At 39.0% G+C, this 288,358-nt stretch overlaps 8 protein-coding genes and 1 pseudogene across 11 annotated transcripts; 4 read left to right on the top strand and 5 right to left on the bottom strand.

Moving 5' to 3' along the window:
• Positions 1 to 72,346: 72,346 nt before the first annotated feature.
• Positions 72,347 to 73,849, bottom strand: LOC124376523. Its single transcript, XM_046835647.1, has one exon. It carries the CDS (start codon positions 73,839 to 73,841, stop codon positions 72,492 to 72,494), a length of 1,350 nt encoding a protein of 449 aa, XP_046691603.1. The 5' UTR covers positions 73,842 to 73,849; the 3' UTR covers positions 72,347 to 72,491.
• Positions 73,850 to 130,017: 56,168 nt separating this feature from the next.
• LOC124377233 lies at positions 130,018 to 131,506 on the bottom strand (annotated as a pseudogene).
• A 20,850-nt stretch (positions 131,507 to 152,356) lies between these two features.
• On the top strand, positions 152,357 to 171,867 carry slc5a6a (solute carrier family 5 member 6a). 2 transcript variants are annotated; one of them, XM_046836206.1, is made up of 16 exons: positions 152,357 to 152,432; positions 156,708 to 157,124; positions 158,054 to 158,119; positions 158,357 to 158,408; positions 158,606 to 158,673; positions 159,603 to 159,757; positions 162,152 to 162,292; positions 162,476 to 162,605; positions 162,721 to 162,809; positions 162,902 to 163,014; positions 163,414 to 163,481; positions 165,953 to 166,039; positions 168,753 to 168,931; positions 169,157 to 169,260; positions 170,966 to 171,087; positions 171,480 to 171,867. In XM_046836206.1, exons 2-16 carry the CDS (start codon positions 156,777 to 156,779, stop codon positions 171,630 to 171,632), a joined length of 1,875 nt encoding a protein of 624 aa, XP_046692162.1. In that variant the 5' UTR covers positions 152,357 to 152,432; positions 156,708 to 156,776; the 3' UTR covers positions 171,633 to 171,867. The 2 variants fall into 2 exon arrangements, with proteins under 2 accessions (XP_046692162.1, XP_046692163.1); XM_046836207.1 differs by lacking the exon at positions 152,357 to 152,432 and having other exon boundaries at positions 156,733 to 156,900; positions 157,026 to 157,124.
• Positions 171,868 to 174,805: 2,938 nt separating this feature from the next.
• ephx1 (epoxide hydrolase 1, microsomal (xenobiotic)) lies at positions 174,806 to 195,373 on the bottom strand. Its single transcript, XM_046836209.1, has 9 exons — positions 194,773 to 195,373; positions 183,779 to 183,968; positions 180,150 to 180,330; positions 177,812 to 178,030; positions 177,031 to 177,160; positions 176,060 to 176,274; positions 175,825 to 175,933; positions 175,201 to 175,323; positions 174,806 to 175,103 (listed from the first exon to the last, which is right to left on the bottom strand). Exons 2-9 carry the CDS (start codon positions 183,959 to 183,961, stop codon positions 174,899 to 174,901), a joined length of 1,365 nt encoding a protein of 454 aa, XP_046692165.1. The 5' UTR covers positions 183,962 to 183,968; positions 194,773 to 195,373; the 3' UTR covers positions 174,806 to 174,898.
• Positions 195,374 to 205,082: 9,709 nt separating this feature from the next.
• Positions 205,083 to 220,810, top strand: fam102bb (family with sequence similarity 102 member Bb). The gene is made up of 11 exons (XM_046835989.1): positions 205,083 to 205,560; positions 207,390 to 207,510; positions 207,597 to 207,626; positions 209,059 to 209,175; positions 209,511 to 209,557; positions 212,459 to 212,562; positions 214,896 to 214,991; positions 215,896 to 216,106; positions 216,775 to 216,911; positions 217,009 to 217,078; positions 218,764 to 220,810. Exons 1-11 carry the CDS (start codon positions 205,427 to 205,429, stop codon positions 218,804 to 218,806), a joined length of 1,110 nt encoding a protein of 369 aa, XP_046691945.1. The 5' UTR covers positions 205,083 to 205,426; the 3' UTR covers positions 218,807 to 220,810.
• Positions 220,811 to 221,519: 709 nt separating this feature from the next.
• henmt1 (HEN methyltransferase 1) lies at positions 221,520 to 235,461 on the bottom strand. Of its 2 annotated transcripts, XM_046835988.1 has the most exons (8): positions 235,209 to 235,461; positions 227,616 to 227,728; positions 227,406 to 227,521; positions 227,162 to 227,296; positions 226,878 to 227,060; positions 222,124 to 222,301; positions 221,919 to 222,036; positions 221,520 to 221,807 (listed from the first exon to the last, which is right to left on the bottom strand). In XM_046835988.1, exons 1-8 carry the CDS (start codon positions 235,453 to 235,455, stop codon positions 221,602 to 221,604), a joined length of 1,296 nt encoding a protein of 431 aa, XP_046691944.1. In that variant the 5' UTR covers positions 235,456 to 235,461; the 3' UTR covers positions 221,520 to 221,601. The 2 variants fall into 2 exon arrangements, with proteins under 2 accessions (XP_046691944.1, XP_046691943.1); XM_046835987.1 differs by having other exon boundaries at positions 221,520 to 222,036.
• On the top strand, positions 230,290 to 234,374 carry srp9 (signal recognition particle 9). Its single transcript, XM_046835991.1, has 3 exons — positions 230,290 to 230,500; positions 233,440 to 233,508; positions 233,597 to 234,374. Exons 1-3 carry the CDS (start codon positions 230,429 to 230,431, stop codon positions 233,714 to 233,716), a joined length of 261 nt encoding a protein of 86 aa, XP_046691947.1. The 5' UTR covers positions 230,290 to 230,428; the 3' UTR covers positions 233,717 to 234,374.
• A 174-nt stretch (positions 235,462 to 235,635) lies between the features above and the next one.
• Positions 235,636 to 243,138, top strand: olfml2ba (olfactomedin-like 2Ba). 2 transcript variants are annotated; one of them, XM_046835986.1, is made up of 9 exons: positions 235,636 to 235,782; positions 235,970 to 236,182; positions 237,278 to 237,394; positions 238,125 to 238,274; positions 238,560 to 238,740; positions 239,332 to 239,952; positions 240,085 to 240,570; positions 240,703 to 240,879; positions 241,391 to 243,138. In XM_046835986.1, exons 1-9 carry the CDS (start codon positions 235,651 to 235,653, stop codon positions 242,011 to 242,013), a joined length of 2,700 nt encoding a protein of 899 aa, XP_046691942.1. In that variant the 5' UTR covers positions 235,636 to 235,650; the 3' UTR covers positions 242,014 to 243,138. The 2 variants fall into 2 exon arrangements, with proteins under 2 accessions (XP_046691942.1, XP_046691941.1); XM_046835985.1 differs by having other exon boundaries at positions 239,332 to 240,570.
• Positions 243,139 to 243,447: 309 nt separating this feature from the next.
• Positions 243,448 to 282,777, bottom strand: atf6 (activating transcription factor 6). The gene is made up of 16 exons (XM_046836627.1): positions 282,516 to 282,777; positions 280,764 to 280,840; positions 279,505 to 279,586; positions 279,251 to 279,348; positions 273,932 to 274,058; positions 273,628 to 273,825; positions 270,991 to 271,178; positions 259,667 to 259,852; positions 259,412 to 259,503; positions 258,449 to 258,553; positions 258,217 to 258,345; positions 257,593 to 257,692; positions 253,663 to 253,730; positions 252,872 to 252,983; positions 248,799 to 248,883; positions 243,448 to 244,138 (listed from the first exon to the last, which is right to left on the bottom strand). Exons 1-16 carry the CDS (start codon positions 282,622 to 282,624, stop codon positions 243,936 to 243,938), a joined length of 1,959 nt encoding a protein of 652 aa, XP_046692583.1. The 5' UTR covers positions 282,625 to 282,777; the 3' UTR covers positions 243,448 to 243,935.
• Positions 282,778 to 288,358: the final 5,581 nt, after the last annotated feature.

The raw sequence follows: 288,358 nt of genomic DNA, 5'->3' as shown, positions 1-288,358 counted from the left end.
AATTTAAAGTGCTGCATAGGGTTCATTTGACTAAGGCGCGGCTGGCCAGAATATTCCCTGGTCTAGACGCTTCCTGTGATAGATGCTCCCTTTCCCCAGCCAACCTGTTACACATGTTCTGGTCCTGTCCTTCACTGGAGAACTATTGGTCATTGATTTTCAGAGCCATTAATGAGGCCCTTACGGTGACGCTGGAGCCCTGCCCGTTAATAGCCATATTTGGTACTCCTAGTAACGATATAAACACTACCCTAACTACACCCCAAAAGAACATTATTGCTTATATCTCCTTATTAGCCCGTAGAAGAATTTTGCTGAGCTGAAAATCTCCTCTTCCTCCATCGGTGTCATCCTGGCTGGAGGATGTAATGTTCTTTTTGAAATTAGAAAAGATTAAATTCACACTCAGGGGATCTGCAGAGGGATTCTATATTAAATGGGATCCCATTTTGTCATACTTTAAAAGTTTGAAAGAATTACCTGATTAGTGGGTTTGTCCTCTATTATTATTATTGTTGTTATTATTATTATTTTTTTTTTTTTTTTTTTTTTGCTTACCTATTTTCTCTCTATTTTACCTACGCTGTACATATACATTATCCCAATGACAGACCGGTTTTCATCTCCTTTACATAATGGAAGCCATGCAGGGGTCCTAATTTTATTGTATCTGCTAAGCTTCTGTAACCAGGAATTATGTTATTCTTTGTTTCCATGCTGCCGGGGGGGGGGGTTATTTTATTTTATTTTATGGGTGTTAGTGTATAGATATACTGAAGGATGTTAAAAGTAATAAAAAAGAATTCAAACGAAACATCATAGTCCATGGAGACTCCTGTTTGACCTCATCTGTCAACTGTCCATCACCACTGCAAGCAGGAAAGGGCTCAAAGCCGATTCTTGATGCAGTCCAACCTCCACCTTAAACCAGTCGTTCCTACTGCACACTTCACTGCTGTCAAACTGTCCTCCTACATGTCCTGCACCACCCACACATACTTATCTGATACACCTGACTTCCTTATACAAGAAAAATGAATACTTTCATAATAACTAGTATTTTGGGAAAAGAGTTATATTTTTGTCAAAACATGATTTGTTATGACATATTTCATCATAAACATGTAAAAGAATCGTGGTCAATTGCATGCTGTATGTGCAAATAATCGTTAGTTTGAAAAACCATTTTCCTTGCCAAACATTGCCAAACATAAGCTGTTGACACCTTTATAATGAGAAATGTTTTCCGAAACCATATTTTTTTACTTTTTACAGTTTTTAACAGTTCTTCATGAAATTATGAATATAAAAATGTATATTTTCATAACTATAAATATTTTGGGGAAAAAGATATATTTTTGTCAAAACATGATTTGTAATGACATATTTCATCATTAACATGTAAATGAATCGTGGTCAATTGCATGCTGTATGTGCAAATAAGCATTAGTTCGATAAACCATTTTCCTTTCGTTCTACAAGGCTGAGACTTGCGGAATCGCGTTTTCAGCGTTTAGGAAGCTCACTCTTGACAGCACTTACAAAGACCTTGCCCAACATAAGCTGTTGATACGATTTTAATGAGAAATTACTTTCTAAACCATATTTTGTCACTTTTTACTGTTTGTAACAGTTTTCCGTGAAATTATGATTATGAATATGAATATGCAAATAAGCGTTAGTTCAAAAAAACATTTTCCTTTCGTTCGCACATGTTCGTTTCGTATGAGTGTGAAATTTATTATTTTCAAAATATATAATATTTTTTTAAAAATAAAATTTTTTGATGATAAAGCTTTTTTTCTTGAGAGAATATGATTTGTCTTGTCACATTTTCCTTTTTAGTGAAATTATTCTTATGAATATGAAAAGTAATAATTCAAAAATGAATACATTTTTTTTTAAAAAAAACCCATGATTGTCACTTTTTTTAGATTTTCGTTTTTCGTTCATATTTTAAGGAAATAAATATATTTTATATAAAAAGTAATACTGTTTTCCAAACATAACTTGTCATGTCATGTTTATCTTTTTTTTGTTTGAAAGAATTGTACTTTTACACGACTTTTAAAGAAATTATGCTTATGAATATTTTTGAAAATGATTTGTTATTGTAATAACAAAAGTTGTTTTTTTCATGTCACTTTCATTTTTCATTTTTAAGAATTGCACCTTTTAATTGTTTTTAAGGAAACTTATGAAAATAAAAATGTATATTTGAAAATATTTGTTAGGTGAAAAAAAATATTTTTTTGTGAAAATATGATTTGTCTTGTCACCTTTTCCTTAATGTATTTCACTTTTCAACAGGTTTTAATTAAATGATGCTTATGAATTTGAAAATATACAATTTTACAATAGCTATAATATTTTTATGTAAAAAGTAATATTGTTGTAAACACGAGTTGTCATGTAAATTCTTTGTGTTACGTTTTAAAGAAATGCACTTTTTAATGGTTTTTAATAAAATTGTTAATATGAATATAAAAATCTATCTTTATAGAATTATAATTTTCTAATTGAAAAGTAATATAAAAAAACTTGTCACTGTTTTCGTTTTAAATTTTATTGAATTGGTCTACTGGTTTGATTTGTGGTTTCTAAGGAAATTCTGCTTATGAATATAAAAATCCATATTAAAAAAGTGTTTTTTAAAAAACAAAAAAAAAAAAGTTTTTTGGGAAAAATTTGAATGGTTCTGTAACCTTATCTTACCTTCATGTATTTCACTTTTAAATGGATTTTATTGAAATTATGCTTTGAATATGGAAATTTTTATTTTAAGAATATCAAATTTATAAGTAAAAAAGGAATACATTTGTAAACACAATTTATTGTGTAATTTCTTCTGACGTTTTAAAGAATTGCATTTTTTAACAGTTTAAATGATTAATTGAAATGATTAATATGAATATACAAATGAATATTTATAGAATATCCCATTTTATAATAAAAAATGTAATATCAAAGTTGATTTGTCATGTCACTGTTATCATTTTATTTATTTTAAAGAATTGCACCTTTTAATTGTTTTTAACAATATTATTATTATTAATCTATAAATTAATAGTTTAAAAAGTATATTTTAATGGAAAGATTTACTCTTTTTTGTTTGTCTTGTACTTTTTAATGTTTTTTTTTAAATATGAAGCTTTTAAATATGAAAATTAATATTTTAAGAATATCTCAATTCAATCCATTTTTATTTGTATAGTGCTTTTAACAATTAACATTGTCTCCAAGCAGCTTTACACAGATAATGTGGCGATTAAAAGTGAATATGTTTTTTATAAGTGTAAGTTTGTCCCTGATGAGGAACCCGGTGGCGACTGTGGCAAGGAAAAACTCTCTGAAATGGCATAAGGTAGAAACCTTGAGAGGAACCAGACTCTAGAGGGAACCCATCCTAATCTGGGTTGCACCAAATGTCCATTTATAGCAGATATACAATGTTGCGGGGCACAATGATAGTGATCAGAAGCGCAATGTAGTCCTGAGACAATGTAGCAGTCTGTTGACATTAACTACAGTCCAATCCATCTTCAAAGCGCCCATTCTTACTTTGGATTTTCATGGAACCACCCAAGGCGTTGATGAGAAACAGTCCCAAGCTGCACAGAGTGGCCTCCAGGCGAAGAGAACACTATCCAGAGGCAGGCCTGGACGAATTGGACGAAGTGAGAGCGCCCATGGAGGGAAGAGGGGCAGGAACAGTTGTCACTGGAACCTCGGAAGCATGTTTAACTCAACTGAGAGAGAGAGAGAGAGAGAGAGAGAGAGAGAGAGAGAGAGAGGGCGAGAAAAGGGGTGACAGGAAGAGAAGGATATGGATTATTATGTGTCTTTATTGTTGTATGAAAGTTAATGTCACTGTGCAGTTTGGACTCTGGCAAGACTTGCTATGGCAGCATAACTAAAAGGGAGAACCAGAAGGTAACACAGACATGAGGGATTTCTGGGATAAGAGACGACCCACCACACCACCGTCTGCAAACCTGAGTGAACGTGTGAAATTGAGGGGACGACAGCATACAAATATCCCATTTCACCAAACACTCTATATCCATGTTCCCTCCAGATCTGCGCCTTTACCTAAGAAAAAATCTACTGATAAAAGGCTTTACTGAATAAATACGTTTTCCACCTTGATTTGAACACTGAGACTGTGTCTTTGTCTTGAACACTAACTGTGGGGCTTTATAAGAGAAAGATCTGCCCCCTGCTGTAGTCATCATTATTTGAGGTACCAACAGATAGCCTGCACCTTTTTATCTAAGTAGGCCTGGAGGATTATACTGACACAGAAGTTTACAACGATACTGTGAAAGTTTGCTTCTAGCTGCATGTTGTCCTAATAAAAGTACATCCGTCTTATCTAAGCTGAGCAGAAGAAAGTTATCAAGCATCCACTGTCTAATGTAATCTAATGTAATGTTCACACTCCTCAACATTGTAAAGCTGATCTCTCTCATCTGGCTTTGCTGAAATATACAGCTGCGTATCATCAGCATAGCAATGGAAGCAAATACCATGTTTATGTATAATTTCACCCAGAGGCAGCATATATAAAGAGAAAAGCAGTGAGCCTAAAACAGATCATTGCAGAACACCAAATGTTACCTCAGAGAGAGGGAGAGCTCACCATTCACATCAACAAACTGATAGTGATCAGTCAAATGAGACCTGAGCCAAGAGAGAGCTGTTCCCTTTATTCCATCAACTCCTGGTCGGTAATAATCGGTTATAGTAGTATAGTGTGAGAGATTTAATATTCAACAATCCTATCTTTAGATTAGAGGTGCTGGCTGTGCGTTCAGTCCTATTTAATTTAATGTGAATCAGGTTACTTAAGCAGACTTTCTGAGAATTCCTACATTTTGGTTTCGCTCGGGGGACAGACACAGTCTCAATTTGGTGGATCCTAAGTGACGACTCTGTGCAGCTAGCAGACGGTCGGTTTAGCCTGTCTGTCTGCTCCCTAGCCTCTGCTCTGGACAGTCAATTGTTACTACAAGAAATGAGAGCAGCGCTTTCATGAGTTTTTGGAGCACCACAAAGAATTCTCAGCCATTGTTGTAAATGCGGTGTTCATTCCACTGGATGCTAATGCTAAACTAGCTATGAAGGAACTGCACGTGGCTATCAGCAAACAGCAGTCTGCACATTCCAACAGAGATATCATTGTTGCTAGAGATTTCAACCACTCCAACCTGAGATCTGTTTTTCCAAAATTTCACCGCAATGTCTCCTGCTCTACCAGAATAGACAAAACACTGGACCAGTTGTACACAAACATACCTGGGGCATACACAGCCATTCCCCTCCCCCACTTGAGTCAGTCTGATCACCTTTCTTTGTTCATGCTACCCAAATACACACCACTGATCAAACGGGTGAAAGTCCGTCTCCTGTTAAAAGCAAGAGATGCTGCCTTCAAATCTGGCAACGTAGAGGACTACAACAGAGCCAGAGCCAACCTGAAAAGAGGCATTAGGAGAGCAAAACTCCAGTGTTGCAGGGATGCCAGTGTTCAGAGGATACCTGGTTGCCTGACTGTCGAAGGCGTATATCATTAGCTCCTGTGTGAAAAATCTTAGAGATCCTGTGCTTTCCTAAAAACCTGCTATGTTCGGCACCCTGGCTCCTGGTTTACACATAACCTGTGCTGCTGGTGCCCCTAAAGGTCTAGCTAATTTCACGTGCTTCAGAATAGAGTCTCCTATAACCATAGCTCTTTTAGGTTTCTCAGCGGGTGTTTCACTGAGCAGAGCAAAGCTGTTGGGGAATGGTGCTCCCATGGGCAAGTCTTAGCGTTAGCTTTGGCTTTGCGGGTATGCCGCCGAGCCGTCACCCACCATAGTGAAATAGGGAAAGCTAACTCCACCTAGGGCATTCAGACTTTTCCCTGCAGAACCTGGACTGCTCTCGCACTCACTACTTCTTTCTAGACTCTGGATGCGCTCCTCTAATGCGAAGATCTTCTCCGTCAAAGAGCAAACTAGCTTACACTTCTCACAGATAAAATTATCGCTAACAACGGAGAAAGACTGACAAAACATGTCACACTTTACACACTGAATGAACTGGATGTTCACCATAGCGGAGAAATTACGTACCTTAATGTAGTTACGGAGACAACGGAAAGTAAAGGATGCAGGAAATCAAAACGTGATGTCACTTTTAGTTTTTTTGTTTAGAGAATTGCACATTATAAAGGTTTATAATGAAATTCTGCTTATGAAATTGAAAAATAAAATGTAAAAATAAATATATTTTTATATATCAAAACATGATTGGTAATGTTACTTTTGTCGATGGAATGCCCTTTTTAAAGTTTTTTTTATTTTATTAAATTATGGTTATGAATAATAAAGCTAATTTTTTATGAATAAATATATTTTTATGTAAAAAGTAATATTATTGTCAAAACATGCTTTCGAATATGAAAATTAATAATTTAAGAATAACTATCATATTTTTAGGTAAAAATAAATATGTTTTTAAGTTTTAAAGAATTGCATATTTTAACGTTTTTTAATGAAATTATTAATATGAATAAGAATGCCTATGTACTGTGGGTAGATAAGCTTTGGTTTACCACGTTTTCTTCGCTCGTGTCTTTTGAATAGTTGATAGAGAATGTACTTGATCAACTCGAACTCTGGTTTGCGCAGACAATGACCGACATATCTAAGTTGCCTCCGTTGTATCTGGAGGTCTAGCGGGTCAATACTGATCGTTTGGTATTGTAATGTGCCCACCCAATGGCCCAACGACGGAATCCACTGGTGTGGGTGAAGGTATGCTGCGTGTTAGTCCTTCTTGCGTGGCTGTAAAAGATGGATTGCACTTTGTTACATTAATCCAATTTTAGCCTCTAATCTGACTCCAATTTATAATAAAGATTTTACTTACCCAGTAAGGTGGTCCTATTTAATGATTTGATCTTTTACTACAATGCTAAAAGATTGTACGGTGGTGGAATTTAAATATACCTGATCTGGTTGAATTAAGGGGAAGTAGCAAAAAACCCAATGCAGCCAGAACACTTATTGCCAGTATACATCATTAACGTCGACAAAAGTTCAGAATAATTGATATCTTTCATTTTTTTCTGAGGTAAGCCATCTATGCAAATCTAAAATTTCAATCAGATTATTTAAGGCATGCCTCGGTGTTTTATGGAGACGTAGATCAAAAATTTCCTGTCGTGCTACAGTAAAAAGATCTTGTCCGTAAGATCTGCAGGCTAAGTCATTCACGATGGTACGGGTCTGATTGAAAATTGTATGGCTGATTGTGTGAAGCGATTGCGCTTCAGATCTAACCGCTTTGATAATGTTTTCATTACTATTGGTGATGTGTTGAAAACCAGTGGCCGCCTGGTTTGCCAACCACATTGAAATTGCGATTGGCTTGTTATTTTATAAGTGATGGCTATATAATTAATTGAACCAAAACGGCCTGCTACATTTCCAAACAGGTCTCATCTAGTGCTGACAGGTGGAATTTGAACTGCAAGTCTGTTTTTATAATCAGAGACGAAATCATCGATGTGTGACTCGTTGTCACTACAATGTTTTACATAGGCAGACAGGATACTAGAAATTTTGTTTGTTACATGAGTTATTACAAGGTTAACATCATGAAGCAAAGTTTTGTTAATGTTCCCTTTAATTATACCACCAGGAGGGATAGGATGTACTCTTGGACAATGTATAGGTTTTGTATATCCACAGGTAGTTAGATTAAAACAATGATGTATAATTCATGAACAATTTTGAGGATTTGTGAAATTGTTCATGTCTATCTCACATTTTCCCACACAATATGTACCCTTCTTTCGGCATGTCCAGACAAAAGATTTTTATCTGTCATCAGTAGTTGGGTGTGACAGATTGAACAGAGATTTTGTAAAGTTTATATGCGTAGCATTGTGAGTTATGCTATGTGTGTATCTGTAAAGTGCTGGTTCTAAATCCTTGGTGGAGTAACACTTTTTAGGATTTTGACCCTGGTTGTCATTTTCATATAAAGTGTACAAACCGCCAATGTTTGATCCTGGATACCTTTTAAGTTTATACCAGGCAGTAATGTTATGTAAGGATAATGATGCACCTGTATATCCTGTTATGTTTCTGACCGGAAGATGAGTGGAACCTGTGTTACAGCAATTTTGTGCTGCACAATCTGGATCTAGTGCTACACCGGGAGGCCATGTAACTATATCTTTATATGTAATTGCATTGTACGATTTGAATATTTAGTATATTTCCATACCCATCTTCCACATTTTGGGGTGTGTGTGAGTGTAACCCCAATTTAATGCAGGTGGGACCCGACACTGTTCGGACATCTGGCATCCATGGGATTGCTGTTACTGTCCTGAAAAATAGACATAACACAAATAATCACAGCTAATTTAATGAACCTTTAAACAGTTTGCATTGGGACATGTGATACCACCTCATCTTTCCTCTGATGGTCATGGCCACACAGCTGTTGCAAACAGCTTAAATTTCATATGGCCTGTGCCATCCAGAGGGTAATGCATTTTGTTTAACAAAGACACAAATCATAACAATGTCTACTTCTGCAAGTTTTTATTTGAATCGGTGCCCCCCAGAAAGGGATGATTTGGTTCGCTATCACACGTGCCATGCACACGTGTTATTGCGAGTGGGAATTGCTTTAACCCATTTTGAAAATGTATCAATTATCATGAGACAATAGCGGTACTTTACCTTAGCACTGGGTAGCGGACCAATGAAATCCAATTGTAGGTTTTCCCAGGGCCCTTTAGGTGGTTTAGGTCTGAGTAGGTTTGTTCGGCCTTGTTCGTGCCCCGATTAACCGTAGTACACACCAATCAGATGTTGCACCATCTCTCAATATCTGTCAACATCATTCCATGCCAGCAAAAAGCTTTGTATCAGCTAAAATGTCTTTGCCACGTTTGCATATTCATGATACATCTTGATTACTGGTTTTTGTAGGGCTCTAGGAACAAAAGATTTTCCGTCTCTTAGTACAATACTTTCAATAACATTAATCATTTGATCATGCATTAAATGCGGTACGAGATCTCCGTCAGATACCAACAAGTCTTTTTGGTACTGTTTGAGATCTATAGGAGAAACCTGAATTGCACTCACGGTGGGAGCGCATGGCACCTTGCCCTGCCAACTGTTGCCATTTAAGCAACTTTAGCCAGTTGGTAATCAGATGCTTTAATCTGCGCTTGAAATTGCTTTAATGCATCTGATTGCACTATTTTCAAGCTCTTTATTGCTTGCAGTGGTGCACGCATTCAATTCCAGAATTTGTATTTATTTATTTATTTATTTATTTATTTTATGGAGCAAATTAAGAATTGCAGTCAAAACCTTACTATAATGGATTTTTGACTGTAGCTCTCGCCCCACTGTGGAGTACCACGCTAGAATTGTATATTTATTTTATGATTTTATCATACTTTATTATTTAATCATTTATTATTAGGTCTAATCCTTTCACATATAAATGAATAAGCACATTTTTAATCAGAAAGTCAACAGACTCCATTACTGCCTTGTCTCCACTCGTTATATTATTTTCCTGATAATCCTTGTTGTTTTAATAATCTTAGATTATACCGGATTTCTACGGTCTCCGGTCTATCACCTGGGTATGTCAACCCGTTCTATAAATGTTTCTATATGGGGTGCGTCTTTCCTTTTCCTCAAGACTTTCTAAGCAAAAGTTAAACAAAATTGTATTGTATGAGGCAGTCAGGTGTGTCAGAGAAGTATGTGAGCGTGGCGCAGGACTGTTTGACAGCAGTGAAGTGTGCAGTAGGAACAACGTGTGCAGTAGGAATGACAGACTGGTTCAAGGTGAAGGTTGGGCTGCATCAAGGATCGGCCCTGAGCCCTTCCCTGTTTGCAGTGGTGATGGACAGGTTGATGGACGAGGTAAGACAGCAGTCTCTCTGGACTATGATGTTTGCTAATGATATTGTGATTTGTGGTGAGAGTAGTGAGCAGGTTGAGAGGAGCCTGGAGAGGTGGTGGTACGCGCTGGAGAGAAGGGGAATGAAAGTCAGTAGGAGTAAGACAGAGTACATGTGCGTAAAGGGAGAGGGAGGGAAGTGGAGTGGTGAGCTTGCAGGGAGAAGAGGTGAAGAAGGTGGTGGAGTTCAGGTACCTGGGGTCAACAGTGCAAAGTAATGGAGAGTGTGTTATGGAAGTAAAGAAAAGAGTGCAGGCAGGGTGGAGTCGGTGGAGAAGAGTGACAGGAGTGATTTGTGATAGTCGGGTATCTGCAAGAATGAAAGGGAAAGTTTATAGGTCTGTAGTGAGACCTGCGATGTTGTATGGATTAGAGACAGTGACATTGAGTAAAAGGCAGGAGGTGGAGCTGGAAGTATCAGAGCTGAAGATGTTGTGGTTTTCGTTGGGAGTGATGAGAATGGACAAGATTAGAATTGAGTTTATTAGAGGGACAGCGCATGTTGGATGTTTTGGTGACAAGGTGAGCGAGGAGAGAGTGAGATGGTTTGGACATGTGCAGAGGAGGGAGATGAGTTATATTGGTAGGAGAATGCTGAGGATGGAGCCACCAGGAAGGAGGAAAATAGTTAGACTAAGGAGGAGGTTCATGGATGTGGTAAGGGAAGAGATGCAGGTAGTTGGTGTGAAAGAGGCAGATGTAGAGGACAGGGTGTTATGGAGACGGATGATCCGCTGTGGCGACCCCTAATGGGAGCAGCCGGAAGAAGAAGAAGAAGTTGCCAGTAAAGTAACTTGAATTTCGGGACCTTCTAAGTCATCTTTCCATGACACAGCCATCTTCCCAGGAGGGAAAGAGGGGGCTCAAGGATGGGTGACTGGGCAGCTGAACAAATGGCTTTCTCTCCTCAAAGCAAAGAGATCCTCTTTTCAGATTGGAAGGTTTTTTGTTTTGTTGCATGGTAGTTCTCGGGTCTGTCGTCATGAAGTTGCATGGCAGTTCTTGGGGTCTGGGATCATGAACAGATCTGACCATCTTTACAGTATATAACTGCATTTGAGACTTTGTCTGAACGCTTGATGTTGAGCATTGCTCTGTAGCTATTGGTGGCAAAACTGTTGAGGCTTTGTTTGAGCTTCTCTGTTATAATCCAGCTTTTGCAACCATACAGAAGTATTGATAGGCATGTTGCTTGTAAAATGTTTGTTTTGAGACAAATGGAAAGCGAAATATATCCTTCATTTTCCAGAAGGCTGCCCACGCTAGGACCTTTCTTGTGCACATGTTGGTTTCACTCGACTTGACCATTGATCCCAGGTACTTGAAGTTGTTGACCTACTCAATTCTTTGGCTACCGACTCTAAGTTTTTACTCTTATCCTGGTTAGTGAATGCTTTTGTTTTCTTAACGTTTACCATGAGCCCGACCTGTTCTGCTTGTTTGGCAGTTTTATTGAGTTGGGATTGAGCTCTTTCTAGGTTACCTTTGCGAGATCGTCTGCAAAATCAAGGTTGAAAATTGCTGTTGCTGGTTCTCGTCGACATTGTCTTGGTTGAGTAACAAAGCCGTTTTGTTGATGCCATAAAATCTCGCATGATTGAGTTCTGCATTCTTCAGGACGAAATCGATGATGATGATGAAGAGAAAAGGTGCAAGAGTATCTCCTTGTAGAACTCTGGTTGGTATGTCAAATTCGTCTGTTAGTTCTCCTTCGACTAGGACGGCGTTTTTAGAGTTGTTGTATATGGTCTTGTTTGCGTTGACCAACTTGAATGGGATTCCATAATGACGCAAGATCTCAAAAAATTTTCTTCTATCTATTGAGTCAAATGCCTTCTTGAAATCTACGAAGGTTATGTATAGAGGCAGGTTTTTGTCATCGGCACTTGACCTGATTGGGTCTTAATCTATAGGCTATCTTATTCAATTAAGTAGAATTTTGTTGTAGACTTTTGTTGCCATCGACATTAGACTAATTCCTCTGTAGTTGGTCATGAGAGTGAGATCACCTTTTTTGGCAAGAGGAACTATGCTGTTGGTTGTAAGTTGCCTTGGTGCAGTCTCTTAATTGTATACGTCATTGCAGATTTGGGGAGAAGTTCATTTATCACCTGGCCTTAATATTTGAGCGCTTCAGTTCTAATTGAGAGGTCGCATCCTGGTGCTTTGCCATTTTTAAGCTGTTGTACAGCGTCGATGGTCTCTTGATATGTGATTGGACTAACTTTTATATCCAGGTCACTTGGTGCCCAGAGTATTGAATCGGCATGCGATAAATTGTCGTTGTTGCTTTTGAGACCAAATGCTTGACCTTGAGTTTGCTTAGCTTTCCGAGCAGTTCGCTTGCTGTCTCCTCCATGGACCTTTCGAAGTTGTCGCACTTGGTTTGTAAGTTGTTTTCTTCATAGAGAAAACAACTCTGTTGAACTGAGCTTGAAGCTCTTGACTTGTTTTGAGCTTCTCCCAATCGAATTTGGTTCTGATACACCTATTCTGTCGTTCAGCGCGTAGCTTGATCTTGATACGGGCACTGACGATTCTGTGATCTGACCCACATTCGACCGTGCTATATGCGCTTGTATTTTCAACTGGGTGTTGCCAAGTCCATATTCTAGATTTGGGATGCAGGAATCTGGCTTGAGTTGGTCTCACAGAAGTCGACTAGCCGCTTGCCATTATTGTTACTTTCTTCATGAAAAGTGTGAGGCCCGATTGATTTCGAGTTGGTCGAAATGTCGAGTCGGTCCTTGTCGATACGAATGTTGAAATTTCCTAGTATCAGAAGAACATTGTAGATTGGGACGTCTTTCGCACACTTTTGGAGGTCATCGTAGAATTTATCTTTCTTGGAGACGCATTTGTACTCGGTTGGTGCATAGGCTATTACTATTGTTGTTGATGGACTGCCTACGAAGTTTGCCACCATTATTCGTTCAGATATCTTTACCATAGAGCTGAGACACTTCGAAAGTCTAGTGTTCATTAGGATGCCTATTCCACCTTGACCCTATGATGTTGCTGAAGAATAGTCAAAACGTGACTTGTTGATTCGTTTGCCACCAATGTTCTTGTATGGCGACGATTTCTCTTCCGTTTTTGATACTCCCATGAATTAGCTGATGTAGTTTGCCCATCTTCTTGAGTGTTCGAACGTTGTAAGTTGATATTTTTGAACCGACCTTGATGAAAACGGGGCCTTCATAATCGAGAGCATTTGCATGCCCTGTCATAGGCTGAGATCTCTGGTGAGATTTCAAGCAGCGACCAAACGAAAACGAGTTTTTGTTACCCGGAATGGGTGCTTTTTTTGTTGATTTCGGAATCATTGAGGTTTTTTACTCAAATTCGGGTGATTAGCCCTGGATTTGAAATCTGGTGCGAGGTAAGGACTGACTGTACCGGTTGCACCAATGGTAGAGGATTTGGTACTTTGGAAAATAGAGCCAGACAAGTAAATTTTGATTACAAATATGATTTTTTTAATAAACTATGATTAGGAATATAAAAATTGATATTTTAAAATTAAGTATCTTATTTTTATAATAAAAAATCATATCGTTATGACAGCATGATATCTCGTCAGTTTTTTTTGTTTGTTTCTTCGAAGAATTGCACTTTTTAATGATTTTAATATGAAATTCAGCTTTTTACTAAAAAAATATCCCATTTGTATAAAACAGAAATTCATATTTGAGTCCAATATGAAGTGACCTGTCACGTTTTCGGTAACGTATTGCCTTTTGTAATGGTTTTATTATTTATTATTATTTTGAAAGATTTATTTTTTATGAAAAATTAAAAAATTATCAAAACTCGATTTGTCTTCACATTTCATTTTTTTTTAGTATTTTAAATCCAATTTAATCTAATTAGGCTCATGAATATGAAAATTCGTATTTGAAAAATACCTCATATTTTTATGAAAAAAATATTTTTGTCCAAACATGAATACAAAAAGGTATTTTAATGTCACCTTGAATTTCACTGAGTGCACATTTTTTTAAAGGATTTTAAGGGGATCATGCTTGGGAATATGAAAATTCACATTTTACAAAAACTATATGTTTATTTGAAAAACTCTGATATTGTCTAAACATGATATTTCATGTCACTTTTTGTTCTTCATTCAGGTATTATACTTTTTTATGACTATTATTACGAATATGAAAATTTATATTTTCATGATTCCTCTCTAGTTCTTTATTTAAAAATCATTTTTTGTCAAAAAAATGTCGATGTTATTTTGTTTTTCCTTAACATTTTTCTTGAAATTATTCTTGAGAAAATTACAATTCATATTTTCAAAATTTTTTTCATGAAAGAAAATCATAGTTTCGTAGAAACATACACATTTAACAGTTCCGTTTTTCATTTATGTATTGCACTTTTTTTTTACTGTTTTTCATTAAATAGTAATAATAAATATGAAAATTATTATTATAATTATTATTATTAATTTCTAAAGCATTTTTTAACCTGTTTTTAAATGTTTTCGTGAAATTATGATTATGACTATAAAAATTTATATTTTCATAATAACTATAAATATTTTGAGAAAAAAGTTATATTTTTGTCAAAATATTATTTGTTATGACATATTTCATCATAAATTTGTAAATCAATCGTGGTCAATTTCATGCTGTAAGTCCAAATAAGCGTTAGCGGGAAAATACATTTTCCTTTCCTTTTACAAGGCTGAGACTTGCAGAAGCGCATTTTTAGCCTGTAAGAACTTTTGACAGCACTTACAAAGACCTTGCCAAACATAAGCTGTTGAGACGATTTTAATGAGAAATGACTTCCTAAACCATATGTTGTCATTTTTTACTGTTTTTTGTGAATTTATGATTATGAATATATACATTTATTTTTTCATAATAACTATAAATATTTTGTGGAAAAAGTTTATTTTTTGTCAAAACATGATTTGTTATGACATATTTCATCATGAATATATAAGTGAACTGTGGTCAATTGCATGCTGCATGTGCAAATAAACGTTAGTTCGAAAACCCATTCTCCTTTCGTTCTACAAGGCTGAGACTTGCAGAAGCGCATTTTTAGCCTGTAAGAAGCTCACTCTTAACAGCACTTACAAACATGATTTGTTATGACATATTTCATCATAAATATGTAACTCATCGTGGTCAATTGCATGCTGTATGTCCAAATAAGCGTTAGCGGAAAATACATTTTCCTTTCGTTCTACAAGGCTGAGACTTGCAGAAGCGCATTTTAGCCTGTAGGAAACTCACTCTTGACAGCACTTAAAACATGATTTGTTATGACATTTTCATCATAAATATGTAACTTAATCGTGGTCAATTTCATGCTGTAAGTCCAAATACACGTTAGTAAGAAAACCCATTTTCCTTTTGTTTTACAAGGCTGAGACTTGCAGAAGCGCATGTTAAGCCTGTAAGAAGCTCACTCTTAACAGCACTTACAAACATGATTTGTTATGACATATTTCATCATAAATTTGTAAATCAATCGTGGTCAATTGCATGCTGTAAATCCAAATACACGTTAGTAAGAAAACCATTTTCCTTTCGTTTTACAAGGCTGAGACTTGCAGAAGCGCATTTTAGCCTGTAAGAACTTTTGACAGCACTTACAAACATGATTTGTTATGACATTTTCATCATAAATATGTAACTTAATCGTGGTCAATTGCATGCTGTATGTCCAAATAAGCGTTAGCGGAAAATACATTTTCCTTTCGTTTTACAAGGCTGAGACTTGCAGAAGCGCATGTTAAGCCTGTAAGAAGCTCACTTGACAGCACTTGCAGAAGCGCATGTTAAGCCTGTAAGAAGCTCACTTGACAGCACTTAAAACATGATTTGTTATGACATTTTCATCATAAATATGTAACTCAATCGTCGTCAATTGCATGCTGTAAGTCCAAATAAGCGTTAGTTCAAAACCCATTTTCCTTTCGTTTTACAAGGCTGAGACTTGCAGAAGCGCATGTTAAGCCTGTAAGAAGATCACTCTTGACAGCACTTGCAGAAGCGCATTTTAGCCTGTAAGAAGCTCACTCTTGACAGCACTTGCAGAAGCGCATTTTAGCCTGTAAGAACTTTTGACAGCACTTAAAACATGATTTGTTATGACATATTTCATCATAAATATGTAACTTAATCGTGGTCAATTGCATGCTGTAAGTCCAAATACACGTTAGTAAGAAAACCCATTTTCCTTTTGTTTTACAAGGCTGAGACTTGCAGAAGCGCATGTTAAGCCTGTAAGAAGATCACTCTTGACAGCACTTGCAGAAGCGCATGTTAAGCCTGTAAGAAGCTCAGTCTTGACAGCACTTGCAGAAGCGCATTTTAGCCTGTAAGAAGCTCACTCTTGACAGCACTTGCAGAAGCGCATTTTTAGCCTGTAAGAAGATCACTCTTGACAGCACTTGCAGAAGCGCATTTTAGCCTGTAGGAAACTCACTCTTGACAGCACTTGCAGAAGCGCATTTTAGCCTGTAGGAAACTCACTCTTGACAGCACTTGCAGAAGCGCATTTTAGCCTGTAAGAACTTTTGACAGCACTTACAAACATGATTTGTTATGACATATTTCATCATAAATATGTAACTCATCGTGGTCAATTTCATGCTGTAAGTCCAAATAAGCGTTAGCGGAAAATACATTTTCCTTTCGTTTTACAAGGCTGAGACTTGCAGAAGCGCATTTTTAGCCTGTAAGAAGCTCAGTCTTGACAGCACTTGCAGAAGCGCATGTTAAGCCTGTAAGAAGCTCAGTCTTGACAGCACTTGCAGAAGCGCATTTTAGCCTGTAAGAACTTTTGACAGCACTTACAAACATGATTTGTTATGACATATTTCATCATAAATATAAATAAGTATAAATATTTTGAGAGAAAAGTTTTATTTTGTCAAAACATGATTTTTTATGCCATATTTCATCATAAATATGTAACTCAATCGTCGTCAATTGCATGCTGTAAGTCCAAATAAGCGTTAGTTCAAAAACCCATTTTCCTTTTGTTTTACAAGGCTGAGACTTGCAGAAGCGCATTTTTAGCCTGTAAGAAGCTCACTTGACAGCACTTACAAAGACCTTGCCAAACATAAGCTGTTGGGACGATTTTAAGAGAAATTACTTCCTAAACCATATGTTGTCATTTTTTACTGTTTTTTTGTAAATTTATTATTATGAATTTAAAAAATTTATATTTTAATAATAACTATAAATATTTTGAGAAAAAAGTTTTATTTTGTCAAAACATGATTTTTATGACATATTTCATCATAAATATGTAACTCAATCGTCGTCAATTGCATGCTGTATGTCCAAATAAGCGTTAGTTCGAAAACCCATTTTCCTTTTGTTTTACAAGGCTGAGACTTGCAGAAGCGCATTTTTAGCCTGTAGAAGCTCACTCTTGACATCACTTAAAACATGATTTGTTATGACATATTTCATCATAAATATGTAACTCATCGTGGTCAATTGCATGCTGTAAATCCAAATACACGTTAGTTCGAAAACATTTTCCTTTTGTTTTACAAGGCTGAGACTTGCAGAAGCGCATTTTAGCCTGTTAGAAGCGCACTCTTGACAGCATTTACAAACATGATTTGTTATATTTTCATCATAAATATGTAACTCATCGTGGTCAATTGCATGCTGTAAATCCAAATACACGTTAGTAAGAAAACCATTTTCCTTTTGTTTTACAAGGCTGAGACTTGCAGAAGCGCATTTTAGCCTGTAAGAAGCTCACTTGACAGCACTTAAAACATGATTTGTTATGACATTTTCATCATAAATATGTAACTCAATCCGTGGTCAATTGCATGCTGTAAGTCCAAATAAGCGTTAGTAAGAAAACCATTTTCCTTTTGTTTTACAAGGCTGAGACTTGCAGAAGCGCATTTTAGCCTGTAGGAAACTCACTCTTGACAGCACTTGCAGAAGCGCATTTTAGCCTGTTAGAAGCGCACTCTTGACAGCACTTACAAACATGATTTGTTATGACATTTTCATCATAAATATGTAACTCATCCGTGGTCAATAGCATGCTGTAAGTCCAAATAAGCGTTAGTTCAAAACCCATTTTCCTTTTGTTTTACAAGGCTGAGACTTGCAGAAGCGCATTTTAGCCTGTAGGAAACTCACTCTTGACAGCACTTGCAGAAGCGCATTTTAGCCTGTTAGAAGCGCACTCTTGACAGCACTTGCAGAAGCGCATGTTAAGCCTGTAAGAAGCTCACTTGACAGCACTTGCAGAAGCGCATTTTAGCCTGTAGGAAACTCACTCTTGACAGCACTTGCAGAAGCGCATTTTAGCCTGTAAGAAGCTCAGTCTTGACAGCACTTGCAGAAGCGCATTTTAGCCTGTAAGAAGCTCACTCTTGACAGCACTTACAAACATGATTTGTTATGACATTTTTCATCATAAATATGTATCCGTGGTCATATCCGTGGTCAATTGCATGCTGTAAGTCCAAATACACGTTAGTAAGAAAACCCATTTTCCTTTCGTTTTACAAGGCTGAGACTTGCAGAAGCGCATTTTAGCCTGTTAGAAGCGCACTCTTGACATCACTTACAAACATGATTTATATTTTCATCATAAATATGTAAGTCAATCGTGGTCAATTGCATGCTGTAAGTCCAAATAAGCGTTAGTTCGAAAACCCATTTTCCTTTCGTTTTACAAGGCTGAGACTTGCAGAAGCGCATTTTTAGCCTGTAAGAAGCTCACTCTTGACAGCACTTACAAAGACCTTGCCAAACATAAGTTGTTGGGACGATTTTAAGAGAAATTACTTCCTAAACCATATGTTGTCATTTTTTACTGTTTTTTGTAAATTTATTATTATGAATTTAAAAAATGTATATTTTAATAATAACTATGAAAATTTGAGAAAAAAGTTTTATTTTTGTCAAAACATGATTTTTTATGACATATTTCATCATAAATATGTAACTCAATCGTCGTCAATTGCATGCTGTAAGTCCAAATAAGCGTTAGGTCGAAAACCCATTTTCCTTTTGTTTTACAAGGCTGAGACTTGCAGAAGCGCATTTTAGCCTGTAAGAAGATCACTCTTGACAGCACTTGCAGAAGCGCATGTTAAGCCTGTAAGAAGCTCACTCTTGACATCACTTACAAACATGATTTATATTTTTCATCATAAATATGTAACTCATCCGTGGTCAATTGCATGCTGTAAGTCCAAATACACGTTAGTAAGAAAAACCATTTTCCTTTCGTTTTACAAGGCTGAGACTTGCAGAAGCGCATTTTTAGCCTGTAAGAAGCTCACTCTTGACAGCATTTACAAACATGATTTGTTATGACATATTTCATCATAAATATGTAACTCAATCGTCGTCAATTGCATGCTGTATGTCCAAATAAGCGTTAGTTCGAAAACCCATTTTCCATTTGTTTTACAAGGCTGAGACTTGCAGAAGCGCATTTTTAGCCTGTAAGAAGCTCACTTGACAGCACTTGCAGAAGCGCATTTTAGCCTGTAAGAAGCTCACTTGACAGCACTTGCAGAAGCGCATTTTTAGCCTGTAAGAAGCTCACTCTTGACAGCACTTGCAGAAGCGCATGTTAAGCCTGTAAGAAGCTCACTCTTGACATCACTTACAAACATGATTTGTTATGACATATTTCATCATAAATATGTAACTCATCCGTGGTCAATTGCATGCTGTAAGTCCAAATACACGTTAGTTCGAAAACCCATTTTCCTTTCGTTTTACAAGGCTGAGACTTGCAGAAGCGCATTTTTAGCCTGTAAGAAGCTCAGTCTTGACATCACTTAAAAACATGATTTGTTATGACATTTTTCATCATAAATATGTAACTCATCCGTGGTCAATTGCATGCTGTAAGTCCAAATACACGTTAGTAAGAAAAACCATTTTCCTTTCGTTTTACAAGGCTGAGACTTGCAGAAGCGCATTTTTAGCCTGTAGGAAACTCACTCTTGACAGCACTTACAAAGACCTTGCCAAACATAAGCTGTTGAGACGATTTTAAGAGAAATTACTTCCTAAACCATATGTTGTCATTTTTTACTGTTTTTTGTGAATTTATTATTATGAATTTAAAAAATTTATATTTTATTAAAAACTATAAATATTTTGAGAAAACAGTTTTATTTTTGTCAAAACATGATTTTTTATGACATATTTCATCATAAATATGTAACTCAATCGTGGTCAATTGCATGCTGTAAGTCCAAATAAGCGTTAGTTCGAAAACCCATTTTCCTTTCGTTTTACAAGGCTGAGACTTGCAGAAGCGCATGTTAAGCCTGTAAGAAGCTCACTCTTGACATCACTTACAAACATGATTTGTTATGACATTTTTCATCATAAATATGTAACTCATCCGTGGTCAATTGCATGCTGTAAGTCCAAATACACGTTAGTAAGAAAACCCATTTTCCTTTCGTTTTACAAGGCTGAGACTTGCAGAAGCGCATTTTTAGCCTGTAAGAAGATCACTCATGACAGCACTTGCAGAAGCGCATTTTTAGCCTGTTAGAAGCGCACTCTTGACAGCACTTACAAACATGATTTGTTATGACATATTTCATCATAAATATGTAACTTAATCGTGGTCAATTGCATGCTGTAAGTCCAAATACACGTTAGTAAGAAAAACCATTTTCCTTTCGTTTTACAAGGCTGAGACTTGCAGAAGCGCATTTTTAGCCTGTAAGAAGCTCACTCTTGACAGCACTTGCAGAAGCGCATTTTTAGCCTGTAAGAAGATCACTCTTGACAGCACTTACAAAGACCTTGCCAAACATAAGTTGTTGAGACGATTTTAAGAGAAATTACTTCCTAAACCATATGTTGTCATTTTTTACTGTTTTTTGTGAATTTATTATTATGAATTTAAAAAAATTTATATTTTAATAATAACTATAAATATTTTGAGAAAAAAGTTTTATTTTTGTCAAAACATGATTTGTTATGACATATTTCATCATAAATATGTAACTCAATCGTGGTCAATTGCATGCTGTAAGTCCAAATAAGCGTTATTTCAAAAACCCATTTTCCTTTCGTTTTACAAGGCTGAGACTTGCAGAAGCGCATTTTTAGCCTGTAAGAAGCTCACTCTTGACAGCACTTACAAACATGATTTGTTATGACATATTTCATCATAAATATGTAACTCAATCGTGGTCAATTGCATGCTGTAAGTCCAAATAAGCGTTAGTCGAAAACCCATTTTCCTTTCGTTTTACAAGGCTGAGACTTGCAGAAGCGCATTTTTAGCCTGTAAGAAGCTCACTCTTGACAGCACTTGCAGAAGCGCATTTTTAGCCTGTAAGAAGCTCACTCTTGACAGCATTTACAAACATGATTTGTTATGACATATTTCATCATAAATATGTAACTCAATCGTGGTCAATTGCATGCTGTAAGTCCAAATAAGCGTTAGTTCGAAAACCCATTTTCCTTTCGTTTTACAAGGCTGAGACTTGCAGAAGCGCATTTTTAGCCTGTAGAAGCTCACTCTTGACAGCACTTACAAACATGATTTGTTATGACATATTTCATCATAAATATGTAACTTAATCGTGGTCAATTGCATGCTGTAAGTCCAAATAATCGTTATTTCAAAAACCCATTTTCCTTTTGTTTTACAAGGCTGAGACTTGCAGAAGCGCATTTTTAGCCTGTAAGAAGCTCACTCTTGACATCACTTACAAACATGATTTGTTATGACATATTTCATCATAAATATGTAACTCATCCGTGGTCAATTGCATGCTGTAAGTCCAAATACACGTTAGTAAGAAAAACCATTTTCCTTTCGTTTTACAAGGCTGAGACTTGCAGAAGCGCATTTTAGCCTGTAGAAACTCACTCTTGACAGCACTTACAAAGACCTTGCCAAACATAAGCTGTTGAGACGATTTTAAGAGAAATTACTTCCTAAACCATATGTTGTCATTTTTTACTGTTTTTTGTGAATTTATTATTATGAATATAAAATTTATATTTTAATAATAACTATAAATATTTTGAGAAAAAAGTTTTATTTTTGTCAAAACATGATTTTTTATGACATATTTCATCATAAATATGTAACTCAATCGTGGTCAATTGCATGCTGTAAGTCCAAATAAGCGTTAGTTCGAAAACCCATTTTCCTTTCGTTTTACAAGGCTGAGACTTGCAGAAGCGCATTTTAGCCTGTAAGAAGCTCACTCTTGACATCACTTGCAGAAGCGCATTTTTAGCCTGTTTGAAGCGCACTCTTGACAGCACGTACAAAGACCTTGCCAAACATAAGCTGTTGAGACGATTTTAAGAGAAATTACTTCCTAAACCATATGTCATTTTTTACTGTTTTTGTGAATTTATGATTATGAATATAAAATTTATATTTTTCATCATAAATATGTAACATTTTTCAATAGCATGCTGTAAGTCCAAATACACGTTAGTAAGAAAACCCATTTTCCTTTCGTTTTACAAGGCTGAGACTTGCAGAAGCGCATTTTTAGCCTGTAAGAAGCTCACTCTTGACAGCACTTACAAAGACCTTGCCAAACATAAGCTGTTGAGACGATTTTAAGAGAAATTACTTCCTAAACCATATGTTGTCATTTTTTACTGTTTTTTGTGAATTTATTATTATGAATTTAAAAAAATTTATATTTTAATAATAACTATAAATATTTTGAGAAAAAAGTTTTATTTTTGTCAAAACATGATTTTTTATGACATATTTCATCATAAATATGTAACTCAATCGTGGTCAATTGCATGCTGTAAGTCCAAATACGTTAGTTCGAAAACATTTTCCTTTTGTTTTACAAGGCTGAGACTTGCAGAAGCGCATTTTTAGCCTGTAAGAAGATCACTCATGACAGCGCTTGCAGAAGCGCATGTTAAGCCTGTAAGAAGCTCACTCTTGACATCACTTACAAACATGATTTGTTATGACATTTTTCATCATAAATATGTAACTCATCCGTGGTCAATTGCATGCTGTAAATCCAAATACACGTTAGTAAGAAAACCCATTTTCCTTTCGTTTTACAAGGCTGAGACTTGCAGAAGCGCATTTTTAGCCTGTAAGAAGCTCACTCTTGACAGCATTTACAAACATGATTTGTTATGACATATTTCATCATAAATATGTAACTCAATCGTCGTCAATTGCATGCTGTAAGTCCAAATAAGCGTTAGTTCGAAAACCCATTTTCCTTTTGTTTTACAAGGCTGAGACTTGCAGAAGCGCATTTTTAGCCTGTAAGAAGATCACTCATGACAGCACTTACAAACATGATTTGTTATGACATTTTTCATCATAAATATGTAACTCATCCGTGGTCAATTGCATGCTGTAAATCCAAATACACGTTAGTAAGAAAAACCATTTTCCTTTCGTTTTACAAGGCTGAGACTTGCAGAAGCGCATTTTTAGCCTGTAGGAAACTCACTCTTGACAGCACTTACAAAGACCTTGCCAAACATAAGCTGTTGAGACGATTTTAAGAGAAATTACTTCCTAAACCATATGTTGTCATTTTTTACTGTTTTTTGTGAATTTATTATTATGAATTTAAAAAAATTTATATTTTAATAATAACTATAAATATTTTGAGAAAAAAGTTTTATTTTTGTCAAAACATGATTTTTTATGACATATTTCATCATAAATATGTAACTCAATCGTGGTCAATTGCATGCTGTAAGTCCAAATAAGCGTTAGTTCGAAAACCCATTTTCCTTTCGTTTTACAAGGCTGAGACTTGCAGAAGCGCATTTTTAGCCTGTAAGAAGCTCACTCTTGACAGCACTTACAAAGACCTTGCCAAACATAAGTTGTTGGGACGATTTTAAGAGAAATTACTTCCTAAACCATATGTTGTCATTTTTTACTGTTTTTTGTGAATTTATTATTATGAATTTAAAAAATGTATATTTTAATAATAACTATGAAAATTTGAGAAAGAAGTTTTCTTTTTGTCAAAACATGATTTGTTATGACATATTTCATCATAAATATGTAACACAATCGTTGTCAATTGCATGCTGTAAGTCCACATAAGCGTTATTTCAATAACCCATTTTCCTTTTGTTTTACAAGGCTGAGACTTGCAGAAGCGCATTTTTAGCCTGTAAGAAGCTCACTCTTGACAGCACTTACAAACATGATTTGTTATGACATATTTCATCATAAATATGTAAGTCAATCGTGGTCAATTGCATGCTGTAAGTCCAAATACACGTTAGTAAGAAAAAACATTTTCCTTTCGTTTTACAAGGCTGAGACTTGCAGAAGCGCATTTTTAGCCTGTAGGAAACTCACTCTTGACAGCACTTACAAAGACCTTGCCAAACATAAGTTGTTGGGACGATTTTAAGAGAAATTACTTCCTAAACCATATGTTGTCATTTTTTACTGTTTTTTGTGAATTTATTATTATGAATTTAAAAAATGTATATTTTAATAATAACTATGAAAATTTGAGAAAAAAGTTTTATTTTTGTCAAAACATGATTTGTTATGACATAATTCATCATAAATATCTAACTCATCTGTGGAAAATAGCATGCTGTAAGTCCAAATACACGTTAGTTCGAAAACCCATTTTCCTTTTGTTTTACAAGGCTGAAACTTGCAGAAGCGCATTTTTAGCCTGTAAGAAGCTCACTCTTGACAGCACTAGCAGAAGCGCATTTTTAGCCTGTTAGAAGCGCACTCTTGACAGCACTTACAAACATGATTTGTTATGACATATTTCATCATAAATCTGTAACTCAATCGTGGTCAATTGCATGCTGTAAGTCCAAATAAGCGTTATTTCAAAAACCCATTTTCCTTTTGTTTTACAAGGCTGAGACTTGCAGAAGCGCATTTTTAGCCTGTAAGAAGCTCAGTCTTGACAGCACTTGCAGAAGCGCATTTTTAGCCTGTAAGAAGCTCAGTCTTGACAGCACTTGCAGAAGCGCATTTTCAGCCTGTAAGAAGCTCACTCTTGACAGCTCTTGCAGAAGCGCATTTTTAGCCTGTAAGAAGCTCAGTCTTGACAGCACTTACAAACATGATTTGTTATGACATATTTCATCATAAATATGTAACTCAATCGTGGTCAATTGCATGCTGTAAGTCCAAATAAGCGTTAGTTCGAAAACCCATTTTCCTTTCGTTTTACAAGACTGAGACATGCAGAAGCGCATTTTTAGCCTCTAAGAAGCTCACTCTTGACAGCACTTACAACGACCTTGCCAGCTGTTGAGACGATTTTCAGAGAAATTACTTCCTAAACCATATGTTGTCATTTTTTACTGTTTTTTGTGAATTTATTATTATGAATTTAAAAAAATTATATTTTAATAATAACTATAAATATTTTGAGAAAAAAGTTTTATTTTTGTCAAAACATGATTTTTTATGACATGTTTCATCATAAATATGTAACTCAATCGTGGTCAATTGTATGCTGTAAGTCCAAATAACCGTTAGTTCGAAAACCCATTTTCCTTTCGTTTTACAAGGCTTAGACTTACAGAAGCGCATTTTTAGCCTGTAAGAAGCTCACTCTTGACAGCACTTGCAGAAGCGCATTTTAAGCCTGTAAGAAGCTCACTCTTGACAGCACTTACAAACGTGATTTGTTATGACATATTTCATCATAAATTTGTAAATCAATCGTGGTCAATTGCATGCTGTAAGTCAAAATAAGCGTTATTTCGATAAACCATTTTTCTTTCGTTCTACAAGGCTGAGACTTGCAGAAGTGCATTTTTAGCCTGTAAGAAGCTTACTCTTGACAACACTTACAAAGACCTTGCCAAACATAAGTTGTTGAGACGATTTTAATGAGAAATTACTTCCAAAACAATATGTTGTCATTTTTAACTGTTTTTTGTGAATTTATGATTATGAATACATAAATTTATTTTTTCATAATAACTATATTTTGTGGAAAAAGTTTTTTTTTTTTTGAAAACTTTATTTATGACATATTTCATAATAAACCGAAATAAATCGTCATGTCATTTTATATTAAAAAATGTGATATCAAAGATGATTTGTAATGTCACTGTTATCGTTTTTCATTTTAAAGACTTTCAATTGTTTTTAACAAAATTATGATTATTAATCTATAAAATAATAGTTTAAAAGTTTTATTTTGGGGCAACTATTATATGAATATAAAAATCTATGTTTATAAAAAAAACTATGTTGTAATAAAATATTAACGTTATCAAAACATATGTAATGTCACTGTTTTTTTAATGCTTTTTATTGGTTTTTAAATTATTTTAAAAACTATTTTCCGGCTTGCTTATCCCTGATGTGAAGCCAGTGGCGACTGAGGCAACGAAAAACTCTCCGAGATGGCATAAGGCCGAAACCGTGAGAGGAACCTGTCCTCATCTGAGTTGCACCGAATGTCCATTTATAGCAATTATACGATGTTGCGGGTTACAGTGATGGTGATCAGAAGCACATGTAGTCCTGAGGTAATGTAGCAGTCTCTTGACATTAAGTACAGTCCAATCTATCCTCAAAGCACCCATTCTTACTCTGCATTTTTATGGAACCACCCAAGGCGTTGATGAGAAATCGTCCCAAGCTCCACAGAGTGACCTCCAGTCGAAAAGAACACTATCCAGAGGAAGGCCTGTACGAATTGGATGAAGTGGGAGCAAATGGATGAAGCCTGGACGAAGTGGGAGCTTCTACGGAGGGGAGAGGGGCAGGGAACAGTTGTCACTGGAACCTCAGGAGCAGATTTAGCGCCAGTTTCCCTCTACAGCAACCGTTTCAGGATTCTGACTGGAACATGTTTGCCTCACGGGCCATACACTGGACTCACACAAACATGAACATTTACACCTTATCTGTTTTGGACCATATCAACTCGAGCATTGACAATGTCACTACCGTGAAATGCTTTCCTAATCAGAAGCCATGGATAAACTCTGAAGTCCGTCTTCTGTTGAAAGCAAGAGATGCTGCCATTAAATCTCGCAACATAGAGGACTACAACAGAGCCAGGATCAACATGAAAAGAGGCATTAGGAGAGCAAACTCATATTCAAACTCCACATAGAAGAGCACCTCAACAACTCTGACCCTAGACGCATGTGGAAAGGCATCCAGACCATCACATACTACAAACGCTCGTTTCGACCAAAGCACAGGACATTTCACCTCAACCATCATGTGTCTTCTTCAGCTTACAGCCCACTTTCACTCTCAATTACTGACGTCGATTCAGCGTTTAGTAGAGTGGATGCACGCAAGGCAGCTGGCCCAGATGGCATACCGGAAGGTGTCCAAAGAGCATGCGCTGGACAACTGGCAGAGGTTTTCACTGACATTTTTAATGTGTCACTTGCCCAAGCCACGGATCTTACATGCCTGAAGACTACAACAATCATACCTGTGCCTAAGCACTCAGCTGCCGAATGCCTTTCGCCTAGTTGCACTCACCCCTATCGCTATGAAGTGCTTTGAGAAACTGGACCTGAATCACATCACTGCCGGCCTACCACCTACACTGGACCCACACCAGTTCGCCTATCGCCCGAACAGGTCAACAGAGGATGCAGTTTTCACAGCCCTTCATTCAGCCCTCACCCACATGGATAAAAGCAACACCCACAGCAGAATGCTGTTTACTGACTTTAGCTCTGCGTTCAATACAGTCCCCACTGTACTGATCACTAAGCTCAATGACCTGGGTATCTGCACCTCCACTTGCAGATGGATTTTGCACTTTCTCACCAACCGGAGCAGTCTGTTAAGTTTGGCAACCCAACAATGCCTGTGCTTCTTGAGAAGTCTCAAGAAATCTTTTCTGTCCCAGGGATTTTAGCGAGGTTCTACCGCTGGGTCATCATAAGCATCCTGACCAACTTCATCACTGTATGGTACGGAGGCTCTGCTGTGTGTGAACGTAAAGCCCTGCAAAGGGTGGTCAAAACCGCCCAATGCATTACTGGCACCCAACTACATGCCATTGAACACCCTCACAGCAGCAGATGTCTTACAATATTATCAAGGACTCTTTACATCCTAGTCACAAACTGTTATACAGTTTTGAGATACAAACACTTACGCACCAGAACCAGCAGGTTCAGGAAAAGCTTTTTTCCATCTACCAACACACTACTAAACACCGCTAGATCACTACCAAACAAAACAAAATATGTATATCATCTCTGAACTAAACATGCAAATATAACATAGTATATCTTGCCGCCATTTACCGGGTTACCTCGATGCTTTTTGGCAACCCCCTAGGACATCGACTGTTAGATTTGTATCATGCCCAAACGAAACTTAATTCTTGGAGAGGTTTTGCATACGATCTGCGATGCCCGTAGGCCTTTCTGAATTCAGGGAAGAATCACACCGCACACAGCAAATGCTTCCTCTTCTGTTTATTGCAGGTAGCAGAGCGTATTTATACACATACAGAGAAAAGAAACCTGACCTAGTTGTTTCCTGTTTAGACAAGAGGATATACTAGCTGGCGATGTGTGAGTCCAGATAAGACGCCCTGTTTACCTTACAGACTAACATCGTAAATATTCTATAGACACTGAGCAGACAAAGGAATGTGTGTGAAACAGTGTGAAAACCATCTTAACACTAACATCGACAAAACTGGGTTCCACTGTATATTTATTTATACAGTGAGGAAAATAAGTATTGGAACACCCTGCTATTTTACAAGTTCTCCACTTAGAACTCATAGAGGGTCTGAAATAATTATTGTGAGTGCATGTCAACTGTGAGAGACATAATCTAAAAAAAAAAAAATCCAGAAATGACAATATATGATTTTTAAACTATTTATTTGTATGATACAGCTGCAAATAAGTATTTGAACACCTGTCTATCAGCTAGAATTTTGACCCTCAAAGTCCTGTTAGTCTGCCTTTAAAATGTCCACTTCCACTACATTTATTATCCTAATCTTTTTTTTACCAAGATTTGGTAAAAGAAATATGAAATTACACAACAACTTGGGCCACCTTTATAAGACTTAATTTGAGCACTGGTTAGAGAAGTGAAGAAAAGAGTGCAGGCAGGGTGGAGTGGGTGAAGATGAGTAATAGCAGGAGTGTTTTGTGATAGAAGCAAAGAGTGAAAGGAAAATTTTATAGGGCTAGTGGTGAGACCAGCAATGTTGCATGGATTAGAAACAGTGGCATTGAGTAAAAGACAGGAGATGGAGCTGGAGGTATCAGAGCTGAAGATGTTGAGGTTTTCACTATGAGTGACGAGAATGGACAGGATTAGAAATGAGTTTATTAGAGGGACAGCGTATGTAAAACGTTTTAGAGACAAAGTGGGGAGGCGCGATTGAGATGGTTTGGACATGTGCAGAGGAGGGACATGGGGGTATATTGGTAGGAGAATGCTGAGGATGGAGTTGCCAGGAAGGATGAAAAGAGGACGACCAAGGAGGAGGTTCATGGATGTGGTAAGGGAAGAGATGCAGGTAGTTGGTGTGAAAGAGGCAGATGTAAAGGACAGGGCGTTATGGGGATGGATGATCCGCTGTGGCGACCCCTAATGGGAGCAGCCGGAAGAAGAAGAAGAAGAAGAAGGAGGAGAAGATGAAGAAGAAGAGGAAAAATTTAATAAAATAAATTTTGTGTATATAAATATATATATATATATATATATATATATATATATATATATATATATATATATATATATATATATATATATATATATATAAATATATATATATATATATATATTAAAAATAAAAAAAATAAAAAAGTCATTCTTAAAATAGCATAACTATTACTAATTGTTAACAATTTAATGGCGTTAATAATTAATGGCACCAAAAATAAATTATAAAAAACTATTTATTTTTCTTCTGCAGTAAATTCCAGCAGGCTACTTCACCAGCACTTTTTTATATACAGTAAGGAAAATAAGTATTTGAACAACTTGCTATTTTGCAACTAAAAAAAAATCCAGAAATCACAATGTATGATTTTTAAACTATTTATTTGTATGATACAGCTGCAAATAAGTATTTGAACACGTGTCTATCAGCTACAATTCTGACCCTCAAAGACCTGTTAGTCTGCCTTTAAAATGTCCACCTCCACTACGTTTATTATCCTAAATCAGATGCACCTGTTTGAGGTCGTTAGCTGCATAAAGACATCTGTCCACCCCATACAATCAGTAAGAATCCAACTACTAAAATGGCCAAGACCATGCAAGATCTCACCTCGTGGGGTCTCAATGATCCTAAGGAGGGTAAGAAATCAGCCCAGAACTACACGGGAGAAGCTGGTCAATGACCTGAAAAGAGCTGAGACCACCGTTTCCAAGGTTACTGTTGGTAATACACTAAGACGTCATGGTTTGAAATCATGCATGGCACGGAAGGTCCCCCTGCTTAAACCAGCACATGTCCAGGCAAGTCTTAAGTTTGCCAATGACCATTTATATATATAAATTGGTGCAAAAAGTGTGCAAAACACAGAAGAAAAGTGACAGTGCAGTGGCTCTGAGACAACAGTAGCATCTGCTCGATGGGAGAAGTGTAAACAGTCCGTGGCTGGGGTGAGAGGGATCTTTGATGATGCCCCTCACCCTTTGCCCACAGCGTTTTTTGAAAATGTTCTCCAAGGTGAGTAGTTCAATACCGATGACTCAATGGACGGTTTTCACCACCCTCTGAATGGCTTTACGGTCTGAAGCTGTGCAGCTGCTGTACCACACTGAGATGCAGTTTGTGAGGATACCCTCAATGGTATGGCGGTAAAATTTCTCCAGTAACCTGTAGCACAAACGGGACTTTTTAAGTCTCCTCAGAAAATATAGACTGTTGTGCCTTTCTGATTAGATGATAGATAGATAGATAGATAGATAGATAGATAGATAGATAGATAGATAGATAGATAGATAGATAGATAGATAGATAGATAGATAGATAGATAGATAGATAGATAGATAGATAGATAGATAGATAGATAGATAGATAGATAGATAGATCTGCTGTGGTGAAGGTGTTCAATGGCAGGTAGTTGGGTGCCAGTGATGTGTTTGGCAGTTTTGACCACCCTTGTAGGGCTAGGGAGGAAGAAGATGAAGGTTCAGAGAAGTTCAGAGACCAGGTGAGGTCCTCAGAGATGTGTATTCCAAGGAACTTGAAGCTGGGTACACGCTCAACAGCAGTTCCGGTGATGTGAATTGGAGGATTAGTGTGATTGCCAGCACGTCTTTAATCCATACAGTTCCAGGTTATTGTCCTTACACCATACTACTAGGTGCTGGATCTCCTCCGTGTAAGCCGTCTCGTCGTTACCTTCAATCAGGCCTGCTGTGGTGTTGTCTGCAAACTTTATAATGCTGTTTAAGGTATGGACAGGTCATGCAGTCACGGGTGAAAAGTTAGTATAGCAGTGGAGACAATACACATCCCTGAGGAACCCCAGTGCTGATGGTGAGACTGGAGGAGGTGACAGTGTTTAAACATACAGATTGTGATCTGTTTGTAAGTCCAGAGTCCAATTGCAATGTTGTGTGCTGATGCCAAGTTGTTCCAGCTTCCAGGTTTAGCTTGAAAGGGCTAACTGTATTAAAAGCTGAGCTGAAATCAACAAACAGCATCCTGCCATAGGTTTCAGGGTTATCCAAGTGAGTCAGGGCAGAATGAAGTACAGTGGAAAGGCATCCTCAGTTGATCTATTTGGGCGATAGGCAAATTGGTAAGGTCCAGGCTGGGTGGCAGACAGGCTTTAAAATGGGTGAGGACCAGTCTTTTGAAGCATTTAGCGATGACAGGTGTGAGTGCGACGTGCGACTTGAGGCAGGTGGGGACGATTGCCTGGGCTAGAGACAGATTAAAGATGTCCGTTAAGACCTCGGCCAGTTGCTCTGCGCATGCTCTGAGTACACGACATTTCCTTTCCTTGCATTCACCCTTCCCAGGGTGGCGCACACTTCAGAGGTGGAGAGTGTAAGTGGCTGCTCACCTGGTAACAGCTCTGTTTTGAGCAAGGGCTCCATGTTCCACTTTTCAAAGCGAGCGTAGAAGAGGTTGAGCTCGTTGGGGAGTGAGGCAGAACTGGTTGCAGGTGTTGCGTTGGGTGGTTTGCAGTCAGTGATAGTCTGTATTCCTTGCCACATGCGTCGGGGGTCAGCAGAGTTGAAGTGCTCCTCAATCTGCTGTTTGTAAGCATGTTTGGCCTTGCAGATTCCCCTCCTCAGATCAGCTCTGGCGTGCTGTATTCCCCCGGTCTCCAGACCTGAAGGTGGTATTGCGTGCTTTGAGCAGGAGACGCACCTCCGGGTTCATCCATGGCTTCTGATTGGGGAACACTTTGAGGTTTTTAATTTAGTCTAGTCACCCGATCCACACAGCTATTGATGTGATCAAGAACAGTGTTGGTGTAGGTGTTGATGACAGAATCAGTCTTTGAAGCGATTTCACTCCAGTCTGTGTGTGAGAACTGCAGCTGGAGAGAAGTCCCTGATAATGGGTTTCACACGTCTGATGACTGAAGAGAACTTGGGCAGTAGAAACAATGAGAGATGGTCAGATTGTCCGAGGTGGGGGAGGGGTGTGACTCGTGCGCCCCTCGAGCTCCAGCACCAGAGTTTGTACAGATGTGACCAATATCTAAAAGTGACTGTCTGTTGAATGAAATGCTCGCATTACAAAATCGTGCAAGCATTCAGGAGAATAGTGCGTAAATAAACACAAATACAGCAAATCTGGAGAGACAATGAGCCTTGTGATGTGTACGCTCCGCCATCTTGAGCTCATCTAAAATGCCATAATCTTGTAACCCTCACTTCTGCACATTCCTCTTCAATGCAGTATCTAGCAGTTCAGCGACCATAACCTGCTGTAGGCTACATTATTATATATAATTTACACACCGCTATAATATTACTCTTAGTAACCTCTGACTGTCAAATGCGTATATCATTAGCTCCTATGTGAAAAACTATCTTAAACCTGTGCTTTCCTATAAACCAAAGCTGACCTGCTATGTCTGGCACCCTGGCTCCTGGTATACACATAACCTGTGCTGCTGGTGCCCCTAAAGGACTAGCTAATTTTACGTGCCTCAGAATAGAGTCTCCTATAACCATAGCTCTTTCAGGTGTCTCAGGGGGTGCTTTACTGAGGAGAGCAAAGCTGTTGGGAATGGTGCTCACATGGGCGAGCCTTAGCATTAGCTTTGGCTTTGTTGGCTTCTGTTCTGTTTCTTGCTGCTGTTCTCATTTTGTCAACTGATGGTGGTATCTTACTGTTGATCAATTTGCCTATGTACTGCGGGTAGAAAAGCTTTGGTTTACCATGTTTTCTTCGCTTGTGTCTTTTGAATAGTTGATAGAGAATGTACTTGTTGATCAACTCGAACTGTGGTTTGCGCAGACAATGACCGATATATCTAAGTTGCCTCCGTTATATCTGGAGGTCTAGCGGGTCAATACCGATCGTTTGATATTGTAGGGTGCCCTCCCAATGGCCCAACGACGGAATCCACTGGTGTGGGTGAAGGTATGCTGTAAAATATTCAGCTGTAAAATGTTGTGATAGCAGTGTATGTCCACCCGGCAGCTGAACAGATGGCTTTCTTTCCTCAGATCAAAAAGATCCTCTCTTCAGATTAGAAGGTTTATTGTTTTTTTGCATGGCAGTTCTCGGGGTCTGGGATCATGAACAGATCTGACCATCTATTTCTCCCCTGGCCCTTTGGGGCAAACTCAGAGCAGTCCCTGATGGGCCATCATTGGATGGTGATTTTTGTCCAAGTTTCAATCAAATTAAAGTCAATGCAAAACTGGTACCTGCAAAGGACTGAGGGTTAGTCCTTCTTGCATGGCTGTTAAAGATGGATTGCACTTTGTTACATTAATCCAATTTTAACCTCTAATCTGACTCCAATTTATAATAAAAATTTAACTAGAATATCTAATTCAAGATGATCACCAAGATGATGGTTGTACTTCTTTTGATTTTAATTCTGAACATTACGACTTTTCAATTAATCATTTATTATGGTCTTAGAGTCACTTAGAGCCTTGTGTTCGGCTAACGATGCCTGCTCACGGAGGCACATTGGCCAGTCCGAACCTTAGTCAGAGGATATAACGGTAAACTAATATTCTTTAAGTAGGCCCCTTAATGCTTGCTCAATCATAAAGAATTATTGATTTAGTTACTTGTTCATAATTTGCTAAGTCAGTGATAGCTGCTACACATGCTTACGGACACAAACTTGCCAGACTGTCCCTTAGTCAGAGAATATAACGGTAAACTAATGTTCTTTAAGTAGGTCGCATAATGCTTGCTCATGCATGAAGAATACTTTATGTAGTCACTTAGTTATAACTTCCTAAATTCAGAGATAGTCAGAAATCAGAAGGTCCCAGACGTCACATTTAAAACAAATAATAGAAGACCACCTGGTAAGGATCTTCTCAGGAACAACCCTTATGTCAGAAATTTCCCCAAACCTGAGGTCTGTTCTACTGATATGGGACTGAGATCATATTTCCAATCACACTGAGACATTTAAAATGATACTAAACATGTGAATGTAAAATGTATACATTATGCAAGTAAAGTAGCTTGAATTCTGGGACCATCTTAGTCATCTTTTCATGACACGGCCATCTCCCCCGGAGGGAAAGAGGGGGCTCAAGGATGTGTGACCGGGCAGCTGAACAAATGGTTTTCTCCTCAGATCAAAAAGATCCTCTCTTCAGATTAGAAGGTTTATTGTTTTGTTGCATGGCAGTTCTCGGCGTCTGGGATCATGAACAGTTCTGACCATCTACACAATATGTACCCTCCTTTCGGCATGTCTAAACAAAAGATTTTTATCTGTCATCAGTAGTTGGGTGTGACAGATTGAACAGAAGTTTTGTGAACTTTATATGCGTAGCATTGGGAGTTATGCTAAAGTGCTGGTTCTAAATCCTTGGTGGAGTAACACTTTTTAGGATTTTGACCCTGGTTGTCATTTTCATAAAAAAGTGTACAAACCGCCAATGTTTGATCCTGGATACCGTTTAAGTTAAATCAGGCAGTAATGTTATGTAAGGATAATGATGCACCTGTAAATCCTGTTATGTTTCTGACGGGAAGATGAGTGGAACCTGTGTTACAGCAATTTTGTGTTCCACAATCTGGATCTGGTGCTACACTGGGAGGCCCTGTAACTATCTCTTTATATGTAATTTCAATTTGGATGGCCCCTTAGTATATTTCCATACCCATCTCCCACATTTTGGGGTTTGTGTGAGTGTAACCTGTTGTCCCAATTTAATGCAGGTGGGAACCGACACTGTTCGGACATCTGGCATCCATGGGATTGCTGATACTGTCCTGAAAAATAAACATAACACAAATAATCACAGCTAATTTCCTCTCATGGTCATGGCCACACAACTGTTGCAAACAGCTTAAATTTCATATGGCCCGTGCCATCTATAGAGTAATGCATTTTGTTTAACAAAGACATAACAATCATAACAATGTCTCCTTCTGCAAGTTTTTATTTGAATCAGTGCCCCCCAGAAAGGGATAATTTAGTTCGCTATCACACGTGCCATGCACACGTGTTATTGCGAGTGGGAATTGCTTCAACCCATTTTAAAAATGTATCAATTATCATGAGACAATAGCAGTACTCTCCCTTGGAACTGGGTAGCGGATCAATGAAATCCAATGGTAGGTTTTCCCAGGGCCCATTAGGTGGTTTAGGCTTGAGTAGGTTTGTTCGGCCTTGTTCGTGCCCTGATTAACCGTAGTACACACCAAACAGATGTTGCACCATCTCTTAATATCTGCCAACTGTTGCCTTTTAATGCAGCTACGTTAGCTAGTTGGTCAATGAAGTTATTGTTTTTGTACAACATGTTAATCAGATGCTGCTCTTGAAATTGCTTTAATGCATCTGATTGCACTATTTTCAAGCTCCTTATTGCTTGCAGTGGTGCACGCTTTAAATTCCAGAAATTTTATTTATTTATTTATTTATTTGTTTATTTGTTTATTTATTTATTTAATGGAGCAAATTAAGAATTGCAGTCGAAACCTTACTATAATGGATTTTTGACAGTAGTTCTCGCCCCACTGTGGAGTACCACACTAGAATTTTATATTTATTTTATGATTTTATCATACTTTATAATTTAATCATTTATTATTAGGTCTAATCCTTTCACATATAAATGAATAAGCACATTTTTAATCAAAAAGGCAACAGACTCTATTACTCCCTTGTCTCCACTCGTTATATTATTTTCCTGATAGTCCTTGTTGTTTTAATAATCTTAGATTATACCGGATTTCTACGGTCTCCGGTCTATCACCTGGGTATGTCGACCCATTCTATAAATGTTTCTATATGGGGTGCGTCTTTCCTTTTCCTCAAGACTTTCTAAGCAAAAGTTAAACAAAATTGGATTGTATGATGAAGCCAGGTGTGTCAGAGAAGTATGTGAGGGTGGTGCAGGACTGTTTGACAGCAGTGAAGTGTGCAGTAGGAACAACGTGTGCAGTAGGAATGACAGACTGGTTCAAGGTAAAGGTTGGGCTGCATCAAGGATCGGCCCTGAGCCCTTCCCTGTTTGCAGTGGTGATGGACAGGTTGACAGACGAGGTCAGACAGCAGTCTCTCTGGACTATGATGTTTGCTGATGATATTGTGATTTGTGGTGAGAGTAGTGAGCAGGTTGAGAGGTGCCTTCAGAGGTGGAGGTACGTGCTGGAGAGAAGAGGAATGAAAGTCAGTAGGAGTAAGACAGAGTACATGTGAGTAAAGGGAGAGGGAGGGAAGTGGAGTGGTGAGCTTGCAGGGAGAAGAGGTGGAGAAGGTGGGGAGTTCAGGTACCTGGGGTCAACAGTGCAAAGTAAGGGAGAGTGTGTTATGGAAGTAAAGAAAAGAGTGCAGGCAGGGTGGAATCGGTGTAGAAGAGTGACAGGAGTGATTTGTGATAGTCGGGGGTATCTGCAAGAATGACAAGGAAAGTTTATAGGTCTGTGGTGAGACTTGCGATGTTGTATGGATTAGAGACAGTGACATTGAGTAAAAGGCAGGAGGTGGAGCTGGAAGTATCAGAGCTGAAGATGTTGAGGTTTTCGTTGGGAGTGATGAGAATGGACAAGATTAGAATTGAGTTTATTAGAGGGACAGCGCATGTTAGATGTTTTGGTGACAAGGTGAGCGAGGAGAGATTGAGATGGTTTGGACATGTGCAGAGGAGGGAGATGAGTTATATTGGTAGGAGAATGCTGAGGATGGAGCCACCAGGAAGGAGGAAAATAGTTAGACTAAGGAGGAGGTTCATGGATGTGGTAAGGGAAGAGATGCAGGTAGTTGGTGTGAAAGAGGCAGATGTAGAGGACAGGGTGTTATGGAGACGGATGATCCGCTGTGGCGACCCCTAATGGGAGCAGCCGGAAGAAGAAGAAGAAGTTGCCAGTCAAGTAGCTTGAATTACGGGACCTTCTAAGTCATCTTTCCATGACACAGCCATCTTCTCAGGAGGGAAAGAGGGGCTAAAGGATGGGTGACTGGGCAGTTGAACAAATGGCTTTCTCTCCTCAGAGCAAAGAGATCCTCTTTTCAGATTGGAAGGTTTTTTGTTTTGTTGCATGGTAGTTCTCATGAAGTTGCATGGCAGTTCTTGGGGTCTGGGATCATGAACAGATCTGACCATCCTTACAGTATATAACTGCATTTGAGACTTTGTCTGAACGCTTGATGTTGAGCATTGCTCTGTAGCTGTTGGTGGCAAAACTGTTGAGGCTTTGTTTGAGCTTCTCTGTTATAATCCAGCTTTTGCAACCATACAGAAGTATTGATAGGCATGCTGCTTGGAAAATGTTTGTTTTGAGACAAATGGGAAGCGAAATATATCCTTCATTTTCCAGAAGGCTGCCCACGCTAGGACCTTTCTTGTGCACATGTTGGTTTCACTGGACTTGACATTAATCCCAGGTACTTGAAGTTGTTGACCTACTCAATTCTTTGGCTACCGACTCTAAGTTTTTACTCTTATCCTGGTCAGTGAATGCTTTTGTTTTCTTAACGTTCACCATGAGCCCGACCTGTTCTGCTTGTTTGGCAGTTTCATTGAGTTGGGATTGAGCTCTTTCTAGGTTACCTTACAGGAGTGCGAGATCATCTGCAAAATCAAGGTCGAAAATTGCTGTTGCTGGTTCTCGTCGACATTGTCTTGGTTAAGTGACAAAGCCATTTTCGCCTTTGTTGATGCCATAAAATCTCGCATGATTGAGTTCTGCATTCTTCAGGACGTAATCGATGATGATGATGATGATGATGAAGAGAAAAGGTGCAAGAGTATCTCCTTGTAGAACTCTGGTTGTTATGTCGAATTCGTCTGTTAGTTCTCCTTCGACTAGGACTGCGCTTTTGATTTGTTGTATATGGTCTTGTTTGCGTTGAACAACTTGAATGGGATTCCATAATGACGCAAGACCTCAAACATTTTTTTTCTATCTATTGAGTCAAATGCCTTCTTGAAATCTACGAAGGTTATGTATAGAGGCAGGTTTTTGTCATCGGCACTTTCGATCATTCTGCGTATGATGTGTACTTGGTCGGTGCAACTTCTTCCTCTACGAAAGCCCTTCTGATTGGGTCTTAAGATCTTATCTATAGGCTCTTTTATTTAATTAAGTAGAATTTTGTTGTAGACTTTTGTTGCCATCGACATTAGACTAATTCCTCTGTATTTGGTCATGAGAGTGAGATCACCTTTTTTGGCAAGAGGAACTATGCTGTTGGTTGTTAGTTGCCTTGGTGCAGTCTCTTAATTGTATACGTCATTGCAGATTTGGGGGAGAAGTTCATTTATCACCTGGCCTTAATATTTGAGCGCTTCAGTTCTAATTGAGAGGTCGCATCCTGGTGCTTTGCCATTTTTAAGCTGTTGTACGGTGTCGATGGTCTCTTGATATGTGATTGGACTAACTTTTATATCCAGGTCACTTGGTGCCTAGAGTATTGAATCGGCATTCGGTAAATTGTCGAAAAACGGCGTTGAGGTTTTCTTGACCTGTGATAGGACCAACATTTATATCCAGGTAACTTGTTGCCGGGAGTATTGAGGACTTTTTCGCTCGCTTTCTCTTCTCTAGTATGCTAGTTGTTGCTTTTGAGACCCAATGCTTGACCTTGAGTTTGCTTAGCTTTCCGAGCAGTTCACTTGCTGTCTCCTCCTTTCGAAGTTGTCGCACTTGGTTTGTAAGTTGTTTTCTTCATAGAGAAAACAACTCTATGTTGAACTGAGCTTGAAGCTCTTGACTTGTTTTAAGCTTCTCCCAATCGAATTTGGTTCTGATACACCTATTCTGTCGTTCGGCGCGTAGCTTGATCTTGATACGGGCACTGACGATTCTGTGATCTGACCCACATTCGACCGTGCTATATGCGCTTGTATTCTCAACTGAGTTGATCCATTTCCCGTTGATTAGGATATATTCCAACTGAGCTCTATTTCTTTCATCCTTGTCTCTGTTGCTTGGGTGTTGCCAAGTCCATATTCTAGATTTGGGATGCAGGAATCTGGCTTGAGTTGGTCTCACAGAAGTCGACTACCCTCTTGCCATTATTGTTACTTTCTTCATGAAAAGTGTGAGGCCCGATTGATTTCGAGTTGGTCGAAATGTCGAGTCGGTCCTTGTCGGTACGAACGTTGAAATTTCCTAGTATCAGAAGAACATTGTAGATTGGGACGTCTTTCGCACACTTTTGGAGGTCATCGTAGAATTTATGTTTCTTGGAGACGCATTTGTACTCGGTTGGTGCATAGGGTATTACTATTGTTGTTGATGGACTGCCTACGAAGTTTGCCACCATTATTCGTTCAGATATCCTTACCATAAATCTGAGACACTTCGAAAGTCTAGTGTTCATTAGGATGCCTATTCAACCTTGACCCTATGATGTTGCTGAAGAATAGTCAAAACGTGACTTGTTGATTCGTTTGCCACCGATGATCTTGTATGGCGACGATTTCTATTCCGTTTTTGATACTCCCATGAATTAGCTGATGTAGTTTGCCCATCTTCTTGAGTGTTTGAACTTTGTAAGTTGATATTTTTGAACCGGCCTTGATGAAAACGGGGCCTTCATAATCGAGAGCATTTGCATGCCCTGTCATAGGCTGAGATCTCTGGTGAGATTTCAAGCAGCGACCAAACGAAAACGAGCTTGTAATGGGTGCTTTTTTTGTTGATTTTGGAATCATTGACGTTTTTTACTCAAATTCGGATGATTAGCTCTGGATTTGAAACCTGGTGCGAGGTAAGGACTGACTGTACCGGTTGCACCAACGGTAGCTGATTTGGTACTTTGGAAAATAGAGCCAGACAAGTAAATTTTGATTATAAATATGATTTTATTAATAAACTATGATTAGGAATAAAAAAATTTATATTTTAAAATTAACTATCCTATTTTTATAATAAAAAAATCATATCGTTATGACAGCATGGTATCTCGTCAGTTTTTTTTGTTTGTTTCTTCGATGAATTGCACTTTTTAATGATTTTAATATGAAATTTAGCTTTTTACTAAAAATAATATCCCATTTGTATAAAACAAAAATTCATATTTGAGTCCAATATGAATTGACGTGTCACGTTTTCGGTAACGTATTGCCTTTTGTAATGGTTTTATTAATTATTATTATTTTGAAAGATTTATTTTTTATGAAAAATTAAAAAATTATCAAAACTCGATTTGTCTTCACATTTCATTTTTTTTAGTATTTTAAATCCAATTTAATCTAATTAGGCTCATGAATATGAAAATTCGTAGTTAAAAAATCCCTCATATTTTTATGTAAAAATGTTTTTGTCCAAACATGAATACAAAAAGGTATTTTAATGTCACCTTGAATTTCACTGAGTGCACATTTTTTAACGGATTTTAAGGGGATCATGCTTGGGAATATGAAAATTCACATTTTACAAAAATATCATGTTTATTTGAAAAACTTCCTTTTTTTACCTTTTACTGTTTTTAAATGTTTTCCGTGAAATTATGATTATGACTATAAAAATTTAGATTTTCATAATAACTATAAATACTTTCAGAAAAAAGTTATATTTTTGTCAAAATATTATTATTTATGACATATTTCATCATAAATATGTAACTCAATCGTGGTCAATTGCATGCTGTAAGTCAAAATAAGCGTTAGTTTGGAAATACATTTTCTTTCGTTTTATAAGGCTGAGACTTGCAGAAGCGCATTTTTAGCCTGTAAGATCAGTTGACAGCACTTACAAAAACCTTGCCAAAGATAAGCTGGTGAGACGATACAATTGAGAAATGACTTCCTAAACCATATGTTGTCATTTTTTAATGTTTTTGTGACTTTATTATTATGAATATATAAATTTATTTTTTCAGAATAACTATAAATATTTTGGGGAAAAAGTTTATTTTTTGTCAAAACATGATTTGTTATTACATATTTCATCAAACATATAAAAGTGAACTGTGGTCAAATGCATGCTGTATGTGCAAATCAGCGTTAGTGCGAAAATACATTTTCCTTTCTTTCTACAAGACTGAGACTTGCAGAAGCGCATTTTTAGCCTGTAAGAAGCTCACTTTTGACAGCACTTACAAAGACCTTGCCAAACATAAGCTGTTGAGACGATTTTAATGAGAAATGACTTCCTAAACCATATGTTGTCATTTTTTACTGTTATTGTGAATTTATGATTATGAATATATACATTTATTTTTTCATAATAACTATAAATATTTTGTGGAAAAAGTTTATTTTTTGTCAAAACATGATTTGTTATGAAATATTTCATCATAAATTTCTAAATCAATCGTGGTCAATTGCATGCTGTAAGTCCAAATAAGCGTTAGTGCGAAAATACATTTTCCATTCGTTCTACAAGGCAACTTGCAGAAGCGCATTTTTAGCCTGTAAGAAGTTCACTTTTGACAGCATTGACAAAGACCTTGCCAAACATAAGCTGTTGAGACGATTTTAATGAGAAATGACTTCCTAAAACATAGGTTGTCATTTTTTTGAAGTTTTTTGTGAATTTATGATTATGAATATATACATTTATTTTTTCATAATAACTATAAATATTTTGTGGAAAAAGTTTATTTTTTGACAAAACATGATTTGTTATGACATATTTCATCATAAATTTGTAAATCAATCTTGGTCAATTGCATGCTGTAAGTCCAAACAAGCGTTAGTGCGAAAATACATTTTCCACTCGTTCTACACTACTGAGACTTGCAGAAGCGCATTTTTAGCCTGTAAGAAGCTCACTTTTGACAGCAGATACAAAGACCTTGCCAAACATAAGCTGTTGAGACGATTTTAATGAGAAATGACTTCCTAATCCATATGTTGTCATTTTTTACTATTTTTTGTGAATTTATTATTATGAATATATAAATTTATTTTTTCAGAATAACTATAAATATTTTGTGGAAAAAGTTTATTTTTTGTCAAAACATGATTTGTTATGACATATTTCATCATAAATTTGTAAATCAATCGTGGTCAATTGCATGCTGTAAGTCCAAACAAGCGTTAGTGCGAAAATACATTTTCCATTCGTTCTACAAGACTGAGACTTGCAGAAGCGCATTTTTAGCCTGTAAGAAGCTCACTTTTGACAGCAGATACAAAGACCTTGCCAAACATAAGCTGTTGAGACGATTTTAATGAGAAATGACTTCCTAAACCATATGTTGTCATTTTTTACTGTTTATTGTGAATTTATCCATATGAATATATAAATTTATTTTTTCATAATAACTATAAATATTTTGTGGAAAAAGTTTATTTTTGACAAAACATGATTTGTTATGACATATTTCATCATAAATATATAAGTGAATCGTGGTCAATTGCATGCTGTAAGTCCAAATAAGCGTTAGTGCGAAAATACATTTTCCTTTCGTTCTACAAAACTGAGACTTGCAGAAGCGCATTTTAGCCTGTAAGAAGCTCACTTTTGACAGCAGATACAAAGACCTTGCCAAACATAAGCTGTTGAGACGATTTTAATGAGAAATGACTTCCTAAACCATATGTTGTCATTTTTTACTATTTTTGTGAATTTATTATTATGAATATATAAATTTATTTTTTCAGAATAACTATAAATATTTTGTGGAAAAAGTTTATTTTTTGACAAAACATGATTTGTTATGACATATTTCATCATAAATATAAAAGTGAACTGTGGTCAATTGCATGCTGCATGTGCAAATAAGCGTTAGTGCGAAAATACATTTTCCTTTCGTTCTACAAAACTGAGACTTGCAGAAGCGCATTTTAGCCTGTAAGAAGCTCACTTTTGACAGCAGATACAAAGACCTTGCCAAACATAAGCTGTTGAGACGATTTTAATGAGAAATGACTTCCTAATCCATATGTTGTCATTTTTTACTATTTTTTGTGAATTTATTATTATGAATATATAAATTTATTTTTTCAGAATAACTATAAATATTTTGTGGAAAAAGTTTATTTTTGTCAAAACATAACATATTTCATCATAAACCTGTTAATCAATCGTGGTCAATTGCATGCTGGAATTTCAAATAAGCGTTAGTGCAAAATACATTTTCCATTCGTTCTACAAGGCTGAGACTTGCAGAAGCGCATTTTAGCCTGTAAGAAGCTCACTTTTGACAGCACTTACAAAGACCTTGCCAAACATAAGCTGTTAAGACGATTTTAATGAGAACTGTCTTCCTAAACCATAGGTTGTCATTTTTTTTACTGTTTTTGTGAATTTATGATTATGTTTGTGAATTTGTGAATTTATGATTATGAATATATACATTTATTTTTCATAAAAACTATAAATATTTTGTGGAAAAAGTTTATTTTTTGTCAAAACATGATTTGTTACGACATATTTCATCAAAAATATAAAAGTGAACTGTGGTCAAATGCATGCTGTATGTGCAAATTAGCGTTACAAAGACAACACTTACAAATACCTTGCCAAACATAAGCTGTTGAGACGATTTTAATGAGAAATGACTTCCTAACCCATATGTTGTCATTTTTTACTGTTTTTTGTGAATTTATGCATATGAATATATAAATTTATTTTTTCATAATAATTATAAATATTTTGAGAAAAAAGTTTTTTTTTAAATTTATGAATATATAAATTAATTTTTTCAGAACAACTATAAATATTTTGTGGAAAAAGTTTATTTTTTGTCAAAACATGATTTGTTATGACATATTTCATCATAAATTTGTAAATCAATCGTGGTCAATTGCATGCTGGAATTTCAAATAAGCGTTAGTGCGAAAATACATTTTCCTTTCGTTCTACAAGGCAACTTGCAGAAGCGCTTCTTTTTTTGTGGAAAACGTTTATTTTTTGTCAAAACATAACATATTTCATCATAAACCTGTTAATCAATCGTGGTCAATTGCATGCTGTAAGTCCAAATATGCGTTAGTGCCGAAATACATTTTCCTTTCGTTCTACAAGGCTGAGACTTGCAGAAGCACATTTTTAGCCTGTAAGAAGTTCACTCTTGACAGCACTTACAAAGACTTTGCCAAACATAAGCTGTTGAGACGATTTTAATGAGAAATGACTTCCTAATCCATATGTTGTCATTTTTTACTGTTATTGTGAATTTATGATTATGAATATATACATTTATTTTTTTCATAATAACTATAAATATTTTGTGGAAAAAGTTTATTTTTTGTCAAAACATGATTTGTTATGACATATTTCATCATAAATTTCTAAATCAATCGTGGTCAATTGCATGTTGTAAGTCCAAATAAGCGTTAGTGCGAAAATACATTTTCCATTCGTTCTACAAGGCAACTTGCAGAAGCGCTTCTTTAGCCTGTAAGAAGTTCACTTTTGACAGCACTTACAAAGACCTTGCCAAACATAAGCTGTTGAAACGATTTTAATGAGAAATGACTTCCTAAACCATAGGTTGTCATTTTTTTACTGTTTTTTGTGAATTTATGATTATGAATATATACATTTATTTTTTCATAATAGCTAAAAATATTTAGTGGAAAAAGTTTATTTTTTGATAAAAAATATGATTTGTTACGACATATTTCATCAAACATATAAAAGTGAACTGTGGTCAAATGCATGCTGTATGTGCAAATCAGCGTTAGTGCGAAAATACATTTTCTTTTCTTTCTACAAGACTGAGACTTGCAGAAGCGCATTTTTAGCCTGTAAGAAGCTCACTTTTGACAGCACTTACAAAGACCTTGCCAAACATAAGCTGTTGAGACGATTTTAATGAGAAATGACTTCCTAATCCATATGTTGTCATTTTTTACTGTTTTTGTGAATTTATGATTATGAATATATACATTTATTTTTTTCATAATAACTATAAATATTTTGTGGAAAAAGTTTATTTTTTGTCAAAACATGATTTGTTATGACATATTTCATCATAAATTTCTAAATCAATCGTGGTCAATTGCATGTTGTAAGTCCAAATAAGCGTTAGTTCGAAAACACATTTTCCTTTCGTTCTACAAGGCTGAGACTTGCAGAAGCTCATTTTTAGCCTGTAAGAAGTTCACTTTTGACAGCACTTACAAAGACCTTGCCAAACATAAGCTGTTGAAACGATTTTAATGAGAAATGACTTCCTAAACCATATGTTGTCATTTTTTTACTGTTTTTTGTGAATTTATGATTATGAATATATACATTTATTATTTCATAATAGCTAAAAATATTTAGTGGAAAAAGTTTATTTTTTGATAAAAAATATGATTTGTTACGACATATTTCATCAAACATATACCTTGCCAAACATAAGCTGTTGAGACGATTTTAATGAGAAATGACTTCCTAATCCATATGTTGTCATTTTTTACTGTTATTGTGAATTTATGATTATGAATATATACATTTATTTTTTCATAATAACTATAAATATTTTGTGGAAAAAGTTTATTTTTTGTCAAAACATGATTTGTTATGACATATTTCATCATAAATTTCTAAATCAATCGTGGTCAATTGCATGCTGTAAGTCCAAATAAGCGTTAGTGCGAAAATACATTTTCCATTCGTTCTACAAGGCAACTTGCAGAAGCGCTTCTTTAGCCTGTAAGAAGTTCACTTTTGACAGCACTTACAAAGACCTTGCCAAACATAAGCTGTTGAGACGATTTTAATGAGAAATGACTTCCTAAACCATAGGTTGTCATTTTTTTGAAGTTTTTTGTGAATTTATGATTATGAATATATACATTTATTTTTTCATAATAACTATAAATATTTTGTGGAAAAAGTTTATTTTTTTAAAATCATGATTTGTTACGACATATTTCATCAAAAATATAATAGTGAACTGTGGTCAAATGCATGCTGTATGTGCAAATCAGCGTTAGTGCGAAAATACATTTTCCTTTCGTTCTACAAGACTGAGACTTGCAGAAGCGCATTTTTAGCCTGTAAGAAGTTCACTCTTGACAGCACTTACAAAGACCTTGCCAAACATATGCTGTTGAGACGATTTTAATGAGAACTGTCTTCCTAAACCATATGTTATTTTTTACTGTTTTTTGTGACTTTATTATTATGAATATATACATTTATTTTTTCATAATAACTATAAATATTTTGTGGAAAAAGTTTATTTTTTGTCAAAATATGATTTGTTACGACATATTTCATCAAACATATAAAAGTGAACTGTGGTCAAATGCATGCTGTATGTGCAAATCAGAGTTAGTGCGAAAATACATTTTCCTTTCGTTCTACAAAACTGAGACTTGCAGAAGCGCATTTTTAGCCTGTAAGAAGTTCACTTTTGAATATATACATTTATTTTTTCATAATAACTATAAATATTTTGTGGAAAAAGTTTATTTTTTGTCAAAACATGTCATATTTCATCATAAATTTCTAAATCAATCGTGGTCAATTGCATGCTGTAAGTCCAAATAAGCGTTAGTGCAAAAATACATTTTCCATTCGTTCTACAAGGCTGAGACTTGCAGTAGCGCTTCTTTAGCCTGTAAGAAGTTCACTTTTGACAGCACTTACAAAGACCTTGCCAAACATAAGCTGTTAAGACGATTTTAATGAGAACTGTCTTCCTAAACCATAGGTTGTCATTTTTTTTACTGTTTTTTGTGAATTTATGATTATGTTTGTGAATTTGTGAATTTATGATTATGAATATATACATTTATTTTTTCATAAAAACTATAAATATTTTGTGGAAAAAGTTTATTTTTTGTCAAAACATGATTTTGTTACGACATATTTCATCAAAAATATAAAAGTGAACTGTGGTCAAATGCATGCTCTATGTGCAAATTAGCGTTACAAAGACAACACTTACAAATACCTTGCCAAACATAAGCTGTTGAGACGATTTTAATGAGAAATGACTTCCTAACCCATATGTTGTCATTTTTTACTGTTTTTTGTGAATTTATGCATATGAATATATAAATTTATTTTTTCATAATAATTATAAATATTTTGAGAAAAAAGTTTTTTTTTTAATTTATGAATATATAAATTAATTTTTTCAGAATAACTATAAATATTTTGTGGAAAAAGTTTATTTTTTGTCAAAACATGATTTGTTATGACATATTTCATCATAAATTTGTAAATCAATCGTGGTCAATTGCATGCTGGAATTTCAAATAAGCGTTAGTGCGAAAATACATTTTCCTTTCGTTCTACAAGGCAACTTGCAGAAGCGCTTCTTTTTTTGTGGAAAACGTTTATTTTTTGTCAAAACATAACATATTTCATCATAAACCTGTTAATCAATCGTGGTCAATTGCATGCTGTAAGTCCAAATATGCGTTAGTGCCGAAATACATTTTCCTTTCGTTCTACAAGGCTGAGACTTGCAGAAGCACATTTTTAGCCTGTAAGAAGTTCACTCTTGACAGCACTTACAAAGACTTTGCCAAACATAAGCTGTTGAGACGATTTTAATCACAAATTAATTTCTAAAGCATTATTTTTTACCTTTTACTGTTTTTAAAATTTTTTCGTGTAATTATGATTATGAATATAAAAATTATTTTCATAATAACTATAAATATTTTAGGGAAAAAGTTATTATTTGTCAAAACATGATTTATGACATATTTCATCATAAATCGTCATCTCATTTTATAATAAAAATGTGATATCAAAGTTGATTTGTAATGTCACTGTTATCGTTTTTCATTTTAAAGACTTTTGTTTTTAACAAAATTATGATTATTAATCTATAAATTAATAGTTTAATAAGTTTATTTTGGGGCAACGATTATATGAATATAAAAATCTATGTTTAAAAAAAAAAAACTATGTTGTAATAAAATATTAACTTTATCAAAACATATGTCATGTCACTGTTTTATTTAATGCTTTTTAATGGTTTTTAAATGGTTTTAAAAACTATTTTCCGGCTTGCTCATACCTGATGTGATCCGGTGGCGACTGATGCAACGAAAAACTCTCCGAGATGGCATAATGCCGAAACCGTGAGAGGAACTCAAGACGGAACCTGTCCTCATCTAAGTTGCACCGAATGTCCATTTACAACAATTATACGATGTTGCGGTGTACAGTGATGGTGATCAGAAGTGCAATGTAGTCCTGAGACAATGTAGCAGTCTCTTGACATTAACTACAGTCCAATCCATCCTCAAAGCGCCCATTCTTACTCTGCATTTTTATGGAACCACCCCAAGCTGCACGGAGTGACCTCCAGTCGAAAAGAACACTATCCAGAGATAGGCCTATACGAATTGGATGAAGTGGGAGCAAATGGATGAAGCCTGGACGAAGTGGGAGCTTTACGGAGGGGAGAGGGGCAGGGAACAGTTGTCACTGGAACCTCAGGAGCAGATTTAGCGCCAGATCTTCTTTACAGCAACAGTTTCAGGATACTGATGGAACATGTTTGCCTCATGGGCCACACACTGGACTCACACAAACATGGACATTTACACCTTATCTGTTTTGGACCATATCAACACGTGCATTGACAATGTCACTACCGTGAAATGCTTTTCTAAACAGAAGCCATGGATAAACTCTGAAGTCCGTCTTCTGTTGAAAGCAAGAGATGCTGCCATTAAATCTCGCAACATAGAGTATCATCAATCATCAATTGTGGACTTTCGGAAATCCAACAGCAGAAGACATCTACCAGTCACCATCAATGGAATTGAGGTAGACTGAGTCTTCAGCTTAAGTTCCTGGGTGTTCACAACAGCAGGATCTGTCATGGCAGCAGAACACTTCAAATGGATGAAGCCTGGACGAAGTGGGAGCTTCTACGGAGGAGAGGGGCAGGAACAGTTGTCACTGGAACCTCAGGAGCAGATTTAGCGCCAGATCTTCTTTACAGCAACAGTTTCAGGATACTGATGGAACATGTTTGCCTCATGGGCCACACACTGGACTCACACAAACATGGACATTTACACCTTATCTGTTTTGGACCATATCAACACGTGCATTGACAATGTCACTACCGTGAAATGCTTTTCTAAACAGAAGCCATGGATAAACTCTGAAGTCCGTCTTCTGTTGAAAGCAAGAGATGCTGCCATTAAATCTCGCAACATAGAGTATCATCAATCATCAATTGTGGACTTTGAAATCCAACAGCAGAAGACATCTACCAGTCACCATCAATGGAATTGAGGTAGACTGAGTCTTCAGCTTAAGTTCCTGGGTGTTCACAACAGCAGGATCTGTCATGGCAGCAGAACACTTCAAATGGATGAAGCCTGGACGAAGTGGGAGCTTCTACGGAGGAGAGGGGCAGGAACAGTTGTCACTGGAACCTCAGGAGCAGATTTAGCGCCAGATCTTCTTTACAGCAACAGTTTCAGGATACTGATGGAACATGTTTGCCTCATGGGCCACACACTGGACTCACACAAACATGGACATTTACACCTTATCTGTTTTGGACCATATCAACACGTGCATTGACAATGTCACTACCGTGAAATGCTTTTCTAAACAGAAGCCATGGATAAACTCTGAAGTCCGTCTTCTGTTGAAAGCAAGAGATGCTGCCATTAAATCTCGCAACATAGAGTATCATCAATCATCAATTGTGGACTTTCGGAAATCCAACAGCAGAAGACATCTACCAGTCACCATCAATGGAATTGAGGTAGACTGAGTCTTCAGCTTAAGTTCCTGGGTGTTCACAACAGCAGGATCTGTCATGGCAGCAGAACACTTCAAATGGATGAAGCCTGGACGAAGTGGGAGCTTCTACGGAGGGGAGAGGGGCAGGGAACAGTTGTGACTGGAACCTCAGGAGCAGATTTAGCGCCAGTTCTTCTTTACAGCAACAGTTTCAGGATACTGATGGACTCCCGTGAAATGCTTTCCTTAACAGAAGCCATGGATAAACTCTGAAGTCCGTCTTCTGTTGAAAGCAAGAGATGCTGCCATTAAATCTCGCAACATAGAGTACTACAACAGAGCCAGGCGAGCAAACTCATATTTAAACTCCACATAGAAGAGCACCTCAACAACTCTGACCCTAGATGCATGTGGAAAGGCATCCAGACCATCACATACTACAAACGCTCGTTTCGACCAAAGCACAGGACATTTCACCTCAACCATGGACTCTTCTACAGCGTACAGCCCACATTCACTCTAAATAACGGACGTCGATTCAGCGTTTAGTAGAGTGGATGCACGCAAGGCAGGTGGCACGCATGGCATACTGGAAGGTGTTCAAAGAGCATGCGCTGGACAACTAGCACAGGTTTTCACTGACATTTTTAATTTGTCACTGGCCCAAGCCACGGATCTTACATGCCTGAAGACTACAACAATCATACCTGTGCCTAAGCACTCAGCTGCCAAATGGCTGAATGACTTTCGCCTAGTTGCACTCACCCCTATTGCTATGAAGTTTTTTGAGAAACTGGACCTGAATTACATCACTGCCGGCCTACCACCTACACTGGACCCACACCAGTTTGCCTATCACCCGAACAGGTCAACAGAGGATGCAGTTTTCACAGCCCTTCATTCAGCCCTAACCCACAAGGATAAAAGCAACACCCACACTGTACTGATCACTAAGCTCAATGACCTGGGTATCTGCACCTCCACTTGCAGATGGATTTTGGACTTTCTCACCAACAGACCTCATTCTTTTGGTTGGGCAACCAGGTATCCTCAACCCTCATTCTGAACACTGGCATCTGAGCCCACTGTGTTCTGAGCCCACTACTCTACTCCCTGTTCACCTCAATTGTGCTCCTCTGTATAACTCCTCTTCATCAGCTTCATCAAGTATGCAGATGACACCACTGTGGTTGGCCAGATCGACAACAGTGACGAATTGGGAAGAGATCTGAAATCTGACAGCATAGTGTGCCAACAACAACCTGACCCTCAACGCCACAAAGAATATAGAGCTCATTGTGGACTTTCGGAAATCCAACAGCAGAAGACATCTACCAGTCAACATCAATGGAATTGAGGTAGACTGAGTCTTCAGCTTTAAGTTCCTGGGTGTTCACAACAGCAGGATCTGTCATGGCAGCAGAACACTTCAGCCCTGGTTAAAAAAGCCCAACAACGCCTGTGCTTCTTGAGAAGTCTCAAGAAATCTCATCTGTCTCCAGGGATTTTAGCGAGGTTCTACCGCTGGGTCATCATAAGCATCCTGACCAACTTCATCACTGTATGATACGGAGGCTCCGCTGTGTGTGAACGTAAAGCCCTGCAAAGGGTGGTCAAAACTGCCCAATGCATTACTGGCACATGCCATTGAACACCCTCACAACAACAGATGTCTGCGCAGTGCTCACAACATATATATATATATTTATTTATTTATACAGTGAGGAAAATAGGTATTTGAACAACCTGCTATTTTGCAAGTTCTCCCACTTAGAAATCATGGAGGGGTCTGAAATTGTCATCGTAGGTGCATGTCCACTGTGAGAGACATAATATTAAAAAAAATCCAGAAATCACAATGTATGATTTTTAAACTATTTATTTGTATGATACAGCTGCAAATAAGTATTTGAACACGTGTCTATCAGCTAGAATTCTGACCCTCAAAAGTCTGCCTTTAAAATGTCCACCTCCACTACGGTTATTATCCTAAATCAGATGCACCTGTTTGAGGTCGTTAGCTGCATAAAGACATCTGTCCACCCCATACAATCAGTAAGAATCCAACTACTAACATGGCCAAAATCATGCAAGATCTCACCTCGTGGGGTCTCAATGAGCCTAAGGAGGGTGAGAAATTAGCCCAGAACTACACGGGAGAAGCTGGTCAATGACCTGAAAAGAGCTGGGACCACCGTTTCCAAGGTTACTGTTGGTAATACACTAAGACGTCATGGTTTGAAATCATGCATGGCACGGAAGGTTTCCTGCTTAAACCAGCACATGTCCAGGCAAGTCTTAAGTTTGCCAGTGAACATTTGGATGATCCAGAGGAGTCAAGGGAGAAAGTCATGTGGTCAGATGAGACCAAAATAGAACTTTTGGGTCATAATTCCACTAAACGTGCTTGGAGGAAAAAGAATGATGAGTACCATCCCTACTGTGAAGCATGGTGGTGGTAGCATCATGCTTTGGGGGTGTTTTTCTGCACATGGGACAGGGCAACTGCACTGTTTTAAGGAGATGATGACCGGGGCCATGTATTGCGAGATTTTGGGGAACAACCTCCTTCGCTCAGTTAGAGCATTGAAGATGGGTCGAGGCTGGGTCTTCCAACATGACAATGACCTGAAGCACACAGCCAGGATAACCAAGGAGTGGCTCTGTAAGAAGCATATCAAGGTTCTGGCGTGGCCTAGCCAGTCTCAGACCTAAACCAAATAGAGAATCTTTGGAGGAGCTCAAACTCCGTGTTTCTCAGCGACAGGCCAGAAACCTGACTGATCTAGAGAAGATCTGTGTGGAGGAGTAGGCCAAAATATCTCCTGCAGTGTGTGCAAACCTGGTGAAAAACTACAGGAAACGTTTGACCTCTGTAATTGCAAACAAAGGCTACTGTACCAAATATTAACATTGACTTTCTCAGGTGTTCAAATACTTATTTGCAGCTGTATCATACAAATAAATAGTTAAAAATTATACATTGTGATTTCTGGATTATTTTTTAGATTATGTCTCTCACAGTGGACATGCACCTACGATGACAATTTCAGACCCTCCATGATTTCTAAGTGGGAGAACTTGCAAAATAGCAGGTTGTTCAAATACTTATTTGCAGCTGTATCATACAAATAAATAGTTAAAAATTATACATTGTGATTTCTGGATTATTTATTTGTATGATACAGCTGCAAATAAGTATTTGAACACGTGTCTATCAGCTAGAATTCTGACCCTCAAAAGTCTGCCTTTAAAATGTCCACCTCCACTACGGTTATTATCCTAAATCAGATGCACCTGTTTGAGGTCGTTAGCTGCATAAAGACATCTGTCCACCCCATACAATCAGTAAGAATCCAACTACTAACATGGCCAAAATCATGCAAGATCTCACCTCGTGGGGTCTCAATGGGCCTAAGGAGGGTGAGAAATTAGCCCAGAACTACACGGGAGAAGCTGGTCAATGACCTGAAAAGAGCTGGGACCAAGGTTACTGTTGGTAATACACTAAGACGTCATGGTTTGAAATCATGCATGGCACGGAAGGTTTCCTTGCTTAAACCAGCACATGTCCAGGCAAGTCTTAAGTTTGCCAGTGAACATTTGGATGATCCAGAGGAGTCAAGGGAGAAAGTCATGTGGTCAGATGAGACCAAAATATAACTTTTGGGTCATAATTCCACTAAACGTGCTTGGAGGAAAAAGAATGATGAGTACCATCCCTACTGTGAAGCATGGTGGTGGTAGCATCATGCTTTGGGGGTGTTTTTCTGCACATGGGACAGGGCAACTGCACTGTTTTAAGGAGATGATGACCGGGGCCATGTATTGCGAGATTTTGGGGAACAACCTCCTTCGCTCAGTTAGAGCATTGAAGATGGGTCGAGGCTGGGTCTTCCAACATGACAATGACCTGAAGCACACAGCCAGGATAACCAAGGAGTGGCTCTGTAAGAAGCATATCAAGGTTCTGGCGTGGCCTAGCCAGTCTCCAGACCTAAACCAAATAGAGAATCTTTGGAGGGAGCTCAAACTCCGTGTTTCTCAGCGACAGGCCAGAAACCTGACTGATCTAGAGAAGATCTGTGTGGAGGAGTATGCCAAAATATCTCCTGCAGTGTGTGCAAACCTGGTGAAAAACTACAGGAAACGTTTGACCTCTGTAATTGCAAACAAAGGCTACTGTACCAAATGTTAACATTTACTTTCTCAGATGTTCAAATGCTTATTCGCAGCTGTATCATACAAATAAATATTTAAAAAATTATACATTGTGATTTCTGGATTATTTTTTTAGATTATGTCTCTCACAGTGGACATGCACCTACGATGACAATTTCAGACCCCTCCATGATTTCTAAGTGGGAGAACTTGCAAAATAGCAGGTTGTTCAAATACTTATTTTCCTCACTGTATATATAGTAGACTCTTTATTCATCTTGTTAGATTAGATTAGATTAGTTTAGATTAGATTAGATTCAACTTTATTGTCATTGTGCAGGGTACATGACAGAGCCAATGAAATGCAGTTAGCATCTAACCAGTGCATAGATAGCTTATTTACAGTGGCAGTGTAATAAATAAGGGTATGAGGTTGTACAGGTGTAGTGATATGTCCATATAACTGAATAAGGGTATATATAGTGTGGTTTTTATAAGTATGATACAGTAGGAAGTGATATGACAGATATTGCTGTACAAAAGGAAAGGCATTATGAATATATATATATATATATATATATATATATATATATATATATATATATATATATATATATATATATATATATATATATATATATAAAGTGGTGAAAAATAGTGTGCAAAACACAGAAGAAAAGTGACAGTGCAGTGGCTCTGAGACAACAGTAGCGTCTGCTTGATGGGAGAAGTGTAAACAGTCCGTGGCTGGGGTGAGAGGGATCTTTGATGATGCCCCTCACCCTTTGCGCACAGCGTTTCTTGAAAATGGTCTCCAAGGTGAGTAGTTCAATACCGATGACTCATTGGGCGGTTTTCACCACCCTCTGAATGGCTTTACGGTCTGAAGCTGTGCAGCTGCTGTACCACACTGAGATGCAGTTTGTGAGGATACCCCCAATGGTACGGCGATAAAAGTTCTCCAGTAACCTGTAGCACAAACGGGACTTTTTAAGTCTCTTCAGAAAATATAGGCGCTGTTGTGCCTTTCTGATTAGATAGATAGATAGATAGATAGATAGATAGATAGATAGATAGATAGATAGATAGATAGATAGATAGATGATAGATAGATAGATAGATAGATAGATAGATAGATAGATAGATAGATAGATAGATAGATAGATAGATAGATAGATAGAACTTTACTGTCATTGCATTGTACAGGTACACAGCAACGAAATGCAGTTTGGCATCTACCAGAAGTGCAAAATGTTGCAGTCGTGCAAATACATATATGGCATATTTTCAGCAAGTGATTAAGTGATAAATATGTAAACATATGTAAAGTGAATAAATATAAAGGCAGTAACAGTGCAGAGATGTGTGGACATCAATTTAGAGTACAGGAATGGTTCTGAGGCTATGGCATTAAAGAGTAATATGCAGAAGTGAAGGGTTTAAGATTAGGCCATTTAAGAATTAGCAGCTAAATAACCAGTCTACTATATATATAAATATGTAAGCATATGTACAGTGAATAAATATAAAGGCAGTAACAGTGCAGAGATGTGTGGACATCATTAAGAAGTACAGGAATGGTACTTAAGGCTATGGCATTGAAGAGTAATGAGAAGAAGTAAATATATATACACACAGGTTATATACATAAATGAACGAACTGTTGGGCAGAATGTACAGTAATGATATAAAGATACATAGCTAAAAAATAGTGCAGATATAATGAGTAATAGAAAAGTATGTAATATGTACATGTATAGTACAGAGGTTATATACAGTGTTTTCTTTTGTGTTTTGTTTTGTAGTGATTAGTGGGGTAGTGTAGAGTTCAGTAGTGTGATGGTGGGTGGAAAAAAGTTGTCCCTGAACCTGCTGGTTCTGGTGTGCAAGTTCCTATATCTCCTTGGTGATGGAAGAAGGTTAAACAGTTTTTGACTGGGATGTGTAGAGTCCTTGAGAATGTTGTGAGCTCTGCGCAGACATCTGCTGTGGTGAAGGTGTTCAATGGCAGGTAGTTGGGTGCCAGTGATGTGTTTGGCGGTTTTGACCACCCTTTGTAGGGCTAGGGAGGAAGAAGATGAAGGAGTTCAGAGACCAGGTGAGGTCCTCAGAGATGTGTATTCCAAGGAACTTGAAGCTGGGTACACGCTTAACAGCAGTTCCGTTGATGTGAATTGGAGGATTAGTGTGATTGCCAGCACGTCTGAAATCCACAATGACCTTGTTGTTCTTTTTGGTGTAAAGTTCCAGGTTATTGTCCTCACACCATACTACTAGGTGCTGGATCTCCTCCGTGTAAGCCGTCTCGTCGTTACCTTCAATCAGGCCTACTGTGGTGTCGTCTGCAAACTTTATAATGCTGTTTAAGGTATGGACAGGTATGCAGTCACGGGTGAAAAGTTAGTATAGCAGTGGAGACAATACACATCCCTGAGGAACCCCAGTGCTGATGGTGAGACTGGAGGAGGTGACAGTGTTTAAACGTACAGACTGTGATCTGTTCGTAAGTCCAGAGACCAATTGCAATGTTTTGTGCTGATGCCAAGTTGTTCCAGCTTTAGGTTTAGCTTGAAAGGGCTAACTGTATTAAAAGCTGAGCTGAAATCAACAAACAGCATCCTGGCATAGGTGTCATGGTTATCCAAGTGAGTCAGGGCAGAATGAAGTACAGTGGAAAGGCATCCTCAGTTGATCTATTTGGGCGATAGGCAAATTGGTAAGGTCCAGGCTGGGTGGCAGACAGGCTTTAAAATGGGTGAGGACCAGTCTTTCGAAGCATTTAGCGATGACAGGTGTGAGTGCGACGTGCGACTTGAGGCAGGTGGGGACGATTGCCTGGGCTAGGGACAGTTTAAAGATGTCCGTTAAGACCTCAGCCAGTTGCTCCGCGCATGCTCTGAGTACACGACTAGGGATGCATCAGGGCCAGCTGCTTTCCTTGCATTCACCCTTCCCAGGGTGGCGCACACTTCAGAGGTGGAGAGTGTAAGTGGCTGCTCACCTGGTAACGGCTCTGTTTTGAGCAAGGGCTCCATGTTCCACTTTTCAAAGCGAGCTTAGAAGAGGTTGAGCTCGTTGGGGAGTGAGGCAGAACTGGTTGCAGGTGTTGCGTTGAGTGGTTTGCGGTCAGTGATAGTCTGTATTCCTTGCCACATGCGTCGGGGGTCAGCAGAGTTGAAGTGCTCCTCAATCTGCTGTTTGTAAGCATGTTTGGCCTTGCAGATTCCCCTCCTCAGATCGGCTCTGGCCGATAGGTATTGCGTGCTTTGAGCAGGAGACGAACCTCCTGGTTCATCCATGGCTTCTGATTGGGGAACACTTTGAGGTTTTAATTTAGTCTAGTCACCCGATCCACACAGCTTTTGATGTGATCAAGAACAGTGTTGGTGTAGGTGTTGATGACGGAATCAGTCTTTAAAGCGATTTCACTCCAGTCTTTGTGTGAGAACTGCAGCTGGAGAGACATGTCAGTCACATCCAGCCAAACTTTAACGGTCCTGATAGTGGGTTTCACACATCTGATGACTGAAGAGAACTTGGGCAGTAGAAACAATGAGAGATGGTCTGATTGTCCGAGGTGGGGGAGGGGTGTGACTCTGTAAGCATCGGCCACACTTGTATATACATTACCCAGAGTTTTTTGTCCCCTGGTGAAACAGGACACATTCTGTTGGAATTTTGGCAAACAGCTCTTAAATTGCAGTGAATAAAATCCCCAGCAACAATAACGGATCCATCAAGATGCACTGTCTGCAGTTTGTTGATAGCAGAACTTAGTTCTTTCATGGCTATGCTAGCCTTAGCATCCGGGGGGACATACACTGCTATCACAACATTTTATGTGAACTGACGTGGTAAATAAAAGGGTCTGCACTTAATGATCAGGTATTCAAGATCAGCAGAGCAGCGAGAAGAAACAGTGACAGAGACAGAGCACCATGTTTTGTTTACATAAATGCATAAGCCACCTCCTTTGTTCTTACCCTTGCATGCTGCATCTCTATCCGCCCTGAAAATCGTGCGCCCCTCGAGCTCCAGCACCAGAGTTTGTACAGATGTGACCAATATCTAAAAGTGACTGTCTGTTGAATGAAATGCTCGCATTACAAAATCACGCAAGCATTCAGGAGAATAGTGCGTAAATAAGCACAAATACAGCAAATCTGGAGAGACGCTGAGCCTTGTGATATGTACGCTCCGCCATCTTGAGCTCATCTAAAATGCCATAATCTTGTAACCCTCACTTCTGCACATTCCTCTTCAATGCCGTATCTAGCAGTTCAGCATAGCCTACACCATACCTGCTGTAGGCTACATTGCCACGTCGCATTGGGATGGGGCCAAAGCATGTTACTGCATCGGACATTGCTTTTGATAATTTACACACCGCTATAATATTACTCTTAGTAACCTCTGACTGTCGAATGCGTATATCATTAGCTCCTATGTGAAAAACTATCTTAGAGAACCTGTGCTTTCCTATAAACCAAAGCTGACCTGCTATGTCCGGCACCCTGGCTCCTGGTATACACATAACCTGTGCTGCTGGTGCCCCTAAAGGTCTAGCTAATTTTACGTGCCTCAGAATAGAGTCTCCTATAACCATAGCTCTTTCAGGTGTCTCAGGGGGTGCTTTACTGAGGAGAGCAAAGCTGTTGAGGAATGGTGCTCCTGTGGGCAAGCCTTAGCATTAGCTTTGGCTTTGTTGGCTTCTGTTCTGTTTCTTGCTGCTGTTCTCATTTTCTTACTGTTGATCAATTTGCCTATGTACTGTGGGTAGAGAAGCTTTGGTTTACCACAATTTCGTCGCTCGTGTCTTTTGAATAGTTGATAGAGGATATACTTGTTGATCAACTCGAACTCTGGTTTGCACAGACCATGACCGACATATCTAAGTTGCCTCCGTTATACCTGGAGGTTTAGCGGGTCAATACCGATTGTTTGGTATTGTAGGGTGCCCTCCCAATGGCCCAACGACGGAATCCACTGGTGTGGGTGAAGGTATGCTGTTAAATGTTCAGCTGTAAAATGTTGTGATAGCAGTGTATGTCCACCCGGCAGCTGAACAAATGGCTTTCTCTCTTCAGATTAGAAGGTTTATTGTTTTTTTGCATGGCAGTTCTCGGGGTCTGGGATCATGAACAGATCTGACCATCTATACAGTTTCTCCCCTGGCCCTTTGGGGCAAACTCAGAGCAGTCCCTGATGGGCCATCATTGGATGGTGATTTTTGTCCAAGTTTCAATCAAATTAAAGTCAATGCAAAGCTGGTACCTGCAAAGGACTGAGGGTTAGTCCTTCTTGCATGGCTGTTAAAGATGGATTGCACTTTGTTACATTAATCCAATTTTAACTTCTAATCTGACTCCAATTTATAATAAAGATTTAACTAGAATATCTAATTCAAGATGATAACCAAGATGATGGTTGTACTTCTTTTGATTTTAATTCTGAACATTACGACTTTTCAATTAATCATTTATTATGTTCTTGGAGTCACTTAGAGCCTTGCGTTCGGCTAACAATGCCTGCTCACGGAGGCACATTGGCCAGTCCGAACCTTAGTCAGAGGATATAATGGTAAACTAATATTCTTTAAGTAGGCCCCTTAATGCTTGCTCATTTATAAAGAATTATTGATTTAGTTACTTAGTCATAACTTGCTAAGTCAGTGATAGCTACTACACATGCTTACAGACACAAACTTGCCAGACTGTCCCTTTGTCAGAGAATATAACGGTAAACTAATATTCTTTAAGTAGGTCGCATAATGCTTGCTCATGCATAAAGAATACTTTATGTAGTCACTTAGTTATAACTTGCTAAATTCAGAGATAGTCAGAAATCAGAAGGTCCCAGACGTCACATTTAAAACAAATAATAGAAGACCACCTGGTAAGGATCTTCTCAGGAACAACCCTTATGTCAGTAATTTCCCCAAAACTAAGGTCTGTTCTACTGATATGGGACTGAGATCATATTTCCAATCACACTAAGACATTTAAAATGATACTAAACATGTGAATGTAAAATGTATACATTATGCAAGTAAAGTAGCTTGAATTCTGGGACCATCTTAGTCATCTTTCCATGACACGGCCATCTCCCCAGGAGGGAAAAAGGGGGCTCAAGGATGGGTGACTGGGCAGCTGAACAAATGGTTTTCTCTCCTCAGATCAAAAAGATCCTCTCTTCAGATTAGAAGGTTTATTGTTTTGTTGCATGGCAGTTCTCGGGGTCTGGGATCATGAACAGATCTGACCATCTATACAGTTTCTCCCCTGGCCCTTTGGGGCAAACTCAGAGCAGTCCCTGAGGGCCATCATTGGATTGTGATTTTTGTCCAAGTTTCAGTCAAATTAAAGTCAATGCAAATCTGGTACCTGCAAAGGACTAAGGGTTACAGCAGAATAAACCGAAGTACATAGGGAATGAATACGGTGTCGGGAAGTAGCAGCACTGGAACAGAGTGAATAGAAAGATGAGGGAACTGCTAACGGCACACCCTCGAATTACTGAATCCCACCAGATGTAGACATACTGCGCCGAGCAGGTGGATGAGCTGGATAGGATGTTTGCAGTCTTCTAAGCCAGGTTTGTCTCCACCTATGCTTGGTTAAGATGATATTCATTCTGCAAAATCATATTCTGCACCAAGTCCATTGTGTCAACCAAGGTTTGTGTTCCTTGGTTATAGAAGGTGTCCTACCACCACAGGGAGACATCAATGTCCATTAACACTTTCCCCAAGATATTTATCTGACCCATAGAGAAATCCTCTGTCACCTCCAAGCAGAAGGTGTGATTTGCAGGGCAGGTCAGACCTCCATACGTGAAGGAGTTAATTTCACTGATGATACACCACTGTGTATGAGAAGCCTGAACAGCATCAGAATGACCGTGCAATGATTGTACATCAGTAATTAAAAATGATTAGAAGCAAATGGTTGTAAAGTGTGTAGCGACTGGGGAATAAGAGGGACAAACTTATAATACAGATAAATTGAGTATATAGTTGGAAGCACAGTCTGCCCGCATTCTCCACCATTATATGTAGCAATTTAGCTCATAAAAAGGAATATTTATAAGTAATTATAACGGGTTATAGTTACTCCTAAATATTTAAATTAAGTTGAATTGACGGTAATGGAATTAACATTACACTTATTTGTCTGTTCGTCCGGCAAACAGGCAGTATAATTTATATTAATTCTATAAAAGAGGTATCTCCCTGGCCAAGAAAGATGTAACCCCCTTTTACTTTATACCGTAAATTAAATTAATTAAATAGAGCAAGTAGTTCAGACCTAATGTTTGCAGGAACTTCGCATTTATGGAACATACTCAGAGACGATCACTTATGAAAAATACGGCGTTTAATGAATGAGGCAAACACAACATAAAACTAACTACACAAACAAACAAACAAAAAGAAGTAAAGCAAATAAAATAAAATAAAATAAAATAAACGAAAGTTGAAATTATGAAAGGAGGAAGGGAAAGGAATAAGGAGGTAAAAGGAGAAAAGGGCAGCTTACTTCAAATTAATCACATCCTAACTGAGAAATCGTCACGGAAATTTAAATTCGCCTTAATATTAAGGGGCTCAAACTTAACACGCACCTAAATTAGTTGGTAAACCGGTTACTTGCATTGACTTGTTGCACAAGAGTCCGGATGCGGTAGACAAAAGAATCTTGGACGAGTCGGTTAGGATGGAGTCAGATGTTCTTTCAGCTTCTCCTGAAGATCAGAGCAGTTGGTGTTTTAAAGATAAAGCTTGCTGGAAGATCTCAAAAGAGATTTGAGATCTCGTCCCGAAGAGTCGCTGCTGAGCTGTTCGAAGCGTCCGACTCTCCAGGCCATCGGGCCCCCGGGCCTTCAGGCATGAAACATGAAAGGGAATGACAGTATAAGGCAGAGGTACATTAACTTACAGAGATCAGTAATTAACTGATGTTAATACAATGTTGTATTCTGATAAATAAAATGCACCATTGTCAGGAAAGTAAAGAACAGATAATTCTAAGTCAATCAAGCCTTAAGAAGAGAAGAGACATTTAACACAGAGTTACGTTTTAAGGTTTAAATATTATCGATGTTGAGTTAAACACTTGCTTTATTTATAGTAGAAGATACAAACAAGATGTATGTTTGTATCATGTGAAGTGGGACATTCTATTTATTATTTAATTAATAAAAGAATGCTCCCTTTTGGTGTGTGTGTGTGTGTGTGTCTGCATATGTGTGTGTGTCACAAACAGACGTACTGGGGCCCGAGTTCAGAGAGTGAATTGTTTTATGGTCTGAGGGTCGATGGGGATTCAACCAGAGAGGCCAGGGGTGTTATCTGGCTTTCGGGGTGGTGTGTGTGTGTGTGGGTGAGGGTCAAACAGAGAATCTCCAAAGGGGGTTATCTGTCTTGTGGTAAAATCCAAACGTTCTGGAGCCGGTTGTGTGACATGCCTTATGGAGACGTAGATCTAAAATTTCCTGTCGTGCTACAGTAAAAAGATCTTGTGCGTAAGTTCTGCAGGCTAAATCATTCACGATGGTACGGGTCTGATTGAAAATTGTATGGCTGATTGTGAGAAGTGATTGCGCTTCAGATCTAACCGCTTTGATAATGTTTTCATTACTATTGGTCATGTGTTGAAAACCAGTGGCCGCCTGGTTTGCCAACCACATTGAAATTGGAGTGGCTTGTTATTTTATAAGTGACGGCTATATAATTAATTGAACCACATTGTCACTACAATGTTTTACATAGGCAGACAGGATACTAGAAATGTTGTATGTTACATGAGTTATTACAAGGTTAACATCATGGAGCAAAGTTTTGTTAATGTTCCCTTTGATTATACCACCAGGAGGGATACTATGTACTCTAGGACAATGTACGTTTTGTATATCCACAGGTAGTTAGATTAAAACAGTGATGTAAAATTGTTCATGTCTATCTCACATTTTCCCACACAATATGTACCCTCCTTTCGGCATGTCCAGACAAAAGATTTTTATCTGTCATCAGTAGTTGGGTGTGACAGATTGAACAGAAGTTTTGTGAACTTTATATGCGTAGCATTGTGAGTTATGCTAAAGTGCTGGTTCGAAATCCTTGGTATAGTAACACTTTTTAGGATTTTGACCCTGGTTGTCATTTTCATATAAAGTGTACAAACCACCAATGTTTGATCCTGGATACCTTTTAAGTTAAACCAGGCAGTAATGTTATGTAAGGATAATGATGCACCTGTATATCATGTTATGTTTTTGACCGTAAGATTAGATTAGATTAGATTAGATTCAACTTTATTGTCATTACACATGTACAAGTACAATGCAACGAAATGCAGTTTGGGTCTAACCAGAGTGCAATAACAGCAAGTGCAGGATATATAGATTTAACATGAATTTACAGTTAAATAAAATAAAGACTATAAACAGTAATTAAAAGATGAATATGTACTATAAATGTTGTATACAGATGAATATATGTTATATATGTAAAACACAATATACAGAGTAGTGTATATATATATGTACTATAAATATAAATATAATTACAGATGAGTATATATGTACTATGAACAATAATATACAGATGTATATATATATATATATATATATAAATGTATTATGAACATGCTATACAGATGCCTATTACTATACACAGAGATTTACAGAAGGATGTAAGCAGTGGACATAATAATATTGCTATAGCTATAAACAGAGAACAGGTATATGTACAGTGGTGATAAGTTTATGGTGAGCAGCAATAAAAAGAGCAGTGTGCAAATGAGCAAGGTTTGTGTAAACAGTCCGTGCAACAACAAAGTGTGAGGTGAGAAATGATCAGTGTCTTGGTGAGCATAAGTTTTTGTTCAGAGAGTCCATTAGCAAAGAGTGTGAGGTGTGGGGGGAATGTAGTAGTGTATCAGTGAGTGTCAGAGTTCACTAAAGAGACAGCTGTAGGAAAAAAGCTGTTCTTTAGTCTGCTGGTCCTGGTCCGGAGGCACCTGAAACGCCTGCCAGAGGGCAGAAGAGTGAACAGTCTGTGGGCGGGATGAGAGGAGTCCTTAAGAATGCTGCGAGCTCGACGCAGACAGCGTTTCTTTGGATGTCCTCCATGGCTGGGAGTGGAGTCCCTGTGATGCGCTGGGCAGTTTTCACCACCCGCTGCAGTGCCTTACGCTCTGCAGCAGAGCAGCTCCCATATCAGACTGTGACACAGCTGGTCAGGATGCTCTCTACTGCGCAGCGGTAGAAGTTCACCAGGATATCCGAGGAGAGCTGATTTTTTTTAAGTGTCCTCAGGAAAAAGAGACGCTGGTGAGCCTTCTTGACCAGGCTGGAGGTGTTGATGTTCCAAGACAGGTCTGCCGAGATGTGGATCCCCAGGAACTTGAAACTGGAGACACGCTCAACAGCCATCCCGTTGATGTGGGTGGTGTCATGTGTACCTCTTGCCTCCTTCCTGAAGTCCACAATAAGCTCCTTTGTCTTGGAGGTGTTAAGGAGCAGGTTATTGTTGTTGCACCATGTGGCTAGGTGCTGGATCTCCTCCCTGTAGGCAGTCTCATCATTGTTGGTGATGAGACCAATCACGGTAGTGTCATCTGCAAACTTGATGATGGAGTTAGATCCATTCACAGGCCTGCAGTCGGAGGTGAAGAGGGAGTAGAGGAAGGGGCTCAGCACACAGCCCTGTGGTACACCAGTGTTGAGTGTGATGGTGTTGGAGCAAATGGAGCCAGATCGAACCTGCTGGGGTCTTTTGGTCAGAAAGTCCATGACCCAGTTGCAGGTGGAGGTGTTCATGCCCAGATCTAGGAGTTTGCATATTAGCTTGGATGGAATGATGGTATTGAATGCTGAGCTGAAGTCAACAAACAGCATACGTGCATAGGTGTTCTTATTGTCCAAGTGTGTGAGCACAGAGTGCAATGCCATGGAAACTGCATCTTCTGTGCTTCTATTGCTTGGTAGGCAAACTGGTGGGAGTCAAATGTGGTTGGCAGAGAGTCCTTCAGGTGTGCCAGGACCAGCCGCTCAAAGCACTTCATGACAATGGGTGTCAGTGCTACAGGGCGGTAGTCGTTCAGGCACGTTGGGTTAGAGTGTTTAGGCACTGGCACAATGGAGGTACATTTAAAGCAAGTGGGAACAGCTGCTTGGGCAAGAGACAGGTTGAAAATGTCAGTAAAGACCCCAGCGAGCTGCTCAGCACATGCCCTAAGTACGCGACCAGGGATGTTGTCTGGTCCAGCGGCTTTGTGAGCGCTGATCCGGCTCAGTGCATTGCAGACATCTGTGGAGGAGAGTTTGATTGGAGAGTGATCAGCCGAGAGTTTGAGCTTTGTGGCAGTTTCTTTGTTGTCTCTCTCAAAGCGAGCATAAAAGTCATTAAGCTCATTCAGAAAGAGGACATCAGTGGCAGCGGGGGTGGAGTGGGAGGATTTGTAATCACTGATGGCCTGGATGCCTTGCCACATGCGTCGAGGGTCAGAGTTAGAAAAATGCTCCTCTATCTTCAGCTTGTAGCAGTGCTTGGCCTCTTTGATGCCCCTCTTCAGGTTAGCTCTGGATGTGCTGTAGGCCTGAGCGTCACCTGACCTGAAGGCAGTAGTGCGTGCCTTCAGCAGGAGGCGCACCTCCTTGTTCATCCATGGCTTCTGATTAGGGTATGTAATGATCTGTTTCTGGGTAGTAACACTGTTTGTGGTGGAACTGATGTAATCCAGAACAGAGGAGGTGTAGCAGTCAATGTCTGTGTGAGAGTCACTGGTGGCCTGAGAAGCAAATGTACTCCAGTCTGTGTGTAGAAACCTTTCCTGAAGTGTGAAATCTGCGTCTGCGGTCCACACCTTGATGGTTCTCACTGATGGCTTTACCCGGTTGATGAGGGGTGCATATTTAGGGGTGAGAAACAAAGAAAGGTGATCTGACTGTCCCAGGTGGGGGAGGGGGGTTGCAACGTAAGCTCCAGCCATGTTTGTGTATACATGGTCTAAAGTCTTGTTCCTCTGGTGTGACATGAAACATGCTGATGAAATTTTGGAAGAACTGCCTTTAAGTTTGAGTGATTAAAATCTCCCGCAACAATAAACGCAGCTTCCGGGTGAACAGTCTGTTGTTTACTGATGGCCGCATAAAGTTCTTTCATAGCGAGCTTAGCATCAGCATCAGGGGGAATGTAAGCAGCAGTAATAATGGTGGAAGTGAACTCCCGCGGTAGATAAAACGGTCTACATTTAACCATGAGAAACTCCAGGTTAGCTGAACAATGACTCTCGACAATAACAGAGTTCGTGCACCAAGCTTTGTTGACATAAATGCACAGTCCACCGCCTCTGGTCTTACCGGAGCCATCTAATGTCCTATCCGCCCGGTGTGTGTCGTCCGCTAGCTCAATAGCGTTGTCCGGGATGCCGCTGTGTAGCCATGTTTCCGTGAAAATCATGACATTACAGTTCCGAAGTTTCATGCTGTGTGTGATGCTGAGTCGAATCTCCTCCATTTTGTTCACCAGCGACCGAACATTGGCGAGGAAGATGCTGGGTAAAGAGAGCCGGTGTGGTGTTAGCTTTAGCTTAGCTTTCACTCCACCACGCTTCCCCCGCCTTTGTTTACGATCTCGACGCCGCCTGCGAGCACTTCCGCCCGGCCGTGTAGAGTGAGCTGCCTCGGGTGCTCTGGTGATCTCAGGAAGGAGATGAAGGTTGTCCATAAAACTGTCAGGAAGTCGTAAACCAATATCCAAAAGCTCACGTCGGGTGTACGATGTATGTGCACAGCTGTTCTGCACGAACAGACCCGATATGAGCAACAGAAATACCGCAAAATTGCAGATTCTGGAGAGACCCTGAGCCTCGCGATGTGCTCGCGCTGCCATCTTGGGTCGTATGAGTGGAACCTGTGTTACAGCAATTTTGTGTTCCACAATCTGGATCTGGTGCTACACCGGGAGGCCCTGTAACTATTTCTTTATATGTAATTTCAGTGTTTTTGGATGGCCCCTTAGTATATTTCCATACCCATCTCCCACATTTTGGGGTTTGTGTGAGTGTAACCTGTTGTCCCAATTTAATGCAGGTGGGACCCGACACTGTTCGGACATCTGGCATCCATGGGATTGCTGTTACTGTCCTGAAAAATGGACATAACTCAAATAATCACAGCTAATTTAATGAACCTTTAAACAGTTTGCATTGGGACATGTGATACCACCTCATCTTTCCTCCCAAGGTCATGGCCACACAGCTGTTGCAAACAGTTTAAATTTCATATGGCCCGTGCCATCTATAGGGTAATGCATTGGACACAAATCATAACAATGTCACCTTCTGCAAGTTTTTATTTGAATCAGTGCCCCCCAGAAAGGGATAATTTGGTTCGCTATCACACGTGCCATGCACACGTGTTATTGCGAGTGGGAATTGCTTTAACCCATTTTAAAAATATATCAATTATCATGAGACAATAGCAGTACTCTCCCTTGGAACTGCGTAGCGGATCAATGAAATCCAATGGTAGGTTTTCCCAGGGCCCTTTAGGTGGTTTAGGCTTGAGTAGGTTTGTTTGGCCTTGTTCGTGCCCTGATTAACCGTAGTACACACCAAACAGATGTTGCACCATCTCTCAATATGTCAACATCATTCCATGCCAGCAAAAGCTTTGCATCAGCTGAAATGTCTTTGCTGGTGATACATGAGCTTATTCATGATACATCTTGATTACTGTTTTTTGTAGGACTCCAGAAACAAATGATTTTCCGTCTCTTAGTACAATACCTTCAATAACATTAATCATTTGATCATGCATTAAATGCAGGAGGAGATCTCTGTCAGATACCAACAAGTCTTTTTGGTACTGTTTGAGATCTATAAAGGAAACCTGAATTGCACTCACGGTGGGAGCGCATGGCACCTTGCCCTGCCAATTGTTGCCTTTTAATGCAGCTACTTTAGCTAGTTGGTCAATGAAGTTATTGTTTTTGTACAATATGTTAATCAGATGCTTTAATCTGCTCTTGAAATTGCTTTAATGCATCTGATTGCACTATTTTCAAGCTTGCAGTGGTGCACGCATTATTATGAATTTTTATTCATTTATTTATTTATTTATTTATTTATTTATTTATTTATTTGTTTATTTATTTATTTATTTTATGGAGCAAATTAAGAATTGCAGTCAAAACCTTACTATAATGGATTTTTGACTGTAGTTTTTGCCCCACTGTGGAGTACCACACTAGAATTGTTTAATTATTTTATGATTTTATCATACTTTATAATTTAATCATTTATTATTAGGTCCAATCCTTTCACATATAAATGAATAAGCATATTTTCAATCAAAAAGGCAACAGACTCTATTACTCCCTTGTCTCCACTTGTTATATTATTTTCCCGATAATCCTTGTTGTTTTAATAATCTTAGATTATACCGGATTTCTACGGCCTCCGGTCTATCACCTGGGTATGTCGACCCGTTCTATAAATGTTTCTATATGGGGTGCGTCTTTCCGTTTCCTCAAGACTTTCTAAGCAAAAGTTAAACAAAATTGTATTGTATGAGGAAGTCAGGTGTGTCAGAGAAGTATGTGAGGGTGGTGCAGGACTGTTTGACAGCAGTGAAGTGTGCAGTAGGAACAACGTGTGCAGTAGGAATGACAGACTGGTTCAAGGTGAAGGTTGGGCTGCATCAAGGATCGGCCCTGAGCCCTTCCCTAGTTGCAGTGGTGATGGACAGGTTGACGGACGAGGTCAGAAGTAGTTGCCAGTAAAGTAGCTTGAATTCCGGGACCTTCTAAGTGACACAGCCATCTTCCCAGGAGGGAAAGAGGGGGCTCAAGGATGGGTGACTGGGCAGCTGAACAAATGACTTTCTCTCCTCAGAGCAAAGAGATCCTCTTTTCAGATTGGAAGGTTTTTTGTTTTGTTGCATGGTAGTTCTCGGGGTCTGTCCTCATGAAGTTGCATGGCAGTTCTTGGGGTCTAGGATCATGAACAGATCTGACCATCCTTACAGTATATAACTGCATTTGAGACTTTGTCTGAACGCTTGATGTTGAGCATTGCTCTGTAGCTGTTGGTGGCAAAACTGTTTGAGCTTCTCTGTTATAATCCAGCTTTTGCAACCATACAGAAGTATTGATAGGCATGCTGCTTGGAAAATGTTTGTTTTGAGACAAATGGGAAGCGAAATATATCCTTCATTTTCCAGAAGGCTGCCCACGCTAGGACCTTTCTTGTGCAGATGTTGGTTTCACTTGACTTGACCATTGATCCCAGGTACCTGAAGTTGTTGACCTACTCAATTCTTTGGCTACCTATCTTTAAGTTTTTACTCTTATCCTGGTTAGTGAATGCTTTTGTTTTCTTAACGTTCACCATGAGCCCGACCTGTTCTGCTTGTTTGGCAGGTTCATTGAGTTGGGATTGAGCTCTTTCTAGGTTACCTTACAGGAGTGCGAGATTGTCTGCAAAATCAAGGTCGAAAATTGCTGTTGCTGGTTCTTGTCGACATTGTCTTGGTTGAGTGACAAAGCCGTTTTCGCCTTTGTTGATGCCATAAAATCTCGCATGATTGAGTTCTGCATTCTTCAGGACGTAATCGATGATGATGATGAAAAGAAAAGGTGCAGGAGTATCTCCTTGTAGAACTCTGGTTGTTATGTCGAATTCGTCTGTTAGTTCTCCTTTGACTAGGACTGCGCTTTTAGCGTTGTTGTATATGGTCTTGTTTGCGTTGACCAACTTGAATGGGATTCCATAATGACGCAAGATCTCAAACATTTTTCTTCTATCTATTGAGTCAAATGCCTTCTTGAAATCTACGAAGGTTATGTATAGAGGCACGTTTTTGTCATCGGCACTTTCGATCATTCTGCGTATGATGTGTGTAGCTAACCCCCAGCCAGACAATGGTGAAGCGTACTGATGTTTCAAAAAGCCTTTATTTTGTGTTCAGCCGTCAGCCTTTCCTTGGGAAACACAAAATCTACCTTTCCTTGATGAGAAACCTTTTCTTAGTGAAACACCGTAAGAGCTACAGAACAGATAGATAACAAATAATACAATCAGCTCTTACGAACATAAACATGAATAGCCATTTAAAAGAAACCCTTTTGTGATGTCACACGATGTCACAGATGTGTCAGTGATAACAACACATTAAAACACTTCTTCACAGTTAAATAGATTAACCTAAATATTAATGCATATACACATTAAACAAATCAACCATAGTACCTTGTTCCCGTTCCAGCTAGGTGCTTAATTATCCCTTACTTTCCTTAAGAACCTTGTACGATTTCAGAGCATTTAAGCGACATGACTTTCCTTTACCATGGTGTGCGTCACACTAACTAGTGGGGGCAGAGTCAAAGGATTATACCGTATGGGGGCGGGGTTAAAAGACTATACCGTATAGGGGCGGAGTTAAAGGACTATACCGTATGGGGCGGAAGAGACCAAACAAAATGGAGCTCAAAAGGATTACCTTACTAACTCTTTTCTAAGAGTTAGTTACACTCCCACCAATCATGAGTGAATAATGGGACGTACACAAACTACATTAAGCACGAATGATTTAAACTGAAAATTTACCTTCCCGAAAACCGTATAAGGACAAACACAATTTATGCCAAAGTTGTAACGTAGCAACGACTATATACTATTATGTACTATAGAGGGAAGGAGCAGATTTAATTAAACTCCAGCAACAGAACGAGCTTCTGGATTGGGCGCTCGACTTCTGATAACTCGTGAAGACGCTCCCCTTTTTTGCCAAGCTTACGGTCACCAAGCTGGAGTTTAACTCTCCGTACAAGTCCGTCTTTGTCAGTAGTGACTTTTGAAACTCTACCCAATTTCCACTCATTCCTCTGCAAATCCTCTCCTTTCAGGATTACGATATCTCCAACTTGTAAATTCCTTCTTGGAGCATGCCAGCGCTGTCTAAGAGCTATGTTGGCGAGGTATTCCTTTCGCCATCGACTCCAAAACTGTTCTGCAAGGTATTGAACATGTCTCCACCTTTTCTTGCCATACATATCTTCTCTGATGAATTCACCTGGAGGAGGTAAGGCCTGGACATATTTCATTGTCAGAAGATGATAAGGGATGAGTGGTTCGAGGCCATGGGGATCACTGAGATTGTCAACAGTCAGAGGACGGCTGTTGACTATAGCCATAGCTTCATAGAAAAGGCCCGTAACGAAGCATCATTTAGTCTACCAGAGGAAAGAGCGAGAGTGGATCTTAGGACACTTCTCACAGTCCTTATATGTCTTTTCCACACCCCTCCTGAATGGCTAGCATGGGGTGCATTCATTCTGAAGTCGCACTGCCTATTTGCAAGAAATACAGCAAGACGATCTGCATCAACTTCCTTTAGAGCTTCTCTGAACTCATTTTTGGCTCCTACAAAGTTGCTTCGCTGGGTCAGACCTGATCAGACGAACAGCACCACGTATGGCGATGAAACATCGAAGGCCGTTGATGAAAGCATCTGTCGACATGTCTTCGAGAATCTCAATATGGACAGCACGGGAACTAAGACAAGTGAAAAGAAGACCGTATCTCTTGTTCTCTTTTCTTCCTTGTTTTGTAAGGAATGGCCCGAAGCAATCCATGCCACAGAAAGTGAAAGGAGGATGGCTCCAACCGTTCTGGCGGTAGATCGGCCATCTTTTGCTCCTCCATAGGTCTGCGTAGCCGTCTACAGATGACACACTGACGAATGTAGGATGCAACAGCCCGGTTCATTCCTGTAATCAAGTAGCCACTGCGCCTTATTTCATTGATAGTAAGACCTTTACCTTGATGTTTCATCTTTTTGTGATGATAAGCAATAATCATCCTTGTGATGTGATGACCTTTGGGAATGATTGCAGGGTGCTTGAAGAAGTTGGGAAGAGAGGAGTTGCATAGCCTCCCTCCCACCCTGAGTATGCCGTCGTCATGGAGAAAAGCGTCAAGAGCGTGCAAAGGATTATGCCGTGGTAGAGGATTCCTTTGCTCAGCAGTTTCAGCTCTTCTTGATACACATTTTTCTGCAGTATTTTGATTAGATGATGTTCTGCCTCTTCACGTTCGGTTACAGTGGTGAGATTGTTTGATCTGTTATTGCTTATGTGCCTTAGAAGGTGTGCAATTGCTCATATAGTTAGCGACCAAGATGAGAACTTAGACAGACGATCAACGATGCTTACGTGTTCCGTGGTTTTAATACTGAGTGCTAGAACACTCCTGACCTCTGGATCTCTGACTGATAACTCTGGTACTTCCTCTGAAGCTAGCTTTATTTCCTTGTTCCATAAGAACTTGGGTCCGGCAAGCCAGGTAGATGATAAAAACTCACTGGCAGTCAAGGCGTGGTCAGCAGGATTCTCATTTGTTGGGACATATCGCCACTGTTGTGGGGCTGAGCTGAGCTGAATCTTTTGAACCCGGTTAGCTACAAATGTGTGAAACCGTCGCGCTTCATTTCTTATGTATCCTAAGACCACTTTAGAGTCAGTCCAGAAGAATTCCTCTGCATTAATGCATCCCAATTCCTCCTTAAGCATGTTGCTTATTTTCACGGAAACAACTGCTGCTGTTAATTTTAGTCGTGGGATGGTTGTGACTTTGGTTGGAGAGACACGTGATTTTCCTACAACCAAGGCACAATGAATATCTCCCTTTTCGTTTTGAAATCGCAGGTATGAACACTGGCCGTAACCCTTCATACTGGCATCAGAGAAGTGATGCAGCTCTGTCTTAGAGACCCTTCCAAATCCAGCAGGTGAGTAGGTACGGGCTATGGTAAAATTATCTAAGTGGGCTAGATCTCTTTTCCATTGTTCCCATTTATGTCGAAGCTCATCAGTAAGAGGATCGTCCCAGCCAGTACCTCGCCTGCACATCTCTTGAAGAATGCTCTTTGCTTTGAGGACGACTGGCGCTACAAACCCAAGAGGATCGTACAGTGAAGCTACTGTAGATAAAATGCCGCGTCGCGTTGCAGGCTGTTCTTTGAGGCTGACGTTAAGCTTGAAGCGGTCAGACTCCACATCCCATTGAATCCCGAGAGCTCTCTCGAGTGGCAATTCATCAAATGAGAGATTCTTATCCTTCACGTTGGTGGCTCGTTCGGAGAGTGGTATACTCTCTAATACCTTTTTGTCATTAGACACAAATTTATGAAGTCGGAGACCGCCCATGGCGCAGAGCTCACGAGCTTCCCTGGCAAGCTGAATGGCATCTTCGGTGTTTTCGACGCTTGCGAGCCCATCATCCACATAAAAGTTCCTCATAACAAATCTTGAGCCTTGAGGGTAGATGTCGCGATTCTCCTTAGCTAGATGTTTCATCCCATAGTTTGCACATCCCGGAGAAGAAGCTGCACCGAACAAATGTACCTTCATGCGAAACTCGGTGGGCTGTGAGTTCAAATTTCCTTGCTTCCACCAGAGCAAGCGCAAGAAGTTGCAATCAGATTCAACCACATGGAACTGATGGAACATCTTCTGAATGTCGCACATCAACGCAACTGGGTGCTGTCAGAAACGGATGAGAACTCCACCTAAGTTGTTCAACATGTCGGGCCCAGAGGAGGTGCTCATTCAAGCTTGTTCCTTTGTATCTGGCTGAGCAATCAAACACCACACGAAGTTTATCTGGCTTCTTCACATGATGCACACCATGATGGGGAATGTACCATCTCTCCCCTTCACTCCCACCGTCATTGACCTGTTCAGCATCTCCTTTCCCAATGACTTCCTCCATGAACTCAACATAATGTTCCTTATACCTTTCATCCCGTTGTAATTTCCTTTTAAGGTGAAGAAGGCGCGTAATAGCTGAGCCTTTGTTGTCAGGCAGGCTGGGTCTGGTTTTGAAGGGCAGAGGCATTTCATAATGTCCAGACACATTTTTCCTTATTCCCTTCTCCAGTATGTTAAGAAATGTGATGTCGTCTTGTGACACAACTTTGCTGTCGTCATTGCCATCCTTGAAGTCAGACTCTAGAACGCGAATGAGATCGGTAGGAGTTAACGGAGGTAGCTCTTTAACTGTAATTCTGTGACACAGATGTGTGCTCAACACATCCTGAGTTTGTAGTGAGCGCCTTACAATACTCCATCTTAAATCAGTCCTTACAGCATAGGGTTCCTCGTCGTCTCCTAAAAGGACCTTCCTTGGTGCCATAGCTCTTGAGCAGTTGTAGCCAATCAAAAGACCTACTACACAGTCCTTCAGTGGTTGTATTTCATCCACTATTTCTGCCAGATGACTCCATTTTTTAGCCGTCTCACAAGTGGGAATGTGAGAGCGGTTGACAGGTATGCAGTCCTTTGTATAGGTAACCGGAAGATCGACTTGAACTGCAGAACTATATCCTCTAACACGAAGCCCAGAGACACCTTCGCTTGTGATCACCGTATCCCTGCCGCTCATAGTCGTCAACTTCAGTTTCACTGGATACTTGTCAGCATTAAGACCATCACTCACTTCTTGGTCAATAAACGTAGTATCGCTTTGAGTGTCGAGCAGTGCATAGACGAGTTTCTCAGTAGTTGGATCATTTTTAGATGAAACCCAGACTGGTATCACCATAGATGTGTTTGATGAGCTTTCACCTGCTACACTGAGTGACGTTGCAGCAGCACTTTGATTTGTTTCTGGTTCTGATGTAGTCCTTTCTCTTTTATAGTTGTCATCATGCAGGGCTGTAGGATGCTTTCCTTTACAGTGGTTACAGAAAAGACGATGACGACAGTCTCTCACGCTGTGGCCGGGTTTCAGGCATCCATAACAGAGTTTCTTCTCCTTTATATATTTGCGTCGCTCAACTAATACCATCTCAGTGAACTTGTAGCATGCGTGTAGTTGGTGTCTATTATCTTGACAAAGATACATGAAACCTTAACTTTCCCTGTTCTGACTTGTGTTTTCATTTTAGTGACTATTTGAGTGGTAAGCACACTAGCTTTGCCTTTCTTCACATCTCTGAGGTTTCTCTTCTCAGTGATAGAATCTGACAAATGAAGGGCATGAAAGGATGTAATGGGATTACAAGCAATCTCGGCTTCATCTGACGTGAATCTAGCAAACTCTTTGAAACTTGGGAATTCTTGATTTTCATTTAGACTTTGCGTGACTTGTCGGTTCCAGCGTAAAGCTGCCCAGTCTGGTAGTTTGTGAACGAGCTTCCGATTTTCTTCCCAGTCGTTTAATATGTCCAGACCCTTGACATGAGGCATGGCATCTTGACAAGCATTCAGAAAATCTGAGAAGCGTCTCAGTCCTTCAGCATCCTTCGATGGAATTCTCGGCCAGTTGGTGAGCTTCTCTCTAAACGCTCTCTGAATAGCGAATGGCTGGCCAAAGCGACGATTTAGTTTGTCCCACGCTTCTTGGTATGCTTCATTGTCATTTCGGTAAAAGTTGCCATCTAAAGCCTGCCATGCTGAGCCACCAATGTACTTTTTTAGGTAGTATAGTTTTTCGGCTGGTGTGATTGCCCTTTGGTCTATGAGTGAAGTGAATGCTGCCTTCCATTCAATGAATTGTATGGGATCGCCGTTGAAGACAAATGGCTCAGGAACAGGAAGCCTATTTAAGGCTATGTTGTCTTGAAAGAGCTGAGTGAGAGAGGGAATGTCTGTATGATGGGGCGTTGCAACTTGAGAGAGGGGCACTGTAGTTACAGGTGTATTCTTTGCTTCCATGTTCCTTTCCTTCTTGAGATAAATAGCATCCTTGTGATCTGTCTCCCTTTTGTAGATCTTCAACTTGGCTTGAGCGGCCCTTATCTCTTTCGCTGCCTGTAATCGCTGCAACTTACGCCTTTGTGCCTCTAGTGTTTTGCGTTGTGCCTCTAGTGTCTTGCGTTGTGCCTCTAGTGTCTTGCGTTGTTGTTCCTCTAGCTCCCTTATAGATTCCTTTTGCTTTTCTTCTTCCAGCAGCATCTGATAATTTGCTTCCTTTACTGCTAGTTCAGCTGCTGCGTCCATGCGTTTTACTATCATGGATGAAGTTATGGAGTAGTGATCGGACTGGCTGTGACTTGTCCAAGAAGCTGTGGATCCATAGACAGACTTTGCATAGTCGTGGCGGAGTAGTTTGTGAAGGCGGTGTCTTTCCTGCGGCTCATTTCCTGACTGTGACATTATCACTTATAAATTTTAACTCTAATGGCGGAAGAACTGATAAAAAGCCCTGAATAAGCACTGTATAAACATAAAATATCAGACCAATCAATTTAAGCAGCTGACATATATGCATTAACATATAGACACTAGAATTATTGTAAATACTACAATGAACAAGTTATCAACAATAATAAATTCAAATGAGGAAAATGTGAATGTTAAATCCTCAATAAACAGTGTTAACTAAGTGGATGAAAGCAAAATTAAAAACAAAAAACAAAAACAAAATCTATGTCCTTAATTAGACAAAGTCCATGTGGATGCCTACAGGCATGGGCACAAATATAATCACAGTTTATATTGTTGCTCTTGTTGCTGAGCTGGTGAGTATTGAATGTTCAGTCCGAGAAGCCGTTCATTCGTTGCTCGTCCTATCGTTGTACTATAGTAGATTAATACTCACGACCTTGCATCAATGTCCGTAAGTGTGGTTGTACTAAGACTGCTATAGGTCAGGCGCGAGGAAGCAGCTTGATGAGTCCACGCTGATGCCTTGTGGTGGTGATGTAGAAGAAGCTGTAACTGGCGCTTTGAAGACCCTCCGTGGCCCGTTGTAGACAACAGTTTTGGAATCGATGCGGGTCAAGCTCTTACTGTAGCTAACCCCCAGCCAGACAATGGTGAAGCGTACTGATGTTTCAAAAAGCCTTTATTTTGTGTTCAGCCGTCAGCCTTTCCTTGGGAAACACAAAATCTACCTTTCCTTGATGAGAAACCTTTTCTTAGTGAAACACCGTAAGAGCTACAGAACAGATAGATGACAAATATCAGCTCTTACGAACATAAACATGAATAGCCATTTAAAAGAAACCCTTTTGTGATGTCACACGATGATGTCAGTGATAACAACACATTAAAACACTTCTTCACAGTTAAATAGATTAACCTAAATATTAATGCATATACACATTAAACAAATCAACCATAGTACCTTGTTCCCGTTCCAGCTAGGTGCTTTATTATCCCTTACTTTCCTTAAGAATCTTGTACGATTTCAGAGCATTTAAGCGACATGACTTTCCTTTGCCATGGTGTGCGTCACACTAACTAGTGGGGGCAGAGTCAAAGGATTATACTGTATGGGGGCGGGGTTAAAAGACTATACCGTATGGGTGTGGAGTTAAAGGACTATACCGAATGGGGCGGAAGAGACCAAACAAAATGGAGCTCAAAAGGATTACCTTACTAACTCTTTTCTAAGAGTTAGTTACAATGTGTACTTGGTCGGTGCAACTTCTTCCTCGACGAAAGCCCGTCTGATTCAGTCTTAAGATCTTATCTATAGGTTCTCTTATTCAATTAAGTAGAATTTTGTTGTAGACTTTTGTTGCCATCGACATTAGACTAATTCCTCTCTAGTTGGTCATGAGAGTGAGATCCCCTTTCTTGGCAAGAGGAACTATGATGTTGGTTGTTAGTTGCCTTGGTGCAGTCTCTTGTTTGTATACATCTTTGCAGATTTGGGGGAGAAGTTCATTTATCACCTGACCTTAATATTTGAGCACTTCAGTTCTAATTGAGAGGTCGCATCCTGGTGCTTTGCCATTTTTAAGCTGTTGTACAGCGTCGATGGTCTCTTGATATGTGATTGGACTAACTTTTATATCCAGGTCACTTGGTGCCCAGAGTATTGAATTGTCATTCGATAAATTGTCAGTAACGGTGTTGAGGTTCTCTTGATCTGTGATAGGACCAACATTTATTTCCAGGTCACTTGAGGACTTTTTCGCTTGCTTTCTCTTCTCTAGTATGCTAGTTGTTGCTTTTGAGACCCAATGCTTGACCTTGAGTTTGCTTAGCTTTCCGAGCAGTTCGCGTGCTGTCTCCTCCTTTCGAAGTTGTCGCACTTGGTTTGTAAGTTGTTTTCTTCATAGAGAAAACAACTCTATGTTGAACTGAGCTTGAAGCTCTTGACTTGTTTTGAGCTTCTCCCAATCGAATTTGGTTCTGATACACCTATTCTGTCGTTCAGCGCGTAGCTTGATCTTGATACGGGCACTGACGATTCTGTGATCTGACCCACATTCCGTGCTATATGCGCTTGTATTCTCAACTGAGTTGATCCATTTCCCATTGATAAGGATATATTCCAACTGAGCTCTATTTCTTTCATCCTTGTCTCTGTTGCTTGGGTGTTGCCAAGTCCATATTCTAGATTTGGGATGCAGGAATCTGGCTTGAGTTGGTCTCACAGAAGTCGACTAGCCTCTTGCCATTATTGTTACTTTCTTCATGAAAAGTGTGAGGCCCGATTGATTTCGAGTTGGTCGCGTGTCGGTCCTTGTCGATACGAACGTTGAAATCTCCTAGTATCAGAAGAACATTGTGGATTGGGACGCCTTTCGCACACTTTTGGAGGTCATCGTAGAATTTATCTTTCTTGGAGTCGCATTTGTACTCGGTTGGTGCATAGGCTAGTACTATTGTTGTTGATGGACTGCCTACAAAGTTTGCCACCATTATTCGTTCAGATATCTTTACCATAGAGCTGAGACACTTCGAAAGTCTAGTGTTCATTAGGATGCCTATTCAACCTTGACCCTATGATGTTGCTGAAGAATAGTCAAAACGTGACTTGTTGATTCGTTTGCCACCGATGATCTTGTATGGCGACGATTTCTATTCCATTTTTGATACTCCCAATGAATTAGCTGATGTAGTTTGCCCATCTTCTTGAGTGTTTGAACGTTGTAAGTTGATATTTTTGAACCGACCTTGATGAAAACGGGGCCTTCATAATCGGGAGCATTTGCATGCCCTGTCATAGGCTGATATCTCGTCAGTTTTTTTTGTTTGTTTGCACTTTTTAATGATTTTCATATGAAATTCAGCTTTTTACTAAAAAAAAAGATCCCATTTGTTTAAAACAAAAATTCATATTTGAGTCCAATATGAATTGACGTGTCACGTTTTCGGTAACGTATTGCCTTATGTAATGGTTTTATTATTATTTGTCTTCACATTTCATTTTTTTTTTAGTATTTTAAATCCAATTTAATCTAATTAGGCTCAAGAATATGAAAATTCGTATTTAAAAAATACCTCATATTTTTATGAAAAAAATATTTTTGTCCAAACATGAATACAAAAAAGGTATTTTAATGTCACCTTGAAGTTCACTGAGTGCACATTTTTTTACGGATTTTAAGGGGATCATGCTTGGGAATATGAAAATTCATATTTTACAAAAACTATCATGTTTATTTGAAAAACTCTGATATTGTCTAAACATGATATTTCATGTCACTTTTTGTTCTTCATTCAGGTATTATACTTTTTTATAACTATTATGACGAATATGAAAATTCATATTTTCATGATTCCTATCTAGTTTATTTTACTTTATTTAAAAATCATGTTTTTGTCAAAAAAAATGTCATGATATTATTTTGTTTTTCCTTAACATTTTTCTTGAAATTATTCTTGAGAAAATTACAATTCATATTTTCAAAGTTTTTTTAAGAAAGAAAATCATAGTTTTGTAGAAACATACTCATTTAACAGTTCCGTTTTTCATTTATGTATTGCACTTTTTTTTTTTTTTCATTAAATGGTAATAATGAATATGAAAATTATTATTATAATTATTATTAATTTCTAAAGCATTTTTTTTACCTTTTACTGTTTTTAAATGTTTTTCGTGAAATTATTCTTATGACTATAAAAATCTTGTAAGTGAACTGTGGTCAATTGCATGCTGTATGTGCAAATAAGCGTTAGTGCGAAAATACATTTTCCTTTCGTTCTACAAGACTGAGACTTGCAGAAGCGCATTGTTAGCCTGTAAGAAGCTCACTCGTGACAGCACTTACAAAGACCTTGCAAAACATAAGCTGTTGAGACGATTTTAATGAGAAATTACTTCCTAAACCATATGTTGTAAATTTTACTGTTTTTTTGTGAATTTACGATTATGAATATAAAAATTTATATTTTCATAATAACTATAAATATTTTGTGGAAAAAGTTTTATTTTTGTCAAAACATGATTTGTTATGACATATTATCATAAATATGTAAGAGAAATGTGGTCAATTGCATGCAGTATGTGCAAATAAGCGTTAGTGCGAAAATACATTTTCCTTTCGTTCTACAAGACTGAGACTTGCAGAAGCGGATTTTTAGCCTGTAAGAAGCTCATTCTTGACAGCACTTACAAAGACCTTGCCAAACATAAGCTGTTGAGACGATTTTAATGAGAAATGACTTTTTAAACCATATGTTGTCATTTTTTACTGTTTTTTGTGAATTTACCATTATGAATATAAAAATTTATATTTTCGTAATAACTATAAATATTTTGTGGAAAAAGTTTATTTTTGTCAAGACATGAATGACATATTTCATCATAAATATATAAGTGAACTGTGGTCAATTGCATGCTGTATGTGCAAATAAGCGATAGTGCGAAAATACATTTTCCTTTCGTTCTACAAAGCTGAGACTTGCAGAAGCGCATTTTTAGCCTGTAAGAAGCTCACTTTTAACAGCAGTTACAAAGAACTTGCCAAACATAAGCTGTTGAGACGATTTTAATGAGGAATGACTTCCTAAACCATATTTTGTCATTTTTTACTGTTTTTTGTAAATTTATGATTATGAATAAAAAAAATTGTATTTTAATAATAACTATAAATATTTTGAGAAAAAAGTTTTATTTTTGTCAAAACATGATTTGGTATGACATATTTCATGATAAATATGTTACTCATTCGTGGTCAATTGCATGCTGTAAGTCCAAATAAGCGTTAGTTCGAAAACCCATTTTCCTTTCGTTTTACAAGGCTGAGACTTGCAGAAGCGCATTTTTAGCCTGTAAGAAGCTCATTCTTGACAGCACTTACGAAGACCTTGCCAAACATAAGCTGTTGAAACGATTTTAATGAGAAATTACTTCCTAAACCATAGGTTGTCATTTTTTACTGTTTTTTGTGAATTTATTTTTATGAATATAAACATTTATATTTTCATAATATTTATAAATTTTTTTTGGTAAAACATGATTTGTTATGACATATTTCATCATAAATATATAAGTGAACTGTGGTCAATTGCATGCTGTATGTGCAAATCAGCGTTAGTGCAAAAATACATTTTCCTTTCGTTCTACAAGGCTGAGACTTGCAGAAGCGCATTTTTAGCCTGTAAGAAGCTTACTCTTGACAGCACTTACAAAGACCTTGCCAAACATAAGCTGTTGAGACGATTTTAATGAGAATTTACTTCCTAAACCATATGTTGTCATTTTTACTGTTTTTTGTGAATTTACCATTATGAATATAAAAATTTATATTTTCATAATAACTATAAATATTTTGTGGAAAAAGTTTTATTTTTGTCAAAACATGATTTGTTATAACATATTTCAACATAAATATGTAAGTGAACTGTGGTCAATTGCATGCTGTAAGTCCAAATAAGCATTAGTTCGAAAACCAATTTTCCTTTCGTTTTACAAGGCTGAGACTTGCAGAAGCGCATTTTTAGCCTGTAAGAAGCTCATTCTTGACAGCACTTACGAAGACCTTGCCAAACATAAGCTGTGGAAACGATTTTAATGAGAAATTACTTCGTAATCCATAGGTTGTCATTTTTTACTGTTTTTTGTGAATTTATTTTTATGAATATAAACATTTATATTTTCATAATATTTATAATTTTTTTTTGGTAAAACATGATTTGTTATGACATATTTCATCATAAATATATAGGTGCAAATAAGCGTATTGCATGCAATTTGCGTGCAAATCAGCGTTAGTGCAAAAATACATTTTCCTTTGTTGAGACGATTTTAATGAGAAATTACTTCCTAAACCATATGTTGTCATTTTTACTGTTTTTGTGAATTTATGATTATAAAAAAAAAAAAATTTATATTTTAATAATAACTATAAATATTTTGAGAAAAAATGTTTTATTTTTGTCAAAACATGATTTGGTTTGACATATTTCATCATAAATATATAAGTGAACTGTGGTCAATTGCATGCTGTAGGTGCAAATAAGCGATAGTGCGAAAATACATTTTCCTTTCGTTCTAGAATGCTGAGACTTGCAGAAGCGCATTTTTAGCTTGTAAGAAGCTTACTCTTGACAGCACTTACAAAGACCTTGCCAAACATAAGCTGTTGAGCCGATTTTAATGAGAAATGACTTTCTAAACCATATGTTGTCATATATTTTTTACTGCTTTTTGTGAATTTATGATTATGAATAAAAAAATTTATATATTCAGAATAACTATAAATATTTTGTGGAAAAAGTTTATTTTTTGTTAAGACATGAATGACATATTTCATCATAAATATATAAGTGAACTGTGGTCAATTGCATGCTGTATGTGCAAATAAGCGATAGTGCGAAAATACATTTTCCTTTCGTTCTACAAGGCTGAGACTTGCAGAAGCGCATTTTTAGCCTGTAAGAAGCTCACTCTTGACAGCACTTACAAAGACCTTGCCAAACATAAGCTGTTGAGACGATTTTAATGAGAAATTACTTCCTAAACCATATGTTGTCATTTTTTACTGTTCTTTGTGAATTTTATGATTATAAATAAAAAAATTTATATTTTAATATTAACTATAAATATTTTGAGAAAAAAGTTTTGTTTTTGTCAAAACATGATTTGTTATGACATATTTCACTATAAATATATAAGTGAACTGTGGTCAATTGCATGCTGTAGGTGCAAATAAGCGTTAGTGCGAAAATACATTTTCCTTTCGTTCTAGAAAGCTGAGGCTTGCAAAAGCGCATTTTAGCCTGTAAGAAGCTCACTTTTGACAGCAGTTACAAAGAACTTGCCAAACATAAGCTGTTGAGACGATTTTAATGAGGAATGACTTCCTAAACCATATTTTGTCATTTTTTACTGTTTTTTGTGAATTTATGATTATGAATAAAAAATTTGTATTTTAATAATAACTATAAATATTTTGAGAAAAAAGTTTTTTATCAAAACATGATTTGTTATGACATATTTCATCATAAATATGTAAGTGAACTGTGGTCAATTGCATGCTGTATGTGCGATAGTGCGAAAATACATTTTCCTTTCGTTCTACAAGGCTGAGACTTGCAGAAGCGCTTTGTTAGCCTGTACGAAGCTCACTTTTGACAGCACTTACAAAGACCTTGCCAAATATAAGCTGTTGAGAATATTTAAAAAAAAAAATAATTTCTATAGCATTTTTTTAACCTTTTACTGCTTTTAAATGGTTTTTGTGGAATTATGATTATGAATATAAAAAATTATTTTTACATAACTAGAAAAGTTTTGAGAAAAAAGTTATATTTTTGTCAAAACATGATTTGTTATGACATATTTCGTCATAAATATGTAACTCAATCGTGGTCAATTGCATGCTGTACGCCAAAATATGCGTTAGTTCGGAAAACCATTTTCCTTTCGTTCTACATGGCTGAGACTTACAGAAGCGCATTTTTAGCCAGTAAGAAGCTCATTCTTGACAGCACTTACAAAGACCTTGCCAAACATAAGCTGTTGAGACAATTTTAATGAGAAATTACTTCCTAAACCATAGGTTGTCATTTTGTACTGTTTTTTGTGAATTTATTTTTATGAATATAAACATTTATATTTTCATAATATTTATAATTTTTTTTTTTGGTAAAACATGATTTGTTACGACATATGTCATCATAAATATATAAGTGAACTGTGGTCAACTGCATGCTGTATGTGCAAATCAGCGTTAGTGCGACAATACATTTTCCTTTCGTTCTACAAGGCTGAGACTTGCAGAAGCGCATTTTTAGCTTGTAAGAAGCTTACTCTTGACAGCACTTAGAAAGACCTTGCCAAACATAAGCTGTTGAGACGATTTTAATTAGAAATTACTTCCTAAACCATATGTTATTTTTTACTGTTCTTTGTGAATTTTATGATTATAAATATAAAAATTTATATTTTAATATTAACTATAAATATTTTGAGAAAAAAGTTTTGTTTTTGTCAAAACATGATTTGTTATGACATATTTCATCATAAATATATAAGTGAACTGTGGTCAATTGCATGCTGTAGGTGCAAATAAGCGTTAGTGCGAAAATACATTTTCCTTTCGTTCTACAAGGCTGAGACTTGCAGAAGCGCATTTTTAGCTTGTAAGAAGCTCACTCTTGACAGCAGTTACAAAGTACTTGCCAAACATAAGCTGTTGAGACGATTTTAATGAGGGATGACTTCCTAAACCATATGTTGTAATTTTTTACTGTTTTTTGTGAATTTACCATTATGATTTATATTTTCATAATAACTATAAATATTTCTTGGATAAAGTTTATTTTTTGTCAAGACATGAATGACATATTTCATCATAAATATGTAAGTGAACTGTGTTCAATTGCATGCTGTATGTGCAAATAAGCGATAGTGCGAAAATACATTTTCCTTTCGTTCTAAAAGGCTGAGACTTGCAGAAGCGCATTTTTAGCCTGTAAGAAGCTCACTTTTGACAGCAGTTACACTTGCCAAACATAAGCTGTTGAGACGATTTTAATGAGGAATGACTTCCTAAACCATATTTTGTCATTTTTTACTGTTTTCTGTGAATTTATGATTATGAATAAAAAAATTTGTATTTTAATAATAACTATAAATATTTTGAGAAAAAAGTTTTATTTTTGTCAAAACATGATTTGGTATGACATATTTCATGATAAATATGTTACTCATTCGTGGTCAATTGCATGCTGTAAGTCCATATAAGCGTTAGTGCGAAAATACATTTTCCTTTCGTTCTAGAATGCTGAGACTTGCAAAAGCGCATTTTTAGCCTTTTAGAAGCTCATTCTTGACAGCACTTACAAAGACCTTGCCAAACATAAGCAGTTGAGACGATTTTAATGAGAAATTACTTCCTAAACCATATGTTGTAAATTTTTACTGTTTTTTTGTGAATTTACGATTATGAATATAAAAATTTATATTTTCATAATAACTATAAATATTTTGTGAAAAAAGTTTTATTTTTGTCAAAACATGATTTGTTATGACATATTATCATAAATATGTAAGAGAAATGTGGTCAAATTGCATGCAGTATGTGCAAATAAGCGTTAGTGCGAAAATACATTTTCCTTTCGTTCTACAAGGCTGAGACTTGCAGAAGCGCATTTTTAGCCTGTAAGAAGCTCACTTTTGACAGCAGTTACAAAGAACTTGCCAAACATAAGCTGTTGAGACGATTTTAATGAGTAATGACTTCCTTAACCATATTTTGTCATTTTTTACTGATTTCTGTGAATTATTGATTATGAATAAAAACATTTGTATTTTAATAATAACTATAAATATTTTGAGAAAAAGTTTTATTTTGTCAAAACATGATTTTTATGACATATTTCATCATAAATATGTAAGTGAACTGTGGTCAATTGCATGCTGTAAGTCCAAATAAGCGTTAGTTCGAAAACCCATTTTCCTTTCGTTTTACAAGGCTGAGACTTGCAGAAGCGCATTTTTAGCCTGTAAGAAGCTCATTCTTGACAGCACTTACAAGACCTTGCCAAACATAAGCTGTTAAAACGATTTTAATGAGAAATTACTTCCTAAACCATATTTTGTCATTTTTACTGTTTTTGTAAATTTATTTTATGAATATAAAAATTTATATTTTAATAATAACTATAAATATTTTGAGAAAAAGTTTTATTTTGTCAAAACATGATTTTTATGACATATTTCATGATAAATATGTTACTCATTCGTGGTCAATTGCATGCTGTATGTGCAAATAAGCGTTAGTGAAAATACATTTTCCTTTGTTGAGACGATTTTAATTAGAAATTACTTCCTAAACCATATGTTGTAATTTTTACTGTTTTTGTGAATTTATGATTATGAATATAAACATTTATATTTTCATAATATTTATAATTTTTTTTGGTAAAACATGATTTGTTATGACATATTTCATGATAAATATGTTACTCATTCGTGGTCAATTGCATGCTGTAAGTCCAAATAAGCGTTAGTGAAAATACATTTTCCTTTCGTTCTAGAATGCTGAGACTTGCAGAAGCGCATTTTAGCCTGTAAGAAGCTCATTCTTGACAGCACTTACAAAGACCTTGCCAAACATAAGCTGTTGAGACGATTTTAAGAGAAATTACTTCCTAAACCATATGTTGTCATTTTTTACTGTTCTTTGTGAATTTTATGATTATAAATAAAAAAATTTATATTTTAATATTAACTATAAATATTTTGAGAAAAAGTTTTGTTTTGTCAAAACATGATTTTTATGACATATTTCATGATAAATATGTTACTCATTCGTGGTCAATTGCATGCTGTAAGTGCAAATAAGCGTTAGTTCGAAAACCATTTTCCTTTCGTTCTACAAGGCTGAGACTTGCAGAAGCGCATTTTTAGCCTGTAAGAAGCTCACTTTTGACAGCACTTAGAAAGACCTTGCCAAACATAAGCTGTTGAGACGATTTTAATGAGAAATTACTTCCTAAACCATATGTTGTCATTTTTACTGTTTTTGTGAATTTATGATTATAAATATAAAAATTTATATTTTAATAATAACTATAAATATTTTGAGAAAAAGCTTTATTTTTGTCAAAACATGATTTGTTATGACATATATCATCATAAATATGTAAGTGAACTGTGGTCAATTGCATGCTGTATGTGCAAATAAGCGTTAGTGAAAATACATTTTCCTTTCGTTCTACAAGGCTGAGACTTGCAGAAGCGCATTGTTAGCCTGTACAAAGCTCACTTTTGACATCACTTACAAAGACCTTGCCAAACATAAGCTGTTGAGAATATTTTAATAAAAAAATAATTTCTAAAGGATTTTTTAACCTTTACTGCTTTTAAATGTTTTTGTTGAATTATGATTATGAATATAAAAATTTATATTGACATAACTATAAATATTTTGAGAAAAAAGTTATATTTTTGTTAAAACATGACTTGGTATGACATATTTCATGATAAATATGTTACTCATTCGTGGTCTATTGCATGCTGTAAGTCCATATAAGCGTTAGTTCGAAAACCCATTTTCCTTTTGTTCTACAAGGCTGAGACTTGTAGAAGCTCATTTTTAGCCTTTTAGAAGCTCATTCTTGACAGCACTTACAAAGACCTTGCCAAACATAAGCTGTTGAGACGATTTTAATGAGAAATTACTTCCTAAACCATAGGTTGTCATTTTTTACTGTTTTTTGTGAATTTATTTTTATGAATATAAACATTTATATTTTCATAATATTTATAATTTTTTTTTTGGTAAAACATGATTTGTTACGACATATTTCATCATAAATATATAAGTGAACTGTGGTCAATTGCATGATGTATGTGCAAATCAACGTTAGTGCGAAAATACATTTTCCTTTCGTTCTACAAGGCTGAGACTTGCAGAAGCGCATTTTTAGCCTGTAAGAAGCTCACTTTTGACATCACTTACAAAGACCTTGCCAAACATAAGCTGTTGAGAATATTTTAATAAAAAAATAATTTCTAAAGGATTTTTTTAACCTTTAACTACTTTTAAATGTTTTTTGTTGAATTATGATTATGAATATAAAAATTTATATTGACATAACTATAAATGTTTTGAGAAAAAAGTTATATTTTTGTCAAAACATGATTTTTTTATGACATATTTCGTCATAAATATGTAACTCAATCGTGGTCAATTGCATGCTGTACGTCAAAATATGCGTTAGTTCGAAAAACCATTTTCCTTTCGTTCTACAAGGCTGAGACCTGCAGAAGCGCATTTTTAGCTTGTAAGAAGCTTACTCTTGACAGCACTCACAAAGACCTTGCCAAACATAAGCTGTTGAGCCGATTTTAATGAGAAATGACTTTCTAAACCATATGTTGTCATTTTTACTGTTTTCTGTGAATTTATGATTATGAATAAAAAATTTATATTTTCAGAATAACTATAAATATTTTGTGGAAAAAGTTTATTTTTTGTCAAGACATGAATCATCATAAATATATAAGTGAACTGTGGTCAATTGCATGCTGTATGTGCAAATAAGCGATAGTGCGAAAATACATTTTCCTTTCGTTCTACAAGGCTGAGACTTGCAAGAAGCGCATTTTAGCCTGTAAGAAGCTCACTCTTGACAGCACTTACAAACCCTTGCCAAACATAAGCTGTTGAGACGATTTTAATGAGGAATGACTTCCTAAACCATATTTTGTCATTTTTTACTGTTTTCTGTGAATTTATGATTATGAATAAAAACATTTGTATTTTAATAATAACTTTAAATATTTTGAGAAAAAGGTTTTATTTTTGTCAAAACATGATTTGTTATGACATATTTCATCATAAATATGTAAGTAAACTGTGGTCAATTGCATGCTGTATGTGCAAATAAGCGTTAGTGCGAAAATACATTTTCCTTTCGTTCTACAAGGCTGAGATTTGCAGAAGCGCATTTTTAGCCTGTACGAAGCTCACTTTTGACAGCATTTACAAAGATCTTGTCAAACATAAGCTGTTGAGAATATTTTAATAAAAAAATAATTTCTAAAGGATTTTTTTAACCTTTTACTGCTTTTAAATGTTTTTTGTTGAATTATGATTATGAATATAAAAATTTATATTGACATAACTATAAATATTTTGAGAAAAAAGTTATATTTTTGTTAAAACATGACTTGGTATGACATATTTCATGATAAATATGTTACTCATTCGTGGTCAATTGCATGCTGTAAACCCATTTTCCTTTCGTTTTACAAGGCTGAGACTTGCAGAAGCGCATTTTTAGCCTGTAAGAAGCTCGTTCTTGACAGCACTTACGAAAACCTTGCCAAACATAAGCTGTTGAAACGATTTTAATGAGAAATTACTTCCTAAACCATAGGTTGTCATTTTTTACTGTTTTTTGTGAATTTATTTTTGTGAATATAAACATTTATATTTTCATAATATTTATAATTTTTTTTTGGTAAAACATGATTTGTTATGATATATTTCATCATAAATATATAAGTGAACTGTGGTCAATTGCATGCTGTATGTGCAAATCAGCGTTAATGCAAAAATACATTTTCCTTTCGTTCTACAAGGCTGAGACTTGCAGAAGCGCATTTTTAGCCTGTAAGAAGCTCACTCTTGACAGCACTTACAAAGACCTTGCCAAACATAAGCTGTTGAGACGATTTTAATGAGAAATTACTTCCTAAACCATATGTTGTCATTTTTTACTATTCTTTGTAAACTTTATGATTATAAAAATAAAAATTTATATTTTAATAATAACTATAAATATTTTGAGAAAAAATGTTTTATTTTTGTCAAAACATGATTTGGTTTGACATATTTCATCATAAATATATAAGTGAACTGTGGTCAATTGCATGCTGTAGGTGCAAATAAGCGTTAGTGCGAAAATACATTTTCCTTTCGTTCTACAAGGCTGAGACTTGCAGAAGCGCATTGTTAGCCTGTACGAAGCTCACTTTTGACAGCATTTACAAAGACCTTGCCAAACATAAGCTGTTGAGAATATTTTAATAAAAAAATAATTTCTATAGCATTTTTTTAACCTTTTACTGCTTTTAAATGTTTATTGTGGAATTATGATTATGAATATAAAAATTTATTTTTACATAACTAGAAAAGTTTTGAGAAAAAAGTTATATTTTTGTCAAAACATGATTTTTTTATGACATATTTCGTCATAAATATGTAACTCAATCGTGGTCAATTGCATGCTGTACGTCAAAATATGTGTTAGTTCGAAAAACCATTTTCCTTTCGTTCTACAAGGCTGAGACTTGCAGAAGCGCATTTTTAGCTTGTAAGAAGCTTACTCTTGACAGCACTTAGAAAGACCTTGCCAAACATAAGCTGTTGAGACGATTTTAATGAGAAATTACTTCCTAAACCATATGTTGTCATTTTTTACTGTTCTTTGTGAATTTTATGATTATAAATATAAAAATTTATATTTTAATATTAACTATAAATATTTTGAGAAAAAAGTTTTGTTTTTGTCAAAACATGATTTGTTATGACATATTTCATCATAAATATATAAGTGAACTGTGGTCAATTGCATGCTGTAGGTACAAATATGCGTTAGTGCGAAAATACATTTTCCTTTCGTTCTAGAATGCTGAGACTTGCAAAAGCGCATTTTTAGCCTGTAAGAAGCTCATTCTTGACAGCACTTACAAAGACCTTGCCAAACATAAGCTGTTGAGCCGATTTTAATGAGAAATGACTTTCTAAACCATATGTTGTCATATCTTTTTTACCGTATATTCTTTACTGCTTTTTGTGAATTTATGATTATGAATAAAAAATTTATATTTTCAGAATAACTATAAATATTTTGTGGAAAAAGTTTATTTTTTGTCAAGACATGAATGACATATATCATCATAAATATATAAGTGAACTGTGGTCAATTGCATGCTGTATGTGCAAATAAGCGATAGTGCGAAAATACATTTTCCTTTCGGTCTACAAAGCTGAGACTTGCAAGAAGCGCATTTTAGCCTGTAAGAAGCTCACTCTTGACAGCACTTACAAACCCTTGCCAAACATAAGCTGTTGAGACGATTTTAATGAGGAATGACTTCCTAAACCATATTTTGTCATTTTTTACTGTTTTCTGTGAATTTATGATTATGAATAAAAACATTTGTATTTTAATAATAAATATAAATATTTTGAGAAAAAAGTTTTATTTTTGTCAAAACATGATTTGTTATGACATATTTCATCATAACTATATAAGTGAACTGTGGTCAATTGCATGCTGTATGTGCAAATCAGCGTTAGTGCGAAAATACATTTTCCTTTCGTTCTACAAGGCTGAGACTTGCAAGAAGCGCATTTTAGCCTGTAAGAAGCTCAATCTTGACAGCACTTACAAAGACCTTGTCAAACATAAGCTGTTGAGAAGATTTTAATTAAAATAAATTTCTAAAGCAAGTTTTTTACCTTTTACTGTTTTTAAATATTTTTCGTGAAATTATTATTATGGGTATTAAAATCTATATTTTTATAATAACTATAAATATTTTGTGGAAAAAGTTTATTTTTTGTTAAAACATGATTTGTTATGACATATTTCATCATAAACCTAAATAAATCGTCATCTCATTTTATAATAAAAAATGTGATATCAAAGTTGATTTGTAATGTCAATGTTATCGTTTTTCATTTTAAAGACTTTCAATTGTTTTTAACAAAATTATGATTATTAATCTATAAATTAATAGTTTAAAAAGTTTATCTTGGGGCAACAATTATATGAATATAAAAATCTAGTTTATATAAAAAACTATGTTGTAATAAAATATTAACGTTATCAAAACATATGTAATGTCACTGTTTTTTTAAATGCTTTTTAATGGTTTTTAAATGATTTTAAAACTATTTTCCGGCTTGCTCATCCCTGATGTGAAGCCGGTGGCGACTGAGGCAAGGAAAAACTCTCCGAGATGGCATAAGGCCGAAACCGTGAGAGGAACTCAAGAGGGAACCCGTCCTCATCTGAGTTGCACCGAATGTCCATTTATAGCAATTATACGATGTTGCGGGGTACAGTGATGGTGATGGCGCAATGTAGGCCTGAGGCAATGTAGCAGTCTCTTGACATTAATTACAGTCCAATCCATTCTCAAAGCGCCCATTCTTACTCTGCATTTTTATTGAACCACCCAAGGCGTTGATGAGAAACCATCCCAAGCTGCACAGCATGACCTCCAGTCGAACAGAACACTATCCAGAGGCAGGCCTGTACGAATTGGATGAAGTGGGAGCAAATGGATGAAGCCTGGACAAAGTGGGAGCTTCTACGGAGGGGAGAGGGGCAGGGAACAGTTGTCACTGAAACCTCAGGAGCAGATTTAGCGCCAGTTCTTCTTTACAGCAACAGTTTCAGGATACTGACTGGAACATGTTTGCCTCACGGGTCACACTGGACTCTTACACAAACATGGACATTTACACCTTATCAGTTTTGGACCATATCAACACGTGCATTGACAATGTCACTACCGTGAAATGCTTTGCCATGGATAAACTCTGAAGTCCGTCTTCTGTTGAAAGCAAGAGATGCTGCCATTAAATCTCGCAACATAGAGGACTACAACAGAGCCAGGGTCAATGTGAAAAGAGGCATTAGGAGAGCAAACTCATATTCAAACTCCACATAGAAGAGCACCTCCACAACTCTGACCCTAGACGCATGTGGAAAGGCATCCAGACCATCACAGACTACAAACGCTCGTTTGGACCAAAGCACAGGACATTTCACCTCAACCATGGACTCTTCTACAGCTTACAGCCCACTCAGTTAGAAAGCTGTTTACTGACTTTAGCTCTGCGTTCAATACAGTCCTCCCCACTGTACTGATCACTAAGCTCAATGACCTGGGTATCTGCACCTCCACTTGCAGATGGATTTTGGACTTTCTCACCAACAGACCTCAGTCTGTTAGGTTGGGCAACCAGGTATCCTCAACCCTCATTCTGAACACTGGCATCCTGCAGGGCTGTGTTCTGAGCCCACTACTCTACTCCCTGTTCACCCACAATTGTGCTCCTCTTCATCAGCTTCATCAAGTATGCAGATGACACCACTGTGGTTGGCCAGATCGACAACAGCAACGAATTGGTCTACAGGGAAGAGATCTGAAATCTGACAGCATAGTGTGCCAACAACAACCTGACTCTCAACGCCACAAAGACTAAAGAGCTCATTGTGGACTTTCTGAAATCCAACAGCAGAAGACATCTACCAGTCAACATCAATGGAATTGAGGTAGACTGAGTCTTCAGCTTTAAGTTCCTGGGTGTTCACAACAGCAGGATCTGTCATGGCAGCAGAACACTTCAACCCTGGTTAAAAAAGCCCAACAACGCCTGTGCTTCTTGAGAAGTCTCAAGAAATTTCATCTGTCCCCAGGGATTTTAGCGAGGTTCTACCACTGGGTCATCATTAACATCCTGACCAACTTCATCACTGTATGGTACGGAGGCTCCGCTGTGTGTGAACGTAAAGCCCTGCAAATTGTGGTCAAAACCGCCCAATGCATTACTGGCACCCAACTACATGCCATTGAACACCCTAACAAAAGCAGATGTCTTGCGCAGAGCTCACAATGTTATCAAGGACTCTTTACATCCTGGTCACAAACTGTTATACGCACCAGAACCAGCAGGTTCAGAAAAAGCTTTTCATCTACCAACACACTACTAAACACCGCAAGATCACTACCAAACAAAACAAAACATGTATATCATCTCTGTACTATACATGCAAATATAACATAGTATATCTTTTTTACTCCATATTACATCTGCACTATTTTTATCTATATGTATCTTTATCGCATTACTGTACATTCTGCCCAACATTTCACATGAATATGTGTATATAACGTGTGTGTGTGTATATATATGTATATATATATATATATATATATATATATATATATATATATATATATATATATATATATATATATATATATATATATATATATAAATATTTATTTATTTATACAGTGAGGAAAATAAGTATTGGAACACCCTGCTATTTTGCAAGTTCTCCCACTTAGAACTCATGGAGGGGTCTGAAATTGTCATCGTGGGTGCATGTCGACTGTGAGAGACATAATCCAAAAGAAAAATCCAGAAATCACAATATATGATTTTTAAACTATTTATTTGTATGATACAGCTGCAAAGAAGTATTTGAACACCTGTCTATCAGCTAGAATTATGACCCTCAAAGACCTGTTAGTCTGCCTTTAAAATGTCCACCTCCACTACATTTATTATCCTAATTTTTTTTACCAAGATTTGGTAAAAGATATATGAAATTACACGACAACTTGGGCCCCCTTCATAAGACTTGACTTAATTTGAGCACTGGTTAGAGAATTGAAGAAAAGAGTGCAGGCAGGGTGGAGTGGGTGAAGATCAGTGATAGCAGGAGTGATTTGTGATAGAAGAGTATCTGCAAGAGTGTTTATAGTTTATAGGGCTATTGGTGAGACCAGCAATGTTGTATGGATTAGAAACAGTGGCATTGAGTAAAAGACAGGAGATGGAGCTGGAGGTATCAGAGCTGAAGATGTTGAGGTTTTCATTAGGAGTGACGAGAATGGACAGGATTAGAAATTAGTTTATTAGAGGGACAGCGCATGTAAAACGTTTTAGAGACAAAGTGGGGAGGCGCGATTGAGATGGTTTGGACATGTGCAGAGGAGGGACATGGGGGTATATTGGTAGGAGAATGCTGAGGATGGAGTTGCCAGGAAGGAGGAAAAGAGGAAGACCAAGGAGGAGGTTTATGGATGTGATGCAAGAGGCAGATGTAGAGGACAGAGGGCTATGGAGAGGGATGATCTGATTTGGTGGCCCCTAATGGGATCAGCCAAAAGAAGAAGAAGAAGAAAAGAAGAAGAACAAGAAAAATGTAATAAAATATTACATAAATATATATATATATACAGTGGAACCCGGTTATGTCGATGTCCTATTGGGTCGCCAAAAAGCGTCGAGATAACCGATGAACGAGATAAACGAAAATCAAAATGGCGGCAGTATATGTGCTTGAAATTTCTTTATGTACATGATGTGCGTTAATAAATGAGAATGTGCATGCACATGTTTTTGGAGGGTTTTTTACACAACAGCGTTGCCGCGATTTGTTTGATGAAGGCATGCTATAAAAATGTACATACGTTTGTTAACAACAAAAGGCATAAGTGCACCTACTAACAGCAGAGATTCACCAGTATACAATACAAACCACCATCCATTCTCCATACAAACCTTTATTATATTCTCCAACATTATATACACACAGATCGCTCAAAAAAAAAAAAAAAAAAACAGCGGCTGCACAGTGCCGTCTCACATTTAGTCCACATGTGGAAAAAAGAAAAAAAACAGTAACTAAGTTTCTGAAAACTTATGACCATCAGGCTGAAGTAATCCGCACAAACACACAAAGCAAAGTGTCCAAAACTGCCCAATGCGATGCGGAGGGGAGATAAGCTGAGCGAGAGAGAGAGAGAGAGAGAGAGAGAGTTTGTGAATGGAAAAATAGGAAATTCAAAAATACCGCGACCAAGCGGCACGCGAACCGAAAAAACCCGGAAGATATATATACCTATATATATATATATATATATATATATATATATATAGTCTATATATATATCAAGGGGCGTGGCAGGTGCTTTATTTCTCTGAAGTGGCTAACTAATACCGAGACCTGCTTTTTGCAAGCGCTCGCCCTTACTGAGAGCCGTGTTGTCACTGAACGCTGCTCCACCGAGAGAGCCGTGCTCCTTACCCTGCTCGCAATGTATGATTTTTAAACTCTTTATTTGTATGATACAGCTGCAAATAAGTATTTGAACACGTGTCTATCAGCTAGAATTCTGACCCTCAAAGACCTGTTAGTCTGCCTTTAAAATGTCCACCTCCACTACGTTTATTATCCTAAATCAGATGCACCTGTTTGAGGTCGTTAGCTGCATAAAGACATCTGTCCACCCCATACAATCAGTAAGAATCCAACTACTAACATGGCCATGCAAGATCTCACCTCGTGGGGTCTCAATGATCACCCTCTCAATGAGGGTGAGAAATCAGCCCAGAACTACACGGGAGAAGCTGGTCAATGACCTGAAAAGAGCTGGGACCACCGTTTCCAAGGTTACTGTTGGTAATACACTAAGACGTCATGGTTTGAAATCATGCATGGCACGGAAGGTTTCCCTGCTTAAACCAGCACATGTCCAGGCAAGTCTTAAGTTTGCCAATGACCATTTGGGTGATCCAGAGGAGTCATGGGAGAAAGTCATGAGACCAAAATAGAACTTTTGGGTCATAATTCCACTAAACGTGTTTGGAGGAAGAAGAATGATGAGTACCATCCCAAGAACACCATCCCTACTGTGAAGCATGGGGGTGGTAGCATCATGCTTTGTGGGTGTTTTTCTGCACATGGGACAGGGCAACTGCACTGTTTTAAGGAGATGATGACCGGGGCCATGTATTGCGAGATTTTGGGGAACAACCTCCTTCCCTCAGTTAGAGCATTGAAGATGGGTCGAGGCTGGGTCTTCCAACATGACAATGACCCGAAGCAGACAGCCAGGATAACCAAGGAGTGGCTCTGTAAGAAGCATATCAAGGTTCTGGCATGGCCTAGCCAGTCTCCAGACCTAAACCAAATAGAGAATCTTTGGAGGAGCTCAAACTCCGTGTTTCTCAGCGACAGGCCAGAAAGCTGACTGATATAGAGAAGATCTGTGTGGAGGAGTGTTCCAAAATATCTCCTGCAGTGTGTGTAAACCTGGTGAAAAACTACAGGAAACGTTTGACCTCTGTAATTGCAAACAAAGGCTACTGTACCAAATATTAACATTGACTTTCTCAGGTGTTCAAATACTTATTTGCAGCTGTATCAGACAAATAAATAGTTAAAAAATCATACATTGTGATTTCTGGATTTTTTTTTTTAGATTATGTCTCTCACATGCACCTACAATGACAATTTCAGACCCCTCCATGATTTCTAAGTGGGAGAACTTGCAAAATAGCAGGTTGTTCAAATACTTATTTTCCTCACTGTATGTATAGTAGACTGTTTATTCATCTTGTTAGATTAGATTAGTTTAGTTTAGATTAGATTCAACTTTATTGTCATTGTGCAGGGTACATGACAGAGCCAATGAAATGCAGTTAGCATCTAACCAGTGCATAGATAGCTTATTTACAGTGGCAGTGAAATAAATAAGGGTATGAGGTTGTACAGGTGTAGTGATATGTTCATATAACTGAATAAGGGTATATATAGTGTAGTTTTTATAAGTATGATACAGTAGGAAGTGGTATGACAGATATTGCTGTACAAAAGGAAAGGCATTATGAATATATACACACATATATATATATATATATATATATATATATATATATATATATATATATATATATATATATATACAGTGCCCTCCACAATTATTGGCACCCCTGTTTAAGATGTGGTCGTGGACTTCTAAAAATTCTCCTTTTTTTTAAAACAACATAGAACCCAAATGCAAAAAAAGAGAAAAATCCAACCTTTCATTTAAGTACATAACTTTGGTGGTAAAAAAAATCATACATTTAGAAAAAAAAAAACTTGAAATCATGTGTCCCACAATTATTGGCACCCCTAACAATTCCTCTGAAAAATTTAATTGTTTTTTTTTTATATATATTTTTCTGTAGTTGCTAAGGTTGGTCAGGGTATCTAGGGACTTTTAATTAGTAATTCATGATTTCCTGTTTCCCTGGGGTATAAATATGACGTGACACCTAATTCTCTTACCCATTTGTCAACATGGCAAAGACAAGAGAACACACCATTCAAGTAAGGCAGATGTGTGTCGACCTTCATAAGTCAGGCAATGGCTACAAGAAAATAGCCACTCGCCTTAACTTGCCGGTATCTACAGTCAGAGGAATCATTAAGAAGTTTAAAACAACTGGAACAGTGACAAACAAGGCTGGAAGAGGTCCCAAGTTTATCTTGCCACAACGAACAGTGAGGAGGATGGTAAGAGAAGTAAAAAAATTTCCCAAGCTCACCGTCACAGAATTGCATCAAAGAGTGGCATCTTGGGGTCACAGAGTCTCTGGTGTAAAACAAAAGATGAGTATGCCGAAAAGCACCTCATGCCCACCGTGAAGTATGGTGGAGGATCTGTGATGCTGTGGGCCTGTTTCTCTTCAAAGGCCCTGGGAACCTTGTTAGGGTGCATGGCATTATGAACGCTTTGAAGTACCAGGATATTTTAAATAAAAACCTGATGGCCTCTGCCAGAAAGCTGAAGATGGGTCGTCATTGGGTCTTTCAGCAGGATAATGATCCAAAACATGTGGCAAAATCTACACAAAAGTGGTTCAGCAGTCACAAACTCAAGGTCCTCCCATGGCCATCTCAGTCCCCAGACCTCAACCCAATCGAAAACCTGTGGGGCGAGCTAAAGAGAAGAGTGCATAAGAGAGGACCCAGGACACTGGATGATCTAGAAAGATTGTGCAAAGAAGAATGGTCAAAATCCCTCTCTGTGTTCTCCAATCTTGTGAAATGTTATAGGAGGAGATTAAGTGCTGTCTTGTTGGCAAAAGGAGGTTGTACAAAGTATTAACATCAGGGTGCCAATAATTGTGGCACACATGATTTCAAGTTTTTTTTTTTTCTAAATGTTTTTTACCACCAAAGTAATGTACTTAAATAAAGGTTGGATTTTTCTTTTTTGCATTTGGGTTCTATGTTGTTTTAAAAAGGAGAATTTTTGAAGTCCACGACCACATCTTAAACAGGGGTGCCAATAATTGTGGAGGGCACTGTATATATATATATATATATATATATATATATATATATATATATATATATATATATATATATATATATATATATATATATATAAAAAGTGGTGAAAAATAGTGTGCAAAACACAGAAGAAAAGTGACAGTGCAGTGGCTCTGAGACAACAGTAGCATCTGCTCGATGGAAGAAGTGCAAACAGTCCGTGGCTGGGGTGAGAGGAATCTTTGATGATGCCCCTCACCTTTGCACACAGCGTTTTTTGAAAATGTTCTTGAAGGTGAGTAGTTCAACACCGATGACTCATTGGGCGGTTTTCACCACCCTCTGAAGGGCTTTACGGTCTGAAGCTGTGCAGCTGCTGTACCACACTGAGATGCAGTTTGTGAGGATACCCTCAATGGTACGGCGGGAAAAGTTCTCCAGTAACGTGTAGCACAAACAGGACTTTTTAAGTCTCCTCAGAAAATATAGGCGCTGTTGTGCCTTTCTGATTAGATAGATAGATAGATAGATAGATAGATAGATAGATAGATAGATAGATAGATAGATAGATAGATAGATAGATAGATAGATAGATAGATAGATAGATAGATAGATAGATAGATAAAGATACATAGATAAAAATAGTGCAGATGTAATGTGTAATAGAAAAGTATGTAATATGTACATGTATAGTACAGAGGTTATATACAGTGTTTCTCGTCGTTTCCTTCAATCAAGCCTACTGTGGTGTCGTCTGCAAACTTTATAATGCTGTTTAAGGTATGGACAAGTATGCAGTCATGGGTAAAAAGTTAGTATAGTAGTGGAGACAATACACATCCCTGAGGAAGCCCAGTGCTGATGGTGAGACTGGTGGAGGTGACAGTGTTTAGACGTACAGACTGTGATCTGTTCGTAAGGAAGTCCAGAGTCCAATAGCAATGTTGTGTGCTGATGCCAAGTTGTTCCAGCTTCCAGGTTTAGCTTGAAAGGGCTAACTGTATTAAAAGCTGAGCTGAAATCAACAAACAGCATCCTGGCATAGGTGTCAGGGTTATCCAAGTGAGTCAGGGCAGAATGAAGTACAGTGGAAATGGCATTCTCAGTTGATCTATTTGGGCGATAGGCAAATTGGTAAGGTCCAGACTGGGTGGCAGACAGGCTTTAAGATGGGTGAGGACCAGTCTTTTGAAGCACTTAGAGATGACAGGTGTGAGTGCAACGTGCGACTTGAGGCAGGTGGGGACGATTGCCTGGGCTAGGGAACAGATTAAAGATGTCCGTTAAGACCTCGGCCAGTTGCTCCGCGACCACAACCAGGGATGCATCAGGGCCAGCTGCTTTCCTTGCATTCACCCTTCCCAGGGTGGTGCACACTTCAGAGGTGGAGAGAGTAAGTGGCTGCTCACCTGGTAACGGCTCTGTTTTAAGCAAGGGCTCCATGTTCCACTTTTCAAAGCGAGCGTAGAAGAGGTTGAGCTCGTTGGGGAGTGAGGCAGAACTGGTTGCAGGTGTTGCATTGGGTGGTTTGTGGTCAGTGATAGTCTGTATTCCTTGCCACATGCGTCGGGGGTCAGCAGAGTTGAAGTGCTTCTCAATCTGCTGTTTGTAAGCATGTTTGGCCTTGCAGATTCCCCTCCTCAGATCGGCTCTGGCGACGCTGTATTCCCCCCGGTCTCCAGACCTGAAGGCGGTATTGCGTGCTTTGAGCAGGAGACGAACCTCCTGGTTCATTCGTGGCTTCTGATTGGGGAACACTTTGAGGTTTTTAATTTAGTCTAGTCACCCGATCCACACAGCTATTGATGTGATCAAGAACAACGTTGGTGTAGGTGTTGATGATGGAACCAGTCTTTGAAGCGATTTCACTCCAGTCTGTGTGTGAGAACTGCAGCTGGAGAGAAGTGTCAGCCGCATCCAGCCAAACTTTAACGGTCCTGATAATGGGTTTCACATGTCTGATGACTGAAGAGAACTTGGGCAGTAGAAACAATGAGAGATGGTCTGATTGTCCGAGGTGGGGGAGGGGTGTGACTCTGTAAGCATCGGCCACACTTGTATATACATGACCCAGAGTTTTTTGTCCCCTGGTGAAACAGGACACATTCTGTTGGAATTCTGGCAAACAGCTCTTAAATTGCAGTGAATAAAATCCCCAGCAACAATAACGGCTCCATCAGGATGCACTGCCTGCAGTTTGTTGATAGCAGAACTTAGTTCTTTCATGGCTATGCTAGCCTTAGCATCCGGGGGGACATACACTGCTATCACAACATTTTATGTGAACTCACGTGGTAAATAAAAGGGTCTGCACTTAATGATCAGGTATTCAAGATCAGCAGAGCAGCGAGAAGAAACAGTGACAGAGACAGTGCACCATGTTTTGTTTACATAAATTCATAAGCCACCTCCTCTGTTCTTACCCTTGCATGCTGCATCTCTATCCGCCCTGAAAATCGTGCGCCCCTCGAGCTCCAGCACCAGAGTTTGTGCAGATGTGACCAATATCTAAAAGTGACTGTCTGTTGAATGATATGCTCGCATTACAAAATCACGCAAGCATGCAGGTGAATAGTGCGTAAATAAGCACAAATACAGCAAATCTGGAGAGACGCTGAGCCTTGTGATGTGTACGCTCCGCCATCTTGATCTCATCTAAAATGCCATAATCTTGTAACCCTCACTTCTGCACATTCCTCTTCAATGCCGTATCTAGCAGTTCAGCGACCATAACCTGCTGTAGGCTACATTGCCACGTCGGGATGGGGCCAAAGCATGTTACTGCATCGGACATTGCTTTTGATAATTTACACACCTCTATAATATTACTCTTAGTAACCTCTGACTGTCGAATGCGTATATCATTGGCTCTTACGTGAAAAACTATCTTAGAGAACCTGTGCTTTCCTAAAAACCAAAGCTGACCTGCTATGTCCGGCACCCTGGCTCCTGGTATACACATAACCTGTGCTGCTGGTGCCCCTAAAGGTCTAGCTAATTTCACATGCCTCAGAATAGAGTCTCCTATAACCATAGCTCTTTCAGGTGTCTCAGGGGGTGCTTTACTGAGGAGAGCAAAGCTGTTGGGGAATGGTGCTCCCATGGGCGAGCCTTAGCATTAGCTTTGGCTTTGCGAGTATGCCACCAAGCTGTCACCCACCATAGTGGAATAGGGAATGCTAACTCCACCTAGGGCATTCAGACTGTTCCCTGCAGAACCTGAACTGCTCTCGCACTCACTACTTCTTTCTAGACTCTAGATGCGATCCTCTAATGCGAAGATCTTCTCCGTCAAAGAGCAATCACACTTCTTACAGATGAAATTATCGCTAACAATGAAGAAAGACTGACTAAACATGTCACACTGCACACACTGAATGAACTGGATGTTCGCCATAGTGGAGAAATTACGTACCTTAATGTGGTTACAGAGACAACAAATATTTTAACGTTTTTTAATGAAATTATTAATATGAATAAGAAAGTTTATATTTGTATAATAACTATTATTCTATAATAAAAAGTAATGTTATAAAAACATGATTTTATAAAGAATTGAACTTTTCAACTGTTTTTAATAACATTTTGATTATCATCATCATCAGTGGCTGCAAATATTTGAGGTTTGCAGGCATCAACAATCTTCTTCCATTCTGTTCTGTTTCTTGCTGCTGTTCTCATTTTGTCAACTGATGGTGGTATCTGACTGTTGATCAATTTGCCTATGTACTGTGGGTAGAGAAGCTTTGGTTTACCACGTTTTCTTCGCTCGTGTCTTTTGAATAGTTGATAGAATGTACTTGTTGATCAACTCGAACTCTGGTTTGCACAGACAATGACCGACATATCTAAGTTGCCTCTGTTATATCTGGAGGTCTAGCGGGTCAATACCGATCGTTTGGTATTGTAGGGTGCCCACCCAATGGCCCAACGACGGAATCCACTGGTGTGGGTGAAGGTATGCTGCGTGTTAGTCCTTCTTGCATGGCTGTAAAAGATGGATTGCACTTTGTTACATTAATCTAATTTTAACCTCTAATCTGACTCCAATTTATAATAAAGATTTAACGAGAATATCTAATTCAAGATGATCACCAAGATGATGGTTGTACTTCTTCTTTGATTTTAATAGATTATTCTGAACATTACGACTTTTCAATTAATCATTTATTATGGTCTTGGAGTCTTGTGTTCGGCTAACGATGCCTGCTCACGGAGCCAGTCCGAACCTTAGTCAGAGGATATAACGGTAAACTAATATTCTTTAAGTAGGCGCTTAGTGCTTGCTCATGCATAAAGAATACTTTATGTAGTCACTTAGTTATAACTTGCTAAATTCAGAGATAGTCAAAAATCAGAAGGTCCCAGACGTTGTGCTCTATGCTCCATCCGTTCATGAGCCTTTAGTTTGTGCTATCCTTGTCATAGATTTGCGGTAACACCAGACTACATAATTAACTAGATATAAATGATTTTAGGAAATTTCAGAGTTAATCAAGAATTTTACATTTAATTGCCAGGCAATAATCAATAAACAAATGTCACATTTAAAACAAATAATAGAAGACCACCTGGTAAGGATCTTCTCAGGAGCAACCCTTATGTCAGTAATTTCACCAAACCTGAGGTCTGTTCTACTGATATGGGACTGAGATCATATTTCCAATCACACTGAGACATTTAAAATGATGCTAAACGTGAATGTAAAATGTATACATTATGCAAGTAAAGTAGCCTGAATTCTGGGACCATCTTAGTCATCTTTCCATGACACGGCCATCTCCCCAGGAGGGAAAGAGGGGGCTCAAGGATGGGTGACCAGGCAGCTGAACAAATGGCTTTCTCTCCTCAGATCAAAAAGATCCTCTCTTCAGATTAGAAGGTTTATTGTTTTGTTGCATGGCAGTTCTCGGGGTCTGTGATCATGAACAGATCTGACCATCTATACAGTTTCTCCCCTGGCCCTTTGTGGCAAACTCAGAGCAGTCTGTAAGGTGGGGGCGAAGGATTCTTGCGCATTCAAGTCTTTCCTTTCACATTAGATAATAAGATATGGATTTATGCATTTCTTCATTTTGGTTATTAACCTCTTATCTGACTCCAATTAAATAAAACATAATTAATATTTGCATAGGTTGTTATTTTACTAATAGTATAATTTGGATGGATGTTTGTTTAGTTATTCTGATTAAGCTCTGGCATTACACTCGTTCATTCGGTTCTTATAGTCGCACATGATCCTAGTATGGGCCTTATAATTAATATACTGGTCAACGGTCATAAGCGAATCAGTATTGGTCGCTACCAGAGGTTGGACTATACGCTTAAGCGGCCCTCTCTCTGCGTGCTCAACTTTAAACATACTTCATTTAGTCCCCCTTAGAGGTGACACTTAATTATTACAATAATTATTTTTAACCACAGGTAATGAATAGAATAATATTGAAATAATCAGAGGTTGAGGCTGACCCTATTTAGAGTGATCAGAAATGTTGCTCTAAACGGAAATACATATTGTTAGCCTCCACGCTTCTAAGTACACAGTCCAAATCCTCAGCTGATGTATTATTCACTATCTAACTGGGATTTGGGCCAATTGTAGCCCGATTTCAGTCCTTACGGTAACTACGGATGCAACGTTATTACTTGCAGTGTCAACATTTACCGAGCAAGACAGGATAAAATCAAATATAACAATTTATTAACCAGGTAAGAAAATCACAATTCAAAGCCAATTCATAGTTCAATTAAAATATATCACAAACACAAACCAATAGTATTTACATTTAAACAGGAAATATAAAACCTTTCATACATGGTAAAAGACGACACACAGTAATTGTGGGGGAGATCTGTTTACAGATTCCCTGAAATGTTGGTCAGTTCTCCTTAAATACCCAGATAGAGTAAACATTATTTAGCAATGGGATTTTGCATTGATTGGTTCTTACAGACCTGTGGGAGGCACCTCGCCTGTATACATTTGTAGTGGGGCACACGACCCTTGCATAGAGTTATGTTTTCTTAACTCTATTAAACATTTTTTTATTATTTGTTTTATTGCTGTGGGAATGGGACCTGTGTACCAGTCGCGATAAAACCTTTGTAATGAAATGAAACATGAACATTTTCCGTCGTTATTTACGTGATATGACCTTTCTTACACATAATCATCTGGTGTGCTGTAGAATGTCCTGTGTTTGAGAATGTAACAAGAAAAGGAGGGGAAGAGGGGTCAGACATTTGTCTGCAGATCTACCATTTGTATGGAGATGTGGTGTTTGAAGACCAAGGGTAGCTCTCCGGGGAGCCTACTGTATTCCAGATAAAGTTCTGGTTCTCGAGAGGGGTGTTGTGGGGTCTTGGTCCCCTGCCGTGAGTCCTTGAGGAAACTTGTTGTGTCGTAAAGAGTTCTCTTTTGATGTTCTTGTTGCCTCGGGCACCTACAGGGCACACACCCTGCACTCTCGGGCATCCATGCTGTGTTCTCGGGGAGGGCCGACCTTTTGGTCAGGATCAAGCGAAAGTCTTATAAGTCCCTAAGGGGCCATCATTGGATGGTGATTTTTGTCCAAGTTTCAGTCAAATTAAAGTTAATGCAAAGCTGGTACCTGCAAAGGACTAAGGGTTACAGCAGAATAAACCGAAGTACATGGGGAATGAATACGGTGTCGTGAAGTAGCAGCACTGGAAAAGAGTGAATACAAAGATGAGGGAACTGCTAATGGCACACCCTCGAATTACCCAATCCCACCAGATGTAGACATACTGTGCTGAGCAGGTGGATGAGCTGGATTGGATGTTTGAAGTCTTCTAAGCCAGGTTTGTCTCCACCTGTGCTTGGTTAAGATGATATTCAGTCTGCAAAATCATATTCTGCACCAAGTCCATTTCTTTCAACCAAGGTTTGTGTTCCTTGCTTATAGAAGGTGTCCTCCCACCACGGGGAGACATCAATGTCCATTGGCACTCTCCCCAAGATTTTTATCTGACCCATAGAGAAATCCTCTGTCACCTCCAAGCAGAAGGTGTGATTTGCAGGGCAGGTCAGACCTCCATACGTGAATGAGGTCATTTCACTGATGATACACCACTGTGTATGAGAAGCCTGAACAGCATCAGAATGACCATGCAATGATTGTACATCAATAATTTAAAATGATTAGAAGCAAATGGTTGTAAAGTGTTACAAGTACAAATAATATAGATAGATGTTTCATGACAACAGGTCCGAGTTGTAAATTAGATCTCATTGCCCTTTAAAGTCATATATATAAGGTGGTCCCATTTAATGATTTGATCTTTTACTACAATGCCAATAGATCGTACGGTGGTGGAATTTAAATATACCTGATCTGGGTGAATTAAGGGAAAGTAGCAAAAAACCCAATGCAGCCAGAACACTCATTGCCAAGATACATCATTAACGATGACAAAAGTTCAGAATAATTGATATCTTTCATTTTTTCTGAGGTAAGCCATCTATGCAAATCTAAAATTTCAATCAGATCATTTAAGACATGCCTTATGGAGACGTAGATCTAAAATATCCTGTCGTGCTACAGTAAAAAGATATTGTGCGTAAGTTCTGCAGGCATTCACGATGGTACGGGTCTGATTGAAAATTGTATGGCTGATTGTGAGAAGCGATTGCGCTTCAGATCTAACCGCTTTGATAATGTTTTCATTACTATTGGTAATGTGTTGAAAACCAGTGTCCGCCTGGTTTGCCAACCACATTGAAATTGGAGTGGCTTGTTATTTTATAAGTGACGGCTATATAATTAATTGAACCACATTGTCACTACAATGTTTTACATAGGCAGAGAGGATACTAGAAATGTTGTATGTTACATGAGTTATTACAAGGTTAACATCATGGAGCAAAGTTTTGTTAATGTTCCCTTTCATTATACCACCAGGAGGGATACCATGTACTCTTGGACAATGTGTACGTTTTGTATATCCACAGGTAGTTAGATTAAAACAATGATGTATAGTTCATGAACAATTTTGAGTAAAATTGTTAATGTCTATCTCACATTTTCCCACACAATATGTACCCTCCTTTCGGCATGTCCAGACAAAAGATTTTTATCTGTCATCAGTAGTTGGGTGTGACAGATTAAACAGAAGTTTTGTGAACTTTATATGCTTAGCATTGTGAGTTATGCTAAAGTGCTGGTTCTAAATCCTTGGTGGAGTAACACTTTTTAGGATTTTGACCCTGGTTGTCATTTTCATATAAAGTGTACAAACCGTCAATGTTTGATCCTGTATACCTTTTAAGTTAAACCAGGCAGTAATGTTATGTAAGGATAATGATGCACCTGTATATCCTGTTATGTTTCTGACCGGAAGATAAGTGGAACCTGTGTTACAGCAATTTTGTGTTCCACAATCTGGATCTGGTGCTACACCGGGAGGCCATGTAACTATCTCTTCATATGTAATTGCAGTGTACGATTTGGATAGCCCCTTAGTATATTTCCATACCCATCTCCCACATTTTGGGGTTTGTGTGAGTGTAACCCGTTGTCCCAATTTAATGCAGGTGGGACCCGACACTGTTCGGACATCTGGCATCCATGGGATTGCTGTTACTGTCCAGAAAAATAGACATAACACAAATAATCACAGCTAATTTAATGAACCTTTAAACAGTTTGCATTGGGACTTGTGATACCACCTCATCTTTCCTCTGATGGTCATGGCCACACAGCTGTTGCAAACAGCTTAAATTTCATTTGGCCCGTGCCATCTATAAGGTAATGAATTTTGTTTAACAAAGACACAAATCATAACAATGTCTCCTTCTGCAAGTTTTTATTTGAATCAGTGCCCCCCAGAAAGGGATAATTTGGTTCACTATCACACGTGCCATGCACATGTGTTATTGCGAGTGGGAATTGCTTTAACCCATTTTGAAAATGTATCAATTATCATGAGACAATAGCAGTTTTCCCAGGGCCCTTTAGGTGGTTTAGGCCTGAGTAGGTTTGTTCGGCCTTGTTCGTGCCCTGATTAACCATAGTACACACCAAACAGATGTTGCACCATCTCTCAATATCTGTCAACATCATTCCATGCCAGCAAAAGCTTTGTATCAGCTGAAAAGTCTTTGCTGGTGATACGTGAGCTTATTCATGATACATCTTGATTACTGGTTTTTGTAGGGCTCCAGAAACAAAAGATTTTCAGTCTCTTAGTACAATACCTTCAATAACATTAATCATTTGATCATGCATTAAATGCGGGAGGAGATCTCCGTCAGATAGCAACAAGTCTTTTTGGTACTGTTTGAGATCTATAAAAAAACCCTGAATTGCACTCACGATGGGAGCGCATGGCACCTTGCCCTGCCAACTGTTGCCATTTAATGCAGCTACTTTAGCTAGTTGGTCAATTAAGTTATTGTTTTTTTACATGTTAATGAGATGCTTTAATCTGTTCTTGAAACTGCTTTAATGCATCTGATTGCACTATTTTCAAGCTCTTTATTGCTTGCATTGGTGCACGCATTCAATTCCAGAATTTTATTTATTTATTTATTTATTTATTTATTTATTTATTTATTTATTTATTTATTTATTTTATGGAGCAAATTAAGAATTGCAGTCAAAACCTTACTATAATGGATTTTTGACTGTAGTTTTCACCCCACTGTGGAGTACCACACTAGAATTGTATAATTATTTTATGATTTTATCATACTTTATAATTTAATCATTTATTATTAGGTCTAATCCTTTCACATATAAATGAATAAGCATATTTTCAATCAAAAAGGCAACAGACTCTATTACTCCCTTGTCTCCACTCGTTATATTATTTTACTGACAATCCTTGTTGTTTTAATAATCTTAGATTATATCGGATTTCTACGGTCTCCGGTCTATCACCTGGGTATGTCGACCCGTTCTATAAATGTTTCTATATGGGGTGCGTCTTTCCTTTTCCTCAAGACTTTCTAAGCAAAAGTTCAACAAAATTTTATTGTATGAGGTGTGTCAGAGAAGTGTGTGAGGGTGGTGCAGGACTGTTTGACAGCAGTGAAGTGTGCAGTAGGAACAACGTGTGCAGTAGGAATGACAGACTGGTTCAAGGTGAAGGTTGGGCTGCATCAAGGATCGGCCCTGAGCCCTTCCCTGTTTGCAGTGGTGATGGACAGGTTGACGGACGAGGTCAGACAGCAGTCTCCCTGGACTATGATGTTTGCTGATGATATTGTGATTTGTGGTGAGAGTAGTGAGCAGCTTGAGAGGAGCCTGTAGAGGTGGAGGTACGTGCTGGAGAGAAGGGGAATGAAAGTCAGTAGGAGTAAGACAGGGTACATGTGCGTAAAGGGAGAGGGAGGGAAGTGGAGTGGTGAGCTTGCAGGGAGAAGAGGTGGAGAAGGTGGTGGAGTTCAGGTACCTGGGGTCAACAGTGCAAAATAATGGAGAGTGTGTTATGGAAGTATAGAAAAGAGTGCAGGCAGGGTGGAGTCGGTGGAGAAGAGTGACAGGAGTGATTTGTGATAGTCGGGTATCTGCAAGAATGAAAGGGAAAGTTTATAGGTCTGTGGTGAGACCTGCGATGTTGTATGGATTAGAGACAGTGACATTGAGTAAAAGGCAGGAGGTGGAGCTGGAAGTATCAGAGCTGAAGATGTTGTGGTTTTCGTTGGGAGTGATGAGAATGGACAAGATTAGAATTGAGTTTATTAGAGGGACAGCGCATGTTGGATGTTTTGGTGACAAGGTGAGCGAGGAGAGATTGAGATGGTTTGGACATGTGCAGAGGAGGGAGATGAGTTATATTGGTAGGAGAATGCTGAGGATGGAGCCACCAGGAAGGAGGAAAATAGGAAGACTAAGGAGGAGGTTCATGGATGTGGTAAGGGAAGAGATGCAGGTAGTTGGTGTGAAAGAGGCCAGGGTGTTATGGAGACGGATGATCCGCTGTGGCGATCCCTAATGGGAGCAGCCGGAAGAAGAAAAAAGTAAAGTAAGCCAGTAAAGTAGCTTGAATTCCGGGACCTTCTAAGTCATCTTTCCATGACACAGCCATCTTCCCAGGAGGGAAAGAGGGGGCTCAAGGATGGGTGACTGGGCAGCTGAACTTTCCTCAGAGCAAAGAGATCCTCTTTTCAGATTGGAAGGTTTTTTGTTTTGTTGCATGGTAGTTCTCGGGGTCTGTCCTCATGAAGTTGCATGGCAGTTCTTGGGGTCTGGGATCATGAACAGATCTGACCATCCTTACAGTATATAACTGCATTTGAGACTTTGTCTGAACGCTTGATGTTGAGCATTGCTCTGTAGCTGTTGATGGCAAAACTGTTGAGGCTTTGTTTGAGCTTCTCTGTTATAATCCAGCTTTTGCAACCATACAGAAGTATTGATAGGCATGATGGGAAACAAAATATATCCTTCATTTTCCAGAAGGCTGGACCTTTCTTGTGCAGATGTTGGTTTCATTCGACTTGACCATTGATCCCAGGTATTTGAAGTTGTTGACCTACTCAATTCTTTGGCTACCTATCTTTAAGTTTTTACTCTTATCCTGGTTAGTGAATGCTTTTGTTTTCTTAAAGTTCACCATGAGCCCGACCTGTTCTGCTTGCTTGGCAGTTTCATTGAGTTGGGATTGAGCTCTTTCTAGGTTACCTTACAGGAGTGCGAGATCGTTTGCAAAATCAAGGTCGAAAATTGCTGTTGCTGGTTCTTGTCAACATTGTCTTGGTTGAGTGACAAAGCCGTTTTCGCCTTTGTTGATGCCATAAAATCTCGCACGATTGAGTTCTGCATTCTTCAGGACATAATCGATGATGATGATGAAGAGAAAAGGTGCAAGAGTATCTCCTTGTAGAACTCTGGTTGTTATGTCGAATTCGTCTGTTAGTTCTCCTTCGACTAGGACTGCGCTTTTAGAGTTGTTGTATATGGTCTTGTTTGTGTTGACCAACTTGAATGGGATTCCATAATGACGCAAGATCTCAAACATTTTTCTTCTATCTATTGAGTCAAATGCCTTCTTGAAATCTACGAAGGTTATGTATAGAGGCAGGTTTTTGTCATCGGCACTTTCGATCATTCTGCGTATGATGTGTACTTGGTCGGTGCAACTTCTTCCTCGACGAAAGCCTGTCTGATTGGGTCTTAAGATCTTATCTATAGGCTCTCTTATTCAATTAAGTAGAATTTTGTTGTAGACTTTTGTTGCCATCGACATTAGACTAATTCCTCTGTATTTGGTCAAGAGGAACTATGCTGTTGGTTGTTAGTTGCCTTGGTGCAGTCTCTTAATAGTATACGTCATTGCAGATTTGGGGGAGAAGTTCATTTATCACATGGCCTTAATATTTGAGCGCTTCAGTTCTCAATGAGAGGTCGCATCCTGGTGCTTTGCCTTTTTTAAGCTGTTGTACGGCGTCGATGGTCTCTTGATATGTGATTGGACTAACTTTTATATCCAGGTCACTTGGTGCCCAGAGTATTGAATTGGCATTCGATAAATTGTCAGAAACGGCGTTGAGGTTCTCTTGATCTGTGATAGGACCAACATTTATATCCAGGTCACATGTTGCCGGGAGTATTGAGGACTTTTTCGCTCGCTTTCTCTTCTCTAGTATGCTAGTAGTTGCTTTTGAGACCCAATGCTTGACCTTGAGTTTGCTTAGCTTTCCGAGCAGTTCGCTTGCTGTCTCCTCCTTTCGAAGTTGTCGCACTTGGTTTGTAAGTTGTTTTCTTCATGAAGAAAACAACTCTATGTTGAACTGAGCTTGAAGCTCTTGACTTGTTTTGAGCTTCTCCCAATCGAATTTGGTTCTGATACACCTATTCTGTCGTTCAGCGCGTAGCTTGATCTTGATACGGGCACTGACGATTCTGTGATCTGACCCACATTCGACCGTGCTATATGCGCTTGTATTCTCAACTGAGTTGATCCCTTTCCCGTTGATTAGGATATATTCCAACTGAGCTCTATTTCCTTCATCCTTGTCTCTGTTGCTTGGGTGTTGCCAAGTCCATATTCTAGATTTGGGATGCAGGAATCTGGCTTGAGTTGGTCTCACAGAAGTCGACTAGCCGCTTGCCATTATTGTTACTTGAAAAGTGTGAGGCCCGATTGATTTCGAGTTGGTCGGGTGTCAGTCCTTGTCGATACGAACGTTGAAATCTCCTAGTATCAGAAGAACATTGTGGATTGGGACGTCTTTCGCACACTTTTGGAGGTCATCGTAGAATTTATCTTTCTTGGAGTCGCATTTTTACTCGGTTGGTGCATAGGGTATTACTATTGTTGTTGATGGACTGCCTACGAAGTTTGCCACCATTATTCGTTCAGATATCTTTACCATAGAGCTGAGACACTTCGAAAGTCTAGTGTTCATTAGGATGCCTATTCCACCTTGACCCTATGATGTTGCTGAAGAATAGTCAAAACATGACTTGTTGATTCGTTTGCCACCGATGTTCTTGTATGGCGACGATTTCTATTCCATTTTTGATACTCCCATGAATTAGCTGATGTAGTTTGCCCATCTTCTTGAGTGTTCGAACGTTGTAAGTTGATATTTTTGAACCGACCTTGATGAAAACGGGGCCCTCATAATCGAGTCATAGGCTGAGATCTCTGGTGAGATTTCAAGCAGCGACTAAAACGAAAACGAGTTTTTGTTGCCCGGAATGGGTGCTTTTTTTGTTGATTTAGTTGTGATTAGCCCTGGATTTAAAACCTGGTGCGAGGTAAGGACTGACTGTACCGACCGGTTGCACCAATGGTAGCGGATTTGGTACTTTGGAAAATAGAGCCAGATAAAGTAAATTTTGATTATAAATATGATTTTTTTAATAAACTATGTTTAGGAATATAAAAATTTAGATTTTAAAATTAACTATCCTATTTTTATAATTAAAAAAATCATATCGTTATGAGAGCAGGATATCTCGTCAGGTTTTTTTTGTTTGTTTCTTCGAAGAATTGCACTTTTTAATGATTTTAACATTTGCATTTCACATTTGCGGCATTTGGCAGACTCCCTTATCCAGAGCGACTTACAACTGAGCAGTGGAGGGTCTTAGGGCTTTGCTCAAGGGCCCAGCAATGGTAGCTTGGTGGTGGTGGGATTTGAACCTGTGATCTTCTGATCCAAACCCCAATGCCTTAACCACTGAGCTACCACCTCCCATTTTAATATGAAATTCAGCTTTTTACTAAAAAAATATCCCATTTGTATAAAACAAAAATTCATATTTGAGTCCAATATGAATTGACGTGTCACGTTTTCAGTAACTTATTGCCTTTTGTAATGGTTTTATTATTTATTATTATTTTGAAAGATTTATTTTTATGAAAAATTAAAAATTATCAAAACTCGATTTGTCTTCACATTTCATTTTTTTTTAATTTTAAATCCAATTTAATCTAATTAGGCTCATAAATATGAAAATTCGTATTTAAAAAATACCTCATATTTTTATGAAAATAATATTTTTGTCCAAACATGAATACAAAAAGGTATTTTAATGTCAGCTTGAAGTTCACTGAGTGCACATTTTTTACGGATTTTAAGGGGATCATGCTTGGGAATATGAAAATTCATATTTTACAAAAACTATCATGTTTATTTGAAAAAACTCTGATATTGTCTAAACATGATATTTCATGTCACTTTTTGTTCTTCATTCAGGTATTATACTTTTTTATGACTATTATTACGAATATGAAAATTCATATTTTCATGATTCCTATCTAGTTCTTTATTTAAAAATCATGTTTTTGTCAAAAAAATTTCATAATATTATTTTGTTTCTCCTTTCACACTTTTTTTTTTAATGTTTTTCATTAAATGGTAATAATGAATTTGAAAATCATTATTATAATTACTATTATTAATTTCTAAAGCATTTTTAACCCATACTGTTTTTAAATGTTTTTTTGTGAAATTATGATTATGACTATGAAAATGTATATTTTCATAATAACTATAAATATTTTGAGAAAAAAGTTATATTTTTGTCAAAATATTATTTGTTATGACATATTTCATCATAAATTTGTAAATCAATTGTGGTCAATTGCATGCTGTAAGTCCAAACAAGCGTTAGTTCGACAAACATTTTCCTTTCGTTCTACAAGGCTGAGACTTGCAGAAGCGCATTTTTAGCCTGTAAGAAGCTCACTCTTGACAGCACTTAATCTTGCCAAACATAAGCTGTTGAGACAATTTTAATGAAAATAAATTTCTAAAGCATTTTTTTTACCTTTTACTGTTTTTAAATGTTTTTATGAATTTATGATTATGAATATAAAAATTATTATTTTCATAATAACTATAAATATTTTGAAAAAAAAGTTATATTTTTGTCAAAATATTATTTGTTATGACATATTTCATCATAAATATATAAGTGAACTGTGGTCAATTGCATGCTGTATGTGCAAATAAGCGATACATTGCGAAAATACATTTTCCTTTCGTTCCAAAAGGCTGAGACTTGCAGAAGCGAATTTTTAGCCTGTAAGTAGCTCACTTTTAACAGCACTTACAAAGACCTTGCCAAACATAAGCTGTTGAGAATATTTTAATAAAAAGATACTTTTCTAAAGCATTTTTTTTTACCTTTTACTGTTTTTAAATGTTTTTTGTGGAATTATGATTATGAATATAAAAATGTATATTTTCATAATAACTATAAATATTTTGGGGAAAAAGTTAAAATTCTGTCAAAACATGATTTGTTATGATATTTTTAATCATAAACGTAAATGAATCCTGGTCAATTGCATGCTATATGTGCAAATAAGCGTTAGTTCGAAAAAACATTTTCTTTTCGTTGCACATCTTTGTTTCCTATGAGTGAAATTTAATGTTTTCAAAATATATTTAAATATTTTATGAAAGAAGTAATATAAATTTTTTTTTTTAATTATATATAAAAAATTTTTACGATAAAGCTTTTTTTCTTGAGAGAATATGATTTGTCTTGTCACATTTTCCTTCATGTTTGGCACATTTAAACGGGTTTTAGTGAAATTATTCTTATGAACATGAAAAGAAATTATTTAAAAATAATTTTAAAAAAGGTCACTTTTTTAGATTTTTGTTTTAATTAAATGAATTTTTTGACGGTTTTTAATGAAATTATGGTTATGAAAATGAAAGTTCATATTTTCAGAATAATCATATTTAATATAAAAAGTAATACTGTTTTCCAAACATAATTTGTCATGTCACGTTTTTCATTTTTTTGTTTGAAAGAATTGTACTTTTACACGATTTTTTAAGAAATTATGCTTATGAATATAAAAATGAATATTTTTGAAAATTATTTGTTATTGTAATCACGGGAGTAAATTTCATTTAACAATAGGGGGGGACAATAAATATAAAATTGCTCATGAGCAATATTTGAAGGGGGACACAAATAATACAGTCAAATTGTACTTATAAAGACACAGTGTCCCCACAGTAAAAAACTTTGTTTCTATTCTTATTATTGTAGCACGGAGACTGCGTCAATTACAATGATAATTCAAACTGCTTTGCATAAATAATGTAAAACTATCATAAAAAAAATAATCACAACAATAAAAACAAGGAATTACAAAAAAAGGTTTAACATTTTATTTAAAATTAATTAAGACACTTAGGAACAGAATAGAAATTGATTATACAAAAAATACAGTGGGGTCAGTTCGGACGTAGCACAGTGCTCATTTAGTAAATGCACAGATAAACAATATGCTAATTGTAATCTGTTAATGTTAAATTAACATTATGCCAAGTCGTCCTAAATAAAACACTGCATGGGAAACGGCTTTGGTGTGTTAGTGTCAGTGCACTATGCTACAAGCTATTGTAAACAAACTAACGTTCACTAGTTAAGTCATATTTTATTCGCTAATAGAGCAGATTCATGGAAAATTACATCTGTAATCAGCATTTAATTTATGAATGAGTCTGCATCAACTACATTAAAGAGAATCGCTTTATTTAAAGTAAATAAAATCCCCTAGGTCAGGGGTGGCCAACCCGCGGCTTCCTTTTGAAGTTTGTGTTTGTTTGATTTTTAATGTGCGTGTTCGCTTTGCTTGAGTTCAATACGGTATTTTTAAGACTTAAATGAGCTTGCCCCTACTGGGAAACTTTGCAGTATATCAGACCTTGGCATGAGGCCAATCATAAATTGCAGGAATGCACCGAGAATTTTTGGAAATACTTAAATCACTGAAACAACACGGCAGAAACACAATTGTAATGACGCAATAAAAAAGCGCAGCAGCACACGGTTATCTGGATAAGAGCAACATGTCTGCGGTGTGCGGAGAGCGATGTGCAAAACATGCAATGCTGAAATTTCAAGAGGGGGTGTATCTGCAAAGAGTTTCTTCAAATCAGGTTTAATTTATCACCTGAAATCCAAACATCCCGATTGCCATTCTAAATATGAGAAAAACGCGGCGCAGAAAAGTAAAGTCAATCCGAGCATTCGCACTCCGTCTGTAGAGGACGTTTTTGAAAATGCAGGAAAGTTTTGAAGGGGATTGTTCGAGGCAAAGAATGCCAAAAGTCCCACTAAATAACATGCATAGTAAAAGAAAAACACTATTGTAAATTATGATATTTTTTTTGTGGACTTGGTTAAACAGAGTTTGTGTGTGTGAGACAGTGCACACAATGCACTGTCTCACATGTCCCCTCCGTCCCCCCCGGGATTTACGCCCATGATTGTAATATCAAAAGTTGATTTTTCATTTCACTCTATTCATTTTTTATTTTTAAGAATTGTACCTTTTAATTGTTTTTTTGTATAATTTGTGGGTTTTTAAGGAAATTCTGCTTATGAATATAAAAATCCATATTAGAAGTGTTTAAAAAAAAGAAAAAAAAGGTTTTTGGGAAAAATTTGATTGGTTCTGTAACCTTGTCCTCCCTTCATGTATTTCAATTTAAATGGATTTAATTGAAATTATGCTTTATATATGAAAATTCATATTTTAAGAATATCATATTTATACGTAAAAAAAAGGAATATATTTGTAAACATGATTTGTTGTGTAATTTCTTGCTTTTGACATTTTTCTAACGGTTTTAACGGGCATTTTTTAACGGTTTTTAATTAAAATGATTAATATGAATATACAAATGAATATTTATAGGATATCTCATTTTACAATAAAAAATGTGATATCAAAGTTGATTTGTCATGTCACTGTTATAGTTTTTCATTTTAAAGAAATGCACCTTTTAATTGTTTTTAACAAAATTATGATTATTAATCTATAAATTAATAGTTTAAAAAGTATATTTTAGTGGAAAGATTATGTGGATATGAATCAAACAGAACATTAAAAATCACTTTGAGGAAATGGTACTAGAGAACGGTCCCAACTGGGCCCAAAATCTTCCAAACATTTTACTCTCAGTAAGAGGAATTGTACATAAAAGCACAGGTTTTAGTCCCCATGAGCTAATGACAGGAAGGAAAATGAGACTACCTGAACACCTCCTCTTTGAAGTCCCTAAGCCAATGGTTGAGGGATAGACAACCGAAATGTTTTTTAAGAACTTGTGTAAATCTTTACCAGCCATGTATTACCAGGCAGCTCAGCAAATTGGACTCAGTCAAAAATACAACAAGATGTATTATGATCAAGATGTACACAAACACAAATTTGAACTAACTTTAGTGGTAAAAAATTACCACTACGAGGGACCATGGACCGCTAACTGGGTGGGTCCATATGCAGTGATTGACAAATGTGGAGATACAGTGTACAACAACAAGTAAAAAAATGGTTCCACAATGATCAGATGAAGTTGTACAAACCCTTAGGCAGTTCTACTGACCCAAGTGTACAAACAATGTAATTACGTTATTATATGTGTGTGTGTATATATATATATATATATATATATATATATATATATATATATATATATCGATATATATACATATATATAAATACATTATGTTTTATTAAGTTTTAATATTAGGTTTTGTTTTTTTTCTCATCTAATGTGATACCAATATGGATATTCCCATTATGTTTGCTGTGTTATGTGTGCTTGCTGTGTTTCTAAATATGTGTTTCTTAAAAAATATATATATATAAATATAAATAATTTTGGTTAATATCTATGTTTCAGAATCCTAAAACCCAACAATGTGGTGGTGGGTCCTAGTGATGCTTCCCAGGCTGACGCTGACGGAAAAGTGTCCTGAACCCCTTTATCCTGCGTGATGACAAAGCCATTCCAAGGAGTGCTGATCAACAACATCCAGTGGATCCATGTTCCAGTTCTAGTCAATCTGACAGCCTGGTCTCCAGATATGGACGAGCGATGCAGGGGAGAGAGTGTGACAGAAATGTATAAAGATCTCTTGACAATGGCATTCGTGAGGTACCATGGAGCGGTAGCTACCAGCTCACCCACTGACTAGCTATCAGATAAATCTCCACAAGACCAACAAAGAGGTATTTCCCCTGGACAGAAACTGTTAGGATTTGTTGATAGCATCCTTGGGGCCACTGGAACAGGTTTAGGCATATCCAATTGGATCAGTGCTCAGGAACTCAGATGCATGAACTCCAACTAAAAGCCCTTGTTGGTCAACAGGTTATGCAAACAGATGCATATTTGCAAGAAGGACTGAGTGAAGAGAAGGAAACAGTTCAAAATATTCACACAATCACATCGGCTCTCTCTATCATAACACAACAGACTAAAAAAACATTTAACAATATGCAGAAACAATTATACTGTGCATAGTTCTCCTCCATCAAGCATCAAGAAATCACCCGCATACTGGAGGAAGTATTAGCTCCCGTCAACTCTTTTTACTGAAGAGGTCCTCATGAAATGGTTTGGTATGAAAGACTGTTTTAATACGACATCAGATGATTTCAAGAACTTTATGGACAGACTGGGTAAGTGCCAATTGCCCATTTCATACAGCTACATCGTGCAAATGGCAAAGGTTTCTTCCCATCCTATCCCTGCCGGGTTTTACAGTCCCCTAGACTATAATCCTTTGATGGAAGGCGTTCACTTGCCTTTTTCTCGACAAGGGGGAAAATCTTCAAAATCCACCAACAGAGCTCCACCTATACAGATTTTAAGGTGGTGGAATGAGACTGTGATCAATAAACCTAAGGACACTTCCTGGGTTTGCTCTGCTGGAAATAGTTTCGACAGATTCGGGTGCTTTATGAGACAAATGTATGCTATGCTTTTGACTGTTTCTGTACCAGTTTTTCAGAAGGAACCGCTGTTTGAATGGATTCTACAGGTGGACAACCTGGGAATATTACAAGAAAATGTACGAAAGGAAAGAAAGGACTTACCCAGATTCATCACTCAATTGCCATCAGGGGTATGGCAAGGAGTGAACACAGAATGTTGTGATAAAACACCATTTGGTTTTATCTGTGAGTGTGATGCCATAGAAAAACAACCCTTGTGTGGGACACCCCAATCAAAATATGCAAATTGTGAAATCAACCTAACTCATATACACAATAATTTCACCAGAGTGATACTTTCAGACCAAAGAACATGCATCACCACAACCCTAGACCATTTCTCCATTTTTGATAATGATAACCAGACACATTGCCCAATTAATGAGAACTTTTAAGTACCAGAATTGAATGATATGCTAATGTCTTTAATGCAAAGGAAAGATAATCACATTTTGAAAGCTCAGCAAGGTCTAGAAGAAAAGGATAAGATTTTGACTAGACAAATGCATGATGGAGATTTGGCTATTGCATATTCTGGTGTAATTTGGGAGATAACATTTAAGATTGCTGTATGTGTATGTGTTCTTCTCATTTGTTGTCAGTGTGTTATAATCTATTATATGCGTTCCATGATAAGACGTCTGATTGCCGACAATTCTATGATCACCATAGGACGTTCCCATTGGCTGTGATAACTACTGGCGGTCTTTCTGTGTGTGTGTAAATTCTTCATTTTGTGTATTATGAGATATTATGTTCTGTTATATGGGTTACGTGTATTGCGTCAGATTTCAGACAATTCTATGACCACCATAGAATATTCCCATTTATTATGATTAATTTTGTTTTTGTTTTCCTTTTTGTTTATTAGTAAGACTACCATGTGTATGACTACTGTGTGTGTATGTGATTTTACTATTTTTATGATATTGTATTATGTTCCATGATATTCATTTTGTGTTAAGTTGTCAGATTATTCATTGTTCATGGTAAGATGCCTCTATTGGTTATGATAGTTCCTGAAGGCAGCCATTCCAAACCCAGTTAAAATCTTACATAAAGCTAAATATTTTATACGTTTGCTCAATTGGATGAAACAGGTGTGCCTACCCAATGATGGACAAGATTTTAAATTAACAAATTTTTAGGAGAAACCTGCATGGTAAACATGCCGAATGGGATGAAGCGATAACCGGTGTGCATGAGGTTAATGTTACGATGACAGGTAAGATCCTCTGATGGCCGAAGGAGGACAACCTAAGGCAGGGCTTCACCGCCACTGGGCACCTGTGTGGTAGCTAGGGAAATAATAATAAATAGATAGTTTGGTAGTGACTGAATGGTGTGTCGTTGTATTAATGTTGTCTGACAATCAATCATTCGATTGCTTCTGTCTTGGCTGAAGTGCTCACCTGAGTGGGGAGGGGGCGTGCTGCTCAAACAATACACTGACAGTGGTGAAGCAGCAGCAGCTCCGTGTCACTTGTGTTATTTCACATTTATCTCCCCTCATCAGGTATGGGAAAAACATTTCAAAGTTTAAAATGTGTTTTTTTGAATGTTGTGGTTGTTTTAAGGATTGTAGATGACACTATTTAGAGTGTTTGGGTTCTTGTTGTTATCAGCGTGGAAGTTTGTTTTGTATGTGTTTGTTGGAGCTCTCATGTTAGTCATGGAGACCATGAGGTCTCACAAATAGCATGGTATAAGTTAATTGCTAAGTGTAATGTGTTTTTCTTTGTATAAAAATGCAACAGTTGTGTTTGCACTGACATGTGGATATATTTATATATTGTACTTTCTTTAAGTTATATGATTTATTTGAATATTAAAAATAATATTGTTCTCATTTGTTATAAAGAATAAAAAAACAATACACTGACAGTGGGGAAGCAGCAGCAGCTCCGTGTCACTTGTGTTATTTCACATTTATCTCCCCTCATCAGGCGGTGAGGGTACTACACCTGCCTAAGAAAGGAGGTGTAATCTATGTAAGGGGAGTGGATGTAATGCTTCAGGGCCAAAAGCATCAAAGGGGGGACTGTAAGAATTACAGACTGCCTCAATCCAGATTCCACCCCACGCTATATCAAATTGAGCTCATCCGCAAAACGGCTCCAAATTGATAAAAAGTAGTTATGTAGTCTAATGAAGAATTTCATTAGACTCAATCAGAGTCATAGACTTAATTTAATCAGTCTGGGAGAAGCAGCAAGCCCCCAAGGACTATTTCTAACCAAAAGGTATCTGAGACCATGAATATCATTTACACAATACCCCTTCCTGACCTGCTGGGGGGCTAGCGCCAGCAAAGGTGTGAATACCGGTGATTACCACCTGCTGCCCTCCGCCCCGAGAATGGTCTTCCCCAGCCTTTTGTTTCCTCACGCATGTCCTATATCTAATTACATTTAAAGGATAACTCCGGTCTATACTTCAAAGGGAAGAACAATATAAAATATCGGGGCAGAGTTTGCTCGGGGTTCTTTCTGACTCCGATGAACCCAAAGTCCTTCGTGTATTTTGTCACTGCTGCGCTGTTATAAACTTCTTCATTACGATCTTCGTTGTCCTCATCATTTTTTTTTCTTACAATATCTTTTAAGTTTATACCAGGCAGTAATGTTATTTAAGGATAATGATGCACCTGTATATTCTGATATATTTCTGACCGGAAGATGAGTGGAAGCTGTGTTACAGCAAATTTGTGTTGCACAATCTGGATTCGGTGCTACACTGGGAAGCCATGTAACTATCTCTTTATTTGTAATTGCAGTGTATGATTGTGGTGGCCCCTTAGTATATTTCCATACCATATCATCTCCCACATTTTGGGGTGTGTAACCCGTTGTCCCAATTTAATGCAGGTGGGACCCAACACTGTTCGGACATCTGGCATCCATGGGATTGCTGTTACTGTCCTGAAAAATAGACATAACACAAATATCACAGCTAATTTAATGAACCTTTAAACAGTTTGCATTGGGACATGTGATACCACCTCATCTTTCCTCTGATGGTCATGGCCACACAGCTGTTGCAAACAGCTTAAATTTCATATGGCCCGTGCCATCTAGAGGGTAATGCATTTTGTTTAACAAAGACACAAATCTTAACAATGTTTCCTTCTGCAAGTTTTATTTGAATTGGTGCCCCCCCAGAAAAGGATGATTTGGTTCGCTATCACACGTGCCATGCACACACTGTGTTATTGCGAGTGGGAATTGCTTTAACCCATTTTGAAAATGTATCAATTTTCACGAGACAATAGCGGTACTCCCCCTTGGCACTGGGTAGCGGACCAATTAAATCCAATGGTAGGTTTTCCCAGGGCCCTTTAGGTGGTTTAGGCCTGAGTAGGTTTGTTCGGCCTTGTTCGTGCCCTGATTAACCGTAGTACAAACCAAACAGATGTTGCACCATCTCTCAATATCTGTCAATATCATTCAATGCCACCAAAACTGTCTTTGTATCAGCTGAAATGTCTTTGCTGGTGATACGTGAGCATATTAATGATACATCTTGATTACTGGTTTTTGTAGGGCTCCAGGAACAAAATATTTTCCATCTCTTAGTACAATACCTTCAATAACATTAATCATTTGATCATGCATTAAATGCGGGAGGAGATCTCCGTCAGATACCAACAAGTCTTTTTGGTACTGTTTGAGATCTATAAAAAAAACCCTTAATTGCACCAACGGTGGGAGCGCATGGCACCTTGCCCTGCCAACTGTTGCCTTTTAATGCAGCTACTTTAGCCAGTTGGTCAACGAAGTTATTGTTTTTGTTCATGTTAATCAGATGCTTTAATCTGCGCTTGAAATTACTTTAATGCACCTGATTGCACTATTTTCAAGCTCTTTATTGCTTGCAATGGTGCATGCATTTTCTTACAGAATTTTTTTTATTTATTGATTTATTGATTTATTGATTTTTTTATTTTTTTATTTTATGGAGCAAATTAAGAATTGCAGTTGAAACCTTACTATAATGGATTTTTTACTGTAGTTCTCAGTTCTCGCCCCACTGTGGAGTACCACGCTAGAATTGTATATTTATTTTATCATTTTATCATACTTTATCATTTAATCATTTATTATTAGGTCTAATCTAAAATCTAAAATGAAATGTAGCGCCAAAAGGCGTCACTCGCCTAAGACTGGGAGATTTGTAGGGTGCCCACCCAATGGCCCAAAGACGGAATCCACTGGTGTGGGTGAAGGTATGCCGCGTGTTAGTCCTTTTCATGTGGCTGTAAAAGATTACTCAAACGGATGGCACTTTGTTACATTAATCCAATCCAATTCCAATCTGACTCCAATTTATAATAAAGATTTTACTAGAATATCTCTAATTCAAGCTGATTACCTTATTGGTTGTACTTTTTCTTTGATTTTAATAGATTATTCCGAACATTCTGTCTTTTTAATTAATCATTCATTATGGTCCTGGAGTCACTTAAAGCCTTGTGCTCGGCTAACAATACCTGCTCACAGAGGCACATTGGCCAGTCTGAATCTTAGTCTTAGATATAACGCTAAACTAATATTCTTTAAAAAGACCACTCAATGCTTGCTCATCCATTAAGAACTATTGATTTAGTTACTTGGTCATAACTTGCTAAGTCAGAAATCAGAAGGTATTTTGAACAGTTTTACCATGAAATTATTATAATGAATTTAAAAATTGAACGAGTAATATTTTTATAAACACATTATTTGTCATGTCACCAATTTTTTTTAGTTTACTTTTTGCAACAGTTTTTTCATAATATAATGCTTGAGTTCAAAAATCCATATTTTTATAATTATCAATTTTAATTATAAATAATCAGATCTTTGCCAAAACTATTTTTCCATGCCACCGATTTTGTTTTTAGTTCATTTATTGTTGTCAGGAATCCCCCTTCAGTGGCTGTCATACCTCGGTGCATCAGGGAAAGCCTTGCTCCTTCGCTCATGCGTACCCCGCCCACATGGAGCTCATCGCAATCGGGCTTTATTCAGAACACCTGAGAACTATCCCAAGCACTCATCACACCGCCTATAAAAACACACGACTCTGCTACGCCCCAGGCCCCTTGGGACGACTCCCCACGCCCCAGGCCTCTTGGGAGGGCTCAGCTCTGCTCCAGGCCCTCCGGGAGGGCTCAGCTCTGCTCCAGGTCTCCACAGAGAGCTCCTCTCTGTCTTAGAGCATCTCCGTGAGCTCCTCTCTGTCCCAGAGAGTCCCAGAGACCTCTATGAGAGCTCGGCTCCGTCACAGAGAGTTTCAGAGAGTACCTCTCCGCTCCAGGGTCTCCAGGCGAGCTCAGTTCCACTCCAGGGTCTCCAGGCAAGCTCAGTTCAGCGCCAGGGCTTCCAGGAGAGCTCAGTTCAGCTCAAGCACGTCCCCGAGAGCTCCTTTCTGCCCAAGGGGTCCCCAGAGCACTCAACTCTGCACCAGGACTGCAAAAGGGAAGTCGAACCGCTGCCCACGGGTTCCACCGAAGGCGAGGGCTCGCCCCACAGTCCCACAAAGTTCCGCTGAAAGTGACATCTCGCTCCCGAGCCCCTCCGAAAACGATGTCTCGCTCCCGAGCTCCTCCCACAGCAACGTCTTGCTTCCAAGCTCCTCCCACGGCGACGTCTCGCTCCCGAGCGTCTCCCACGGCGACGTCTCGCTCCCGAGCTCCTCCCACGGCGATGTCTCGCTCCCGAGCCCCTCCGAAACGATGTCTCGCTCCCGAGCTCCTCCCACGGCGATGTCTCGCTCCCGAGCTCCTCCCACGGCGATGTCTCGCTCCCGAGCCCCTCCGAAACGATGTCTCGCTCCCGAGCTCCTCCCACGGCGATGTCTCGCTCCCGAGCTCCTCCCACGGCGATGTCTCGCTCCCGAGCCCCTCCGAAACGATGTCTCGCTCCCGAGCCCCTCCGAAACGATGTCTCGCTCCCGAGCTCCTCCCACGGCGATGTCTCGCTCCCGAGCCCCTCCGAAACGATGTCTCGCTCCCGAGCTCCTCCCACAGCAACGTCTTGCTTCCAAGCTCCTCCCACGGCGATGTCTCGCTCCCGAGCCCCTCCGAAACGATGTCTCGCTCCCGAGCTCCTCCCACGGCGATGTCTCGCTCCCGAGCTCCTCCCACAGCAACGTCTTGCTTCCAAGCTCCTCCCACGGCGATGTCTCGCTCCCGAGCCCCTCCGAAACGATGTCTCGCTCCCGAGCCCCTCCGAAACGATGTCTCGCTCCCGAGCTCCTCCCACAGCAACGTCTTGCTTCCAAGCTCCTCCCACGGCGATGTCTCGCTCCCGAGCCCCTCCGAAACGATGTCTCGCTCCCGAGCCCCTCCGAAACGATGTCTCGCTCCCGAGCCCCTCCGAAACGATGTCTCGCTCCCGAGCTCCTCCCACGGCGATGTCTCGCTCCCGAGCCCCTCCGAAACGATGTCTCGCTCCCGAGCTCCTCCCACGGCGATGTCTCGCTCCCGAGCCCCTCCGAAACGATGTCTCGCTCCCGAGCTCCTCCCACAGCAACGTCTTGCTTCCAAGCTCCTCCCACGGCGATGTCTCGCTCCCGAGCCCCTCCGAAACGATGTCTCGCTCCCGAGCCCCTCCGAAACGATGTCTCGCTCCCGAGCTCCTCCCACGGCGATGTCTCGCTCCCGAGCCCCTCCGAAACGATGTCTCGCTCCCGAGCCCCTCCGAAACGATGTCTCGCTCCCGAGCCCCTCCGAAACGATGTCTCGCTCCCGAGCCCCTCCGAAACGATGTCTCGCTCCCGAGCTCCTCCCACAGCAACGTCTTGCTTCCAAGCTCCTCCCACGGCGATGTCTCGCTCCCGAGCTCCTCCCACGGCGATGTCTCGCTCCCGAGCTCCTCCCACGGCGATGTCTCGCTCCCGAGCCCCTCCGAAACGATGTCTCGCTCCCGAGCTCCTCCCACGGCGATGTCTCGCTCCCGAGCTCCTCCCACGGCGATGTCTCGCTCCCGAGCTCCTCCCACAGCAACGCCTTGCTTCCAAGCTCCTCCCACGGCGATGTCTCGCTCCCGAGCTCCTCCCACGGCGATGTCTCGCTCCCGAGCCCCTCCGAAACGATGTCTCGCTCCCGAGCCCCTCCGAAACGATGTCTCGCTCCCGAGCTCCTCCCACGGCGATGTCTCGCTCCCGAGCCCCTCCGAAACGATGTCTCGCTCCCGAGCTCCTCCCACAGCAACGTCTTGCTTCCAAGCTCCTCCCACGGCGATGTCTCGCTCCCGAGCCCCTCCGAAACGATGTCTCGCTCCCGAGCTCCTCCCACGGCGATGTCTCGCTCCCGAGCTCCTCCCACAGCAACGTCTTGCTTCCAAGCTCCTCCCACGGCGATGTCTCGCTCCCGAGCCCCTCCGAAACGATGTCTCGCCTCCCGAGCTCCTCCCACAGCAACGCCTTGCTTCCAAGCTCCTCCCACGGCGATGTCTCGCTCCCGAGCCCCTCCGAAACGATGTCTCGCTCCCGAGCCCCTCCGAAACGATGTCTCGCTCCCGAGCCCCTCCGAAACGATGTCTCGCTCCCGAGCTCCTCCCACGGCGATGTCTCGCTCCCGAGCCCCTCCGAAACGATGTCTCGCTCCCGAGCTCCTCCCACGGCGATGTCTCGCTCCCGAGCCCCTCCGAAACGATGTCTCGCTCCCGAGCTCCTCCCACAGCAACGCCTTGCTTCCAAGCTCCTCCCACGGCGATGTCTCGCTCCCGAGCCCCTCCGAAACGATGTCTCGCTCCCGAGCCCCTCCGAAACGATGTCTCGCTCCCGAGCTCCTCCCACGGCGATGTCTCGCTCCCGAGCCCCTCCGAAACGATGTCTCGCTCCCGAGCCCCTCCGAAACGATGTCTCGCTCCCGAGCCCCTCCGAAACGATGTCTCGCTCCCGAGCCCCTCCGAAACGATGTCTCGCCTCCCGAGCTCCTCCCACAGCAACGTCTTGCTTCCAAGCTCCTCCCTGTTCCTTGAAACTGTTTTTGTATATAAAATTTATATTTTCATATTAGCTATCATGTCTTTTGTGGTCATATTTATATTTAATAATTTTTATGAAAATGAAAATTAATATTTTCATATTAGCTATCATGTCTTTTGTGGTCATATTTATATTTAATAATTTTTATGAAAATGAAAATTAATATTTTCATATTAGCTATCATGTCTTTTGTGGTCATATTTATATTTAATAATTTTTATGAAAATGAAAATTAATATTTTCATATTAGCTATCATGTCTTTTGTGGTCATATTTATATTTAATAATTTTTATGAAAATGAAAATTAATATTTTCATATTAGCTATCATGTCTTTTGTGGTCATATTTATATTTAATAATTTTTATGAAAATGAAAATTAATATTTTCATATTAGCTATCATGTCTTTTGTGGTCATATTTATATTTAATAATTTTTATGAAAATGAAAATTAATATTTTCATATTAGCTATCATGTCTTTTGTGGTCATATTTATATTTAATAATTTTTATGAAAATGAAAATTAATATTTTCATATTAGCTATCATGTCTTTTGTGGTCATATTTATATTTAATAATTTTTATGAAAATGAAAATTAATATTTTCATATTAGCTATCATGTCTTTTGTGGTCATATTTATATTTAATAATTTTTATGAAAATGAAAATTAATATTTTCATATTAGCTATCATGTCTTTTGTGGTCATATTTATATTTAATAATTTTTATGAAAATGAAAATTAATATTTTAAGAGACTTGGGAATCGTATTTTCAGCCTCTAAGAAGCTCACTCTTTGTCAAAACATGATTTGTTATGACATATTTCATCATAAACATGTAAATGAATTGTGGTCAATTGCATGCTGTCTGTGCAAATAAGTGTTAGTTCGAAAAACCATTTTCCTTTCGTTCTACAAGACTGAGACTTGTAGGAAATCGTGTGGAAATCGTGTTTTCAGCGTTTAGGAAGCTCACTCTTGACAGCACTTACAGCACTCTTGACAGCACTTACACGACCTTTCCCAACATAAGCTATTGATACGTTTTTAATTAGAAATGACTTCCTAAACCATATTTTGTCACTTTTTACTGTTTTTAACAGTTTTTTCGTTTTGAAAAAACGTGTGAAAATTAATGTTTTCAAAATAAATATTTTATGAAAGAGGTAATATTTTTGAAAAATTATTAAAAAAATAATAAATAAAAAGTTTTTTGATGATAAAGCTTTTTTTCTTGAGAGAGTGTAAGGCGGGGAACCACCCACTGGTCCAATGGCGGTTTCCAGAGGCGTGGCGAAGGATTCTCGCGCGTTCTAATCTTTCCTTTCACATTAGATAATAAGATTTGGATTAATATATTACTTCATTTTTGTTATTGACCTCTTATCTGACTCCATTTAGATAAAACAATAAATATTTGCATAGGTTGTTATTTTACTAATAGTATAATTTTGATGGATGTTTGTCTAGTTATTCTGATTAAGCTCTGGCATTACGCTCGTTCATTCGGTTCGCACAGTCGCACAAGATCCTAGTATGGGCCCTATAATTAACATACTGGTCAACGGTCATAAGCGAATCAGTATTGGTCGCTGCCAGAGGTTGGACTATATGCTTAAGCGGCCGCTCTCTGCGTGCTCAACTTTAAACATACTTTATTTAGTCCCCTTAGAGGTGACACTTAATTATTACAATAATTATTTCTAACCACAGATAATGAATAGAATAATATTGAAATAATCAGAGGTTGAGGCTGACCCTATTTAGAGTGATCAGAAATGTTACTCCAAACGGAAATACATATTGTTAGCCTCCACGCTTCTAAGTACACTTAAACTAACGCCAAGTGCTAGTCGTATCTCTAAAATCCTCAGTTGATGTATTATTCACTATCTAACTGGGATTTAGGCCGATCCTAGCCTGATTTTCAGTCCTTACGGTAACTGCGGATGCAACGTTATTACTTGCAGTGTCAACATTTACCGAGCAACACAGAATAAAATCAAACATAACAATTTATTAACCAGGTAAGAAAATCACAATTCAAAGCCAATTTATAGTTCAATTAAAATATAACATAAATACAAACCAATAGTATTTACATTTAAACAGGAAATATAAAACCTTTCATACCTGGTAAAGACGACACACAGTAATCGTGCGGGATATCTGTTTACAGATTCCCTGAATTGTTGGTCAGTTCTCCTTAAATACCCAGATAGAGTAAGCATTATGTAAACATTATTTAGTCATGGAAGTTTGCATTGATTGGTTCTTACAGACCTGTGGGAGGCACCTCGCCTGTATACATCTGTAGTGGGGCACGCCCCTTGTATAGAGTTGTGTTTTCTTTAACTTTATTAAAACCTTTTTTTATTATTTGTTCTATTGCTGTGGGAATGGGACCTGTGTACCAGTCGCGATAAACCTTTGTAAAGAAATGAAACATGAACATTTTCTGTCGTTATTTACATGTGATATGACCTTTCTTACACATAATCATCCGGTGTGCTGTAGAATGTTCTGTGTTGAGGATGTAACAGGAAAAGGAGGGGAAGAGTGGTCAGACACTTGTCTGCAGATCCACCATTTGTATGGAGATGTGGTGGTCAAGACCAAGGGTAGCTCTCCGGGGAGCCTACTGTATTCCAGGAAATGTTCTGGTTCTCGAAAGGGGGGGTTGCGGGGTCTTTAGTCCCCTGCCCTGAGTCCTGGAGGAAAACGTGTTGTGTCGTAAAGAGTTCTTTGATGTCTTTGTTGCTCGGCATCTACAGGGCCCACATCCTGGCCCACACCTCTCGGGCATCCATGCTGTGTTCTCGGGGGCCGACCTTTTGGTCAGGATCAAGCAAAGTCTTACAGTTTCCCACTTGGCCCCGTGGGCTAATTTGAATAGGGTACCTGCGGGGTCAGACAAAGCAATTTTTTTTATTTATTTATTTATTTTTTAGAGTCTTTGGAACACGGGTATCTGCAGTGGGCTGAGGGCAAGGGCAGCGTGTGTGGATTCTTGTGTAGATCGTATGAGGTGTCTGAAGTAACAGCACTGGAACATGGTGAAGGTGAAGATCAGGGCACTGCCAATGGCACATCCCCGGAACATCCAGTCCCACCAGGTGTAGGTGTACTGTGCTGACCGAGTGGATGAACTGGATAAAAGTTGTGCAGTCTTTCGTGCCAGGTTGGTTTCAACCTGTGCTTGGTTTAGGTGGTATTCAGTTTGCAGGATCAGTCTTTGTGTCAGGTCCATCGCGTCAACCACAGCTTGGGTGCCTTGCTCATAGAAAGTGTCATCCCACCATGGTGAGGTCTCTGTGTCCATTGGCATTCTTCCTAAAATGTTGACTTGGCCCATTGAAAGTCCTCTGTCACTTCCAAACAGAACGAGTGATTAGCAGAGCAGGTCAGTCCTCCGTAGGTAAAGGAATTCATTTCACTGACAACGCACCACTGTGTGTGAGACACCTGGACAACATCAGAATAACCATGCAGTGACTGAACATTAATAAGTTTGGTGTTGTTGGGAGAGAAAGGTTGCAAAGTGTTACATGTACAGATAACATAATTGTGTGTTTCATGGCAACATGTGCGACTGGTAAACAAGGTCTCAGTACCCTTTTGTGTCATGTATCCAGTGAGGTGATCCCATTTAATTACCTGATCCTTCACTACCACGCCAATCGAGCGTATGGTAGTGGAATTTGGAAAAACCTGATCTGGGTGTATCAAAGGAAAACTGACGAAAAATCCAATACATCCATTACATTCATTTCCTGTAAACATCATTATGGTGGATAGTAACTCAGAATATCTTACATTTTCATTTTCCTGATTCATACCACCTATGTAGATCTAAGATGTCTATGAGGTCATTCAAAACATGTCTAGGCGTTTTGTACAGGCGAAGATCTAGGATTTCTTGTCTAGCAGCAGTGAATAGATCTTGTGCATATGTCCTACAGGCTAAGTCACGTTCAATGGTACGGGTTTGATTGAATAATGTGTGGCTGATCGCAAGAAGCGCCTGCGCTTCGGATCGAACCGCTTTTATGATATTTTCATTGCTATTTGTGATATGTTGAAAACCAGTGGCCACCTGGTTCGCAAACCATGTTGAGAATTGTGATTGTTTGGTAATTTTGTAGTTGTTAGCAATGGAATTAACTGAGCGAAGAGACCTGCTATGTTTCCGAGCAGGTCTCGTTTTGAGCGTGCAGGTGAGATTTGCACGGCAAGTCTGTTTTTGTAGTCATAAATTAAATCATCGATTCGTGACTGTAGCCATGCATAGGTCTTATCATTGTAATCACAGTGATTGATATAAGCAGATAGGATGTTGGAAATATTGTATGATACATGTGTCATCACTAGATTCACATCATGAAATAATGTCTTGTTAATATTCCTTTAATCAGTCCACCAGGAGGAATAGGATATAGTTTTGGACATTCCTTTGGTTTGCTATATCCACAAGTGGTTAAATTAAAACAATGTTTCATTATCCATGAGCAATTCTGTGGCCCGGTGTAATTATCTGGGTCATTGACACATTTTCCCATAATACATGCCTTCTCTCCGGCTAGTCCAGACAAAGGCTTCAGGTTGATTGTTATGAGGTACATATGAAGTTATATCAAATTTATATTCGTATAACTCATATGCGTAGTGTTGATTGTTTCAGTGTGTGTACACCTATATATTGCGGGTTCTAAATTTTTGGTTAAATAACAGATTTTAGGATCTAATCCATTGTCGATTTTTTCGTAGAGAGTGCGCATACTCCCAATTTTTGCTCCTGGTTCTGCTTTAAGTTGATACCAGGCCGTTATGTTGTGAAAAGATGTGCGTGCGGTGTGTCACCTGAAATGTTTACTATAGGGAGATGGTCGGAGCCTACTTTACAGCAAATTTTAGTTGCGCAATTTGGTTCCGTACTACTCCGGGAGGCCACGTGACTAGTTCTCTGGTTGAAAGTGTACTGAAAAATGTGGATGACCTCTTAGTGTATTTCCATACCCATCTCCCACATTCCAGTGTGTGTGAGTGAAAACCTTTTGACCCAGCTTGATGCAAGTGGGTCCAGAAACTTTCCTCTCGTCCGGTCTCCATGGAATTGCTGCAGTCAACCTAGGAGATGAAACAGAGAGAAACTTTAATAATTATTGATTAGCAGAACCTTTGAAGATTTTGCACTGGGACATGTGGTACCATTTCAACTTCCCCTTGACACTTATGGCCACACAGCTATTGCATAAAGCTTTTATCTCATGTGGTCCATGCCATCTGGGTGTGAATGGACCCTGTTTTATAAACACCCGAATCATGATCATGTCACCCTCGGTAAATTTGATCTCAGAAGTTGGGTTAAATTGTGCATCATTCATTAGGTCAGACTGTTGCTGTTTTAAGGTGGTTTGTGTTTGTAACACTGCCAGTCTTTGTTGTAATTGTGTTAGTACAGTCTGTTGTTTTGCAAGCACAAGGGGTCCCAGATCTGCTGGGGTGATTTCTGGGTCTATGGGTAGTTTCATGACTCTGCCTGTCATGAGTTCAAACGGGCTGATGCCTGTGGCTTTGGATGGGGTTGCTCGCAAGACTGTCAGAACTGTTGGCAGTGCATCAGTCCACCTGTTTTGATGTTGCATTATTTGTTTGGAGATGCTTTCTTTTATCGAACGATTTGCCCGTTCCACCATACCTGAGCTTTGCGGCCTGTATGGAACGTGAAATCTTTGTTTGATATGTAGCATTTCACATATGTGTTTCATTATCTGACCTGTGAAGTGTGTTCCTTGGTCAGACTCGATCTGAGTTGGTGTTCCCCAGATTGGCAGGATTTGATTTGCCATTACTCGTGCCACGGTGCGTGCGCTGTTGTCGCGAGTTGGAATTGCGTCTACCCATTTAGAGAATTTATCAATTATGACGAGACAATAGCGATATCCCCCCTTGGCAGTGGGTAATGGACCAATAAAATCTAGCTGTAAGAATTCCCATGGTCCTTTGGGTGGTTCTGGGTGACACAAGTTTGTACGTCCAGTTCTACCCTTCCCAATGTCTGATGCCATTTTTGGCCACCAGAAGTTTTTCTGTATCAGCTGTTGTGTTTTGGGAGCTGATACATGTGCATAATCATGGTATAATTTAATCACTGGTTTCTGGAGGGCCTCTGGAATGATGTATTTCCCATCTCTGAGTTTATATTTTGATTTTGTTTCCAGTTTATGGCCTGTGGCAAAATACCAGGATACGTTTTAATTATTGCTCTATGTGAGATTTAGTCCCTATTCTTTTAACAGAACAAGGGTGTTTTTTAGCTTTAATGTGGCTGTTTCTATGAGTTCCTCCTCTATACTGCTTCTATAATGTCCCTGAGAATCCATGTTTCCTCTAAATTCTTATGCCCCACCGGATTTCTACGGTCTCCGGTCTAACAATGGGCATACCGGCCCGTTCTAATTTATGTGTCTATATTGGGTGTGCGAAACTTTCCCTCAACACTTCTAATAGGCAAAAAGGAACGAACTTACCATAGCAGCTGTAGGTAGGGAAGGAGAAGATCAAACCTCATATCTTCTGTGGGAATCCAAACTGAGTAGTCGCGTCGGAAAGATGTCACCGCCTGTGCAGGTAGAGAGATCACGTTGAGGTCACCAACTTTGTAAGGCGGGGAACCACCCACTGGTCCAACGGCGGTTTCCAGAGGCATGGCGAAGGATTCTCGCGCGTTCTAATCTTTCCTTTCACATTAGATAATAAGATTTGGATTAATATATTACTTCATTTTGTTATTGACCTTTATCTGACTCCATTTAGATAAAACAATAAATATTTGCATAGGTTGTTATTTTACTAATAGTATAATTTTGATGGATGTTTGTCTAGTTATTCTGATTAAGCTCTGGCATTACACTCGTTCATTCGGTTCGCACAGTCGCACAAGATCCTAGTATGGGCCCTATAATTAACATACTGGTCAACGGTCATAAGCGAATCAGTATTGGTCGCTGCCAGAGGTTGGACTATATGCTTAAGCGGCCGCTCTCTGCGTGCTCAACTTTAAACATACTTTATTTAGTCCCCTTAGAGGTGACACTTAATTATTACAATAATTATTTCTAACCACAGATAATGAATAGAATAATATTGAAATAATCAGAGGTTGAGGCTGACCCTATTTAGAGTGATTAGAAATGTTACTCTAAACGGAAATACATATTGTTAGCCTCCACGCTTCTAAGTACACTTAAACTAACGCCAAGTGCTAGTCGTATCTCTAAAATCCTCAGTTGATGTATTATTCACTATCTAACTGGGATTTAGGCCGATCCTAGCCTGATTTCCAGTCCTTACGGTAACTGCGGATGCAACGTTATTACTTGCAGTGTCAACATTTACCGAGCAACACAGAATAAAATCAAACATAACAATTTATTAACCAGGTAAGAAAATCACAATTCAAAGCCAATTTATAGTTCAATTAAAATATAACATAAATACAAACCAATAGTATTTACATTTAAACAGGAAATATAAAACCTTTCATACCTGGTAAAGACGACACACAGTAATCGTATGGGATATCTGTTTACAGATTCCCTGAATTGTTGGTCAGTTCTCCTTAAATACCCAGATAGAGTAAGCATTATGTAAACATTATTTAGCCATGGAAGTTTGCATTGATTGGTTCTTACAGACCTGTGGGAGGCACCTCGCCTGTATACATCTGTAGTGGGGCACGCCCCTTGTATAGAGTTGTGTTTTCTTTAACTTTATTAAAACCTTTTTTTTATTATTTGTTCTATTGCTGTGGGAATGGGACCTGTGTACCAGTCGCGATAAACCTTTGTAAAGAAATGAAACATGAACATTTTCTGTCGTTATTTACATGTGATATGACCTTTCTTACACATAATCATCTGGTGTGCTGTAGAATGTCATATGCAGTGATGTTGGAGATGCTGCAGTATATCATGACATAAAGATCTAAGAAATTTTACGATTTAACACGTATTACGCTGGATGACCTTCCTAACGCAACCCTACCCATTTATACGGGCTTGGGACTGGCACTGTTTGTGCATCCCTAATGGCTGGGTTCGGTTCCCTGACCGGGAATCGAACTGTGATAAACAATAACAGAGACGACTTTCTTGTTAATAATATACTTTTGATGGGAAAATTTTATATACAAAATCGAAATACTTGAAACCAACGGGTTTTTTTTGCATTTTATAATGAGTTTATTTCTTTCACAACAGCCCTAAAAGTGATTAGAAAGAAAAATGCAATGAATCCTCTGTCCTTCATAGAAAAATATGATTTACAGAATAAACCATAGCCCTGTTTATTTTTATCCTTTTTTTTTACTTAAATTGTATTATTATTATTATAAATTGTATTTATGTATGTGTATATATTTGTATTTTCATGCACCTGTTCTGTGTATTGTAATGTAAATTGTACATGTTATTGCCATGTTGTTTGTATATGGTTATTTGCATAATAAAACATAAATAAATAAATAAATAAATAAATAAATAAATAAATAAATAAATAAATAAAAGGTGGAAAAAAAATTTGTACTTCCTGTATATTTTGGATGACAGGTGTCTCATCCAATGATTGATAAGTTTCCATTCACAAACTATACCTACCTTTTCCGGTTTGTCTAAATTGTCGTTGTGTTTTTTGGATTTGTTAATGTGTTTCGTGCAACGATTCAGACAAACCGGAAAAGGTAGGTATAGTTTGTGAATGGAAACTTACAGATCATTGGACAAGACACCTGTCAGTCAAGATATACAGGTGAGTGACAGGTGTATCGTCCAATGATCTTTAAGTCGTTGTGTTTTTGGATTTGTTAATGTGTTTTTGAATTTGTTATTTTGTCTTTGAATTTGTTATTTTGTTTTTGGATTTGTTAATGTTTTTGGATTTGTTAATTTGTTTTCGGATTTGTTAATGTGTTTTTGGATTTGTTGTTTTGTTTTTGAATTTGTTATTTTGTTTTTGGATTTGTTAATGTTTTTGGATTTGTTAATTTGTTTTCGGATTTGTTAATTTGTTTTTGGATTTGTTAATTTGTTTTTGGATTAGTTGTTTTGTTTTTGAATTTGTTAATTTGTTTTTGGATTTGTTAATTTGTTTTTGGATTTGTTAATTTGTTTTTGGATTTGTTGTTTTGTTTTTGAATTTGTTAATTTGTTTTTGGATCTGTTAATTTGTTTTTGTATTTGTTAATTTGTTTTTGTATTTGTTAATGTGTTTTGCACTTCTCGGCCACCGTACATAAGGTCGAAACCTTGAGAGGAACTCAAGAGGAAATCTGTCCTCATCTGGGTTGCACCGAATGGCCATTTATAGAAGCTATACGATGTAGCGGGGTACAGTGATGGTGATCAGAAGCGCAATGTAGTCCTGAGACAATGTAGCAGTCTGTTGACATTAACTACAGTCCAATCCATCCTCAAAACACCCATACTTACTCTGGATTTTTTATGGAACCACCCAAGGCATTGATAAGAAACCGTCCCAAGCTGCACAGAGTGGCCTCAAGTCAAAGAGAACACTATCAGCAGGCCTGGACAAATTGGACGAAGAAGAGCAAGTGGATGAAGCCTGGACGAAGTGGGAGCACCCACGGAGGGGAGAGGTTCAGGAACAGTTGTCAGTGGAACCTCAGAAGCATGTTTAACTTGACCGAGAGAGAGAGAGGGAGAGGGTGAGAAAAGGGGTGACAGGAAGAGAAGGATATGGATTATTATGTGTCTTTATTGTTGTATGAAAGTTAATGTCACTGTGCAGTTTGGACTACGGCAAGACTCGCTATGGCAGCATATCTGCGCCTTTATCTAAGAAAAAATCTACTGATAAAAGGCTTCACTGAATAAATACGTTTTCCACCTCGACTTGAACACTGAGACTGTGTCCGAGTCCCGAACACTGATTGGAAGGTTGTTCCATAACTGTGTGGCTTTATAAGAGAAAGATCTGCCCCCTGCTGTAGTCATCATTATTTGAGGTACCAACAGATAGCCTGCACCTTTTGATCTAAGTAGACCTGGAGAATTATACTCACACAGAAGTTCACTCAGATACTGCGGTAAGAGACCGTTAAGTGCTTTATACGTCAGTAGTAGTATTTTATAATCAAGGCAAGATTTGATTAAAAGCCAGTGTAGACTGAATAAAACAGGGGTGATGTAGTCATACAGTGGTCCAGTGGTACAGTGGTTATCGAATGGCTCGGATATCGAACATTCCGGTTAGCGAACGGTTTTGCCGAACAAAATTTGTGTCCGGTGAACGAACAAAGTTCCAGTTATCGAACGCCACCCACGCTGCCCAACCAGCACGAGGGGAAGAAACTGCTTCCGCTTCAACCATCGCTGAGTAAGCATCTATCGCAACTTCTGTTTGTGAACAATATTAGTGATATTTAGCGGTAAGTAAGGTAAAAATTTTGTTTCTTACTCTTGTAAAGTTGTTAACTTATACTTTTAATAATCCGATAATCCGGCAAAAGGCAGTCCATAAATAATATCCACGGTGCTTTACGGAGGAAGCCTGATTGCGATGAGCTCAATGTGGGCTCATGCATGAGCAAGGAACAGGGAATTCCCTGAAGCACCGAGGTATGACAGCCACCGAAGGGGGCGTGGCAGGGGGATTCCTGACAGTATTAATACGGCTAAAAACAGGAAAAAATTGTTAATTATTGGGTATGGTGGAGTTCGGGAACGGATTAATTGGTTTTCCATTATTTCTTATGGGATAATTAGGTCCGGTTTTCAAACATTCCGGATTTCGAACGGTTTTAAGGGACGAATTAAGTTCGATAACCGGGGGACCACTGTATTTTCTAGATGTAGTGATGATGCTTGCTGCTGCATTCTGAACTAACTGAAGCTTATTTATGCACTTATTTGAACACCCAGACAGTAAAGCTTTACAGTAGTCTAATCTAGATGTAACAAAAGAATGACTAGTTTTTCTGCATCCGGTAACAACGTCATATTTCAAATTTTAGCAATATTTCTAAGTTGAAATAAAGCGATCCTGGTGATATTATTAATTTGAGCCTCAATGGAAAGACTAGGGTCAATAATAACACCAAGGTCTTTGACAGCCATACACGCTGAAACAAAAACACCATCCAGAAAAGCTACGTAATCGGAAAGTTTGCTTCTAGCTGCATGTGGTCCTAGTAAAAGTACGTCCATCTTATGAGTTGAGCAAAAGAAAGTTATCAAGCATCCTCTGTCTGATGTCCTTTACACACTCCTTAACATTGTAAAGCTGATCTCTCTCATCTGGCTTTGCTAAAATATACAGCTGTGTATCACCATCATAGCAATGGAAGCGAATACCATGTTTATGTATAATTTCACCCAGAGGCAGCATATATAAAGAGAAGAGCAGTGAGCCTAAGACAGATCATTGCAGAACACCAAATTTTACCTCAGAGAGTGTGGAGAACTCACCATTTACATCAACAAACTTATAGAAATGAGTAAAATAAGATCTGAGTCAAGAGAGAGCTGTTCCTTTAATTCCAACAATTCCTGGTCAGTAATAATTTCGTTTATAGTAAGCGATTTTGACGTGAGAGATTTAATATTCAACAATCCTATATTTAGATCAGATGTGCTGGCTGTGCGTTCAGTCCTATTTAATTTAATGTAAATCAGGTGACCTAAACAGTTTCTTTGAGAATTCCTACATTTTGGTTTCACTGGAGATTTCAAACACTCCAACCTGAGATCTGTTTTTCAAAAATTTCATCGCAATATCTTCTGCTCTACCAGAGGAGACAAAACACTGGACCAGGTGTACACAAACATACCTGGGGCATACACAGCCATTCCTTTCCCCCCCTTGGGTCTGATCACCTCTCTTTGTTCATGCTACCCAAATACACACCACTGATCCAACAGGTGAAACCAGCTGTGAGGACAGTAAAGGTATGGCCAGAGGGGGCCTCTACAGCAACAGTTTCAGGATACTGACTGGAACGTGTTTGCCTCACGGGCCACACTGGACTATTAGACGAACATGGACATTTACACTTCATCTGTTTTGGATCATATCAACACGTGCATTGACAATGTCACTACCGTCAAACATGTGAAATGCTTTCTAATCAGAAGCCGTGGATAAAATCTGAAGTCCGTCTCCTGTTGAAAGCAAGAGATGCTGCCTTTAAATCTGGCAACGTAGAGGACTACAACAGAGCCAGGGCCAACCTGAAAAAAGGCATTAGGAGAGCAAAACTCATATTCAAACTCCACAACACTTCCACAACTCTGACCCCAGACGCATCTGGAAAGGCATCCAGACCATCACAGACTACAGACGTACAGCTCAACCAACCAGCAGTGCCTTCGAACCAGACAAACTCAATCGCTTTTTTGCTTGTTTCGATCAAAGCACAGGACATTTTACCTCAACCACGGACTCTTCTACAGCTTACAGCCCACTTTCACTCTCAATAACAGATGTCTTTTCAGCGTTTAATAGAGTGGATGCACGCAAGGCAGCTGGCCCGGATGGCATTCTCAGAGCATGCGCTGGACAACTGGCACAGGTTTTCACTGACATTTTCAACCAGTCACTGGCCCAAGCAACGGCTCCTACATGCCTGAAGACTACAACAATCCTACCTGTGCCTAAGCACTCAGCCGAATGCCTGAATGACTTTCACCCAGTTGCACTCACCCCTATTGCTATGAAGTGCTTTGAGAAACAGGACCTGAATCACTTCACTGTGGGCCTACCATTGAAATTTCTTTATGTACATGATGTGCGTTAATAAATGAGAATGTGCATGCACGTGTTTTTGGAGGGTTTTTTTTACACAACAGCGTTGTTGCAATTTGTTTGATGAAGGCATGCTATAAAAATCTACATACAGTACATGTTTGTTAACTGTCAGGAATCCACCTGCCACGCTCCCTTCAGCCACCTTCAGCATGTCAGGTGTTTTCTCAGCCGCTTTCTCTGAAGCTCCCGGCTTCAATCGCGCACATATGGTGCTCGTTTAGCATCATCACCAGCTCCTATTTAAACTTCCACGCTCTCACCGTCCGTTATTGTTGGTATTTGTTGTTTTACGGCGGTCGTTGTTATCGCTCATGCGTATCTCGGTACGTGCCTTCCCACCGGCACTCTCTCAACGGCTGCGCTTTTCTTCCCAAAGCGCATCGCGGATTCCCCCGATCCTGTCGTTGTTAATTCTATGCTTTTGCTGTTCATCCCACGTTCCTTGCCGCACTCCTACCAAGCGCGGCTTTCGCCTCCCGTTCATCGCATAACATTTAACAACAAAAGACATATGTGCACTAACTAACAGCAGAGATTCACCAGTATACAATACAACACCTGTAGCATCTGTAAGGCTTGATTTTTCCGCCACTTTCGCGGGTTCTTCTGCGGCTGCACAGTGCGGATCAACGTTAAATGGCAAATTTTCCCCTTGTGCTCGAGATATTAGGGTTCGGCGACATAAAAAAGTCGACATAACCATTAAAAAATGCTTAGACAAAGCGAGAATTTGGCGGTTCCACTTCAAAAACGTTCACTTAATAGGGTTGTCGAGTTAACCGAGGTCGAGATAAGTGGGTTCCACTGTATATATATATATATATATATATATATATATATATATATATATATATATATACAGTTGTGTTCAAAATTATTCAACCCCCAATGCTGTAAATGGTTTTAGGGAATTTAGTGTACATTTGTAATTGTATTCAGAATGAAATCCTACAAGGACTTCTTAAAGAACCATATGCAACTAAAATGACATCAATTAGTTTTGTAATACAGTAGTAAATGTTTCTTTTGTGAATTCTTCATTGACATAATTATTCAACCCCTTAAAGACTACCACTCTGAAGAACAGAGGTTCAATGAAGTGTTTTCAATCAGGTATTGAAAACACCTGTGGATATCAGGGAGCAGCAATAAAGCCTAATAAGCACCAATTAGGCAGCTTTAAAATGACTGTGATACTCAGCTCCTTCTAGACATTTACTGGTGTGGTTACAAACATGGTGAGGTCAAGAGAATGGTCCAGGAAGACAAGAGAACAGGTGATTACTCTTCACAGGAAGGGCAATGGCTATAAGAAGATTGCAAAGATGTTAAACATACCAAGAGACACCATAGGAAGCATCATTCGCAAATTCAAGGCAAAGGGCACTGTTGAAACGCTACCTGGTCGTGGCAGAAAGAAGATGCTGACTTCGACTGCTGTGCGCTACCTGAAGCGTAGAGTGGAGAAAAGTCCCCGTGTGACTGCTGAGGAACTGAGAAAAGATTTGTCAGATGTGGGTACTGAAGTTTCTGCTCAGACAATATGGCGCACCCTGCGTAATGAAGGCCTCCATGCCAGAACTCCCAGGCGCACCCCCTTGCTGTCCCCAAAGAATAAGAAGAGTCGACTGCAGTATGCCAAAAGTCATGTGGACAAACCACAGAAGTTTTGGGATAGTGTTCTGTGGACTGATGAAACTTTAGAACTGATAATGATGTGAGCTCAGAAAAGACATTTGTGGTTATTTCATTATAAATGTTATGTTATATTTGTCTGACCTACACGTGCCTCTTTGATTTAATTGTAAGCAGGATGACTGAATGATCATAATCAATGTCAAACCGACCAAAACAATCAATTTCAGTGGGGGTTGAATAATTTTGAACACAACTGTATCTCGACCTCGGTTAACTCGGCAAAAAATTTTGCTTTGTCTTAGCATTAATTCAATTATGATTAGAAATATAAAAATTCATTTTTTAGGAATAACTATCCTATTTTTATATTTAAAAAATAATATTGTTGTGACAGCATATCTCGTCATTTTTTTTTTTTTTTTTTTTTTTTAAGAATTGCACTTTTTAACGATATTTCTAATGAAATTCTGCTTATACTAATAATAAAATCTTTGAGTCCAATATGATTTGCCATGCCATGTTTTCATTAATGTATTGCCTTACGTTACATAATGGTTTTATTATTTATTATTATTATTTCAAATAAGAGCATATTTTTATTATAAATGAAAAATTATCTAAACTTTGTCATGTCACTAATTTAATTTTTTTATTTTAAAGTATTTTAAATCGTTTTTAATAAAATTATGCTCTCTAAACGCTGCGGCCCGGGTTCGATCCCTGGTCAGGGAACCAACCCCAGCCATTAGGGTTGCACAAGCCTTAGTGCTGGTCCCAAGCTGGTCCCAACTCTCCCCAATTAATGGGGAGGGTTGCATTAGGAAGGCATCCATATCCTATAAAAAAATAAACTTATAAAAACAAACTAAAAAACGTACTTTCAGCTTCTCCCTTTAGGGAGCGGACCATCCGTATGTTTGATTTGGCACATGTTTTTATGCTGGATGCCCTTTCTAACACAACCCTCCCTATTAATTGGGGAGGGTTGGGACCAGCTTGACCTGGTCCAGATGACCTTTCATATTTGTTGATTTTAGTTAAACTTTAATTAATATGAACATTTAGGTGAATGTACAGTGGAACCCAGTTATGTCGATGTCCTAGGGGGTCGCCAAAAAGCGTCGAGATAACCGATGATCGAGATAAACGAAAATCAAAATGGCGGCAGTATATTAACGTGCTTGAAATTTCTTTATGTACATGATGTGCGTTAATAAATGAGAATGTGCATGCACATGTTTTTGAAGGGGTTTTTTACACAACAGCGTTGCCGCGATTTGTTTGATGAAGGCATGCTATAAAAATGTACATACGTTTGTTAACAACAAAAGGCATAAGTGCACCTACTAACAGCAGAGATTTACCAGTATACAATACAAACCACCGTCCATTCTCCATACAAACCTTTATTATATTCTCCAACATTATAAACACACAGATCGCTCAAAAAAAAAAAACAGCGGCTGCACAGTGCCGTCTCACATTTAGTCCACATGTGGAAAAAAAGAAAAATAAACAGTAACTAAGTTTCTGAAAACTTACGACCATCAGGCTGAAGTAATCCGCACAAACACACAAAGCAAAGTGTCCGAAAAAACTTACGTCCGCGATGCCGAGGGGGAGATAAGCCGAGCGAGAGAGAGAGAGAGAGAGAGAGAGAGAGAGAGTTTGTAAATGAAAAATAGGAAATTCAAAATACCGCGACGACGGCGCAGTCCGAAAACCCCGGAAGATCCAAAACCGAACCCGAAACCAAAACGAGGGACAGAAAAGTCTCAAACGTGAACGGCAAGGGGCGTGGCAGGTGCTTTCTCGGCCGCTTTCTCTGAAGCTCCCGGCTTCAACTCCTTACCGAGAGAGCCGTGCTCCTTACCCTGCTCGCGCTTTTTTTTTTTTTTTTTTTGAGCGATCTGTGTGTTTATAATGTTGGAGAATATAATAAAGGTTTGTATGGAGAATGGACGGTGGTTTGTATTGTATACTGGTAAATCTCTGCTGTTAGTAGGTGCACTTATGCCTTTTGTTGTTAACAAACGTATGTACATTTTTATAGCATGCCTTCATCAAACAAATCGTGGCAACGCTGTTGTGTAAAAAACCCTCCAAAAACACATGCATGTACATTCTCATTTATTAACGCACATCATGTACATAAAGAAATTTCAAGCACGTTAATATACTGCCGCCATTTTGATTTTTGTTTATCTCGATCATCGGTTATCTCGATGCTTTTTGGCGACCCCCTAGGACATGACATAACCGGGTTCCACTGTACTTTCATATATTTCAAATATGAACAAGATGATGAAACACTGCAAATATTGTCTTGATTTTGGAAAAGGTGCATAAAAATGTAAACAAACAAAAAACATACAGGCTATTTAGTTTTCCCTCTCATTCCATATTGTCCAAGACAGATGCTTGGTATTTTCTCTTGGCAGAAATTACATTGATGTTTGAGGCTAGGTTCTGAGTTGTGCAAACACTCAGGATAAAGTGGAGGTGTACATCAGTGAGATGACTTCCTTATGGGTTTTGTGTATCTTCATTGCAGTGAAAGGTTGCTCACTCACATATGTACTACCAAACATGCAGTGCTTTTAGGCAGCTTTTAGGAACACCTGGGCCATCGTTTTAGGGATGAAGTGGAACTGTGTGGGCTCTACACAGTCATACTTTGCCTTAAGTGTGCCATTACAATGGAGTTGTATGAGCTCCATCTGAAGGTTTACAGGTGCTTTCTGCATGTCAACTGCAACTTAATTAATAAACAGTCCAAAGTTAATTTCTATTTTATCAGCAAAATGCACAGTTGTGAACACAAAGGTGGAGACTCAACTGCTCAGTTGTATGAATAAGATAATTGTAAGTTGCTCTGGATAAAAGCGTCTACCAAGTGCCATACCTAAATGTAAATATTTAATCCACAATAGAACATAAAAAAATATATAAAATGGGGAAAATTGTGCCATTTTAAAGGGGGGAAAAAATGACAATTTTTGTTTTGATAGCTGCAACACCAAACAACATAATTGGGACAGGGACATATTTACACTGCATAGCATCCCCGTCTTCTTTTAACAAGAAATGTATAATTTGCCAGATGTTTCCAACTGATGAAAGGTCTGGACTACACTCTTCTACTATGAAGCTTTGTTGTTGTAATAGATGCACTAAGTGGCTTAGCATTGTCTTGCTGGATTCTAGCCTGTGTCTTGCCCCACCAGATGATGCCATTCTGTCCATGTGTCCCTCATTAGTCACTGTTGCTTCTACCTAGGCCCCATTTGCCCCAGTGTATATAAGTTGCCCATTTTTGTCTGTTTCTTGCTTGGTCTTTGCCTGCTCTGTTTATGTCATTCGTGATCTCAAGTTTCTCCTGTTCTCTTTTTTGAGTGTTTTGCTTCTCCTTGTTTTACACTTTGCCAAAGTAATTAGTCTTTAGTTTTTTCGTCCTAAATTATTTTTCTAGAAATTTATTTTTATATTCTTAATTTAGATTGTTCTGGTTTTCTTTTCCTGAATTCCTGAGTTTTGACCACTGCTTGTTCCCTTTTCCTTTTGCCCCTTTCTGGACTTTTTGAAAATTATCGTTCATGTCTCCCACGCAGTACACCTATTGAACCCCATGTTGTGACAGGATAAAAGCATATGTTGCTCTCAAACCTATATATACCTTTCAACATTGATGGTGCCTTTACAGATACACAAGCAGCCCATATATGTGTATAGTAGGCTTGTTTAAGTAAAAATAATATATATATATTTTTTTTACTTTGAAATGTTGTACTCTCTTTTGTGAAGAGCTCCGTGTCCAGAGTATCTAGCAATGAATAAAGCTACACTAGCATGCTAGATTACAAACTTAAAGAAATTTGTGATGGTCAGGTTGACAGACGAGGTCGGACAGGAGTCTCCATGGACTATGATGTTTGCGGATGATATTGTAATTTGTGCTGAGAGTAGGGAGCAGGTTGAGAAGAGCCTGGAGAGGTGGAGGTACGTGCTGGAGAGAAGGGGAATGAAAGTTCAGTAGGAGTAAGACAGGGTAAATGTTTGTATATGAGAGGGAGGGCAGTGGAGTGGTGCGGTTGCAAGAAGAAGAGGTGGAGAAGTTGAGGAAGTTTAAGTACTTGCGGTCAACAGTGCAAAGTAATGGAGAGTGTGCTTGAATTGAGAAGGGGCTGGGGGGATCCAGGACCCCCCATAAGGCATTAGGGTACCCCCATGACATGTAAAAATAGACTTTGGGGGGTCCCCAGGATTAAAAAATTAATAAATAATTTTTTTTTTTTTTTACCAAGATTTGGTAAAAGATATATGAAATTACACAACAACTGGGGACCCCCCATAAGACTTGACTTAATTTGAGCACTGGTTAGAGAAGTGAAGAAAAGAGTGCAGGCAGGGTGGAGTGGGTGGAGAAGAGTGATAGCAGGAGTGATTTGTGATAGAAGAGTATCTGCAAGAGTGAAAGGGAAAGTTCATAGGGCTAGTGTTGAGACCAGCAATGTATGGATTAGAAACAGTGGCATTGAGTAAAAGACAGGAGATGGAGCTGGAGGTAGCAGAGCTGAAGATGTTGAGGCTTTCATTAGGAGTGACGAGAATGGACAGGATTAGAAATTAGTTTATTAGAGGGACAGTGCATGTAAAACGTTTTAGAGACAAAGTGGGAGGCGCGATTGAGATGGTTTGGACATGTGCAGAGGAGGGACATGGGGTATATTGGTAGGAGAATGCTGAGGATGGAGTTGTCAGAAAGGAGGAAAAGAGGAAGACTAAGGAGGAGGCTTATGGATGTGATGCAAGAGGCAGATGTAGAGGACAGAGGGCTATGGAGAGGATGATCTGATTTGGTGGCCCCTAATGGGAGCAGCCGAAGAAGAAGAAGAAGAAGAAAAATGTAATAAAGAAATTTTATATATATATATATATATATATATATATATATATATATATATATATATATATATATATAAAAATAACATCTTCAATATCATTGTTTTACTATTTGTCAATTGTTTAAAAATATTGAATCTTTTTATTTTATTATTTCTCCCATTTTAATAATATTGCCATAAAATAGCTTTTTGCAGTTTAAAATTTTTTCATTCTTAAAATAGCATAACTATTACTAATTGTTAACAATTTAATGGAGTTAATAATTGCACCATAAATAAATAAAAAATTTTTTATTTTTCTTCTGCAGTAAATTCCAGCAGGCTACTTCACCAGCTCTTTTTATATACAGTGAGGAAAATAAGTATTTGAACACCCTGCTATTTTGCAAGTTCTCCCACTGATGAAAGGTCTGGACTACACTCTTCTACTATGAAGCTTTGTTGTTGTAATAGATGCACTAAGTGGCTTAGCATTGTCTTGCTGGATTCTAGCCTGTGTCTTGCCCCACCAGATGATGCCATTCTGTCCATGTGTCCCTCATTAGTCACTGTTGCTTCTACCTAGGCCCCATTTGCCCCAGTGTATATAAGTTGCCCATTTTGTCTGTTTCTTGCTTGGTCTTTGCCTGCTCTGTTTATGTCATTCGTGATCTCAAGTTTCTCCTGTTCTCTTTTTTGAGTGTTTTGCTTCTCCTTGTTTTACACTTTGCCAAAGTAATTAGTCTTTAGTTTTTTCGTCCTAAATTATTTTTCTAGAAATTTATTTTTATATTCTTAATTTAGATTGTTCTGGTTTTCTTTTCCTGAATTCCTGAGTTTTGACCACTGCTTGTTCCCTTTTCCTTTTGCCCCTTTCTGGACTTTTTGAAAATTATCGTTCATGTCTCCCACGCAGTACACCTATTGAACCCCATGTTGTGACAGGATAAAAGCATATGTTGCTCTCAAACCTATATATACCTTTCAACATTGATGGTGCCTTTACAGATACACAAGCAGCCCATATATGTGTATAGTAGGCTTGTTTAAGTAAAATAATATATATATATATATATATATATATATATAAATAACATCTTCAATATCATTGTTTTACTATTTGTCAATTGTTTAAAAATATTGAATCTTTTATTTTATTATTTCTCCCATTTTAATAATATTGCCATAAAATAGCTTTTTGCAGTTTAAAATTTTTTCATTCTTAAAATAGCATAACTATTACTAATTGTTAACAATTTAATGGAGTTAATAATTGCACCATAAATAAATAAAAAATTTTTTATTTTTCTTCTGCAGTAAATTCCAGCAGGCTACTTCACCAGCTCTTTTTATATACAGTGAGGAAAATAAGTATTTGAACACCTGTCTATCAGCTAGAATTCTGACCCTCAAAGACCTGTTAGTCTGCCTTTAAAATGTCCACCTCCACTACATTTATTATCCTAAATTAGATGCACCTGTTTGAGGTCGTTAGCTGCATAAAGACACCTGTCCACCCATACAATCAGTAAGAATCCAACTACTAACATGGCCAAGACCAAAGAGCTGTCCAAAGACACTAGAGACAAAATTGTACACCTCCACAAGGCTGGAAAGGGCTACGGGAAATTGCCAAGCAGCTTGGTGAAAAAAGGTCCACTGTTGGAGCAATCATTAGAAAATGGAAGAAGCTAAACATGACTGTCAATCTCCCTCGGACTGGGGCTCCATGCAAGATCTCACCTCGTGGGGTCTCAATGATCCTAAGGAAGGTGAGAAATCAGCCCAGAACTACAGGAGGAGCTGGTCAATGACCTGAAAAGAGCTGGGACCACCGTTTCCAAGGTTACTGTTGGTAATACACTAAGGCGTCATGGTTTGAAATCATGCATGGCACGGAAGGTTCCCCTGCTTAAACCAGCACATGTCCAGGCAAGTCTTAAGTTTGCCAATGACCATTTGGCTGATCCAGAGGAGTCATGGGAGAAAGTCATGTGGTCAGATGAGACCAAAATAGAACTTTTGGGTCATAATTCCACTAAACGTGTTTGGAGGAAGAAGAATGATGAGTACCATCCAAGAACACCATCCCTACTGTGAAGCATGGGGGTGGTAGCATCATGCTTTGGGGGTGTTTTTCTGCACATGGGACAGGGCAACTGCACTGTATTAAGGAGAGGATGACCGGGGCCATGTATTGCGAGATTTTGGGGAACAACCTCCTTCCCTCAGTTAGAGCATTGAAGATGGGTCGAGGCTGGGTCTTCCAACATGACAATGACCTGAAGCACACAGCCAGGATAACCAAGGAGTGGCTGTAAGAAGCATATCAAGGTTCTGGCGTGGCCTAGCCAGTCTCCAGACCTAAACCCAATAGAGAATCTTTGGAGGGAGCTCAAACTCCGTGTTTCTCATCGAAACCTGACTGATCTAGAGAAGATCTGTGTGGAGGAGTGGGCCAAAATCCCTCCTGCAGTGTGTGCAAACCTGGTGAAAAACTACAGGAAAAGTTTGTGGTTTCTGGATTTTTTTTTTTAGATTATGTCCTCACAGTGGACATGCACCTACGATGACAATTTCAGACCCCTCCATGATTTCTAAGTGGGAGAACTTGCAAAATAGCAGGGTGTTCAAATACTTATTTTCCTCACTGTATCTCGGAACATACAGTATGGTTAAGAGCTTTTAAACAGACATGGAAAAAACGAACATCCCAAATGCCTTAATTCTCCTCACAGCAGCTGGTGTAGAGTAAAAATGTCCAAGGAATGCATTCAAAGTTTATTATCATCAGTAAAAATCACACAATTTTTTTTTTTTACCAAGATTTGGTAAAAGATATATGAAATTACACAACAACTGGGGACCCCCCATAAGACTTGACTTAATTTGAGCACTGGTTAGAGAAGTGAAGAAAAGAGTGCAGGCAGGGTGGAGTGGGTGGAGAAGAGTGATAGCAGGAGTGATTTGTGATAGAAGAGTATCTGCAAGAGTGAAAGGGAAAGTTCATAGGGCTAGTGTTGAGACCAGCAATGTATGGATTAGAAACAGTGGCATTGAGTAAAAGACAGGAGATGGAGCTGGAGGTAGCAGAGCTGAAGATGTTGAGGCTTTCATTAGGAGTGACGAGAATGGACAGGATTAGAAATTAGTTTATTAGAGGGACAGTGCATGTAAAACGTTTTAGAGACAAAGTGGGGAGGCGCGATTGAGATGGTTTGGACATGTGCAGAGGAGGGACATGGGGTATATTGGTAGGAGAATGCTGAGGATGGAGTTGTCAGAAAGGAGGAAAAGAGGAAGACTAAGGAGGAGGCTTATGGATGTGATGCAAGAGGCAGATGTAGAGGACAGAGGGCTATGGAGAGGGATGATCTGATTTGGTGGCCCCTAATGGGAGCAGCCGAAAGAAGAAGAAGAAGAAGAAGAAAAATGTAATAAAGAAATTTTATATATATATATATATATATATATATATATATATATATATATATATATATATATATATATATAAATAACATCTTCAATATCATTGTTTTACTATTTGTCAATTGTTTAAAAAATATTGAATCTTTTTTATTTTTATTATTTCTCCCATTTTAATAATATTGCCATAAAATAGCTTTTTTGCAGTTTAAAATTTTTTTCATTCTTAAAATAGCATAACTATTACTAATTGTTAACAATTTAATGGAGTTAATAATTGCACCATAAATAAATAAAAAAATTTTTTTTATTTTTTCTTCTGCAGTAAATTCCAGCAGGCTACTTCACCAGCTCTTTTTTATATACAGTGAGGAAAATAAGTATTTGAACACCCTGCTATTTTGCAAGTTCTCCCACTTAGAAATCATGGAGGGGTCTGAAATTGTCATCGTAGGTGCATGTCCACTGTGAGAGACATAATATGAAAAAAAAAATCCAGAAATCACATGTATGATTTTTAAACTATTTATTTGTATGATACAGCTGCAAATAAGTATTTGAACACCTGTCTATCAGCTAGAATTTTGACCCTCAAAGACCTGTTAGTCTGCCTTTAAAATGTCCACCTCCACTACATTTATTATCCTAAATTAGATGCACCTGTTTGAGGTCGTTAGCTGCATAAAGACACCTGTCCACCCCATACAATCAGTAAGAATCCAACTACTAACATGGCCAAGACCAAAGAGCTGTCCAAAGACACTAGAGACAAAATTGTACACCTCCACAAGGCTGGAAAGGGCTACGGGGAAATTGCCAAGCAGCTTGGTGAAAAAAGGTCCACTGTTGGAGCAATCATTAGAAAATGAAAAAAGCTAAACATGACTGTCAATCTCCCTCGGACTGGGGCTCCATGCAAGATCTCACCTCGTGGGGTCTCAATGATCCTAAGGAAGGTGAGAAATCAGCCCAGAACTACACGGGAGGAGCTGGTCAATGACCTGAAAAGAGCTGGGACCACCGTTTCCAAGGTTACTGTTGGTAATACACTAAGGCGTCATGGTTTGAAATCATGCATGGCACGGAAGTTTCCCCTGCTTAAACCAGCACATGTCCAGGCAAGTCTTAAGTTTGCCAATGACCATTTGGCTGATCCAGAGGAGTCATGGGAGAAAGTCATGTGGTCAGATGAGACCAAAATAGAACTTTTGGGTCATAATTCCACTAAACGTGTTTGGAGGAAGAAGAATGATGAGTACCATCCCAAAAACACCATCCCTACTGTGAAGCATGGGGGTGGTAGCATCATGCTTTGGGGGTGTTTTTCTGCACATGGGACAGGGCAACTGCACTGTATTAAGGAGAGGATGACCGGGGCCATGTATTGCGAGATTTTGGGGAACAACCTCCTTCCCTCAGTTAGAGCATTGAAGATGGGTCGAGGCTGGGTCTTCCAACATGACAATGACCGAAGCACACAGCCAGGATAACCAAGGAGTGGCTCTGTAAGAAGCATATCAAGGTTCTGGCGTGGCCTAGCCAGTCTCAGACCTAAACCCAATAGAGAATCTTTGGAGGGAGCTCAAACTCCGTGTTTCTCATCGAAACCTGACTGATCTAGAGAAGATCTGTGTGGAGGTGGGCCAAAATCCCTCCTGCAGTGTGTGCAAACCTGGTGAAAACTACAGGAAAAGTTTGTGGTTTCTGGATTTTTTTTTTTAGATTATGTCCTCACAGTGGACATGCACCTACGATGACAATTTCAGACCCCTCCATGATTTCTAAGTGGGAGAACTTGCAAAATAGCAGGGTGTTCAAATACTTATTTTCCTCACTGTATCTCGGAACATACAGTATGGTTAAGAGCTTTCAAACAGACATGGAAAAAACTAACATCCCAAATGCCTTAATTCTCCTCACAGCAGCTGGTGTAGATTAAAAATGTCCAAGGAATGCATTCAAAGTTTATTATCATCAGTAAAAATCACACAATTTTTTTTTTTTTTACTTTATAGTTCTTCAGTGTTACATAAAAATGACGATGGCAAAATCTGAGTTGGATAAAAAAAAATAATAATAATAATAAATTGACGACATAACTGTGGGTAATTGCGTTTAACATATAAACACATTTTTAACTGGAAAATAGAAATGCATGAAGCCCATTTGAATGTGCAGTGTCCCCAAGAGAAATCTGACTTACAGGCACATGAGTTGTAATACCAAACTATCTGTAAAAGTAATGTTATGTTTGATGATTATGATTAAGGGAATGATTAACTGTACAGTGTATATTTATATTGACTAGTGCAGGATGTGGTGTGCATTAGCCAATTGTAATCCAGGAGGCAGTGTACTACTAGCCAATCCTAGAATAGGGGATTTACGATATACGAGTGAGAAACAAAATCCGATTCCTAGTAGTACTAGTTCAGCGTGAAGGAGAGGAGGCGGTCTCTCTCTCTCTCTCTCTCTCTCTCTCTCTCTCTCTCTCTCTCTCAGGACCTTGCTCCTGCCTTCACTTACAGCAGACACGCTGCGGATCCACAGCAAGGTGAGGAGGTTATTTCATTATCAGTAATAAATGTTGTCGATTTAATTCGCTCACACTGCTGGTGTATGATGACTACAGCAAAAGACAACCGATCACTCGAATGTTCTTGTTTCACAATGAAAAGCGGTTTCATCTGATGCAATTGGGGCTCTGTGTAATTGGGCTGTAATTCCGCTGTAATAGGAGTCTTACGGTACTGTATATGACATATTTAACCTCCGTCATCGTCGCGCGCGAGGCGTTCACTACATAACGATGCCTCCTCGCTGTTACTTTTCTAAACCATAAATCCACCTAAAATCTTAGATCGGTATCGAACAGGATTCTGGCCCTACATATACATATAAACACATAAACACAGTATACGCACAATATCCTTCTCACACCTACACCCCTGTGCGCGTGTATGGGTCTGCAGTCACGCTGCCTGCGCGCGTCGTGTGCTCGGCAGATTACAGTGGGGGCAGAAGCCACACTCAGACACCTTGAAGACCTCTGTTTCTGCTTACTGCACACACAGCTGTACACATATACACAATCATGAGATGTAACGGGTTTATAATCATATGGAAAACGTTAAAACAGAAAAGGGTTTGCTTGTAAACGAATTTTATTATAAATGCTGATTTTATTTAAAAGTTAAAAAAATCAGTTAATCGTTTTCATCTTGTTCCTGATGAACAGAACTGTGCAAAAGTTTTAGGCAGGTGTAAAGAAATGTTGTAAAGTAAGAATGCTTTTATTGTAATTTTTTTATTGAATTTATCAAATGTAAACAGAATCTAAATCAAAACAATATGTGATGTGCTTAGTGCTACATCATAAGATGTCCAGCAGTTCCATCAGCAAAGAATCCAAGGAAAGCAGTGGGACCAGGTACACTAATTCACTCTCTAGAGAAGTCTGGTCAAAAATGATCTTCATGGTAGAACTGAGGTCAAAAATCCAGTCAAGGCTAAGTGAGTTAACTATGCATGGACCTTGGTTGTAGAAAAATGGCAGCAGGTGTCCTCGACTGATGAGACAAAATAAAAAAAATATTTGGCAGTAACAGGAGACAGTTTGTTCACTGAAGGGCTGAAGAGCGGTACAATAATGAGTGTCTACAAGCGGCAGTGAAACGTGGTGGAGGTTCCTTGCAAGTTTGGGGCTGCAATTCTGCAAACAAAGTTGGAGTTTTGTTTAGGATTAATGGTGTCCTCACAGGGCCAGTTCTAGCCAAATATATTAGGGTGAGCTGGTAAAAATAATAGGTGGGAAATCAGTGGTAGTGACCCCAAGACTGAAACCAGTTCTCATAACTAATATTAACAAAATTAGGGAAAAAAATCTAATTCAAACTAAAAATGAAAAGTAATAAAAAAAACCTTTAAAACCTTTATTTTCACTTTAAACTACATAAATCTTGTTTTATTGGATCAGATTAGTTCTAAAATGAAATGATATCCTAATATCAATGTATCAAGCCTGTTTTCAAAGTTTAGGACAAAATCAGAACATTATATAAAAGGTTTACTTTTTCCATTTTTTCCATTACTTTTCCGGTTTTTATTAAATAATAAAAAATGATCTTTTTTATTAGTTCCCTCACTTTATTACTTACATATAACTAACAGCAGTCTGAAACTTTATTTGTATTGTTTATTGAAGTTCCAGGAGTGTCTGCCAAACTGAACAATTTGTATTTAAACCATTCTCTATGTGCGCCCAGATAATTATGCCACCAAGTTGATTTATAAAATTTCTAGTTCACTTTAACCTATTAATTATTGCTTGGTGAAATGAGAATTTTAAATGCGTTTTGCTATTTTCTTAAACTTTTGTCCATTTTGTGAAGCTCAACAACCTTTTGCCACACAATACTGCTGTATTTTCTGATCTGATTATCATTGTAATGAATTCTAAGAATTTGGCCTATGTGTTACCTCACATTTATACCCTTGTGAAATTGCAAGTCGTGGTTAGAGAATTTTTCTGTTCCTATTAAATTACTGTTTATTTAACAGTTAAATACTGTTAATGTAAATACAAGTAAACTTAATTATTTTTGCATTTTGCTTGGTAAAACTATTCGCTACATTAGTTTACTAGTAAAGTCTATATGACAGTGAATAAAAACAAATCTGCCGTTAACAAGCAGAATCACTGAAGGAAAGAACAAGAAATAAAACTACATACAGCTACATAACTACATACAACTACATAATTAGCTGTAAACAACTGAATTAAAACAGGATGAATGAAACAAATACAAAAACACAATTACACTTTCACTTGTTCACTTGTACACAATTACAATTACACAATTCACTTGTTACAGTTTGACTTTATTTCTTTATTTCTGTTTTAGAGATCAGTGGTTGCTTTAGTTGGGCTCTTGACCCTTTAACATTAGTTTTTCTCTGGTTGTTTTGACTGTGTTTGTAAATCACATTTTATTATGCCAGGAAAAGTCAAGAGAAATTGTAATTTGGTGGTTTTGGTTAACTATTGATGTTGATGTAATCAAAACCTTGGCCTTTTATAAGGTATTGTTTCTGAAAAGTTAATTGTTTATGTCCATGTTTATCATTTACGTAAAAGTCAAACTCAAATAAAACGAAATGTTTGTTCATTCTCAGTTTTTTTTTTTTCATTAATTTTCAAAAGGGAAGCAGGTGAAACTAAAAGCAGAGTAGCGTGAAGAAGCAGTGCATTTAAAATTAAACTAAAAATACAGTTTACCTTCGGACTTTCGATGGAGGAAGCGTGACCAAACTTATTGCAGGCAGGAGAAAATAACATATTTTTGCGGTAGCAGGAAAGAACTTCTGGTTAAATTTAAGCTCTTGTGATGTAGCACACTCTGTATATGGCCTGATTTTAACTACTGGCATCCAGGATTTGGACTGAAGTATCTTGGAATGTTAGCAAATTTCTGATATTCTATCTTTATGACTCCCTGATGTACTCGCTCTACATGTAGGAAGGGCTTCTTTCTTGCATTACTAGTAACAGAAACTGCTGTTTTTTGTGATCTTACAGTGTGGCATTTGAAACTCTAAGCCAATATCCAAAGACTGCTGTTATTCCACAGCTTGCAGCAGGTTCAAATAATATGCATTGTTTTGGGAACTCAACAGGCAAAGAGTTCCCTTTCCTTTCCCTATATCTTAGCAATAACAGATAGTATTTTTGTTTGAGTTCTGTGCCTTGTAAAGGTTGAAGCACTTTCATGATGCAAGATAAAGTGAAACATTAAACCAGAACTTTGATCAATAATTTTCTTTTGGAGATTAAGGTAAGAAGTTCCTCACTTCATTTTACTGATGAAAGCAGTCTTTAACAGGAAACACAAAAATGTTAACATTTCCTTTCCATGTTTTTTGTTAATTTGTCATAACAGTACTGGTTAGCATGATTGCATTTAGGCAGGGGACAATCTACATTCATATATTTAGCAGCACCTTCTTAAAGGCTTGCCCTATTGTTCTGAATTGCACATCCATTTGACTGCAGCTATTGTTGTTTTGCACACACTCTTGTGTTTACATTGTTTATTTAGAAGTACACTTCTGTATACAGTTCACTTTTGCACATTGTACTGTATGACATACAGTAGGTTTACTGGCAGCACTATTTTGTGTTTTGTGTGTTTGTTCTACAGTCTTGTGTTGTCTGTTTGCACCAGGTTGCACTTTAGGTGGTGAGGACACTTACTTTAGTCCTTACCTCTGTGTTTTTCTGTTATATAGCTCTATGTTAATTTATGTTGTTTTTTTGTAGCACCAGGGCTCTGGAGGAAGATTGTCTCATATCACTGATGTACTGTGTTAAACTAGTAGATATTCTCAAAGCTGCTGGTACTGTATAAGTTTAAGTTAATAGCCTTAGCTGGCATTGGACTCAGACATAAAGGAGACTCGTCCAGAACACTCAGTTTTATTATTTGTTTGCAATACTGTGTAAAGGTCATCTTAATGTTTGTCAGGTATGTGAGGATTATCTGCATAGTTTATAGTTAAGCCTTGTTGATGTTTAAACTCTGTTGGTGATCTTGAGATGTTTTAAGCCATCGACCACCAAAATGCCCCTAAAAGGCACAGTGATTAATTGGCCACTAAAATGATTACAGAAAACCACTATAACTGAGATTTTGGCTGCCTGCCTGAATTGCTGTTGCATTTGAACCCATTATGTAATTATATTTGTTTATGGCATAATCATGGTGTTGCTATTGTAAGATATATTTGAAGGTGAATCATTTACTACATCGTGCTCTTTACTTCTTCACAGAGGCACCAGTGAAGATTCTATGTTGCTGTAATAATCAACTTGTACTGGTCACACTGCTCTAGGGATATCATGGGAAACATAGACCAGATGAAATTCACTGCAGTGGACTATGCTATCTTCGTGCTTCTCCTCGTAGCTTCAGCTGGCATTGGACTCTTCCATGCATTTTCAGGGGGCCGCCAGAGCACCACACGTGAGTTCCTGCTAGCTGACCGTAGCATGAGCTGCCTACCCGTGTCATTATCCTTACTTGCCACCTTCCAGTCGGCTGTAGCCATCCTGGGTGCACCAGCTGAAATCTATTCTTACGGCACACAGTATTGGTTCCTGGGCTGCTCCTACTTCCTGGGCCTGCTCATCCCGGCACACATCTTCATTCCCGTTTTTTACCGCCTGCGTCTTTGCAGCGCCTACCAGGTAGCCTACATTCAAACATATTTTGATAGGGGTGAGTTTTCCAGGCAAAGATAATATAATGTTTCACTGCTTTCACTTATAATCTGTGCTTTACCAGCAAATGACTTTTCGTAGGTTTCATTTATTTAATTATTTATCTAATAATTAATTATAGGGTTTAATGACACTTCTGCTTGTGGGCAGTTTCTTTAGAAACTAAATGATACTCAAAAATGCTAAATATTTTGCTGTTTTTATGTTTTGTTTTTCAATTATTAAAATTTTCTCAATTCTAAATTCTGTCCCTAACAATATGCAGATATAGAGTAGATTAATGGAAAAGTCATTTGGTTTGTTCAAAAGTTATGGTTAGGTTTATATATATATATATATATATATATATATATATATATATATATATATATATATATATATATATATATATTTTTTTTTTTTTAGCTAAGGCATAATAAAGGTGTTTTTTTTATTTGGTAATACATTGTTGTTGTAGATTTGCAGAATCTGTTGTAAGTTCAACTATCCACACAGTGCATGTAACAATATTTGCCCTTTGTCATTAATTGTTCAGTATTGTCCTGCTTATACAGTATTTTAGGTTTATGTATTATTTATGTGCTTTTCTAATTCCAGTTAGAAATTAAAACTACAAACATTCAGCTAGAAGAGCAGTCTCACAAAGAGACAGAGAGAGACACTTAAATAAAGTATATGTCTCTTGTCATCTCTTTGTGATAGCACTGATTTAAAGAAATGTCAAAACCCTCACATCTACAAGTCAGAAAAATGTAAAAATTGAGTGTATATATATATATATATTTTTTTTTTATATATATAATGTGTGTTGGAAGAATGTAAGTGAAATCTTGAATTTTGTATAAATATCTAATCTTGTTTCTTGTTTATGTAATCTTTTTACACTGCTCTTTCAGTATCTAGAGCTTCGCTTCAATAAAACTGTACGGATATGTGGCACTGTGACCTTCATTTTTCAGATGGTGAGTTTGGTTTGGTCTGTGTTGCAGATTATTTTTTTTTATCTGAGTTGTTGAATAACTCATTCGGTAAGTTAGTGCTCTAAAATAGTGTTCTCTTTATCAGAATCAGATTTTATGTCTTTAGAGACTTTATGTCCCTTTGTCTAATTTAGTACGGTTGAGTATAAGAATTGTATTTTTTTTATATTTTATGAATGTGAGACCCTTCAACTCTTTCTCCATTTTGTGTCGTTGTAGGTAATCTACATGGGAGTGGTGCTGTATGCTCCTGCTCTTGCACTGAATGCAGGTAAATACACTTGTGCCTTTTAATAATTTTTTAATACTTAAAAAAAAACTTAGTAAATATAATAAATGATAATAGATTTGGTTTTTTTTATTAGCTAATAAATAACAAAACATTTTAAACTGCTAGTAATTAGGTTTTTTCCTGTGAATTTACTAATAAGATTAACTAATACATTTGATTTTTCTGGTGTGTTGCAGTAACTGGTTTTGACCTCTGGGGGGCAGTTTTGGCAATGGGGCTTGTGTGCACACTATACACAGCCTTGGTAAGCATGACCATTTGTCTCCCACCTAAACACTGTACAGATGCGTAGAGGTAGTTGTGTATTTGCTGCTCAGTTTTTGCTGACTCACTTAAATCATTCTAAACGCATTTTACTTGTATGATATCTGTTTATGATGTATATAATTGCACAGGAAGTAAGTCCTGTTAAACTGATTCTTAAACATGTAAAGCTAATACATATTTATAAATAAACAATACTAACTCTATGTAATAAATATTAGATATTTGTTTAGTATTCAGAGCCCTGACTTAGTATCTCATGTTACTGAATTAATAATGGTTCACTGAAATTCCATCCTGTTTAATATTTAATTTTAAAACACTGGATTTTAATATCATTATAGTAAGGTGACACTGTTTTTTATGTTTCATTTATATTTGGTCATGCTACAGTGTGAGAAAGTGTTTTTTTTTTTTGCCTATTCTTCTTATCAGATTTGCTCCCGGTTGTTCATGTTGGTTAGGGTGACACTTGTAGACTGCAATTTTCAAATCGTATCACAGATTCTCGACAGGATTGAGATCAGGACTTTGACCAGGACACTATGGAACGTTTAACTTTTTGTCCTTTAGCCACTGTAATGTTGCTTAGAATTGTGCTTGGGATGATTGTCTTGCTGAAAGGTTGACTGGTGCAGCATTATGCCGCTCTTCATTTTCCTTTAGATGTACAATCTGACCATTGAACTTTCAATGGTGCTGTTTTTAAACATGAAATTGTAATCGCAACTTTTATGTATGTCTGTATGTGTATATATATATATATATATATATATAGTATTTATACACAGTATTTATAAATATAGATATATATATATATATTTAGCTATTGAGAATTTTTCTTGCACCAGTTGTTTTTGTGATCTAATAAATCCTGAAAAATAATTTTGTTTATTTTTATGTGTACAGGGTGGCCTAAAAGCAGTCATCTGGACAGATGTGTTTCAGACAATTGTAATGTTTGCTGGGCAGCTGGCTGTGATTGTGGTAGGTGCCCACCAGGCAGGTGGCATTACTGAGGTGTGGATTAAAGCTCAGAACGGCAGCCGCATTTCAGGCATCGAGTGAGTCTGAGTTTTACTGTATATATACACAGACACACAGACACAGCTGAACAACTGAACTCAACAATGTATCATACCACATATACGCTGTTACGTTTGCCTGGTGTGCAAAACTTATTGATATCTATCTATCTATCTATCTATCTATCTATCTATCTATCTATCTATCTATCTATCTATCTATCTATCTATCCATCCATCCATCCATCCATCCATCCATCCATCCACAAAATCCGCAGTTCAGGATATACCTCGGTTTTTAAGTCACGGTTCAGTATAATTTCGGTACAGTTGGGGGAAGAAATAAAAAAAAAAAACCTAATAAATGCAATAAACCTTTTTTTCTATTGATTAAATTGATTCATCGATTCAATTGGCACAAATTAAATTAAGTAAAATTGTGTTTACATTTAATATAACATTTACAGAAATATGTTTTACTTAACTTATCTACTTATTTCAGCAGACTTTGACAAATGTTTTCATTCCTTCCATCCTTAATTCATTCACTCTCTTGATATGTGGATGGAAGAAAGTGGCAGCAAAACAAAATTTGAGTTTTACCATGCACTAAAATGTTTTGGTTTGAATATGTGTACTGTAACACCCATATATATATATATATATATATATATATATATATATATATATATATATATATATATATATATATATATATATATATATATATATATATATATATATATATATATATATATATATATATATATATATATATACACACACACACTTGCATTCAGAAATATTCAACCCCTAAATAGTTTTAAAGAAAAGTTTTTTATAAATAAAAATCTTTTCAAAGTGCAGGATTCTGCTTTGGATGGCTTCTTAATGAGTTTAGTGAGTTCTGTGTTGACATAAAATCAACACAGAAAATGTATGATGTAGTATTTGTGTGTAACAGTATATTTTGTTAAGATCACCAGGTCACAATTATTCAACCCCTATATAATATTGTTGTTTTTAAAGCTTTCTGACAGTTTTTATGGCCTGAAGTGTAGCTGAAACATCATTAAGCCTTTGGGAACTCTATAACGGTCCTTCATTTGCTTCAGCTGTGATGCATATATAAACCGACCATGAAGGTTTTCAAGGTGAGTTGCAATCATAAGAAAGACAAAGGAGCTTCCACAAAAGCTGAGAGAGGAGATTATTTCATCACATCTGAAGGGCCTTGGGTATAAGAAGATTTCCAAAAGATTTAACATTCCAAGAGACACCATTGGGAGCATTATAAGGAAGTTTAAAACCTATGGAACAGCTGCAAACCTGCCTGGCCGTGGAAGAAAGCTCACAATTTCATCAAGGGCCCATAGCAACTTAGTCAGGACAGCTAAGAAAACCCCGTGTGAGTGCAAGACAGCTACAGGATGACAAGAGCTTCAGTGGCAACTATAAGACATGCACTGAATAATCAAGGACTTCATGGCCGGACCCCAAGACGCACTCCACTCTTGACCTCAAGGAACATCAGGAGTCGACTAGAATATGCCAGGAGGAATTTGGATAAAACTACAGAGTTCTGGGAGACAGTTCTATGGACTGATGTAACCAAACTGGAACTTTTTGGACATATGGACCAGCGGTATGTCTGGTGTGCAATAGGTCAGGCTTATGACCGGAAGAATACCATCCCCACGGTCAAGCACAGAGGTGGGTCAATAATGATGTGGGGCTGTTTTTCTGCAGCAGGAACTGGCAATCTTGATTGTGTACCTGGCATCATGGATTCACAGAAATACCAGGTCATTTTGAAGAAGAACGTGATGCCTTCTGTTGACAAATTAAACCTTGGTGATCATTGGATCTTCCAGCAAGACAATGATCCCAAGCACACCTCCAAATCAACCAAAGCTTGGTTGGGGAAAAGATGCTGGAGTGTCCTGGAGTGGCCTTCTCAGTCACCATATTAAAATCCAATTGAAAATCTTTGGTGGGATTAGAAGAAGGCAGTTGCAGCATAGAAGCCGTCAAACATCACCGAATTAGATGCTTTTGCACGTGAAGAATGGGCAAAGATTCCAATCGAGAGGTGTAAGAAGCTGGTCAGCACTTATCGAAAACACTTGTTAGAAGTTATAAAAACTAAAGGGTGCTCCACAAGGTACTGAAGCTGGGGGTTGAATAATACTGCACATGCTCATGTGTTACAAGACTTACAATTTTCATTTAAACTTCAAAGTTAAGTCAACTTCTGTTGTCAAAATAACTCAAATATGTATCAATAAATATTGTTTGTTATTTCGTAAGTTTTTTTTATCTTTTCATCAACATCACTGTATTCTCTATTGAGGTGAGGGGGTTGAATATTTCTGATTGAATGTGTATATATATATTGTCCTTTTTCTCTTACTCTTGTGTCTGGCTATTCAGGCTAAATCCTGACCCCCTGGAGAGGCACACATTTTGGACATTGTCTGTCGGGGGAATCTTCTTAATGCTGGCACTCTATGGTGTGAACCAAGCTCAGGTCCAGAGATACCTCAGCTCCCGCTCAGAAAGAGAAGCCATTATGTCAGTAACACAACCACATTTCTGCTTAACTGTAAAGAAATTAATAAAAAACAACTTATACATATGTTTAATTTGAGTAATTAATGCAAATTCCAAAACATTTGTGTTTTTTATATAACTTGCTTTCTGGTTTTCTGCAACAAAAACCCTGACATATTTTATTATGTCTATGTTCTGTACTAGGTCATGCTATCTGGTGTTTCCATGCCAGCAGATAGTCCTGGCACTGGGTTGTCTCATGGGACTGGTCATGTTTGCCCGGTATGGTGAAGACAGTCCTTTGGACAAGGGCTATGTTCAGACCAATGATCAGGTTTCGTCTTTCATGTCAAACAAACTTTCTGTAATGTAATGTTATTTATATGGACTTACTACTCCTAGACATTATTGTAAAAATATATCTTTTTTTTTTTATTCTCTTTCTGTAGATGGTGTTGTATTTTGTGATGGATGTGCTCAGAGACCTTCCTGGTTTGCCTGGACTATTTGTTGCTTGTCTTTTCAGCGGGGCTCTCAGGTAAAGGCCTTACATTTATAAATTCCTCAGAAACACATATTGGGTGCTTAGATGTTATCTTTGTTTGTTTTGTTTTTTACTTTTTACTGTAGCACAATTTCATCTGCCTTTAACTCTTTGGCAACGGTTACAATGGAAGATCTTATCAAGCCCTTTTATCCCGAAATGACAGAGAAGCGGGCCACACTGCTGTCTAAAGCCCTTGGTAAGCAGTGCTTTAACTCTTCCACCCAGAAGAGGGCAGTGGTAAAATTTTATTCTAAATGCTTTAAATAAAATATAATGTGCTTTGTGCACAAACTTAATAAACAGTTGGATTTTTTTCCACCATGTATCCTGGTTTGAGGAATGACAGGATGTTCTTACTTGAAACTGGATACCACCCAATTATTATATTATATAAGTTCCTTTTAATAGGGATTATTATTACCTAATCTGTCCCTCTGTGCTTTCGACTAACTGACTGGCTTGAAATGTGTGGTACAGACCTTTATGTGGGTGGGAACAGTAAAATAATATTAGAATAGGAGTAGTAGAGTGTTTGTACACAACATCAAAAGATTATCGATAATGGCTTGATAAATCTTTGATCTGTTTGTCTCAGCTCTTGGCTATGGACTGGTGTGTCTAGCTATGGCTTACCTCGCTTCTCTCATGGGCTCTGTGCTACAGGTATGGACTTAATTTGTTTATTTGAAATAAGTAGCATGCAAACAGCATAATACAGCACTAACCAAGAAATAATGGTATGACACTCAAACTTTAAAAACACAATCTCTATTTAGATGGTATATTGGGTGGTTTATGTATATAATTGATGGAACCCAGTTATTAGGGTTGCACAACTAACTCTTAGCTAAACCGGTCAGAAGTCTAGATAAATGGGGAGGGTTGTGTTATGAAGGGCATCTAGTGTAAAATGTGCCAAATCTTTTGCTAAAAGGGTGAAAATGGCAGTGGTAAACACTTATTTTAAGAAAAGGAGGATCATAGGGTGATGTATAAGAGTGGGGGAAGGTGCACACAGCTGGAATATGTTCTATGCAGGAGATGCAACCTGAAGAAGATTGGAGACTGTAAGGTGTTGGCAGGGAGCAGTGTACCTAGACAGCATCGGATGGTGGTCTGTAGGATGGTTTTGGAGGTGAAGAAGAAGAGGAAAAGAGTGAGGACTGAAAAAAGAATAAGATGTTGGAAAACTGTAGTGAGAGATTCAGTGAAGAGGTCAGACAGGGGTTCGTGGTGGTGAAGAGGTGCTGGATGATTGAACAACTACTGCAGGAGTGATGAGGGAGACAGTTAGAAAGGTACTTGGTGTGACATCTGGAAATAGAAAAAAAGACAGAGCCGTGGTGGTGGAATGAGGAAGTGCAGGAGAGCATAAGGAGAAAGAGTTTGGAGAAACAGAATTGGGATCGACAGAGTGATGAGAAAAGTAGGCATAAGTACAAGGAGATGCGGCAGCAGGTAAAGAGGTATGTAATGAAAGCAAAGGAAAAGGCATATGAGGAGCTGTATGAGAAGGTGGACACTAAGGAAGGAGAAAAGGATTTATACCAATTGGCCTGGCAGAGGGACCGAGCTGGGAAGGATGTGCTGCAAGTTAGAGCAGTAAAGGATGGAGATGAAAATGTGTTGACTAGTGAGGAGAGTGTGTTGAGAAGGTGGAGGGAGTATTTTGAGCAGCTGATGAATGAGGAAATGAGAGAGAGAAGGTTGGATGGTGTGGAGATGGTGAAGCAGGAAGTGGATAGGATTAGTAAGGAGGAAATGAGAGCAGCTATTAAGAGGATGAAGAGTGGAAAGTCAGTTGGACCAGATGACATACCGGTAGAAGCGTGGAGATGTTTAGGAGAGATGGCAGTGGAGTTTTCAACTAGATTGTTCAACAAAATTTTAGAAGGTGAGAGGATGCCTGAGGAATGGAGAAGGAGTGTGCTGGTTATATCTTTAAGCATAAGGGAGATGTGCAGACCTGCAGTAACTACAGGGGAATTAAGTTGATCAGTCACACCATGAAGTTACAGGAAAGAGTAGTGGAAGCCAGGCTGAGAGAAGAGGTGACCATCTGTGAGCAACAGTATGGTTTCATGCCAAGGAAGAGTACCACAGATACATTATTTGCTTTGACAATGTTGATAGAGAAGTATAGAGAAGGTCAGAAGGGGTTGCATTGTGTGTTTGTGGATTTAGACAAAGTGTATGACAGGGTGGAGAGAGGAGGTGTGGTATTGTATGAGAAAGTCAGGTGTGTAAGAGAAGTATGTGAGGGTGATGCAGGACATGTATGAGGACAGTGTGACAGCAGTGAAGTGTGCAGTAGAAACGACAGACTGGTTCAAGTGGAGGTTGGACTGCATCCAGGATCGGCTCTGAGCCCTTTCCTGTTCTCAGTGGTGATGGACAGGTTGAAGGACGAAGTCAGACAGGAGTCTCCGTGGACTATGATGGTTGCAGATGTTAGTTATTTGTGGGGAGAGGGAGTAGGTGAAGAGCCTGGAGAGGTGGAGGTATGCACTGGAGAGAAGGGGAATGAAAGTCAGTAGGAGTAAGACAGAGTACATGTGTGTGAATGAGAGGGAGGGCAGTGGAGTGGTGCGGTTGGAGGGAGATGAGGTGGAGAAGTTGGAGGAGTTTAAGTACCTGGGGTCAACAGTGCATGTAATGGATAGTGTGCATGTAGACAGTGCATGTAGGATGTTTGAGATGGTTTGGACATGGGGTATATTGGTAGAAGAATGCTGAGAATGGAGCCGCCAGGAAGGAGGAAAAGAGGAAAACCAAGGGGGAGGTTTATGGATGTTGTGAGGGAACACATGCAGGTAGTTGGTGTGAAAGAGGCAGATGTAGAGGACAGTGGGGTATGGAGCCGCTGTGGTGACCCCTAATGGGAAAAGCTGGAAGAACAAGATGTGTATAATTGATGGCATCCCTATCATTTGTTTTCCAAAAGCCATAACTTTCAGTTAAAGTGAACTATAGTTAACAATATGTATTAGAGTAGGATAACACCATTCAACTCTATATATGACCATTTCCCAGCAACAAACATTTGAAAGTGATAAAATGATTTCTTAATGTTTGCAAATCTGTTTTGTGTATCTAAATTTGTGTAATTTTTTACTTTTATGTGATTCTTCCAGGCAGCTCTGAGTATTTTTGGGATGGTTGGTGGGCCTCTTCTTGGCGTCTTCTGTCTTGGCATGTTCTTTCCCTGTGCCAACTCTATTGTAAGTAGATTATTGATTTCAGACAATAGTTGTCTGAAATAAACATTTAAATAATGAGGCGATAATGCACAAGTAAGAGTAACGTTTAACTCACTTTCAGCAGGCTGTGATTCGTATGAAGATGCAAGACTGCACTTGAGTTGATATTTAGTACAACAGCACTGTGTAATTGTGTTGTTACAACATGACTTTTATGCAACAGTTCTATGAACAAGCCACTCTATGAGCAATTTAGCAAAGCTAGATAACTAGACTGATTGTTGTGTGTTGGCATGCCAATTTACAGATTGACTAACAGTCCATTGTAAGTGCGGTAACAGTTTCAGTGTAACAAACTGAAAAAAGTATATACCGTACTGTATGTGTGTGTGTGTATATATATATATATATATATATATATATATATATATATATATATATATATATATATATATGCGTAAATATATAAACTTTTTACGACTTACAACTGTAAAAACTTTGTGCAGCTGCATTCTGGATTAGTTGCAGAGATCAAATGTCTGTCAGTGGCAGACATTTACTAAAAGAAAGGGGTGAGTGAGTGTAGTCTTTAGATGATTAGGGCATGAACAAGTTCCCTGAGTTGCCTGTGTTGATAGAAATGGACAAATTCTTCTGATCAAGTAAACAAGTTAGAAATGTTAGATTCACAATGTAAGAAGAAAAGGACATTTGATTGTTTATTGTTATCTTAAGGTTGCATGCATTGATCTTGACTTGGAGATGAATCACCTGTAATGAAAAACAGTTTAGTTTTGCTGGAATTAAGCCTACGCTTTAGCTGATGATCTGCCATCCACCATGAGATATCTGACAGACATGCTGAGATCCGAGCAGAAACAAGAGTCTGTAAAGAATTAATAGATTCAAGATTTGAGGGGGGAAAAAATCTAATTGTGATTTGTGACTTCAAATGTGATTTACTACTTTCCGGTATATATTTATTTTTTTATGTTCATTTTATTTATTCATGCATTTCTGGGTTACGAGAAGCTACAGTTTTTTTATTGATGGCTAATAGTGTTACTACCACTATTGTTACTACTATTGTTTATTAAAAAACACTTAACCTAAACAAAATTCCACCTGTCCCCTGTCAACTCCTAAATGTATTGTACAGTTTTGAGATGTTTGATTAAAGAACACATGAGGAGGAATGAGATATCTATTATCAAGTGTTTGGCTAAGATTCTTAAAACTTTTTGTTGACTGCCACCATATTTTTAACGAGGTAACTTGTTACTGCCTCTGTTATTAGTGAGGTTTTGTTGTAGTGTGTGACACTTTGTAATGATTGAGTCCTGTATCTGATGCTGGACTCAATATAGATATGTCTATTATAGATTTGTCTATGATAGCTCTGAAGGAATTGATACAAGTTGATTGTATTGCCTTGCAAGGTTGACTGATGTTAAGCAGGTTTTACAAAGTACATTAAAAAGTATTAGAGCCTAATAATCCAATTAACTTTCACAAATATGTGTAGGTACCAAGTCATCTGCATGATGTCACCTTAGTGAAGATAAACCATCTTTTCCAACTACAGTGGAACCCGGTTATGTCGATGTCCTAGGGGGTCGCCAAAAAGCATCGAGATAACCGATGATCGAGATAAACGAGATAAAATCAAAATGGCGGCAATATATTAACGTGCTTGAAATTTCTTTATGTACATGATGTGCGTTAATAAATGAGAATGTGCATGCACGTGTTTTTGAAGGTTTTTTTTTACACAACAGCGTTGCCTCGATTTGTTTGATGAAGGCATGCTATAAAAATACATACAGTACATGTTTATTTGTCAGGAATCCACCTGCCACGCCCCCTTCAGCGTGTCAGGTGCTTTCTCGGCCGCTTTCTCTGAAGCTCCCGGCTTCAATCACGCACATATGGTGCTCGTTTATCATCATCACCAGCTCCTATTTGAACTTCCACACTCTCACTGTCCGTTATTGTTGGTATATGTTGGTTCACGGCGGTCGTTGTTATCGCTCATGTGTATCCCGGTACGTGCCTTCCCACTGGCACTCTCTCAACGGCTGCTCTTTTCTTCCCAATGCGCATCGTGGATTCCCCCGATCCTGCCGGTGTTAATTCTATGCTTTTGCTGCTCATCACACGTTCCGCGCCTCAAGCGCGGCTTTCGCCTGCAGTTCATCGCATAACATTTAACAAAAAAGGCATATGTGCACTAACTAACAGCAGAGATTCACCAGTATACAATACAACACCTGTAGCAGCTGTAAGACTTGATTTTTCCGCCACTTTCGTGAGTTCTTCTGCGGCTGCACCGAGATAACTGACGTTAAATGGCAAATTTTTCCCCCCTTGTGCTCGAGATATCAGGGTTCGGCGACATAAAAGAATCGACATAACCGATAAAAAATGCTAAGACAAAGCGAGAATTTGGTGGTTCCACTTCAAAAACGTCGACTTAATAGGGTTGTCGAGATAACCGAGGGCGAGATAACCGGGTTCCACTGTAATGCTTTGAGCTTTTTATTATGCCTTGATTAATCATAGTACTTTCAGTAAGCAAACAGCTCATGAATACCTGTTACCTTATTTGATATATTTATATAATATAATATTATATAAAACAATTATATGAGCCGAAACAATTGAAATGAAATCTGCTCTTGCGATTTGACGATTCCACCATTTCAATCTGATGTTGGTTTGTGTGCATTTCCAGGGAGCAGTGACTGGCTTGATTGCAGGACTAGTTATGGCTTTCTGGGTCGGCATTGGCAGCTTTGTCTCCCGTATGCAAGCACCCGGAACTCCCATATTTAACACCACGATCCTCAATGACACAGGCAACACAACCGCCATCATGACTACAGTCATCACATCTATTACAGCAAAACCCAGGTAAATTGCAATGTTTGCAAATGTTACCATTATTAAACATGTAGCATCTAAATAAATTATTTAAATTTTTTGTGATGTCATCATCACCGTTTAATATTTATATATAAACATTAATATGTTAACTGAGCATATGTAGACATTTACATTGTGTTGTTTAAAAAATATTTTTTTAAGTAAACAAAATGAGAAAATGTTCCTGAGAGTTATTGTATTGTGTCTCTGTAGGCCGACGGGACTGCAAGCTCTCTATTCATTGTCCTACATGTGGTACAGTGCTCATAACTCAACCACAGTTGTAGTGGTAGGACTGTTGGTCAGCCTTCTCACTGGTATGTGTTTACACTGCATTACAGTTTTAAATATAGTTAGGATTTCATTGGTTTTCTTTAGTTTTCTAAATATCCTATAAAAAAAAAAAAAAAAGCTGAAATACCTTGTGTGTCTTAGTGTCTCAGTCTTCATGTCTCAGTTTAATTGAATGTTTAGCCATTAATCTACACTCAACGTTTTTGAGGGCCATGAGCCTAAAGTAAATGTTGCATTATACTTGTATTATATTAACATTTATGTTGCCATGGCTCCCCACATTTATGATTTAATACTACATTTAAAAACTACATAGAAGCATCATTCTGCTATCTGCTTAACTAATAAAATTTTATTTTATGTTTTCTATTTCAATTAAATTTATAGTACAATTAAAAAATCCATGAAAATTTTTAGGTAAAAAGCTGTTTTCGCAGCTGTGGTTGCCAGAAATATACCATAAGAAAATACAGTTAAACTGGTACTTAACATTGCAAAAATTGTCCTGTAAATAACGTTAAAATACTGTCAGCTCGAGTTAACCTTTTTTTGTTTGCAGAAACTGACTGCACTTAAATTAATCATTTGGAATTTTTTTTATAAACTAATATTTGTAATATTCAAATAATGTCCCATGACAAAACACTTACAGAATTATGCTAAATCATTAAAAGTTTACATTTTAGTCAAATCTCTTGTAGATAACAGCAGCAAACGTTCATGTGCGTTTGAAATTAATGAAGAGATTCTTCACAGTTACTGCCTTTATATAAATGATGTTATGCAACATACAGCAGGACATCAATATTTCTCTGTCCGGGGGGGTTACAGTTTGCTTCCATAAATTAAACTTACATTATATCACTGTTTAAATAAATTTCATAGCGTATGTTTTTATTTCACATATTTAAACCCTTTAATCCCACAGCAAAATCCTCAGTTGTAAAAGAGCACTTTTGTGTGTCCACACCACAGTGAAGTAACACTGAAGCAGTGATGAAGTTAATGAGATAATGAAGTGATTAATTAAATGAGGATTAAATGTTGATGAACACCTGTGAATAAGCAGGATCACTGATGGAAAGAGAATCAAGAGCAGAGAGAAACAACTTACAGCCAAAACTAAAAATAAAATCAACTGAAAATAAAACACATTCAATCTCTCAAGATTTCAGCACAGTATCATTAAACAACCCCCAAACAGCATCACCAGCTTCACTTATTAAAAGCTCTAATTGAGATTTTAGGTGTTTCGGTGTACTTTCATTTAAAGTCACCATAACGGACATCAGTGTTTGCTGTAGTGTGAAAAAATTAAGAAAATTCAGCTGGGTAATTTATTCATGCCGCATTGCATGCTGGGAGTTTTGTACTATTCTAAAACACCTAGTATACATTGCGGCATGAATAAATTACACAGTACCCTTTGTCACAATGACAAAGTAAAAAGTAACAAATAAAGATTTGCATTTTAGAAAATAGTGTTTTGCAAATGAATTAAAAACTGAAATCTCTTATTTAGCTAATTATTCAGACCCTTGGATAAGCCACACCAGATCAAATGCTTAAATGCATCATTTATTCAGTTTCATTATCATGAAATATGGATAAAAGCCCCACATGTAAGGCTTAACAATTCTGGAGCTTCATGCAAAGAAAAATAATAATTCAGTTTTTCTCCCTATCTGTGTACCTCTAAATGCTCTGTTACTCTGTACTTATGAACAGGGCCCTCGAAGGAGAAGGATTTGACCCCAGGTACTGTTTTCCCTGTGCTGGGAATTCTGCTCTTCTTTCTACCTGAACGCTACAGAGAGAAGCTGTGTTGTGTCACTCCTCTGGGGTGCGAGGTAATGTTACCAACTTAACACTTCGCCTAACCCTTCGGTGTTGTATGTTAAAGAATTTGCTTTTTCTTTTGCTACTCTATTGAATTGTCATTAATTTGACAGTTTTTTAAAAAAACATTATTACATTAACCACCAGGTAAGTGGCAGCCCCCAACCTGGGACCTCCAATCAGACAATTTAATGTAGGCAATATTGCAGCTGAGTTTTTTTCCAGAGTAACCTACAACAAAGATAAAATGCTATATACTGTAAGAATGTTGATGTTTAACCCAGCAGTTATGTAAATGTACTAAAAACTATCCAGATGTATTTGTAACCCATTACTTGTATACAGGTGTTAAAATACTATATATTCTTACTAAGTCACGTGTCCATTCATCTTGAATATTTAGTCCAAGGCTCTGGACAGGCAGTCATTTCAAAATGGAAAGAAAGACAACAGCACTGTCCAAGTCCAAGATGAAGACAAGAACGAAGAAGAGGAGCCCAAAATCTCACAGTCTTCTTACAAGCTGGTAAATGTGGAGCAGGAGACAGCTTTGTAATGTCCTCTAATCAAATGCTCAGAAGGCCATATTTATTGTCATATAAACCATAAGAAATGACCATATTGATCTCAAAAAAGGTCCCTAAACTGTTTGGATCATACTTTTGCACATTCTGATGTTATAATGATGAGGCAGTACTGAATTTAGCACTAAACTTACATTGTGAGATGTGAAATGTACAATTTCTCCAAAAATCGATAAACAGCCTCAGCGTTTGCACATTTCACAGAAATCTGTTGTGTGTGGCCTCAATTTTATTGAAACTTTTGTTTGAAATATGCTCCCCGTACAAAAAAAAACTGTAGCTTGTGTCATTACTTTCTTATTTTACCCACAGTAGTAACCACATAAAAAAAAAAAGAATTATCAGGTTTTTGTACACTTTACACACCTGTTCCCTGTTGTCATCGTTTTAATATGTACTCTGCACAAAAATCACAAACGGCAACCTCTAAAACTAGCTAATGACTGACAGATACAGTTTTATGCCAAGTTAAATTGGTATAGGTAGGTAGCCGTTGATGTTGATGATGTACGGTAAGGCACAATTATTTAACAATATTTTGAGACATTTTTGTCTAAGGAATATAAATGTTTTATATTGAGTTTAGCCATTATTAACCTTTACTCTAAAACCTCACAGTTTGTAAATCAGTTAAGCAAATGGCCTAATAATCCTTGAAATGCCAGGAACTCCATAAGGGAGATGCTGCTGCTGGGAGACTTTAGCATTTATTGGATTTATTTGATGTCACTGCAACGGTCAGTTGCTTAATTGTTCTATTTCTCCAAACGTCAGCACTCATCGATTATTATAATCATCGATTCAAAGAAATGTTTTGTTTGCACTGTGCTAATGTTTAAAGCCTTCAGGTGTGTTTTATCCAAATACAGACACTGTATGTACTGAATATTAAAACCTGCAGTTATTTTATTTTTAATTTCTTAACAGGTATAATGTTTTATAATAAGTTTTATCTGCCAAACCCTCTAGCACCTAGGTCTTTAAAGCCTTTTTTATTTAAAACCAGAAAGCCATCCTATGTGACATGGTTTCTTTTCTGTAAAAATGTAGTGTTTTTGCAAGTGTGAGATTTATTTCCTATATTTAATTTGATTGTACCAGTGTAAAGTGGCATTTGTGATGTATCTTGTTTTTCTCATGCCATTTTCCTTTGGATTTATTTTAGTGTTTACAAAATGGACCTGAAATTGATGTTCATCTCCAAAGATTTATAGATAAGATGGTTGTCTGACTTTCTTTGTTACTTTGCATTCTGGTTGACATGGAAAGAGTGTTTGCATTGTCTAAACCAGTGTTTCTAAAGGGCATTATTATCATTCGACGATAGCTGCATTCAACCTGTTACTATGAAGAACTTGAGTTTAAATGTTTATTTGTAGAATGACGGAATAAATACTACTAAAACTAGCTGCTGGAAACTAGTAAACTAACTTCTACTGAAACTAGCTGCTCCCAAGACTAGATTATGCTGAGATCAGAACCCTTGTAGTTGTGCACTGAAGTAAATGGGGGTTAGTTTAGATCGAATCATCACTGCCAGAGAGTCAGTCTGCCTTTTAGTATGTTAAACTAACAGCTTATTTGTTCTGTTGTCTTATCATGGTTGAATAGTTATGACATTATCATCTTTTCATACCTATAATTACTTGAAAAATGTGCCCAAATGCTTTCTTTCATCACTTCATTTTCCACTGTCACAGTGTGAATAGGTACCTTCCATAGATTCATTTCAGATTATTGTACAGTATATGAGGTCAAACTGAATCTCACTGTCATTCATTTAAAAGAGAAAAATATTTTATACTATATTTCCATATATGATTTTTAGATGTTGAATCTTCAATTTAATTAGAGAAAACTTTACATTGTAAGAAGTAAGTATATTGTTTATGGATTTTCTCTAAAATCCAGAATGCACTGTGATAGTCACTGCTGCCTCATGCCTTTATTTTTTTGTAAGCTTTTGAAAAAGGTCATTTTACTTTTGTAAGAAAGCATAACAGTCAAGTAATTACAACCCAGAGCATAATATTTGTATAATAAATATTATGAAAATATTTATTTTTACATATATTTTCACAGTTAAAGGTGATCTTCCATTTCATAGTCATTCCAAGTGTATTACACTCTCTCTCTCTCTCTCTCTCTCTCTCTCTCTCTCTCTCTATATATATATATATATATAAATAATATTAGGGCTATATTTTAAACAATTGTTTAAAATATTTTAAATGAATAATCGAAACTGAATCCATAAATTTTTATCTGTTCCAAATGTACCTTTGTAAAGTTTTTAATACTATAATGCTTTATGCTAATGTATTTTGAGTTTGGTTTCACTAATAATAATAGAGTATGATGACAAAATATTCTTAATTATGGTGTTTTAAATTGTCAATCATCAGGACACCAAACGGAATTTTTTGCTATGTTTCCACACGGATGGTTTTAATTAACACGTTAATTCTGAGAGCCCTAATATATATATATATATATATATATATATATATATATATAATTCATTCATTTGGCTGTGCCTTCACTCTGTTTCTATTATAGATTGGGTTGCCAGAGCTTCACATTATCTTTAGAAAGCACTATGAAGTGATGTGTTATGGGCTCTTGGGTAATGATAGCGATGACACTTTTCACACTTACTTGAGCAATGATAGCGATGACACTTCCTTTGTGCTCTTAAAAGCCAATCAAATTAATCTTTAATTCAAAACAATGTTATTCATTGTGTACTCTTTTTGTAAAAATGTTAAGTCTACCTGGGATTTGTAGTGTTTATTGTTACCATTTAGATTCATTCCCTTTTGACTTGAAATCATTTGATGAAATCATTGTTAAACTTTGTGAAATAAACATTAATATGAGAAAGAGTGTGAATGTATTTCTATAACAAGAATGTATTTCTATTTAGAGGAATTAACATAAGCATATGTATGCGCATACGTTCATGCTTATTATGTAACATTTAAAGTATACATTATTGTTAATATTTAAATTGACAATTTTAAACAGAAAAACTCATTGTTACAGAGAAATTTTAGTACATCATTAAGAAGTCCTGCAGAGTGAAAACCAAAGCAGAAATTTTTGTAACTTTTTTTTTGTCATTATTTCGAAAGCATTTCTTTAAATTAGCACTCTGGTATTATTCTTGCTAATCTTAGTATTAGTATCGATTAGTAGAAAACATGGTTACTCAGGTTATTGCTGACACAGTGTTCTTTTACATTTTCCCCTCCACAATCTTGACAAACTTCTGGATATCCTGGGCCATTAGCTCTGGTTCTTCCATGGCAGCAAAATGGCCACCTCTTGGCATTGTGGTGTAGTTGACAAGTTTTTGGTAATTCTGTCTGGCCCACAGTTCTGGAGTGTGCACCAGCTCATTAGGGAACATTGCCAAACCGGTTGAAACAAGGACTGGGATTCTAAAGATACACAGGGCAGCAAAAAAGCAAATTTAGGGGATACTCAATTGAAATGAAAATAGCACAGAAATTCAAATACAATGATTTCTTCACATACTTTGAATATGGCGGAGAAAGCCCTTGGCTCAAGTTCTCCTTGTAGAGACGCATGGAGGGGATGATGGAACTGGTAGTCCAGTAGATCATTACGTTGGTCAGCAAGTCATCCAGACAAAACTTCCTGTAACGTAAGTTACGAGGGGGAAAAAAAGAGTTAGCATTGCCCCTGTACACCACCAAAGTGGATTTGAAATGAAGCAATCAATATGTGATTGAACTGCAGACTTTCACTTTAATTCCTAAACAGTTATATTTTGCAATACTTTTTGTTAAATCCACTAAATAATGGATTTATAATAACGCTGTTGGGCCCCTTCTTTGTTATACCCTCTTTCAGCAGGATACTGCACCTTGTAACACTGTAAAAATTGCTCAAGAACGGATTTAAAAACATGACAAAAAGTTCAAGGCCTCCGATCTCAAGCTGACATAGAGATCCCAATTCCAATTCATGGAGGCTTCACCTCATGGCTTACAGGATTTACAGGCTGCTAATATCTTGCCAGAATCCACAGCAAACCTTCAGAGGTCAGAGCTGTTTTGGTGGCACAATGGGGGGGGATCTACAAAATATTAGTGCTTCAGTGACGGGATATGGCTAAAGTATACAAACTAAACATGCATTTGCAAGCCTCCATCTTCAAGGTTTGAGAACGTATGGTCAGTCCAGGTGGAAAACTTCTCCAGGATGTACGCAGCCAAGCCAACAGGAGAGTCATTCAGCCCACGCCCTGTAAATCAGAACATAATAAACAATAGAAAAAAGACAATTACTCTTAAAAACTGGGAGCGTGAGATCAAACTGATTTTCTGCTGATTGATGAATTTTTTTTTAACAATAAAAGATGGTCTTATACCAGCAGTATCAGGCTTGGTGGCTTGTATGTGCATGTATCCTGACTCCTTCAATCTATTGACAATTAACTTCTGCCCAAGGGGAAAGATTCTTGTTATATCATGATGAGTGAAGCCAAAGAGTCTTGGGAAGTAGTGGCCCAAAAGCATGGATGATAACATGGTCAGATTTGTTTTGAATGGAGGAGCAAAGTTGATATGCAGACCCTTTACAATCCTGAAATAACAGCAAATTAAAGGGTATACTCACATTATTTTTATCACGCATCCTAAAGTAGTATTTCTTGTAACTTAGAAAAATGATTCAACCCCGAAATTCATCAGATTTGTTTAAATTACAAATGATTAATGCACAAAAATTAGATCATAAATGCAAAAGTATTCAAACCCCTTAAGCTCGAAACAAAATCTATTTTCCTAACAGGGATATTATTTAGAAATTAAGTGTAACATCTAAGAGCTTGGACATCCCAGTAAGCTGCATTATACCACTCAATCAACTGCATGAATGTTCTACAGTGGCCAAGCCCAGATCTGAATCTAACTGAAAATCTGTAACTCTGTTTAATAACAATCAACAGAAAACATCCCACCAGCCTGAAAAACCTGGAGCAAATTTCTCTAAAAGAACAAGAACAAATCGCTCCCAAATTGTGTCCGGTGAGTAGAGAAATTCACTGGCCCCAACAAGTCAGAAAGGCGTGACCCTTTTTTTAATTTCATTAATTTGGAATTAGTGGTAATATAAGAAATTGGACATAATATTATACCAGTAGATTTAAAATAAACACAAGATCAGACTGGTTTGCAAAAATCTGATAATTTGAGATGTTTAAATATTTGTTTGAATATTTCTGAAATTCACTGGTTATGGTCATATTTATGTGTTTATTTGTATGTTAAAATGTTTGTAGAATATCACTTTACAGAAATGGGCAGAAAGTCTAGTTAGATGTGGCTGTGTGACTCTTACTTGGGCTCCAGCTGAGCCATGTTAGTAGTGATAATCGAGCCCCAGTCTCCTCCTTGAGTGTAAAACTGGCTGAAACCGAGTCGCTTCATAAGCTTCAGGAACACTCGTGCTGCACACACAGAGTCGAAACCTACGGCAAAGAGAAATCAGACAAAATCTATTTCAAGCATAAGGCAAGAAATGTAAGGCAGGGGTTTTCAACCAGTAGTCCGCGGCCCCCTGGTGGTCCGCGGCGGCATTGCATGTGGTCCGTGACAGCCTACATAATTTCACTATTTAAATCACTTTTTTTCCATAATTTATTTTTCCAAACATTTCCAGAATATTTGTACATTAGTGGGAAAACTGAATTTAATAAAAATATCTAAAATATTCAAACTGACACAAGATAGCCTAGCTTTGCACCTATCAGGCCTATGGTTTGCTAACGTTGTGTTTTGCGTCATATACGTACACATTCATCTTGCGCGTGAAATAGACCAGCATCTCGGAGTTAAGAAAACACATTATTCAGGTTTTATTGAGTAGACGCTTAATAGTTTTGGTCAATTGAAATTTGGAGTGGAGCTGTTAGCTAACGTTTCTAACTAAGGTGAAGTTTGCTAGTCAGCACCAGCATGGATCGCTTTTTACGGATTACTTGTTAGTCAGAATGGTGGTCCCTGGCACAGAACCAGTTGAAAGGGATGAAAATGGCTCTCCATTAGTTTCAAAACAAACAGAACATGAACTTTTGTGAACAGAAATAGTTGTATGAAGCCGGCATCATGAGTTTGCGTACCTTTTTTATGTGGCGCCTCGGAATAACCATAGCCAGGAATTGAGGGGCAGATGACCTCAAAAGCAATGTCCTCAGGGGACCTTGGCTCCGTGAGGAGGGGCAAGATGCCATAGAATTCATAAAAGGATCCAGGCCAGCCATGCACCATCATCAGCGGTATGCTACATGCTCCTTTCGGCAGGTTCTTGGGTTTCGCATGGATATAATGGACATCAATACCTTAAATTTCAGATAATCAGACAGTCACACAAGATGAATACTTTAAATGGTCATACCTAGTATAATACTATGATATACTTGATATACTATATATAAATATTAGGGATGTGCGTCTCCCTAACTGAGGCCAATGTGATTCGCATCTCGATGCATAGCCAATGATCCAATACATTAAAGATACATATGAATCAGCTACCGAAGCGATGTGATACGATTCACTTTAATTACAATGCAGTGTGATCCAAATTAGATTCAATGCAATATGATGCAAAGGAAAAAATATGATGCTCTGCAATTCAATAAAGTACAGATAGTTCACTTCTTTTTCTTTTTTTCAGACAGACAGCAATTTATCAATTTACTAATGTGCCTTCTGACTTCTAACACATGGTCCTTTCACACGCCTTTGTAGTGCAAAAGGAACAAATACAGTGGGGTAAAAAGTATTTAGTCAGCCACCAATTGTGCAAGTTCTCCCACTTAAAAAGATGAGAGAGGCCTGTCATTTTCATCATAGGTACACTTCAACTATGAGAGACAAAATGAGAAAAAAAAAAATCCAGAAAATCACATTGTCTGATTTTTTAAAAATTATTTTGCAAATTATGGTGGAAAATAAGTATTTGGTCAATAACAAAAGTTCATCTCAATACTTTGTTATATACCCAACAAAGGGTATATAACAAAGTATTTAGACAAGGTTTTTACACACTGTTTACACAAGGTTTTTACACACTGTTGCTGGTAGTTTGGCTCGTTTCTCCATGCAGATCTCCTGTAGAGCAGTGATGTTTTGGGGCTGTCGCTTCCAACTCCCTCCAAAGATTTTCTATGGGGTTGAGATCTGGAGACTGGCTAGGCCACCCCAGGACTTTGAAATGCTTCTTACAAAGCCACACCTTTGGCGGTGTGTTTGGGATCATTGTCATGCTGAAAGGCCCAGCCACGTTTCATCTTCAATGCCCTTGCTGATGGAAGGAGGTTTTCACTCAAAATCTCACAATACATGGCCCCATTCATTCTTTCCTTTACACGGATCAGTCGTCCTGGTCCCTTTGCAGAAAAACAGCCCCAAAACATGATGTTTCCACCCCCATGCTTTACAGTAGGTATGGTGTTCTTTGGATGCAACTCAGCATTCTGTCTCCTCCAAACATGACAAGTTGAGTTTTTGCCAAAAAGTTATATTTTGGTTTCATCTGACCATATGACATTCTCCCAATCCTTTTCTGGATCATCCAAATGCTCTCTAGCAAACTTCAGACGGGCCCGGACATGTACTGGCTTAAGCAGGGGGACACGTCTGGCACTGCAGGATTTGAGTCCCTGGCCGCGTAGTGTGTTACTGATGGTAGCCTTTGTTACTTTGGTCCCAGCTCTCTGCAGGTCATTTACTATGTCCCCACCGTGTGGTTCTGGGATTTTTGCTCACCGTTCCTGTGATCATTTTGACCCCACAGGGTGAGATCTTGTGTGGAGCCCCAGATCGAGGGAGATTATCAGTGGTCTTGTATGTCTTCCATTTTCTAATAATTGCTCCCACAGTTGATTTCTTCACACCAAGCTGCTTACCTATTGCAGATTCAGTCTTCCCAGCCTGGTGCAGGACTACAATTTTGTTTCTGGTGCCCTTTGACAGCTCTTTGGTCTTGGCCATAGTGGAGTTTGGAGTCTGACTGTTTGAGGTTATGAACAGGTGTCTTTTATACTGATAACAAGAGCAAACAGGTGCCATTAATACAGGTAACAAGTGGAGGACAGAGAAGCCTCTTAAAGAAGAAGTTACAGGTCTGTGAGCCACAGAAATCTAGCTTTTTTGTAGGTGACCAAATACTTATTTTCCACCATAATTTGCAGATAAATTCTTTAAAAATCAGACAATGTGATTTTCTGGATTTTTTTTTCTTTTTTGGCTCTCATAGTTGAAGTGTACCTATGATGAAAATTACAGGCCTCTCTCATGTTTTTTAAGTGGGAGAACTTGCAAAATTGGTGGCTGAATAAATCAGCACTCTGATTACTATTTAAGTCAGTGCTAATAAAATATATATGGCCAAAACTCTGATATTTCCACAAATATTTGGTCACTTTGCCCTTATATGGTAGTGATCATACATACCTTCAATTTTAGTTTTAAAATGGGGATATTGGTTCAGTTTGTCCACTTGTCTCCTCCAGTCAAAATCATTCCTCCAGTACAAGACCACCTTCTGCAGGTAACATGAGTTGAAGCCATAGTGAAACTGGGTGTCTTCTACAGATGGAACGGGTCGCGTCCGATCAATACGATGATGCAAATCCTAGAGGTGACCGACCAAAGAATCATTAGAATCATCAACATATCAAACTGAAGAATTATATTGTTCAGGCCGTATGATATAAACGGCTTAATATACTGTACATTATACATCATGTATATACACTGAACAAAATTATAAACGCAACATTTGTTTTTGCCCCCATTTTTCATGAGCTGAACTCAAAGACGTTTCCTATGTACGTTTTCTATGTACACAAAAGGCCTATTCTATCGAATATTGTTCACAAATCTGTCCGAATCTGTGTTAGTGAGCACTTCTGCTCTGCTGAAAGAATCATCCACCTCACAGGTATGGCAGATCAAGATGCTGACAGCATGATTAGTGCACAGGTGTGATTCAGGCTGGCTACTCTAAAATGTACAGTTTTATCACACGTTTTAGAGTGGCCTTTTATTGTGGCCAGCCTAAAGCACACCTGTGCAATAATCATGCTGTCTAATCAGCATCTTGATATGCCACACCTGTGATGTGGATAGATTCTCTCAGCAAAGATAAATATTGATTCTGAATTGCTCCAGATGATGTAGGTGGCACAGTTGCGGTTGGAGTGTAGAGGTTTGGAGCTTGGCTGTAAAGTCTGGAAGTGGAGAACAAACCCTTTCCCGGGCTGAGACAAGCTAGCTAGCTTCGGGGTTGGTCGGCCTCCCCTCACGATGTTTAGCTTTTCTGGAAAATTTATTTTTAAGTATGTCCAAGATCAAATCAACTATTTTCTTCCTTCGTAGGCATAAAAAATCTAACTAAGATGTATTAATGTGTGCAGCGCTACAGGCGTGTTTTGCCAGTTAAAGAAACTGATTTATTTCTAATAGAGACTAAGGTAAAAAAAAGCCACCAACTCCTGATTTTGAAGGCCCTGGGCAGATTAGATTGATATGGTAGCACATAGAGGCTGAAATCTGATTGGACAAAAAAGATGTCTCCGTCTCACATCTATTTTTTTAGCCTCGCAGGTGCTTCACAACCAGTCGAAGAAGTAATGTTCCCATAGCTTAAGAAAACAGTACTGAGTGTAGCAATTGATAGGGAACGGGTTTGCATGATGTCTGTACTGTTGCAAGATCATAAAGGGAAACTGAGACCAGTTGCATATTTTTCTGACAAATTACATCCTGTGGCAGCAGGATTTCTCACATGCTTAAGAGCAGTGGCAGCAGCTACAAAAATTCATCAATGCCCAGTTGAATGGCAACCCAATATGTGTATGACTAACCTTTAATCACCAACAGTGGATCTTAAAGACTCTTGCTACGGCAGAAGATACAAGCACCTGGACATAAGCAGGGTGTGAGATTAACCTTGGGGTTAGGTATAGCCCCAGTGGTAAGTCTTGCCTAACAAGACATCTTCCTATATTATGCTAAATTGACACACAGTGGGATATATGTGTATATATAGTATCTCGTGCCATTGGTATATTAAAGGCTTCACTAATTACTCCCAAAGATTTTGTGAAAGTCGTGTAATTTGTGCCAAAAACAACACAGATAGAGGTGTTAAAAGCTCACAGAGCCCTCATCCACCTGCAGGCTGGCCATTTCAACACGTGCAGATAGATTTTATTGAACTCAGGGAAAGTGAAGGTAAACGTTATTGTCCGGTCATAGTAAACATGTTCGCAAAGTGGGTTGAAACTTTTCCAACATCCAAATAACTAGGGCAGTAGCTAAAGTGCTACTGACTGAACTAATTTCACATTGGGGAATCCCAGACAAAATCAACAGGGACAATAGAACCCCATTTGTCAACAAAGTGCTACAACAGGTGGGGGAATAGCTAGGAACAGACCCAAAACAGCACTATGCTTATTATCCAGCTCATAGTGGGGCAGTAGAACAAGAAAATGACACATTTAAAAACAGACTAAATGCTGGTGACTGGTTTGTCCTGCCAAACTTCCAAAAGTGCTTTTGCACATGAGAACCAGGATCAGGATAAGAGCCTGAGGCCATTTAAGATTTTTTGGCAGACCTCCTAACACAGTATAGGTTCCCAAGGAACAATGTACAAACCTTGTGCAAACCTGTCCTCTGATCTGTCTGTTGTCCATAAGCAGGAAAAGGATGCCCTTACAGAATCACAGCCGACCAATCTGCACAACCTAAAACCTAACCACTGGATCCTTGTGAAAGACTTCTGCTAGTAAGCTGAAAAGCAAAGAGGTGGCTGGGATCTTTCCAGGTGCTGCTGATGACACAGTCTGCAGTGTAGGTCTTGGAAACAACAACGTGGATTTACGCCTGCCATTGCCAAGCGAGTGCCAGAGCAAAAGCTAAATTCAGCCGAAGGGGGGAACCAAGACACAACCTAACAAAGGAAGACAACTAGAGGCGAGGCTTATCCTTGAGATTTTGGCTGATGGCCTGTAAGACCAAAGAAGAAAGTTATCTTTCGAGAAGAAAAATCCATATGCTCCCCCACACCAGGAATGAGAATCTGGTTCTGCATACTGTTTGGGCATTCCTGGAAGTGTCTTAGGTGCTTTGGAGGTGAGAGGGAGAGACTGATACAAAGCCAACACGAAACACATGACTCTACTTCTAATAACCATCTTGAGCTTGATCCTGGCTGTAAAAGTTGTTCTTAAAAAGATCAAAGGGTAAGGCTATGAGGTAAAGGGCACAGTCTCCACTCTGACCACCAACAAACGTCAAGAAGGGCAAAGGCTCACCGAAGAGTTTAGTTAAGAAACCACTTACGAGGAATCAGTGAGTTCCTAAAACACAGTAACACCACGGTAAGAACAAGATCTATAGGTTGCTCACCTCTTTGCACTTTCTTTCACATGCTCTTAAGAGGAAGATAATGTCCTGACTGCAGAGAAGAAGCTCAACCACTGATCAATAGTTCCAGGTGATACGCAGGCAAAGTAACTTAGAATCAGTGACAACGTGGACAAAAGGCTCCTCTCAAAGGAAAATGCAGCTCGTGATTCTGACAATTTTGATCATGAGCATGTCACAAGTGCAAGTAAGAGAAATGACCTACTCAGATCCTCACAGCGACTACAACTCGACTTTAGAAGATAATGAAGACTGTGACTGAACAAGGTTCAAGGAGACTTGTTCTCAACTCCACATATTCATTTCCGTGCACACTGTGTGGGAGCGGACATGCTGTTGGAAGCAGGAATAGCAGTAGACTTTAAACAAAGATTTGGCAGAATTGAGGAACTCAAGTGGCAGAAGAAATCTACAAGGCAATATGCTGTCTCACAAAAACGAAACAAATATTATTTGGTGACAAAACAGTTTAGTAAGAACAATTCAACATACACGGCCCTGAAACAGAGTTTAATTGACATGAAAAATCATTGTAAACATAATGTAAAACAATTAAGAATGCCAAGAATTGTTTGTGGTCTAGACAGACTTATCTTTAACGAGTAAAGTAAATTCCCATAATTGTGAGAAAACTGTCCGCTTACATCAATCTCTTCTTGCGTGGTTTCCACTCGGAAAGGCCGAATGCTGTCATCTTCTGGACTTTCCAGTGGAGTTCTCATACCCCACCAGCCATCTTCTGTCTCTAAACACTTTTTCTTGTTCTTCAGAAGTACAAGAAGTACCACTGCACCCAATACTACTGCCAATGCCAACTCCACATACATTATGCAGCTGGGGCAAATAAAAAAAAATACACATATAAACATACGATTGTAAACACAAAAATATACAAAGCAGCTATCATAACTTAAAAAAGTCAAGCATCATTTTTCACTCAATTATTTAGACGTTATAACAGCTATTGGGCTGAGCATTGGGTTGTTCATGCATAGTAATTCAGGGAGGAATAGCCCAATCCAGCACCACCCTACATCCGGGTCTGATTAAATATTTGATGAAAGTGGAAACTTATAGCAGATTTTCTTTCTCTGGTGCTGTCAAATATTTTATGATTACTGGAAAATACTCCCCTTTAAACACTCATTTTACACAGGAAAGAAAGCCAGTATAAATAACAATTCAATGCTAAATCTGTAGAAAAAGGAAAAAAAAACCTGCTAAAAACAATTAAGAATTCTACATGCATAAAAAAATGCATAGACAGAAAAAAACCTGGGTCAAGGCACCCAGGGTTTAAGGTCATACTGGGGTCATGATAGAAAAGTGCTTATTCTTAAACACATAGACAAAGTATAACACAACATAAAGTATTTTTTATCAGGCAGCTTTACTGATTTAAAACCATGTATTTATTTTGTCTTCTTTAAAGCCAGGAGTTCAGGTAAACATTCCACCTTAATGATTCATTTCTGGTATGCTTTGAAATATTATGGAGACTAGCTAAACTGTCCCCTGTCAACATCTTACAGTCTACAATCTCCTTCAGGTTGCATCTCCTGCATAGAACATAGTCCACCCTTGTGCACCTTCCTCCACTCTTATACATCACCCTATGATCCTCTTTCTTCTTAAAATAAGTGTTCACCACTGCCAATTCCCTCCTTTTAGCAAAATTTACCACCATCTGCCCTTCCACATTCCTCTACTTAAGGCCATACCTACCATCACCTCCTCATCACCTCTGTTTTCTTCACCAACATGCCCATTAAAGTCTGTTCCAATCACCAATCGTTCATTCCTAGGTACACCTTTTACCACTGCATCTAACTCACTCCAGACTTTTTCCTTCTCCTCCATCTCACAACCCACTTGTGGAGCATAAGCACTGATGACATTTATCATCACCCCTTTAACTTCCAGCTTTATGTTCATCACCCTATGAGAAACTCTCTTCACCTCCACGACACTCTTACTGTACTCTTCCCGCAGAATCACCCCTAAGCCATTTCTCTTTTCATCCACACCATGATAGATCAGTTTAAACACCTCCAATGTTCCTGACCTTGCTCCCTTTCCACTTAGTCTCCTGAACACACAACATTCTCCTCTCCATCATATCAGCTCCCTCTCTCCCTTTACCAGTCATAGTACCAACATTAAAGCTACCAACCCGAACCTCCACTCTCCTACACTTCTCCTTTTCCTGCTGTCTCTGTAGACATCCTCCTCCTAAGAAAGCTGAGGAGGGCCAAGCGATTTCCACACATCCTCACAGCATTCTCACAGCATTCAAGAGAATCCTGAGCAGCTGCATTACTGCTTGTTTTTTGTATAATAAAATTGTTGGATCGCAGGACCCTACAGCAGATAGTGAGGACGACTGAGCACATTATCAGGGTCTCTCTTCCATCCATCATGGACATTTTACACCACACTCTGTATCCAGCAGCATTGTGGCCAATGACTCACACACACACACCCCTCACAAACACTCTTCAATACGAAGAGAACAATATCTCTAACACCACCGCACTGATAACTGAGGGCTGTGTGCTTAGTTCACTGCTGTTCACACTGCTGACTCATGACTGTGCAGCGACCACATCAAGTTTAACTGTTCTATTAGAAAGGGGCTCTGTCATTCCAGTGTTTATTTTTATTAATGCATGGTAAATGGTGTAAAGAAGACAAAGTAAATACATGGTTTTAAATAAGTAAAGCTGCATGTTAAAGAATACTTTAAGTTGTGTTATACTTTGTCTATGTGTAAACATTGTAATATGGGTGATATGATTTTCAAATAACTCCCAGGTCTTTTACTATTGAAAAAACTATAGTAGTTACAGTATACTCTTCTAAATGCAAGTTTTTGGTTTTCTGGTGTTTGGGCCAAAATCTCTGTCTCATCAGAATTTAATAATAGAAAGTTATGTGTCATCCAATCTTTTAACTCAACACACTCATTTATCCGAGCCAATTGAGATGGTTCCTCTAGTTTCTATGAGATATATAGTTGGGTATCATCAGCATAACAGTGGAAGCTGATCCCATGACTTCTAATAATATTTCCAAAGAGCAGCATGTATATTGTGAAAAGCAGGGGTCCTAGAACTAAACCTTGTGGCACCCCATAATTTACTTGCATTAACCTGGATAGATCTCTCTAGGAGAAAGTCATGATCTACAGTGTTAAATGCAGCAGTAAGATCTAGTAAAACTAACAGAGAGATGTAGCCTTGGTCTGAAGCTAACAACAGGTCATTAGTAATTTTACCTAGAGCAGTTTCTGTGCTATGATTGGGCCGGAAACCTGACTGAAATATTGTTCTCTTGTAAGAAGGAACATAACTGGGCAGACACAATCTTTTCTAAAATCTTTGACATAAACGGAAGATTTGAAAGGGGTCTGTAATTTGATAGTGTGTTTCTATGAGTTTGTTCAGGTGCTCAGCTCTAGCAGCATTTAGCGCCTGTCTGTGTTGAGCATACTGTCTTTATACACAATTCTAAATACCTCCAATTTAGTTTTCCTCCATTTTCCCTCCAGATTAACGGCTGTTCTCTTGAGGGCATGATTATGACTATTATACTATGTTGCAGGTGTTTTTTCTCTAACCTTTTTTAACTGGATGGGGCAACGGTGTCTAATGTGCTAGTGAGGATAAGGTCTATGTTGTTAGCCATGTCATCAAGATTATTAGCATTTAGGGGTTTAGTAAGATGTTGAGAAATCACGCAGGTTATTAATGAATCTGTCCTTAGTGAAGATCACGCAGGTTAGAATCTGTACTTAGTGATTGCCCCACCGAGTAGAAAACGTGTTAAGACACAGCTAATCTGCTCTACCGATAGTGTGTACAATATGAGGTAATGGTCTGTGATGTCATCACTCTGAGGTAAAATATCTATATCAGTGACATCTGCTCAATGTCATTTTATTAGGTCTAGTGTGTGAATAAAATGATGAAAAAGAACTCCTGAAGAAAATCAATGCAGGGCCCTGGGGGTCTGTGCACGGTGGCCAGAGCGAGAGATAGTAGGGGTTTTCTATGTATGTCTGAAAGTACAACAGTAAAACGAGCCCCTGAAATGATTTAAACCTGAATCCTAATCTGTGACTAACATTAAGAAGGTCACTGTAAATGGTAGCTACACCACCCCCACGACCAGTCTGAAGGGGCATATGCTTATAAGCATATCCTGATGCTGTAGAATGATTTAAACCAATATACTCATTTGATTTAATCCAGGTCTCAGTGAAACACATATATGGGGCTTCTCCTCTGCTTTGGGATGAATAGGAAGAATAACACACCTGACCTATCCATTCTCTGTCCAGGTCAGGAAAAAAGTGTCTCCTGTAGATTTTCCTTCTTTAAAATTTTTTGAGTCAAATATTTTCAGACTTTTCACAAAAATGTTTTATAAAAAATCTGTTCACAAAACATTTTCCGGTAGCATTTTGTCCACAAGAACTTTAGCTGCAGAACTGGCAGCAATTATCCTTTTCTCCTTGTAATCATACCATGAACACTGTCTTGTATTACTGATACTATATGATACAGAAAATGTGCATTGTTAAAAGTGCTATAGAAATAAAATATTATTAAATTGAATATTCTCCTGGTGGACTCATGACTGTGGTTTCGAAAATACAAACAGTTTTGTAACCTTTTCCAGCTTCATGAACATTACCAACTCTTTTTTTAGAGGTTCTCAGAAATCTTTTGTTTTTGTGCCATGATGCACTCACTCACATCTGATTACCATCCTAATGACTGAAAGACCTGAGAAACCTCCAACCGCCGAGATGCCACATACAAGCTTCAAAAGACATTAAAAAACTTCCGTAAACAAATCACAGAGTCTATATATCCCCTAAGTGTTCCAAGCTTAAAAACCAGACTCTGACAGAGTGCAAACAGAATGCAAACTCTGGGTTATTGTAAATGGGAGTTATGGAAGAAGACCATTCAGCCCTGCCCCTTTAACCTACATATAATAGACCAGGCTTTCCATGTATTCCATACAATTCTGTTATCACATATTAACTTAACTACCTTGAAGCCTCTAACAAATAATAAATTCTTTAGAGGGCAAGACTCCTGAGAGGACTCCAAGTCAATTCAAACAGATCCAGGGTACTCTTTAAGCCATTCAGCCATGAAACTTAGCTAGCAGGCCAACTGATATTTTCTCACATTTGGCAAATCCAAGCCCCCAGAAGAACTGAAAAATTGCAATTTAGAGAGTTTTAGTCTATTCTTCCGCTTATTTCATATAAATGAACTAAACCGTCCGTTTAATTCCTTTATTCTTTTATTTGGCAATAGGAACGGTATCATATGTAGCCTGGGCATTATATTCATCTTCACCACTGCAATCTTTCCGAGCCAGGAGAGAGGAAGATCTGACCATTTAATTAGATCATTCCGAACTTTATCCAACAGTGATATAAAATTAGCTTTAGACAGTTGATCGTGGGTGTATTTTGCAAATGAACTAATAATCTCCAATAAACTCGGCACAGAAGACTCAAAATTCGTTCGAAAAAAAGCAGGATATCATCAGCATAAAGGGAGATTTTAAGCTCTTTAGCACCCACCAACACTCCAGACACGGTCGTGTCCCCCTAATTGCCTGAGCCAGTGGCTCTATCACTAAGGCAAAAAGCGGCAGGGAGAGGAGACATCCCTGTCTAGTGCCCCAAAACAGATTGAAATTGTCCGAGATGTGGCCGTTTGTGACAACAGCTGCAAGAGGTGCAGAGTAAAGTACACAAACCCATTGAATACATTTATCACCAATTCCAAACCTTTCTAAACTGTAAAATAAATAAGGCCACTCCACTCGGTCAAAAGCCTTCTCCGCATCTAAAGATAAAGGTGTCAGTATTGCAATTTTGAGAAAGCTCAAGGACATTAAGAAGTCGCCTAATCTTGTTACTGGAACTTCTACCCTTAATGAGACCTGTTTAGTCTTCATCAATTATAGAGGGAAGTATTTTCTCTAATCGCAATGCAAGGATTTTGGAGAGCAGCTTTAAATCTACGTTCAACAAAGAGATCGGACTGTAGAACCCACAACTCTCTTTACCTTTTTTTTTTTTAAATAAGAGAGACACTGGCCTCTCTCAGTGACTGAGGCAACCTATTTATCATAACCATCCGGACCAGGAGATTTACCAGATTGTAGCCTATGTAAAGCCACTAAGGCTTTTTCCTTATGGGGCCATTTAATGGGGCCATTTAAGACCTTTTTTTTTCACTCTATACACATGGGAGTGTTAAAACTTTCAAAAAAACTTTTCATAGCCGTATCTTGTTGAGGAGAATATTCATACTGATATAAATCTGAGAAAAACTGCTTAAGTGAAGAATTTAAAAAGTGTAGAAAATGTATTCCATCACAGTTTAATAGTGAGGACTTCACTGAAAAAAATATTAAAAAGTATTAGAAAAACAATTGTGGAGGTCCAACCTGTGAGATTATCTCATGATCCAGTCTCACCCAAAGCCCCACGATTACAACTACACTGATTTACAGGTTAGGAAAAGCTGTATGATCTTATCACCAAAACTAAATCAACATGTCTGTTAGATCCCATTCCAACTAAACTACTGAAAGAAGTATTACATACAGCTGGAGAGCTTTTTCTCAATATTCTTCTTCTTCTTCTTCTTCTTCTTTCGGCTGCTCCCATTAGGGGTCGCCACAGCTATCATCCGTCTCCATACAACCCTGTCCTCTACATCTGCCTCTTTCACACCAACTACCTGCATGTCTTCCCTCACCACATCCATGAACCTCCTCCTTGGCCTTCCTCTTTTCCTCCTACCTGGTGGCTCCATCCTCAGCATTCTTCTACCAATATAATTCATGTCCCTCCTCTGCACATGTCCAAACCATCTCACTCTCGCCTCCCTCACCTTGTCACCAAAACATCCTACATGCGCTGTCCCCTCTAATAAACTCATTTCTAATCTTGTCCATCCTCGTCACTCCCAACGAAAACCTTAACATCTTCAGCTCTGCTACCTCCAGCTCCACCTCCTGTCTTTTACTCAATGCCACTGTCTCTAATCCATACAACATCGCAGGTCTCACCACAGTCCTATAAACTTTCCCTTTCATTCTTGCAGATACCTACTATCACAAATCACTCCTGTCACTCTTCTCCACCACTCCACCCTGCCTGCACTCTTTTCTTTACTTCTCTAACACACTCTCCATTACTTTGCACTGTTGACCCCAGGTACCTGAACTCCTCCACCTTTTCCAGCTCTTCTCCTGCAACCGCATCACTCCACTGCCCTCCCTCTCATTCACACACATGTACTCTGTCTTACTCCTACTGACTCTCATTCCCCTTCTCTCCAACGCATATCTCCACCTCTCCAGGCTCTTCTCAACCTGCTCCCTACTCTCACCACAAATCACAATATCATCCGCAAACATCATAGTCCAGGGAGACTCCTGTCTGACCTCGTCCGTCAACCTGTCCATCACCACTGCAAACAGGAAAGGGCTCAGGGCCGATCCTTGATGCAGTCCAACCTTCACCCTGAACCAGTCTGTCGTACCTACTGCACACTTCACTGCCGTCACACTGTCCTCATACATGTCCTGCACCACCCTCACATACTTCTCTGACACACCTGACTTCCTCATACAATACCACAACTCCTCTCTTGGCACTCTGTCGTCGCTTTCTCTAAATCCACAAATACACAATGCAATTCCTTCTGTCCTTCTCTATACTTCTCCATCAACATCCTCAAAGCAAATAAGGCATCTGTGGTGCTCTTCCTCGGCATGAAACCATACTGTTGCTCACAGATGGTCACCTCTTCTCTCAGCCTGGCTTCCACTACTCTTTCCCATAACTTCATGGTGTGACTGATCAACTTAATTCCCCTGTAGTTACTGCAAGACTGCACATCTCCTTTATGCTTAAAGATCGGTACCAGCACACTTCTTCTCCATTCCTCAGGCATCTTCTCACCTTCCAAAATCCTGTTAAACAATCTGGTCAAAAACTCCACTGCCATCTCTCCTAAACATCTCACGCTTCTACCGGTATGTCATCTGGTCCAACCGACTTTCCACTCTTCATCCTCTTAATCGCTGCTCTCACTTCCTCCTTACTAATCCTATCTACATCCTGCTTCACCAACTCCACATCATCCAACCTTCTCTCTCTGATTTTCCTCATTCATCAGCTGCTCAAAATACTCCCTCCACCTTCTCAACACACTCTCCTCACTAGTCAACACATTTCCTCTCCATCCTTTACTGCTCTAACTTGCAGTACATCCTTCCCAGCTCGGTCCCTCTGCCTGGCCAATCGGTATAAATCCTTTTCTCCTTCCTTAGTGTCCAACCTCTCATACAGCTCCTCATATGCCTTTTCCTTGGCTTTCGCCACATCCTCTTTACCTGCTGCCGCATCTCCTTGTACTCCTGCCTACTTTTCTCATCACTCTGTCTATCCCACTTCTGTTTTGCCAACCTCTTTCTCCTTATGCTCTCCTGCACTTCCTCATTCCACCACAACGTCTCCTTGTCTTGCTTTCTATTTCCAGATGTCACACCAAGTACTTTTCTAGCTGCCTCCTCATCACTCCTGCGGTAGTTGCCCAATCATCCAACACCCCTTCAACACCACCGAGCCTCTGTCTGACCTCTTCCCTGAACCTCACAGTACACTCTTCCTCCTAAAGTTTCCACCATCTTATTCTTCTTTCAGTCCTCACTCTCCTCCTCTTCTTCTTCACCTCCAAAACCATCCTACAGACCACCATCTGATGCTGTCTAGCTACACTGTCCCCTGCCAACACCTTACAGTCTCCAATCTCACAAAGACTTGAAACAGTACCAGGAGATGTCAGCCAGCGGTAGCACCGGTGGAGAACATGTATGCAGTATAAATGAATTCAAACAAAAACTAAAATGTGTGTCCCTAACAAACAATCGAAATCCTGCGATTGGCTCTTCCTCAGATATGTGCTTTGTTCTTGGTTACTTTTAAACAATGGACTCAAAGTCATGTGTGCTCTGGAATAAAAATCGGTTAATGCAAGGTGGATAAAAGAAAAATGTATTTAAATATCCATGATTGGCGTAATATTGAGTGTATATACTGATATGATGCTAAGCTACTTAATCTAATGAAACATAACAGTTTGAACTAAAATGCATTTTGTTTTTTATTCTGATAGATGTCTGGGCAGAAAACAAATCCTCTGTGGGAATGCTTTACAGATCCAACACCAGTATTTGCAGTGTGGTGGTTAAAATGGGAGCTGTAACAGTGTAAACGTGTTAACACACTAGTTTACATTTTGTTTAGATTTAGTTTGTTTTAATATTTATTTATTTGGTTGTTTTAAAAGAGATTTGGAATTTTCCCAGAAACATGGTAATTTCTTTACAATTTCTATTTCAGCACACGATTTTTTTGGTCATATTTTTTTAATGCTGAGTTTGACATGTATGAAGTGCACCAAATATCAAGTGTTGAAATTGTGATCTATCAATTCATATTCACCTTTTGAACTCAAACCTTAATAGGGTAAAGAACAGTAAAATGCCAGGGAACATGATGTAAAAATTTCAGTAATGCACATCCTTCTTACTACAGAATAACCTTTGTGAAGAAAAGACAAACAGAGCAAAGTTCCTGTGTTGCCCAAGCAGAGGGAGGATTAGGTACAAAGTTCACACCATAGAAAACACACACACAAAACTACACTTGGGCCTCATTTATCTTTTTAGGTGTATAAAATCGCTTTGAAGTCTTTATCCTCATGCTAGATTATGAGATAAGGAGCTGAGAGTAGCTTTGAGAACAATTAAATTGAAAGCCCACATTTTATATCACTGGCAAATTATTAGCTGTGAAAAAAGTAGACCCTCTTCAAATTCTATGATTTTACATATTTAGGGATAAAAAAAAAATATCATTTTCTCATATTAGGTCTTAGAATGAGGTAATTACAACCTCAGATAACCAACATCAAACACTGTGCGATTATTTATTTTACAAACGGCAACCAGATTTGGAGAAACAATGTGACAAAAACAAAACACACTTTACTGATTCTATAGGATTTTAGATAGAAAGTAGCAGCCTTGTGCTGATAGTTAAATGTCCTTGATTCTTTGAATATCTGCAAGTGTGACCACCTCTACAAAAGCCTAATGTTTTATCAGTTTGCTGGTGTGAAGCGTTCAGGTGTGTGTTAACACAACACCAATGAGGAAAGCCATTAGAAATTATGCTGTTCCCCGTTCACTCTGGAAAAGGCCATTTCAAAACAATGAAACAGAGAGAAAGTTTACTCAAGTGAAAAACATTCAAGACAGCTGCCAGACTTTCTAGGAGTGGACGCTTCAGCAATTTCACCCCAAGGTCAGACTGTGCAATGGTCAGAGGAATTGCAAAAAACAAGACAAGAGTTACATCTTAGACGCTGTAGGTCTCAGCTATCATGTTAAAGGTGAAAGTTCAGGACAGTACATTTAGTAAAGGACTGAACGAGTATGGTTTGTTTGGAAGGGTTGCTACGTTGATACTGTCAACCACGACGGTGGAGGGGTTTATGATTTGGGCTTGTTTTGCAGTCCCCGAGTCAACCATGGACCCCCCTGTATACCAAAACATTCTAGAGTCAAATATGAGGTCTATGTTAAGAGAGCTGTGCATTAACATATGACCGCAAACCGCAAATAACAAATAACATATGACCGCAAATTCTTCTTTGCAGTTTTGCAAAGAAGAATTTGCCAAAATTCCTCAGTCATACAGAACACCATTCATTTAAGTTTTTACCGCTAAAGGTGTTCCTAGATCTATTCATTCATAAGGTGGTCCCACACAAAGTTTCTCCATTCCAGCGTGTTTTTTGTAAAATAAATAGCAGACACATGTAATGTGGTATGTGGTGTTCATTTGAGGTTGTCTTTGCCTAATTCTAAGCGCTGCTAGGGACCAAATGCTTTTTCACATGACTGCATGTTAGTATAGACATTTTGATTTTAATCTATTTTTTTTACAAATTTTAGTTCAGTTCAGTTAATTCAAGCATTTACACACATCTTTCACAACAAACGGACAATTACTGTTATAATTTCATAATTATTAATGCAGTTTGGGAAAATTTCATATATAAATTAAGTAACCCAAAGGAAACCTTGCAGATTTTTTCCCCAAAAAAAGCTGATATTATTGATCCATAAATCAGTAGATGGATAAGTAGTGTTCTCTGTGTGGACCAGCCAAATCTTCCCCACAGAGTTTTACACTCCATGAGCCTCTGATATGTGTTGAACTCTCCAAATTTGTCAAAATAAACAGTACTATAGTAAGGAATGCAATGCTTTGTTTGTAGAAAAAAAAAAACACATATGCAGTTCACTGCAAACCTGAGACAGTCTTCAGTTACTCTGTGGAAACACCACTGATACTCCATAGTTCAATATAAAGTAATTAATAAAGAACAAGCAGTATCATTTAGCTATTAAATATGAACTATTAATATAACAGCTACAGTACATGATATGGTTTACATTTTACACATCATACACACATTTATTTTCTAAATACCTATACTTACAGCAAAATGTAACTTACCAGTCTCAGAGATCCAGTACTGTGTCAGAGCTGTGAACTGATTGGTGGTGTGTGGGTGGTGTGTGTGAGCTGATGTGAGTGGAGTTGGAGAGTGTTGCGAGTGCTGTGTGAGTAGTGCTGTGTGAGGGGTGTGGCAGTGCTGTAAGTAGTGTGTGAATGTTGTACAAGTTATTTGAGTTGTGTGAGTGTTGTGAATGGTGTGTGATTGTTGTGACAGTGATGTAACAGTGTTGAGTAGTGTGTAGGTGTGGAGACAGTGTTGAGTGGTGTGTGGGTGTTGTTAGCTGCTATTATTGGTGTGACAGTGTTGTGAGTGGTGTGTAAGTGTTGTGTGAGTGTTGTGGCAATGATGTAACTGTTGTGAGTGGTGTGTAACTGTTGTGACAGTTTGATGAGTTGTGTGTAACTGTTGTGAGTAGTGAGTGGTGAGTGTTGTCAGAGTGATGTAACAGTGTTGTGAGTGGTGTGTACTGTTGTGAGTAGTGAGTGGTGAGTGTTGTCAGAGTGATGTAACAGTGTTGTGAGTGGTGTGTACTGTTGTGAGTAGTGAGTGGTGGGTGTTGTCAGAGTGATGTAACAGTGTTGTGAGTGGTGTACTGTTGTGAGTAGTGAGTGGTGAGTGTTGTCAGAGTGATGTAACAGTGTTGTGAGTGGTGTGTACTGTTGTGACAGTTTGATGAGTTGTGTGTAACTGTTGTGAGTAGTGAGTGGTGAGTGTTGTCAGAGTGATATAACAGTGTTGTGAGTGGTGTGTACTGTTGTGAGTAGTGAGTGGTGAGTGTTGTCAGAGTGATGTAACAGTGTTGTGAGTGGTGTGTACTGTTGTGAGTAGTGTGAGTGGTGAGTGTTGTCAGAGTGATGTAACAGTGTTGTGAGTGGTGTGTAACTGTTGTGACAGTTTGATGAGTTGTGTGTAACTGTTGTGAGTAGTGAGTGGTGAGTGTTGTCAGTGATGTAACAGTGTTGTGAGTGGTGTGTACTGTTGTGAGTAGTGAGTGGTGAGTGTTGTCAGAGTGATGTAACAGTGTTGTGAGTGGTGTGTACTGTTGTGAGTAGTGTGAGTGGTGAGTGTTGTCAGAGTGATGTAACAGTGTTGTGAGTGGTGTGTACTGTTGTGAGTAGTGCAGTGGTGAGTGTTGTCAGAGTGATGTAACAGTGTTGTGAGTGGTGTGTACTGTTGTGAGTAGTGGGAGTGGTGAGTGTTGTCAGAGTGATGTAACAGTGTTGTGAGTGTGTACTGTTGTGAGTAGTGTGAATGATGTCAGTGATGTAACAGTGTTGTGAGTGGTGAGTGTTGTCAGTGATGTAACAGTGTTGTGAGTGGTGTGTACTGTTGTGAGTAGTGAGTGGTGAGTGTTGTCAGAGTGATGTAACAGTGTTGTGAGTGGTGTGTACTGTTGTGAGTAGTGTGAGTGTTGTCAGTGATGTAACAGTGTTGTGAGTGGTGAGTGTTGTCAGAGTGATGTAACAGTGTTGTGAGTGGTGTGTACTGTTGTGAGTAGTGAGTGGTGAGTGTTGTCAGAATGATGTAACAGTGTTGTGAGTGGTGTGTACTGTTGTGAGTATTGTGAGTGTTGTCAGTGATGTAACAGTGTTGTGAGTGGTGAGTGTTGTCAGAGTGATGTAACAGTGTTGTGAGTGGTGTGTACCGTTGTGAGTAGTGTGAGTGGTGAGTGTTGTCAGAGTGATGTAACAGTGTTGTGAGTGGTGTGTACCGTTGTGAGTAGTGTGAGTGGTGAGTGTTGTCAGAGTGATGTAACAGTGTTGTGAGTGGTGTACTGTTGTGAGTAGTGTGAGTGGTGAGTGTTGTCAGAGTGATGTAACAGTGTTGTGAGTGGTGTGTACTGTTGTGAGTAGTGTGAGTGTTGTCAGTGATGTAACAGTGTTGTGAGTGGTGAGTGTTGTCAGAGTGATGTAACAGTGTTGTGAGTGGTGTGTACTGTTGTGAGTAGTGTGAGTGGTGAGTGTTGTCAGAATGATGTAACAGTGTTGTGAGTGGTGTGTACTGTTGTGAGTATTGTGAGTGTTGTCAGTGATGTAACAGTGTTGTGAGTGGTGAGTGTTGTCAGAGTGATGTAACAGTGTTGTGAGTGGTGTGTACCGTTGTGAGTAGTGTGAGTGGTGAGTGTTGTCAGAGTGATGTAACAGTGTTGTGAGTGGTGTGTACCGTTGTGAGTAGTGTGAGTGGTGAGTGTTGTCAGAGTGATGTAACAGTGTTGTGAGTGGTGTGTACTGTTGTGAGTAGTGTGAGTGGTGAGTGTTGTCAGAGTGATGTAACAGTGTTGTGAGTGGTGTGTACTGTTGTGAGTAGTGTGAGTGGTGAGTGTTGTCAGAGTGATGTAACAGTGTTGTGAGCTGCTATGAGTGATGTGTGAGCAGTATGAGTGATAAGCTGTATTATGAGCAGATGACTCACACTCACACTCACACTCTCTCTCTCTCTCTCTCTCTCTCTCTCTCTCTCTCACACACACACACACACACACTCACTCACTCACACACACACACACACACACACACCCTGTTTCCGGGTTTGGCGGCTGATCAATGTGCGCAGTCAGACTGAGGGTCAGCAGTTTATCTGTAGTCCTTCAGTCCGGTTTACGTCTCATTCTGTTCCTTTTACAGCTGTCTGACGCTTCAAAACAAGCTTGGAGTCGAACGGTGTTTGTCCGAATGTCGAAGCTGAATGTCAGAACACGGCTTCATTTGAGTTACACTGCAGCAGACTACGGAAACGCGCTGTGGACATCCCTAATCCGAACCTTCACGGTGCGGTACATCGGGGTCTCTAAACCTGCCGTTTATCTCTAATTTTACTATAAATGAAATATACAATAAAAATTGAAAAACAGAATTATAAAGAAGATGTGTGGAGTTTTTTTTTATATTTACATTACAGGGAGGCAGAAACAGTTTGACATATTTATTAGGTGAAGGTGTGCAAGATGTGCAACTAAAATGTTTGTGTTGTGCAAAAGGGCAATAATCAGGATGAAGAAGTCAGTATTGTATAAAAATAAAGGGGGCTGAGGTCCTTCATTATCTTCCTGGCCTTGGTACAGCAATGGTTGCTGTAGATAGACTGGAGGTTCTGGATCTAATGGCTGATGGCATTACCCTCTGGAGAGTTTGTAGTCCAGCTTTGTGCTGCTTCCTAACCAGGCTGCAATGTTTTCCATCATGATGCTCTCAGTAGTGCAGGTGTAACAGTTCCTGAGCACTTTGTCGAGCGGTTTTGTTAAGAAGTTTTCCTGTCTAGCTCGAAGGACCGATGTTAGAGGGGGTTTTCTTATCTTACTCGAAGGACCATATAAGGATTCTCACTAACTGGTATGCGCTGATCAGTGGATTGTACTCGCCCCAGCGCGTCAGTAAAAACACGATACAGGATTCAGAACACTTTACTTTACTGAGTATAGAATTGATTGCATATGAGGTGATTCTTGCTGTCTTCTGCTAGCTGCTGTTCAGTAGGTTGCGTGATGCAGACTGCTTTTAGCGGCTCCATGTTCTGGTCTTTTATACTCTTGGTGGAGGACGGTGCACTGTGATGTCACAGATAGCTTGTCATTGCTTGGTAAGCTGTATATCTGCCTCTAGTGGTGAAGCATGGAATTACAACTAAATAGGAATCCTTTCTAACACTGCCGCCCCCAAATATGCATAGCATATTTGCTTCTAAATCTTAGCTAAAAGTCTGCCGATTTGATCTTGGTGTCGTCTTCAACTGCTATCTCTGGTAGATTAATGAGTCGGGTAACTGGCGTGTGTATAATCGACCTTTAACGTTGACCTCTGCAGACCTAACTTGTCCATCTGCTCCAGGAAATGTCTTTGACACTCTCCCGATCAACCAAAGGGCTCGTGGTAACTGGGGATCGACAATCATGACGACAGACCCAACTGTCAGAGTTTTAGTTTCTCCATACCATTTGTGGCGTAGCTGGAGATTGGGTAAGTAGTGTCTCACGAAGCTTGACCAAAAGTGATCAGTGAGAACTTGACTTTGTCTCCATCTACGTCGTCCTATGAGTTCATCGGCAGGGTATATCACTTGAGGTAAAGAGCTGTCTAGCCGCCCCATGAGCAGAAGATTTGGGGTGATTGGGTCTAAATCTGCTACATTGAGGAGACATAACCTAAAGGTTTGCTATTAAGGATTCCTTCTATTTCAATAAGTACTGTTTGAAGAACTTCTTCTGTTACTGTTTGTGCACCTACTACTGTACGGAGGGCATTTTAAGAGATCGGATCTCCTTTCCCAGCTGCCACCAAAGTGAGGGGCATTAGGTGGGTTAAATCGGAATTCGATCTTCTGTTTGGCAAGATGCCGTTGAAGTTCTTGGCTGCAATTCTTTAAAGCATCTTTTAACTCTCTCTGTCCACCCTGGAAGTTAGTGCCTTGGTCAGATATCAGTTCTGAGGGGGTGCCTCTACGTGCTATAAATCTCCTCAGAGCCATGAGGAAAGAATCTGTGTCTATAGCTGTGAGAAGCTCAATGTGTACACATCGAGTTGTAAGACACTTAAAGATTATTCCCCATCTTTTCTCTAAACGCCTGCCTATTTTGGTTTGGAAAGGTCCAAAACAATCCATACCAGTACTATAAAAGGGTGGTTTATGAAGTCTCAAGCGTGCTGGAGGAAGGTCAGCCATCTTAGGGTTCTCAGGTTTAGCCTTCCACTTACGACACTCCATACAGTTATGTTGGGATTTTCGAATTGCTTCACGACCTCTAAGTATCCAGACACTTCTCCTCATTTCAGCAAATACTGTTCTGGTCCTGGGTGACATAGCTTACTATCATAGTCTTGAATGAGTAATTTGGTGGCTTGATGATGAGGGTCTAGGACAATAGGGTGAACTGTTTGGAGTTCTAAGCCTTCAGCACGACGTAGGCGTCCTCCTACCCGTATAAGCTGACTGGCTTTATCGAATTCTGGGGCTAAAGTGAGTAATCTACTTGTAGGGGATACGGGCTTACCAGAGCTTAGTTGCTCGTATTCTTCTGGGAAACTATCTTGTTGAATATTGCGGAAGAGGAGATGTTCTGCTGTCACATAGTCCTTAGCTGTAGGTATACTAGATTGATCTAAGTCACTTGGATGTTGTTGAACTATGGCTTCAACAAGGTCTTTCCAAGAGTGATACTTACTAGGGTCTAAGGGCTTTAATGTTTGGGTGACACCACAGAATATACTAGCTCTCCTTTCCACTTTATCTTCAGGGGTCTTAAGAGGTGGCAGGGTTGGCCACTCTGATTCTGCTTTAAGTAAAAAGGGTGGACCTAAACTCCACTCTCACGTCTCTACGTTTCGGGAAAGTTCTTCCATTTGGGGAGTGATAGAGATATGTAAGCATTGTTGAGGCTGTATCTGCTGCTGCAGAAAGCGCGTTGGACCTTGTAGTGTCCAGCCTAATCTAGTTCTAATAGCTGCGGGACCTCCTGGGGGCCCTAGGCGTATAGGCTCAACAGGTGTTATAAGGTGGGGATGGTCTGCTCCTATCAAAAGGAGGGGTTGTACTTTATCTATGGGCTGTAAAGGAATGTCCTTTAGATGTTGGTATCTCTGCTGGAGTGTTGCAATGGGATACGAATGTTCAGCTAAACCTAAGTGCTCAGAGGTAAAGGCATTCTGGATCCAATAACTCTTTTGGGGCTTTGATATAGAACGTATTCTAAAGGAAACTGCTGCTCCATTTAGTTTCCTCATATCTTGTCGAATAGTTCTTAATATTAGATCTTCCTTCTGTCCTTGTAACCCTAGTTTCTTAACTGCAGCTGGGAGTAACATAGTCCTTTCGGATCCATCATCGAGTACTGCATAAGTGTTCAGGGCTCGATTGTTGTGTTGTAATACAACAGGAATCACTTTCAGCAGGACGCGCTTGGAACCTTGTGGCCTGTCTAGATACAGGGTTTTGTTCGTGGAACTCACTAAACAGGTACTCTCCTTTTGAGGTTGGCTGTTCACCTCATGAAGGATTTGAAGATGTTTCCCACTGCATAAACGACAGGGCTTCTTTAAGGTACAGTCTTTGGCTAAGTGTGATCGCCCACATTTCCAACAACGCTTGTTGTCTTTGATCCATTTGATCATCTGCTCTGTACTAAATGCCTGGAAAGTGGTACACTGGCTTAAATAATGTTCGCACTGTTACAATATGGGCACAGAGGTCTGCTCTGTTCAGATCCCCGTGCTGGCTTGGACTGATGCGAGGGCGTCGGCACTCGAGTGATCGTCTCTGGAGGTCGGTCAGCTCCATGCAGGACAGAAGCGTGTTTATGCTTCGCCCCTGGGCCTGGTTTGGGCCGCTCCATTCTACTTATCTGATCTTTTCCCTGATTCGATTGCGCAGAGTCTTGACACCGGGATTCTATCCTGAGCCACTCTGCCAGATCCGGTAGAGTGTAGGAATCTTGATTGGGCAGGTGTCGTTTGAATGTGGCGCATATCCGGGGGTAACTTAGTGAGTAAGCGGGCTGCATGTGAGGCGCAACTTAGTTCGCTTTCTCCCTTTGGACCTAATGAGTTCAGGAGACCAACGAGGGCCTGAATTTCGAGGGCAAACAGTTTGAAACTAGTCGTATCTCCTGTCTGTACATTAGGGGCATCCATGACTTCTGCTATCTTAGCTAGGGCTAACTGGAAAGGTAGTCCGAATTGGCTATTAAGCATAGTCATAGTGTCTGTGTATGGCTGAGGGGAATTCAGAAATGAGTCTGCAATTAGGCGAGCCTCTTTAAATTTGAGGTGTCCTAAGAGAATCTGATACTTAAAGAGTTCATTTGCATCTGGAGGGAGGATATTATCAAGGGCTAACTTTATATGAGTGAATTCTCTGGGGTCAGGACTGGTGAAATCTGGAATTGTTGGGTGCGGGCCCCTATAAGACGTGTCCAGAGATGTGGCACTCTGAAGCCGCCCCGTCAAGGGAGGATATTGTGGATTATGTAGATGGGCATATGTATCTACTTCTGACTTTAAGGGACTTTTACTAGGGGGCACTTGGGATCTGCGGGGACTAGGTTGTGGAGTATAAGGCTCTGGCACCACTGCCTTGGGTGATTTAAAGATAGTTCTGGGCAAAGGGACTGGAGTCTCTATGACCCGCTGTGGTCGAGGAACTAGCTGAGCTGCCTGCGGATTTACGGATAGATTCCGTATGTCCTTGACAAGGACCTTAAGTTCTCGGAGTTCCTCCTGAAAGGCCACTTGATTTTCATACAGTTGCCTAACTAACTTCTCCATGTCATGACTCTTTGATTGGCTCTTTCTCTTTGACTTATGTCTAACGGGTGAAAGGGCAGCCTCTTCCTCATGTGAAGAAGGCTCTTCCTCTTCATCACTTTCAAATAGCTGTGTGTTAACATCCGAATGGTGAGCGCTAGTAGCTCCCGTAATTGTGTCGATGTCATCAGCATATGAACTAGAGGGAGGAGAATCACTATCATCTGGGGTTAAAACACGAGATTCATCTCTCGTTGTGTTTCGCTGCGTTTCCTCCTCTTGTTCATGTGAGCGCTGTGCAAAGTATTTCACCTCATAGTCTCTAAGATGGGATGGGGGCTGAGTTCTGCGTCGTGGGCGCGAAAACTCGCCGGAGGGTTGTTCTGACATCCTTCTTCTGTGGTAAGCACGCTTATCCGGCTCGAAGGACCAATATTAGGAAGTTTTCCTGTCTAGCTCGAAGGACCAATGTTAGAGGGGTTTTCTTATCTTACTCGAAGGACCATATAAGGATTCTCACTAACTGGTATGCGCTGATCAGTGGATTGTACTCGCCCCAGCGTCAGTAAAAACACGATACAGGATTCAGAACACTTTACTTTACTGAGTATAGAATTGATTGCATATGAGGTGATTCTTGCTGTCTTCTGCTAGCTGCTGTTCAGTAGGTTGCGTGATGCAGACTGCTTTTAGCGGCTCCGTGTTCTGGTCTTTTATACTCTTGGTGGAGGACGGTGCACTGTGATGTCACAGATAGCTTGTCATTGCTTGGTAAGCTGTATATCTGCCTCTAGTGGTGAAGCATGGAATTACAACTAAATAGGAATCCTTTCTAACAGGTTTAAAGACTAAATTGTCGAAGGAGAAACTGACAGGCCTTTTGTGTTAATGTGGCAGAACCCTAACAGGTCCTGTGTGGTCTTCTATCTCTACTAGGGTCTCACTGATCACCACCACAGTGTTGTTTAAGTCATTTGCCAGAATCTGAGCAGAAAGTATAGAAACTTTTTACTTCATATTGTCCATTATATAATACTTTGGTACTGGAGTCTTTGTGCGCCCTCTACAGGGGAAATACTATGCAAAGCTTCAGGTGTGTAATGAGATCCTGAGCCTGCAGCTTTGTATTTTATTAATAATTTAAATTAATTTGAATTATAATAACATTCAAAATTAATAAACAAACTTTAACTCATTATTCATCCTAGACATAATGAATATCCTTCTTCTAATTTTGTTATAATGAATGTATCCAGGTTGAACATTGACCATGTAGAACTGACTCCCTCTGTCTCAACCATGTTAACATCAGACTTCTTGTTACCTTCTGCCTTGCTTGATGTTATCTTCACAGGCTAGCCTACGTCTGTGGTGTGTGAGATCCAGGAAATGAAATAAAAGAGAAAAAAAAAAGATTTACTTTAATGATTTGACTTGGAAATAAATGAATAATCAATTTAAAATATGTTATGAGTTAAAAAAAGAAGAGGCCAGTTTCTAAAGTAAGAACTTTTAATTAATTGGAAACAAGTGTCCACCAATAGGACCTGACTTACTCCTGAGTAAAATCTCAAAGGGGAGCCGACCGAGATCAAATTGATCAGCCCCGATGAAGAAGCAGAACAAGCTGCTTTAAAGCCACTTTATTAAATGGAAGTCTTTAATAGTGGAAAATTAGCAGATGCTGGCCTGCAAAAAAAAAATGAGAAAAAAGAACAATTGGAAAACCCGATTTGTCAGTTGCTGCCGAATTGCTCCAGTCAACATCTTGAAAGAAGCAGAATCACTGGTAAGTCTTGTGGATGGAGGGAATATTTTGACGAAAGACAAATGTGCATAGAAAATCAAACCATTCACCAAAAGAAGCAGTGAAGAGGATCACAATTAATATGTAATAACGTTTTTGCACTCACGTCTCCATCATTAAACACTCCCTGTAAACAAAAACACACTTCATATTAAAACTACTGTATAATGATTATTCAATTGCACCTTCTGACCAAACAGTAAAAAGTATAATAGAAGGGAATTATTGACAATTGCCTTCTAGATAGAGTACTTGCTGTCTTTTCATTATTTATCAAGTGTTTCTTGCTGTGTTGAGTTTAAAATATGTTCTACTTTTCACTTTTTATTTTTAAGTCTCAGAGAATGTAGCACAGCAGTTTTGCTCATAGCTCCATAAAACATTCGTCAAATGTATCAGTCAGAGACAACACATGGTAAAGTTTATCATGATTATAAAACAATACTACTGCCATATAAACCATTGAATGGTCTCTAACAGCAGGAAGCAGAGTACTGTTACGTTCCAGCATCCATAAAACCAGAGAATCCACAGACTCTACAGGCATTTGATGAAAATTAAATGACTGGATTTTGGTATCACACACATAAGGATGGTTTTGACCCTTGTGAATTTAGTTCCTCTCATGGTTTCTTCCTCATATTATTTCAGGATAATTTTCCCTCACCATCATCATCATCAAAAGTATAATTGTTAATTTCTGTAAAGCTTAAAACTGAAATGAATGTGTTCAATATCTTACAGAGTTTTGTAATGTTATGGTACCTGGTCTAGCCTCTAACCTTTCTTTCTCTAAAGTTTCTGAGTTTCATGGCTAGTACAACACCCCAGTGAAATTCTGTGACCTGGTCAAGTACATTGATCATTGAAGTTATTATATTAAATAACCCAGTATTGAGTAGCAGAATTGCTCAGACGGGACTGCTTAAACTTTATCTCTCATCAAAACTTTCAAGCCAAAACTATTAGTTTTCTGACAAACAATTCATTTCTTTCAATGTTTATAATCATATTGGGGTAAAAATGAAAATGTGTACTTATCAGTTAAGTCAGTAAAAGTCAAGATGAACAAAGTTTAAACAAAATAGTGCAAATATGCATTTTTGGATAAACATTTGGTACATGTTCCCATATGGGGTATATCATATAAAGTAGAAAATTATTAAGAGTAGGCTTTGATTGTGTAGCATCATGTTCTTGAAATGTACTTCTCTGGGCGGGGCGGAGCGGAAAGTGGCAGAAGGTGACAGAAGGGGGCGGGGCGGAGTAGTACACGTCACTGTGTCACGTGTCTGTCCGGCGGCTCTGCACGGAGCAGGATTCGAGCCTCGGCCGTGTGTTTACTGTAACCGAGCACCGGTTCAATGCGGCGGTAGGTGACAGCTCTGGAGATGGAGGAGGTGGAGGTGAAGGAGCAGATGTGAGAGTTGATGGAAGCCATTAGGGAAGATCTCGACGCTGTGTTACAACGCTAACAGTGTTAGCCGTGTGAGCTAGCGACGCGGCCGGTAGCAGCAGCAGGAGGAGGAGGAGGAGGTTGTTGATCTTTTCCCTGGTCCTGTTATACAGTGACAGTGTTGTGCCGTGTCTACCAGGAAGAAGCCATTAAACATGATGAAGAAGAAGAAGTTCAAGTTTAAAGTGGATTTTGAGCTGGACGAGCTGTCTTCGGTGCCGTTCGTGAACGGGGTCCTTTTTTGTAAAATCCGGTTGCTGGACGGCGGTTTCTCCGAGGAGTCATCCCGGTAAAGACTCCCCGAGTCCGGCTTCACTGCCACTGTCTTACTGACTGCGTTAACATCTTTTTTTTTTTTTTTTTTACTATTTTTAAATCATTCATTTCGATTATTTTAACCGTAATAATGTCTGAATGATGTCCTAATGTGTCTGATATCCTTCTGAAGGAACCCTGTTGTGTACACTAACCTTTTCTTCTGGATTCAGCTGGGCCAGGAACAGTTCAGTACACAATGGAGAAGCATCCTAAAGGGCTCAGGGAAATCTGTCCCTGTCTACTGTAGGAGTTTAGTGAAATCTGTCCCTGTCTCCTGTCAGAGTTTAGTGAAATCTGTCCTTGTCTCCTTTCAGAGTTTAGTGAAATCTGCCCCTGTCTCCTTTTAGAGTTTAGTGAAATCTGTCCCTGTCTCCTGTCAGAGTTTAGTGAAATCTGTCCCTGTCTCCTGTCAGAGTTTAGTGAAATCTGTCCCTGTCTCCTTTTAGAGTTTAGTGAAATCTGTCCCTGTCTCCTGTCAGAGTTTAGTGAAATCTGTCCTTGTCTCCTTTCAGAGTTTAGTGAAATCTGCCCCTGTCTCCTTTTAGAGTTTAGTGAAATCTGTCCCTGTCTCCTGTCAGAGTTTAGTGAAATCTGTCCCTGTCTCCTGTCAGAGTTTAGTGAAATCTGTCCCTGTCTCCTGTCAGAGTTTAGTGAAATGTGTCCCTGTCTCCTCTCAGAGTTTAGTGAAATCTGTCCCTGTCTCCTTTTAGAGTTTAGTGAAGGAAGGTGCTGTTTGCCAATGTCTGAGACCATGTGAGCATCCTCTCATGTGGATCTCTCAGGATGATGATTATTATGGTCAGGGTTATAGATTTACACAAGCACTCTGTATATGAAGCCAATGCCACTGTAAACACTTAACAGCTCGACTACAAACTGTTTCGTTTTGAAATCAATAGCGAGGTGACTGACAATGTGTTGATCTTTAAAAGTTTAACATTTCGAATACTTCATCTTGTTGGGTTTTTTACTTTTTCTAAACGTTTTGATTGCACTTCTCTGTGCAGTTTATACATTGGGATACAGGTGAGGAAACCAGTAACAAGTCCTGTTTTGACCAGATTTGATTGTTATTACCCTTTTAATTTCTTCATGTCCACAGTATTTCACTTGGTCCATAAATTGAGCAGCTCTTCTGTGGAAGTACTGCTTTGCTTGAGAGAGAGAGAGAGAGAGAGAGAGAGAGGGCGGGCAGGCAGGCAGGCAGGCAGGCAGGCATGAGAGTGTGTTAATGCTCTCAGTATTATGTCCTGTTATAATTTTTTTGTCAGATGGATAACACTCCCAGCTGGTTAGGTGTATCCAAGTTCTGTCATTCCTGATAGGAGGTGTTTCAGTATGTGCAGAATCAGGGACTTAGTATTCCTTTACTATGCTGTGTAAACCGATCTGCCATGTAACTTTCAAACCAGCTGCCTGATATAATGTGGTGGTTGTAAGATGAGCTGCTTAATTTCCAAGCTGTTCTCACCCTATCATTTCTCTTACTGTTAGGTCCAGAACTGTGTAGGTTTATTAATAAAATGTGAGATAGCTGACCAATGTCCTCTGTCCCCTAACTTTATAAAAGAGTCTTCTTCATGATCAGGTTTGGCTCGCTGAATTCTCGTTATTCAGTCTGTCTTTGGCTGTCATTTACATTGCGAAGTCTCCTCAGGAGCGAATTAAAACGCACCAGGCTACTACATTGTACCACCATTCATAAAATCTCACTGAGTGTGTGTAATGCAGTGGGTATAGTGTGTGTCCAGGTGTGTGCTGTTTTCTCTGAAGTCTGACAGTGTCGTGTGTGTTTTATAGAGAAACGGTCCAGGCGAACTGTGTGCGCTGGAGAACCCGGTTCTCGTTTCCATGTAAAATGAGTGCCAGTGCCGGAACAGGAGTTCTCGATCCTTGCATATGTCGTGTTTCTGTCAGAAAGGTACATTTTCATTTCGACACAAAGAGAACTAACAGCCAAAAGTAGTCAAATGCTGGTGATGTATTCATTGACTTTTTGTCTTACAGGAAATGAAAGGTGGGAAGACGTATGCAAAGGTAAATGATTTTCAGCTGTAATCAAGCGCTCATGCTGGAGGTGGTGTGGCAGCGGTGGGGGTTGGTGGGGCTGATTTAGGGACATATAATTGTCTCTGCATTGAGGGGTTCAAGCACACATGCGCCAGATGTGTAGTATTCAACTTATTTCTCAGTGATTTACCAATAATTAGAATAAAATATCTTCAAGATTTTTAGATTCAACAGAATAGGGATGAATAATGTCATCTATGTGACTAACCATGGCATGGTTGTTGGTATTTGAGATGGTTTAATGTTTTTTTAATAAAGTGAATGGAAGCTCTGCAGGCTGAAAGACAATTTAAATAAGCAGCTTTTACACCTGTGGTGAGCATCTCAGAAAACACAACACAGGAAACTTCGAGGTTGATAAGCTAAAACAGCTGAAAACCACATCAGATTGTTCTCCTGTCAGCCAAAAAGCAGAATTAATTTCCTCCAAAAGAACTGTTGATCAAAATGTAAAGCAAGTTCAATTATGGACATTGTCCAAAGCATCTTTACAGCAGTAAATACCACAATTTTAATTCCAAAAAAGGCGCCGTGTTAAATGTAAGTAAAAATCTTACAAACCCATTTTTTATTGACAATAGTAAAAACAGAAATGAAAGAGAAATCAAGTGTTTAAAGTGAGGAAATTAATCTTTACAAGGTTAATATAATATATATAATAATATCATTTTGAATTTGATGGCTGCATCAGGTCTCAAAAAGTTTTTCACTGTGTGGCATCCCTCTTTTAACAACAGTCTTTATAGCAGGGGTCACCAACTGTTTTAAAACTGAGAGCTACGTCTTGGGAGCTACGGATTAATGTGAAGGGCTAACCAGTTTGATACACACTTCTGAATTAACAAATTTGCTAAATTTACTTTTAATTATGTTATTATTAATAATTAATAATGTTCATCTATATCTAGTCATCTATACTTTAATATTTATCACCAATGCAAGTGTGATTTTAAAAAGAATAGCAACAAAAAATATTGATGCAGCTCACTGGTAAGTGGCTCAATGGTGAGCTATTTTTAGAAAAGGTTGGTGACCCCTGTTGTATACATTTGGGAACTGAGGAGATTACCAGTTCAACACCTGCACTCTTCTACTATGAAGCCTTGCTGTAATAAATGCAAATCCATTTTCATGGTTCTTGAGTTCAGCCCATCCACAGTAACATGGATCTTTAGGCTGTTCATGTGGAATTATCCTCAGCAGTGAGTATTTTATATTTCACAACATCCGAATAGGAAAATTCCCAGACATCAGCAGATTGTATAATACGCTAAAACCAACTGGTGCCAACAAACCACATCATGGTTAGAGTCACTTGGCCTGTATCTGGATACATAGAGATGCATTGGTGTTCTAAAAGCAATCCTAATTCGGCTCTTGCCTTATTGTGTGTTCTCAGCTGGGCTTTGCTGATCTAAACTTGGCTGAGTTTGCAGGTTCGGGGAGCACCACACGTCGATGTTTACTGGAGGGATATGACACCAGGAACACCAGACAGGACAATTCCATTCTCAAGGTACAGGCCTGTATACAGTTGATGTTTGTTCATTTATATATCTCTAAAAGATTTTTGGTAAATAAATGAATTTGGAGAAACAGGACTGCATGAATTGTGTAAATTCATTTTTCTCAGAAGTAGAACAGCATTTCTTTGCTATAAACTGAAGTCATTAGAGACAAAGTGATGAATACGAGATGAAGGAGCATCAGCTTTTATTTCCCATATTTACATTTACATGTGTTAAACAAAACATTTAAATCAATGATCTCATGAGTAATTTATAATGTAATTTACATTAAAAGCTTAATTTTATTTTCTCAATTTTCTGTGTGTGTTCTCTTATTGTTTAGGTGATCATCTGTACTCATCTAATGTCTGGAGACCCCTGTTTCAAAACGTAAGTGTTTTTGCAAAACGAGACCTGGTTCATTTGCATTTTAGTTTAAAATGCAATTTTGCCAGAGTATGGATTCAATACGAAAAAAATGATCAGGGTTTTTGGAATAGTTTTATTTATATACACTAAAGGAGTCATCAGATTTTCATTTATTATACTCACTTGGAATTCGTACTGAAGAAAAAAGCCATGTCAGAGAGGAGTTCTTGATAGTTGAGCACTTAGCAAGACTTAAATGATGAATTCGATTATTCAGACGATTAGCAGAAGATGAAGAAGAAGTGCATCCTGTCAGCAGCTTTTCAGGGAGATGGTGATTCCATCCACACCCTTGACTTGTGTTGAATAGGTGCTCTACAAATAGTCTGCAGTCAGATTTTCAACAATTCCTTTTCTTTCTTTCTTTTGTGTTTTTTGACAAGTTGACAAGACTATTGCTGAGTCATTGAAAAGATTTCCAGAAGAAGCCACTGCTGGTGTAATTGGTAAATGTGTGCTGCCATGCGGTACAGACCGACCGACAGCTTGTTTACATTTGATGAAATAATGGCAAATTAGATATTTGTTTAATAACCACTAAAGCCAATAGATACTTGTTGGGTGATTCCAATTCCAATTCTAGGTCATTTCTAAACATTGAAAATTTGAATGTAACAGTGCAATGATGAAGTGTTTCCAGAGCACTCTCTCAGACGTGTTTCCTGAATTCATTCCGGTGTCTCCATTAAGGGTTGCCCCATATACAGGGCTCGATATAGAACAGATTATTAATAGCGTGTAAAGAAAATGGTTTCATACAGCACATTTCTTAATTTGGGTGTTTAAATGAAGTCTCAAAGCTTCCCAAATGATCTGTCACTATTCCCAAGTCACTCCATTGCAGGAGAAGACATTTAGGTTTTAATGTCAGACCTCTCTTATATGTAGCTATTTTATTATTATTATTATTTATCTCTTTTGATTCGCTGCAGAAGATATATATATATATATATATATATATATATATATATATATATATATATATATATATATATATATATATATATATATATAATACATACAGTACAGACCAAAAGTTTAGACACACCTTCTTATTTAAAGATTTTTCCTTATTTTCATGACTATGAAAATGACTCACACTGAAGGCATCAAAACTATGAATTAAAACATGTGGAATTATATATGGAATTATATACATAACAAAAAAGTGTGAAACAACTGAAAATATGTCATATTGTAGGTTCTTCAAAGTAGCCACCTTTTGCTTTGATTACTGCTTTGCACACTCTTGGCATTCTCTTGATGAGCTTCAAGAGGTAGTCACCTGAAATGGTCTTCCAACAGTCTTGAAGGAGTTCCCTGAGAGATGCTTAGCACTTGTTGGCCCTTTTGCCTTCACTCTGCGGTCCAGCTCACCCCTAAACCATCTCAATTGGGTTCAGGTCCGGTGACTGTGGAGGCCGGGTCATCTGGCGCAGCACCCCATCACTCTCCTTCTTGGTCAAATACACAGCCTTTGGAGGTGTGTTTACGGTCATTGTCCTGTTGAAAAATAAATGATGGTCCAACTAAACGCAAACCGGATGGAATAGCATGCTGCTGCAAGATGCTGTGGTAGCCATGCTGGTTCAGTATGCCTTCAATTTTGAATAAATCCCCAACAGTGTCACCAGCAAAGCACCCCCACACCATCACACCTCCTCCTCCATGCTTCACGGTGGGAACCAGGCATGTAGAGTCCATCCGTTCACCTTTTCTGCGTCGCACAAAGACACAGTGGTTGGAACCAAAGATCTCAAATTTGGACTCATCAGACCAAAGCACAGATTTCCACTGGTCTAATGTCCATTCCTTGTGTTCTTTAGCCCAAACAAGTCTCTTCTGCTTGTTGCCTTTCTTTAGCAGTGGTTTCCTAGCAGATATTCTACCATGAAGGCCTGATTCACACAGTCTCCTCTTAACAGTTGTTGTAGAGATGTGTCTGCTGCTAGAACTCTGTGTGCCATTGACCTGGTCTCTAATCTGAGCTGCTGTTAACCTGCGATTTCTGAGGCTGGTGACTCGGATGAACTTATCCTCCGCAGCAGAGGTGACTCTTGGTCTTCCTTTCCTGGGGCGGTCCGCATGTGAGCCAGTTTCTTTGTAGCGCTTGATGGTTTTGTGACTGCACTTGGGGACACTTTCAAAGTTTTCCCAATTTTTCGGACTGACTGACTTTCATTTCTTAAAGTAATGATGGCCACTCATTTTTCTGTACTTAGCTGCTTTTTTCTTGCCATAATACAAATTCTAACAGTCTATTCAGTAGGACTATCAGCTGTGTATCCACCTGACTTCTGCACAACACAACTGATGGTCCCAACCCCATTTATAAGGCAAGAAATCACACTTATTAAACCTGACAGGGCACACCTGTGAAGTGAAAACCATTTCAGGTGACTACCTCTTGAAGCTCATCAAGAGAATGGCAAGAGTATGCAAAGCAGTAATCAAAGCAAAAGGTGGCTACTTTGAAGAACCTACAATATGACATATTTTCAGTTGTTTCACACTTTTTTGTTATGTATATAATTCCATATATAATTCCACATGTGTTAATTCATAGTTTTGATGCCTTCAGTGTGACTACAATTTTCATAGTCATGAAAATAAAGAAAACTCTTTGAATGAGAAGGTGTGTCCAAACTTTTTGTCTGTACTGTGTATATATATATATATATATATATATATATATATATATATATATATATATATATATATATATATATATATATATATAATATAAAATATAAACAGCATCCAAAAAAAACACTTCAGAGCTGAAAAAATCATTTGTCTAGCATATGAACATGTGTCTATGGGATTTGCAGGTTCTTAAATTGTAATCTATTTCCATCAAAGGCCTCCATCCACTGCCACAGTGATTGGGATCCAGGGAGATGGAGTGAGTCTGCTGGAAGAGCGAAGAGGTGGAGACACACAGAATCCCTACCTGGGGCTCTCAGGTATGTTCACTCTTCTGATTGTGAATGAAGATTAATACAGTCGCATGAAAAAGAAAGCACACCCTCTTTAATAATAAAACTCATCCGGTCCTTATCAGGTTTTAGAATTCGGTAGGCCTGCTGGTGTGGACTTTGCAGACTTGCTGGTGTGCCAGGGATCATTATCTGGTTGACCCAATTTGGCCGAGCTTTAGCTGCCGGACAGATGGTCTCCCATTGTCCTTTATAATAATTTGGTATAAAGTGGAGTTCTTGACCAGTGCTTGACAGTCGGTATGTGGTGTTTGTGCTGATATGCTGTGTTTGGTTTTCACAAAGGACATTGTTCCAGACATCTGGTGGTTTGTTCTGATGCAACTTTGCAAACCTAGCTACCTAAGCCGTGCTCTTTTTATCAAGAGAAGAGGCTTTCTCTTGGCAACCCTTCCAAACAAAAATACTCATTCAGTCTTTTTCACATTTATCATGATTATTTCAGTAATGCTGCCCATTATTCTGGAAAGGGTTATAAGGGGCAACATTACTGAAATATATCCCCCTGGTGTTGTGTTAACAAACACTTGAATACTCCAGACCAGCAAACTGATTAGGCTTTTTTTTTTTGTTTTTGTTTTTTAGAGGTGGTCACAACATTTAACTAGAAGCATGTAGCTACTACTACTATTAATTCATATGGAAACAGTCAAGGTGTATTCGATTTTCTCACTTGATTTCTCCATTTTGGCTTGATTTTTGTAAAATAAATAAATGACACGCCAGATGATTTCTATGACTTCCTGATATTTAACACCATAGAAGTCAAAGAGGGTTAATAAATGTCCTCTCACAGGAATAGAAGTATTCTCATTATTCTCTCTTTCCTGTCAGTCACAATGACACTAGCCAATCGTAGACATGCATCATTGCATCCCAGGTGAGCTCAGAGTGCTTTAAAAAAATGTTTTCCTCCTTTCTGATTTTTTACAATATTTTTTTGCATAATTATCACACTAAAATGATCAAGCAAATTATTTATATTAGACAAAGATAATCAGAGTAAATACAAAATTGCCATTTTTTTAATAGATTTTTTTTATTAAGTGGCAAAAAGTTGTTTAAAACTGCCATTTGTAAAACGTAGAAAATTATTAAGTCATTGGGGTAATAAAGTGATGGCTGAACATATGCAGGTAGAATTCATGGTTCCAACAATTATGGCAAGCCGTCCAGGTCCTTAGGCTGTAAAGCAGCCCCAGACCGTCATACAACCAACACCATGTTTGACTGTTGGAATGATACAATCTTGTTTGAAAAATGTATGATGTTCTTTTTATGAAATGCTGTGTTAGCGCTATGCCAGATGTAACAGGATGCACAACTTCTAAAAAGTTAAATGTTTTAGTTCAGTCAACAGAATATTTATTTAAAAGTCTTGGGGATAATCAAGATGTTTTTGGTAAAAGTGAGATGAGCCTTTGTGTTATTTTTGGTCAGCAGTGAGGCCTGCAGTTCTTTAGATGTTGTTCTGGGTTCTTTTATGAACTCCTAGATGGGTTGTCATTTTGCTCATGGAGTAATTTTGGTAAGCCGGCCAGTTCTTGGAAGGTTCACCACTGTTCCAAGTTTTCTCCATTTGTGGAAAATGGCTTTCACTGTGGTTCACTGAGTCCCACAACTTTAGAAATGTTTTTTTCCTTAAAAAAAAATGCATTTTATGTTTACTCAGGTTATCTTTGTGTAATATAAACAGTTGCTTGATGATCTCAATTATTTAACTGTGACAAATATGCAAAAAAATTAGGAAGGAGGAAATACTTTTTCACAGCACTGTTTATGGCAGACGACAGTTAACTCTTTAAGCACTGCCCTATAATGTAGCATGAGCTGAAGAGTGACGAGTTGTGGTGACAGAACTGTACATTAGTTCTCAGAACTGTACATGTCCTGCATCCTTTACCTTAATTGGTTGGGTGGTGGGTGCTAAAAGAGTTGCTAAAAGATTGCTTATTACAGATAAACCTGGATTCCCATAATGTTGTAAAGTAGAATCAGTGTAATGGAGAAGGAACATAACAGGCCAGGACCGCTCTACAGTTATGTGCAGTGTCAGATGCTGAAACCTGAGAGCTGTCAGGATACATCTCCAGTGGTGCATTGCAACCTTAGTTGGGGCTTCTAACACATAAGGAGCTCCATTATAGATTAAAGAGCAGCTTATAGATCAGTGTAGACAACGTTTTTACACTGTTAACCCAGACAGGTGGAACGTCACTGAAAGCAATTAAGGATGTGTGTTAAATATCGTCATAGTGTTAAGTATTTCTTTGTCTAATAAAAGTTCTTATTATCTACAGAAACCACAGGCAAGTGTGTCTCTCTGCCAGAGGAGCTGGGAATCTGTGGTCATTCTCGAACCTCCAGCTATGCTAGTCAGCAGTCTAAAGTATCAGGTAGGTGCGCCGTCCTGATTTTTTTCTTTCTCCTGACTTTTCTGATTCCCAAATTCAAGGATTTAAATGATATTTGTGTTAGTAATTTTACCAGGTGTTTTACATTTGCATGTTTATTTCATACTATATGTTTTTGGCCATAACATTGTTAAAAATGTTTTATAATGTAGCACAGTGTGTTTGCCACTGGAGATCAAAATATACAGAAATGGTTATATTTTAGCTTTTAAACAAAGATGTCTGTAATCAACTGATGTGTTAAATGTATGTGCAATATATAAATCAGGTTGTGTTGCAGAGCAGATGGCCAAGTATTTCTCAACACTTATTTAAGACCAACTGGGAGATTTATTGGTTATTTTTTACCATGGTATCTGTATAGCCATGCCATATGTACTTTAGTATGTCTGTGGCAGTCCATAGAACCGGCTGGTTGGTTGTACAGACCTCCACGTGCTAGCCAACTGCATTCATACTCATAATTGATACCAGGAAAAAATCTTCAGAGCCGTTGTCAGAACTTACACTAGTAAAGTGGGCCCTGGGTTCCTCGTGTTTTGACTGTTTCTGTATGACAAGGCACTGATGCCTTGATAGATTTTATTTTAATTGTACTGTGAGACATTTTAGGCAGTTGTGAAAAAATTCTGTAAAGTTTAAAGAATTCTTTCAAAAATAGAACTGTTAATAGTTAATTTTTTTATCAGTTAACAAAATGGAAAGAAAATGGAAAAGAGAAATCCAAACGTTTGAGGGTACACTGCAGGTAGGATGTTCCAAACAGCTTGGAGAACTAACCTTAGATCTTTTGTAGATGTAGGCTGCCTCAAATCCATCTGTCACTTCATGTTATCAAATGTGTATATAAAATACAATTTTGCATTTAACTTTGTTCTTTTTCAAGGCTACAGCACCGGCCACTCTCGTTCATCCAGCCTATCAGAGTTCACCCATAGGAGGAACACATCAATTGGTAGCACATCCACAGGCATCGCTAGCATCCCAGAGCCCAGTGAGGAGAGCCTGAGTTCCACAGCACCTGCTGCTGCTTCTGCCCTTGGAGCCTGTAGTGCATCGTCAGTAAACCCTGCTACACCAGACCGAACTTCCAGCAGGTCAGACGAGAATGCGCTGTTACATGAAATAGTACCACTGCACAGTATAGGATTTAAACAGCACACCTGGTTTACCTCTGCTGGTAGTCAGAAAGCCTTTCATAAGCTGCCCAAGGGATATAAGAACAACAGGAATCTGAGGCTGCCATGGGTACAGACTCACCCAAACACAGCTGAAGATCACCCAAAGATCTTGTCTTTTTTTCTGGTTTGCCTGTCCAGTTTGTTTGAGACTATTTCCATGATGGCCTCTGATTCTTGTTTTTGGATGATCAGAGTGGAGCCCAATGTGGCTACCTGCGGTTACCCATCTATGTCTCGGTTTGATGTGTAGGTTTTGTCCATGCTGGTGTTACTCCTCTTATCGATTGAATTTTTATTTTTTGTTTTTTCCACTACATCTCTTGAGAGAAAATCACCAATTACCAAACTACAAATCAGCTTATCTGTCAATAACTACCACGAATCAGTTAAAGTCAGGGGATTTCTTTGTTCTGATATTTGATCTAAACTATAACCTCTATGATATAGCAACAGTTTCAGTTAATTTGCATAGAAGTTTCAACTGACAGTGGTGAGGGAAAACCTCTCTGAGAAGATATGAAGAAACCTTGACAGGTACCAGTCCAGTGCTTATGGTTTCATAAAGTCGTGCTTCTCCTCTGCAGGCACCCGATGAAGCAGGACTCGATGGAATCTCAGCTAAAGCGGGTGGATGCCACTAGGGTTGATGCTGATGATGTAGTGGAGAAAATCCTACAGAGCCAAGACTTCACTCCTGGCATATTTGACTCGAGCAATGAAGGTAACCATAGCACCTCCTATCTCTGACCAGCCTGTAGGCTTTTTTACATTAGACCTCTTTAAGCTGAAGAAAACCATCAATGTTTGGTGTGTTTCAGAGGAGGGTCTTCGTTTATTTGTGGGTCCTGGAGGAAGCACAGCATTCGGGAGCCATCATCTACCCACCAGGTACTCGTCACTCTTAACAGCACCTCATCACTCACAACTGGATGTTTTTAAGCCCCTGTTAAAATGACAGGCTTATACAGTCAAAAAGAAATCAAGAAAACCTTTTCCTCCTTTTATCTAATCTCGCAACCAACACAATTTGATAGTAGCATGTACACAGCCTTTGCTCAATACTTAGTTAAAGCACCTTTGCCACCAGTTACAGCCTCAGGTCTTTTTGAGTTTGATGTTATTAGCTTGGCACCTACTTTTGGGCAGAGTTTTCTCTAGAGAACCTCTTAAGCTCTATCGGGTTGGATAGGGAGCATCGGTGCACAGCCATTTTCAGATCTCCAGAGATGTTCAATCGGGTTCAAGTCTGGGCTCTGGCTGGGCCACTCAAGGACATTCACAGAGTCATCTGTTATCCACTCCTTTGTTATCTTGGCTGTGTGCTTAGGGTTGTTTCACTCCAGTCTGAGGTCCCCAGTTCCTGCTGCTGAAAAACATCCCCACGGCATGATGCTGCCACACCATGCTTCACAGTAGGGATGGTATTGGCTAGGTCATGAGCAATGCCTGGTTTCCTCCAGACATTACGCTTGGCATTCCAGCCAAAGAGTTCAATCTTTGTTTCTCATGGTCTGAGAGTCCTTCAGGTAATTAAGGCAAACTCCAGGTGGACTGTCATGGGCCTTTTACTGAGGAGTGACTTCTGTCTGGCCACTCTACCATACAGGTCTGATTGAGGGAGCTCTGCAGAGATGGTTGTTCCTCTGGAAGGTTCTCCGCTCTACACAGAGAAACGCTGGAGCTTTTTCAGAGTCAGGTTCTTGGTCACCTTACTGACAAAGGCCCTTCTCCCCTGCTCGCTCAGTCTGGTGGGGTGGCCACTCTAGAAAGAGTCCTGTGATTCCAAACTTCTACTGTGCTTATTCGGACATTCAATGCTGCAGAAATGTTTCTGTACCCTTCCCCAGATCCGTGCCTCGATACAATCCTGTCTCTGAAGCCTACAGACAATTTCTTGAACTTCATGGCTTGGTTTGTGCTCTTACATGCACTGTTAACTGTGGGACCTTCTATAGACAGGTGTGGGCCTTTCCAAGTCATGTCCAATCAACTGATGGATGATCAGAGGAAACAGGATGCACCTGAGCTCAGTTTTGAGTGTCTTGGCAAAAGCTGTGAATACTTATGTACATGTTATTTTTTATTTTTAATACATTTGCAAAGATTTTAGACAAACTTCTTTCACGTTGTCATTATGGGGTGTTTGTCGAATTGTGAGGAAAATAATAAATTTAAAATTGTTTTGGAATAAAGTTGTAACATAATGTGGAAAACAGTGAAGCTCTGTGAATCCTTTCTGGATGCACTGTATTGTCAGCCTCATTAAATGAGCTGCAAGAATATCTGGTATCTTCTCAGCAATGTTCTTTAACCAGGCTCTTGTAACTAATTTATTTTCTTCTTGTTTTCTTAAATATTTTTAAAGCGTTTTACTGATGGCTGTATCTCATCAAAAGTGGGGAAGGATGAAGTCAATTATTGATTTTATTCATTCAACATAATAGAGACGTGTAGACTTTGTATATACACAGTATGCGAACAGGAAGCATTAACAGTCTTACAGTAAGTAAGAAAATAACTTTTCATATATTTAGTTCTGATTTATATATTTTTGTATTTTTTGTGTTCTGCAGGGTTGGTGGTGGTGCCTACGAACAAGTGGTAATCAAGCGCTAGCGGTAAAGGGTGTGGAAGGTGCCAAGTAGAGAGGTTACACAAACCAAAGTACAGAAGAGAGTGAGGTCTCTCCAAGCTCCCTGCCATCCCAGCAGTGTGATTCCTTCGACCTTCCCATTCACTCACTGCTGCTGGGGTCTGGGAATTTGCAAAGAGAAGCCTCTGCCATCATTATGGAGGCATGGGCTCCTCTGAATCGCAGGATAACTGCACTTTTTTCCCAACTCTGCTTTCCTCTTTATCTCATCTATAAAACATCTGACAAAGGCAGGAAACTAGTCTTACATTTTGGAAGAAAAAATAATCCAGAAAGGTTTTTGCTGCGTTGGCAGTTTTGTTCCAGTGTTTCGTCAGCTGTGTGGTGAAGATTTTAGCTCTTCATAAGATTGTGTATTCAGAGGAATTGGTTCACATATTGAAAGTGGCCGTATTCAGTCGAGTCATGCATCAGCAGCTCAGTATTTGTGTGTAGGTGAGAACCACGTGTAATCCTGCAGCGTTTCGCTGAAGGTCACATCACCATGGCGTACCGCTTGCTTCGGCTGATCTCATTACACAGAAGAGCTGACTTTAGCACAGACAATTACTTACACTCACTAGACGAAGTGTCACTTCTACATTCAAATAAATGAGTAATAAATTCTGAAAGCACTTAATAGAATAATAGTTAAAATAGTTGTTGGTCCTTGTAGTCTATTTCCTGTCAGATTTTTACAATTGTTTGTTAGAACTGGTCTGTTTTCAACTGTTGTTTGTGTGTGTCTGTGTGCAGTTCAGTCCGAGTCAAAATGTCAAACAATTGTTGTGCATTTGGCTGTGCGGCCATTTCAAGTGGTGTCTCACTCCTTCAGCACAGCACACATGGGGCCAAAGTCAAGCTACTCAGAAACTGCCATTATTAATAGCTGGACTGTGTAATAAAGCAGTTTGACCTTTCAGTCATAATTGCACTATGTACACATCATAGCTAATTAGCTCCTTTATTGAGCACAGAGCATATGATTTAAGAGCCAAAGGGCAGGAATTCACATTTTTATTATAGTGAATTATTGCCTTTGTAGCTGTGAAAGCAGTGTTTTTTTGTAGGTTTGATTTTCCCTTGAGTTGCTACAGAGATGTAGTCTGATATCGACCCTCTTTACTTTGACTTGTACTGCGTACACTTCTCGCTGTTGTCTTCTTTATTTTTTATATATACAGTATAGATCACACAACACTACAAATGTCTATTGGTGTGTGCCGAGTTTCTTGATTTTTTTTTTTGAGATATCTTGTTTCTCATGAGGGATTGTTTGAGTATTTTGATGTCTTTTTGTTTGGCGTGCTGTCTGCTAGTCTAGCCATGAACCAGGTTCTCATTGGTTTTATGTGCCACTACAAAAGCCATGTTTTACAAAGTGAGCCCACTTTTCTCTTCTTGGTTCTGTAATGGAGCGAGTGTGTGTTACTGTGTACATAGCATTATATTTTGCTAGCTCATTGGTGTATCTAAACTCTCACCCTAGGAAATAAGTATGTAGGGTTTGATTTAACTACCAAAGTCTATTACTTCTTATGAATATGCCTTCAGTGTATCAATGCCTGTAATAACTGATTATATTGTTTCTTAAATGATGTAATAACAGTGCCATTCTATGAGAAGCCTGGAGATTTAGGCCAGGGCCGAACACTACTGCAAAACATCAGTGTTGTTTCTCACAGCTCGGACCACCAGGTTTCCACAGTGCAGTGTTTCATACATTATATGTTTACAGAGTACCATTACAGAATCCCTAAATATTTCAATAGTTTGCATTCAGTGTGTAGGTACCTTGTTTTATAGTAAACACCATGGTGTTTTTATCTCTTCTGTGAAGCTTTTGCGCCTCGTACAGTGTCTGATGTAATGACTGTCAGATGACAATGTTTACTGTTCTGCATTGCTGTTGTGATGTTTAACTCCTTTTAACCAGTGCTGATTACATGTACCGCACACTGTTCAATAAACACAGTACATAAAAACAATGATGTGCAGATTTCAGATAAGATCCTTTGGGAATATTTCTGACCGCAGAACGCAACCCAACATATAAAAACAATATATTACATGTTACCAAGATTAATCATGTCAGATCTTTTTATTTTACACTCACATTCTCACACAAATCAAGTATGTGACTGCTCATATTTAAGAAAAAAGAAAAAAAAGTGTAGCAAATAGACCTGAAATTTGAATTGCTGTCTGAAGAGACCAGCCTAGAATCAAAAATAATAATAATGGAAATAATTTCACCATATTCATACCCATGGTTCAGATTTTTCATTAAAAAACCTGCAATTTTAATGAAAACCTTTGCAACCAAAACAGTTGGGACACTTTTAAACAGAATGCAATGAAAATGAAAATTGGATGCTTGGAGGACATCTTTTTCAGCGAGACAAGTTGCAGCCAACAAATTCTAAATAACCTCAGCCACTCCTTAAGAATGTACATTTCCAAATGTTTTTTGGGGAATTGCAGTTGTAAAATGTTCACACACACCCGTTATAGTTGTAGATTTGCTATACAGTATGTGAGCCTTTCCCACACTCTCATCAAATATCGACTGTTAAAGTTACATACCAAGATACTTTACATCAGAAAATGTAATCATACAGAATTGACTGTTGAAATAATCACTTACTAATGCATGGGGCTGAAAATGTGCATAATAACAGACTGGCCTGTCAGTAATTGGATTATTGTGCTTTATTGATTGTAAAGCTGATGAGCGACAAAAGGTGTTATTACAGAGGTCTCCAAGATAAGAAAATGATCAAAGTTCACTCTCCCAGTCCTCTATCACATTGTCATTCACAGACAGTGGCACACATTCTGCTTTTCCATCCTCATCCGTTTCCTCTTCCTCCTCTTCATAATCATCAGGCAGCATTATTGCTTCTCTGTCAGCATCGAGCTGTATTCTCAAGTCCACCTGCAGGGTGGCTCTGAGGTGCTGGATATTCCTGCATAGAGCTCGAACTGTGGAAGCAGCCCACACGCTTATGAGTGGCACACACACCAAACTCCCCTGGCGGTACAACTCAGCAGCTGGGAGCATGTGTTCAGAGGTGGTGAAATCATACTGCTCACCTTCCTGAGCCTTCAGCCATTCTGTCTTCAGCTTCTCTGCTCTGTATAATGCTTCACTAATGACAGTCCTTTGAAAGATATTGTTGTCGCAGAGGCTTGGGTAAACCACCCTGTACAGCTAACAGGAATGAATAGAAGAGAAAGTTGAAATGACAGGCATGAAATTAAAACATTCCCTCTGTCCATCACAGCATTCACTACCTACCAGCTGATATACTATAGGCTCCTGCTCCATGTTGTTCATTTGTGCATTTAAATCACCATCAACTTTATGGAACACTCCAACCTGGGAGCAGAATCCAACATCTCTAGTATCACCAGGAGCCTCTCCTACTCCTGTGAACTCCACCGAATAGCCATATCTCCTACAAACCCCATCGGCCCTAAATAAATGAAATCAAAATATAGGTATTAAAATTTTTTTGATTTTTTTTGAACAACTATTTTGATTCCTATTCTTCTAAATTTTTTTTTTTTTTTTTTTACATATTTTCTATCCAATTCTGTCCTATCATGTGAGTGTGTGGTAAGTGTACACCCCTTGCAGTCTAGCTCAGGGCAACACACACACACACAAATACAGGGTAACCAGTTTGACCAATACAGACAGCTAGATTGGATCGTAATTGCCGATAACTGATTAATGGCGATTCTTTAAAATGGATCTTCCTCTTTTGGCTGCTCCCGTTAGGAGTCGCCACAGCAGATCATCCACACTCTCTGTTGACCCCAGGTACCTGAACTCCTCCACCTTCTCCACCTCTTCTTCCTGCAACCGCACCACTCCACTGCCCTCCCTCTCATTCACACACATGTACTGTCTTACTCCTACTGACTTTCATTTCTCTTCTCTCCACTTCTGAATGCACATACCGCCACCTCTCCAGGCTCTTCTTAACCTGCTCCCTACTCTCACCACAAATAACAATATCATCCGCAAACATCATAGACCACAAAGACTCCTGTCTGACCTCCTCAGTCAACCTGTCCATCACCACTGCAAACAGGAAAGGGCTCGGAGCTGATCCTTGATGCAGTCGTACCTACTGCACACTTCACTGTCGTCACACTGTCGTCACACTGTCCGCATACATGTCCTGCATCACCCTCACATACTTCTCTGACACACCAAAGTTCCTCATACAATACCACAACTCCTCTCTCGGCACCCTGTCATATGCTTTCTCTAAATCCACAAATTATACTTCCCCATCAACATTCTCAAAGCAAATTTCACCCTGTTGACTAACAAAACCTGTGGCGGTCTTTGGTAACCTGGTCTTCAACCGATCCTGTATGGAATTTAGAAGAGTTTAGAAGAGTTGGTGGCAAATGAAAAGCAGAAGCTCTACAGTGTTATGTAAAAAATATCCAGATAAAAAAAAACAAAAGATTTGAGAACCCACTAACCTAGGATTTTTTTTACAAACCTGATTCCAAAAAAGTTTGGACACTGTACAAATTGTGAATAAAAAGGAATGCAATATTTTACAAATCTCATAAACTTATATTTTAATCACAATAGAATATAGATAACATATCAAATGTTGAAAGTGAGATTTTTAAATGTCATGACAAATATTGGCTCATTTTGGATTTCATGAGAGCTACACATTCCAAAAAAGTTGGGACAGGTAGCAATAAGAGGCCGGTAAAGTTAAATGTACATATAAGGAACAGCTGGAGGACCAATTTGCAACTTATTAGGTCAACTGGAAACATGATTGGGTATAAAAAAGGGCCTCTCAGAGTGGCAGTGTCTCTCAGAAGTCAAGATGGGCAGAGGATCACCGATTCTGCTGCGGCAAAAAATAGTGGAGCAATATCAGAAAGAAGTTTCTCAGAGAAAAATTGCAAAGAGTTGGAAGTTATCATCATCTACAGTGCATAATATCATCCAAAGATTCAGAGAATCTGGAACAATCTCTGTGCGTAAGGGTCAAGGCCAGAAAACCATACTGGATGCCCGTGATCTTTGGGCCCTTAGACGGCACTGCATCATATACAGGAATGCTACTTTAAGGGAAATCACAACATGGGCTCAGGAATACTTTCAGAAAACATTGTCGGTGAACACAATCCACCGTGCCATTCGCCGTTGCCTGCTAAAACTTTATAGGTCAAAAAAGAAGCCATATCTACACATGATCCAGAAGCGCAGGCGTTTTCTCTGGGCCAAGGCTCATTTAAAATGGACTGTGGCAAAGTGGAAAACTGTTCTGTGGTCAGACGAATCAGAATTTGATGTTATTTTTGGAAAACTGGGACGGCATGTCATCCGGACTAAAGAGGATAAGGAGAACCCAAGTTGTTATCAGCGCTCAGTTCAGAAGCCTGCATCTCTGATGATATTGGGTTGCATGAGTGTGGCATGGGCAGCTTACACATCTGGAAAGGCACCATCAATGCTGAAAGGTTTATCCAAGTTCTAGAACAACATATGCACCCATCCAGACGTCGTCTCTTCCAGGGAAGACCTTGCATTTTCCAACATGACAATGCCAGACCACATACTGCATCAATTACAACATCATGGCTGTGTAGAAGAAGGATCCGGGTACTGAAATGACCAGCCTGCAGTCCAGATCTTTCACCCATAGAAAACATTTGGCACATCATAAAGAGGAAGATGTGACAAAGAAGACCTGAGACAGTTGAGCAACTAAAAGCCTGTATTAGACAAGAATGGGACAACATTCCTATTCCTAAACTTGAGCAACTTGTCTCCTCAGTCTCCAGACGTTTGCAGACTGTTATAAAAAGAAGAGGGGATGCCACACAGTGGTAAACATGGCCTTGTCCCAACTTTTTTGAGATGTGTTGATGCCATTAAATTTAAAATCAACTTATTTTTCCCTTAACATTATACATTTTCTCAGTTTAAAAATGTGATATCATCTATGCTGTATTCTGAATAAAATGTTGCAATTTAAAAAGTGTCCACATCATTGCATTCTGTTTTTATTCACAATTTGTTCAGTGTCCCAACTTTTTTGGAATTGAGTTTGTATCTTCTGCAACAGATTTTCCATGTCTTATTCCCTTATAAAGCCATGGTCTAATTCTGATTATGTAAAATAACATTACATACCAGGTTTGAGCTTACAAATCTTTTGCTATGACAACAAATCTAGGATGAACTTCGAAGAACCAAATAATCATAGATCATGTCAAACCATCAACAGCCAGCGACACCACCAACATCCTCCACAGTTTAGGGGTTAAAAAGAGCAGAAACATAAACCATAAACCTCTACCAAAGTGATGGAAAGCCCAGAGTGGGAAGAAAGAAAGGATCTGGTTATCCAAAACATACAACTCGTGAGTGAAGCATGGTGGTGGTAGGCCATAGGCTTGCATGCATTTACATTTACGGCCTTTTCCAGAGCAACGTGCAAAACTGCTTTGAAGTCTATCAATGAATAAATCAACACTTGTTCACTAGGTTGCAAAATAGAGACCAGTCGAGCGGTGCTAGAAGATCTGGTAGAGCATGATGCAGTGCAAGGAGTGATCAGAGCTTTCAGGTTAGAGGGGGCATATCCATTTTTGGATCTTATATAATTAGTCAAATCATTCTGATGTTGTGGAGAAGAAACCAGCATGATCATGTCACATTAGCAACATGTGATTAGCAACAGTCTGTGGTTACTCCAAGGTTGTGAGCAGCGGATGAAGGGGAGATCAGAAAGTCGTTTAATGACCTGGAGATGAATCACCTGGGATGACCAGCAGTTTAGTTTTGCTGGGATTAAGCTTCAGCTGATGAGTCGCTATCCATGATTATATGTCAGATGTTGAGATCCGAGCAGAAGCATGGAACAGACTCACTAATCTCTACAAATGCTGTAATGTCTTCTAGAAACAAAATTAAATTCAGAGATCTACAAAAACAGTCTGACAATTTACAAAGAAATGCATCCAAACGAATTCATCAGCGGGCAGAGCAGGATTTCATGGAAAAGCCACACAAATGGGAAAGCATCACAAATGAACAACAGTGATAAATGTAAATATTGGAAAATGAGGTGGGAGGAGCCTGGTGAACTCATAGGAAACCCATGAAGTAGAGCAAATCTCCAGCTTCAAGTTAGCTTTTACCGTTGCATTATTGAGAGCATGCTATTGTAACTCCCTCTATCCTGTGTGTGAATGAAAAGATTTGCAAAGGGTGGTCAAATCCACCCAACGCATCACTGACACCAAACTACCTGCCACAAAGCACCTTCACCACAGCAGATGTCTGCACTGAGCTCACATCATCAAGGACTCTTCACATCCCGGTCACAAACTGTTTAACCTCCTTTCATCAAGAAGGAGATACAGGAACATACACACCAGAACCAGCAGGTTCAGGGACAGCTTTTTCCCAATCTATTCTCACACTACTGAACTCCACACTACACTGCTAGGACACCGATACGTTACTGCTACACATTTCTGCTCCACTCTGTACATTCTGAATCATCTCTGGATAAATAAAAGTGTTTTTAATCCTAGTTTACCTTTTACATATCTATCTGTATATACACTGTGTATAACTTTTATACAGTTCTTCAAACAATTTACATTTCCTCATATTGGACACACACACACATGTATGTATATATATATATATATATATATATATATATATATATATATATATATATATATATGCCTTTATATTCATTTGCTGTGCATATATTTACATATATTTATCTGCACTTGTCATTTTGCAGTTGTTACTATTTGCACAGTTGTTACTATTATCCACAGTTACGATTTCGTTGCTGTGGACCTGTACTATGCAATGATAAGAAAGTTGTATCTATGTGGATATGGTGGGAATGTGCAAAGAAAAACACCTCAGACACTATAAGCTCAGAATTTAACCCAGGACACACACACACACACACACACACACACACACACACACACACACACACATTACAGAAATGAATACATTTGAAGGCTTACCAAGCTTGAAACTGTGCTCTGGTCCATTCGAATTTGTGGTCTTTGTGTCTGAAGCCTGTTAATCCTGGAAACAAAGGATTGAAGTCGGAGTTTGGCGTGCTTATGATCACAGTGCGTGGCTCCATGTGCTCAAACAAAACATCTGAAAACCTCCCCAGTTCCCAAAGATGAAGGTGCTCCATGCTTTAAAACAGGACATCAAATCATACATTTAAACCATCAGTGGCATCTTACTCAGAATCATCAGTCATGAAAGCAGATGGAATAGGTTTGAATGAACTCACACTTCCATGCAGGTGATAAGATCGAAGCCCTTGGTGCACGGCTCTGTCTCAGTGATGGAGCCTTGATAAAGCTGGATGGTCAGTGGTCTAGCACTTGGCTGGAGGTATTCAGTCATGAGAGGGGCTAAGGCATACCTAGCACACAGTAATGCCAAAGATCAGGTCCATCATTCACACCAGAGACAACAAATCCTCAGCACTATTAAAGCCATCACATTAATTAATGATGAAAGAAAATACTGACATGTTTTGTCGGATGGCGGTGCCGTCGATGTCTACGCCCGCCAGTACTTCTAGACCGTGGCGATGAAACCGCAGTTTTCTCAGCAGGGAACATTCAGAGCATCCTAAATCCAGCAACTAAACAAACAAACAAACAAACAAATCTTGTTTCTTTAGTCGTGGCAGTGCAGAAGCTCTCAGGATAGCAGCTATCTAGTTAAAGTTTTGTTACCGTTCTGGGCCTGGATGCTTTCACAAACTCAATCACAAACTCGTGCCTCTGGATAAACAGAGGAGGCGAGAAGAATCTGTTCCTCCTGTTCCTGAGCATCTCGCCGACTTCTCCTGCAGCATGGACCGAGTTTCAAAACATCTACTAAACCTATAGGCATCTACACAACGGCCAACACACAAATACTCACTATGTAATTAATAGAGGCACAAAGTGCTCCTAATTAAACACGTAACACTCTGTAGATTTTCAAAAAAAAAAAAAAAGTATAATTTATATCCTGATATTCAGTTTACGTAAGGAAACTTTAAGGAAAATACATCAAATACGTAAAATCTCTATGAGGACCTCTAGTGGCTGACTGAGAGAGCGCAGCACAGAAGCTCTGGCTCTGATGATCTAGTTTGTTGCATAGAAACAAAAGGAACATGAACTTGTCTCTTACAAACCATACAAGACTCGGTGTTTTCGAATTTTTGACAGACACTGAATAACAATCAGATAGATAGACAGACAGACAGACAGACACACACACACACACACACACACACACACACACACACACACACACACACACCTTTAAAAACAAACACAATACCTGAATATTTAGTTGCATGGTATTAATATGAATTACAAAGGTTATATGAATATAGTCTACTGCAGTGTCCAGTTACTTTTGAACCTGCCGAAATGGACAGGTTTATATAATATATAGCTGTAATTCTTAAACAATGAACATAATTCTTGTTCATTCTTGAAGGTTTAAACAGTAAACATGCCAGGTTTGTTAATTCCTTCTTAGCTGTGAAAATATCAATTAATTATAGGCAAAGCAATTAAAAAAAATGCAAAATGCAATATTTGTGTTAAGCCCATGGGATTACATCTTGATCGTTTCATTTTTAAATCCATTGTGGTGGTATACAAAGGCAAAAATTACAAACATTGCATCATTGTCCAGAATAATCCCAACTGTATTGAATCCAGCTTGAATGCCAAGCTGGATCGCACTTTTAACACTGGATATTGTCTTTATGTAGCTTGTGTTGTGTTGTAGCTCTATGTTGTTTAGTGTAGCATCAGGGTACTGGAGGAACGTTGTCTGGTTTTTACTGTGTACTGTGTACCACTGTGTATAGTAGAACAGAGTGCAGCTTTACAGAACGAGTTTAGAATATACATTATATATTTATAACAAGTCAGAGCTATGATGCAACTATATGGAAATGGTATAAGGAAGAAACCTTAAGAGAAACCAGACTGGAAAGGGAATTTATCCTCAACTGAGTGAATCTGAATGTCCATTCATTACAGCTCCATCATGAAGCTAGTAACTGGTCATTAATGGACAGTTAAGTCTAAAACAGACATTATAGTGAGTGTTTATATTACTTACACTCCAAATCCATCTTACTGGTTTCCACTGTAACCTCAGATGTGTGTTTTTTAGCTGTACATGTGGCCATTCTCAGCAGTAGCAAGTGGTGTCCAGTTGATAAGAAATCCATTAGAGCACCAGAAACTTTCCTGCCAGATTGATCTGAGAATGTGCAAACAAGCTGGCAGATGTTCTCACTGACATTTTCACTATTTCTCTGTGTAGCCCTGTGCTTTAAGGCTACCACTTTTACCCACCTGGACAAAAAGGAGACATACGTTCAAAGACCTCAGCTTAGCATTCAAGACAATTATTCCTCCTAATTCCTGATTAAGACAAACTTACTTATAAAGAACATATTCACTTTTAATCACCACATTATCTGTGTAAAGCTGCTTTGAGACAATATTCATTGTTAAAAGCGCTATACAAATAAAAATGAATTGAATTGAAAGAGCCTGTTGGGCCTGAACTCTCTGCAGCTGGATCCTGGACTTTCTGAGGTGGAAGACTTAGTCAGTCTGGACTAGGAATAGCACCCCTAACACCACTGACTGATCGCCAAGAGGCCAGACTCAAACAGGAACCTTATCCTAAACTGGGTGACAAACCACATCAAGTTTGCTGATGACACAACCGTGATGGGTCTCATCAGAAAGAACGTCGAATCGTCTTACTCTGAATGTGGACAAAAAAAAGAGGTAGTTTTTCACTTCAGGAGAACACCAGGCAACCAGTCTCCTCTGCCCATCATTGTCTTCTCTGTAGAAATGACCAAATGGCCCACACCTCTTGGTGTTCACTGGCAGAGAGCTTCACATGGTCCCCCCAACAGCAACTCTATTACTAAGCCCAGCAGTGTCTAAATTATGAGACGGCTTGATAAAATCCCAGCATATTTTTTACTGTTCCTATCTATTGTTCTGTTTTTGGCAGTTATTGTAATGTGTTGTGGGTTTTTTGCAGCTGTGAATTTTATGTTGTCCTGTATGTAGGTCTGCTTGTGTTCATTTTTGTCTTTTTTATGTAGCATCTTGAAATAACAATAAAGCCACGTGACCTGGGTCTAAACTGCAGATATACCAGGCTGTACTCAATTAATTCAAAATATTAAAACATGTGAATTATATAAATCGCATATACAAATACTAAATATTGTATAGCTTTTGTAATGAACATATATATATCAATAATCAATATTTTGTAATTAATATTAGGTATTATTCCTCTCTCATAGGCGCACTTAGTGCTTACGTGTGACAATAAAGCTGCGCTCTCATTGGTTCAAAAACGGACCAATCAGGATGGTTCTTATTGCGGCCATGTTTGCCTTCCTCTGAGTTCGCTGATGTGGTATAGAGCAGTAGTAAGACAGAGGCAGAGGCGAGGATCTGTGGTTTATAATATTCCTGTCCAGATCACTAGTTGTTAAATCATGCCGTACTATCAGACCTGGGAGGAGTTTGCTCGGGCGGCAGAAAAACTCTATCTGACGGATCCGATGAAGGTAAAGCAGTTTTAAAACCCGATCGCGTTGTGTGTGTGTGTGTGTGTGTGTGTGTGTGCGTGTGTGCGTGCGCGCCCGCCCGTCCGTTCGTTTCGAGTTTTTACTTTGTGTTGTCGCGTTAAAATATTTTTTTATCGCTGTAAAAGTGAAAATGTTTAAGACCAAACGGTTACAGCTGCTTCACCACCACCACCACCACCACCACCATAATCATCGAGTCACACTCACTCACTCTCTCTCTCTCATTCACTCTTTCATTCTCTTACACACTTACTCTCTCATTCTCTTACACACCCATTCACTCTCTCATTCTCTTACACACTTACTCTCATTCTCTTACACACTCATTCACTCTCTCTCATTCTCTTACACACTTACTCTCTCATTCTCTTACACACTCATTCACTCTCTCATTCTCTTACACACTCATTCACTCTCTCATTCACTTACACACTCACTCTCATTCTCTTACACACTCATTCACTTACACACTCACTCTCTCACTCTCTTACACACTCATTCACTCTCTCACTCTCTCATTCACTCTCTCATTCACTTACACACTCATTCACTTACACTCACTCTCACTCTCTTACACACTCATTCACTCTCTCACTCTCTCATTCACTCTCTCATTCACTTACACACTCATTCACTTACACACTCACTCTCACTCTCTTACACACTCATTCACTCTCTCACTCTCTCTCTCATTCACTCTCTCATTCTCTTACACACTTACTCTCTCATTCTCTTACACACTCATTCACTCTCTCATTCTCTTACACACTCACTCTCTCATTCCTTACACACTCACTCTCTCATTCTCTTACACACTTACTCTCTCATTCTCTCTCATTCTCTTACACTCATTCACTCTCTCTCATTCTCTTACACTTACTCTCTCATTCTCTTACACACTCATTCACTCTCTCATTCTCTTACACACTCATTCACTCTCTCATTCACTTACACACTCACTCTCTCATTCTCTTACACACTCATTCCTTACACACTCACTCTCTCACTCTCTTACACACTCATTCACTCTCTCACTCTCTCTCATTCACTCTCTCATTCACTTACACTCATTCACTTACACTCACTCTCACTCTCTTACACACTCATTCACACTCTCATTCACTCTCTCTCTCATTCACTCTCATTCTCTTACACACTCATTCACTTACACACTCACTCTCTCACTCTTACACACTCATTCACTCTCTCCTCTCTCTCTCTCATTCACTCTTTCATTCTCTTACACACTCACTCTCTCATTCTCTTACACTCATTCACTCTCTCATTCTCTTACACACTCATTCCTTACACTCACTCTCTTACACACTCATTCACTTACACACTCACTCTCTCATTCTCTTACACACTCATTCACTCTCTTTCATTCACTCTTTCTCATTCACTTTCATTCTCTTGCACACTCACTCTCTCATTCTCTTACACTCATTCACTCTCTCATTCTCTTACACACTCATTCTCTTACACACTTACTCTCTCATTCTCTTACACAATCATTCACTCTCTCATTCTCTTACACTTACTCTCATTCTCTTACACAATCATTCACTCTCTCATTCTCTTACACACTTACTCTCATTCTCTTACACACTCATTCTCTTACACACTTACTCTCTCATTCTCTTACACACTCATTCTCTTACACACTTACTCTCATTCTCTTACACAATCATTCACTCTCTCATTCTCTTACACACTTACTCTCATTCTCTTACACACTCATTCACTCATTCTCTCACACACTCATTCACTTATACACTCACTCTCTCATTCTTCTACTTATTCACTTACACACTCACTCTTTCATTCTCTTACACTCATTCACTCTCTCACTCTCTCTCATTCACTCTCTCATTCTCTTACACTCATTCACTCTTTCATTCACTTACACACACTCACTCTCTCATTCTCTTAAACACTCATTCACTCACTCACTATCATTCTCTTACACACTCATTCACTCACTCTCTCATTCTCCTACTTATTCACTTACACTCACTCTTTCATTCTCCTACTCATTCACTCTCTTACACACTCATTCACACTCTCATTCACTCACTCTCTCATTCACTCACTCTCTCATTCAGTCACTCTCTCATTCTCTTACACACTCACTTACTCTCATTCTCTTACACACTCATTCACTCACTCTCTCCTTCACTTACACACTCATTCAATCACTCTCCCATTCTCTTACACTCACTCACTCTCATTCACTCATTCACTCTCATTCTCTTACACTCACTCACTCTCATTCACTTACACACTCACTCACTCTCTCATTCTCTTACACACTCACTCTCTCACTCTCTCATTCACTTACATGAGTGAGTGAATGAGTGTGTAAAAGAATGAGTGAGTGAATCAGTGAGTGAATGAGTATTCACTCTCTCTTACACTCACTCTCTCACTCACTTACACACTCACTCTCTCATTCACTCACTCTCTCACTCTTTCATTCTCTTACACACTCTCTCATTCTTTTACACACTCATTTACTCATTCTCAGTCACTCTCTCATTCTCTTACACTCACTCTCTCATTTTCTTACACACTCATTCACTCACTCACTCTCTCATTCTCTTACACACAATGATTCACTCACTCTCATTCTCTTACACACTCATTCACTCACTCACTCTCTCATTCACTTACACTCATTCACTCTTTCACTTACACACTCATTCACTCACTCATTCTCTTACACACTCATTCACTCACTCACTCACTCACTCTCTCATTCTCTTACACACTCATTCACTTACACTCATTCTCTCATTCTCTTACACACACAACTACTCAGTCACATACAAATTCACATACTGGGCACACACACACACTCGAAGTACAGTGTAAATGTAAATATTGAATGCACCTAAACGCTGGATTTCTCTGTGCAGGTCCGAGTCGTGCTGAAATATCGCCACTGTGACGGGAACCTGTGTATGAAGGTCACAGATAATGCCGTGGTGAGTTCCTTTTCTCAGCAAATCCGATCCTCAGACCGACATGTTTCTTTCACATTTGATTTCTGACTGCTTTTTCTGTGCTTTTCAGTGTTTGCAGTACAAAACGGATCAGGCACAGGATGTCAAGAAGATCGAGAAGCTGCACGGAAAGCTGATGAGACTTATGGTGTCCAAGGAGTCCCACAGTGGGGCCATGGAGACGGACTGAGTGATAGACTTGAGCAAAGGACAGAGACAGACTGATGTATTGATGGTTCTTCTCACGATCATTGTATGAGGAGCATGGACCTGAAGCTTCTGTGTTTGGAGACCTTTGAGGAACATTCTGTCCCTGTTTACACAGGAACATCCTAAGGAGCTGACCTCTCATTTCAGATTCTGTGTGGACCTTTGTTATTTTGTGATTGATCAGTGAACATTCTAAAGCCCGACATGAGAGCAGGGGGTAAAATGGGGGAAAAAACATGTCTGAGCCCAGAGTCTGTTCTGTTGTGATTACAGTGATCTAAAACAATCCTCATTCTTTCTGTAATGAATCTTTTCATGATTTTTTTTCCCCCCCTAAATCTTTGTTTATGGTGCAATTCTGTTTTTATTATTATTATTATTTAGCATAAATAAAGAGAGAGGTCTAAACAGCCGGGTGTGAGATAACTGATCTGTTGCATACTGATAAACCGAAATGTACACCGTCGATCCGAAGTTTAAAAACACCTCATACAAAAGTTTTCTTTATATTGTTTTCTTCTTTCTTTTAGATTACTAAAAAGAACATTTTATTGTACATTTACATGCTCTGCAAATGATCAGCAGCGGTGACAGTTTCTCAAAGCAGCTTCACAGAAATAAAGTTTTATAATAATGTATAGGTTTGGTGTCTATAAATGTGTTTGGAAGAACCCTTAAGAGGAACCAGACTCAAAAGGAAGCCCAGGCAAACTAATCAGACAGAACAGAAGAGAAGAAGGAGACAGGATCACTGGTCCCTGGTACCTCAGGAGCATGTTGAACTCGACTCGAAGGTGCAACTGACTTTGTGAATCTGAACCCTGCCAGAGGTGCAAAGAAGATCTGAAAATCATACTTGAGTAAAAGCAAAGATCTTATTGAAAAAAACTACCACAGGTTAAAAGTCACTAATTTTAATATGTACTTGAGTGTACTCATATTGCACATAGGCCCAAAGATGCACTGGTCCTCAACAACGAAGACATGCGTTAGAAAAAATAACAGCTGATTTGTGAGATGTTTGATTTCAATTTTAGGAAATAAAACACCTCACTTCATTAACCAACATCAAAACAATAAAACAAACCAACCAAACAGTGAAGAAAAAAAAACTTTCAAAAACGGGCTTCAATTAACAATGACAGAATCATGTCACAAAGTAGAAGAACCATTAATATTCAATGGACATATAAAAGTGAAGTAAATTATTTTAGATAAAATAAAACCAAATATTCAGAGCTTGGTGACACTCGTCAGGTAAAATATAATGGAGTAAAAAGTACATTTACAAATACTTGACACACGATTGAACACCTGCGAGGCCTAAATACGTCACAGCATGATGCAGCTTGTAGGAAATTTCAGTAGATGGCGCTATGGTGCTATGGAGCGCACTTTTGGACGCGTGTGGAAATAAAAAACACACCGGTGGTTAAAGTGCATGAAAAAAATGCCGAATTTGCTGAAATTACCTGAAACTGATGTTGAAAGTCTCATGCTCACACACTTCACCCATGCCCTGGTTGTGATGGTGATGATGATGATGATGAGTGCAGGGTGATGATGGAGAAGTCCTTGGCGTAATCCCATGTTGCCACCCACTCCTTGTCCCCCTCCAGTTCCCGCAGTCTTCCCTCCTCTTCTCACTTTCTCCAAGCTGGAACAGGCTGCTTCTGTCTCTCTGTCCTCAAACCACAGACAGTCCGCGCACCTGTTCATATGGACAACATTAAGAACGCTGAATTGTCCAGTCTCTGTCCTTCCAATGACTGGACCAGATCAGAACCTACTCAGATACATGACCCATTTTCTCTGTAATAAAAAAAAGATCTAGAGGAGGACATCAGCAGTCCCGTACTTTCCTTTTCTTCTCCGAAAGAATCGGTGTAGAATAAAGCGCTTTGCGGCTCCGCGATGGAAACAGTGATGTTTTGGTTCCTGGTGTTGGTGGTTTTGACTTCAGCAGCTCCACACACACCTGGATCTCCTCAGCAGAACCAAACTTTCCAAGTTGAGCTTGAAGACCCGGGTAAGGTTTTGATTGAGGTAAGAAACGACACCATGTGAAGTTATTTTGTTTTCTTCTGATGATGCATGAATGCGCTTTAGGGTTACATCAGGATATTGTGCGCGCGCTGCAGCCGCTTTGAAGAACAGATCAGTGAAAGTTTGCCTTGATATTGATGGGTGTGTGTGTGTGTGTGTGTGTGCACGCGTCCTGTTCTCTCTGTAGCTTCTGGCTGATTATGACCCACACCGAGAAGCTGACTGCGGCTGTAAGTGTGCTGTCAGGGTCCCGGGCTGGAGCGCGCACCCTCCGGATTCCTACGGGGTTCCGCACGCTTGTAAGTGCGCATGCGCAGCATCTCCACCGCCAGCACAGCAACCCTGCGAGAAACATTCAGGAGACAAGAAGCTGCAACAAACTGCGGGAGAAAACGACAAGGTGATTAAACCATAAGAACAATTAATAATGTACACATACCATGGAGATACACTTTCTCAGGTCCACAGGGATTAGGTAGATCTCTAGTAAATTTAGATCAATTCAGTTTAACATGGACATTGCCCAAAGCAGATTTACAGAGATACAGAGGTTATACAGTATAAATTTACATATTAGTACATCAGTGGCTTGGAAAATCTCCCTGAGATGGAAAAGGAAAAAACCCTTGAGATGAATCCAAAATCCTCATCTGGGTGGACTCATGTCCATTCGTTACAGTTTCATCATAGTTCAGTGATGAGTGCTTAAAAACCGTTCATGCAGTTGTAAAGTCATTGTAGCAGACTGTTGATATTTAGCGCAGTCCAAATCCATTCTCATAGTTCTTGAGTTGCTCATAGATCTTAAGGCGGTTCATGTGGACTGCACTGAAGGGGTCTCCAACTGAAGAGAACTTCATCCAGAGGAATGGCAATGAAGAAAAGGGCAGGAACACCGGTAACTGGTACCTCTGGAGCGTATTTAACTCAACATAAGTCTGGTATCTGCTTTTGAACATCCCAATCCACATTTAGCTTTAATGTAATGTTATAATAACTTCCACATTTTCAGGAAGATGTTCGTCTAGATTTCAGAATGTGTTTGTCAAGATTCATTCAGCCATAAGGGTAAAGTCAGGTACTAATGGAGACGAGGTGAGGAGGCCTGTTCTTGGTGTGTAGTCTTTATGGGCGCTCGAGGTTTATTGATGCATATGAGGAGCAAAGACCAGCTTCTTCAATGGACAAGAGTCAGTGGACAAGTGAGCATCAGCACTAGACCATGGAGCAGTGGAAGAATGAGGTCTGATAATTCACTTTATTTTTTTGCCTCATGGACATGGACGACTATAGCATAAGGTTGCACTATTGAAATAATTCAAACCGATGGATGTTGGTTTTGGTGGATGTTCTGATGGAAACCTTGTTTCATGCACCACCTGCCTAGATGTTGTTGGCAACAGTGGTTTGAGACCAGCAATAAAAATAATTTGTGAGATGAGCTGCAAGGTTTGTCCCAAGCTTTTTTGTGACAGATATTTGTTGCTCCTTACAGCTCCTGGCAATAATGGACTTACTGGAGGACACTTTCTCGAAAGCAAATCTGGTGAAGTTGCTTAAACTAAGTGTGATCACTACAGAGCTGCTGGAGCGGGTGACCAACATCGAGAGGGTGAGTTTGCGAAAAAGATATGGGGAAAAGTATTTTTCTGTTTTCCTTGTACTGCTCTTGGAAAATGTGAAATCCCAGCACCCTTAAGCTGCCACTATTGGGCCCTTAAACAAGGCCCTTAACCACAAACTGCTTAGTTGTATTCTGACTCAATTGTAAATCGCTTTAAGTGTTCAGGGATTTCGGTAAAATTCTATTCACTGTTTTCTTTAGCTTTTTGAACTTCTCTGTAATAGATTCTCTAATAACAGATATTAACATTAAAATCTCCCTTGGTTTTCTATGAATTCTCCTGTTTTGGTCAATTCTAACATTAGAAATGGCATATTTAAGATTTCTGTATTTGAATTATTTTTCAGAGAGATAATTCACAGCTCAAGATGCCTCAAGATGAGTAAATATTGTCAAAATGGTGTTTTTTTTAATTGTAAGGCTCGTTATTTTCTGGACGCAGGAATCTTTTGTAGGGCATTAAAAATGTTTATGAATAATTCATTGACTGCTTGATATTAAAATAACTCAACTCTCAAGTTTCCCTCTAATGTATATCAGTACGACACAATATTATGGGTGGTCACGTCTCGGGGGTTGTTATATTTCTTTTGGTTTTATTTCTATGTAAAGCTTAGTGAACTATTTCTTTGCGTATAAATTATTTGCACCATCATTTGTTGCTGCAATAAACACAGACTTCAAACAAAAAGGTTGTTTTTTGTGTGCAACCCTTCAGGTATTATTTCAGAATCATACTATTGAAGAGACTATAGAAGAGAGTGTCCCTCCAGAACCGGAAATAAGAGCAGTCGTCCCCATGTCCACACCCCCACCATGGCAAGATGAGAGAAAGAGTAACGAGGCTGCAGCTTATCAGCATACAGAGGTGCGCAGGTCGTAAAGCTTTCGCAGCATACACCCAGGCCTGGAAAATTCTTGTACTTCCTAATTATCCTGTGCATTATTTGCCGATTTATGCTCGGCTGAAATACTGTTAAAACCTTGTGCTTTTACTTCACAAATCACAAAATGCCTCTTACGTTTATATTTACCTTCAATTGATTCGGAATCCGAATCACAGTCAAAGTAGAATATAACAAAGATACAAATGAATGTAATAACAGCTTACAGAGGAATTAATGTCACGTGATTTGACCTGTCATTTGGACAGACTAAGTATGAAGAGAAGTTTGTCGGAAGCCTATTAAAAAGAAAGAGGCCTGGACCAGAAGATGCTGAAACTGTACAGCATCAACAGCATCATGTGAAGCAGCAGCACCCGAAGCTGATTGTTAAGGGGATCACGTACTACAAATCGGACCTGGTGCATGAGACTGAGTCAGAGGAGACCCGTGAGTAAATACAATTGGTTTCATTCATGCTCTAAATAAACTGACAGATGCATCTAGAAAAGGGTTATTGAAGAGGACAAGTCCAGCTGTTATCCACATGTGCTAGTTTGTTATCCCCAATGGTTCTTGAGTGCATATACATAGGTAACACTGTATGTTTTAGCTACAAAAATATAATTTTTGCTTAAATCTTTTTTAGCTACATTATCAAATATTTAAAGGTTTGGCCCTCTCTATACCTGATTTAATGAATTAACCTCTGGAGCACCTTCAAGATCAATAACACACTTTTCTTACCAAATGAACATGCTGCTCAGCTCTATCTCTTAAACAGTAGCAAAGGAATGGAGCGCCATACGTTCAGAAGATGTTTCCCCAATTTATTTTGATGATGATAGTGGAATGATTTGCTTCATTTCCCTTCTCAACAAACCTTCCAAAAAACTTCCAAAGGAAAAAAAATGTTTCACACAACAATTTTCTGATCCGAGGGCTTTGATTGAAAATGTAGCGCTTTGTAATATATTTAAAATAAGAATGCTATAAACATCATTTATACTGAGTGATTTGTTGTCTAATCTCTTTCTGTAGTGGGTGAAGACGAAAGCCACAGTGGCGATGATTCTGTAGATCTGTTTGCAGAGGAGGAACTTCTTCCTCTCAGTACACCTTTGTTGAGAACTGTCACCAAATCATGGCCAGGTTCAACTAAACCCAAGACTCCAACACAGGATAGAACAATAACACAAAGTGTGCCTAATATTATGCTGGAACAGTCCGACTCTTCTCTGCCTGTCAAGATGAATGTGAATAATTCAGGAATTGCATTGACAAAAACATTCCAGTCCACAGAAGAAAGCATCACCAATCTTCAAGACCTGCAGCCTTCAACTACCACAGATACTTTCAGAGTCATCCAGCCCACAACACACTCCACACCTCAAACACATGCTGGATTAGAGGAAGATATAAAGACGAGAACTCCTTCTCAGATTATGCTGAATGTGGAATCGAGTCACAAAAAGACGGAATCTAATTCAGCTTCTCCAGAAGTGCCTGGAAACATCATAGCAAGCACAGTTGCTGGATTAGAGGAAGATATAAAGACGAGAACTCCTTCTCAGATTATGCTGAATGTGGAATCGAGTCACAAAAAGACGGAATCTAATTCAGCTTCTCCAGAAGTTCCTGGAAACATCATAGCAAGCACAGTTGCTGGATTAGAGAAAGATATAAAGATGAGAACTCCTTCTCAGATTATGCTGAATGTGGAATCGTGTCACAAAAAGACGGAATATAATTCAGCTTCTCCAGAAGTGCCTGGAAACATCATAGCAAGCACAGTTGCTGCTTCCATCAATCAGTCAGAGGTCACAATGAAAGCTTTATATGAGCAAACCCACAACACTGAAACCATTTCCATGAAGAATTCCAGTCAGGCCATGGAGCAAAACACACTGTCAAGTGCGACACTATCACCAACCACTTACAGTCAAACTGCTCCCATTCCAGAAACTTATTCCACCACAGATGAACAGCTCATGAAGTCCAATGCTGGGATGACAGTTACTACTACAAACTTTGGCTATACAGGAACACCTATGAACACATCACATGTAATTGAGGGTGAAAGTGATTCTAGAACAACTGGATTAATGAGCACAGAGAGACCGGTCACCAGCACCACTGGCAAACCAGTCAAACCAGCCAAACCAGGCAAACACAAAAAACACAACATGCATTTTGTTCAAAAACAGCAAGACTCAAAACGAAAGATCATTACACTAGTGAACGATGAGGCTGTTATGAAGAAAACTCCAATACACTCAGGTAGACAAAAGCCTCTGTTTTCAATGCCTTAAAGTTGAACTACAGAAATACCATATGACTGTTGTAAGTCACAGTCTACTCTTAAGTACAATAAGAACTGTATACTAATAAGGACTGATCTCTTGTTTGCAGGCGAATGCAAGGACACGCTGGCCACCATCGCAGAACCCATAGCACACAACACTTATGGCCGTAACGAAGGTGCCTGGATGAAAGACCCATTGGCTTTTGATAATAAGATCTATGTTGCTAATTATTATTATGGCAACAGCCTGCTGGAGTTTCAGAACATGGACGTCTTTAAACAAGGTATTATTTCTGTTGAATATCCAGTGTGGAGCATTTCATTTGGAAAGTTTCTATTTTTCACAAAGCTATGCTCTTTATTTTATAGCTTTTCTCTCAGTTGTGCTAACTCCAGCAGTTAGAGTTTCTACCCAATCAGATTTCAGCCTTCATGTGTTGCCAGGATAAAAATCGATCTGCCATGAGGCCTTCAGAATCAGCAGTTCATTCTCACTGTATGAGATTCCTGTCTGTGATTCAGTGCTCTGTTATAAAGCACCTCTATTTAATACTGATGTTTTCTATAGCGGTAGCGGTGAGATTGATTCAGGTAGGACACCACTGAAGGTCCAGGTGTGAACAATTGTGTTTAACAAAGGTGTTTAACCAATTTAACAAGCAGTGTTTGGTGTAATTATCAGGTACACAAGGCTGATGATAATTTTTCTATTCTATAATATGGACCCCCTCTCACTCTTGGTGAATATGAATATATCATTTTAAACTGTTCATACTGAGTTCATATTGATTCCAGGTCGTTTCACCAACTTCTATAAGCTGCCCTATAGTTGGCTGGGCACAGGTCATGTAGTCTTCAACGGCGCCTTTTTCTTCAACCGTGCTTTCTCACGTGACATCATCAAGTACGACCTCCGGCGGCGGCACGTGGCCGCCTGGACCATGTTGCACGATGCTGCACTTGAGAGCGATGAGGCATCATCATGGCGATGGAGAGGCCGCTCAGATGTGGAGTTGGCTGTCGATGAAAGTGGCCTCTGGGTAATCTACTCTGCGCTGGATGACGAGGGCTTCCTGCAGGAGGTGATGGTGCTGAGTCGTCTGAACCCTGCTGACCTGACTACACAGCGAGAAACCACATGGAGAACCGGGCTGAGACGGGGAATCTATGGCAACTGTTTTATCGTGTGCGGTGTCCTTTATGCCACTGACCACCATGAAGAACAGCGGGAGAACCACCTGAGCTATGCCTTCGATACACATACCAATACACAAATGACCCCTCGGCTCCCTTTTCGCAATAACTCCACTTACATTGCTCAGATTGACTATAACCCCAAAGAGAGGGCCCTGTACGCCTGGAACAACGGACACCAGATTACCTACGACGTTGTTTTCGCATACGTAGACCCGCTTTAGATTGGAATCCTTCTACAGAGGTGAAATGCTTATATATGTGTATGATATCTGGACTGTGGAGCAGTCCACTTTGCGTTGTTGTATTATCCCTGATATCCCTGATAATATCAGCATATTGATATCTCAATATGCTGATGTTTCTTACTGGTTATTATCAGTCAACTCCATTATTGCCGTCTTTATTAAATTGAGCAAAATATTTTCCACCTGCAAAATCTTGCTTCTCTGGGAGAATGTACCAAAATGCAACTTCTGACATGCCATTTCAATATAGTTGTTGATTTTGAGGATTCTGCGTCATTCCACCATAAAAAAAACTAAACAAATCCGTGTGCATGTGGACTTTTCTCTTCAACTCACAGACATTCAAAACTTCGATTCATGGCTTTGGCTCATCAGCATTTTAGAAGCTCTATGTTTGGCCTCCTGGCAGAGGCGACCAGCTTCTAACTGAAAGGTCCAGGATTGAAATCAATCGGAATTTACAAGGACACACACTTCCACATGTGGTTCTTTGATGTGACCCTGTGATATTTTGAAATTGAAGGTGCTTTGCTTTCCTGACTTTACTATGCAAATAAAAAACAAACAAACAGCTGTTTTCTGAATTTTATGTAGAAATTCCAAATATTAAATGGGAGTATTTTAATTTTTGGCAACAGTTCTGGAGTTATAATGCTGTGGATATATGTCTTCATGATACTAATGTCACTTTGTTTTGCACTGCATTTGCAACAGTTAAAAAATACAGTTTACAGTGAAAGAAATGACCATTAATATTTCAGATCACTTTTGTTTTACTTACATTGTTTGGTTATATAGTTATTCTGTTCCGGTACATCCAACATCCGACTTCTGATTTTCCGCAGATAAAAGTATATATTCATATGCCTTAATATAAACAAAATTAATTGGAAAAAGTTTTCGGACACCACATCATAATTTTTGCTGCCATATACAGCTTTGGGATTGCAAGCGTTTTTTTCTTTCTTGCAGATTTGAAGATCTCTGCTATGGCTTTGTGGATGTTTTCGTTCCATGGTCGTTTTTTTTTTTGGATCGAAATTTGTGCGAGATAAAAACCGATTTATGAACTGGAGGTATATTAAATAAAAAAACCAAGTGTCTGAATTCTTATTTCTCAGAGTCTACAAACACATTTGAGTTCACATACAATCATGTAGTTTAAATACAGTCACTTATGTTTTAGTCATCAGAGTGGAAGAAAATAACAGATGTGTCATCCTCCACACTCCAACTTATCGTTGCTCTACTGCAGATTTCTTTCTTCCGGATTGCTTTCGATATGTTAGAAAGGAGTTGATTCTCCATGTCACGGCTGACAAGAAGACGTGGTGGTCTGCTTTTGTATCTTATCTGCGTTTTACAGTAAAACAAACCAGGAGTCAAAGAACCATCACAAAGACGCCACACTCATAGTCCAGTGTTTATTTCCGTTTCGCTTCAATTTGAAAATCAGAAATGGGGAAGTTCAATAAATGCTTTGTAACAATTACACAATATATTAATTAGTACATAAAATCGAAGAATGTAAAAGTTTGCATATGTGCCCTGCTGGACGCTTGGAAACAAAACTTCATGAGTACACGTAGGCACAGTGCAGAAAAAGAAATGCTCAAATAAATTCTGTTTGATCCAAATACACAAAGATCCTAGAAACAGAGTAGCCTGAACACAAACTAGATATTATTTCCTGAGAGTTTTAATAATTACAGCTTACAGATTTTAAGATGCATCTAAAATAAGTGTTGGGGCAGTGAGGGGGGCAGTGAGGGGGCGGTGAGGGGCGGTAAGGGGGCAGGGGAAATAATGGACTTGTCATTTTTCAATCAGAGTGGTTTTCTCAAATTCTACCTAGATTTTATACAATTGTACTCCAATTCCAAAAAGCTCTTCTGCTATCAAGCAGAGCCCATGAGAACGCCAACAGGTGGTGAAGCATGACTGTTAGAAGGGGCAGAGTGGTAGAACGAATCAGCATCGGTTTCGTTGACCCGCAGGATGGGTGGGATACTGGAGGACTTGATGTGAAGGATCCTGGTGTCCATGACCTCACAGTCGATCTGCATCATCACCTCAAACTCTTTGTCTTTAATCACACTTTCTGTGGGGGGAAAAAACAAAAAGCTATATTTTAATCACACGCATTTCACTCTTCTGAGACACACAGCTGAAGATGAGTCACATGTAGGCTTTTAAATATGTACATTTGTGTATATTGAGACTCCTTTCTATCAGAACCAGTAACTTTCTCAGCGGCTTGTGCTTCAGAATCTCCTCTGTGGGATCGGAACAGATCGGCTTGTTTTCGTTCATCACACACATCAGCGAGCCTTTCTTTTGATAGATACAAAAAAACCTGTATACTGTAAACACCTCACAACACCTTCTGCTCTGAAGAAGCACTGACCCAGTCGTCTAGGCGTCTAGACATCACAATCTATTCCAAAATTCTTGCCCATTTTTCCCGTTTTTAACTCATCAGCTTCAAAACCCGACTGTTAACTTGCTGCCTAATATCGTCCCAGCTCTTCTACAGGAATCCACAGGATAAATGAGTGTCTCCTCACTGTGCTTTTACTTCAGGATAACCATATGAAAGCCATTTACAAGCTGTTGGAACTAAATGGATGCAGCATGTAGCTGAAAGAATTGAAAGCAGATTTCCGCACAGAAAGAAAGTGTGTCACGCTGCCACCTAAACTTCGATCAGAAAGTCGTGTTGGCATTAGTGTGTTAAAGAGAGTGGAACAAAGTGCCAACTGGCCGTACTCGAATACGCGTAAATCAAAAAACGCAGCAGTTCTTTGTGGAATTTGTTTGCAGTCGCAGTGTTTCTGAGAGCCGTCGGAGCTCCTACAAGGAAAACTGCCCCAGAATCAAAAATTGGAGTGTAGAAGTTGTTCACAGGAAAGTTTTGGTACTGCATCTGCCGCCATGCTCATTTATTCCCAAACTACCACAGCCTGTCAGTCTGTTTAACCGAAACTACAATGCTTCATCGGCCACATTCTATTTGTCTATGAAAATGATTTATCAACATACAGTATTTCACAAAAGTAAGTACACCCCAAACATTTTGGCAACCATTTTATTAGATCTTCTCAAGGGACAATACTACAGACATGAAACTTGGATATATTTTAGAGTATCAATATGCATACAGCTGTTATTGTCTAAATCACTGCCAACAAAAGTGATAACAGCTGTACGGCATGTAATCATGCAAAGCCACACGTCCAATTCATCACATTCATGTTTTTGTCTGCTTGACAGGACCATACAAAATTGTGTATTTTGTTTTAGAGAAGTTAAAATGTGGTGCTTTGAGTACAATCCTCTCATACTGACCACTGAATGTTCAACATGGCACCTCATGGCAAAGACTCTCTAAAGATTTGAAAGGCTATTAGATCTATAACAACCTGAAAAGAGGTTTTCCAAGACGGGTTCCACTCAGAACAGGTCTCACAAGGGTCCATTAAAAACGTCGAGTGCTGTGCGTCAACATTATGTTTTCCGACATAATAATGAACCCAAACACAGCAGCAAGATGACAACTGCTTTGCTGAGGAAGCTGAAGATGATGGAGTGGCCAAGTATTTCTCCAGACCTAAACCTCTTGTTAACATTTGGATTAAAAATAAAAACTTCTCATCTCTTCTAAAATCTGCCTCAGTCCTTGCATTTCTACCTCACCACGTTACCGTGTTAAGCGTACTTTCACGTCAGCTACAGCAGCTCGTTTTATCAATAATCTTTCAGAAATTACGATATTAATTAGATCTCTGTCGGACCCCGCAAAGCTCGACTGGGCCACTGAATACCTAGAATCAACGTTACTTTACACTCTAGATAATGTAGCTCCCCTTAAGACCAAAATGATCAGAGAGAAAAAATTAGCACAGTGGTATAATGATCATACGCGCACCTTAAAACAGACCACTCGAAAATCAGAACGTAAATGGCGTCAAACAAAATTAACAGTATTTCAAATAGCATGGAAGGAGAGCCTCTTAAATTATAGAAAATCTCTTAGTGCTGCTAGATCAGCATATTTCTCCACCCTCATAGAAAATAACAAGCATAATCCTAGATTTTTATTCAGCACGGTAGCAAAATTAACAGGGAATAAAAGCACTGCACTAACATGCACACCATCAATAGGTAGTAATGATTTCATGAACTTTTTTAATAATAAAATTGAAAACATCAGGCAAGAAATCCAGGCGGTTAATATAAATCCAAATTATTTTACAAGTAACCCTGTAGACAGCAGTGTAATTATAGCAGACAATCAACTACAAAGCTTCACTCCTATTCATGAGAATGACTTAATTTCATTAATCTCCTCATCAAAATCATCAACCTGCATTCTCGATCCCTTGCCTACAAGTTTCTTTAAACAGATAACTCCAGAGGTAATTGAACCTGTTTTAAAAATAATAAACTCTTCCATTAGCACTGGTTATGTACCTAAATCCTTCAAACTGGCAGTTATCCACCCCCTAATTAGGAAACCTGACCTTCACCCTGTCAGCTGTCCAACTACAGACCAATATCAAGTCTCCCCTTTATATCCAAAATTTTAGAAAAGGTTGTAGCACAGCAGTTTTGCTCACATCTACTTATGAATAACATTTTGAAATGTATCAGTCAGGATTTCGGCCTCATCATAGCACAGAGACGGCGCTAGTTAAGGTGGTAAATGACCTGTTATTGGCCTCTGATCAGGGTTTTGTCTCCTTACTTGTTTTGCTTGACCTTAGTGCAGCTTTTGACACCAGTGATCACACTATACTGCTTGCTAGACTTGAGAACGTTGTAGGAATAAAGGAGTATAAAATAATGAAGACTACAGAAGGGGGCAGATCTTTCTCTTATAAACCCCACAGTTATGGAACAGCCTTCCAATCAGTGTTCGGGACTCGGACACAGTCTCAGTGTTCAAGTCGAGGTTAAAAACATATTTATTCAGTCAAGCCTTTTATCAGTAGATTTTTTTCTTAGGTAAAGGAGCAGATCTGGAGGGATCATGGATATAGAGTGTTTGGTGAACTGGGATATTTGTATACTGTCGTCCCCTCACATTCACACGTTCACTCGGGTTTGTTGACGGTGGTGTGGTGGGTCGTCTCTTATCCCAGAGATCCCTCATGTCTGTGTTACCTTCTGGTTCTCACTTTTAGTTATGCTGCCATAGCGAGTCTTGCCGGAGTCCAAACTGCACAGTGACATTAACTTTCATACACCAATAGGGACACTTAATAATCCATATCCTTCTCTTCCTGTCACTCTCTCTCTCTCTCTCTCTCTCGCTCCTGAGGCTCCAGTGATCACTGTTCCTGCCTCTCTCCTCTTTGTGGATCTTTCCACTTCGTCCAGGCCTGCCTCTGGATAGTGTTCTCTTTGACTGAAGCCCCACTCTGTGCAGCTTGGGACGGTTTCTCATCAACGTCTTGGGTGGTTCCATGAAATTCTGGAGTAAGAATGGGCGCTTTGAGGATGGATTGGACTATGGTTAATGTCAACAGTCTGCTACACTGACTCAGGACTACTTTTCGCTTCTGATCATCATCACTGTACCCCGCAACATCGTATATCTGCTATAAATGTACATTTGGTGCAACCCAGATGAGGATGGGTTCCCTCTTGAGTCTGGTTCCTCTCAAGGTTTCTTCCTTATGCCATCTCGGGGAGTTTTTCCTTGCCACAGTTGCCACCGGCTCACTCATCAGGGACAAACTTACTTATAAAGAACATATTCACTTTTAATCACCACATTATCTGTGTAAAGCTGCTTTAAGACAATGTTCATTGTTAAAAGCGCTATACAAATAAAAATGAATTGAATTAAATTAAACCCTATTGAGCACCTGTGGGCCTCAAGCGGAAGGTGGAGGAGTGGAAGAGGATCCCAGCAACAACCTGTGCAGCTCTGGTGCATTCCATGCCGAGGAGGATGAAGGCAGTGCTGGATATAACAATTGTGCTCCACACCAAATATTCACACTTTAAACACAGTTTTGACAGGTTCATTTCGGGTGGACTCACTTTTTTAGTTATTTACTGGTATTTACTTTAGTAGTATTTACTTTTTACTAGTTATTTATACAACAATGGCTGTATGTTGTATGAGTTGTATGAGCTGTATGAGTTCTTTTTAGAGGACAGTAAATCTGTACTGCTGTACAAACTGCACATCGACTAAAATATATCCAAGACAAAGGAAATCTACACAGATTCAGCATTGAATAAAAAACGGGCAACACTGCCAGTAAACATTATGAACAGCTTTCTCCAGATATGATCTAACCCTCAACATTTGTTTGCCTTTCTTGCGATTGTACTAATTCTGTTGTTTAACAAAAAAAGAAGCGTATAAACAAAAGGTATACTACACAAAATATTGTTTTTTTTTTCTCTTATCTTTCCATATCAAATAATATAAATGAAAATAAATGAAGTGAAACAAATTAAAAAAGAAAATCTAGAGTCGAAAAACAGTTGAGCTCATAAAACTGGCCCGAAAGTAAATCTGATTACTAATGCCTGCGTCACTCTAATCCACCTGGCCCAGATGTTGTGCCTTATCCAGAAAGCTCAGTGACCCAGTCAAAGTCATATGGCTGGAAACAGAGTAAAATATATCTGTTCCTTCAATAGTGACCCCCAGAAAGCTTTTTGTTCTCTTTGCTTAATGCGTTGACTTAACCAAGGTTGTCTCTGAAGTATATGAGATAAAGACGAGTGCTCGGTCTCACCATTTATATTCATCGCTGGAAGCACCACTGACATCTTTGGTCTGCTTCCTCTGTTGTGGTTGGTGGCAGGAAGGAGGAGGTGATCCTGGGAAATGTGAAGGATAGTTGTTAGTGAAGACAACCTCAGATCAACATCACACATATTAAACAGTGTCATTATTTCTTTTTACAAAAATCAAGTGGAGAAAAAGTTCACCTTAACTGTTTCCATAGGATTTAAATATAGATATAAAAGATACCAAAAAAGATAACGCTCAGCGTCACGTTCATTTACTTTCCGGCTCTTTGAAACCGATGAAAAAATGTGCCGTCGTTTTCGAAAGAATCCGTTTTCGCAGTCTAATCAGCGCTTTCGAATTTTTGCGAAAAGTTTTCAAAAAGCTACATTGACCAAAAAAAAGCATCTCGGCATGGATGAAAGGCCGAAACGTAGAAAAAAAATATACGTTTTCAGATGAAAGTGTGGACGTGGCCTTGGAAAAGCATCTGTTGCTGCCCATCAGCTTGGGAAGGGTTATAAGGCCATTTAAAAAAAAAAAAAAAATTATTAAATAAATAAATAAAAATTACAAAGCTCATCATTTTACAGCGAGGACGATTATTCACAAGTGGAAACCATTTAGGATGGTTGCCTTCCCATCTTCCCAAGAGGCATGTGGTGATGTTCATCTAAGGGTGTATTTGCCTTATTCTAAGACCTGATGATTTGTTTTTATTCCAAACTCCCACACACACAGAAAAGATCAGACTCAATAGGAACACCTGGATTATGCAGTAATTCAGTCTACTGGAGATGCAGCTTTAACTGAGATGCACAGTGAAGAACGATTTTATGACTTTATACTTCCTGGGAGCTTGAACCAACCGACTTTCCTCTCATACTAGTAAAGCTTTTTTCACCCCACAAAATGAAAATAAACTCAATGTTTTAAGTTTTTGTATTAGATTCTAGGTGAAGTCTTGAGAATGGGGTGTGTAAGTGTGTGTGTGTGTGTGTGTGTGTGTAAAATCCTATGAGATCAGCAGTTTCTGAAAATTTTCTTTGGGTAATTCTGGCACAAGACATCTAAAATACGAGTAGTAAAGTAGTAAATATGAGTAGTTTTGATGGTAATCATATCACGCTTTGTAAGCCTATTGTTCCTCTGCTTCTGAGGAGTCACATTACCGTTCCTAGGTTCCAGTCATCATTCGAGTTGTGGTGAGTGGTGACCTGATTCTACTTTCCACCTGTCCTGTGAGCATCCAGAGCACGTGTGAAAAATGTGTGCGGTATAGGATATGAGAAAAACAGATAGAAGACGTGTGGCATGTTAGATCCATCTTCCACTCGCCACTGCAGTCAAGCCTGCAGCACCACTGAAACCTGTGGAACCAAATTCCTCGAGACTTAATAGCTGCACTCAAAAGAGCATGGAGTGAAAACCTCTCTCTGGGTTTACAGAGAGCAGTAGTGAAACAGCGTTATTCTCCGATGGGTAGAAGGGAGAAGGTCCTCCAAGTCAAATCTTTCCCAGGACTCCAGGTTCTCTTCAAGCCAATAATGTTGCAATCTGCTTACATAAGCAATAAAGGGGCAATGGAAACAGTGACGATACATGTTGGAAATGTTAAAGGGGCAACATGGGAGTTGGGGGGGCTAAAAAAAGATAAAAAAATTCAATATTCATAAGAGATTTGAAATGGAGATCAGCAAAGGATGCAAAGATCTGAAAGTAACAGAGCACAGCAGGGAGGGTGGGAACAAGAAAACACCATGGAGGCACACACCCGAAATCCCAGGAAACAAAATACATGAAAATAAATAAGCTAATAAACTCCATCCACGTCACGCTTTCCCCATTTTCTGGCATTCCGCGACTCAAAAAAAACCAAGTTCCTGTTGTTTTTGGTGTAAACGTTTCAAAGACCTCGGAAAAAGTTCCAATAGCGAACACGCTGCCTGGTTTCGATTAGAAAGAGGAGCGATCGCGTAATCGCCTTGTAAACTAACGATAAGCAAATCGGTCTGATTGTTTCAAACCGTCAGAGAGTTTTTAAGAGAACATGTCAACTTCTCGACCTCATTCACCAATCCTGCCAACATATGAGCAGATGGTGATACCAGACACCATCAATCCCTTGATCAGTAAACAGCATAATGTTAAAGTTCACACACTACATTCCACAGACACCTCAGTTAAAAAGTGATCTCAGATATAACTGTATCCTTTATATATATATATAAAAAAAAAAAAAAAAAAAAATAAATAAAATATCCAGTGGTTTCTCATCTGACTCACCAGAGCCACAACCCATTTCTGGACCAGACTCTGAACAAGAATTTTAAAAACAAGATGCTTTTTCGAAATTTCGTTGCCGCATCAACGGGTCTCGTGTGTGTGTGTATATGTGTGTAGAGCATTTATTTACACAGGGAAACCAAACAGGGCTCAGTGTTTTCAGATGCATTACTCATCTTTTTAAAAGAAATAACGGAAATACAAAACAGATTAGAACAAGCACAAGAAACACTGCGTACATAGAACCCAATATTTCCTGCGAGGGAGGGAGGATACTGTCTGGTGTTGTAACGACTAAGAAATTATTCAACGCAGGTTTCCGCTTCACTTACGAAAGCAGACAAATATATACAACAGCAAGTTTGAACATTTGGTCCTCAAAGTTGACATGTTTGAAGCAGGAAAAATGGGTAAGCGTAAGGAATTTGAGCGAGTTTGACAAAATTGTGAGGTCTAGTCGACTGGGGCAGAGCATCTCCAAAACTGCAGCTCTTGTGGCATGTTCTGCAGGTCTGCAGTGGTCAGTGTCTATCAAAAGTGTTTCACGAAAGGCTGGTCCGTGTGGTCCCTTCATCCAACAGACGAGCTCCTGTAGCTCATGTTGTTGAAGAAGTTCATGCTGTTGATTTTCAATATATATATATATATATATATATATATATATATATATATATATATATATATATATATTATATTATATAAATACATACATAAATTAGACAGCGTGTCACGGTTATGTTTAAGTCTTCGTCTGGAGTCTCATTTCTTCTTGGACCCATTTGCACACAGAGATGTTTGTCAAAGGCAAAACCCAAAGGTTCTTACTCTGAGTGAGACCATATGGTTTCTCTCTTACATAAAGAGGGCGGGACGTTGGAGAGAGTCGCTCCCTACAGCATAACATTCCTGTTCCAACCTCACATGCTCTTCATTAATACAATTAATTTGTTTACAGGGGGAGCCTGAGTTTGATGGTGGAATTGTGGTGTCTAAGAATCTAAGACACTGATTCTGGTGCATCCCTATTGCAAGCATGTGGAAATTTTTTTATTTTTTACCTCACAGAAAACTTTTTTCAGTTCACAGTTAGTGTTAGGAGATCATTTATCATGGGATGAAGATATTCTTCTCACCATAATCAGGTTAATCCTGAGATTTGTGTTAATCCCAGACAAATTATTGACCTCGTTATCCGTTAAAATCAGAAGGCCGAAGCAACAACATGGTCATAGTTACAGCGTTTATGTGACAAAAGTGTTTTTAACATATTTGCATCTACATTTATTTAAATATAGTACGCTTTTATTATTTACAAACTGACCAATAATTTGGGAGCGATATTTGATATGTAGTTTGATTTCTCATCTCTAAACTGTTTCTCGAGCGCGTTCTCTCAGCACCGCTGCTGCTACGTGAACATACGAGTTCACCTGAGAGTCACATAGAATACAGATTTACAAGGCAGAGGTAGAGCTGCAACTTCCTGCAGACAGAACAGGAAAAGAAGTAACTTAAGTAAACTGATGAAATGTATTGCATCGTATTGCATTGAATCACATCGTGTTGAAGTGAAATCAAATAGCACTGCATCATAATAGTGGTGAATCGTATTGCATCGAACCGGGAGCTGCTTCATTTGTATCCGTGTTGTTGGCTATGATGCGAAATTCAGCCTCAGTTATGGAGACGCACAAGTTTCCATTATTAAACGCACTCTGCAAATATTTGAACTGAATTAAATCATTTAAAAGGAAAGGAAAGAAAAGAAAAGGTTTAACAATGCCTACTCACTCTGCGGAAAGAAATCACATAGAAGGTGTCTCCTCTTCGGTTGAGCTCATCAAAGAAATGGCTGTAGGTGCGGTGCGGGGCGTAGTAAACCTGCAGCTCGTTGCTTGAAAGCCTAGAAACAGGAAAACGTTCAGCCCAGGTGAAGCCTCTACCTTTCTCTATGTATCTCTAAGTGTATCTTGACATGTTGTTGGAAACACCGGTGATGTTTACTTAAAGCAGTTAAGTAGCTATAGAGAGAAAAACCCTCTTAAATAGTTCAAGTTCCTTTCCCTGGAACAGCTAAAGCTTCACTACAGTCAGACAACAAAACTATCAAATCAAGTCAAAACCGGTGAAACATCACAGGCTTATCTTTTAGATCATTTCAATCACAGCACAATGACATGGGGAAAATAAAAATAGTGCATAAAAGCAGGGCGGTGAAATTCAGTCAACCTGCATGCAGTTGGCTGACATTTATTTTAGAAATGTGCACATAAACAAATATTGCCCCGTAATCCCTCGCTTTATTCCATTCCTTCAGTCGTTCAGGTCAGGAGACTGTAGTTGTAGTGGATCGATGGTCTGTAAGAACTTCTAACCAGTACGTTCTCTGCTCTCGCCAAATTTCAGAACAATTTTATTAACGTTTGATTCGCGAAGCCGAGACCTCACTCGAAGTCATAGGTTCATAACACAAGCATGTCCGTCCGCATAATTTAGTAAGGCATAAATAACTATAGTTCCTGAGCGACCCGTAATGGTTTTACAACATCACAATCAGCAGCTTCAAGCTGATCATCACTCACTTTTCAGGAGAGTCCGTGTACTGCACCGTCACGATCTGCGCCACTTCAGCCTTCTTGTTGCCCGTTTTCTTTGGGGGGAAAAAAAGAAAGGAAAAAGAATGCAAAACAGTTCATTATGAAACACCGTATTTATTATTTATGCTTCGACAGCATTTCCTTTCAGTGTGGGAACAGGATTTTAATATCAATGTAGATCGAGTCTACAGAAATGGATGATCCTGGGAAAGAATCGTCCTCACAGGAAAGTGTTCTATACTTTTTATATTGAAGCAATTTGATGGTAATTTTGTGTCATTTTTCTTTAGGTCATTTACTTTTTTCTGCCTCTTGAACGTCACGGGACAGGGAAGGTCTCTTTCAATATACACGCTACAACACATTGAAATCTTCTTCTCTGAATACCCCAAATAATTAGGAAGCTGGAGCCAGAGCTCAGGGCTGTGGAGCAGAGAGAGTCTACAGAGAGTGTAAACGCTGTCTCGTGACGTTCAAGAGGCAGAAATAAGTAAATGACCTAAAGAAAAATGACACAAAATTAACATCAAATTTCTTGCTCAAGGGCCCAGCATTGACTGCCCATTATATATATATATATGAAAGATGCAGAAGGAGGAGAAGGAGAGGGGGAAGACGTCTACAGAGAAAGCAGGAAAAGGAGAAGTGTAGGAGAATGGAGGTTTGGGTGGGTACTTTAAATGTTGGTACTATGACGGGTAAAGGGAGAGAGGTAGCTGGTATGATGGAGAGGAGAAAGGTAGACATGTGAGTTCAGGAGACCAAGTGGAAAGGGAGTAAGGCCAAAAACATTGGAGGTGGCTTTAAACTGATCTATCATGGTGTGGATGGAAAGAGAAATGGTGTAGGGGTGATTCTGAAGGAAGAGTACAGTAAGAGTGTAGTGGAGGTGAAGAGAGTTTCTGATAGAGTGATGAACGTGAAGCTAGAAGGGGCTAGAAGGGGTGATGATAAATGTCATCAGTGCTTATGCTCCACAAGTCGGCTGTTAGATGAAGGAGAAGGAACAATTCTAGAGTAAGTTAGATGAAGTGGTAGATGGTGTACTTAGGAATGAAAGATTGGTGATTGGGCAGACTTTAATGGGCATGTAGGTGAAGGGAACAGAGGTGATGAGGAGGTGATGGTAGGTATGGTTTTAAGGAGAGGAATGTGGAACGGCAGATTTTGCTAAAAGGATGGAAATGGCAGTGGTGAACACGGAGGTAAAGAAGAAGAGGAGGAGAGTGAGGACTGAAAGAATAATTAGATGGTGGAAACTGAAGGAAGAAGACTGTAGTGTAAGATTCAGGGAAGAGGTCAGACAGGGGCTCGGTGATGGTGAAGAGGTGCTGGATGATTGGGCAACTACTGCAGAAGTGATGAGAGACAGATAGAAAGACACTTGGTGTGACATCTTTAAATAGAAAGGAAGACAAAGAGAGGATCGACAGAGAGATGAGAAAAGTAGACAGGAGTACAAGGAGATGCGGCAGCAGGTAAAGAGGGATGTGGTGAAAGCCAAGGAAAAGGCATATGAGGAGCTGTATGAGAAGTTTGGCACTAAGGAAAGAGAAAAGGATTTGTACCGATTGAAAGACCGAGCTGGGAAGGATGTGCTGCAAGAGCCTTAAAGGATGGAGATGGAAATGGATGGAGATGGAAATGTGTTGACTAGTAAGGAGAGTGTGTTGAGAAGATGAAGGGAGTATTTTGAGCAGCTGATGAACGAGGAAAATGAGAGAGAAAGTAGGTTGGATGGTGTGGAGATGGTGAAGCAGGAAGTGGATAGGATTAGTAAGAAGGAAGTGAGAGCATCGATTAAGAGGATAAAGATTGGAAAGTCTGTAGGACCAGATGACATAGAAGCATGGAGATGTATAGTAGAGATGGCAGTGGAGTTTTTAAACCAGGTTGTTTAACAAGATTCTGGAAGGTGAGAAGATGTCTGAGGAATGGAGAAGGAGTGTGCTGGTACCGATCTTTAAAAATAAGGGAGATGTGCAGACCTGCAGTAACTACAGGGGACTTAAGTTGATCAGTCACACCATGAAGTTACAGGAAAGAGTAGTGGAAGCCAGGCTGAGAGAAGAGGTGACCATCTGTGAGCAACAGTATGGTTTCATGCCGAGGAAGAGCACCAGAGACGCATTATTTTCTTTAAGAATGTTGATAGAGAAGTTTAGAGAAGGTCAGAAGGAGTTGCATTGTGTATTTGTGGATTTAGAGAAAGCGTTCGACAGAGTGCCGAGAGAGGAGTTGTGGTATTGTATGAGAAAGTCAGGTGTGTCAGAGAAGTATGTGAGGGTGGTGCAGGACATGTATGAGGACAGTGTGACAGCAGTGAAGTGTGCAGTATGAACGACAGACTGGTTCAAGGTGGAAGTTGGACTGCATCAAGGATCGGCTCTGAGCCCTTTCCTGTTTGCAGTGGTGATGGACAGGTTGACGAACGAGGTCAGACAGGAGTCTCCCTGGACTATGATGTTTAAAGATGATATTGTGATTTATGGTGAGAGTAGTGAGCAGGTTGAGAAGAGCCTGGAGAGGTGGAGATAAGCGCTGGAGAGAAGGGGAATGAAAGTCAGTAGGAGTAAGACACAGTACATGTGTGTGAATGAGAGGGAGGGCAGTGGAGTGGTGTGGTTGCAGGGAGAAGAGGTGGAGAAGGTGGAGGAGTTCAGGTACCTGGGGTCAACAGTGCAAAGTAATGGAGAGTGTGTTAGAGAATTGAAGAAAAGAGTGCAGGCAGGTTGGAGTGGGTGGAGAAAAGTGATAGCAGGAGTAATTTGTGATAGTAGGGTATCTGCAAGAATGAAGGGGAAAAGTGTATATGACTGTCTTGAGACCTGCGATGTTGTATGGTTTAGGGACAGTGGCAGTGAGTAAAAGACAGGAGGTGAAGCTGGAGGTAGCAGAGCTGAAAATGTTGATGTTTCCGTTGGGAGTGATGAGGATGAACAGGATTGGAAATGAGTTTATTACAGGAACAGCGCATGTAGGATGTTTTAGAGACAAGGTGAGGAAAGCGAGATTGAGATGGTTTGGACATGTGCAGAGGAGGGACATGGGGTATATCGGTAGGAGAATGCTGAGGATGGAGCCACCAGGAAGGAGGAAAAGACGAAGACCAAGGAGGAGTTTAATGGATGTTGTGAGGGAAGACATGCAGGTAGTTGGTGTGAAAGAGGCAGATGTAGAGGACAGGGTGGTATGGAGACGGATGATCCACTGTGGCGACCTCTAATGGGAGCAGCCGAAGAAGAAGAAGAAGAAGAAGTGGAAGAAGATCCCCCTGATCTGCTGTCAAAACATCTGTGCTATTTCTATCACTGGGTTCGAAGAGTGAAAACTAACCAAAACTGTTATGCTGATGCTGACATTATAGACCTCTAGATAAGTGGCAGAACCAGTGTAGAAATATGGATGTTTGCTCTTTTGTGTAAGATACACTACAAAAACAGAAAGGAATCCATTAGGTGTAGTGATACTACACAGACCCAAAACCTGCGGCAGTATAAACGATTTCAGATCTGAAATTAAACTCGAACACTTAGAACATAACAGAAGCAATACCACCCTGAGAGTTACTTCTGCTGACTCACTCATTATGCTCACACAAGCTTTTTCTCTCAGAAAAAAACTTTCAGCTTGGCTAATTGTAGGGTTCTTTATCTTCTGTCTGTAAAAGGCAATAGAACAGCCTGCAGCCCACTTGGTTACACAGTGCTGACTGGACAAATACAACATACCTTACATGAAGAAATAATTCTTGTCTCTCCATAATGTTAGCAGGAAACGTGAAGGAAAACGTTGAAATAACGCAAAGAAAGTTGAAGGTTGAAGAAAATCATGAGCTTTCACGGTCAATGGGACTTTATGGAAGCAGAAAGAAAAAAAGAAGCTGACTGGATAAGCGCCTTTGATCACTCGTACCGTGATGGTTCGAGCTCTGGAGTGGGTGCTGCTGTTACGCTGGTTCTTAGTGCGTTCTGCCTCGTGCCGGTGGACCCACCCCCTCAGCTCACTGGCCATCCTACACAAAAGAACACAAAATACACAAAATTTTGTAGTTACAGGCAAATATACAGGACGCTAAATACGGATTTATTTTAGAGCCAGTTTGTGACGTTACTCAGCAGCACTGAAGTGAAATTCTGTTTAACTCTAGAAACTCGTGTGAAAATCCGAGATGATGAGCAGTTTCTGAAAAACTCATCATACAGTATATATATTACAATGACCACTGTAGAAGAGGTAGAATATATTAGGCAGAAAGTAAACTTTCAGGTCTCAAAGTTCACATGACATCACCAACAGCCTCCACAAAACAGGGGTAAAAGAATCACAGTCCAAAAATGCTTGAGAGCATCAAGAATCAGAAGACCAGACGAATTTTCTGTGGAATTCACAAAAAATACTGGGACAAGCCAAGTTTTTGACCAAAGTGATGCAAAGGTGTGGAGAAAGTATTAATCTGTTCATGACTAAATAAATTAAATACAGCGTATAGTGTAGATAAAATAAAACTGTTGCAGTTTGTGGTCTCTCAGTACTAACCTTAGACACTTGGTCCTGTTGACTGAAGGCTGGCAGGGAGGAGCAACAGGAGGAGTTCTGAGGAAGAGAGGATCTCTTTTAACCACCATGAGAGCTTTCTCCTCTGGCATCGATTCCATGTCCTCCAGTCTAGTAAAAAGAAAAGAGGGCAAAAAATGGAACATGACAATGAGTGAAACCTACAGGGGAGAACAAACATAAAACAGGCTTGGTTGGAACAGAGGACACTCACTTTTGAGAAGAATCTGTGTCGATCTTTGACGAGAAGCTTAGCAGATGTCTGCTAATGGGACCAGAAGATGGTGCAAATTTGGAGTCTGTATCCCCCTTAAAAATGCTTCAGAAAGAACGGAAAGAGACAACTAGTTAGGGAAATTAATAATGTCACAGTGCCACAAAGGACCCGAACATGCTGAGGTTAAACTAGTAGTTTGACACATAACAGAACCTGAAACCAGCAAATAGCACCATAAAACAGCAGAAACCTTTAAATATTAAATATAAATATTCAACTATTGGTAAAATCTGACAGCAAACAGACAGAGTATGCATTTAAAGTTGATGAGTTGGAAGCAGGAAAAATGGGCAAGCATAAGGATCAGTGCGAGTTTGTCATGTCGGGAGCTTCAAATAAAAATCCCAAAACCAACAGGCTGTGAACCAACAGGCACCAACACCCTGCACAAAACAGGACAAACCAAGATAAACCGTAAACAAAATGATGGCAAGGCAAGAGTGTGGAGAAAGAAAGGATCTGCTCATGATCCAAAACATAGCATGGTGAGTGTCAAGGCTGCTTCACGAACAAAGTCGCCAATCTTTTTTTCGCAATGAAACTCATCACAAATGCAGTTTTAAAATAAATAAAAAAAATAAATAAATAAACTTGAGCTATTCCTATACTTTTGCTTGACCAAAAAACTGGGTGGTTTTAATGTGATTTTTATAATGGCGCTAGAAATCCCTAATCTCCCTGTGTAATTTATGAAGACATTTCCCATGCAAACTCATGCACACTATCTCACCTAAAAAACGTTTTAATAGAAAGTGGATGATTTTTTTATAATAAACGATCCTCCCATACACGTTAAAAATAGTTATACGTATGACCATTCTATCATCAACTGTACAGACTGTAAGTGCATTCATCCGAACAAGAAATTTCTCACTGGAAGTCTTGTGTGTAGTTTGTTACCTCAATGGCACGACGTTGATGGCCAAGAAAACCAGGACCACCATGAGACACACGGCTCGTCTCTTTGGTGCAGTTGCCTTCAGAATGGTGTTCTAAACACGAGCATGGAGGAGAATTCAGAAGAAAGTCAGGCACAAGAAAATATCCTCCTTCTGGTACAGTAAAACTGATTGCTGTGGTTATTATTCGACTTATGTTAGTGCACAACTTAACCTATGTCTCTATCCATCTTTATAGAAATACTGCACGACCTACTTCATTTAAAAGACCCTCCAGTTGCCGTTTTAACGTCCCGTTTTCACTTTTCAGCTGCTCGTTCTCGGACAGCGCAACCTTCAGACGGGCCTCCAAGGTCAGCAAGTACTCCTTCTTCTTCTTCCGTGATAAAGATGCAGACTCTCTGTTCTTGATCATCCGCTGCTGCCGTCGTGACACGTTGGACTGAAAGAAAAAAATAAAATAAATTAGGGGTTTATTTATTCCTCTTTGTTTTAGGAATATATGCAGCAATTGGTTATTATAAAATGAAGCTAAAACTAATATATTTTCCTTTCAAGTGTTTCAGATATAGGTGGGTTCTGCTGGTTGCCTGATTCAGGGAGCTTGTGGTTAACATCTGGTGCTGTAAAGTTGGCACTACTCCCACATTCCCCACACTGTTTAGTGCTACATCTGCTATTCTTAGCCTGCTAATACATAGCGCCTTCATTCAGAATGTGTATTCACAATGTGCAAATGTTTTGTTTTGTTTTTTTACACTTTGGTTCATTCATAAGTGTAAACTGCACTGAGTGGTCATGCCAAGTAGTTGAAAAACAAAAGCTGGAGATACGTTCCAAAAATGCTGTTCTACATACCATGCAGCATTAATTGTTGGGTGTGTGATTTGTCGCTGTGATTCCAACTAATTTATTTTTAACTCCTTATTTTTGAACTTCCACACACTAAACTTGATGATTGCCCTAACCATAGCAATGACACTTTTCCACATAGTACCAATTTCCTGCCAAGGTGCAAAGCCTGTAATAGAAGCTTTGCTGGAAGATAATGGCAGGTCCCATGCTGTGCTGTGGATCACAAGCAAGGATAATAAGATAATGCACTATTGCTAGATGTTCTCTGTGTCTAGGTACCAAGCACATCTTGGGACAGATCCTTCAACAGATCCTGAAAATGGGGCTCAAGGCCTTTCTTATTTCAAACAAGACCAAAATAAATGTTGGCCTCTTAGGAAGCGATGCTGTAGAAATGATATATTCCCCACAGTTTTAAACAGAACAGTCTTATTCAGGTTGTAAGATTTGGTCTAGTGTCACATGGGAACTAAAGTGGGATGGGGCCCCATGTGTAACGTCCACCATCCAGCTTTAGTGAAGTGTTATCTTGCACTCAAGTCATTCTCGACACGTTCTGGTCTGCTCAGACAGCATTGTGACCCTTAGGGCAGCAAAAGATTGATTGGCTCTTTGCAACTTGTCAGCAGAAGCTTCTCAGCTGGGCCTTAAAAACTAGCCTGACTGCCAGGACTGTGCAATGGTATGGCCCTGAGGCTCTTTGTATTGTAAAATGGTATGGCCCAGAGAAAATGGTACATCTTGCAGAGCTGGACAGTCCTCTGGGTCAAAATTATATGGCCCTCACATGTAATCCCTATTTTATTTACAATGGTGATGCTTCCCAGGGTGTACATAATTATGTATCTATGCCAAACAACCCTACCTCTGGACACATAATGACCACACTGCTGCTTTCACTGGTTATCCGTGGAGGTTGACTGATGCATCCGTTTTGGCAAATAAATAGTTGATTGCTTGCACTAACGGCGAAAAATCCATACTGTTAGTTTTTCCGGGTTGCGTTATACAGTATGAGAGCAACCTCTAGATGCAAATCACTGACACTGAAGTGTCTTTTTTTCATCATTTTGCATGTAACTTTTTATTTAGAGTGTTACATTTTTTGTTTGTTTGAATGCATGACTCTTTTTTTTACTCAATATTTATTAATATAATATAATCATTTAGCCCATTTTCATGATTTTGTACTGTTTATTATTTTTGTAATAAAGTTCAGTACTATTTTACATGGTATGTCGGTCGACCTTTAGTTGTAAGGACACCCTGAAGGCTTTCTCCCCAAGTTGATCTGCTGTCCTTGATTGATGATTTGGCGTTACATTCCTCAAACTAAATTACTAGTCATTGCTAATGTTACATAGCAATCCAAAAAAACATTTCTAAATGCAAAAGACCCAGTCATACTTTATACCTTATCAGCTGGACACAGTACAAGGTCTAATGTATTTTTGGCTACGCTGCCTCTAAATGCGTATAAGGAAGTAATCACAGCGAAGCGCTGCACTGTAGACTGTCTCACTCTAAGATCTTATTTGTTTATTTCTGCCTTTCCTAGGAGGACAAAAGGGCCGATTGGACGTGGATATGAACAAATGAAATGGTTTGCACACAAGCTGGAGGCAAATCCACCACAAAACCAGAGAAACAGATAGAAAGAGAAAGAGAGAGAGCGAGAATAAGAATGGAAGACAACAAAGCTATTACTGTTCTGGCCTGATTTGCTCCCACAGCCAGGCCTTTTTAAGTGTTTGCCCTCAGCATAGCCATAATTGAGCTGTTTGGATCCCCACATGGTACGTTTGCAGGTAATCCCCTGAGAAATATTTCCTTACTCAGGGATTTTTGCTATGGGCAGGGTCTGGGAACAAACAAAATGCTGGATAATCAGGGGTCAACAGGCCAACAGTTAGCCTTGGATATTAAACAGGGTTAGGCTGATTTCTGGAGAAGGGAAGGATCTTTTTTTTTTTTTTTTTGACTTGAGACAATGAATAGGAAAGTACAGCACACACTTAAACAACTGCTAAACCAATAATCCATGGCTCAAGCAATCTAAAGCCGGTCACTACAATGGCGTTTTTTAAAACAAAAAACAAAGTAAGATTATGAGAATAAAATCGTATCAATGTGGAAATAAAGTCGAAATATTTTGAGAAAGTTGTAGCAATATGCATATTAATGTGATAGTATATGGAGAAAAGTCACAGTATTGCGAGAAACGGTTTGCTGTTTTGTGTACCAGATGTGGAGGATTTGTTTCAATCCTACTTTAGGTTAGGATTTTGCAAAAAAGGAAATTCTTTGTCTTTTGGCAAATCAGCACAAAGTTATAAATAGTAAACGGACACTGCAGCGGTTCGGTAGGAAACTTAATTTATTCAGAAGAATAAAATTAGACACAAATTGCCTTTTTTAGGATAGTGGATAATGATGGTTACTGCATATCTGCATGCTATTCGAAGAGGAAATGTTGTTTCTCAAGAGATTTTGAGGAAGGTGATCAAAGAAATCGTCCCTGAAGGAGATGAACACCACCGCATTACTTTTTTCTTCTCATAGAGCTACAACTTCAATCTCATAAATTTGACTGTATTCTTAAAAAAATGTTTCTCATATTGCTGCGACTTTAATCTCTTCATTTTGACTATTATTGATAAAAATGCCACCTGGGTTTAGCTTCTCATTTCTTAAACAACAATGTCGGAAAGGTAATCTGTTTCAGGAAGGTCAAATGATTGGCATGCATCAAGCTAAGAAAAAATCTAAGAAGATTGCTGAAGCTACTAAAATTGGGTTAAGAACCGTCCAACGCATTATTAAAGAGTGGAAGGATGGTGGAGAACCATAATCTTGTTGGAAGAATGTGGTCGACGATCGCTTAAAGTTTTGGTGAAATCAAGTCGTAAAAAAACAACAGTCGAACTCACACCTATGTTTGTTTAATAGTGAAAGTTGGAGCATTTCCACACACACAATGCGAAGGGAGCTCAAGGGATTGGGACTGAACAGCTGTGTAGCCTTAAGAAAACCACTTACCGGTGAGGCTAATCGGAAAAACAGGCTTCCATAAAGATTAAACTTTGGAGCAATGGAAGAAGGTCATGTGGTCTGATAAGTCCTGTTTCAAAGTGATGGGCGCATCAGGGTAAGAAGAGAGGCAGAGGAACTGATGCACCCATCTTGTTTAGTGCCTACTGTACAAGCCTGTGGGGGCAGTGGTGTGATCTGAGGTCGCCGCAGTTGGTCAGGTCTCAGTTCAGCAACGTCATGTGCCCAAAGAATGAGGTCAGCTTACGACCTGAATATACTGAATAATATACTGAAAATCCATCATTGGATTTTTTCTTCACTGATGGAACAGGCATATTCCAAGAACACAATACCAGGATTCATCTGGCTCAAATTGTGAGAGTGGTTCAGGGAGCATGAGACCTCATTTTCACACATGGATTGGCAACCACAGAGTCCAAACTGTGCTGGAGAAGACTTTGCACAGCAGTCCGACTCTCCCATCATTAATACAAGATCTTGGATTTCGACGGGAATAAATGTTGTGACTTGCAGAAGCTGATCGAAACAATGCAATGGCGAATATGTGCCGTGATCAAAGCTAAAGGTGGTCCAACAAAATATTAGTGTGTGAGAATTTTTTTTGGACATGCAGTGTATTTTGACTTCATTTTAATATTGCTACTACTTCTATTTTGAATTTATTCTCATATTGTAATGACTTTAATCTTGTAATTTTGGATTTAAAAATGTTTTCACGTGGCACTAAAAGTCCGTCGTATGTTACTTGTACAAAAACAATTAAAAAAATTGAAGTGCCTGTTTATTAATATGCATACATAAAACTACATTAAAAACTAAGTACATCATATGGTACTTGATGTGCTGGAGGACTTTATCAGTTATGCACATAATTTTGGAGGAATTTGGACTCATTCTTTGAACAATGTTGCTTCAGTTTATTGAGGTTTGCATGTATTTGTTTATGCACAGCTCTCTTAAGGTTCTTTCTCTGCATTTGAGTTGGATTGAGGTCCGGACTTTGACTGGGGCATAATACATCTGGATTCTGTTCTTTTTCATTTATTCTGTTGTAGATTTGCTGGTGTGCTTGGGATCATTGTCCTGTTGCATGGCCAAGTTTAGCTGTTGGACAATTCAAATTCATTTTGGCTGAGGACAAAATTGTCCACTTCTTCTTTGCACCTCATGTCATACCCACTCAGCCATGCATTCTCTTGTAACATTGCAATACTCCTGCTGAAAATCGACACTAATTAAAAAGTCTCTTTTATTTACTTTAAATGCTGCTGCTGCTGGGAAGCAGACAAGTTTTTATAGTGGGTTTATAGGCCTCCTTTATAGGCTACCAAGGCTTTAAGCAGTAAATTCACCATGAAGTCAAATTTCTATTTTATTTGTAAAAGCTCTTTCAACAATGGTCATTGTCTCAAGCAGCTTTACATATATATACACAGATGACAAACATTTAATTTACAAGTTAGTCCCTAAAGGATTATCTCAGGGAAAGAACCTTGAGAGGAACCAGACTCGAAAGGGAACCCATCCTAATCCGATGACAACCAATGTCCTTTCATTATAGTTCTGTTCCCTGGGCAAAATTGTTAATAGCAATTGTAGTCCTAAGCGATTATAGAAAACTACTGATATTATTAAATAAATAAAAAAAAGAAAGAAATAGGCTTTTACTTTCACATACAGACAACAGCAGGGTGAAATTCTTATTCTTTTTTATTCTCTCATATCCCAGCTTGTTAAGAAGCAGAGTGGGTTAAGAACCTCACACAAGCGTCAAACAGTAGCAGCTTGGCAGTACTGGGCATTGAACCCCTAACCTCCGGATAACCTACTGAGCTACCACTTTCCTGGCCACATTAAAATCCAAATCTATATATATGAAACTTTTCGTGGCTTTCACTAGCAGAAGAATCTCCTGTGTTAAATCTTTGTTCTTTTACAAACAGCTTCATATAAACTGGACCCAGAACTGCCCATTAATGTAGTGGAACAGTGGAACAGCTAATGCATGTTTTACATCCCTGTTTATTCTGGCCAAGCTCTAAAACCTTCTGCATTGGCAGTGAAACAGCTGTCCCGGTCCTCTGTGACTCTACAGTCTGAACTTCGTTTAGCTGGTATTTTTTTTTTTTACCCTTAACCTCATATCAAAGGCTTCCAGGTCCAGCACTTCGTTCAGCGAGACCAGTGGCCCCCAAACTACGGCCCATTTGGAACGACCCACAAAACAATGCTCATATCATAACTGTATTTGATAATAAAGGTCGTCTTTCAAACTAAAATGTTCCCTTAGTTATTAATAGAGGTTTATTAATCTGCAATGAGAGTTGATATGATGTTTTTTGGCTTTCAGTCAGCTGTCATTACAAGAGCAGCATCTAGAGGAAAATCACTGATGGTTTTACATGCGAGACTACACGCTGCACGGAGAGCGCTATATTATATTTATTATTTATAATGAATGAATGATATAATACTTATTAATGAATATATTCATATTTATTGTTATTTGTATATTTATATATAAATATTTATATTTATTTTAAAAAGTATCAGTTGATAAATTGGTTATCGGTACAATCCACTATCGCTAGACCACTAGTTGCTACATTTAATAACTAGAGGTCTAGCAATAGTGGATTGTACCGATAACCAATTTATCAACCTATATTTTTTCAAATAAATATAAATATTTAAAAAGAGAGTGCATAATATTTCCTTATGCATATGCATAATATATATACTATTTCCTTATGCATATGGAACTAACTGATTTGATTTCAGTATTTTCAGTATCTTGTCTGTACCGGTGCAGAACAAAATGACAAACTAATCTAGCATAAGGAAGTAAAATATATCTCAACAATAATACTGGTAGTCACTCCGGTCCATGTTATTTCCTGTTACAGATCGACCCGCCCCATTAAAGACAGGAAAATGTATGTAGCCCTAGCAGAAAAAAGTTTGGGGACCCCTAAGTGAGACGAACTGAAACAATCTTTTGACAAGCAATATAGAGTGCATCCTGTCGACCTAATGATTCTTGGGATTAACACGCACTACTGCGGGTTTACTTTCAGTTCAGAAAGTAAAACACAAGCACTAGTATGGTCCACGTTACAGTCAAGGCAGTACAGCAGACAGACTTTCAGGCTCACAGCTGGCCAAAAGCTACAGAAACTTTTTTCCCAACCCTCATGGTCAGAAATGAAACTATTATTAAAATCATATGCGAATCAAACAGACTCCAGAGTATTGATCATAGACTAACAGCATTTTTCACAATGTCCAACCAATAGTCACTTTCTTACGATGGAGTAAGAAGAATTGTTTAAATAAATATTTAGAATCACTTCTGGGCATCTTACACAGTTTATTTATCAACTCGGATTTTTTTTTTTAACATTTAAAATGCAAAAAAAATCAAGTCTACAGGGAAAGAAACTGCTTTTCCCTCCGCCTTGCAGTGACACTGAGCTGCTGTGGGTGGTTTTCATGGAGCTGTGCGTGCATGTGTGTGTCATCTGCCACGTTGGAGCAGAAATTTCTGACCCTGTGTACCTTTCAGAGGAAAAAAAAGGCAGCAAAAGACAAAAGCAGAAGGAGAGAGAAACAGAGACGAAAAAGAGGGACAGAGAAAAACACATAATGCTGCCCTTTCATTACACAGCATATACTATCAAACTATAGTGTACAATCCTAAACATCAATCACACAACAACTATGATGTTGGCAATACACACACACACAATTGGGTCAATTAGAAAAACCTGTTGTTGTCCCTGGTTGACTTTGTGTGATCATCGCCACAATCCTGGCTTTTTTGCAAAATCATGACTTAGAGTCCTTAATACGCCAAAATAAAAAGAACACCGAAACATTTTATCCAATCTCTGAGGAATTTCTGATCGATCACTGGATAAAGGAATGCACATACAATTCCAATATGGAGCAGTGTGTGTGTGTGTGTGTGTGTGTGTGTGTGTGTGTGTGTGTAAGAAGATTTTTTTTTTTTAATCTACATTGTACACCTAAATAAAATATTGAAAATTACCACAAACACACATAATGTGTGTTTATTTGTTTAGTGCTTTTAACAATCTTCCCAAAAGCAGCTTTACGGAAAATTCTAAAATAGGAATTTATGTGTTAGTGCTATAGGTTTATCCCTTATAAGCAGACTGCTCATCTGGCTTACCATACTGATTACGGTCCACTGCCATTACGAGAGCGGCCTCTATAGGCGATCACTGACACCAACATGATGTTGTTATTACAAGCGGAACGGCATGCTGCACGGAGAGCGCTGTATTATATTTGTTTATAATTGATTGATTATATAATTATATCTATTAGCGAAAATATTCCTTTTACATCATTTAGCACATTTTCATTATTCAGTACTGGTTTTTATTTTATTATTAAGTTTTTTAATGTTCAGTATTATTTGCATGAAGTGCTTGTTTTTCTGTTACAGACCGACCTGGTCAACATTAAAGAAAGAAAAAATGATGTGGCCTTTTACAGAAACAAGTCTGGGGACCCCCTGACCTAGAGAATAGTATCTAGATGCAAGTATGAGGCTTGCAAATTTAAATCTACCGTCACGATCTTAAACCCAAATGTCATTATTGTCTAGTTACTGTTACTATGACAGCACTTGTGGAGGGGCTGTGTGTGTAAAATCTCCTACCATTTCTGATTCAAGTTTCTGAGCATAAAGACGTTTTTTAAACCTTCAAAATAAAAACTGTAACTTGGGCTGACTGAAAAATCATTCGTTATCACCATAGATGGCAAAACAACGCCCATGGATCTCACCAGAATGTACCGAAACTCCAAAGTTTAAAGGTCCAGGACTTCTCAGAGTTTCTGGCTCCATACAAGTCCCCTGACAAACTCGCAACCACTTGGAACAATCTCAGGAAATAGTTTCTAATTACAGCGTTCCGTTGCTGTTATCCAAGAGAGAACACAGAAACCGAGAAACACTGTGCTCAGGTAGTTTATCTGCAAAAAAAAATCAGTGACTGAGCTGTTCTCAACACCATCTTACACATTCGCTACTTAATCAAAGATCTAATCCACAATAGGATAAAGTTCATGGTATGTTTTAACATTGAAAATAAGGTAATGAAAAATAATTTTTCAAAGGGGAGGTTACGTTCAATCCTTGCCAATTGTTGCCATTTATTATTATTATTTATATTTTTTTATTGTGGTTGTAATCTACTAAAAAGCTGAAAAATAATTATGTATCGTCATTGTACCACTGCTGAAACGTACAAATCTAATGGTGTCTTTGCACACACAGTGCTGTATATTCGCTCATGAGTTTTTTTAAACATTTCAACATCTGTGCATCCGCAAGCACAAAAAAAGACAAAGTAATGGCAGTAAAAGCATTCAGACACCACAAGTCTAAGTAGAGTGGTGTTGCTAATTACAGCTTTGGGGAATTTGTGGTTCGAGGTTATTAGAGATTTGTAGCATTGTGGCATTTGGCTCATTCTCCCTAAACAAAACAAGGGTTCAATTCTCCACTCACAAATCCTATGTTTTCTATCAATCTGCAATGGGATTCATGTCAGAAGATTGGGATTGTTAAAATGTGAAAATTGTGGATTACGTACTCAATCCTTTATTTTTTCTAAATCCTTTGAAGAGAAAAAGAAAGACAGACTGAGCAAACACTGAATCCAATTAAAGCACAAACGAGCCGAATCCTTTAAACTGTGAATGTGGCGAACGCAGCTTTGCTGTTTACTGTGCTGTTGTTCTGAGAAACCCGACATGATTACAGACCTGACTTTAAATGGTGTGTATTTCAGTGAATGTGTTCCTGCGTGTATGTCATAGATTTACGCCTGCACTATAACACAAAACGTTTTATAACTGTATATTCTAAATACGTTGGGTTGTGTTCTGAATGCTGCTCTGACATACATCCTTATTGCAAAACAATGTGACTCCACATTCTGGAAACCACCATCTCCTCTTCACTCGCTCAGTGAGCTTCTCTTTATCTCACACCCACCCGTGTGACACGTGTCATTCGGAGGAGGAGATTTATTTATTTTTTTCTGTCCCCACTGAGCACAGCCCATCAATGCAAACCATTTGATGACCAAATGTTTTTATATCCAGTACCAAAGTCTCAGATTTTTTTTCCTGCTCTCCATCTCACTTTTGTTGCTCTCATCAGCACGACATCTGCTTAAACGAACTTGCTTGATCGTAACGATATATGATGTGCACATAAAGACCTTTTCCTTAAACGTCAGTAAAATTAGAGCTGAGTGCATCATCTGCCTCACGCAGCTCGAGAATCACACAATTGTTTTACCAACAACGCTGTTTCCAGTAGCAGGCCTGCAGGTCCAGCAAGGCCTTCTCCCCCAGCCTAAACATTACCAGAATCGCTGACTGACAAAATATTAACAACATATGTTCAGATTTTTTTTTCCATGAATACGTATTAAATTATTTCCAGTAGTCTATTCTCTTCATTTCATTCTCTATTTCTATACGATAAGATTTCAGCCACCACATCATGTTTCCAGGGTCAAAATCTGCCACGAGGCCTTCGGAATCAACAGTGCGGCTGCAGGTAGCGTAAAGTAAAATCGCAAATTCAATGGCTTGCCCCTTTTTCCCTTTTCACATTAATGTGATGGCCTCTGACCCTGGAATTAGGAGACCATCTAGTGTTAATGCATTTACACTGGGTGTTAACTGTTTGTATTAAGTCTCTTAACCTACATATTTGATTCTTTTAACCTTTTAAAATAAGCAACGATTATCAAACAACGCTATTTTTATGTTTTGTGTTTGATGTCAACTATAGGGAGATAAAACCCCCAGATATCAGTCCCTCAGCCGTGACATGCTCTCAAATACCCTCATACCTGCAGTACAAAAGAAAACGTCAAGAAAGATTTACAAGCTTTGAGGGATGATGCGGAGACTGCTGATGGCTGGACCAGTATTGCACAAGACCACTACCTGACTGTGTGAGAGAGGGCTCCATAAGAGAAAGCCCTGCATACAAGGGCAGTAAACACATCCCAGACAGGGAACATTTTAGCACAAGAGAGAGGAGATATTCTTGATGGATTCAATATTAAGGACATAGTAGTTGCTGTGACAGTGGATAATGCAGCAAACATGGATGTAGCAGTAAAAAGGATGAGTATTGAAAAAATTGCTGCTTTGCTCACACTCTCAATGAAGCTATACCCTTGATGTGAGAACAAGGTGGAACAGCTTGTTCCTCAGGGTGGAGCGATTCCTGGAACAGTTCCCTGCCATTTAGGCCACTTCCATGGACCCTCGGCTTAAAGAACTCTGTAATTAGCTTATTCCATTTGCAGCGTGAACCATTGTGCTCATAAAACTCTAGTCTAGTTAATGAATCTGATTATGTTTTACAGACTGCAGAGTTTCTGATGAAGTTTTCAGAAAAGCAGAACAGTTTGTCAAAGGTACAAAAAACTTTACACTTCAACCCACTGCGTCTCTGCTGAAAGGAGCCCAACCTTGGGTCAGATTCTGCCAATCTTAAATAAATGCTCCCATTATGGGTCTCCACAGCAGGTCATTCTGTAATATACTGTAACAGTGTTATGGAAAGAAAGTTATAGAAGAATGGCATCTATTAACAGGTTGACTTACATCATCGTCTGATGAAGGGTTCCGGAGCGGAATGCCGACAACAGGCGTGGTGGCGGCAGAGGGGGCGGGGATTGTAGGCCTTTCCTGTGCCAGGCTGGGCATGGTGAGCACCCGGGCACCTGCAGGAACAACCTGCGGAGGCTGCAGCTGCAGAACCTGGGTGGGCTGAGAGAGCATGTTGGGATGACCTGAGCAGAGAGAAAAAAATTTTTTTTAATGCACATTCTGAGATTTAGAAAGCTGCAGAAGGTGCACATAAGGAACGCTGTCAAACAAAACGTGACTTGTTTCTCTCCATTATTTCCACCTCGGTTCACGACAGCAGAGCCACCAGGTAGAGGCGGCGGAGAGAGACAGCCCAGGCTTGGTGCACTTAACATAATCCCACAGTTTACACTAAACACCAGGAGAACGCGCTGCAAACTGTCCGCCATTTATTTTATCGCACACGGAGCGCAGCTGTCAGCATGTAGGGGAATCGCACCACGATGAGTCACGGCTGTCACGGGATATCTCCCCGAATTCCACCCTTATATCTAGCAATAAGATCTTCACAGATCAACACATCTGATTGGCCGATAGCAGCCGTGCATTTAAAGTTACCTTTACAAACGTTTATCCAAGATTTCAGCTAAAATGTGACTGAATGGATGACAGATTTTATTGGGTATTAGGGATCACGGTTATTTTGTTTGAGGTGCTGCACCACATTTGGGTTTTAAGTAATTATTTTTAACAATATACACTGTCTCAGAGCAGCTTTACACAGATACAGTGGCTCTTAAAGTAAGTAGAAGTTCCGTATCATTTTAAGTTTGTCCCTAAAGAGCGAGCCAGTGGTGACTGTACCCAAAAAAACTTCCTGAGAAACCTTGAGAGGAACCAGACTCCAAAGGGAACCCGTATCTGGGTGGTACCAAATGTCCATTTATTACAGTTCATCATTGCTAACACGAGGCACTGAGAACTTTGGGAAGAATATCTTCATCAGCTGCCTGGAATCCACATTGAGAAGATTTTATCATCTGTCCATTAACTCGGAGTAATAAGTAAGTACTCTGGTCGAGTCGTTTGAAGCACTTTGCTGGTTTCGCCTCTGGAATCCGGTCCTCCAACTGCTTTAAATTCTCCTGTCAAACTTCATTTGCTGCAGCCGCCCGTGCCAAACGTTGGGAATTCACATGAAAGACAATTCGGCATATTGAAACGGTTTACACTTAAATGCCAATGCAATATTATTATGTTTCAATGATTTCAGGACACGAACCTTTGAACATATATATATATATATATATATATATATATATATATATATATATATATATATATATATATATATATATATATATATATATACACACACACGTGTGTGTTTTATGTTATTGCTGACTGACACTTGATGAAAACATAGACCTCACCCTCAGCAATGTTCTCAGAAGGGTTGAATAAACAGATCTTGTGTTGACAGCCAGGGCAGGAGGAAGCTCTTTCATACCAAAGAATCGCAGCATGAGGAACTGAAGTCATCATCTGCTTTGACTGTACGAGGTACAGTGTGTTTAAAACAATCTGACCTGGAGCTCTTAGAATCTAATAAGGCATGAAAGCTTCACAGACACACAGAAAATAAAGATGCCTGAAGGCATCTAGAGATGTACCAGCTCAGGTTAAATCATGAAGCATGAAGATTTCGGGCACTGGATAAACAACCGCTTAATCAATACTCAAAATAACATTCTCCATATGCTGTTCCTCCTGTGTTAAATCTATGATGATCTCAGACGTTGAGCTAATTTATGAGTTGCTCAGGAGCTCCACCTGACTGTAGAAGATTGTAGAAAGGACATCACTCACAATCACACAGTCATTTTGAGTCCTGATATTTCTCACTTTCTGGTGTTTATAATGTTTTAATGATTTATATTCGCACTGTCATCGGTGTCACCCAGATGAGGATGAGGTTTTGAGTCTGGTTCCTCTAAAGGTTTCTTCCTCACACCATCTAAGTCACGCCAGGCTGCACATCAGGGGATAAATACACATACATTTAAAAATAAGTGGATTTTTCTATATATGCATTCTGTAAAGCTGCTTAGTAACAATGTCTATTGTTTTAAAAAAAAGTTGTATAAAAATAAAAATAAAATTTAACTGAATTGAATTTAAAAGAAAACTTGCAATGTATTACATTTCCACCAGATGGATGGAAACAGAAACACAAGTTTTTTTAAATAGAGGCAACCGATGTTGAATTGTACTGATACAGTGATTAATGACTGATTAATCAAACGATAGTTTTTTTTAATTGGATACTGGATAAACAAAAACAAACAAACGTAAAACTATGTAAAATAAAAAAAATATATAATTTCAATGCTCCGACGTTGTGAGTTCATTTCCGTTTTATCTTTAGTTAATGCACTATGAACTGACATGAATGAGGCACAGGGCACAGTCGCACGTGGCTTCAGCGATTCGCCTCTAGAGGCCGCTCTCGTACTGTATAATGAAAGCGTGCAGGCGCAACCCAGAAAAACTATCGCCGTGGATTTTTTTGCTGGTAGTTCCGCCAATTTACCAGTTGACCTCTATTTTTAGAACAAAAAAAAAAAACATATAAAAAATCTGAACCCTTGCCTCCTGCAGGGGGTGCCGGCTGGATGGTGACGGGTGCAGGTTTGACCACTGGCATGATGGTAGTCTGTACCGGCTGGATGATGATGGTTTTGGTGTGAAGAGAAGCTGCAGGCTGAGCAAAGGGCAGTGTTGTGATCAGTGGTTTAGGCTGAATGGAGACTTTAGGGCTCAGATGAATGGGCCTCAGGACAGGTTTAGCTATAAGAAAAAGAAACACACTATGAACACTACACTGGATGGATTAAACCATAAATCATGAGCTTGTGGACAGTGTCCTACCACGTGCTACTTGCTAAGAGATTACCTTTTATTTGGTTGCTTTTCTTGACTGGCTTCTTCTCAGCGGGTGGTTCGGTCGAGCTGCTGGAATCGGAGCAGACAGAGAGTGGAGAAGGCTGAGAGTGGGAGGAGAGTGGAGACAGAGCTTCATCCTGCACAGATCAGAAAACAACAGCAAGACTCATAAGTAGCAGTAAGAGTTCAGGAAGTCCCACCATAGCCTCTGTACAGCAACAGTCCTTCACCTTATTCAACAGCAGAAAGTTATACTCATCCCTCTGTCACTGTACCACTCATCCCTCCATCCTCCATCACTGTACCACTCATTCCTCCATCCTCCATCACTGTACCACTCATCCCTCCATCCTCCATCACTGTACCACACATACCTCCATACTCCATCACTGTAACACTCATACCTCCATCCTCCATCACTGTACCACTCATACCTCCATCACTGTACCACTCATACCTCCATCCTCCATCACTGTACCGCTCATCCCTCCATCCTCAATCACTGTACCACTCATACCTCCATCCTCCATCACTGTACCACTCATCCTCCATCACTGTACCACTCATACCTCCATCCTCCATCACTGTACGCTCATCCCTCCATCCTCAATCACTGTACCGCTCATCCCTCCATCCTCAATCACTGTACCACTCATACCTCCATCCTCCATCACTGTACTGCTCATCCCTCCATCCTCCATCACTGTACCGCTCATACCACCATCCTCCATCACTGTACTGCTCATCCCTCCATCCTCCATCACTGTACCGCTCATACCACCATCCTCCATCACTGTACCGCTCATACCACCATCCTATATCACTGTACCACTCATATCTCCATCCTCAATCACTGTACCACTCATATCTCCATCCTCAATCACTTTACCACTCATCCCTCCATCACTGTACCACTCATCCCTCCATTCTCCATCACTGTACCACTCATACCTCCATCACTGTACCACTCATCCCTCCATCCTCCATCACTGTACCACTCATCCCTCCATCCTCCATCACTGTACTATTCATCCATCCATCCTCTACCACTGTACCACTCGTACCTCCATCACTATACAACTTATCCCTAAATTCTCCATCACTGTAGCACTCATCCCTCCATCCTCCATCACTGTACCATTAATCCCTCCATCCTCTACCACTGTACCATTCATCCCTCCATCCTCTATCACTGTACCATTCATCCCTCCATCCTCTACCACTTTACCACTCATCCTTCCATCCTCTACCACTGTTCTGGCACTGGGGTGGAGGAATGAACAGCTCCCTAGCAGTCTTCATACAATGTCTAAACATTTTTCACCTTCAGCAGCACTTACAATATCCCTTCTCCTCTTATGAATATATATTTTTGATATGTTTTTAACTATATGTTCTTCTAAAAAAACATGGGATTCTTAGTCTGTGAACTAACAAACCATGATCAGAATGTAATTATTAATTAATAAATTCGAAGCACTTTTGTAAGTCATTCTGGATGTAAGAGAGTGTGCACATGAACACACAGCACAAGGGCAACAGGAAGAGTTAACACCAAAGACAATCATCATTGAAACCAGGAAATCTTGGTCAAAACAATCCAACAGAAAGTACACCAGGGATGGAGCACTGATAGAATACCATTAGTTACTCAGTGATTTGTCACTGGGTTTGGAGTTTCACTAGACTGTAATGAAAAAGCTCTTAATAGCACAAATGAGGCACTAAAAGTCTGAAACCCAATCAGATTTAATAACACTTTCATCAGAACTGATTACAAACAACCAATGTTTCATAACTAATGTATGATATAATCATTTTATTGCATTATTTTAAAGTCCATGCTTTCTAGGGACTTATCTGCGTTATACATAAACACTCCGTTTTCATACACATGACGTGCAGCTGCAGGATGTTCCTCCTGCAGCTGCTACAGCTTTATGACTCAGGTTTGGCTTGCGGAAGAAGATGCATTTTCTTTTCACAGCTACAGAAACTTCACTCTCTTTGAATTCTATGGGTTTACATATCAGGTCTTACTCCTCATCAGGTCTTAAATGAAGGTAAACACAAGGAGCAAACAGCAGAAATGATCTAAGAGAACCAACTGTTGCTGTCTATTAGTCTTCGGTGTTATAAGGCCATTTTGTTCAGAAGTGGCAGACAGTTTCCAATATTCTCAGGAATGGACTTTCACACCAAAGTCAGACTGTGCAATGGTCAGAGAAAGTCTTAGTCATTACAGTTAGCATGCTAGTAGCCAAAGTTTAAAACAGTACAATTAGCAAAATGGTTTGTCTGGAAGGGTTGCCTAAAGAAAGCATCTTTTCTCTAAAAAGAACATGGCAGTAAGGCTTAGCTTTGCAAAGTTGCATCTGAACAAATGCCAAATGACATTTAAATGACGTGTAAAAAATTTGTGGCCATGATGCACAGTGCCACTTTTGGTGAAAACCAAACACAGCACAGCAGCAAAATCACCACAAATCAACTGTCAAAAATTACAGTGGAGTAAAGATTTGAGGTTGTTTTGCAGTTGACCATTAACTCCTCTGTTCACCAAATTATTCTAGAGACAAATGTGAGTTCATCTGTCTGACAGCTTGGCCGAAATTCCAGGCCTCATCCCGACTGACATGCAGCGGCAGAACTTAAGAGAGCTGTGCATAAACCTCAATGAAGTGAAGCAACACTGTAAAGAAGAATGAGCCAAAAGTGAGAGAATGACAGAGACAAGTTCCTTCAGTCACAGCTGCTAAAGATGATTCGATATTTATTGAATCATAAGGTACACTTAGTTTTTCCCCAAACATATTTTCTCCATTTTGGCTTGATTATATTTTTAAAAATAAAAGAAATAATGCTACAGTGTATTAATGGGTATAACGGTACACATATTCATTCTGAAATGTTTCGGTTCAGGGCTTTTTTACGTGCAGAACATAGTTAATATGTGAGTTTGCTCAGGAACGTATTAATTGGTGGACCGTAAGTTTGTTTAGTCTCTGCCTCGCACTTTGGGCGCAATTTTAAATTATTATAATTAAACTTGAGAACATACACAACAATGCCTGGGGTAAATAAAAAAAATAAAAAAATAAAGAAAGAAAATAAAGAAACAGTGTCAATGTGGCTACTGGCTTCGTGCTGGAAATACGATTTGTTTTGCGCATCCGTGAAAATGTTTTGTGACCAGCTTCAAGAATTTCTCATAAAAGAAGAAAATCCTGACAATTCCACAAATTGAAGAAATGCATGAATGAAGGATGAAAGGAATGAAGACACTTGTTTCAGGATGCTAAAATAAGTAGAACAGTTAAGATCTTTAGAAAATTAAATATTAAATGTAAAACACACACATCTGTATTACCAATATGGGTATAACAAAGGTAAACTATAATTTAATTTGCCCATTTCTTTTATTTTATTTAATCAATTTATTTGTGCCAATTTAATCAGTATAATAAAAAGTATATTGCATTAATTGATTTATTCTATTTGATAACTTTTTTTATTAAATGTTATTTTATATATAAATTAACCAAGCTATTAATAAATAATTGAACTGCATTAATAAAAAAAACTATAAGCAATTTTATGTTTTGCATGTACCGAACCGTGACGTAAAAACAGAGGCACGTGAATTTTGTGTTCCGTTCACTATACAGTGTAATGTCACGTGTTGTTCATCTGAGGTGGTATTTACCTCATTCTAAGACCTAATTAGTTCCAGATATTTTTATTTATTTCTTCCTGATATGTAATGCTCAGGAAATTGAAGAGAGCGAATATCGTTTGAACCAGTGATACTCAAAAGCAGGTTGCGAGAAACCATGATATAGATTTGGATCCCTAAAGAGCAGGCCAGAGGAGGCTATGTTGAGGAGACCCACCAGGCAGAAACCGTGAGTTTTGGGTGAAATTAAAATACTGTTACTCACTGTTTTTTTGCAAAAATATACCGCTAAATTCGATTCGATTATTATTTGTTTATCGCTTGTACAATGGCAGGTGCTACAAATGAGTTTTTCGGTGAGAGACAGGAGCAAGTCGCAGGCTGAGACGTGTAATCGATCGACAGGCCGCTGTGGTGGTGAAGAACTCTGAGCTGTCAGCGCGTTGTCACCCATTTTCACAACGAGTCTAATTAGCAAAAATGACTATTGTTAGCACAACGACATCTTAATTAGAGAGCCATAACCGTGGGAATGGAAGTGTCTAGATTTAAGCTTCTCACGCTGTGTGACTGCTGGTGCACACACACACACACACACACACACACACACACACACACACACACACACACACACACACACACACACACCATCTGGACAGGTTAATTCTTATTCTCAGGACAGCTGTGAAAGGTCAGTCATTATTTCTCACACCGTATAGCAATTCAGTCAGGTGTACTAACATACAGCTACAATTATCAGGTAGACAGTCCTGTTCAGTCTGTGTAGAATAACCGGCTTCATGTTTTAGGTTAGAAACTACGGAAAAGCCACTTAATATTCGTCGACATTCGAATTTTGCTGATAGTAGCATTTATTGCTGGCCAAGCCAAAACCAGTGCCGTTCATTCACTCGTTCAAGTCGATTTTGAGGCCTCAGTCATGTTACTGAACTGTTTGCCAGAAATATCCTTCTCGAAAGGTGTATTCTGTTCTAATTTAATTCTCCATTTGCTTTGGATTGGGTTTTTTTTCGGGCGTCGATCAGGTCGTCCATACATTTTTTTCTATATTGTTGTTTTGTTTTTTTTGTTTATCCACTTTGCCTTCCATTTCAACTTTACAAAGATAAAAGGCATCGTCAGTTCCGATTCAAATACGCAAATCCTTAGTCTGGGACAACCCAAGAACATAAACTAAAGAAAAGTCAGAGCACAATAAAACAAATCAGTTCATGCAGCTAAATTATATCATTTAGAAAGGTTTATGTCTCTAATTACTGATAAATAAAAAAGAAATAAATAATCCTAATCCCGGAACGGAATTGTGGTTTTATCAGCGCTTAATATGGGTTCATGTGGCCCAGGTTCCTTAACTGAAATCTCTTAAGTGGTGGCTCGGAAGAACGAAAGGGGAATACTACGAAGAAAAGTCCACCAAAAAAAATTTCAAAAACAAATAAGATGCAAAGGGATGCTGGAGAACCCTGAGAGGCTTAAACCAAACTTATACTGAAAACATGCAGATGTTAAAACAAATATAAAAACACACAGACACACAGACACACACAGACACACACAGACACACACAAACACACACAAACACACACAAACACACAAACACACACACAGACACACACACACGAGTTTGCCTACCAGTAGAGAGTAGGGTGAATGGGCCTCTGTTGACGTGGGTGAAGAGACGGAACTGAGTGTGTGGGCTGGAGAGAGCATGTCTGCTGAAACGTCTCCATCTGCAGGTCAAAACCAATCAATGACCATATGCATAAAAACAAAAACAAATCTGAAGTAAAAATCATCTAAAATATGAATGCAGAGTGACGCTCAGCCTGGTTCCTGGTGTAGAATGTGGAAGTAAAAGCACTAAAGTAGAAGGTGTACACCTGTACCTGTACTGCTGGTGTCTCCCCACACACCTGCGCTCCACACAGGCAGATCCACGTCCAGGTTCAGGTCAGCAGCATTTTCCAACTGGGAACACACAGAATAAATCATGCTCTCATGGGCAAATGTGAGGAACATCCCCAACAACTCCAGAGCAAGAATGTGAAAGCAGATTCGAATCTCAAACTCGGAAATGGAATAAAGCTAATAAAGTGGATGCGTGGTTTAATTAGTAAAATTCTAGCACAATTGCTAGATTCCACAATTTTGCACAGAAAGACAAAGTTCCTTCTCCAGGATTGTTTCCTCAAGTAAACCGAAAATATCTAACATATGGTTGCATCTCTATGGGCAGGTCAAATGCTCCAAATCCAATGTGTATAATATGTGGAGCTAGTGTTAGCTAGCTATGTTAGCTAGTGAGTCAATGTAGCCCTCAACATTGCTTCAACATCCTGAAACTAAGCACCCAGATGTTCTGATCCGATTTATATATATACATAAATATATACAGCCACACCACCAGCTGATCTTGGAGAATACACTTAACATGAAACTGGTCCGTGGTGAACAAAAGGTTGGAGACCCCTGGTATAGAGGAAGTGAAACATTTATGGCGGTCACGCATGAGTTCATCGTAACTCATCCAAGCGTACAATCAACAGGCTGATCCACTCGGGCACCTGATACCACCTGCTGAGGCGGAAAATGTCTGATTCCCAACAAAACATAGCAATTGATAGCATACCGTAAATGCAGGTTGAAAGCTCTACCACACTAAGAAAAGCCATACGTGAACATGATCTAGAAATGCTGATGTCTGCTCTGGGCCACAGCTCTTTTAAAATGTACTGAGGCAACGTGGAAAACTGTTCTGCAGTCAGACAAATTTTACATTCTTTCTGTAAACCGTAGATGCCGAGACCTCCGGGATAAAGAGGAGAGGGATCATCCAGCTTGTTAGCGGTGCTCAGTTTAAAAACCTGCACCTCTAATGGTATGGGAGTGCATGAGTGCCTATGGAATGGCAAATGAGAACAAAACCAAAAAAAAACAACAGTCCTGTATCAGACACTAATGGGACAACATTCCTCTACCAAAGGTGCAACTGAGAATAAAACATGGCTTTTTAAGATTTGCAAATCATTGCATTCGGTTTTCAGTTGCATTTAACCCAGTATCTCAAGTTTCAAGTGTGTGTGTGTGTGTGTGTGTGTGTGTGTGTGTGTGTGTGTGTGTGTGTGTGAGAGAGAGATGGACTTACATAGCCAGCATTCTCGAGAGCCTGCAGCAATGCTTCAGCGTCTCCCAAGTCGTCCAATTCGTCAAACAAACTGATATCTGAACAGGAAAATGAGGAGAAGTTGATGATGGATATAATGAATCATATATAAACTCTCTACATTTATAAAATGTATCAGTCGGGATTTTGGCTTCGTCACAGCACAGACACGGCGCTGGTTAAAGTGATAAATGACTGTTATTGACTTCTGATTCGTTTTTTTTTTTTTTACTTGATCTTAGCGCAGATTTTGACACCAGTGATCTCCTCCTGGCTGGACTAGAGAACGTTGTTGGAATGAAGGGAACAGCTCTCTCCTGGCTCAGGTCTTATCTGATTGAACGCTATCAGTTTGTTGATGTAAATGGGGAGTTCTCCACACTCTCTGAGGTAAAGTCACCTGTTACTGCACACCTCAACAATGTAATTACAGTGAATGGACATTCGGTGCCACCCACATGAGGATGAGGTTTCCTTTTGAGTCTGGTTCCTCTCAAGGTTTCTTCCTCATACCATCTCAGGGAGTTTTTCCTCACCACAGTCACCACTTACACATTCTTTTATACAACATTATTTCAGCATTATCGGTGTAAAACTGCTGTTCAGTGTAAAAAGCGCAATACAAATACAACGTTATTGAACTGATGAGGATGATGTGGATGATGATGAGAAGGAGGAGGAGTGTTCATGTGTAAAAACCTCAGCATGCAAACCCTGTTGGTGAGGACGTGTTCAGTACATGTGTATTACACATACAGCGATGATTTATGGTTTAATAACAGAAGCTTGATGATGATTGGTGGATTCCTGTAAGGTGTACAAACTGCCTGTTCTACAAAATCCATTAATATTTTCTGACCAATCAGATTGGAGAATTTGACAGCAGTGTGGTATATAACAGTAAGAGGAGCTCTGAGGAGGTTTGAGGCAGTTTGAGAAGATGATGGGTGTAAGAAGATGCGAGGGCATACGAGGACCTGTGAGGAAGTGTGAGGAGCAGTAAAGAGGTGTGAGGAAGTGTGAGGAGCTGTGAGGAATTGTCAGGAGCTGTGAGGAAGTGTGAGGAGCTGTGAGGAGGTGTGAGGACCTGTGAGGAGCTGTTAGGAAGTGTGAGGAGCTGTGAGGAGGTGTGAGGAAGTGTGAGGAGCTGTGAGGAGGTGTGAGGAAGTGTGAGGAGCTGTGAGGAGGTGTGAGGAGCTGTGAAAAGGTGTGAGGTGATGTCAGGAGCTGTGAGAGGTGTCAGAAGGAGATGTGAAGGGATGTCAGGAGCTGTGAGGAGGTGTGAGGAGATGTGAGGAGATGTGAGGGATGAGGAGGTATTGGGGTGTATTATTGGTTGTGAGACAGCGTGAGAAAAATGTGGGAATGTTAAAAGATGTGAGATGGTGTGAGATGATGTAGGGAGATGTGAGATGATGTAAGGAGATGTGAGATGATGTAAGGAGATGTGAGATGGTGTAAGATGATGTAAGATGAGATGAAAAGTGAGGAGATGGGAAGTGATGTGATGAGAAGTAGTGAGAACTGATATGAGGAGAAGTGATGTGATGTGAGGAGAAGTGATGTGATGAGAAGTAGTGAGATGTGAGTAGAAATGATGAGAAGTAGTGAGATGTGAGGAGAAATGAGAAGTAGTGTGATGTGATGTGATGTGATGTGATGAGAAGTGATGTGATGAGATGAGAAGTGATGTGATGAGGAGTGATGTGATGAGGAGTGATGTGATATATCTACCCCACTCTCCGTCCTGATCGATGGACATGTTCGCTGTGTCGTTACTCATCGCTGTAACAGTTCGGAAACTCGGCGGATCCTCGACGTTCAACAACAACTGTTTCGACATGTTTCCTCGAAGACATCAGTGACGCTGTGCCACTCAGAGAATGAAATCAAAATGAAACCTGGTTAAAAATCGCTGTCCATCTTCGACATCTTGTTGCTCTTCATTTCACTTCCTGTTCTAGAGAAATCCGCACTACGTCCACGTCTGACTTCGGAATACATCTACGGCTACCGCAAAGGGCCTCGCGGTGATGAGCTTCGCGTTTCCGAAAAATGTTTGTCGCCGCAAGATGGCAGCAAAATGCATAAAAAGCAAAAATACATAAAAGCATACAGATACAGATCAAGATCAAGATGAGCTCAGAGATTATCACGTAATCATGGTCACGTCATTATCCAAATGAAGAGAAAGTGATCTCAATGGTTTTATCTGCGGCATAGATGTTGGTGCCAGATGAGCTGCTTTGAGTCATTTTCTATACTTGCTGAATATGATGGTCTGGAAAGAAGAAAGGGAAGGGATTGCTGGTACCTGGTGAGGAAAACAAGAGACATGGCAGACTTGTGGATGAGACAACGTCAAATATGCTCTTGAGGTACCAGCAATCCCTTCCCTTTCTTCTTTCCAGACCATCATAGAATAGAATAGCCTTTATTTGTCACATATACATTACAGCACAGTAACCCCCCACCCCACCCCAAGCACAGAGAGTTAAGGGACTTTTTCAAGGGCCCAAGAGTGACAGCTTGGTGATATAGGGGCTAGAACCCTGACCTTCTGATCAGTAACCCTTTTTGAGTCTGAGAGTGAAGAATAGAGACGTCTGGGAAAAGAGAGACAGGAACAGAGAGAGAAGAACAGAGACATCAGGGACAGAGTGTCAAGATAGAGACCGAAACAGAGAGTGAAGAAGAGAGATGTCTGGGAACAGAGAGACAGGAACAGAGAGTGAAGAACAGAAACGTCTGGGAAAAGAGAGAATGGAAAATGTCTGGACAATTCTTTCAAGTGTCTTTTATTTTACATTTATTTTCTTTTTAACCGACCCCTGACAAAACACTGGGCACTACCGAGAAACGAAACAAAACATGCACATTAACCCTGTAAGAATGTTCTGTGGACTGATTAATCCAATTGTGTTATTTTTGCCTCTAACAGCAGAACTTGAGAAGATGCGATCAGACTGCCTCACCCCCACAGTCAAACATGGAGGTGGAAGTGTAATGGTTTAGGGTTGTTATGGAGCTGGAAAAGTGGGAGACTTATTACTGAAAGTGAAAGAAATACTTAAACAAGATAATGAACTGCTAGTGAACTAGTGAAGAACTAGTGAAGAACACCATTGGCGGGTTTTACAAGACACAGTATTTCAGCTAAATGTTTAGGAGAAAAGAACTGTCTGGTGCTGAGCATGAAGCTGCTTTTCATGCTAAGGGAGGATTAAAAAAAGGAATATATGTTCCTTCAATCAGGGTTATTCCCAATTTGAAGAAACCTGCTCTGGATCCATCAGACAACTACAGACCGGTATCACTTATCTCCTTTCTTTCTAAATCTCTGGAACGTTTTTAACCAACTGTCTGTCTACAGAACAACTTCCATGATTCAGACCAGTCTGGCTTCAAAGTGGCACATTCCACAGAGATGGCCCTTTTGGCTGTTTCTAAGAAACTACATGCTGCTCAATCAGCCAAGCTGTCATCTGTACTTATCTTCCTAGGCCTTTCAGCAGCATTCGAAACAGTCAACCACAAGACTTTCTTATCTTCCCTCAGGAGCCTCGGTATCTGTGCAGCAGCATTGAAATGGTTTGCTTCCTACGGAAGGTCACTTATACCAGTAGCGTCTGCCACATCTGCCGCACGCAGATTCTCCAATGGTGTCCCACAAGGCACAGTATTTGGTCCCCTTATTTTCTCCCTCCTACCCACTCCATTGGTGAAGTCATATGCTCACATGGGTTTTCTTACACTACTATGCAGATGACACTCAACTCATCTTTTTTTCCCCCTCCATCAGATGCCACAGCTTCTGCTCGGATCTCGGCATGCTTAACAGACATATCTTCATGGATGAGTACTCATTAATTAAAACTCAACCCCAGCATACAGAACTGCTGGTCATCCCAGCTGATTCATCTCCAGGTCAAGATCTCCAAGTAACTCTTCATAACTCTCTGCTCTCCCATTCAGCCACTGCTCACAACCTTGGGGTGACCATGGACAATCAACTGTCCTTCTCCTCACATGTCGCTAATGAGGCTCGTTCTTGTTGATTTCTTCTCTACAACATCCGAAGGATTCAACCATTTCTGTCCACGCAGGCTGCCCAGGTGCTTGTTCACTGGACTACTGCAACTCTCTGCTAGCAGGTCTTCCTCTGAATGCTATTCGTCCACTGCAAATTATCCCAAACGCAGCTGCTTGACTTGTGTTCAATCTGCCCAAGTTCTCCCATACCACCCCACTGCTGCGCTCCCTTCACTGGCTTCCAGTAGCTGCACGTATCAGATTCAAAAAACTGATGCTTGCATACAAGGCCAAAAAATGGACCAGCGCCATCTTACCTCAGAGACCTCATCACATCTCGCACTGCACCACGCTGTCTGAGATCCTCTAGCACTGCTCGACTGGTACCTCCTGCTCTCAGAATGAGAGGTAAGTACACTTTAAGGCTCTTCTCTGTTCTGGCACCGAGGTGGTGGCATGAACTTCCCCTAGATGTCCCTGGCTATCTTCAAGTGATGGGTGAAGACCCACCTCTTTGGGAAACACTTTAACCAACACAGTCCAAGTTTTGTTAAAAAAACAAAAAAACGCTTCGTTAAAAAAATCCTCAACAGAGTTGGAGGCTGAGTTATATTAAGTTTGTAATCTTGTGTACCAGTGTAGATTTATTCATTGCTAGAGACACAAAGCACTTTTGTACGTCGCTCTGGACACGGATGTCTGCTAAATGCCGCAAATGTAAATGTAAATGTAAAAGGAATGTATGTATGTGTTTTTTAAAATCCATAAAAGATGCATAGAATGAATATAATACCGTAAAAACATGGAAATGAATGAAAAGCAAATAGAATGAAAGCATAAAGGAGGATTATGATGTAATCTTGTGTTTAAAACACGATGTGTGGTAATGGCCTTCAGTGTCAAGCTGAAGGTAAAGATATCCTGGAGTTGGAGCTCAGTTGGACAGCGTGCCAGCTTGCTCTTGCAGGATGTTCTTGAAGGATGTTCTGTTATGATTCTTGAATGTCAACCGGGTGAGTGACATTGCAGGACGTCGCAGGAGCAGGTGGTTCTGGTCTTAATCTCATCGGATCGTTAAGATCAGGGTCGGCTTAGCCTGAAGTGGTCTCACAAACCCTCTCCTGCACGTCATCATTTAGAAACCTGGGCGGTATCTGTCGAGTTTGGAAAGGGTTCTTAGAGAAACTAACTTGAGGATGCGTTCTGGATGAAGGTGTCTGCTGAACGATGGACCAGGACGTATTTGTCTCATTGTGGACTGAGCAGATTTGCCTACTGAACTTCCATAAACATCTCTCATTATTTTTGCATGGAGATATGGTCATGTAATAGATGAGAGGAACTGTTTTGTATTGGCAGGACCAGGGGGGCACATGATTACACACAATTGCACCATTTATACAATTAGTTAAAGCGGACATATAGGTTAAAAAATAGTAGCTATAGCCTGAAAATGAGTGAGCAGAGTTTTTAAAGTGCATGAGTAATCGGATTGTTCCACAGCTGCTCAGTGTGTGTGTTGGAGTATGACTCGTCAGAGTAAAGTACACAAAAAACAAAAAGCAAACAAAATCGAACCACAATAAGAAACAATGACAGCAATGAAAATCTTGAGTACAACTAACACACTTTTCTATTATACAATTACAATATAGTGTCTTTAATAACCTCCTGGATTCATAGACATATGAACTCATAGATCCAATGTTGCATGTGAATATACAGTAGCTGTGCAATAAACACGTACAAATACGCAAAATCCTGTTTTGTGTGTTTTTCCTGTTTGTGAACTTCTGCCCCTTATTAACGTCTACCTGTATGTTCTTGTTTATAATTATCATTTTGTTCTTAAGTGCTTGTGCTAGACCTTTGCACATACATCTCTCCTCTCTGGTTTCGTCATTGCATCATGTCAAAAAGGCACCTTGGGCGAAGTTAAAGTGATGGAATGAAGCTATTATTCGGGATTTTCAACCAGATCAGCTTTAGCTCTACAGCGTAATCGTGCTCAAACTCCACCAAATCCCAAAGGGAGACCATTTTAGGATTAACAGGTTAATGTACCACAGTAGCAGCAACAAAATATTGGTCTGGATTGCATTACAGGTCTTTAGCTTCCACTAGCCAGACAGATTTAGGTTGCTTTAGGAACCCCAAAGTACAAATCTCTATAAGTTTGCAAGTAGATCATGTTTTTTATTTTATTTTGAATTTCTACTCCTTTATTGAAACTTGAGCATGTTGGCAAAATGTAGCTCTATAATTCGAATTCACAAAATTCCTAAAGAACTAGGAAGCTACAAGTTTACCAGTCAAGATATTTGGCATATGGTTTATAAATGAAAAGTTGGTTATCATCAAAAATGTTTCTCGCCACATAATTTCAATAACAGAGAGATAAAAATATAGAATCAGGAACAGAGAGACAGGAACAGAACAGTGGGGAATATTAGAAATAGAGATGACAGGAATAGAGTGACAGGAACAAAGACATCAGAAACAGAGAGACAGTAACAGTGAAAGAGGAACAGATACATCAGGAACAGAGAGAAAGTAACAGTAAAAAAAACAACAGAGACATCAGGAACAGAGAGACAGTAACAGAGACATCAGGAACTGAGAGATAATAACAGTGAAACAGGACCAGAGAGACAGGAACAGATACATCAGGAACAGAGAGATAGTAACAGTGAAAGAGGAACAGAGAGACAGGAACAGAGACATCAGGAACAGAGATACAGTAACAGAGACATCAGGAACTGAGAGATAGTAACAGTGAAAGAGGACCAGAGAGACAGGAACAGATACATCAGGAACAGAGAGATAGTAACAGTGAAAGAGGACCAGAGAGACAGGAACAGAGACATCAGGAACAGAGAGACAGTAACAGAGACATCAGGAACTGAGAGATAGTAACAGTGAAAGAGGACCAGAGAGACAGGAACAGAGACATCAGGAACAGAGAGACAGTAACAGAGACATCAGGAACTGAACGATAGTAACAGTGAAAGAGGACAAGAGAGACAGGAACAGAGACAGCAGGAACAGAGAGACAGTAACAGAGACATCATTAACAGAGAGATAGTAACAGTGAAAGAGGACCAGAGAGACAGGAACAGAGAGAGAGAGGAGGAGTAAGAGGGGAACACCGAGAGAGAACAGAGAAAAGAGGAGCAGAGAGAGAGAGAGAGAGAGAGAGAGAGAGAGAGAGAGAGAGAGAGAGAGAGAGAGAGAGAGAGAGAGAGAGAGAGAGAGAGGAACACAGAGAGAAAGGAACAGAGAGACAGGAACACAGAGAAAGAGGAAAAGATTGATAGAGGAACAGGAGAAAGAAACAGAGAGACAGGAACACACACACACACACACACAGAGAAAGAGAGAGAGAGAGAGAGAGAGAGAGAGAGAGAGAGAGAGAGATGGGAACAGAGAGAAAGGAACAGAGAGAAAGGAACACAGAGAGAGAGGAACACAGAGAGAAAGGAACACAGAGTGAGTAGCAAGAGGAAGCAGAAACAGGGCTCTCTATTCTATTGTTGGGATGATGG

The sequence above is a fragment of the Silurus meridionalis genome, chromosome 23, assembly GCF_014805685.1.
Source record: "Silurus meridionalis isolate SWU-2019-XX chromosome 23, ASM1480568v1, whole genome shotgun sequence".
NCBI lineage: Eukaryota > Metazoa > Chordata > Actinopteri > Siluriformes > Siluridae > Silurus > Silurus meridionalis.
The sequence above is the reverse complement of the archived record's forward strand: the minus strand, read 5'-3'. Positions and strand labels throughout refer to the sequence as shown.

Excerpts from the sequence above, each read along its gene's own strand:
- slc5a6a (XM_046836206.1), top strand. The coding sequence starts at position 156,777 with ATGGGAAACATAGACCAGATGAAATTCACTGCAGTGGACTATGCTATC. Across the intron at positions 158,409-158,605 it reads TGCTCTTGCACTGAATGCAG|TAACTGGTTTTGACCTCTGG; the intron begins GTAAATACACTT and ends GGTGTGTTGCAG. Across the intron at positions 163,015-163,413 it reads ACTGCTGTCTAAAGCCCTTG|CTCTTGGCTATGGACTGGTG; the intron begins GTAAGCAGTGCT and ends TGTTTGTCTCAG.
- srp9 (XM_046835991.1), top strand. The coding sequence starts at position 230,429 with ATGCCGTACTATCAGACCTGGGAGGAGTTTGCTCGGGCGGCAGAAAAA. Across the intron at positions 230,501-233,439 it reads ATCTGACGGATCCGATGAAG|GTCCGAGTCGTGCTGAAATA; the intron begins GTAAAGCAGTTT and ends TTCTCTGTGCAG. Across the intron at positions 233,509-233,596 it reads AGGTCACAGATAATGCCGTG|TGTTTGCAGTACAAAACGGA; the intron begins GTGAGTTCCTTT and ends TGTGCTTTTCAG.
- LOC124376523 (XM_046835647.1), bottom strand. The coding sequence starts at position 73,841 with ATGTTCCATCAGTTCCATGTGGTTGAATCTGATTGCAACTTCTTGCGC.
- olfml2ba (XM_046835985.1), top strand. The coding sequence starts at position 235,651 with ATGGAAACAGTGATGTTTTGGTTCCTGGTGTTGGTGGTTTTGACTTCA. Across the intron at positions 236,183-237,277 it reads CTGCGGGAGAAAACGACAAG|CTCCTGGCAATAATGGACTT; the intron begins GTGATTAAACCA and ends TGCTCCTTACAG. Across the intron at positions 237,395-238,124 it reads GGGTGACCAACATCGAGAGG|GTATTATTTCAGAATCATAC; the intron begins GTGAGTTTGCGA and ends GCAACCCTTCAG.
- fam102bb (XM_046835989.1), top strand. The coding sequence starts at position 205,427 with ATGATGAAGAAGAAGAAGTTCAAGTTTAAAGTGGATTTTGAGCTGGAC. Across the intron at positions 205,561-207,389 it reads TTCTCCGAGGAGTCATCCCG|AGAAACGGTCCAGGCGAACT; the intron begins GTAAAGACTCCC and ends TGTGTTTTATAG. Across the intron at positions 216,107-216,774 it reads CCAGACCGAACTTCCAGCAG|GCACCCGATGAAGCAGGACT; the intron begins GTCAGACGAGAA and ends TCTCCTCTGCAG.
- ephx1 (XM_046836209.1), bottom strand. The coding sequence starts at position 183,961 with ATGTATGTGGAGTTGGCATTGGCAGTAGTATTGGGTGCAGTGGTACTT. Across the intron at positions 180,331-183,778 it reads CCACGCAAGAAGAGATTGAT|GATTTGCATCATCGTATTGA; the intron begins GTAAGCGGACAG and ends GGTCACCTCTAG. Across the intron at positions 177,161-177,811 it reads CGAGGCGCCACATAAAAAAG|GTTTCGACTCTGTGTGTGCA; the intron begins GTACGCAAACTC and ends TCTTTGCCGTAG.
- atf6 (XM_046836627.1), bottom strand. The coding sequence starts at position 282,624 with ATGTCGAAACAGTTGTTGTTGAACGTCGAGGATCCGCCGAGTTTCCGA. Across the intron at positions 258,346-258,448 it reads GACACAGATTCTTCTCAAAA|ACTGGAGGACATGGAATCGA; the intron begins GTGAGTGTCCTC and ends TCTTTTTACTAG. Across the intron at positions 244,139-248,798 it reads TCCAGCGATGAATATAAATG|AAAGTGTGATTAAAGACAAA; the intron begins GTGAGACCGAGC and ends TTCCCCCCACAG.
- henmt1 (XM_046835987.1), bottom strand. The coding sequence starts at position 235,455 with ATGAACAGGTGCGCGGACTGTCTGTGGTTTGAGGACAGAGAGACAGAA. Across the intron at positions 227,061-227,161 it reads CTTATCACCTGCATGGAAGT|CATGGAGCACCTTCATCTTT; the intron begins GTGAGTTCATTC and ends CCTGTTTTAAAG. Across the intron at positions 222,037-222,123 it reads AGCCTATAGTATATCAGCTG|CTGTACAGGGTGGTTTACCC; the intron begins GTAGGTAGTGAA and ends CATTCCTGTTAG.